This window comes from Microtus oregoni, unplaced genomic scaffold, assembly GCF_018167655.1.
Source record: "Microtus oregoni isolate MIOR12 unplaced genomic scaffold, Mior012 000005F_ref0000423, whole genome shotgun sequence".
NCBI lineage: Eukaryota > Metazoa > Chordata > Mammalia > Rodentia > Cricetidae > Microtus > Microtus oregoni.
The window spans coordinates 40110742-40399099 of NW_024543064.1; the positions used below are offsets into that span (position 1 = coordinate 40110742).

Consider the following 288358-nt stretch of genomic DNA (forward strand, 5'->3'; position numbering starts at 1 on the left):
AAACACTCCAGGAGGGAGCACGCCTGTCTACAGGTGGAAGCTAAGAAAGGAAGTTGGGTGTCATCCTCTGCCCCACACATCAATCCCTTCGTGATCCGTGTCCTTTGAGTCTGCTAATGATACCATCTGAATATAGCCTGTCCTTCCTCTTCCATTTCCTTTTCTCTGCAACATGGTTCAGGGACTAATGCTTTCCAATTCCTGCCTCTTCTCTCCACCCCTTAGGGCAGTGGCCTGAGTAACCTTTTTTTTTTTTTTTATTGAGAAAAGAAAAAAAAAACAAATTTCCTCCTCCTCCCAGCCTCCCATTTCCCTCCCCCTCCTCCCACCCTTCTCCCCCTCCCCCCACTCCTCTCCCCCTCCCTCTCTGAGTAACCTTTTGAAATGTCATCGACCTCGTTAAAAGGATTGTCACTGCTTCCCTGTTACCAGCCGTGGGGGCTGCTAACTGGGGTGCTTTATGTTCTTGTCTGAGCCTTAGGAGGGCCCACTCTCCCAGGAGTGGTAGGTTCAAGAGGTGTATATAGCATCTCACCTTCAAATCCCAGTGCAGACTTCATTTCTCATTTTCCTGAGGTCACTGGATTGACAGTTTGGGTCTAGAGTAATTTTCCTTTTCTTTCTTCCTTCTTTTTAAAAATAATTTATTTATTTTTTATGGACATTGGTGTTTTGCCTGCATGTATGTCTGTGTGAGGATGTCAGATTCCCTGGAACAGAAGTTACAGCTGTGAGCTGCCATGTGGATGCTGGGAATTGAACCCCAGGTCCTCTAGAGGAGCAGCCAGTGCTCTTAACCACTGAGCCATCTCTCCAGCCCCTCGTTGTCCTTTTCTTTTCTTCTCATTTTGTTTTTTGTTTGTTTTCTTTGTTTTTGCTTTTGATTTTGATTTTTCAAGACAAAAGCTCACTCTGTAGACCAGGCTGGCCTCAAACTCAGAGATCCCCCTGCCTCTGCCTCCTGAATGCTGGGATTAAAGATATGCATCACCATCACCCAGCGTTGTTCTTTTCCATAGTCATCCCTACCCCAGATCTTAGAAGTATGAGTCAGGTTACAAAGCCAGATTTTTCTCCGTTCCATGAAAACTTGTATACAGTATTTCTCAGCAGCCCAGGGAACAGCCCAGATGTGCCCCTCTGTGCCTCTCCTTCAGACTCACGGTCCTTACACTGCTTATTAGGATGCCTGCCAGTCCTTCCAGTCCAGTCCCCGCACCCTGTTTGACCTCTAGAACCCCAGTTCTACCCATCACACCTCTGGAGTCCTCAGGTGACCTCTTCATCTTTACGAAAAGCGTATCCTCCTCTGGGACATGGCCTCCACGGCAGCCCTCTGCAGAAAGGTAAGTCATCTTCTCCACATCATTAACACCAGGAGGTGGGGCAGCATGGCTCTCCTTTGACCCCCAGCCTTATCATCCTCTATGGTTGGTTCCTCACCACTGACCCCTCATCGCTCCTCGCACGCTGAAGATCTCAGCCTCTGGCATGGTTTGCACTGGCTGTGGCCCCACCATCCTCCTGGCGGCTTCAGTTACTTATGGGGGTGACTTGACCATCCCTCTGCCGCTTCTTCACGCGACTTCACATTGACTCCTACAGTCCCACCTGACCCTCCTAGGCACCTACAACCTCGATAGCCTCAAAACAGAACACCCTAAGCTGAACTTGCTCCCACAAGGCCTAATTTTATTTTCTCGCTATCCATCTTCTCCAGTTTGAAATAACTAGCCATTCTTCACAGGAACAATGATAGAACATGGAAAACAACCCTTTCAAAGTTGTCAAACAATATGAGAGCAGATGGCATTGCTTTCATGTAGCCTCAGGTCTGATTGCTCGCTCCTCTTTCCCCTGAAAGGCCATGAAAATGGAGGAGAAAGAGCACAGGCTTGGACCCACAAAGACTATGGTTTTCTTTATCTTTATTCTACTACTTGCTGGCTGAGTGATCTTGGGTCAATTACCTCATTTTTCTGACACATGCACCCCTTTCTTATCTTTAGGAAAATCAATACCAAAAACTGCCTCAGGATTGTTGTGGCGATTGTACGAGAAAATGATTCCGAACAGCTCTTGACAGAGTGCCAGGCACACAGCAAACACTCAATAAATATGAAATGCTGTGGTTATAACGGCAGAAAAATGCCATTTCTAACCACAACTGCCTTCTTAGAAGCACGAGTCCCAGTGCGTAGAAGATCCTTTTCTTCAATGTCTGTCCTTGACAAATGTAAGTTTAGGAAATTGGGTGACCAAATTGCTGTGTTAAAAAACAAACAGAGCCGGGCAGTGGTGGCACACACCCTTAGTCCCAGCACTCAGGAAGCAGAGGCAGGTGGATCTATGTGAGTTCAAGACCAGCCTGGACTACGAGAGCTAGTTCCAGGACAGGCTACAAAGCTACAAAGATACCCTGTCTCAAAAACAAAACAAACAAACAAAAAAAGGAGAAAACAAAGAGGAGAAAAGAATTTGGAATTCACTCAGCAAAATAAGAGGAAGTGATAGAGGAGGGAGAGGAAAAAGAAAATGAGTAAGGGAGTCATGCATGGCTTGAGGTGGCTCAGTGGGTGACGCGCTTGCCCAGAAGCATGAGGACCAAACTCAGGCAAAGCCAGACACAGTAAGACCAGTCTGTGATCTCTCTGCTTCTACAGTGAAACAGGAGGTGGAGGCAGGAGAACTCCACAGGCATGTACAGCCTCACACAAGAGACCCTGTGTCAAAGCTGGGTGGAAGGAAAGGATTGCCACCTGAAGCTGTCCTCTGACTTCACATGTACCTTAACACACATGTGTACACACACACACACTTTTTAAAGTCAGTAAAAGGTAACACAGATCAGAGACAAAAGAAGCCTGCACATCCCTCCATCCCCACCCCTACCCTTCCACAGCCACCCCCCCCCAGCTCTGTTTGAGGAAGGTCAACAAGTACAGGAGCAGTCCTGAGAGAGATGTCGTTTGTCAAGCAGATGATGGGACACCTCCTGTGACCCTGGAGGCTTTAGGAAAAGACCCAGGGATGCTTTCTGAGAAGGGGCTGTGTGGATGCTTGAGTGTGAAAGTTGAGCCCTAATTGAAAAAAGAGACTGGAGGTAGGGGTAACAATAAAAAGCTCACAGAATTTGCAGAAACCATGTGGGGAGGTTTGAAATTATGAGATTTATAAAATGTGAAAATGAGGTCCAAGCCCATTGCACCTAGCTCTTAAGGGAATGGAAAGATGTTCCTGGCATTTGGTTGTGTCATTTACGTCCCCAATATTCACTGGAGCTTGACCACCACAGAAAGGAACAAACTAAATCAAATTTTAGATTGTCATTATTTCTAGATCCAAATGCCCAAGAAAAAATGGGAAGAAAAACAAAATTCCACCTTTTGCCTTGAATCAAATTGGCTATCAAAGTCCAGTGGTGGTAGAACACGCCTTTAATCCCAGCACTCGGGAGGCAGAGGCAGGCAGATCTCTATGAGTTCGAGGCCAACCTGGTCTACAAGAGCTAGTTCCAGGGCAGACTCCAAAGCTACAGAGAAACCTTGTCTCGAAAAACCAAACAACAACAAAAAAATTGGCTATCAACTATAATCACGGAAATACATTCATTCTCAATATAACCATGCAAAGTACCTACCTGCTCATACTCTCATTTTTAAGGTATACTTGTTATAGTTATACTGGTCTGCCCTGTCACCTGAGTACCCTGTCCCTTTAAGACTCCAATCTCCCCCCCCCAAGGCAAGATGGTCTTGAGGCCCCTTTCCTTGCTTTCTGTCTCTGCCCACTCTTCTTCTGCAGAGGCAGCCTCTGCCGCCCTCCTCCCCTCCTCTTCCCTCTCTCTCTGTTCCTCTATCTCTCTTTTTCTCTCTGTCCCCCTCATACCTCCTAACCCTTATACCCACTTAATAGACTCTCCATTCCCTATCTGTTTGTTCCTGACCTGCCATGCTTTTTTTCTAAACTCAGAGTACAGGTAAACCCACACTACAAATCACTCCCAGGGAGTCAAACCCCTTTTATAGGCAAGAAATAGATTACTTGGTGAATGGAAGAACCAGGTATAGGGTCTTCTAGTCTGTGTCCAGGCTCAGAACATTTTCTGTTAGACTCGTAGCAGTCTTCGGGGGATACCATTAACATTAGGATTTCCACAAACAAAACCGCCTTAGATTTTTTTTCTCATTGCTAGGATGGAGAAATCGGTGCCCTAGGGTGGCAGTGTTTACATGAGACATAAAACTGATGCTTCTCATAAAACGAGAATTGTTCCTCAGAACAGGCGGTAGCGTAAGTAGCTGCCATTTGGAATGAACGGAGAAGTTACTCCAACCATAACAAACAGCTCCCGAATTCAATTGCTTGGAACACTGATCATTTATTATTTATCACAGTTCTGAGGTTGGCTGGATGGCCCCTTTCCTAGTGTCGTATGGGCTCACTTGTAAAATGCATTCAGTCGGAAAGTCTGGCCGAGGATGCTGGCCGAGGATGCTGGCCGAGGATGCTGGCCGAGGATGCTGGCCGAGGACAGGGCACCACAGTTCTCCACGGGGCCTCACACACAGTCGTCTGGACTGACCACATAGTAGCCTTGTGATGGCATTCCAAGAGGGTAAAGGTAGAGGACATATCCTAAAGTCGCAGAGGATGGAGACTTGCTTGAGAGATGGCTCAGCAGTGGAGAACACTGGATGCTCTTCCAGAAGACCCAGATTCAATTCCCAGCAACCACATGACAGCTCACCACTGTCTGCTGTGCCAGTTCTGGGGAGTCTGACACCCTCACACCAATGCACATAAAATTAGATTTCTAAAAATGATTAAAAATAGAATAAAATAAAAATTCAGTCTCCGAAATATCATTTGCAGCTATTAGTTAAGACAAGACAAGCCCAGTCAGATTCAAGAAGAGGGAGAAATAAATTCCACCCGTGATTGGGGTGGAGCCCAAGTCACAGCACATAAGCAGGGGCGTGAACAACTCATGGCCTTCACCACTCAAATCAGAAGAGGAAGCAGATTTAAGTGACCACACAAACGACGGGTATCTCCAACACCACCTCCTGTGTTGTTTTCGCTGTGTGCAGTATCTCCATCTGCAAAATGAATGACCTTGCAGGTCCATTCTCCCCGTTTCCATCTCCTGATGAAGTTGGCATGGTTACAATGTGCACCGAGAGCTGTGCCCCATCACCAGAACATGGCACTGCCAACAGGGATCAAATGTGAGATAAACACAGAAAACATTTGCCATGTAGATACTCGAGTGACCAGAACCCAGCAAACACCCCCTGCTCCTCCCTCTCGCTTGCCGGCTCTGCTAACCCTGCACCTGGGCCAGTCTATTGTACTTATCCGGAATTCTTCATGCTGTCCCTTCCTTTCGATTCTGTGGTTAAAGCTTCCTTACTGTCCTCCTCTTGCTAGAGCCTTCAGTATTGCCTATACCACACCCCACAGGGCCCCAGAGGCCTCTTCTTACGTCCATCTTAGTAACTCCACTGCTATCCTCCAAATCCCATCTCTTTAACATGAACACGTGGCTCTTCCACCCTTTGCCTTCTTACCTAGCCACATACCCCTCATGTGTATCCACATTAAACTATTGGGTGTGCTCTGATTATGACCTGCTCTGTAACATCTCCATGAGTCTACATAAGTTTTTTTTTCCCTCTCTTGGATATCATTCACTTGATACAAGTATCTCCTGAGCCCCTTGATATAGTTTTAATCCGAGCTATTTCTCATGGATTGATACAGTAAAGGTTTGGTTCCTACAGTGGTGCTATTGGAGACAGTGAAAGGGTCTTAGCTGGGGTCTCTATTACTGTAACAAACACCATGACCAAAGCAACTTGGGGAGGAAAGGGTTCATTTCGCTTAGACTTCTACATCACAGTCCATCACCAAAGGAAGTCTGAGCAGAAGCCACGAAGGAATGCTGTTACTTGTACAACCAGGATCATCTGCTTAGAGGGGTGGCACCACCTACAGTGGGCTGGGCCCTCCCATGTCAATCATTAATCAAGACAATGCCTGACAGACTTGCCTGTGGGCCAGTCTTATGGCGGCATTTTTTCAGTTGTGAGTCCCTCTTCCCAAATTACTCTAGCTTGTGTCAAGTTGATGTTAAACAAACTAACTTAGGAAGACCAGCCTAGTGGGAAGTCTTAAGATCACTGGGACACCTTCCAATGGGGAGAAAGGGACTCTCAGCCTTTCTTTCCTCTTTAGGGATCTGGCCATGAGCTAAGCAATTTCATTCTATACTACATACTCTGACCACAGGACCAAATCTGTCATGGTTTTTTTTTTTTGTTTTGTTTTTGTTTTTTCAAAACAGGGTTTCTCTGTAGCTTTGGAGCCTGTCCTGGAACTAGCTCTTGTAGGACCAGGCTGGCCTCGAACTCCCAGAGATCCGCCTGCCTCTGCCTCCCGAGTGCTGGGATTAAAGGCGTGTGCCACCACCTCCCGGCATCTGTCATGGTTTTGACTTCCAAAATAAACCTTTTAGCATTGTAAATTGATATATTTTACAAACATTTGATCTAGAAGTGGAAAGTTCACTAGTACACACTCAGTATGTGTGGAGGTGAATAACACATGGATCCTGACCCAAAGGACTTCAGTGTCTGATGCAGCAGGATAATAGGAGCAAGATACACTCTCCTTCAGTCCACAAAAGCTGAGGCCACAACCACTGTCCCTCACAGCACCTCCTGGATCGTCCTTAGAAGAGCGGAGGGATCATCTGCTGAATAAATACGCTCATAAATACTTGCAAGGAGTTTCACACCTGGCATCTCTGACTTCCACGGTTAGCCTATGAAGAGGGGAACAGACCACAGCATCTTAGATGGGCAGTAACTGGTTCGTGGTCTCTTAGGAAGACCTAGCCACCGTGAGTGGCACCGTTGCCCAGGGATGGAATGTGAGCGGCTGTTCTCAGCTCCTGCTGCTTTGACCTCCCCTCCATACTCAACTGTGAGGCCGAGATTGGCCGTATGTCCCTTAGGTTGCCTTTGGTCACGGTAATTTGTCACAGAACCAGGAGAAGAAACTAAAGGCATGCTGGGCAAACAGCTGTTTTCGCCTAGTAGGGTAGGTCAGCAGTGAGGATCCTGAGATCTTAGGCCTGGCCTGTGCTTGATTCTGGGATGTAGACTTGACATTTAAGGAGCAGTCGGCATTAAGTGCTCAGAAAAGCAGCCCAGATAGATGGACCAGTATGCACAAAGCCCCGTGAGGTAGTAAATGGTCTTGAGGGAACCCCAGAGAGCCTTGAACTTGGAAGCACAAGAGGTGGTGAGTGAATCAGGAGAGGTCAGCCAGGCCCTGAGATCAGCACCAAGGCTGATGTACTTGATGACTAGGAAAGTACAGAGCTCTTGTAGGGTTTTATCAGAGGGAGGGTTTGTTTAACATTCATTTTTTGAAAGATCTTAGCCTATATAATAGAGAATGGATTAGATGTTCTAAGATATTTGGGGTAAGGAAAACAGAATAAACGCTGGCAGAGTCGTTTTTCTCAAAGATAAGGCCTGAGCTCGGAGACACTATGTGATGTAAGGACAAGATTTGGTGACTGTTTGATGTAGATGGGAGAAAGGAATTTAAGACAACCTGTAGGAAAGGAAGAAAAGTCCCAGGGACATAGATCCATATCTATCGCCATGCACAAAACTCAAGTCGAAATGGATTAAAGACCTCAATATCAGTCCGAACACACTGAACCTGATAGAAGAGAAAGTGGGAAGTACTCTACAACACATGGGCACAGGAGACCACTTCCTACGTATAACCCCAGCAGCACAGACATTAAGGGCCTCATTGAATAAATGGGACCTCCTGAAACTGAGAAGCTTCTGTAAAGCAAAGGACACTGTCACTAAGACAGAAAGGTAACCCACTGACTGGGAGAAGATCTTCACCAACCCCGCAATTGACAAATGTCTGATCTCCAAAATATATAAAGAACTCAAGAAACTAGACCGTAAAAATCTAATCAACCCAATTATAAAATGGGGCACTGAGCTGAACAGAGAATTCTCAACAGAAGAAGTTCAAATGGCCAAAAGACACTTAAGGTCATGCTCAACTTCCTTAGCGATCAGGGAAATGCAAATCAAGACAACTTTAAGATACCATCTTACACCTGTCAGAATGGCTAAAGTCAAAAACACCAAGGATAACCTTTGCTGGAGAGATTGTGGAGAAAGGGGTACCCTCATCCATTGCTGGTGGGAATGCAAACTTGTGCAACCACTTTGGAAAGCAGTGTGGCGGTTTCTCAGGAAATTCGGGATCAACCTACCCCTGGACCCAGCAATACCACTCTTGGGAATATACCCAAGAGAGGCCTTATCATACAACAAAAGTATATGCTCTACTATGTTCATAGCAGCATTGTTTGTAATGGCCAGAACCTGGAAACAACCTAGATGCCCTTCAATGGAAGAATGGATGAAGAAAGTATGGAATGTATACATATTAAAGTACTACTCAGCAGTAAAAAACAAGGACTTCTTGAATTTTTCATGCAAATGGATGGAAATAGAAAACACTATCCTGAGTGAGGTAAGCCAGACCCAAAAAGAGGAACATGGGATGTACTCACTCATATTTGGTTTCTAGCCATAAACAAAGGACATTGAGGCTATAATTAGTGATCCCAGAGAAGCTAAATAAGGAGAACCCGAAGAAAAACATATAGGCATCCTCCTGAATATTAACCTTCATCAGGCGATGAAAGGAGACAGAGACAGAGACCCACTTTGGAGCACCGGACGGAAATCTCAAGGTCCAAATCAGGAGCAGAAGGAGAGAGAGCACGAGCAAGGAACTCAGGACTGCGAGGGGTGCACCCACACACTGAGATAATGGGGATGTTCTATCGGGAACTCACCAAGGCCAGCTGGCCTGGGTCTGAAAAAAACTGGGATAAAACCGGATTCGCTGAATATAGCGGACAATGAGGACTACTGAGAACTCAAGAACAATGGCAGTGGGTTTTTGATCCTACTGCACATACTGGCTTTGTGGGAGCCTAGGCAGTTTGGATGCCCACCTTACTAGACCTGGATGGAGATGGGTGGTCCTTGGACTTCCCACAGGGCAGGGAACCCTGATAGCTCTATGGGCTAACAAGGGAGGGGAACTTGATTGGGGGAGGGGGAGGGAAATGGGAGGTGGTGGCGGGGAAGAGACAGAAATCTTTAATAAATAAATAAATGGAAAAAAAAAACAAAACAAAACAAAAGTCCCAGGGACAGTGGGGTTCTGTAGAAGAGCTCAGGGTCCCAAGGGAAAAGGCGGTAACTGCCCTGTGATGGTTCTTCACAGCTGCATTAATTGATTTTGCTCAGGTCAACTCCACCATCATTTCAGCCCGAATCCACCACTGTCAACTCCCTTGTCTCTGCCTCTCCCACCCTCAGGACCTCCTTCATTGCTGCTACCAAGCAGAGAGAATACAACTTATAATAGAATCTATAACTTATCAAGGAGAGTAGACAGCATTCTGCAATCAAGGTTTTAATTCAGTACTTGCAATTGTATTGAGGAACCAGAGGACACTCAAGTCAGCCTTTCCCGAGCAAACCCACAGTCTCAACAAGCTCCCTTCTGAAGATGTGGGAGCCACCTCGCCTAGGTGGCTGCTTTGCTTTGGGTTAATTGCCATTGTTTAGAAAGTTATCTTTATTAAAATCTTTCTGACATAGCCATGTCAACCCTCTGTTCCTATTTCTTGGCCATTATATCATCCATCCATCCATCCATCCATCCATTCCACTAAGATTTTATTGATCACTTAGTATTTGCCAATCAGTGTTCTAGGCACAAAGCACATAGACATTACCTAGGAGAAGCTAGACTCCTAGGAGTAAAACAAACATAAATAAACACAATGCATAGGGGATTTTCACATAATAAGAAACACATGTGAGGTCTTAGTCACACAAGATGATAGAGGAGAGTTGGGAGGGTAACTCTGTTGGTAGAGTGCTCGCCTAACATGCACGAGGCCCTGAGTTCTGCCCCCAGTACCACATAACCGGGACATGGGAGTGCAAACCTGCCAACCTGCACTACATGAGCCCTGTCTCAGGAAAAAAAAAAAAAGTAAAGGGAAAGAAAGTGATTGGCGAAGGGGCTGTTTCAGAACGATAAGCAGGGAGATCCTCTGTGAGAGAGTGACAGTTGAGACCATACAGGAGAGAAGGGATCAACTCATTTGCAGCATGAGGAAATCAACGTGGAGAGGATAAGCGATTCTTCCAGGGTCACCATGGCTAAATGACTGACACTCAAGGGCCCGTCGCCTGCAGAACATACACAGCAGTGACTCTGGACTACAGTCTGTGCTTGGGGTCCTCCGTGTGTGTGAGCCCACCCTGCAGAGTCCTCTCGGGTCCTCCGTGTGTGTGAGCCCACCCTGCAGAGTCCTCTGGGGTCCTCCGTGTGTGTGAGCCCACCCTGCAGAGTCCTCTGGGGTCCTCCGTGTGTGTGAGCCCACCCTGCAGAGTCCTCTCGGGTCCTCCGTGTCCGTGAGCCCGCCCTACGGAGTCCTCTCTCAATCTCATTGGTCGTCACCAGCCACTCATCCATGGACCCTCTCTGTCAAATGTGGGACTTGATCTAAAATAAATATAATGGATAGAATCAGTTCTAAGACCCCACAGGTCTGGGTTTAAACCTAACATTTGCTAGTTAATGTTATTGCATTTCTCACTGCAACGTGAGGCTCTGAATAGTCTATGGGCTCCTTAAGGGAATTAAGTTCAAAGGTATTACACAAGGAAGTGGTACATAAAGAGACATTCAGTGACACCAACTACTTAGAGAGATCTCACCTTTAATCCTAGCACCCTGGAAGGCAAAGGGAGAACGAGCTCTATGAGTTGGAGGCCAGGCTGGTCTCTTAAAGAATTTCTGGCCAGCCATGGCTACATAGTGAGACTGTCTCAAAAAAACAAAAAACAAAAAACAAAAAAAAAAACACACAAAAAAACAAAAAAAACCTAAAAAACAATGACAGCTCTTATAGCTAAATACACTGTGTTCTGTTCACCAAAGATTTTTTTCCTCCAGATATATTTCTATGGAATTGAAGAGCAGTTATTAGTGCTCGTCTATATCAAATAAGTCAGAGCGCCTGCTAAGGGTGGCTGATGTGGAGGCACTGTGGCCCTCTGCAAAGGTTTAATCTCACACTCCCTCTTGTGTCCGAAATGGGAACTGCACTGCCTCTGGACTGACCAGTAGCCATGGTGCTGAAATAAACCAGGTTATAGAGGCTAGGAGAAGGAAGTAACATTTGTTTGATAAGCACCTAAGGGGTTATTTCTGTATACCATCTTTTGTCACTAATAAATCATTCAATAGAAGCAAAAACCCAAGATTTAGAGTATTAAATGACTTTTCTAAGTATTCATGGATATTAAGAAGACCTAAACAGAAGGAAAGCTAGGGGGTGGGGGATTGTTCACTGTGCTGTAGGATAAAGGCAAACACTCTTGGTAAGTTTGATCAGGTCCTCTCCCCTCTGGATTTATCACCAACCATCAACTCTCTTGTGCCTTAGTCTCTGCCCACAGGATGGTTTGTCTCCTCAGAAGTTGTGACAGCTCATTGTTTTCACACAAACTTTTTCTCAACCTTAGATGCTATTCTCAGTAGCCCTCATATTTCTAGACAGCCACTTCTGACTTCACCGGCCACGTGGTCCTTCTTACTTGGAGAGAATATCGTCACTCTCGTTTCTGTGCTCTTTTGAACCTTAGACTTCCTGTGTGTTCCTGGAGGCTAAACGGTGACACGTTCAACCCTAAGAAATTATGTTCTCCTAATCTCTCACTAAACAGCAATTGGAATGACAGTGATGGCCGGGCAGTGGTGACACACGCCTTTAATACCAGCACTCGGGAGGCAGAGGCAGGTGGATTTCTGTGAGTCCGAGGCCAACCCGGTCTACAGAGCAAGTTCCAGGACAGGCTCCAAAGCTACACAAAGAAATCCTGTTTCAAAAAAAGCCAAAAAAGAAAAAGAAAAGAGAAAAAGGAATGACAGTGATGATCAAGCAGCTCCCACTCCCATCGAGCTTACGTTCTAGTGAGGCAATCAGATAAATAATCACACTGTGATCTATGGCTCATGGCTGTGAAAGACACTCTGAAGAAGATGCACCGAGAGAACTGGGGAAAGAAGTTCAGTTGGTAGCATGTGTTTGCTCAAAGTTCTGGATCTGAAGCTAGGCCATGGTGGTGCATGTCTTTAATCTCAACTTGGAAGGCAGAGATAGGCAGATCTCTGAGTTCAAGGCCAGTCTGGTCTACATAGTGAGTTCCAGCCAGACCCATTACACAGAGATGCCCTATCTCAGAAAATTTAAAAAAAAAAAAGTTTGAATTTCAGCACCAGATAAACCTGGTATTGTGGTACTTGTCTTTAATATCAGCACTGGGAACTCTTCAGTGAACTCTATATTGATGAAGAAAGAGAATCAAAAGTTCGAGGTCACCTTCAGCTGCGTAGTAAGCTTGAAGTACCACCCTAGACAAAACTCTGCTGGGAGAGAGAGAAAGCAGAGGATACACAAAGAAAGGGCTGTTTTAGTGGTATAGTCATCGAAGATCTCACAGCAGTGCACAGATTACAGGGCTCTGGACTACAGAAAGAAGTCAAGTGTGGCTGTACTCTGTACCAGGGACCGGTTCTGAGGGACTGAAGTGGAATTCGAGATTCAAGAGAAAGGGGAGACTCTGGGAAATACTGCCCAAGAGCTCTTTACCTCTCTCCTCTGAAGCTTTTGTTCTGAGATAATGCAGGCCTTAAAGCAGGGATGGAGAGGAATTAACAGACATACAGTGTCCATCACCACTCCTGCCAGATGTGCTCGCCAGGGGGCTGATTGCACACCACCCTTGAGCACCTGAGTTGCACTGATGGGGTGAAGGGGGGAGTGGACATCTTGCCCCAGCAGACGTTTCCTGTGCAGGCAGAGGAGTTCCTCCCAGGGGAGTAAACAAGGTTTTATGTGAACTTTGTTCACACAGCAGGACAGCCTAGGAAAGATTAGACTATATGCAGGTTTCATGTCTGGACAGCAATATTAGGAGAACAATATACCATGGAACTGAAGAATTGAGGTCAAATTATGCCACCATTTAAACAATACCATTGACTTTGTACGTAATATTAACAATAACGCAGGGAGAAGGTCAATGAAGAGTTCCAAGCCAAAGATAAAAGGGGTGGGGAATTATGTTTTAATGAATGCAAGAATTATTTAGAGAAAGTGGGAGTACTGACAGTTGTGGTTATACAGGTGTGCACATAAGTCCACACTGACAGTTGTGGTTATACAGGTGTGCACATTGGGCCACACTGACAGTTGTGGTTATACAGGTGTGCACATTGGGCCACACTGACAGTTTTGGGGTTATACAGGTGTGCACATTGGTCCACACTGACAGTGTCAGGGGTTATACAGGTGTGCACATTGGTCCACACTGACAGTTGTCAGGGTTATACAGGTGTGCACATTGGGCCACACTGACAGTTGTGGTTATACAGGTGTGCACATTGGTCCACACTGACAGTGTCGGGGTTATACAGGTGTGCACATTGGTCCACACCGAAACATGAACATTTTAACACATATAACTTATATCTTCATATATTTGATTTAAACACAGTGATCTCAATTCTCCAAAGTTAAATCTTTCTGAAAGTCCAGTTTGGCTGATGATTTAAAGTAGGGCCCAGCCATGACAAGTTCAATAGAGTCCTGAGTTTCAGATTAGACCATCCAGGAAGGGTCATCCAAGGGGAAAGTACCTAACATTCCGAAGGAAGCACCTAACGTTCCAACCATTGTAGATAGGATCACTGGTGTCCCTTAGTCCAGCACACACACATTCACTTTCACCAGCACAGTTCTAGACAAGTATCAGCCAATCAAGTGTCCTGAATCTTAGAAATCCCTCACCCCAACTTCTGCTATGATAAAATCCCAACCCCAACTGAGCTTTAGACTCTCTGATCATGCCAAAGCATTGGACACACGGAGAGTCCAAGTTTGAATTTAAATAAAGACTCCTTGCTTTTACATATGGGACTCAGTCTCCTTTTTTGTTTTGGGGGAATGTAAGGGCAAATAATTTTAACCAATTTGCTGTGCACAGACTTTCATTTTCAATTTGGTCCGCGAGAAAGAACTTCCACATGCCATGAGATTAGTTAATAGAGAGAGATTTATTCTACAAGGAAGTTTAATTGAAACAAAGAAATAGAGTGGGAAGCTCCCAAGAGAGGGGACTTCACTAGGCGTTCTTCATACAGCACCGGAATAACATGGGAATACTCATCTCCAGTACAACATCATGGGAACAGACCTTACACATCATTGGAACAATATGGGAATATATGTCACCAGTACAACATCACGGACACAGGCTCACCTTCATCTGATTGCATGTCTACCCCGGTTGAAACAGCAGCAGCTAGAGGCATTCTGAGGCAAGTTTTTAAGCCTCATGAACAAGGGGGGCTCATTGCCCAGTCATTGGCAATCGTCCAAACACCTGGTCCAGTATGCGCGTCCACTCCCAGACGTTGGCCAGATGTCAAGGGTGCGAACCGCATCAACAGGTCTCTATCTTGATTAAAACAAAAAGCACTCCCCGTACTTGATTCTGAGAACTGGCCAGGTTCTCAAAACAGAGAAGAAGGGTCATCTACAGTTCATGCCTTAGACTGTGCAGATCCTTAACACAAGCCTCTCCATGTTAAAATTACCCTCCTCACAGGGACTCCACCATCTGGGCATAGCACTTAACAGTGAGTATTGCATTGGTTGAGGAGGTAGTGTATAAGGCCTTCCAATAAAGTGATCTGAAATATAGTGCTTGATTAAAATATACTTAAGGCACACGATAGACTGCATTAATTGCATCAAGTCACATTGTGTTGATAAAGACTTCCTTACCACCTTCTAAGGAAGTCGTGTAATGCCAGGAAGTACATCACCTCTGCCTGAAGTAGAACTGGTGTGGAAGATTTGATGAGCTAAACTGAAGGCATGAATAGGTGGCCAGAAAACAGGTTTCTGAGTATAAGAATTCAGATGCAGAATGATTTGAGTGACAAGGTGAAACTGGTTGAGGGAATGACTGAGAGACTTTGGCTTCTTCAAGACCGGGTGTCTAAAACCAAACTGTTTCCATGATAAATCCCCTGAAAGTCAAATTAGGCTCCTCAAAGGCAAGGCAAACAGATGAGAAGGACTTTTACAGCACATGAGAACACTGGAGGTTCAGTTAATAAATAATAAGTCTTTGTGGTACACCTGCCAGACATCAAGAAAGGGAGCAACTGTAATCAGCAGGTGACAAATTCTTTTGTAAATTAGATACTTTCTTGTGTGAAATTTTGGATTAAGAATCTGTGGGAGTGAAACCTTTGCTTTACTGGGCCAATCAATGCTGGTTAGCTGGGGCCACCCCTGGGCAGGTGTTTCTGGGTCCTAGAAGAGACTACGTAACAAGGAGGGCCCAGAGGGGGATAGGAAGGCATGGATTCCCTGGGAAGGGAAAATAGAAGAGATCTCCCGGGTACCCTGGGAGCTGGTGGGAATGAGAACATGAGGAGTTGGGCTTTGGGGGATGGATGGAGGAGGAGAGTAATAAAAAAGTTGCCTTGATGTGGGGTGCATTTTGGGATCAAGTAGAAACCTGATGCAAGGGAAACTCCCACAAATCTACAGGGATGACCCCAGCTGAGACTCCTAGTAATAGTGCAGCTAGCCTGAAGTGGCCCTCTCCTGTGATCAGATTGTGACTACCCCATTGTCATCAGAGCCTTCATCCCATGACTGATGGAAGCAGATGCAGAGATCCACAGCCAAGCACTGGGCCACACTCGGGGAATCCTACATCCTATAACCCCGACAACTGTCAGTGTGGCCCAGTATGCACACACCTGTATAGCCACAACTGTCAGTGTGAACCAAAGTGCACATCTGTATAACTACAACTGTCAGTGTGAACCAAAGTGCACATCTGCATAACCACAACTGTCAGTGTGAACCAAAGTGCACATCTGCATAACTACAACTGTCAGTGCGAACCAAAGTGCACATCTGCATAACTACAACTGTCAGTGTGAACCAAAGTGCACACCTGTATAACCACAACTATCAGTGTGAACCAAAGTGCACAACAACTGTATAACTACAACTGTCAGTGTGGACCTATGTGCACACTTCTATAACCACAACTACTGAAGTTCCTAGAAAAAGCCACACCTGTGTTAAAGGCTCTGTGAGGATGACTGATGAGTGTTTCAAGATTGAGAGCTGGGATAATTCAGCCAAATTATCTCCTATCTTTATTCTCTGAATAGCCATTCTTTGCCCATTTTATTGTCTGACCTGAAATCTTGAGGATTATCTTTTGGAATGTATTGTACTAACAGATGACTAGCTTCTGCTGACTCAAAAGCTAAGACTGAGCTCGGCGGTGATGGTACACACCTTTAGTCCCAGCACTTGGCAGAGGCAGGTGGATCTCTATGAGTTCAAGGCCAGTCTGGTCTGCAAAGCAAATTCTAGGACAGCCAAGGCTACAGAGAGAAATACTTCCTTGAAAAAAAAAATACCTAAAAACTTAAAAAGAAAAATAAACTATCAGAGGGGTTGGAGAGATGGCTCAGTGGTTAAAAGCTGCTCTTCCAGAGGTCTTGAGTTCAATTCCCAGCAACCACATGATGGCTCACAACCATCTGTAATGGAGTTTCATGCCCTCTTCTGGTGTGCAGGTGTTCATGCAGATACAGTACTCATATACATAAGATAAATAACTCTAAACAGATAGTATCTGAGACCCACAGCATAGATCTTCCCACTTTGTTGTAATCCACTTGCTTGACGTCCCTATGCAACAGAATTTTATTTGTTTTGAGATAAGGCTTCACATCATCCAAGTCTGGAACTTCTGATGTTCCTTCCTGCTCCATCCAACTCCTAAGTGTTGGGACTGCAGTGTGTCCACCATGCCTGATTTATATGTTACTGGGGAACCCTAGCAAGCAGTCTCCCAACTGAACTGCATCCCCCACCCTCACCAATGCGTTTTGAAAATGCCCTGATTTATGACTTTCTTTTGTTCTATAATTATTAAAAACCTCACAAAACTCCTTCTGTATCAGAACATGCTATTTGGGGCAACTTGAATACATGTTTCCAGGCTGCAGTCATTCATATTTGTCTCAAAGAACAACCACCCCTCACTTCCTTTCAGGCAAGAACTATGGTTTGTTGACACAATCAACATGTCATTTTTACTTATTTATTTTGGTTTTTCTAGACAAGGATTCTCTGTGTAGCTCTGGCTGTTCTGGAACTTGCTCTGTAGGCCAGGCTGGCCTTAAACCCGGAGATCCGCCTGCCTCTGCCTCCCTAGTGCTGGGATTAAAGCTGTGTTCCACCACGCTCAGCTTCACAGCGCCTTTTCTACCAGTACATAGTTCCTGCTCACGACCTTTTCAGTCAAACCCAAAGCCAGGTAACCGCTGATCTGCTTCTCAGTGCAGATAATTCTAAATGTTCTAAAGTTTCACACCAAAGTCTGGCTTGAGTTTGGTCTTCTGACTCTGCATATTTTGAAGAATCATTCATGCTGTTGCAAAAATCAGCAGTTTCTTCTTTTTTGCTGTGTGTATGAATATACCACAATTTCTCCATTTGTTTGTTGATATTTCATTTTAGCTTCTTTGGATCATAAATGTCCTTATTTTACAAGACTATCTATATGCATCTATGTTTCAAATAAACTATATGGCTGAAGAGTTAACATGTCTATGCTCACATAATAACTGTATATTTAGCAGGGGTGTGACTCAGAGTTAGAGTCATGCGCGGCATGTTTGAAGCACATGGTTCAATCTCCAGCATCAGAACCATGAAAACACTGCCGAGATTCATGCTCTGTCTAATAACAGGGTACCCTGTACAGAGTTGCTAACACCCTGGCTGAGAAGCAGAAGTCAGTATCAAATATGAAATATTTAAAGTAGATACAGAGTTAGGCATGGTAGTTCACACCTATAATCTAGCTTGGGAGGCCAAAGCAGGAGGATTGTCTTGAAGGCAGAGCCGGCCTGGGCTACATAGTGAGATTCTTTCACAAAGCAATTAAACCAAAACAAAACAAAAAATTAGGCACAGAACTATTTCCACAGGATAAAGAACAATGCTGCTATCCCATAGAACACATTTCCATCAGAACATCTACCATTTTTTTCAACAACCATGTAACCACAGGTGGAAAGCTATGTCCTCTGAGTTTTTGATGCTTCAGGGCAAATTATGCTAGTCTGTTTAGGCCAGTGGTCTCTCTGCCTTCATTTGGAAGGAAAAGAAAAAGTAGGTACTTTGGGAAAACTCACAACTATCCAAAGACTTCTTTCTTGCTTATGGGGACTCAAACTGATCACCAGATGACCTCATCACTGTTGAGAAACTTGCCAAGACTAAGCAGAAGGGACTGCTGCCGAGCTGGCAGGTGATCTGAAGGCTGTCAGTACGTGGTCCTCTGGCCTGACCGAGAAGCTTGGAGAATGTCTGACAAACCCTATGTGCTGCCCTGCAGCCTCTAGAAGCAAAGAGCTGCAGGTCTGTATCTGTGACCCTCCCTGCAGAGCCCGTTCTGCACAGCTGGTGATGACGTCATACTAAAAGCACGGTTTAACTCAGACAAAAGGTTAACAATTAAAACTCGTTCCTGTTCTGACGATCGACCGTGTGTGGGAGCAGGGCCTGCGTAGGCAGCCTCCCTTTGCTCCCCAGTACTGGTCAGTTTTGAGTTCACTGCGTTTTCAAACAAGCTAACAGTACTAGTGTTGGCTTTTCTGAAGGAAAAAGACTTTGTGAGCTTAAAACCAAGGCTTGGTCATGAGGATGCTCAGTAGTTAGTTCCAACTGCTAGCGCTGCTGCCAGGTTCCACCTTTAGAGAGGACTCTGGGATAACCTAGGATTCCCCTCCAACAGCTTCGGTCTTTGAAGGGGTGGGGAGTTAAGCTTGTCATTTATTTATTTCCTATTTCCATTAACTCATTAACCATTCAGCAGCTGTTGGGGAGGAGGCTACATTCTAATCCCCGGATCATTTAGCAAATGTGTTCCCCACCTGGTGCTCTCCGACTCCCTTTGGAAGGTGCCTTTTCTCTCCACCCTCCTGGAGCCCCAGGCTCTGATAAAGCTGATCTGATAAAGGTGGGCAGAGGCTGTCTCGCCCTTCTCTTTCCTGGGCTGTACCCTACGTGTGTTGGTGACTCCCAAGGACGTGTTTGTACTTGCTGCTTTGGGGTGGGAGGGGATTTCTAACTTCTTTCATCGATAAATGAAGACACATTACACCCTTTGAAATACACCAAATGGATTGTTTGTAGCTTTATTTTATTTATTTTATTCATCTACTTATTGTACACCCCCGCCAAAGCCTCCCCCCACTCCAGCTCCCATCCCCCAACCCCCCTCCAGGAAAGGGCCGGTCTCCCATGAGTATCAATAAAACATGGCATATCAAGTTGCAGTAACACTAAGCACTTCCTTGTGTTTTATGGCTGGGCAAGGGGAGCCAGTATGTGTAGGGTCCCAAGAGCCAGTAAGAGTCAGAGACACACCACCACCACCCACCCCACCCCCCACCCCTTATTTAAAAAAAAAAAAAAGAGTCAGAGACAGCCCGTTTCCGCTGTTAGGAGACCCATGAGAGGAGCTAGCTACACAATTGTAACATATCTGTGTAGTGCCTAGGTCAGTCCAGTGCAGGCTCCCTGGTGTAACTTTGTTTTTTTCTCATTTTTAATTATGTGTAGTGTGGTGTGTGTGTGTGTGTGTGTGTGGTGTGTGTGTGTGTTTGTGTTCATGAGTTCAGATGCCTGCAGGGCAAAGGTCCCCTGGTTATGAGCCCCCTGACTGACTGCTGAAAATTAAACGTGGGTTCTCTGGAAGAGCAGCAAGCACTCTTAGCCACTGGGTTTGTAGCTTTTTCTCTCTCCAGCAGCCATGGTGTTTGTTATATATCAGCACAGATCTGTAACTCGTTAGTATGTGGCATTTGTTCCTAGGACCCCGCTGAAGACCTGGCAGACAGAGGGATGCCGAGAGCTGCTTTCCTAGTGCTTTCTCTTCCAGGAATGCAGGTTATGGAGGTCTAGGCCTGCTCTGTTGAGAGGCTGGGGCTAGGGTCATGAGAGGCCAAAGAACCTCCCACCATGTGGCGCCTGGAGATGGAACTAATGAAACCACCCACCCGCCCACTTTTTTGTAATCCATCTACTACTCACTGATAGGCATGTTGCTTCCACTTTCAGGCTACTGCGATTATCCGCTCGAGGTTCTATTTTTAAATCTTTTTGTTACATTCCCTTAAGTGGAATTGCTGGCTCATGAGGTAATTCCACAATTAAATTTTTGGGGAGATAATTTTTCAGAACATAAAGGTATAGAAATGGACTCACTAAAAACTTTCCGTGCCCATGTATCCCTTGTCCTACTATGGCCCAGATTGAAACCAACTGTTTCAAGTGTAAGACTTTAAGACAATCCTGAAGCCATTTTTGACAATTCTGAATCCTCTCAGCCTCTGTGCCATAGTGCTTCCCCCTCCTCCCCTGGGAACCAAGGACCTAACAGCTACACTTGCACGTACTCAGTTCCTGAACTATTACCCATATATACGTAAACTTTGGTTCGGTCCCCTGGGAAATGGGGTCAAAATGACCTCTTACCTCATCTGATCTGGCAACAGCTCTCCAGTCAATTATTGGTAATAGCCCTTTCAAATAAGCCAATCAGAATAGTCAAAGAACAACCTCCCTTGCTTCTGTGGTCCCTTTAAAAGTAGACTGTGCCAGCTATTCGAGGTCCCTCAGCTTCCCGAATGCTGAGGGACCCTGTCATGACAGAATTAATAAAATCCTCATGCTTTTGCATCGGCTGTGGTGTGTGAGGTGGTCTCTGGGGGCGACTCCTCTTCGGTGTTTGGATGCTAGAGTCCAACACAAGGAGTCACCTAAGGATGGAGAGGTGACATGGTGGGAGACCAGGAGTTTGCGACCAGATCCTGGCAGTTAGAATCTGGTGTTTATATGGTCCGGGACCGGAGGACTAACACTCCATCTTCTGACATTCCCTTTTCTATAAACAAGGCTGCTTGATGGTGTTTATAAAGAGAACGGACAAAAAGAACCTACCTGCTAGGCATGGTAGGGCATACCTTTAATCACAGCACTTGGGAGGCAGAGACGGATGTCTCTGAGTTCTGGGCCAGCCTGGTCCACATGGAAGTTTCAGAGCAGCCAGGTGACACGGAGAAAGGGCTGGAGAAGAGGCTTGGTGGTTGAGAGCACTTGCTTTTCCAGAGGACCAGAGTTCAGTTCCCAGCACCCGTGTCAGGAGGCTCCTGACTGCCTGTAACTCTAGCTCCTGGAGATCTGACGCTCTCCTCTGCCTCCATAAGCACTGCATGTACGAGGCACACATGTGCACAGATGCACACATATACAGGAAAATCAAAAGTATTCTATAGAACAAAGGTTACAATAGCACCTTTCCCAGGGATACCAGGAGCAAGCAGCAAGCAAGCAGGAGATGCCTGGCAGTCCAAAGGCCTTAGCATCTTAAAGGGAGTAACATGGGAAAGGTAGGAAAGGTTTTAGCAGGGGAGTGACACGGACTAGTGCTCTGAAAAGATGAGTCTGGGAAAGGCAAGGAAGATGGACTACATCACAGGCCAAGGAGTCAAGCTACGGGGCTGTCACAATGAAAGACCCGGATAAATCCAGACCCCTCTAGTAGGAAAAATAGAGCCAAAAATCTAGCAGGAAGAGAAAAGCCAAAAATCTAGGTTAGCTGGTTCAGTGACTCTGTTTCAGGAACCAGCTGAAGATAAAGTTAGATTATAATCTTGAGAAACAGGGAGTTACCCCTTTGTGATTATCACTGGTATTTTCGGAATTTTTCAATGATCACTGGTATTTTCAGAATTTTCCAATGACGCACTCCCTACCTCCTTTGGATTACTGGGTTGTGGTTTCTTCCCTTAAATACCCCTTCTCCCAGCTACTCGGGGTCGAACTCTCCACCCCTGCATGGGAAATGAGTTTTGGCCCCAGTGCACTGGTTCCTGTCCTGTCAATAAACCTCATGTGATTGCAGCAAGGACGGTCTCTCATAAGTTCCTGGGGGTTTGTGTTATCCCGAGACTTGAGTGAGAGTCTCCCCGCTCCGGAGGTCTTTCAACAATAAACTCAGGAAAGAAACGGCCTATGATACGCTAATAACGAAAGGCCGCCACAGCATCTTTCTGTTTAAAGTTTTATTAAAGCTTAGTGAAATAATTAATATCTTATCTTTTCTTTTAACCCCAGTACAAAAATACAGTTGATGAATTGACAAAATGGCTCCACTCAGGGCTTGAAGGTTTGGGTTTCTCTAACAGCAACGGGGAAAGCATGCTTCCAGCTGGGGCTGAGTCCCAGCACACGGCTGTTTGTGACACACATTCGTGCGAGCAGGGAGGCCTGCACAGAGAAGGAAGGCCACAGGAATTGAGGAAGAAGCCCAGGATGATCACCAAGAGAAAAGGAGAATGACGTCTTTAAAAACACTATAGAAAAGCTACTTCCCATTTCCGTTCACTTCAGCATGAGCACAGCAGGAGGAAACGGGCGAGGAGGCAAATACTGACGTGGAGCAAATCTCCAAGTGGCTCAAGTTTTGTACCAGACAGTTTTATCCTTTACATTCAAAGGAATGGCTATTTAGGAGAGAGGGAGCAGAAGACATGGCCATGCTGCTGGATGCATGGACCTGCTTCAGCAGCAAGCCTCTTCCACAGTGAGAGCTCCTGCCAGTGTAGGTAGAAGCTCGGTTTCCTGGTGGTTGAACTGTTTTGGGTGATTCCTCAGGATTCCTGCTGCTTTTCTTCCAGAACACTCCTTCATGTCACAGCTCATCTTGAAGGTGTTTCTCTCTGAAGGCATCACCTGTCAGCCTCTCCTGAGCTTCCTTCATGCCCTGAACAACTGGAAGAGAGGTAAGGGACAGGGTGAGTACGGGCCGTCGTTAGTACCTGACATGGCACAACATAGACTTCAAATGTTCTCGGAGAGATATGAGAAGAGCGTAAGACCTGGACTCGAGATCTGCTTCTGGATTTCAGCCCTATCATGTCTTTCTTTTCCCTTCCTGTCTACAAAGTGAGAGAACGCTGACATCTGACTGTTGCGGAAATTAAACAATACAAGTGTTTCATAAACTAGTAAGATCTATAGAAATGCTAGGTGTTACTTTGGTTAGCCTTCTAGCATTCTGTTGACCCCATCGTGACTGCACGTGCTCACGTGACACTCAGGGAAGAGGGAACACCCTCCTGCTGCCCTGCCCCTCTGACGCCTTTGGGGTGATTGCTGCATTCACCTCATTCCCTGGAGAGAAATGAGGCATGAGTAAACACGCACGCATGTGCACACACGAGAGGAAATGATCGTAGGATCTTTACTGAAGGGCTTGTCATTTTTACTATTAACCAGCTATAATGGAAGAAGCCAGGTTTGTAGGGGAAGAAAGGAAAGACAGAGGCGGACAACGCGCCTTGTGCATCTCTGGAATCCCTCCTAAGCGCTCATTTGCACTTCCAGGAGGGCAGTGACGTCAGTGCCCTGGAGTGGCAGCTCTAAAATGGCAAGGGAGGAGCTGGGCTGAGCCAGTCTGTCTTGGGACTCTTGGAAACCCATATGTGCTCATTAAAGTAGCTAATATAGTTAGGTTTTCCCTTTATGTGTTACTTATGCTTTTGGTATAGCCAGGTTTGAATGTTTCCAGTCTCATGCCAACTCAGCTGTGAGGACTCCGGGAAAAGCCTTGTGCTTGCTTACCTTTGGACTGTGTTAGTGTGGAGAAGACAAAAGCAATTGCATAGTCTAAACAGGAGGTGAATCTTGAGAGACACGAGTTTAGGACTCAAAGCCCCACTGCCCTTCTCTGTGTGGAAAGTCTGCATCTAACGCCACTTCCAGGTTCCTGCACTGTTAAGGTGGGTGCATCCTTCTTACCCACAGGACAACGCTCTATCTTTTCCCTTTTCCACTCTAGGAATAAGAGTTCCAAGGACAGATACGATGTGATCAGTGACTTGGTAGTCTAACAATAGGTGATACCATGGCAACTTAGCCAGGGACTACCCTTTAAAGATGGTGGTGGGAGAGGGAACACAGTGACAACACAGGACATCAATTCCAACCCTAGAATGACAGTGCTTCAGAACCAAGAGACCAAAAAGAGAGGCAGAGACGTCAGCCTTCCTTCGCTCTGTGCTAATGCCCTAATGCCATTCCCTCAGCCTGTTATACGCTTTTCCCTTTTTTGCTGACTACAAATCACTCTGCACGCAAGCTACCTGTTTCTAGCAAGTCTTACTCCATTCACGCTCATCTTCACGGTGTGAATAGTCTTTGTGTCTTTCTAGGGACACATTATACATTTTTTATTTTGAGCATGTGTGTAATAGCACTAATATACAACAGCACCTGTGGAAAGGTCAGTGGACAACTAGCAGGAGTCAGTTCTCTCCTTTGAACTTAGGTCGTCCGGTTTGGCAGCAGGTGCCTTTACCCACTGAGCCATCTTGCCAGAGCCAGACAAATTCTTATATTGTCTGTCCATTTTGTTTAATATCTATGAAACTGCTTTGACTTGCTTAGCTAACAGCTTGCATTCCTTATCCTCTGGATTCTTACAAGAACAGTACAGGCATAATGGAAAACCAAAACAAACCAAATCCAGCTCTGACTTATTAACCGAGGCCAGGAGCCAGTAACGACCTCCGTAAGCTTCGGTCCGTCAGCTTTTAGCCAGTCATTAGCTCTCCCATTGCAGTCTAAGCAGCTGGGGAAAGGCTCAGTTTTATCTTTCAGTTGTTTCTGCTATAGAATCTCGCCAAAAGCTAGTCCTGTGAGAGATAGTTAGCCGACAGGCTTACGGAGCTGGACTCCTGTCCCAGACCTTGCCTGGGCTCAACCATTCTGCCTCCCACCCCTCAGAACCGCACCTTGCTCGGCACTGGCGTAGAAATATTTGTAGCTGGGGTTTCCACCCTCATTGATGATCTCAGGACGCACCTTGCCACTGGGATCTGTCGAAGACAAATGGGGAGAGGGTTGCAGTAATTCCAACACCATTTGGTACACTAGGCCCTCAGGAGACAAGACCCAGCTCTGCAGTTCATTATGTCACCACACTCTTTTGGAATTTCATGCTATAATCGTAAAAAAAAAAAAAAAAAATCGATGTGCCTCTTTGAACATAGCTAACCATTTCCATCCTGTACCTTGGCAAATGCTATTCCCTCTCTGGATGTTCTTTTTGCTTGATAAAGACAGAATTATACATTTCTTTTTTTTTCCATTTTTTTCCTTTTTGTTTTTTTTAAAAGAAAGCAAACCATCCTTTTTCATTATACATACCAATCTAAGTCTCCACTCCCTTCCCTCCTCCCATTCCTTTCACTTACCTCCCCACCCCCCAAGAATTATACATTTCTCTATTTATATCATCCATTAAATCTGGCAAAAAAATTTTCAGTATGAAAATATCAATTTTCGGATTTTTTTTGAGATGGGGTTTAATGTATTCTGAGATGGCCTAAAACTTCCTATGGTTTTTTGGTTTGTTTGTTTTTGTTCCTTTGAGACAGGATTTCTCTGTGTGTAACCCTGATTGTCCTGGAACTTAGACCAGGTTGGCCTCAAACTCACAGAGATTTCCCTGCTTCTGTCTCTCAGGGCTAGGACTAAAAGCCCACACCACCACCACCTAGCTAAAATTTCCAGTGGAGGCTGGCCTTGAATTCCTGACCCTCCTGTCTCTGCCTTCCGGAGCTGGGATCACAGTTGTGTGCTACCACTGTAAGAAAGGTAGAAAGACAAAGCCGGGTGTGGTAGTGCACACCTGTCCCAGCACCTGGGAGACAGAAGTAGAATTAGGTGTGGCTGAGTTCCAGACCAGACTGGTCTACAAAGCAAGTTCCAGGACAGTGAAGGCTGTTACACAGAGAAACCCTGTCTTTAAAAAACAAAACAAACAAAAAAGTTGAAAGACACGTGCCTGGTTGTGCTATTCCACTGGTTGCTGCACACAGACCCAGGGGTGGAAACTATCTATCCTAGTAGTGCCTTTGATATGGGGCGATGTCCTAATGACTATGAATGACTTGGTGGAGGTCATACTCTTTATGGCTTCCCTATAAAAGCAGTTATCTAGGGGAAAAGTTTATTCATTCTCATTCATATTCTTCCCACCACCACTACCTCAAGATCTCTCTGTAGCCTAGGCCAGTCTCAAACACATTATCCTCCAAAGTAGAATTACAGGCACGCAGCACCTTGCCCTGCCCCAGGTCCCTTATTCTTGGACAGTCCGGTCTGTCATCAGTGTAATTCCAATGCTTAACATTTCTCTCTACCAACTTCTTATCCTGGGTCACCCAAGAGGTTCGTTTGCCTTACCCAAGAAAAGGATGCGTGGAATATAACCCCCATCAGGGCTGAAATCTTCATCCTTGGGTTCCTCTTCATCCTGTTAAGATTAAATCATCCTTCGATGAGAACATATTCTTCCTCTCTTCAAAGCCTTACAGAGGATTCCAGGCTTGCTCAGGCCAGGAGGCTCTATGTGACCCGCCCATGTCCCCCTTGAACTTCTTCTATTCTTTCTCTTTTTCTTTTTCTTTTTGGTTTTTCAACAGGGTTTCTCTGTATAATAGTCCTGGCTGTCCTGGAACTTGCTTTGTAGACTAGGCTGGCCTCGAACTCACTGAGACCCGCCTGCCTCTGCCTCCCAGGTGCTGAGATTAAAAGTGTGCGCCACCACCAACTGGTTCCCCTAGAACTTCTTAAACTTCACGTTCTACCTTGTTCAGGCATCTTTAACCTCATTAATCTACTTATTACCGTCACTCAACAAACCCGACACACTCATAACTTGGGCTTCTGGACTCGCTCTGCCTGGACACACTTCCCCACCGTCCATCAGGCTCATCCCTTTTCTGCTTCTCAGTTTTAGTCAAATATAATTTTCTTTCCTAGGTGCCTATTTTAAGGCACCTTATCTCTTTTGCCGTTAGCTTTCGGCTATAGCTTTAAACAGCATCTGATGTATTTCACTTTGCTTGCTTTCCCATGCTAGAATGTTACTCCAGTGAGGGAGCTCTGTTTTGTTCACCGTGCACTCCCAATCCGCTATCACTGACTCGCACACAGTACTTCCTGAATGAGTGGATAATGTGGCACCGTGACTGCATTTCCTGAAGCTGGGAATTCACTGGAGACCTCTTGTCCTCTTTGAGTGAAAAAATCCAGTTTACCCCAGAAAGTAAGGAGATAGTGTTCAAGGGAAATAAACAGCAAGGTTCCCATTACAGGGATTAAATAGGGTCATTTATGGGGGCTGGAGAGAGCACTGGCTGCTCTTCCAGAGGACCCAGCACCCACATGGCAGCTCACACCTGTCTGTAACTCCAGTTCCAGGGCCTCTGATACCCTCACATAGACATACATGAGGGAAAAAAACCTCAAAAAACAATGAACACAAAATAAAAATAAATTGTATATTTAAAAAGCATAGCATTTATTTAAACTGCTTTAATTAGCAGTGGGCTATCCACTAACTACATGCTTGATGCTTCAATGTTGCCTCTTTACATGTTCAGAAGATTGCTGGACGTATGTTTAAGCAAACAATCTCTTAAAGAAACTCATGTCTGGAAGCATCATGATAAAGTGCTACATGGTGCCACACTTGAAGAGTATGGCTGGAAAGGAGCACACCTTGCTCACAGTATTTTCTCGTGTATTAGGCTCTTAGGAGTTTGACAAAATCACACACTTGATTTCAGGTCTTTCTATGAGATGGGAATAATACCAATGACCTAAACAATCCCTTCTGGGTTTTTGGGATTTTTTTTTTTTTATGTTGTTGTTTTTGTTTTATTTATTTGTTTTTCAAGACAGGGTTTCTCTGTGTAGTTTTGGAGCCTGTTCTGGAACTAGCTCTCATAGACCAGGTTCACCTCAAACTCACAGAGATCTGCCTGCCTCTGCCTCCCGAATGCTGGGATTAACGGCATGCACCATCACCGCCCGACCTCTAAACAATCCCTTCTAAGCCCAAAACTTGATAGTCTAAGATTCAGGACCACAAGATCTGAATTCTGTATCAGGTACAGAATTCATGAGGAAACAGGAAAGGCTAATTCAGCCAAGCATGCAGTAGGTGCTCAGCTGAGTCACAATTTTCAGAAGTTATAGCCTCTCTATATGACCATCTATAGAAGAGCTATATGAAACTTTAAAATCTATCACAGTCAAACGCTAAGGATGAAAAGACTCCAAATTTTAGGAACTTATTCAACTTCTCCATTCCTGCCTCCTCTCTGAATGCTGGATGGCTTATCTAATACATCTTTCATGTAAGCCTTAGTAGTCAAGAGAAAACAACAGTTCTACCCAGATCACATTATACCTAATCTAAAACAGTACCTTAAGATCACAGGGAACATGGGGAGGGGGAACTCTTGAAGTCTTACCTCCAGATTTACCATAACAAAGTTATGGGACAGTTCTGAAATTTCTGTAGATTCTGCAAATTTGGGTTTTAAAGCTAGGGAGAAAAAAAATGAAAAGATTTCACAATGAGGCCGGGCGGTGGTGGCGCATGCCTTTAATCCCAGCACTTGGGAGGCAGAGGCAGGCGGATCTCTGTGAGTTCGAGACCAGCCTGGTCTACAAGAGCTAGTTCCAGGACAGGCTCCAAAACCACAGAGAAACCCTGTCTTGAAAAACCAAAAAAAAAAAAAAAAAAAAAAAGATTTCACAATGAAGGAGACATTATTATACCCAAACACTAATGAGTATAAACATCACTAATTCCCATTGATAGGTCAGGTATTCACTAACCTAACTCATATAACTAAAACTTTTAAATCTAAAAACCTAGCAATGAGGGCTGGGAGATGGCCTAGTCTGTAAAGCGCTGCATGCAAGCCGGAGGGCCAAAGTTCAATTCCCCGCACTCACGAAAACAGCACGGCACAGTAGCATGAAGTTGCACCGTCCAGGAGGCAGCAATAAGTGGATCTCTGGCACTGGCTGAGCCAGCATCACCTAATCTGGTAGCTCCAGATTCCACTGAGAGACCTCGCCTCAAAAAAACAAAGTTGGGACTAGCAATATGGCCCCGATGTGCAAGCCTGGCAACCTGACTTTGATCCCCAGAATCTATGAAAAGGTAGAAGGAGAAAACCGAACATCGGAGTTGTCTTCTGGCATTCACCCACACATCACGTGAGCACATACACAATAATAAATAAAATGAAATTGTAAACATGAAAACCAGTTGGAAAAAAATTCAAAGCTCATGTCCAGTCTCCACATGCACACAAATGTACATGTCTCAACATGCACAAACACAATTAAAACAAAAAACAATTAAAATTAAAAAACAAATAATATAAACAAAAACCCCAGAATGCACAATAGCTGTAGACCCAGCTACTGGGGAGATGGAGGCAGAAGGGTAACTTGAACTACTTGAGTTTAAGACCAACCTGTGTAACATAGCAAGACCTGTTTCAAAAAAAGATAGAAAGAAAAAGAAAAAGGAAAAAGCCAGGCATAATGGCTTTATTTTCAGAGTTCTGGACTCAGAGATAGGTGGATCTCTCTGAGTTCCAGGCCAGCCACGACCACCCAATGAGATATGTCTCAAACAACACTAATTAGTAATAAAAACAAATTTTAAAAAAAAATGCAATTATAAAACAAGAACTGGGCACCTAGATGCTCACCCTGCTTCTAGCACTTGTACTGTGATGTGACCCCAACTGGGACTCTCATTTATGAGATGAGAACAATGGGGGGTTGGGAGTGGCAGCACAAGTCTTTAATCAAGGACACAACAGAAGGATCTGTCAGGCTGAGGACAGCCTGGTCTACGTAGCAAGTTCTGGCATAGCCAGGGCTATACAGCGAGACCCTGTCTCAGCAAAAAGAAAAAAAATACTTATGAGCTGAAGAGATGTCTCAGTGGGTAAGGATGCCCACTGCACTCCTGATGACCTAAGTCCAATCCCTGTAGCCCACATGGCAGAAGAATGGACTCCCACAGTTGTACTCTGACCGCCACACTGTAAATATGTGTATATATAAATTATATATTATATAAATATATGTATATGTGTGTATGTGTGTGTATGCATGTGCCATATAGCACACATGGAGGTCAGAAGACAACTATGTAGAGTCGGTTCTATCTTTACATGGGTTCCAGGAATCAAACCCATGATGCCAGACTTGTGCAGCAAGTGTCTTTACTTAATAAGCCATCTCATGGCTCCCACAGTTTGCTTTTTAGTTATATTTCAATTTAATTTCTATTGAAAAAGGAACCACAATGTTAGCTGCTGGGGGGAGGGCGTTGACCCTCACACTGAGACCTAGGCTATCCCGGACCTCACTGGAGTTCTCAGGTTCCAGCCTCCCAAGTGCTGGAATAAGGAGGCCAACACCACCTCTAAGTTTTTATTTTGTTGTTGTTGTTGTTATGGGTCTCTTGGGCTGGGAGTGGAGCTCAGTTAGTAAAGTGCTTTTTCAGTATGCACAGTACCCTGACAGAAGATCTAGAGTAGCCTGGGCTACACGAGACCCTGTCTCAAAACAAAGCAAAACAAAACAAAACACCCATACAATAAATACAAATAAAATGCTGGGACAGAGCGATGGTTAGTGGTTAAGAACCCTCACTGCTCTTGCAGAGACCCGAGTTTGATTCCCAGGATCCACAGGGTGGTTCAGTTCCTGGGAATCTACTCTCTTGTGTCCTCTGAAGGCACTAAGCACAAGTGTGATACACGCACATACATGCAGCTAAAATACCCATGCACAAAATAAGATATAAACAATAAAATGGGTACTAAAGAAAACTCAATGAAAATTTTAAAAGCTTAAGAAAAAACAGGGTCTTTCAGTGGAACTCATGCTATCCTTGTATTTCTGATCCTCCTGCGTCAGGTTCCCAAGGTCTAGGATTACAGGCATGCACAGCACTTGGCTTGTACACTCTTCTTATTTATCTTATTTTTGAGACGGGGATTCACTCTGTTGTCCAAGGTGACCTCTAATTTGTGCCAATCTGTTCAGCTTCCTGAGTGCTGGGATTACTGGAAGCTGCCATGCCCAACTGTACTTCTTTCTAAACATGGCAGGAAGAAAGAATACATGCCACAGGCAAGTATCCTCCAGTTCTGATTGCTTCTCTCCTTCCCTAAACCATTTCAGCTTCTGCTTAGATGTACTGCCCGAGACATTAACACAATTAATTCCATATACCACGTAACTGCATCTTACTCTTCCCATCCCGCGTCATATTTCTTTGGTATTGCTCACAGCAATCAGCAGTGCTCTGGCAGCACCAACACTAACATGTTGACATCTCAAGCCTAACGTCAGGGGGGAACAACTGTACTTACCTTTGCAAGCTCCACACCAAGACTTATGTATGATCACCATCAGCGGCAAGCCACTTAAAAACAAAGAAATTATATTCTAGTAGAATCCTTCAAAAGCATGCTAACAAAACCATCAGTTCACTGAGTCAGAGTACTGCACAGAAATGTTTCTATTGTATGGTTTCAACTATAAAATAATCCAACTATTTAATGGATGATATCAGAAAAAAACTACTATAAATTCTGTTTCCATAAATCCTGCATTGGACTTTAAAAGTAGAAACAAAAAAGGTGGAATAGAAGAAAAACATCAGATTATAATATTTTGAATGTTTCTGTATCTCAAAGTCATTATTACATAATAGCTGAAAATGTAAATAAAGACCTTCCATTAATATGCTAAGTATAAAATAAGGATACAAAATTATTGATATGAAAAAAATTATCTATAGGAGCTGGGCAGTGGTGGCGCACGCCTTTAATCCCAGCACTCGGCAGGCAGAGGCAGACGAATTTCTGTGAGTTCAAGTCCAGTCTGGTCTAAAAGAGGTAGTTTCCAGGACAGGCTCCAAAGCTAGAGAAACCCTGTCTCGAAAACAAAACAAATTATCAATAGGGTGAGGGAGATGGTTCAGTGGGTAAAACGCTTCTCTATTACACCTAGAATTCCTGAGACAAGGTGTTCTCAGCTGTCTTTACCTCCCCTATATCCAACACATCCAGTATCACTGACATCAAGCACACAGTATTCACTATGTACCAGTGCTATTGTACATGATTAGTAAGCGTTAGTTTACCATCTACCTCACCTCAGGCGTACTGAGACTCTGAATGGACTGACTTCTGACTTTGGTGTCTGTAAAGGCTTATAAACCACATGAGAAGGACAAGTGTACGTAGATGGCAGGATGTAGGTGACCATAACTATGATGCATTAAACTACACAGCCCCATAAACCCTAGGGGAGAAACTTTAAAAATTACAATTATGAGCCAGGCATCATGACACATGGCTTTAATGCCAGCAGTCTGGAGGCTGATCTCTGAATCTGAACGCTAGTTTGGTCTAAATAATGAGTTGCAGGCCAACTAAGGGTTCATAGTGAGACCTCCACCCCAGTAAATAATTTCCTGGAGTGTGGAACATAATTATATTCAGGCTGACCTTGAACTCAGAGATCTGCCTGCCTCTGAGTGCTGGAATTAAAGGCGTGTGCCACCACCGCCTGGCGTAATAATTATGTTTATTTCAGTGTGTGCGAGCTTTGCACGCTCCAGGGAGGAAGGGAGACCAAGCAAGCAAGGAAGGGAGAGAGCAAGTACACTGGAGATCAGAGGTCCTCTCCTTTCATGGTGTAAGTCCTGGGGATTGAAGTTGGACAGTTTGTTAGGCTTGGATGCATGCCTGGCCATCTCATCGTGATTTTACTTTAGATTTAGGGTCTCTAACTCTGTAACCTGAACTGGCCTAAACTCATGGCAATCCTCCTGCCTCAGTCTCCTGAGTGCTAGGATTATAAGCATACTCCAACACACTTATCTAGGGTGGATACTGTTAATGGTCTCATAGAAATGAAAACATTAATCTGTGATGTAGTTCAATGGCAGAGCACTTGCCCATCTTGTACAAGGTTCTAGGTTCAATCCCCAGCCCCACCCAGAAAGATCAAGACTCCCGATATTAACTGACCACATGAAACTTAAGTTCTGCCATAAGCTAACAAAAAGACTGATTCCCAAACCAGTGTTCTTTTTGGACGTTGCAGTGTCCTTCATTTACAAGAGTCATCTAGACTGAACACGTTTGCTGACCATTTTTCTACAGCTACGTTTCAAATACTAACTTTTCTACAGTCTCCCAAAAGCACCTTCTCCCAGCAGCTAGTTAATCCTCCACAGTCTCTGTGACGGCCACCCTTCATCCAATTAAGCATTCCACACAAAAAATTACTCAAGACCAAAGCCAAGTCTGAAAAATTATACGGATAACGGGAATCCAGTATTTACTGTCTGTTACCAACAAAATTAAGATTAGTGATGCTTGCCTTGAAATATGATGAAGTACAATTGCTATGGAAGGTGCCAAAATATAAAGACCAAGCAATTGAGCCTCTCATATAAAAAACACTATCAGCCAAAGATATGCCACGACTCATGTAAAGTATTAAGTTACAGTGAGAACATTAAATTACATTAAGAGTCCAGCAAACAACTTTGAAAACTTTTATTAGAGGAAATAACTAATGGTTGTCTTATACAAATATCAGTTTCCCCAGAACAAAAAACGTATCTGTGTTCCATGATGCAGAATAGATAGCAAGAAGTACTATACTCAAATATATATATATATTTTTTTTTTGTAGTATGAAAGGGCCTTACAAAACTGTATCGTCTTCTACTCACAGTTGACTTAAAACAATTCTCCTCCATCCAAATGTAATATCCCCAGGCAGAGTCCAAAGAAAAACTGCCCACCTGAGATTTCTGGAGCTACTACTCCTATGCCTTAGCTTATGCTATACACACAGGCGTGACACGACACGCACAGCGGTGGCCAGGAAATTGAATCAGTCAACCTTAGCAATCCTAGTACAGTAGGATCTGTAGACCTTCACACTATTCTTCCCGGACAAAGTACAGTGCAATTTAGACAGGAACCATCGCCGCCTCCCAGTGCCTCTATTGGGGCAAATTTTGGCTCAGATACTTTAGAAACATATTGGACAGCTGAGGTAGGTTCTCGTTGTTGGGATGCATTTTTGTATAGGAAATAAACTGGCGACGGAGACGACTCAGTTCCCCCATGGTCAAGGGCCGGGTAAACAGGAGGTGCTCCGTGGTGCCAGGAAGTGTTAACACGTCTCCGGGTACGGCGCCCTTCTGTGCTTCCATCACGGCACTCAACACCTGGTTCGTGGCCTGATCCAGCTGGTGCAGAAAGTTGCCAGAGGACAGGGGCTGGGACTGAGTAGACTGATGGGGCGGGGGTGCCCGGTTCTCGAACAGTGCAGATCGGATCTCAGCCAGGGGCAATGGCTCTTCAAAGCCCACCACGGTGAACAAAGGTCGATCCCAGCGGTTCCGAGAATCAGGAGCCTCAAAGCGCTGCGCTAAGGACTCCAGAAGTTCGGGAGGAAAGGCACTGGAAGCAGGCTTCACAGATTTCTCGGATTCCGGAGTTACACCCGCTGGAGGACTTGATGGCAGGATTTCCTCCGGCTCCAGTTCCCTGGGGAGGGCCGGCAGGGCCGCCCCATTTTCTAACAGGCTGGCGGGACGCTGTTCCCCCACGGCGCCGGCCACCCGAGGTTTCTCGCCCTCAGCGGCGCGCGGCCTCCAGCTCACACTGACAGCTGCCGGGTCGCGGTTCTGAGCGGCCTCAGCCCCCTGAGGTCTAGGGCTCGGCCAGACCGGGCGTATGCAGTAAACCAGGCAGAGCGGCGTGCGCGCGGCCCGCGAGAGGCAGTACAGCTCGTAGCGGAAGCCCTTGATGTAGTTGAGGGAGTCCAGGATGACAACGTCCTGCCGGCTCAGGCGCCGCTCCACCGCGGCCCGCAGCGCCGCACGCAGCGCCTTCTCACCGGCAGGGTCGCCGTACGCCCTCACCGTCGCGTCCTGATCGCCCAGCACCGAAGCGTCGTCCACCACGTACACCGTTCGGCCCTCGTCGGCCAGCGCCCGGCGTAGCTCTTCCGTCCGCTGGCTCTTGCCGCTAGACGGCAACCCGCAAAACACCACGAGCGGCATCCTCCCTAGGGCCACCCATGTGCGGACGGTCGAGTCAACTTCCGGCGTGAACCGGAAGTGAAACCCGAACGTCCTGTTTTCCGACAAGCGCGCTTGTTTCTATGGAAACGGGAATGCCAAACCAACCAGTTCAAGGACCAAATTTCTCAGAAAGGAGACAGGGAGATTAGATGGCATCAGTTATTTACACCACATGTTATAGGTCTAAGAAAATATGATTGCCCTGGCGCCAAAGATGCCCATTAATTAGGATTTAATGGGCATCCCACAAAATTACTAGCACCACATTTAGCACACAGAGAGCAAATTACAAAGGAAGCGTCTCTAGTCAGGACTTCTCTTACAGCTAGTAGCTCTTAGTAAATGTTTATTCACAACAATTATTTCAATCGTCAACATCTTTCCGTAATATGATATGAACATAAAATTGTTCCCCTAAGGAAATTGAGGGTCTTAACTGGAAGAATTAAGTGCCCACACACAGTAAAAAATGCTACAGGTAGCCATGTTAGTGTGAAGAATAGAAGTGGAAAGATGCCCAGAAAACTCGTTGGAAACTTGTTTGATATTTGAATTTGTCTCTATTTGTTTGGAGAGGGGTGCTGGGCTAGGGCCTCATGCAGGCACCCTAACACTGAGCTATATCCTTGGGTCGGATTATTTTTATTATTTTATTTTTTAATATTTTTTATGGTCTGTTTAACTTTGCTTTATATGCATTGGTGTGAAGGTGTCAGATCCCCTGCAACTGAATCTTCAGACAGTTGTGAGCTGCCTTGTTGGGTGTTGGGAATTGAACCCGGGTCCTGTGGAAGAGCAGTCAGTACTCTTAACTACTGAGCCATCTCTCCAGACCCCTAGGATTATTTATTTAACTTGAAAGACTAATGGGAATTTTCATCTTGGACAGGTTGTCAAGTACAATGCAGATTTCCCAATTAAATCTGAATTTAAGATTTTTTTAAAATCGCATTAAGCTGCATAGACATATTCTATTTTCCTTTGTGTAAACTATAAATTTAGCTGGGCATCTTTTATTTCTATTATTAAATTTGGCAATTCTATTGCAGAAGGTTGAGACCCCAGTGTCAAGAGGCTGTAGGATCTGTTCTGGAACAGCAATTACTAGTTTGGTAGGTGTAGAAGTGTAAGTGTGAGCATGTCTGTGCCGGTATTGTGATATCATGGAGGACACACACTTTGGGGCAGAGTAAGTCTCCAATACACTAGTAGAGAAATGAAAGTCCTGGCTCTGCCATTTAATAGCAGTTTAAATACTGGACAGTAGCTTCACTTTTCTGTATCTAGGTTTCTTTTCTATAAAATGTAACAGTTCTTTCCTAGGTGTACCAATCTCAGAGGCTGTGAAGACTAAATAAACCCATCCATGTAAAACTGACAGTTCCCGGCCTCCGCCTCCTCCCCCAGGCCTTGTGCTCTGGGTTGTTGTACACAGACCTGAAACACAACACCATTTTAGCTTTAGGATAGTAGCCTGTATAACTTAGGGTTGAGAGCTCTGGCTCTGTAGTTAAAGAACCTAAAGAGGTGTTGGATGCTCACCTCTACTTTATACCAACTCGTGACCTTGGACAAATTAACTGTTGAGTGGCTTAATTTCATATTGCTAAAAAAAAAAAAAGGAACATACTTCATGGAAATGCGAAAACTAAATGAGTTGGTTGAGATTATCTAATACCCGGTACACAGTACATGCTGAGCTTTTTTTGAGACAGGGTTTCTCTGTAGCTTTGGAGCCTGTCCTGGAACTAGCTCTGTAGACCAGGCTGGCTTCGAACTCACAGAGATCCACCTACCTCTGCCTCCCGAGTATTATTTAGTTCTTGTGGGGCCTTAACATGGCCCTTCACCTGAAAGCAATGCTAAGCTAATGGCTAGAAAGTTTTGTCACTGTCAATGGCACGACACCACGTTTTATACCTTGCAGCTGCTTCTTTCTTCCCGTCTTCTAACGTCCTCCAGTGAATATGATCTCCAAAGCCTAGAAGGAAAGAGCCTTATAAACATCCAGAGCATAGGCACAGAAGGAAGTGAGGCATGTTTGTAATGGTGCCACAAACAGGAAAAACAAAACAGCTTTTCTCTGCTAAGAGCCTGGTGCTAAACACCTAGCTTACTGTTCTCTGGGTATAAACCATGAATCATCACACTCCCCAAGCCTGTTTTTTCCATGCCTCTCAATGGAGATGACACCATCTCCATTAATTAATGATTGTCATGGAGATTAAACAATGACATGAAATGCTGGGCCAACAATACTGTAAGAATGAATGAGACTGTCCTACAGCACAAACAGAGAGCACATCACTGAAATGACTCTAGGCTTTAGAGTCACAAAGACATAGATCTGGAACTCCACTTCCCATTAAGTGTGTGGGGTTTGAATGAAGCCATCTAAGTGCCAATCTTACCATCTAGAAAGTCAAGACACTAATTTCTACCTCTGAATATTGATATAAGGAACTATAAGTGAGCTCAGGTAGGGACATCAATGGTCATTTCCACAATTCTGCCAGATTTTTTTTTCTTTTTAAAACTATGTTCGTTTATTTATCTGGGCATTCATATATCACAGCCTCTGTGTGGAAATCAGAGGACAACCTTCAAGGGTTGGCCCTTGTTTCTTCTCTCTCTCTCTCTCTCTCTCTCTCTCTCTCTCAGCAGCTTCTGTCTCTCCCTTCTCCCCTTACCCCCTGTTTATCTCTCTCTACTCTTCTCCCCTTCTTCCTTTTCCCCACCATAACCCACTTAAAAAAAATACAACCTTATAAATGTAAAAAAAAAAATTTTTTCTTAAAAAAAGAAAGTAAAAAGAGTTGTCCTTTTTTTTCCACCGTGTGGGTCCCAGGGACTGAGCTCAGCTTGACAAGACTTGTGATAAGCACTTTTAGCCACTGACCCACTTCCCTGGACCCCATGATCTTTCTCAATTACATTAGTGCTTAGTAAGAAAATTTTCAGAGTTAGTGTCCCAAGAATAAAAGAAGCGCTTACAAAGGCTTCAATAAGAAAATAAGACCTGGCTGGGCAGTGGTGGCGCAGACCTTTAATACCAGCCCTCTGGAGGCAGAGCAGGCACATCTGTAAGAGCTGGAGGCCAGCCTGGTCTACAGAGTTCCACAACAGCCAAGGCTACACAGAGAAACCCCATCTTGAAAATCCCAAATAAAACAAAACAAAAAACCTAGCTGGGTGTGATGGTGCACACCCTTAGTCTTAGCACTCAGGGAGAAGAGCAAGCAGTTGGATCTCTGTGAGTTCCAAGGCCAGCTTGGAGTACACAGAATTCCAGGACAGCTGAAGTATACACAAGAGACCTTGTCTTAAAAACAAACAAACAAACAGAAACATCCACTCACTTTTGCAACCTAACTCTACACTTTTCTTTTTTTTTTTTTTTTTTTGGTTTTTCGAGACAGGGTTTCTCTGTGGTTTGGAGCCTGTCCTGGAACTAGCTCTTGTAGACCAGGCTGGTCTCGAACTCACAGAGATCCGCCTGCCTCTGCCTCCCGAGTGCTGGGATTAAAGGCGTGCGCCACCACTACACTTTTCTTAAAACCCAAGACACAGAAGCATTTCTGCCTCTTTACCCAGAACACTGTTCTCTCTCCCCTCCAGGCGTTTTCGTAATTGGTCCACCTTGGCCTTTCTTCCCCATGCTAGCCTCCAGCTCAGCACTGAGGCAGAAAGCCCAGAGAGCATGTCTTCTGATAGGGCCTGCTCTCAAACCACTCCATTCCCCCCAACCACCACATTTTCCAGACATCCGTTACCATTTGTGTCCACATTCCTTACTCCAAGGGGAATTCCCCTCTTGCATCTTTTCCTGTTTCCCTAGCACTTAGCAGTACATATGCAAGTACTCCATAAGAGTTTTTGAAAATCTTATATTCTCTCCAGAAAATGTTAGTGATCATAATGATAGCTATTTATTTAAATTTATTTATTTATTTATTTTTACTCCCCGTCGGGAAAACGAACCCCGGTCTCCCGCGTGACAGGCGGGGATACTCACCACTATACAAACGAGGATTTAAATGTATTTATTTTTTCAAATTTCATGTACCTATTATCCTCTTTTATCCTTTCCCCTCCCACTAATGCCCTTCTTCCTAGTAAGTCCTCCTCCTATTTGTGTACGTGCCCATTTAGTTAGGGTTGCACTCAAGAGCATGGCTGGGAGGTTATTTACTTGAGCAAGGGCATCTTACTAATGGCTACACCACTGAGGAATGACGCCTTCTCCAGCAACCATTAAGTTATATACCCATTGAAGGGCTCTAACAAGCCCATGGTAAACAGCACTCTGACAGGTTTTGTCTTTCACCTTTCTCCTCCTTGCTAAGCCATAGCTTACATTCCTGAAGGTAGTCACCAAGTTCTATTCCCTTATTTGGCCACTTCCTCCTCCTGAGGCTGTCCACCAAGGTCCAGCTATCAAAGTATTTAAGTCCAGCAATCAAAAGTTCCCTTTCGACTCTTTTAGTAAGAAAATTATTAAATTCTTAATTTAAAATCCTAATTAACATGCCCAATTAAAACAAACCAACTCATCCTAACATGGGGTTTCCCCTTTTCCCTTTAGACACTGTCATTGCCTGTGGGCCACATCTGTCTTTTGTACCTCCAGGTCAAACATCAACCCCCTGGCCCCTTTCCTCTTCTCTCTTGTCATCTACCTCCTGTCTCTTACTCCCTGCCTTTTGTTTGGTTTTTTTTTTTGTTTTTCGAGACAGGGTTTCTCTGTGGTTTTGGAGCCTGTCCTGGAACTAGCTCTTGTAGACCAGGCTGGTCTCGAACTCACAGAGATCCGCCTGCCTCTGCCTCCCGAGTGCTGGGATTAAAGGCGTGCACCACCACTGCCCGGCCACTCCCTGCCTTTTGTCCATCTCGCACAAAATAAATCTCCTTTGTGCTGCGAACTCAGTCTTGGTGTGTCCTGTGTCCTGTGGCAACTCCGGTTCTTTCTCCTCACAGGGGAGTGGGGCCTTGTGAGACCCTTCTGCAGACAGCCACAGATGCTGAGTTCAAGGTACAACTGCTATGTCATGTCCAGAAGACAGTATTTCATAGCATCCCCTCCCATCCTCTGGCCTTTACCCTTTTTGCCCTCTCTCCTGTGATGTTCCTTGTGTCTGCTATTATTAACATGTGGACAGCATATTTTACAAGCCAACTCATGTTACCTTGACAATAATTCACTATTTCCCCTCTCTATATTTCCGTTTTCTCAGGATTCAAATCGCTATAATAATTGTCTCTCATAAGCTTATTGCTGAATAGCAAACAAAAACCAGAAAAACGTTAACACAGTCAGCATATGAACATCAGTGTATGGAGTAGCTTTTGCTTTTCTTTACAGCTGAGGCTCGGGGAAGCCAACAAGTTAGCCCAGGTTATCTCACTACTAACCTGGGACTTCACATCCAGCCTCGTGCCTTTTCAGTCACTACCTTCGTATTTCAGAAATTTATTTCCCCCAAATGAATTACAATCTAATTGTTATCTGTGTTCTACCACGGGGAAACAAAAACTTACTAGTGTTAACACACAGGAGCAATATCCGAACTAACCATCATCATTTTCCCATGTTGATGGGCCAAGGGGGAGGGGGAGTGTCACCGGCCTAAGGTCCAAAGTTTGATCCCGATGAGTGAATCACTGAGAGTGAATTTGGGAGGATGCCCTGGGCTGGAAGGTTTATCATCACTACTCACACACCTCAAACCTGGACAATGGGGTTGGCAGCAAGCCTGACTAAAGAGCCTGCAGCGGCACCCACCCACACAACAATGACATCCCAGATAAAACGGACTTTCAGAGTAGACTCACTGCAACACTGGAAATCTCTCCGCAAACACAAAGTGAGCTGGAAGTCAGAAGGACAAGCAGAGGTGAGGTCACCCGCCCCAAAAGCAAACACCTCCTATGACGTGGCAAACTAGAGATGAGCCTGAGACTCACAAAAGAAAACTAGAGGAATTCTAGGTCCAAAATCCAGTTCATCCCCACCTGCCCAGACCCTCAGTAAATATGAAACCTTTCTAGAGGGAAACATTCCCCTAGGAATTAGAGCTCTAAGGTAGTTAATAATGAACAACCATTGTGAGTTTACCACCATAAATCCACAAATTGCTTTAAACACACACACACACACACATATACACATGCACACACATGCGCACAAACAAATCATCAGAAGCAGAGTGAGTTAGACCATGAGGACTTTAGATACTAGCTTATCGACCACAGAATTAAAAACAAAACAGAACAAAAACTACAAATGAAGTGCTTAGAGAAATAACTCATGGAATCACAAAAGAAACTATCAAATCTAAATCAGGAAAAGGCCGGGCGATGGTGGCGCACACCTTTAATCCCAGCACTTGGGAGGCAGAGGCCGGCCTGGTCTACAGAGCTCATTCCAGGGCAGCCTTGAATTGTAATATCAACTGGAGTAAACATGTCAGTGCTAATACAGGAAACGGGAAGGAGAAAGGGCACATATGTAAACTGTAGTTTCTGCTCTATCTTTCCTTTCTCTTCCTTACTGCATGCGAGCAAGTGTGCACGTGGGAGTACCTGCCATTGCACCTGTGTAGAGGTCAGAGAAAAACTTTACGGAGTGAATTCTCTGCTTTCGCTTTTGTGTTGGTTCCAGGAGTCAAACCTAAGTCGAAACACTTGTGCAGCAAGCGCTTCTGTTGAGCCCTCTCTCAGGCCCCTCTTTTGTTTGCTCAGGTTTTAAAAACTTCAATGGCTAGATTAAAAGAGCAACCTTAGAGACAGGCAGGAGGTAACCAGCTCTCCTGAATGCAGCAGAGATGCAAGGAGATGAAAAATGTAAGCGCTTACAATAACAAAACCAATACTGACAATGTGTTGTTAAGCACAGCGGTTTTTAAAATCTGTTTACTGTTTACAGGTATTATTATTTTTTCCTCAAAATAACCTTATGAAGTGCTAACTCTATCCTTTCTTCTTACAGTTAAGGAAACTCAGGTAAAAGAGCCTGCCCAGGGTTACATGCCTGTGAGAGGCAGAGCTAGGCCTGGAATGCAGGTGGCATCCACAGTCAGAGCCATTCACCCCGCTTCCTGCCTCAATGGCAATGGTTAACGGATAAATGAACGAGGGAATGCACCTCGAGAACCCCAGATACAAGAATGAGGGAATGCACCTCGAGAACCCCAGATACAAGAATGAGGGAATGCACCTCGAGAACCCCAGATAAATGAACGAGGGAATGCACCTCGAGAACCCCAGATACAAGAATGAGGGAATGCACCTCGAGAACTCCAGATAAATGAACGAGGGAATGCACCTCGAGAACCCCAGATACAAGAATGAGGGAATGCACCTCGAGAACCCCAGATAAATGAACGAGGGAATGCACCTCGAGAACCCCAGATACAAGAATGAGGGAATGCACCTCGAGAACTCCAGATAAATGAACGAGGGAATGCACCTCGAGAACCCCAGATACAAGAATGAGGGAATGCACCTCGAGAACTCCAGATAAATGAACGAGGGAATGCACCTCGAGAACCCCAGATACAAGAATGAGGGAATGCACCTCGAGAACCCCAGATAAATGAACGAGGGAATGCACCTCGAGAACCCCAGATACAAGAATGAGGGAATGCACCTCGAGAACTCCAGATAAATGAACGAGGGAATGCACCTCGAGAACCCCAGATACAAGAATGAGGGAATGCACCTCGAGAACCCCAGATAAATGAACGAGGGAATGCACCTCGAGAACCCCAGATACAAGAATGAGGGAATGCACCTCGAGAACTCCAGATAAATGAACGAGGGAATGCACCTCGAGAACCCCAGATACAAGAATGAGGGAATGCACCTCGAGAACTCCAGATAAATGAACGAGGGAATGCACCTCGAGAACCCCAGATACAAGAATGAGGGAATGCACCTCGAGAACCCCAGATAAATGAACGAGGGAATGCACCTCGAGAACCCCAGATACAAGAATGAGGGAATGCACCTCGAGAACTCCAGATAAATGAACGAGGGAATGCACCTCGAGAACCCCAGATACAAGAATGAGGGAATGCACCTCGAGAACTCCAGATAAATGAACGAGGGAATGCACCTCGAGAACCCCAGATACAAGAATGAGGGAATGCACCTCGAGAACCCCAGATAAATGAACGAGGGAATGCACCTCGAGAACCCCAGATACAAGAATGAGGGAATGCACCTCGAGAACTCCAGATAAATGAACGAGGGAATGCACCTCGAGAACCCCAGATACAAGAATGAGGGAATGCACCTCGAGAACCCCAGATAAATGAACGAGGGAATGCACCTCGAGAATGCTTCAGCTCTACAACGCCTGCAGGGTTTTGCTTTGCTTTTGTTCTCCCCTTGAAGAAGAACTTATACAGGGACAGTTTTAAGCACCCATACTCCTGGCCACGGCAGCTCGGAACCTCTGAAGGCAGTCCAGTTTCCTAAGGTGTCGCCCGCAAGACAGTTCATGCCAGGTATCTGCAAAGGAAGCTAAAGGCTCCCGTGCCAACAGCTCTTTCCAGAGACGATGCCTAACACAGGCAAAGCCATTTCCAAACCCACTATTGGACACTATGTCCGTGTCCAAGCTTTGTCCTAAAAACCATGTTAAAGACATTAGAAGAACATTAACCCACACTCCAGCTGGTGAAAACTAAATAACGAGAGGTCAAGTGTCAGGGCTGGCAGCCAGGCTGAGACAGGGAACACTGTACCTGAAAGGTAGAGTAACAAACAGCCTGGCCAAGAGAGGTCTGCAGTCAGAAAGCTGAGCTGGAATTGCAGCTCAGAACCTCTATCGTTTGCATAAACGCGAAATATAGCTAACAAAAACATGTCTCCTGACGTGACTGTGGCTGAAAACAGGGCATGGAGTGTTATTGTGCCAACTTTTAAATCCAGAGATTGAAATCATCGATTTCTATTGTGAGCGGGAGAGTGGCTAGTTTCCTCCTCTACACTGGAGGCCACAGTGGTGCAGACATGGGCTCTGGGACTCATCTTCCTGCTGTCCACTTAACTCCCAACACCTCATTTTAGAGTCTTCATCTGTGAAATGGGGATGACAAGAAAAATATCACCCACCTCACAGAGTTACTGTAAGAATGAAAATAGTCGCTGTAGGAAAAAAGGCACAGAGCAGTGCCTGAAGGCAGCAGAGGAGAAGTAAACGCCAGTCATGCTTCTCTTCAAGGGTGAGACATTTGCGATTTCTAGTCTTGAGAGAACAGTGATTTCAGACATTGGGATGTTAGAGCTGTAAGGCCCTCAGGACACATCTCTAGCCCAACCTCCCCCTTAATAAGTAGTCACCAGGGGAAGACCAGAGCTGGCTAAACGACCTGACCAAGATTAAAATCTAGGCCTTAATAATCCCAGTATAGTGCACACTCCACACTGCAGTGTTTGCTCTTCACAGTGAAAACTGTTGGGGGAGGGTAGGAAGGATGGTCACTCCATCTTTCCTCTCTGCAAAGAGCCAAGGCATCTTCTGGAAAGAGCTGGAGCTCCTTAGACATCCCAGAAGAAACAATACTGGTCAGAAATCCTGGGAACTCCGGCCTCAGGGAGCACTTGGGTTTTTTCTGTTTGTTTGTTTTTTGAGGTGGGGTAAGTATGATATAATCTTTTTTTTTAATTAATTTATTTATTTATTACAGATGGTTGTGAGCCACCATGTGGTTGCTGGGAATTGAACAAAAGGACCTTTGGAAGAGCAGGCAGTGCTCTTAACCACTGAGCCATCTCTCCAGCCCCAGTATGATATAATCTTAATCCATAGAATCTATATGTAAGTTATACACAGGACAGTCTGTTTTACAGCAGGATTACCAATATTTGAAACATTTTGACCCAATAGGACTCACTGCGCTGTGTATCACATCCTTGACAGATAGACATCCACACATCACCTTAGAAAAGCTTTTTCTCACCTTCCTAACTCAAGTCAACAGCAGCTCCCTTGCCCTCCTCAGCTTAACTTCTTACTCTACCACAAGTTTATAAGATAAAAGCTGAAATTCTCTCAGTAATCTGTTATGACCTAGCCTATTCTCACCCTCTTTCTGACTGGAATACACACTCAACAAAAGCAAGCGCTTGGTCTATTCTCTTTATTGCCACGTCTCTAGTTCCAAGTCAATGACCAAAATATGATTGGTAATCAAAAATCAATACTAACACAGGTCTACTCAATTTCTACTCAAACTCATTGCCCAGGCAGTGGTAGTACACAACTTTAATTCCAGCACCTGGGAGGCAGAGGCAGGAGGATCTCTAAGTTTGAGAACAGCCTAATCGATAGATCAAGATACAGAACAGCCAGGGCTACACAGAAAGACACTGTCTCGAAAAACCAGACCAACACCAAACCAAACCAACAGAAAGAAACAAAAACAACAGCCTGGCAGTGGTGGCACGTGCCTTTAATCCTAGCAGAGGCAGGTGGATCTCTGTGAGTTCCAGGCCAGACTAGTCTACGAAGCAAGTTCCAGGACAGTCAAGACTATAGAGAGAAACCCTTTCTTGAAAAACCAAACCAACAAACGAATAAACAGGATAGAGAGATGGCCCAATAGTTAAAGTACATGCTAGTCTTCCAGAGGTTCCCAACATCCATGTCAGGCCTGTACTTCCAGCTCCTGGGGAACTGCACTCTCTTCTGGCCTACTTGGACCATACATTTACACACGTGCGCACACACACATATACAGAGACACACGTATACACACACACACACACACACACACACACACAATAAATCTTTTAAAATTAAAAACAGTATGATTGGGCCTGGAGATGGCTCAGAGGATAAGAATAGTTGTGAAGACAAGAGGGCTTGGGTTCAATTTTTAAGTAACCATATAAAAGTCTGGCATGGCAACTCATGCATGTAACTCCAGACATGGGGGATGGGATCCCAGGAACTCACAGGAATGCTAACCTAAATGGTGAGCTCAGGTTCAATGAGACACCCTGTCTCCTAAGTGGAGAACAAGCAGAAGAGGCAAACACTTAGCGTCGTCTTCTGGCCTACTCATGTGTGCCATGCACCAGCACACACGTGGGCAGATACCACACTAAATACACACACATACGTACACACACCCCACCACAGCAGCAGGGGCAGGAGGAACCCATACAGTAAGATCAGAAATAATCAAAGCAGGGTTGGGATCCATTTACATCTCATCCAGTTATCCAATTCAGCTTTCAAAAAAGAACTGACGAGAAGGTATTCAAGTTTAGAAAGATGTAGGTAACAGCATGGAGTAGAGGGTTCACACTTCCTAACTTTCATTCATAAACACTGATGCCTCCATCTAAAAAAGTCCGTTTCCTCCACACACTAGCTGAGCTACACCAGAGACAACTGTCGGTAACCTAGCAGAAGACCTCGCCTTCATTTGGCTCTTTCTTCTGCATCTCCCGGGTAGTCGGGAGCTGGGTCTTGGGGGTGGTGAGATCTTCAAACCCAAGCGGTAATCTCTGATACACACACAAGTCACCAGAGACCCTATTTCTTCAGGCGTAAAGGTGGACAGTTCCAGAAAGTTTCCCCAAGCGCCCAATACTACACGTGTTGGACTCTTAAAACAGCCTAGTCCTAATTTAAGGGCCATATCTCTACAAACCAAGAATTAAGAGCGCCCTTAAGTACAACTTCCCTCTATCCTCTCCCACCAGGTAGGTACTCCCTACCCCAAGAAATCCCCCCGGAGCAGCTGAGGAAGAAGATAAAAAGAAATCTGGTGTGGCCTAAGATTCGGCGAGAGTATTAGGACGAGAAGGGGACCCGAGGTCGGTAAAGATAACGATAGGAACGAGTTCTGACCCTTTCCAAGCCCAGTGCGACCATCTGAAGAAGTGATGAGGAGCAGGAAACTGCAGCACAGCAAACAGGTGGCCTCGAAACGAAACGACATCTCCATGGTGGTAGTTGCACAGGGCCACGGAACTGAAAGAACACAGGATTCCCAGCAGCAGGTCCGGTCCGCTCTCCTATCGCCGCTCAGGCCAACCCCCCGGGTTCCCAGATTTCTTTTTTCTTTTTTTCTTTCTCCCAAACACTGAAGGAAGTGATGTTAGACGGATGTGGGCGGTGCCTCCGGGGTCCGCTTTGAAATGGAGTAGTAAGCTTAAAGGTGCAGATCACGCAGAAAGATGGGGGTAGTACATTTTGAGTTTGCTTTCCCTAAATCCTGGATGTCTAGGTCTAAGGGACACAGCAGCATAAGGTGGGCCGAGTTCGGGAAAACCGTTGTTAATTGCGTCTGACCTCCAGCCTAGCCCTTCCCTCCCAAGGACCACTGCACTAAATATTCGAAAAGCAAATTATTATCTGTGAGATCAGCCTCTCACAACAGAGAAGTCATCCATTGGCTTGGAATTTCCCGTCCCACTGTGCAAATTAAAAAAGACTGGACTACAGTATTTCATTGTTAGATTTCTCCTCGGGATTCCTTAGAAACCCAACCAGTAAGCGCGTTTTGCTATGCACACGTCTGTGTCTTGCAGGCATGCACTTTGGAGAAGCTCTGGACCTTTTCTTCCCCCTCGCATCCGCACGTCTTCACTCAGGCATGAGGCAATCAACTGACGCAAGCTCCAAGAAAACCATGCTTGGAGCCTGTTATTGCACAATTGATGAGGTGATCCTAGGGAACCGGGACATAAGTCACTACAATGACTTAAGTGTAGCGCTTCTTTCCGTTAAATCTGTTGGTTTCTGTCTTGGGTCGAGTATGTCTTTCCGTTCTACAACCTAACAAGTCAACATTTCCCGACTTTCCCTCCTGGTACTAGAAGAGTCCATCAGTGAACAACATCCCAACCAAGTATACACCCAAACTAAACTCCAGGCCGTCCCTCCGTTAGGTCCAAGACAAAAGGTAAGTGCAGTCACAATGGGGCGCAGAGGGGACGGACGGCCACTTCCAGGATGCAGCGCGGCCCCAGCACCCGCCGCTAATCAGAATATTGGGGTGCGCGAGGCAGGCTGGGCTTTGTAGTTGGGAGGCGCGCGGCGGCCAGGCCCTCCCCACCCCCACTCCCGCCACCCGCGGGCGAGGCGGAGCCGTGCGTCACGTGGGCCGCTCCCGCCGCCGCGGTCTTTCTCTGTCTCAGCTAAGGCAGCCATCTTGCTCTTGCCGCGTGCTGGTGTTGGAGGACCCTCCCCGCTGCAGGTGAGACCCCCGGCGGGCCCGCCACCCCACGGCCTCCGGCCGCTGCGCACGGTCTCCCCCCCGCCCTCCCCTTCCGACACCCGCCGTCCGCTCTGGCTGCCACTTCCGCCGTGGCGCGGCGAGTGGGGGCGGAGGCGGCCGGCCCGGCCTGTCGGTTACGGGCGGCGCAGCTGGGGGTCGGCACCTGAGGGAAGGTCCCCAGCACCATCGCCCGCTCTGGAGGGCCCGGGCCCGGGCTCTGGCCTCGCGGGTCCAGTCCCAGGAGGGTCGAGCCCTCCTCCTGCCGTCACTCATTATTCACAACAACGATGTCAGACGCTTTGAGCTTTGTACAGCTTGTCTGTTGTCATCTCATTTGCTCCTTCCAATCTACGGATAGGGAAAGTGAGGTTAGCACCCGGCCCCCAACCTCTCGGGCCCGAACTAGGTTGCAGCGCTCTTCACTTTCTAATGGAAGTGTTTGTTTACAAGTCTACCTTGGTTTTGAGACAGCCCATCCTTATAACCTCATTACGCTGATGATTGATCGCCAGGCACAGTGTTACACAGTTGGTGAATGGCGGTTTCAACTTCCGTTCCCACGTTCTTTCATTATATCATCAGTGGTCCTCTGGAAGAGTGGTAACATTAGTTACCAACTATTAAGTATCTGACGTTAACTTGATAATCTAAGCTTTATCTTTCAATTCAGTAAAGTACGTGGTGGGTTTACTTTTCGTAATGCAGGAGAAACAAATGAGTTCAAAGAAGTTAAATAGCTTGCCGAAGCCCTGAGTGGTAAAACCTTGGGCTTTCTGATGCCACAGCTTTTGCTACTGGTAGAGAACTCTCACATCAAAAGTCCTGGCTCAAAGCACAGATTATTTTTCTTTGTGTAAACATGCATGGGAAAGTACCTGGATGCTTAGAACTTGGGCGTTCAATAAATATTGATTCATCTCATACTCTTTCGGAAGCCCGTGCGAAAAATGTGAAACGAATTCTTGGAGACTCAGCTCAGTGATCATGTGGCCCTGGGAAGTCACTTCTTCCTTTGGGACACAGATGGGAACTTTCCAGGCCTTCATTTTCTGTTAAACTAAAAAGAAGGCTAAGTGTTTTTGTTAATTTATGCCCTGCTGCACTAACAGATCTTTGAGATGACATCACACATTAAGCAAGAATGACAGGTACATTAAAGATATCAAGTAGAGGCTGAACCCGGTGACTGGTGAGGTCTCAGATGAGTCTGAATCTCTTCCTACTTGAGTCCTACACGGCCCAGCAACTGAGAGACAAAAGGCCACATTTCTCCCTCTGCTGTTTTTAAGCTCCCAGGCTCCCTAAGATTTCCCTCTTTTTTCCGACATACTCCTTAGAATAAGATTTCTTGATTCTGTTATCCTGGCCACCTGGAATGGAATCATTCTTTCATCCACAACATAAGAAAAGAATTTTGTCTTTGCTTCTGCTTCAAACAAATCTGGACTCTTTGTCTTGTCTTTCCATCTCTCTTCTTTGGGATTGTTACTCAAAATGCAGAATAGTCCCAAAGGGCTTGTCCTGTGTTTAGTTCTAATGTTTTATCTTGACCTCCTTTCTGCAAGAAATTCCTTAAGTTCTTCGTTATTTCACTATACCTTCATGGCTGTAGTCCTGTGAGGAAAATAAACGTTAGTTCTTTTGTGAATATTTGAATACAAGATTGAAGTTCATATCGGCAAGTTTTAAGTCATGACACACCTAAGACTATTTGGATTCTCCACACAACTCCTCCCATACAAGAGTTGTAGCTGCGGGACCATCGTGATAGAGTGTTGAGCAAATTGAAAAGCCATAGGTTCTAATTTTTATTTGGGAAATGGATTCAGCCTTACAGCAGTGATATGTACAGGTCAGTTCCCTAAGTTCAGTGCCAGTTCAGAATGGTTAGTACTTTACAGGATCTTTGATTCTTTTTTTTTCTTTTTCAAATGTAAAAAAAAAAATGGTATCCTCATCTGAATGATGTAATTACAAGGTTAGAAAATTAGCAAAAAAAAAAAGTTTAGTGATACCCTATTCCCTTATTCCCTCCTTCACATCTCAGTAATGATCTGGAGAGCCACAGAACAAGTCAAACAGGACTGTTGAATTAGAGTATATTTGATTCTAGTGTAAAATGTTTTCTTTAGCAGGAGAGTCACTGACCAGACTAGAATTTATGATTTTATAATATCCTTAGAATTTTCAAAAGTCAAAATTTGCTATAAAAACTTATTTTTTCTCTCCCCACCAACTCAGTATTAATGTAGCCAAGATACATTTCTGTCACATTGTGCAGTGAAACAGTTTACTCTATATGCAATAATATCTTGTTAAGTGTGACAAACTCTATCCCTGCAAGGCCTAGAGTGAACTCGGGGGCTGCTGAATCAGGGAGCGTTTGAAAATCTGGTAGTTTCCCATTATTAACACATCTGACCTTGAATAGAGGACGTGACTTGCTTGTATTTTGACGGCCCATTGTTAATTTCTTCTTTGTCTAGCCTTTTTTCTTTGTGTCATATTATTTATCCTTTATAAGAAATACAGAATGTGATTCCAGAGAAAACAGTCTACTTAAAGGTTTTGCTAATAACATTTGGTAACTGTTCTCTGCTTTGAAAGTCTTTGGAAGAAAAAGCCTGCTGCCTACAGAGATTTCATAATTGGTTAGGTTTTTCTGAATGCCAGAAGACTGAGTCATGTTTTAAGAAAGGATCTTTAAATAGGCAACCTTGAATCCCATTCATTTGCCATTTGTATATTTGACTCCCGTGTGATGTTTTATTTTTTTTTTAAATTGGTATGTGAAGCTAGAACAGGTTGTCACTATTACTAATATAGATAGTATTATAAGACCATGATGTTAATGCATATTACAAGCTCAGTGAAGCAAAAGGTATTGTTTATATAAATAAGTCTTTAACTTTGGTAAAACTAAATTTAACAAATCTATTTTCCCCCCCTAGATTTACCAAGAGCATGAATCAAGAAAAGTTAGCCAAACTTCAAGCTCAGGTCCGGATAGGGGGCAAGGTGAGTGTGGTGTAAGACAAACCGGTAGGAGAACGTATGATTGCGAGGTAGAATTACTACTTTGTATTGGTGGTCGTTGAGTTCAGAATATTGTCAGTGATTAAAATCAGGCCACATTCCTGTTTGATAATAATTTGTCTAGTTCTAAAACATGTGACCACAGGACTTTCTCTCTGGTGGCAGTGAAAATAGACCCCTTTGTTTGAGGCCCCACATTGTAATTTTGGTATGTGTGTGGGATTTGCGCGTGTGCAAGTGCACATGCATGTGGAGGCCCAGGGGTGACGTGGGACGAGGTCGTCCTCATTTGTTCTCCCTCTTACATAGCAAGGCAGAATCTCTTGCCAGCTGCTTGCAAAGGTTCCACTTCCCACATGCAGGGATTATAGGGGCCACCACACCCACCTGGCTTTGTGGGTTCTGGGGATCCAAACTGGTCCTCATGCTTGTGCTTTTCCCATTGAGCCAATCTCCCAGCCCTGAATCCCAGATTTCAACATCTGCTTATGTGACATGAGTAAGTTACCTCGTCTTGGTAAGATTTTCATTGTTTTCATCCGCAAAATAGAAATAATTATCTAAAATGCTTCTAAAAATTAGAACATTGACCAGGCGGTGGTAGTACACACCTTTAATCCGAGGCAGAGGCAGGTGGCTCTCTGAATTTGAGGACAGCCTGGTCTACAGAGTAAGTTCCAGGACAACCAGGGCTACATAGTGAGACCCTGTCTCGAAAAACTTAATAAATAAATAAATAAGTAGAGCATTGTTTATAAACACCTAATGGTATCTGACACAAGGTAAGTGGTAAACAAATGTAAATGGTAGCTATTATGCCTCTTTTGTAGGGAATGATAGATGTTAGGGTTAAAATGTGACTTCCATGTGGTTAAGTGCATAACTGGGAATGTTTAAAGTGAATATACATTTTGTGGATTGCCAGGTTTTCCTTCCAAATGCCTACTTTTTCTTCCATGCCATTGAACATGAACCTAAGTTTACTATTCCACATACTTTAAAGCCTCAGGAGGTTGTAAACCCCAAAACCTTGATTTCCCTTCAGTTGTGGCCTGAAACTCAAGAAGACTACTGTACCCTCATCTTTGCCCAGTACAATGTTTGCAAAAGAGAGAAAGAACAATACTTCATTTGTGGATCACCATGGAGAAAGGGCAGATAGGAGGCTATTAATAGGTGTTACCATGCGTTCCATTGAGCATAACCACAGCTCTTGGGTAGAGGCAGTCGAGGGAAAAAGAAGTGACCAGTACTTTCTTCTGATGGTGATAAAATTAGATGATGTGAAGTCATATTAACACACTGTTAGCTGTAATGCTCACATTGTAACATATGCAAAATTAGAGGTTTGCAACAACTAGATAGGTCTGGAAGGGCCTGATGCCCACCTATCACAATTACTTTTATTATTTAGTGGGTGGTTTATGCATGTGTGTATGCTTACAGACACATGTATTTGTGGGGGCCAGAGGTGAGCATCATGTATCTTCTATGCCTCATTACCCTATTTTTTATAGTTATTTTGTGTGTGGACATACATATGTGCACATGATTACATGCATGACTGCAAACGTGTAACACACACGTAGAGATCTGAGGACAACTTGCAGGAATCAGTTCACTCCTTCTACCATGTGAGTTCTAGGGATTGAACTAAGGTTATTAGGTTTGATCATAAGCACTTTAAGCTACTGAGCCATCTCACCAGCCCCACTGCATTTTTTGAGATGGTTTCTCAGTGAGCCTGAAGCTTCCTGATTCCGCTAGACTGGCTAGCCAGTGAGCCTCCAGAATCTTCTTGTCTCTCCCTTCCAAGGATTGCAGTTGTGACTGCCATCCCCAGTTTTGGTTGTTCATACTCAGTTCCTTATGCTTGACATAAGTGCTTGATCTACTGAGTCATATCCCCAGTCCCATAATTATGTATTTTTAATGTAGTGATTGGTACATGCATTAATTTATCTACTGTTAACTGAATACTTAATTTATACCAGGTATAGCAAATAAACAAGATGTCTTGCTTTTGACATTGACATAGTTCAACATGGAAGAAAGTCATGCTCACAGTTACAATGAAGATTATCAAGTATTGTAATGAAGAACAATGTGTTTTACTTAGGAAAGTCATGCTGGGATTTAAAGGATAAATAAGAATTCATCACTAGACCAGGTGAAAGGGTTAGAGGGGGTAGGCTAAAATGGGGATTGTCATTTGCATATGTGCAAAGGCCCATGGAGTGCTGAGAAAATATGGAGCTTTATAATGGCTGGCTTTAGTTGGGACAGCTAGTTTAGAGTATATAATGGATAGAAAATGGTAGGGATGAGATGAGCAAGTACTTTGGGCTTCATCATACTTTTTATATGCGATTCTAAGGAGCTCAGGATATTATTCATACGCAGTGGACAACTATTGACTATGCAGAGAAAGCCTGTCTTCAAAAAACAACAAAAAAAGGACAAAATGAGAGCTGTTTTAGAAATGGAAGCAGTGTGGAAAATGGGATCAACTGGAGAACAGTCTAGATGCTATTGTACAACATGGGACACAAGTTTAGAGGCTGGACAGGCATGATTTAATGACAGATGGGATGTGGGGAGATGAAGGGCAGAGAGAAGAATTGAAGGTCTTTCCCAGGCTTTGATTTTAGAATTTGAGACTGTGTCTTTTATCAACTATAAAATCTAGGAGATGAAAGAAGATTGTTGGACTGATAAGTGTGTAGACATGTTGATTTTTTTTTTTTTTTTTTTTTTTTTTTTGGTTTTTCGAGACAGGGTTTCTCTGTGGCTTTGGAGCCTGTCCTGGAACTAGCTCTGTAGACCAGGCTGGTCTCGAACTCACAGAGATCCGCCTGCCTCTGCCTCCCGAGTGCTGGGATTAAAGGCGTGCACCACCATCGCCCGGCTGTTGAATTTTTTGAGACAGAGTCTCACTCTGAAGTCTAGGAATTTGGTATGTTGACTAGACTGGCCTCAAACTTTTAAGTAATCCTCTCTGTCTTTTTGCATGCTGGGATTACAGGTGTATGTATACTACTTATGTAGTAGTTTGGTTGAATTACCTGAAGACCTTTCTTTCAACAGAGCAGCTCTGCCTGGTGGCACACTCTGTAATCACAGCACAGGGCAGGCAGAAGCAGGGTTGCCTCGCTGTCTAGCTCAACACTGCTCAAACAAAACTACAGAGCAAGCAGCTAAGCTATTCCTGAGTCAGGAATGCTTCCCAAATAAATGGCCATCTGTGTAAAGTGTTCTGTTAGCAACTGGATGTCATCAGAACCTTTGCAACTTTTTTCTCCCACTGAGATTGCTAAGGCAGGAAACCCTGGCCTTTCTTCTGTAAGGCTGAGTCCCTGGGGGCTACTGCAGGAACTACCAAGAGATTAAAGACCCCATTTGTTTATCACTCTTAGTTCAGAAAGAGCTAGCATCAGAACTTATGCTTTTGGTAGTATTTCAGCTCTGATGTTGGTTACATGTTTATAAATTGACTCAGAAATTTAATACATAATTTAAAATAGTTTTTAATGGAAAATGTATTTTATTCTTTTAAAAATTTTATATGTGTATATGTGTCTCTGTGTCTGTTGATGTCATCAGGAGCCAGAAAAGGGCATTGGATCCCCTGAAGCTGTAGTTCTAGGCACTTGTGAGTTGCCTGACATGGGTGCTAGGATTTGAGCTACCATCCTCTAGAAGAGCAACAAGTGTGCTTACCCATCGAGCCATTTCGCCATCCCTGTATATCTAATTATCAATGAACTTTTCTTGACTTAGTACATAGTATTATTTTTAACTTCAGGCTAAAATCCTAAGACTCATTGTCATGCCCTACATCTAACCCATCAAGGTCACTTTGTCTCTTGTAACAGTCTGACCTGTAACCATTTCTCATCTCTCACCATACTTGTACACCAGCCCCCTCATTGGTCACATAGCCTCCATGTTCAGTTTCTCTATAGCAAACTTAGATGAAAATAAACAGGTCAGATGAGGTCTCTGTTAATAGCTTTCTATTAGGATACAATTAAACACCTGCCCGTGAGATCCTAATCTATGTGATGTGACCCTTGTACGTCTGAATGCTTCACTTACCTCTTCCTTCCTCATTGTTGACTCTGCTCTAGCTGCACTGGCCCCTCTGTCCAGAAGACAAGCTCAGTCTTGTCTCATCCTGTTTGGATTACTCTTCCCTGGTCGGGGGTCTCATTTCTAGTAAAATTATGCTTTGCTCTTTCACCATTCTAGTTTTGTTTTGTGGGTTTTTTTTTTCATACCCTTACCCTGTTTGAAGTGATTTAAGTACTTGATGACACTTCCCTTTTATTGTAATATAAGAACTTAAGTAAAATCTTGGTTTTTTCATTCTTGGATTCTCAGACTCTGGAATACTCACACAGTAGGGATTTAATTCTCAATATATAATAGCTTATAAGATTTTGGATCATCTTTAGACTTTATTGGCAGGGACTGACAGGAATTCTACGAAAGCATACAGTGCTTTAAAGTTGTTATAAAGACCATCGTCTTAAGAGTTATAAGTTGAGTTCTGTTGACAAATATTTTGCCGGGCAGTGGGGGGCACATGCCTTTAACCCCAGCACTCCGGAGGCAGAGGCAGGTGGATCTCTGAGTTCAAGGCCAGCCTGGTCTACAAAGTGAGTTCCAGGAACAGCCAAAGCTACACAGAGAAACCCTGTCTCGAAGAACCAAAAATAAAACCCGAATAATATTTTGAAACATAATGTATTGAAATGATAAAATAAGAATAAAAACTGACTACAGCCGCCCTTCAGGTGTTGGCTGAATATCACAACTCCATGCTCTTGTTAATCACTGGTGCTGGTTAGTTTTTCCAATGTGGATTTTAGATTGTGAACCAGGAGGATGTGATTACTCTTGCCAGTTGCTATGCATATTGACACCTCTGTCTGATTATTTTCCAGGGTACAGCTCGCAGAAAGAAGAAGGTGGTGCATAGGACAGCTACTGCTGATGACAAGAAGCTTCAGAGTTCTCTAAAGAAACTGGCTGTGAACAATATAGCTGGTATTGAAGAGGTATGAACACTTTGGGAGTCCAAATTATAGGGAAATACAATGGCACACACACAGTTCTTTTGACTTTTCCAATTAAAATGCTAGCTTGGAAAAATCTTTACTTCATGCATGTCTTTGAAAGAATGTAGTGAGTGAATTTTCTCTGAGGACAAAATGGTTTTAGTAAGTAGTTAGGGATTTTCTTCAGACTTTCAGACTTAAGGTATTTGCATGTGTGACAATTTTGAAACAATTCTTGAACTTTAATGTAAACTAAGATTTTTCTGTTTTGTTTTATACTTTTTTCTATGGGTCACTCTGTATTCTGGACTGGCCTCTAACTTGTGATCTTGCCTCCTTAGTATTTACTTTTACTCTAAATTCATTTTTCTGTACTCAAAGTCTCTATTGCATTATCCAACAACTTCTAGCTGTAGCTTTATGTGGATTTGATTCCCCCCTTTCTTTCTTATTTTTATTATTTATTTATTTTGGAATATTTGATACAAGGTTTATCAGTGTGGTCCTGGCTGTCCTGGGGCTCACTCACTATGTAGACCAGGCTGGCATTGAACTCAGAGATCTTCCTGCCTCTGCCTCCCAAGTGCTGGGATTAAGGTTGTACACCACTACGCCTGGTTTGCTTTTATTTTTTTAAAGTATTGTCTCATTGGATAGCTGCCTCTACCACCATAGTGCTGTGATTATACTCAGCTGATTGGATTTATTTGCTCTTTCAAAAATGATAACTTTTTTTCAAAAATGATAACTTTTAAAAGTATATTATATTAATTATTTTTTTCATTGCTATGGCAAAATGCTTGACAAAAGCATCTTGAAGGAAGGGTTTATTTTGACTTCTCGTCTGAGAGTATAGTTCATCATGATGGCGAAGGCCTGGGCAGGAACACGAGGAAGCTGGCATCCAGCTGGAAATCAGAAAGAAGTGAATGTTAATGCTTTGGTGTCTCTCTCTCTCTCTCTCTCTCTCTCTTTCTCTCTCATTTTTTGTTTTGTGTTTGTTTTTGTTTTTGTTTTTTTTTTTTGAGACAGGATTTTTCTATGTAATTCCAGCTAGCCTGGAATTTAACTATGTAGACCAGACCCGTTTTGAACTCAAGAGATTTCCCTGCCTCTGCTTCCAGAATGCTAGGATTTAAGATGTGCGCCATCCCACCTGGCTATCACTGAGGTTTTCTTTCTTTCTTTCTTTCTTTTTTTCCCTCTCTTTCTACTTTTTCAAGACAGTTTTTCTGTGTAGCCTTGACTGTCCTGGAACTCACAGAGATCTGCCTGCTTCTGCCTCCGGAGTGCTGGGATTAAAGGTGTGCATCACTGCTTGTACACTGTATTCTTTTTTTTTTTTTTTTTTTTTTTTTTTGGTTTTTCGAGACAGGGTTTCTCTGTGGCTTTGGAACCTGTCCTGGAACTAGCTCTGTAGACCAGGCTGGTCTCGAACTCACAGAGATCCGCCTGCCTCTGCCTCCCGAGTGCTGGGATTAAAGGCGTGCGCCACCACCGCCCGGCTTAAATATTTCTTTATTTATTATGTATACAATACTCTGTTTGTGTGTATGCCTGCAGGCCAGAAGAGGGCAGCAGACCCCATTACAGATGGTTGTGAGCCACCATGTGGTTGCTGGGAATTGAACTCAGGACCTTTGGAAGAGGAGGCAATGCTCTTAACCTCTGAGCCATCTCTCCAGCCCCTGTACACTGTATTCTTAATGGATAATTACTGATAATAGAGTCCTAGAGACAAGGCATGAAGTGACAGAGTGCCCCACCATGCATACACATGCAAATGAGCAAATTAACCTCCTTTAAATCTACTGTCACAATTAGTATTGATAAGATAGAAAATATAAGACATGCATTTTTTTTCTCCTTTCAGCTTGAGGTGACAGAATTCTTACTTAGATAAAAATTAGGCTGTGATTTGCATGTCTAATTTCAATTTTTTTCTGAGCCGTTAAAAGATTTTATATATTATCTTTTAAAATATCTATTTATCATGGTGGGGGCCGGTGTTGTGTGGAGATTAAAGGAAAAATTTTGAAAGTTGGTTATGATCTACTATGTGGGTCCCAGGAGTCTTACTCAGGCCGTTGGGCTTAGCAGCAAGCACCTTTACCTGCTTTGCCATCTCACTGGCCCCAAAGCTTTTATATATTTGCATTGACCTAAAATTTCAGACAGGCCAGGTCTGGTGACACATGCCTTTAATCTCAGCACTGGTGAGTTGGGGAGGGCAGAGACAAGCAGAGTTCAAGACCAGCCTGGTCAGTAGAGCAAGTCGAAGGACAGGACTACACAGAAAAACCCTGTCTGGGGTGGGGAGTGATGGGTTTCAGACTGATAATCTCGATCATGTATATATTAAGAGAACAAAGACACTTAAAACCTAAGTTCCTTCAGACTTCTCTTGGAGGATATAGCTCAGTGTTGAAGTACTTGCCAGCATGCCTGAGTCCCTGGTTTAATACTAACAATACCAAAAATAAATGCATAAGATTCAAAATTTAGGCCCATTTAATCTTTCCATGCTCTCTCTGCAGTGATTCTCAAGTCTCAGGTGTAGGAGTGCATTGTAGATGTAACCATTGGGACTGTGCTATTTTGATTGGTTGTGGTTTTCTGTAATGGCCTTCCTGTGCTGCAAAGAGATGTTTCCATGATGGGAGATGAGGACAAACATGGCAGGAACCTGGAGGCAGGAACTGATGCAGAGGCCATGGAGGGGTGCTGCTTACTGGCTTGCTCCCCTCATGGCTTGCTCGATCTGTTTTCTTATAGAACCCAGGATCACCAGCCCAGGGATGGCACCACCCATAATGGACTGGGCCCTCCACCATTGATCAGTAATTGAGAAAATGCCTTCCAGCTGGATCTCATGGAGGCGTTTACTCAGCTGAGGCTCCTTCTTCTAGCTGTGTCGAGCTGACACAGAACCAGGCAGTGTGCCATGACTTTGTGGAAGCTATCCTCCTCTATCATTTTCTGTCTTGTTCCTTTGAGACAGGACATCTTATTGAACCTGGAGCTAGGCTGGCAGCCCACAGGTTACAGTTACCAGTACAGTCATGCCCAGCTTTTTATATGGTCTTGGGGATTTGAACTCAGGTCTTCATGCTTACAATGGCAAGTGATCTTACTCACCTAATCATCTTTCCAGCTCCTGTGGCCCTTCAAATTACAATTTATTAAAATAAATGTTTCATAGTGAAATAAGGACATAATAATTTGATTTTTGTTTTGAGGTATTGGAAATTCAACCCAGGGCTAGGCAAGCACTCTATTACTCATCCCTAGTTAGTAATTGTTGATCTCTTTAAACTGCTATAAAACTTGTAATGCTGTGCTGAGGTCATGAGTCTGTTGTAACTGAAATTGTCACACTAAAGAGCTTAATGGTAGTCAACACTCCATGCATTTGTACTGTGTACTAACCATTTTCCCAGTGCAGAAAGTGTTATTCATAGCCTCCGTCATTTCTAACTTATAATCTTGTGGGAAACTGTTACACGGCTAGCCATATAAGTATGTATCATTCCCTCTCAGCTTCCTAGCTCCTACTGAGTTAATAGTTACAGATGAAGGCGGTAGTGCTTGCAGCATTCCACCAGCCTGTGGGTCACAGATGACAAGGACTGGAATTCTAGGTTTGAACTAAGAAATGTTAAAAACATGAGTTCATGAGTTCATGAGTTCATACTATGATGAGCTAGCTAGCTTTTGATCTTTTCAGTTGTATTTTCTTATTTTTAACCTTTTCCTCTCCTCTGTGCCTTCCACATACTCCCCACCACCACCTAGAAAGAAAGTAAACCCGTCTTCTGGCCTGGGTTATACAGCACCTACCGCGGATAATTCAGTGTCGGTGACATCATGGATAAAAGAAATTTCCTTAGCGTTTCCAAGGATACTGCCATTTCTTATTCTTTCAGATCTTCATGTAGACGTGATTTCTTCAAAGAAGTCTTTCTGGTAGCAATCAGACTTTTTTTCTGTTTTGTTTTGTTTTTGTTTTTCGAGAGATGGTTTCTCTTTAGCTTTTTGGAGCCTATCCTGCAACTCGCTTTGTAGACCAGGCTGGCCTCAAACTCAGAGATCTGCCGGTCTCTGCCTTCCAAGTGCTGGGATTAGAGGTGTGCACCACCTCCATCCAGCTACAATCAAACATTTATAGAAAGAAAAGTTACATATTCTCTCTCTTTCTGCCTCCCTCTCTTTCCCCCTCCCGCATGAGTGTGTGTGTATATGTGGATATGCATTCATACTGTGGGAGTCAAATTCGGGACTTCATGCATACTTGCTAAGTATTCCATCACTCTTAGCTCTTACATACTTAAACTATGTTGTTAATTCCTTTTGTTGATATTGTCATTCTAGTTCTTTCTTTAAAAAAAAAAATACAAGATCTTGCTATGAAGAATAGGTTGTCCTCAAATTCACAGTCTTCCTCCTTAACTTTCCAAGTGTTGAGCTGAGATTAAAACAACACAACACTGCCAGGCGGTGGTGGCGCACGTCTTTAATCCCAGCACTCGGGAGGCAGAGGCAGGCAGATCTCAGTGAGTTCGAGACCAGCCTGGTCTACAAGAGCTAGTTCCAGGACAGGCTCCAAAACCACAGAGAAACCCTGTCTCGAAAAACCAAAAAAAAAAAAAAACAAAAAAAAAAACAAAACAAACAAGCACAAACAAGCAAACAAAAAACCCCACACACCACCACTCCCACTTTGTCCTAGTTTCTTGAGGAGTCCCAGCCCCAGAACTACACAGAGAATTAGTGCTGCCGCGTGCACACTCTCACCACTTCACCACTTCCTGTCCATTTCCAGCATTGTCTGCTTGTCTTCGCAAACTCTATGTATAAGAAAATATACATGAAATAATTAATTATATAAAGTAGCAATTGTAAAGTTTTCAACAAGATGAAAAAGTTTTACTTTTTTTTCTCTTTCTGAAGTTGATCTTTTCAGTAGCAAGACATTTGCTTACATAACTTTTGCAAATTAAATTAGAAGTATGTAGAATACTATATATACCATGACTTACTCATGTAGTTTTGTATTAAATACAGCTTCTTGTGAGGGGAAGGAAAAAAAGCTCTACAGCATTACATGCATGCATGAAAGCATGTAATAGGCTGGTCGTAGAGACCCTTGCCTTTAATCAGGCATGCACGAGGCAGAGTTAGGTGAGTTTGAGACCAGCCTGGTATACATAGTGAGGTCCAGGCTAGCCAAGGCTACATAGTGACACTCTGACTTTAACAAAACAAATCATATAATGATTTTCAGAAACACTATGACCAGAGAGTCTACCTAGAGTCTGTCTTAGAATAAGAGAAATTCATTAATTACAAGTTTGAGGCCTGCAAGATGGCTGTCCTTTGTCTGTATATATACATTGCATGACTTAAACACATATAAAATGTGTACGAGTTGCTTTGTGAATCCTCCTGACTAAAAAAGCAGGAGAACCGATCATTTGATCCTTTGATTTCATCCTTTGATTATTTCTCACAGCTGTGCCCAGGAGCCTTATGTAACTGCCATTTGCTTAGTAGGGTGGAAGGAAATCGCAACAGAAATGAAATATTCTGGCCTTTATTTTCTAGTATTGCATTCTCTATTTTCTTTTCTTTTTTTTTTTTTTTTTTTTTTTTTGGTTTTTTTGAGACAGGGTTTCTCTGTGGTTTTTGAGCCTGTCCTGGAACTAGCTCTTGTAGACCAGGCTGGTCTTGAACTCACAGAGATCCACCTGCCTCTGCCTCCCAAGTGCTGGGATTAAAGGCGTGCGCCACCACCGCCCGGCCTGCATTCTCTATTTTCTAAGATTAACTTTCCACTCTTCTGGACCTTTCTATTCAAGCAGCTGCTTCCTTTATTCCTCCCTATTTAAAACAATCATGAATAAATTTACCCACGGTCTGAAATAGAACTCCTCTCACTTGTCACCCTCAAGTGTGACAGCATTGTACTGAGGAAACATGTATCAGGATGTACACTATGACTCAGTCTGCAACCTCTGGGAGAGGAGCCCAGACAGAAAAAAAATCCAAAGATATGATCATATATATATTCATTCTCCACATATCTGTAATGTTATTTCTTTTCCATTTGACCTATATTCTGAGGCAAATGTTTGACAAGCTTGCTTAGAATTAGAGTTTTATATAAACAAATGAATGTTTTAAGCATAAGGATGGCACAGTAGGAAGGAAACCAAACAGTAAGTTGAGAAACTCTAGTTCATTTCAAGTACTTAGTTCATACTTAACCAGCTGTCCTGGGAGCCGGGCGGTGGTGGCGTACACCTTTAATCCCAGCACTTGGGAGGCAGAGGCAGGTGGATCTCTGTGAGTTCAAGACCAGCCTGGTCTACAAGAGCTAGTTCCAGGACAGGTTCCATAACCACAGAGAAACCCTGTCTCAAAAAACCAAAAAAAAAAAAAAAAACAACCAGCTGTCCTGGGGTATAGTGTTTAACCAAGAGCACTGTTCTCTGTATTTACTTCTCTAGTATAAAAAATAATACAGATTTTAAATCAGTTATGATTTTAATGTCTATAAGTCCAGAATGTCTCAAATTCCAATGTTACCATTTTTTATGCCCAAAAGTGTTTGTAGAAATCCTTTACTAAGTCATGTGATTTAGTGATTTAGGAAACACAGGTACCATTCTTCCTTTATTCTTGGTAAACTATGGGACTCCAGAGTAGATCCAGAGCAACTCCCTTGATATCCACTGTTACCTCCCAGTTCTCCAAGGCTTTTTTTTTTTTGGTTTTTTTCAAGACAAGGTTTCTTTGTTACTTTGGAGCCTGTCCTGGCCTTGAACTCACAAAGATCTGCCTGCCTCTGCCTCCCAAGGGCTGAGATTAAAGGTGTGTGCCACCACCACAGGGCTGGCTTTTAACTACTTTAACATTTAACTTTTCTACCAAAGCTGCAGTCATCTTCAGAATAAAAAAAAATTATCTTCTAATGTTGCTCTAAATTGAGTTATGATGCCATTTCTCTAAAGCAGCAATATTGAATGCTTATTGCATATGATATACTTAAAAGAACCTAAAATAAACTGGGAGTGGTATAATATACAATTTTAATCTTAACACTTGGGAGGCAGAGGCTGGTAGATTTCTATAAGTTTAAGGCCAACCAGGGCTACAGAGTAAGACAACTGTCTTAAAAACAAGCAAAGCAAAACATAAAAAGATCTCCACAGGCCGGGCGGTGGTGGCATACACCTTTAATCCCAGCACTTGGGAGGCAGAGGCAGGTGGATCTCTGTGAGTTTGAGACCAGCCTGGTCTACAAGAGCTAGTTCCAGGACAGGAACCAAAAGCTACGGAGAAACCCTGTCTCAAAAAACCAAAAAAAAAAAAAAAAAAAAAGGATCTCCTCAGATACAGTCCAGTGCAGTGCCAAAAAAAGGAAGGGCATAAGATTAAAGCCTTTTTTTTTTTTTTTTTTTTTTTTTTTTTTTGAGATAGGGTTTCTGTGTGTAGCCCTGGATGTCCTGGGAACTAGCTCTGTAAACCAGGCTAGCCTTGAACTCACAGAGAGACACTCCCTGCCCCCCCCCTCCCACCTCTGCCTCCAGGGACAAGTGTAGTAGTTCTGTGCCTCTGAAGTAGTTAAGTGTCACTCTCCTGACCTTATATAATAAGTAGTTATCACCAAGGTGACTTTTATAGTGGAATCAATCACACGGTGGAATATTTACACATTTAACTTGTGTAAATGAGATCACACCAAACCAAAAAATTTAGAAAGGAAATACATAAGAGAGAAATAACAATGTAAATAGCAGATCCAATTGGTAAAAGCTAAAGAAATAATGGCAGGATGATGTTAAAGGCCTCCTGGTTATTAACAAAGCATTTCCTGGAGGGTGAGTTACTGGGAGAGCTTTTTTGACAGAAATTAGTGAAGGTGGTGAGAAGGTATATTTAAGAATTAAAGAAAATTGTCAAACCTGTAGGCACAGGTCTGTAGTCCCAGATACTTAAAAGATTGAGGCTGGAGGATCACAGATTCAAGGCCAGCCTGGCAACTCAGTAAGAATCTATCTCAAAGTAAAAAGTAAAGAGGTAGGATGGATTTAGTTTAGCACCTGGAATACCCAGAGTACCCCAGAACAAAGCATGCAAAACAAACTAGCAACACACCTGTAGCCCCAGCTACTGGAGGAAATCACAAGACCCTTGTGTCTGATTTAAAAAATAATAATAATTAGTGGTGGGCAAGATACTCTTCAAAAGCCTGATGACCTGCATAGATCCTCTGACCTCAGCATGTGCACTCCCCAATATGCACATATACAATAATAAAAATATTTTTTAAAAGCCAGGTGGTAGTGGCACATGCCTGAATTCCAGCACTTGGGAGGCAGAGTCAAGCAGCTCTCTTGAGTTACAGGACAGCCAGGGCAACACAGAGAAACCCTGTCTCAAACAAATAAACAAAAAAGTGGTCATGAACTTCTTCCACCTTGAGGCCCGGGTGACTTTCTTAACAATTCTAGTAATCTTGGCTCCATAGCAAGGATCTTTGTATGCCATATTCACTGCTGAGCTAATTACTGCTGTGGGATTGCTACTGTGTAAAGTGCCATAATTGATAAAAATGTTTTTAAGCTATTTTTATTTGAATCTAGCATGTGAAATTCATTGTTTTCTGTGCCCATATAGGTGAACATGATTAAAGATGATGGAACAGTTATTCATTTCAACAACCCCAAAGTCCAAGCTTCCCTCTCCGCTAACACCTTTGCAATTACTGGTCATGCAGAAGCCAAACCAATCACAGAAATGCTTCCTGGAATACTAAGTCAGCTTGGTGCTGACAGCTTAACAAGCCTTAGAAAGTTAGCTGAGCAGTTCCCACGGCAAGGTATGTATTTCAAGTCAGTACTTTCCCTCTTCCCTGCTTTAATTAAGAAACCTAATAATTTTAAAAACATCCCGTCGGAAACTGAGAATGTAGCACAGTTGACAGATTCCTAGCCTATTATGCATTAAGTTTTTGGTTCGATCCCTAGCAGTAAATAAATTGGGTATAATGGCATATGCTTGTAATTCCAGCAGAAGGATCAGAAGTTCAGGGTTATTCTCAGCTGTTTAGGGAAGTTGAGTCCAGCCTTTGCCAGAGACCCTGTCTCAAAATAAATACATAAATAAATATAAAGTGTCTTTCTTAAACGGAAAGAATTTGCCTCAGTACATACTTCTTATAATTTCTATATCACCACTTGTGTGCTTCATAAAACTTATAGTTTGCTTTTTTAACTAATAGTGTGTATTATAGAATATTTAGATACAGTATTGTCAATTGCTACTATGATTACCATTACAAATATGGTAATCATAAATTCTGAATTTTTAAGTTGGTGTTGATTTCATGCATGTCTTGTCTCTCTAACCATCAAAAAGTCTTGTAGTTCAGTGGTCATGTGATCATACTGCATAGCTAGTTACTTAGATCAAATTAGGAAGTCTCGGATATTTTTATATGGAGAATACATTTGTTCAAGCTTCTCAAATTCTTCATTTTGCATGTAACTTTTACCTTTACTGCACAGTGGAATTAATTTAAGAGTTTTTAATGCTACTTAAGCAAAAACACAGAAATGACTTTTAGATTGACTGTACTTAGTAGCCATAGGAGGTTTGGACAGAGAGATGATAAGTATTAAAGGTGTTCTGTGGAGCTCTTTGTTCTCAGTGACTAATATTCATATAAACTTTTTATAGTATTGGATAGTAAAGCACCAAAACCAGAAGACATTGATGAAGAAGATGATGATGTTCCAGGTAAAAGACATTTTGTTAGTGTTAAAATTTGTCTCCAACCAGTAAGACTGTTCTAGTAAAAATGCTTGGTGCCAAGCCTGACAATTTGAATTTCTTCCCTGAGACCCACATTGTGGAAGGAGAGAGCCAACTTGCACAGGTTGTCTCTGACCTTCACACGCACACACACATGCACATAAAACTAAGAAAAAATAATTTATCTCCTTTCACTTATTGCATAGATGACTTTCAGAATTTTTCTGACCGAATTTCATTTGATTTACAATGATATGGATAGTGTTAGGTTTCTAGTTAGATATTAGCTGGCTTGGAAGACACTGGAGATGGAGCCTTCCCTCATAATCATCAGCCTGTAAAACCAAGGAGTGGAACTTCCGGTCAGAAAATGTCCCCTAAGCCCTATCCCTGTTCATGGGAGAGACATGACATCCTAAACTGCCATTATATAATACTATCTAAGCCTGGTTCCAGGAATGCTAACCCTTATAAAAGACTATTGTATTATCTGATAGAGAACCAAAGACACACAATTGCCTTCTATCAGTGTCAAACCAAATAGGGCTGTCACTTACCTGAACAGAACAAAGTTCCTCAAGAAAGGCTGTTGTTGGCCAGTTGGTGGTGGTGCCTGCCTTTAATCCCAGCACTTGTGAGGCAGAGGCATGCAGATCTCTGTGAGTTCAAGACCAGCCTGTTTTACATAGTGAGTTCCAGCCAGAGCTGTTGTACGGAGAAACTCTGTCTTAAAAAACCAAAGGGGGCAGAAAACAGAAGGGGGGAAGGGGGAGGGAGGAGAAGAGAAGAGAGAAGAAAAGAAAAGCTGTTTGTCCTGGAGGTTTCAGAATAATATACAACCTGCCTAAAATGTAGTCTGAGTCAGTGGCCCCTCAAGCATTGTCCACACTTACCACACTAACCCCTTGAGTATGTACTCTACTTTATTATAAATGAATGTACTGGTCTTTTATGCTGTTTCTTTGTGTTTCTAAGTTCTCTAGACAGAGATCACAAAGACCAGGGAGTCCAGACTGAAATCCCAGTGATAGGATATAACAAATAAGAAAGAATCAGAACTTAGAGTCAGAAAATATTCCATAAAGCTCTGTTGCCTGCATGTATTAAGTTGAAATCATTCTTTATTATCAGTATACTTTATTATTGTTGAAATTTTTTTATTGGAGGGCTGGAGAAATGGCTCAGCTAATAAGAGCACTGGCCTCTTCCTGAGGACCTGGGTTCAATTTCCAGCACTCACATGGTGACTCACAGCCATCTGTTACCCCAGTTCTAGGGGATCCAGCACCCCTTTTTGGTCTCCTCAGGTACTGCATGCACATGGTACACAGCCATACATTCAGGCAAAACATCCATAAACATAAAATAATAAAATAATTTTAAAAATTGTTGTCATTAAGCTGACATAAAAATATTTCACCTTAGTATTTTTACATACATTTTTAAAGTCCCATTTCCTTAAGATTACTGTTTATAAAAGTCATTATTACTAAAATGCCATTAGTTCATTTCTGCCTTTTCTGTTTTTTAACTAATTCTAGTTGCAACTATTTTGACTCATTTGCATTTTATTTATTGTTTTCTTTTCTTCTTTTTGTCAGATCTTGTAGAAAATTTTGATGAAGCATCGAAAAATGAAGCTAACTAAAATCCTCTGGGTTTTGGAAGCTGGCATGGACTAGATTTAACAATCAGCTCTGTTGTTCCAAAGTTTTACAGACATGGAGAACATCACCTGTTACTAGTTCAGTAATATAAATATTTTGTATATTAATAATGCTGTTTGATCAGCATTTCTCGGTCATTTGATTTTGCATTTTGCACTTCCCAGGATCTATTCTTTTGGTCAAAATATGAAGTATTGATACAGTTTGAGGGTGGTTTTTGCTTTTGGGGGGGAACTTTTGGGTGTGTATGTATATGTATGTGTGTGGGTATGTGTGTACACGGTGGACAGAAAATTGGATAACAGTTATATCTATCCTCTTCCTTCACCCAATAGAAATAAAACAAATCTTTACATTTGTTACTTTTTTTCCTAATACTGTACAAAATTGATGAAGTGAGTTTCTTTGATTTCAGATCTTAGGAGATTCCTACTGTTGGAAGTTTGGTTTTTAAACTTTTGGTTTTAAAGTTAATTTGCTCAGTTAACTTTAATATTTTTATACACTTCTCTGGATTGAAAAATCTTGAAATATTTTACCACCAGATTGCTGCCAGAATCATAAATCTTCCTGCTGCTCCCCACCCCCTTATTTTAGTCTTTAAATGGTCTTATCTCCTGCTTAGCTTGAGACAAAAGTTCTCCATATAGAGTTGAGAGAGTGCCTAACCCCTCTTTCTGTCCTCACCTCAAGGGACAGCTCCATCTTCAGTGTTTCATTTCCCTTCACATTTATGGTTTGGTAGATCTCAAACTGAAAGAGCTAGCATGTGCTTACTAAATAACTATGCCAGGCGTAGCGTGTTTCCTTGCTGTTGTCAGTAGCAGGTGCATAAGTTTCTCTTTTTCAGCAAGGCTGAAACTGGGACTGTCCTTTGGAATGAAAAGAAGTTAAGCTATAGACCTAGCTCCTAGCATAGATGGGCATTCTCTGAAACGGTACTGGCCACAGGAGAATTTCTTCAGCCACTCTCCTGTTCTTGGCCCTGAACTTACCTCTGGGTAGATCTGATTGATTGTAGCTACTCATAACACCCCCCTGCATGCTGAGAACAATGCTTTGGGGGTAACAGTGGTAAGACACAGTATTTATTTGCTTACCTCCTTTCAGAGGACTTAGAGGTAAGTTACATTCATTCACTCAGGTTTTCCTCTTGCGTCTGATAAAAGCCTGTGTTATGCATATCAGCATTTATTATAGCCAATATTTTAGGATAAGGTTTAAAGAATCTATTATTTCCTGGCCCATCATCAAACTAACTGCCCCTTAACCTTGCAGCATGCCAACTTTTGTTTCAGCTAGATACCTTTCTTTAGTACTTCAGATGCAAGACCAACAGCATACTGAGAGATCTGTAGACATGAAGGCAAAGCTCCTGTGTTCTTTTCACCCAAACATTTTCAATTTATTTTAAAACTTTGTTGATTTTTTTCTGTCATGTTTTATATAATATATGGACTTAACAAAATAAATAACAATAATAAAATAACAGTACAAAAGAGGAGACTACTTCCTCTAGTGCTTCTGTTACTTGTCTTCAGTTCCTTCTTTCCTATTTTTCCTTTACTTTCCATACACAAATGAATTTTCATGTCATTGTTTAAAATAATCTCATCCACTGTTAGGTCAGTGTCTGTACCTACTCTGTAATTACTCCAGAATTTTGTTCCTCTAACTGCCCAAAGGCATACATTGTGGAGCAGAGAGCAGTGAGCACTGTAGTGGGTGAACAGAGAATGTACTGGAAGTGAGGAAATGTGTTTCTGGTCCAGATTCTGACATGTGGCCTTATCCACTCACATCACCAAACTACTCTAAATCTCATCATCAGTCCAGTAAGATATTTCCAAGTGCAGGCTTTTTTTCTGCTCTTGCAGTTCTGTGAATCTCATTTTGGGAATTCTCTAAGAAGGGATTTTGTCATCTGTTAGGGGTATCTTTATTTTCTTGCTGTTTTATGTGTATGGATGTTTGCTTACATGTATGTCTGTGTACCATGCACAATTTTTTGGTGCCTAAAGAGGCCAGAAGAGGATGTCTGATACCCTGGGACTGAAGAAAATGACAGGTTTTAAGATAATCTCACAGATCTCCTATAGAGGACAACTCTAAAAGCCATGGCTTGTTGCTGTATTCAGAACTACAATATGAATTATGCCCAGCTCATAGTACTTTCTAAGCCTCTGTTTCCTCTGTAAAATGAATTTTAAGATGTAAGCAGAGGTCTTGAAATCTGCCTGAGTAAGGCGAATATGCATTTCTTCCAAAGCATGGCAGAAAGTTACTTTCTAGGCTGTTAACTGTCCTCAGCGCCACCCTTATGGGTTGCCTTGACACACAGCTTACCTGGGTTAATAAGCCTTATTAGTCTTTGTTGTGATTAATTCCCCCAGTATTTTATTCAGAAGCCAAGCTACCTAAAGTTCATATCTGAGTGTGTCACACCTCTATATTCACTTCAGCATCCATACTGTTGCTATAGTATAGTATAGACTGTCATCCAGATTATAAACATTGATAGATGTCATTTTGTCTCCAACATCCTGCATAGTGCCCCACATTTACTTGAGAACATGACATTTACTGACTACAAAATTATTCATTCAATTCTCAATTTAGTGGAACAGGCATTGTCTGAGTTTTAAAGAGGAACTAAGAATAGAGGAGTTACCAAAGATCAAACTACTCTGTAGAACTAATGTTCTTATATAGAACTATTAAATTCCATACTCTCCAAAAACCCTTTATTTTGTTGTTTGAAATACTGGAGATTGAACCTAAAGCCTCAGGCATGCTATTCAAGGGCTGTACTGTTCAATTTATCTTTAGCCTAACAATTACGTATTGAAAAGTATGCATATAACCTTTAGTCAGATATCAAATTAGGATTATTTGGTTTTAGCCTGTAGGTCAAATTTAAGGGTTGTTCAGGATTAGTTTTAAAGATTTGTATTTTTTATTTTATGATGTATATGGTTGTTTTACCTGCATGAATACCTGACAGCGCATGTGTGCAGTGCCCACAGAGATCAGAAGAGGGCTTCAGAATCTTGGGCATTGTACCGAGGATGGTTGTGACCTGCTGGGTGGGTGCTAGGAACAGAACCTAAGAACCTAGGTCATCTGCAAGAACATCCACTTTTTGTTTGTTTGTTTTTGTTCTTCGAGACAGGGTTTCTGTGTAGCTCTGGCTATCCTGGACTCACTCTGTAGATCAGGCTGGCCTGAAACTCAGAGATCCACCTGCCTCTGCCTCCTAAATCCTGGGGTTAAAAATGTATACTATCACTGCCCAACTAAGAGCAAGCACTTTTAAATGCCAAACTACCTGATTTTCTTTTGTAAAAACATGCTGAATAGCTGGATCATCCCACAGTTGGCTAAGTGCACCCTACCACAAGCCTAGCTGTCACTGGTGACTGGAGTAGCCTTGAATCCAGGTCTTGATTTTGAGAGCCTTGAGTGGGTATGTAGCAGAGTCAGATAGCCAGGCACCAGGTCCTATCCCCACGGTGTCACAAGTGCTAGAAAATAACCAAGCAAGTCTCACAGAAAAGAATCATCATCCTACCCTTATGTGTTCTAGACAAGATTGGCTGCCAGTATATTAAGAAATCCAGCTCATATCCACAAGACAAGCCTAGATACGGATCCAGGGTATAGGTCAGTGGTAAAGTGTGCACTTAGCACTCATGGATCCAAGTAAGCATGCATACCCATGCGCACATTCTTAGGTAGCTTTGTCAATAGTGTAACTTCACCTCAGCCGTAGACGATCAGATAAGGCCAGAATATCCAATCCATACAATAAGATGGACCAATCCATTTATTTCTAGGGTTTATAGTTTTGTTTAGATTGACTACAATGATGTACCCTTGAACTGAAGCACAAACAGTCTGTGTGGAAGCTGGTAAGAATAAAACATAATAGGCAGCAGGGCAGCGGTGGCGCACGCCTTTAATCCCAGCACTCTGGAAGCAGAGGCAGGCGGATCTCTGTGAGTTCGAGACCAGCCTGGTCTACAAGAGCTAGTTCCAGGACAGGCACCAAAGAGACAGAGAAACCCTGTCTCAAAAAAACCAAAAACAAACAAACAAACAAACCATAAGCAACCCTAGTGAGAGAAGAGCCTCAGACAATCCCTATAGTTTCTGTTCCTGTGATGTCTAGCTGTACTTTGTTTCTGATTCTGAGTTGCTTACTGGCAGAATTTTTGTGTTCTTGAGACACTTCCTTCTGCAACTGTCACTGTCAAAGCTAGCTTGAGAGACTGAGTTCCTAGCAATTAATGAGCCTAGAAGGAGGACATTTGAATACCCTCTACACGACTCTATGGAAGGGCTGGCATGTGCCTTGTAAATCTGAGGCAGGTCAGCCTGGGCTACCAAAAGAAATCCTGGCTGGGAGTGTGTGGTGCAGTCGTAAAGCCACTGGCCTAGCGTGTGTGAGGTCAGCATGAAAAAGCTTCTTTGAAATGTTCAGTCACGAGTGCTTCAAATGAGGATAGAGTTGGAATAGATCAAAGCAGTTTCTGATACAGAGGAAATCACATGTAGTTTTTAGTGTGAGGAAAACCAAATGTGGGGTGCCAGCAGTGGCTCCGTATGCACATCTTAGTTCTACTGCCCCTTCTGTGCCTTCATTGATTTGTTTGCTGAAATAGCATGACACACAGTGGGTACTCAGTAAATACTGGATTTTATTGGTAAAGAATGACCACTATATGTTTTCATCAATAATAGGTAATGGTTTAGTCCAATTTGCAGTATTCACTGGTTCAGACAGATCTCACTAGGTAGTCAAGGCTGGGCTGGAATTTGTGATCATTTTGCCCTAGCCTCAATCTCAAAATTGTGTCATCACACCTGGTTTGCAATATATGCTAGTTAGGAACTTGTTCTTGAGTGTTTTCCCCAAGGCCTGCAAAATGTCAGAGGAAGGAAAAGTAATGGATGAATTAAATACATGCAAATAGAGTAAAATTGAACTCTGGGCTTCTCAGGAATAAGTATTAAGTTTTATTTCTTTGTCTGCAGCTTTCAGCACAGGGACTAGCATATGTTAAGCACCTATCAGGTAAACTTTGAATCAGTTGTAATCAGCCATTTGTAACTATGTATCTAAGCCAGATGGCTAGTGGTTTTACAGTCATTCTCTATTTGAGATGCCTCAGATGTGATAAAAGTCTGCCCAGGCGATGGTGTTAAGTCATACTCAGCCAATGGACCAAGTAATGGTGGTAATCCCTACTCAGCCTTGAATCTTTCTTACTCTGGGTCCCATCCCAGGCTACTAGTCTCTGTATCAACTGACAAAGGGGCCCATAGAAGTATTCCGAACGGAAAACCTGCCATCTCTAAAACCCAGAGGAGCCTAGAAAATGTACTTGCTGGTGTTCATAGGTGGAAATGGCTGTTCTTCACTCTGGAGGGTATGTTCTGAAATGCCCAGATCACTGAACCCCTCAAAGCTGGTGTGTCAGGTCTCTGACTCTTTGTAAACTTCTCTTCCATGCCTTAGTGTGCCCTCCACAGTACTTAACACTTACTGCTTATTAGGTCAATAATCATAATAGCATTGAAACACTAGACTGATGTAATGTTCTGCAAAATGCCAAACTATTTGACCCTTTGCGCTCAAAGTGACAGAAGGCATGTGAACATTAATTTTAGGAGAAGATTATGATTGTATACCGTTACCATCCTACAATAGTCTTTTTCTAGACAGGTGTGGAAAGAGCACATTTGCCGAATCCTTGGCTGGCTTTCAGGTAACAGCTATGCTAAGTTTTTCTACATTGCATGTGGAACAGCAATTATAGTTGTATCCACTACTTACCAAGTTTGGTAACCTGTCATCTGTTATATCCCTCAGTTTCCCAGAATCCAGACTTCTGAAGTAAGTGGGAATATGACAAGTACCATCGTATTCATCCTCAATTCCACTCCTACCCCTATTCCCTACCTTTCTCCCCTTTCCCATCCCTATGGTGGCTTGCAACTCTACATGAAGAGCAGGCAGCCTTGAAGTTGTGAGTCTTCTTCCATCCTGAGGACTGGGGTTACATGCCTGTGCCACCACACCTTGGATCCATTCTTGTGTTCTTAAAATGCTGGAGGAGGCATTAAATTTTGTCACTCCACATGATATGACAGGTTTTGATTTAGTGCGTTGGGTACTGTCAGGACAGTTAGAAGCTTCCACTCCACTTGGCCTCTCTTACAGCATGTCTGAGTTACATCCTCAGTCCGCATTCTGAGTCTTCCTATGGAGTTATGGTAATCTCTGCTTCAATGTGGATTAGGCTTGTCATTTTCTACAGCTTCAAAAAAGCATCCTTTAGTTTTTTGCTTCAACAGCATATGTACTGACATTGGGATGATAATGATGGCCCCAGAGAAAGGATAGCACAGGGTTCATGGAACACTCCATATTTTTTATTTTTTTTCAGAACAATGAAACTTGATTTTTCTTTTTATTTATTCTTCTCTCATACAATGCATCCCAACCATAGCATCCCTTCCCTCCACTCCCCTTGTCTCCCAGAAGAGGGGAGGCCTCCCAGGGACACCAACCAAACATGGCATAACAAGATCCTCTGTAAGAGCGATATATGCTTTAACTGCTGAAACATCTCTCCAGCCCCCTTGGTTCCAGGGATTCAATCTCAAATCCTCATGCTTGCACAGCAATTGCTCTTGACCCACTGAGCCATCTTCTCAGCCCCAAAGACTGTAATTAAACACACAGACAAATATGAGGATTGAGGGAAGAGAACGTAAAAGTGTGTCTTGGTTTGCGTATTTGTTACTGGGATAAAACATGACTAAAGACAACTTAGAGAAGAAAGACTTCACTCATCCTTAGCGTCCATTCCTTCATAAAGGGAGGCAGGAACTGGGGTATGTTTCTTAGTTTGCTCAGCCTGCTTGTAAGACCCAGGACCATCTGCCCAGGCTGGCACTGCCCACAGAGGGCTGGGCCCTCCTACATCAATCACTGACTAGGAAAATGCCCCACACACTTTCTACAGGCCAAGCTAATGGAGATGTTTTCTCCTCTTCCCAGATTACCTCAGTTTGTATCAAGCTGACAAAACAAAAACCTAACCAGCACTGAGCCCTGAGGGAAGTTGAGTGTTTGAGGACGTGAAGAAACAGGGATTGTCATGGCATAATGAGACCGATCAGAGAAATGGAAGCAAATGGGAGCATGCAGTAGGGTAAGGAGAGAAATGTTCCCTGTGTTGCTGCTGCAAGGACAAGGAAAAAGTAAGTCAGTTGGAAGTTGGCTGAGCCCGCTAGAAACACAGCTATTCTTGTGACTATTTTGCTTGTTCTGGTGTTCCCAGTTTCCCACACGTATGACTATGCTTTCCTTGATATAAATTCGTACAGTAACAAGAACCCACACTCACGTTAAGGACTGTGCTGTGCAGTCACTCGCTTCCTACACTTGGTTTCATTTAGTCAGTATGAGGTCAGTATTCGTGGGGAAGGGTCATCTCCTTTACTATTAACACTACTAATGTTCACTGTATTGTGAAGCCATGAACAGGCAAAACTTTACTAAGTGAAGTAGCCAAAGTTCACAGTAAACAGAGAAGGCAGAAAGCAGAAGCCATGCAGAAACAGAGAGAAGGACACTGAAGGAGAAAATTTTGTTGATAGCTGCAGAACCAGGAGAAGTAGACAGTGGTAGTGTCAACTTTGTATCAAGTTTTCACCATGGGGGAAGGATGTCCACTGCTATCCAGTGGTTAGGAAGACAGCTTGTTGGAGCAGAACTCTCCCCAGATGCGAATCTGCCTTTCAGTTCCCTGTCTATAGTCAGGACCTCTGCTAAACAAGCTGAATCAGCATGCACTTAGGAGTCACACCTGAAGGGTACTCAGTACTCCTGCAGAGGGCTGAAGCTCAGTTCCCTGAACCCGCATCAGGTAGCTCACACTTTGCTATAGCTCCAGTTCAGGCACCCTGAGTGCCTTTGGCCTTTCGTGGGCACCTGTGAATGTACATACCCACATACAGACAGATACAGACACAATTCAAAATAATTTTTTTAAATATTTATTTATTCACTTATTATGTATACAATATTCTGTCTGCATGTATGCCTGCAGGCCAGAAGAGGGCACCAGACCTCATTACAGACAGTTGTGAGCCACCATGTGGTTGCCGGGAATTGAACTCAGGACCTTTGGAAGAGCAGGCAATGCTCTTAACCACTGAGCCATCTCTCCAGCCCCCTCAAAATAATTTTTTAAGCAAACAAGGGAAGCTAAAGATAAGTACCTGAGAGGACTTGAGGGTACATGATGAAGCAGAGAAAGAAGCTGGTTGTAATAAAGATGAAATAGAATTCTCAGGCTGGAGAGATGGCTCAGCAGCTATAAGCACTTGCTGCTCTTTCAGAGGACCCAGGTTCAATTCCCAGCACCCACATGACACCTCACAACTCTCTGTAACTCCAGTTCCAGGGGATTCCGCACCTTCATACAGACATATATGGACACAAAAACATGAATGCACATGAAATAAAAAATAAATAATTAAAAAATAGAATTCTCTATGTTCCTAAGAGTCAAGAACCAATAACCTTTTGGTTCCAGAATTGAAGCAAATAGATGTGAATTCTGTGTCCCTCACTGTGGTTGGTTATTTTTTACTCTTGGTTCTTGACTCTTTTGGGGGTCGGCCACCCAGTTCCTAAATAAACTCACATGGAGACTTATTCTTCTTTATGAATGCCAGGCCTTAGCTTGGCTTGTCTCTAGTCAGCGTTTCTTAAATTATCCCATCTATCTTTTGCCTCTGGACTTTAACCTTTCTCTACTTCTGTATATCTCTTCTCTCGCTCTCACTCCGTGGCGTCTGTGTGGCTGGGTGGCTTGCCCCTTGCATCCTCCTCTCCTTGTTCTCTTTTTTTTCCTCTTCCCAGATTTCTCCTATTTATTCTCTCTGTCTTCCAGCCCCGCCTATCCTTTCTCCTCCCTAGCTATTGGCCAGTCAGCTCTTTATTAGAACAATCAGGTGTTTTAGACAGGCAGAGTAACACAGCTTCACAGACTTAAACAAATGCAACATAAAAGGATACAACAACACATCTTTGCATCATTAAACAAATGTTCCACAGCATAAACAAATGTAACACATCTTAAAATAATATTCTACAACACCTCACTGAGTCAAACACCAGCCAGTCCTAGGAGACATACGACACCTAGAAGGAGGTCCAACCTTGTGTCGGCCACTCGCACCCGTTGGGCAGTTCTCAGAGAGGGGGCAGGCAGATGGAATAGGACTGTTGTAATCTTGATGGGTGTATGGATGGCATACCATGGCATCTGTGTAATTTCCAAACTACATTAGTAGGCACTGGAAACCACTGTCTGGAAGTTCCTGATCAGCCAGGCTTGGCTGTGGCATTCCTTCTTCTCACGGCTCTGTTATTTATAACTTAAGTGAATGTCCTAACACTCACACAGCCTAAACTAAAACCACAGATAGCCCTCTTCCTCCCTCCCTCCCTCCCCCTCTCCCTCTCATCTCTTTATTTTGTAGCCCTGTCTGTCCTAGAACTCACTATGTAGATCAGGCTGACCTCCCACTCACTGACATCAGTCTGCCTCTGCCTCCAGAATACTAGGCATGCATCACCATGCTCAGCTTGACCCTTCTTGAAAAACGGGGGTTGGTATTTTCACTCCGTAGTTTTGTAAACTGAGTCTCTGAGGGGTGAATTAACCTGCCAAAAACCACATCATGTGGTAGCTAGGACTTGAACCCTTTCCTAGAGCCATTTTCCTTTCTACTTTTCCTTAGATATAATCCTGAAATAAGTCTTTTAAAACATCTTGTTGCCAAGTGAAGGTGAAATAAAAATACACACAAACAAAATTTGATGAGTGAGACATGGTGGGGAATCCCTGGCTTGTTAGTCACGGGTGTGTGTATACAGCACCTTTCCCTACATTTTTACCAGCTGTATGCAAGCAAAGCTATCTCTCTGAGTTAGTCAGATTTTTGTTGTTATGGCAAAATACCTGACAAAACCAGGAAGATGTTTGGGCTCAAGGCTATGTAGGCATCAGTCCATCATGGTGGGGAAAGGATGGTGAACTAAGCAGCTCAACTCTCCGTGGCCAGGAAGCAGCCACAGGGGGAGGGAGAGGAAGGGGTCCTGCACTACTGGGCTTTCTCCTTTTTCCTTTACCCCCTCTGGACCTGAACTTATATTTGGATGGCACCGTTCACATTTAAGACAAATCTCACCCCCTTGGTTAATCCCCTCAGAAACACCTTCACAGACACCCAGCAGTGTGCTTTATCAATCCTCCTCGGTGCTTTTCAACCAGATCAAGTTGACAAGACTAATCATTATGGACAAGGGAGATGACTCAGCAGATAAAGGAGTTGGCCACCAAACCTGGTGACCTGAGTGTGACTCCTGGGATTGTATGGTGGAAGTAGAGAATAGAGAATAATTCCCACAAGTTGTTCTTTGACCTCCACATCCATAAACACAAGAAATAACATAAATGTAGTTAAAAAAAAAGATTATCCCAACTCCTATGCTAGCCTATTTATTATCTATTAGAACCTGACCTCAATATATTTTTGTTTAATGACTTCCTTATTAATAATACTTCAAGTTTCGTTATTATGTAATGACACCAGCATGGCATCTAATCCCATTGGTTGTCTAATCCCAGCTGAGTCTCATCAATGACCAAGCCCTCCAAAGTACCTTGTCTCTAGCTGCCTAATACGTCCATAATCTCTATTTCTTCTGTCCGGCGTGCTCTTTTCCTTGTCTGATTTTCCAAGGACTATTCAGGACTCAGCTCAAACTTCAGCATTCTTTTTGTTTTTCTTGTTTACTTTTTGTTTGTTTGTTTTTTGAGACAGAGTCTCATCATATAACTTTGGTTAACCTATAACTGGCTATGTAGATTAAGCATTCTGGAACTCACAGAGACCCACCTGCCTCTGCCTCCCAAGTGCCAGGATTAAAGGCATACATCACCATGCCCAGTTTCATTTCTTTAAAATTTATTTTAACTTTATTTTATGAGCAATTGTGTAAGGGTGTCAGATCCTCTGGAATGGGAATTACTAACAGTTGTGAGCTACCATGTGGGTATTAGGAACTGAAGCCAGTGCTCATAACTGCTGAGCCATCTCTCCAGTCCCAGCTGCATTCTTTTAAAAATTATTATTTTGTTTTTTTAGACAAGGTTTCTCTGTATATCCCTGGCCATCCTGAACTAGCTCTGTAGGCCAGGCTGGCCGTGAACTTGGAGATTTGCCTGACTCCTGAGTGCTGGAATTAAAGGTGAGTGTTACCTCCACCTAGCTTAAAATCAATTAATTAATTAATTAATTAATTAATGTAATTTCTCCACCCACTTCTATTTTATAAATATATTTTTAAAATTTATGTGTGTTTAAGTGCATGCACACATATATATGGTGCCCACAGAGGTCAGAAGTGGGTATCAGATCCCCTGAAGTAAGTTAATATGGTTATAAGTTGCCCATTGTGGGTGCTGGGAACCAAACTCAGGTCTTCTGGAAGAGCAGCAAGTATGGAGCCATCTCTCCTTTTAAATTTTTTATTTTATGGGCTGGAGAGATGCCTCAGGGGTTAAGAGTACAGTCTGTTCTTCAAGAGGTCCTGAGTTCAATTCCCAGCACCCACATGGTGCCTCATAGCCATCTGTTTTTGATATTTGGTGCCCCCTTCTGGCCTGTAGGCATACATGCAGACAGAACACTGTAAATGTAATAAATAAATCTTTAAAAAAATCTTTGGACTCTCTGAACATGGCGAACAATGAGGGCTGATGAGAAGCCAAGGACAATGGCACGGGGTTTTGATCCTACGCAATGTGCTGGCTTTGTGGGAGCCTAGCCAGTTTGGATGTTCACCTTCCTAGAAATGGACGGAGGGGGGAGGACCTAGGACTTACCACAGGTCAGGGAACCCTGACTGCTCTTTGGACTGGAGAGGGAGGGGGAGAGGAGTGGGAGGAGGGGGAGAAGGATGGGAGGAGGGGGAGAAGGGTGGGAGGAGGGGGAGGGAAATGGGAGGCTGGGAGGAGGTGGAAACTTGTTTTTTTTTTCTTCCTTTTCTCAATAATAAAAAAATGAAAAAAATCTTTATTTTAAGATTTGCTTTATTTTTGTGTATGTAGTGTATCTGTGTATAAGTATGTACATATGCATTTAGGTGACCATAAAAACCAAGAGGGTGTAGATCTCCTGGAACTGGAATTATAGGTGGTTATAGGCACCTGACATGGGTACTCAGACAAGTTTGGGTCCTCTGCAAGAACTAAGCCATCTCTCTTGCTCTTCCTTTGTATCCTTAAAACACATTGTCCATAAGTCTATTTGAGTGAATAACTTCCATGTGCTTATTTTCACACACACACACACACACACACACACACACACACACACACTCATGAATGCCCATCCTACATTTTAAGGGAAGTGGTATTAGCCTCTCTGTATAAAGAGCACTAATAACCCAAAGACAGCCCTATAGATAGACTAGCATACCTAGTCACAAGGGCAGTTAGTCAGTGGACCTACCTTTCAAGGTCATATCTATATAAATCCAAAGTCATTGTAAATTTTTGGAAATGTGTACCCATAAATATTAAAATTTTTACTAGGCAGCGGTGGTACACCCTTTAATTCTAACATTTGGGAGGTCACAGCAGAGGTAGATGGATCTCTGAGTTTGAGACCAGCCAGTTCTAAGACAATTACAGAGAAAAACCCTGTCTCAAACAAACAAACAAACAAAACCAATTGTACATGGGAATTGTTGTGTAAGGATATTTTCACACACATACATTTTATACACTGAGCCTATCACTTCTGTACTCTGCCTTCCCTTTCTTAGCCCATAATTGTTTTTAATGTCTCTCCTCAGAGGCAGAAACCACTACTTGTGTTTTCTGTTTATAAGGACCTATTTGACCCTAGTGAGTAGTAGCCACTCCATATGTTTCTCTGCTGAAAGAAACTGCCGGTGTACACAATGTGGATCCTATTTCCATGTTTCCATTCGAGTATTTTCCACCAGCAATGTCCCACTTTCTGTTTACATGCTCCATCCTCCAGAATCCCTCCTCTGTGGAGCCTCCCTTGCAGCCCACACAGATCTCTTTCTTCTTTGTCTGAATAACCCCATGCATTCTAGCCATGGACGACATTCCTCACTATGGCAAGCTTGTATTGCTTTACTCATGACTAACCTCTCAGGACCAGGGCAGATCTTCTGCTGGAGAAGCGCCACAGCATGTCACAGGCCTGAGCACAGGGCTTGGGGATTCACTAACAGTGGAAGGTTCCATTTGCTTCTACGTGTTTCTGAATGTGTCAGTTCAACTCCTACTTTCTGGGTCAGAATCTTTCCTCACTGAACAGAAAGGGTTTGTTTTTGTTTTTTTGTTTCTGTTTTTGATTTGTAATAAGGACACACAACAAATCCACTACTAGCTCAGGATAGACTGAAAACTAAGAAGAAAACTAACTACGAGAGTCCACCATCATTATTACAAGTTCTATTTTAAAAAACAACAACAAAACACATTATTCTATTAGTACAAGAAAGAGGAAGAGAGAGAGATGGGCAGACAGACAGACAGACAGACAGAGAGCACATGTGTGGAGGAAGAGGACAGCTTGGGGGAGTTGGTTTTCTCCTTCTACCGTGCTGGTCCTAGGGACTAAACTCTTGTAATCAGGCCTGGTGGCTGCCTGTAGAGATGCCTAGCCAACCCATCATTCTAAATTCTTGTTCATCTGGAACTCTAGATTACTCTACTGGAATGCAACACCAAATTCTAATGTTGAATTCCCACATTTACTCTGATAAGTCCTAATTCTATTAGCTATGGTCCATGCTTGGCTACAATTCTATGCAATTTATTCAGTTTGATTATAGATGTCACACCAGGGAACACAGTCATTTACAATTAAAGTCCAGATTCTATTCCAGAAGTCTGATATTGTCCCACTGAACAGATTCCACTATTTTGAAATATCAATTAAAATACTTTGTATGTGCTTTGTCAGCATGGGTGCATGCGCACCACGTTTGCTTGGTGCAGTCCCCATGCTTGTGGGTGGAGGAGGTCTAAGAGAGCCGCAAGTGTCCATAACCGCGGCGTCACTCTCCAGGGTCCTAGCCACGGGCTCCACTACTAAAGCCCAAGATTCTGCCTTGGGAATGATAACTTCTAGTTTGGCAAATCCAGAATCATTTTTTAAGCCCTTAAATCACACTGATTTGTGAACTGGAGAGCGGAGCATGTGTCACGGCACTCATGGTAAAGAACAAGCAGAGGGGAGGCGGCTCCCCCTTCCACCCTGCGGGACCCAGGGATAAAACTCAGGTCACCGTGCCTGGCAGTGCGGGCTTTCTTCACCTGTCTCCAACCCAGATTCTATAACCTAAACTTTGGATTTCAACTTTCTAATAACTTTAGGTTCTGTTTTCAAGGCTTGCAGTCCTAACATTAGCGTTCTCGGTGCTGTTTGTGGACTCACACATCCATGCTATGTTTGTAGCCCCACGCTGTACTCACTGAAGCCGAGAGCCTATTGTTGGAGTTACATTCTACTACTGCATTCTCATATTTCATTACTGAAATTCCAATTTTAAATAGTGAGGCTTGAGGATGTCAATAATTCCAGATTCAACAGTTAAAACCTTACACTTCCTAGAATGCCATTATTAAAACTCAAGGCTCTACTCTCAAAAACTAAAATTCTGCTATAGGAACTTAGGCTTTACTCTAGAAAACATTCATTCCATGACTGAACGAGCTCTGAAGTTTCAGAGTTGAGACTGAGCATAGTCATAACTTCTTGGGATTGTAATTATAGATTAAATTGAGCTCTTCTAATTTCACAAATGAATAATTTTCAGGGTTCCAGTTCCTATTATGTGATTTTCTCATTCTTTTATGGATCAAATTACATCATCAAAACCCAAAGATGCTGCTACTGAGTTATCCTTTGTTTTTATGGTAATTGCATGTTTTACTTGATCAGTCCAGTATTTGCTAATGGAATCCAAGAGTTAAGAAGCACTCACCACGGTGGTTAAAAGCCTGTGCTATGGAACCAGACTGCTTATAGTTGGGTCCCATTCCTGTGCTGCTCACATGTGTGACCTTTGAGAAGTCTCCTCGTCTGTAAAATAGGGCCGACAGTGGAATTTACCTGCGGTAGTCATAATAACAGTGCAAGGGAAGCACTTCAAGTGATGTCTGGCACACAGAAAGCAAATGTCAGGTGTGGACATAATTACTATACTTTAACGCCCACCACCCAGTCCTGCAGCCTGAAACTGCAAGGGCTCCTTTTTATTTTTTGAGACAATGTTGCCCAGGCTGGCCTTGAACCTATGATTGTTCTGAGTACCTCAGATTACAGATCTGTGCCATTAGGCCTGACTAGCATCATTACATTTTTGTTTTGTTTTGTTTTGTTTAGCGGGTTTCTCTGTGCAGCCCCGGCTGTCATAGAACTCACTCTGTAGACCAGGCTGGCCTGTAACTGAAGAGATCCACTTGCTTCTGCCTCCCTGGTGCTGGGATTAAAGGCACGAGCCACCACCACCCAAGCTTGTCTTGAATTATCTATGTAGCCAAAGCTAGGCTTGAACTTGGATCCTCCAACCTCAGCCCCCCGAGTGAAGGGATTACAGGTGTGCATCACCATTATCTGGTCTGCATTATTGCTTCTGGGTGTGGCAAAGTTTAATATTAGTCTAATCATGTATTAATATGCATAGCTGACTATTGTGTCTCAAGAATCCACTATGACAACTCAAGTGTCCTTTCTGGAACTCAAAGCTGTGTTCTCTGAATCCCGTAGTCGGTACTTGTATCTCAGGTTAAGCATTTAAACTGTAATGTGTTTTTAGAACTGAGGTTCATCTCAAAAGGCAGGATTCTAGTAAGAACATTCTAAGTCTAGTCTTATAACTCCAAATTCTACTCCAGGTTCTTCTGTGACACTGAAAGTCTCCTGTCAGATTCCCAGGTTTTGCTCTCATAACCTGAAATTCTATTGAGATGAGAAGTCCTGGTTCCAAACTTGGAGCCTAAGATTCTGTTATGGAACTCTAAAGTCTCCCATTGGCCTCAGCTTTAACTTGCTGAGTTAGTTTCCTCCCATTAGCGTTCAGCTGCTGTCTGAATCCACAGTTCTAATGTTAGGAGGATAGCGCTATTCTTTGTATTCAAACCCTATGGTCAGTTCTACAACCAGAACCAGAAACTTTACTTCAGACATGCCAATAATGGCAAACCAGGATTCTATATTTGGAACACTCCATTCTAATCTGAGCTACAGATCCTCTGCTGTTGAGACAGGATCTGACTGTGTTTCCCAGGCTGGTCTTGAATTTCCCACACTCACGTGATCATCTTGCCTCAGCCTCTCAACTGCTGGGGTTATAGGTTTGTGCCACCAAACCTGGCATCAAAGTCTGAGACTCATCTCTATCTCTATTTTGAGACAGAGTCTTTCTACATAGCCCTGGCTGTCCTAGAACTCACTATGTAATCTAGGCTGGCCTTGAACTCACAGAGTTCTGCCTGCCCCCGTGAAATTAAAGGTGTGCACCTCCAGAAAGCTGGTTCTAAAGTCTGAGATTCTAATACTGAACTTCAGTTACCAAATTTGGAATTGTAGATATTATTATTTCACTCCTTTTTTGGATTCTTATACAGATGTAACTCTCAATTTTTTTTTATCTCCTAGCTACTGGCTAGGAGTTTCTTGAGGCTATCCCAAGCATAATGTTTTATATGCTCTCATAAACTGTACGCTCAAATTCCTGGAATAACCAATCTCCACAGAGCCCCTTGGCAATGGCTGAAGTCAAAGGGAAGCAGATTTTTCTAAGGAACTTCCTACAGTTCTTCTATCCTTTCTTCACTGATATCTTTGTGGATCTTCTCTCTGTGCCCATTAAGCCTATAAGGTCAAGTGGCTTCAAGAATAGACACTCATATTAAAGGTAGCGCACACCTTTAATCCCAGCACTCGGGAGGCAGAGGCAGGTGGATCTCTGGGAGTTCGAGGTCAGCCTGGTCTACAGAATGAGTTTCAGGATAGTCAGGGCTGTTACACAAAGAGACCCTGTCTCAAAAAAAGCAACAACAACAACAAAAGAATATACACTTGGGGTGGGGTGGTGCTGTAGCTCTGTTGTTTGAGTGCTTTTCGTATGACTGGAGCCCCGAGTTCCATCCCTAGCACCATGAAGAATTGTGTGTAGTGGCACATACCTGTCTGTAATCCCAGCACTGGAGAACTGGAGGAGGAGGATCAGGAGTTCAAGATCATCATTGGCTACACAGGGGTACGTGAGACCCTGTCTGAAAACACCAAGAATAAACAAGAATATATCACCGGGCATGGTAGTGCACACCTTTGGTCCTAACACTCAGGAGGCAGAGGCAGGTAGATCTCTGTGACTCTGAGGCCAGCCTGGTCTACATAGCAAGTTCCAGGCCAGTCAGGGCTGCACAGTAAGACCTTTTCTCAAATATTTGAGGCTTGTTATGACAGTCCACATTTGTAACCCCAGCAACAAAAAAGCAAGAGGAATGAGGATTGCAAGTTATAAGCAAACCTGGGCTAAGTGCTAAACCACTGTCCCAAAAACCCACACTTCCAAAATAACACATTTGGAACTTTTTACACTGAGGTATTTCATATATCTCTTCTGAAATATTTAAGTTTAGAAGGCTTTAAAGAATTGAAGTTCTGGGGCTGGAGAGATGGCTCAGTGATTAAGAGCACTGACTGCTCTTCCAGAGGACCCGGGTTCAATTCCCAGCACCCACATGACAGTTTACAACTGTCTGTAACTCTGGCTCCTTCATACCAGTACATATAAAGTAAAGTTAAATCAATTATTTAAAAAAAATGAGCTGGGCGGTGGTGGTGCACGCCTTTAATCCCAGTACTCGGGAGGCAGAGGCAGGCGGATCTCTGTGAGTTCGAGCCCAGTCTGGTCTACAAGAGCTAGTTCCAGGACACGCTCCAAAGCTACAGAGAAAACCTGTGTTGAAAAAAACAAAACCAACCAACCAAACAAAAATGAATTGAAGTACCTAATGCTATAGCTTACACATTTGCAAAGGATGAACTAATTTAAAAGAAAATTCAAGGCCTTTCTGTTGGTCAACTCACCTCACCTGTTCTGAAAAGATTTTGGAGTTTGAAAAAGTCTCCTATTATAATGCCAGGCGGTGGTGGCACACGCCTTGAATTCCAGCATTTGGGAGGCAGTAGCAGGTGGATCTCTGTGAGTTTGAGGCCAGCCTGGTCTACAGAGTGAGGTCCAAGACAGAGAAACCCTGTCTTGAAAAACAAACAACAAAAAGAAAGAAAGAAAGAGAGAGAGAGAGAGAGAGAGAGAGAGAGGAATGAATAAATAAATAAATAAATAAGTCTCCTCTTTCCCTTTATTTGTAAAGTGTGGATAAGAATGCTTGTGGATAATACAGGGGCGGCTGTGGGCATGACCGCTGCGCCACCTATTGGACAGGACTTGAATTACACTGCTATTTGTGTTCTGGTTTCTCTTGGGACAATAGAGGAGTCTGCTGATTGATTTCATGGAAATTATTTAGGAGAAGAGAGTTTGAACATTATCTAGTAAGCATTAACTCATTAACTAAGTGGAGAGGAGCAGGGGGACAAGAGAAGTCTTCACACCCGCCCTTGACAGGGTGAGGGTCATGCGGTGTGTTATGGAACCTCACTGGGCAGATCCTGAGGAAGGAAGATAGATACATTTAAGGGGGAAAAAGAACGCTTGAGACAGAAAATAACAATGTGCTCAAAAGCACAGCCAAAGTGCCTTTGAGATCAGTAAGCTGCTGTGTAATCAGATCTTTGCATCCAAGGAAGAGGAGGTGATGATAGTGATTAATAGCCAATTTTTACAGAGCTTCAGTGTATGCAAAATCCGTTTAAACATCTGACCTATGGGGAGTTTGACAGCACAATGCTAACACCGAGGGCTGAGCTAAATCCTGCTCTAAATCTGTTGTATTTGATAACTGTTGCATTCGACAGCTATTTAACTTCTCTCTTTTAATCTTTTTTTTAAATATTTATTTATTATGTATACAATATTCTGTCTGTGTGTATGCCTGCAGGCCAGAAGAGGGCACCAGACCCCATTACTGATGGGTGTGAGCCACCATGTGGTTGCTGGGAATTGAACTCAGGACCTTTGGAAGAGCAGGCAATGCTCTTAACCGCTGAGCCATCTCTCCAGCCCTTTTTTTTTTTAACCTTAAAACAAAGCCTATTTGGGGCTGGAGAGATAGCTCAGCAGTTAAGAGCACTGACTTCTCTTTCAGAAGACCTGGGTTCAATATCCAGCACCCACATGGCAGTTCATAACTAACTGTCTGTAACTCCAGTTCTAGGAGATCGAACACACTCACACAGGCATACATGCAGGCAAAAGACCAGTGCACATAAAATAAAAATAAATACATTTAAAAAAATAAAGTAAAACCTATTTCACAGGGCTCTTGTCAGAATTAAATGTCCGTCAAGTGTCAAGTTCTTACATACTAACCAGCAGTTAATAACGGCAGTCACCAGTAGCTATCATAAGCTATTATGTTATTTATGATGTAGAAATACTAGTGTCACAGAGGAAGAAATCAGGTGAGCAGCTGAAGTAGGACACTATATTTTTAAAAGCTGCATGAAAGACTTCAGATTGCAAAAGTAGGCTGGGCACTAAGAGTTAAGAACCCTCAATTACAGCCTTATATTTGGGTTTCATACACTGCAGGTTTTGGGAAGCTACTGAAGATCCTTCAGCTGGACAGACTTTAGAATCAGAGTTCTACTTCTGAGAGAATTTAGAACCTGCTCAGTGAATTCACACAGCTCACAATCAGTGAGTATAATTATAAGGATGATATAGATGTGTTGAACACTTACCTATGAAGTGTTGTGGAATAGTAAACTATATAAAGATGTGTTACATTTATGTTGCAGAATATTACTTTAACTATGTTAAGCTGTGCTGCATTTGTTTAACTATGTAAAGATCTGTTACATTTGTTTCCCCTTACCTGCCTAAGGCACTCGATTGGTCTAATAAAGAGCTGAATGGCAAACAAAGAAAGAAAGAAAAGAAAAAGAAAAACTCTCCTCTTTCCCTTATTTGTAAAGTGTGGATAAGAATGCTTGTGGATTATAGATGGGCGGCTGTGGGCACGACTGCTGTACCACCTTTTGGACATGCTAGGCAACAGAGGAATAGGAGGGGCTGGTGGGCAATGAGGATTAGTAGGAAGAATGAGAGAAAAAGAGCAGGAAAAGCCAGGGGACAGTCAGCAAGGCAACTGCCAGCCAAACGGACATGAAGAAAGCAGGAAAGGACATATATAATGAAAGAAAGGTAAAAAGCACCAAGGCAAAAATGTAGATGACTAGAAATAGGTTAAAGATAAGTTATAAGAGCTAGCAGAACAAGCCTAAACTAAGGCCCAGCATTCATAACTAATAAGTCTTCCTGTCATAATTTGGGGGCTGGCAGTCCAAGAAAGCCTGCTACACTGAAGCATGTGGAAAGATTTTTACATTCCATATTGGTTTTGAGAAAAACTGTGGGGCTGGTGAGATTGTTCAGTGGGTAAAACTGCTTGTTGCCCAAGTCTCATGATCTGAGTTCAATGCCAGAGCCCATGATGGATGGACAGAACTGAATCCTGAAGTGGTACCCTGACCTCTACACAAGCTTTGTGGCACACATACATCACACACAATACATCACACACGCACACACACAACTGTTGGACAAATCTCATCATTTAAAAGATTTGTAACAAGATGGCCCTTAATATTTTATTTCTAACGTTTTAAGTAGAAAGGTTTACAAACTTTTATTCCACAAGTACTTTTCGAGCATCACATCCAATTTTCAGTGTTCGGGGTGTTCCTCGGGATCTGAGTGTGCGGGGACACAAAGCTAGTGAAGTGATGGGCTGAGTGCTTGCTCCTTCATCAACACCTCCCTTCCTCCCCATGGGTGGAAAAGATATTTTAGGACAGGAAGGTGCCTCTCTAAAATTATACTCAGACAGTGGCCTGTGAAGAGCGAGGGCGGGCTCTGGGGCTCTTCCCCTGAATACAAGGAAGGAAGTGATTCTGAGTCCTGGGCACCTCTGGTCATCAGCTGAGACTCTGAGGAGGGGGCTGACATTGGGGTGGGCAGGAAGAACTCCGCAGTTACCACATGCCACCTGATGAACTCTATCTCACCAGGCAGCCAAGAGTTCTGGTGAATCCACTCCGTGCCAGGGACCTGGAATTGTGCAACTAATAGTTCTGATTCCACACAATCATACATAGTAAGCCCTTCAGAAGTTACGCCACTCTCCGTATCCAACAGATAAAGAAACAGGCCTATGGCAGAGCAAAGATTTGTTTTGGGGGTCATATAGCAGCAAATGGCAATATTCGGGGCCCATGCCTTACTTGAATTTGACTCTTTATAATCCATGCCACGGTAAAGAAAAATCTTTTCCCAAAGTATAGAGAGCACAGAGCAGAGAAGGTCACAGAGGTCTAGGAATAGGCGTTTCAAATCCTGGGGACAGCTCTAGCCAGCTTCTTAGATGTAGGCTGGCTACCTTAGGGGACTTATACCTTCTTTATGTAAATGACACAGACCTTGTGTTTCTGCAAGAGACCACCCAGGAGCAGAAATGAGATCTGCTGTTTCCTCACCCAGTTTGTTGGATACAGAAAAAGGACTTTTGGGTCCATCAGACGACACAGCTATGGGAACCAATGGCTGGGCGTTTAAAGACCTGGTGTAGCCCCCATTCTGTCTCTGTCATGTATGTGTCTCTGGCAGCCCCCAGACGCTTTGGAATTTAGATTTTTGTTTCCTTATCTGTGACATGAGACATTTGTGTCCAGTTATCTGGATTTCTGAGTTAGAATCCAGAACTGGTAACTTGATGGTGTGCTAGGTCAAGTACAGTTTTCTACCAGACTCATCTCTAAGCACAGATGTTCCCTATCTAGACTGACTCTGTCATCTGGGGCAGACAGGATTTCATATGGAGTTTTCCATGTACATCACCATGATACCTACTCCAGGTTTTGAATGAGTCTTTCTACCCAAAAGATCACTATTATTTGAAGGAGGAGAAAATATAAAATATGGTCATTAAGTCTCTCAGTTTCAGCTTCCTCATCTAAAAAGTTTGGAAAATAACTACATTTCTTGGTTGTGAGTTTAAATAAGAAACTTTATAATACCCAGGATAATATCTGGTATATATTTCAATTTACCACTTTTCACTGACATTTCTTTGGGCCTAGTCTAGGTTTCCATCTCACCTGGGCTTCTGAAAAGAAAAAAAGAAAAAAAAAACTCTTGTTCCCATGTCTCCAATCTTGCCTCTGCAATTTAATTCCTCTCAATAGCCAGAGTGATATTTTGTATATAAATTAGTTCATAAGTCTTCCTTGGTTGAAAGCTCTTCACGATTTCTCACTGAGAGAAAAGCTCAAATCCCTCCCGATGGGCACAGATCTTTCCGGCCTGACCCCTACCTGCCTCTCTATGGCTTTATTGCTTGCCATTTTATCTGCTCAAGCACACACTGTTCTCTGCCTCATTATGACTTGGATTCTGGTCTCAACTTACATATCACTTCCTCAAAAAGGCTTCCCTGGACTCTCCTGAGTAATTTTCTCTCAAAGGTCTCCCTGTCCTCATTATTGCCTCTTCTAATATTCCAGGATTTACACAATTTACGCTTAATCATTTATATGCACTACTACTACCACCCCCACACAAATATAAGCACTTTTAAGCACAGCGATCAAATCTATTTTATGTCCCTCTTACTCTGTACCCAGTACAATCTGAAGGTGTGGTTCTCAGGGAATAGTTATTAACAGCTGAGCAGTGGACACTCAGTTTGCTTTCTTTTCTTTCTCAGAAATATTGTTTCATGTGTCCGGGGCTGTTCACTTACTTCAGAGCTATGGGTGTGACACTGGGAATTGAGATCCGGGCTTAAACCCAGGATCTTGAACAGGTCTGCTGTGTGATGCAGGACAACTTCCTCAGGTTTTTTTGAACTTTGGTTTCTTATTCATTTAATGTGGAGTTTTAACATCTACTTCAAAAACACGATATGAAGGTACAATGAAAGTGAATGGGAAGCACTTTTATCACAAATAACTATAATAATTCCCAGTACTTCTAGTTCTAGGGTATAATACTTCTTTTTCACAGAAGACAACAAACTTTTGGGTTAGCATACCTGGATTCCATCCCTAAAATATGTTCCATATCTCTGAACCTCATTTTCCTTATCAATAAATAGATTTACTATTTCCTTCCTACTCACCACACAAGGCCATTAGGGGGCTTACACAGCTTGCACGGACAAGGCCCTGTAAGCTGGAAAGGGCTTCATGTAAAAGTAAAGGCCTATTTTTATGAATCCCTGGCTCACCTCCCGAGGAGACTCTGGGTAAATAAGATAAGGTTGGAGTAATGTTCCCAGTGACTAGAGCCAAGGAGAGTGCTTTGGCCTGGAAGCCAAGTTCAGACCTGGCTCCCATGGGGCCAAGTCTCTGTTTAATTCCCAGTTAAAGACTACACCTCAGGGAGTTGAGTAAAAGAGAGGGGAGAAAAGTCCCCAAACAAGACATGGCTTATTTGCCTGCTCTACTGTCTGCCCATATAGAGGACTTGGCAGGTCTTTGTCTAGGCCTAATCCTCTCGGCTCTTCCTCCCAGGCCAAGTATACAGACTTACTAGAAGTCCTGAGAGAAGGACATTTTATCATCTGAACTGGTAACAACTAGCTTTACACCTCTTCACTGCCTGTCCTTATTCCGGAATGGCATGGAAAACATTTTCCTGGATATCCAGGGAGGCAGTGTTAAAGTGCACAGGAACAGCACATGATCTGATATGGCCATCCATTCATTTGCTTGTGACTGGGACAAGTTCTAAGCATCAAGCTGAGACTATGTAAGATGATAAGAGATGTTAGATACTAGGATCTTTGGTACCATTTCCAGCTAGTGGTATGCTGCTGGTAAATGTTTAACTACCAGCTCTCCTAGTATAGTTTTGACGAGAATGTTGGTCAATACTTTAGTATAAGGAACATAAAAATGAAATAACAAAGGCGTCTATTGAAATCTTGATTGGCCTATGAATGGCGCAAATGGTTTGTTGAAAATGATTGTTTTCAAATACTGTAAAACTATTTACTCGATTGTGTGTGTGTATCGTGCATGTGTGTGTGTGCACACGTGTGTACACATGTGCATGTGTATGATGTATGTGCCGAGCATGGGTGCAAGTCTACCAAGGTTTGGGAATGTGGAGGCAGATGAGAACAATGTAGGAGTCAGTCCTTGCCTTGCACCTTGGCTCCAGACAGGTCTCTCTTGCTGTGCACTGCTGTGGAAGGGCTAGCTGGCTCCCAGCTTCTGGTGGTTCTGTCTCTGTATCTCATCCTCCTGAAAGCCAGCACTGGAATCACAGATGGTTGAGTTTACATGGGATGCAGGGCATCAGGCTTGTGACAAGTGCTTTTCCCACTAAACCTTCCTTTTGTATGTGATTTTCATAATATAACAGTAGTAGACATAAAATAATTAACATTTACTCTATCATTTAATCTTAAGTCTAGATTAGATGATGAATAAAATAGTCCTGATATGAGTCTCTGGGTTCAATCCCTGCCCTTAGGGGAAAAAGACAAAAAAAATTGTAAACTTTGGAGTTGCTAGTGACAGAAATCAGGAGCAACGACGGTTAAGGTTAAAGGGATGGAAAAGGCAAGAGAATATAATTAGTCTTCACTGAAGGCCTCTGTGTGCCTCAAACTTCTAGATAATCTTTACATCTTGAACCATACTAATGAGAAAAAAAAAATTGAACTCAGAATAAGTAACTCCCTTCCTTCAAGCAGCCTTTCACTGCTATCTGAATTCAAATCTGTTCACTCTAAAGTGCTGGACTACGCTGCACACTGTACCACCCACAACGCTGTGCTGCTATCTCTTTACGTGTGTGTGGTGTAGAATAGGCTGGTGGGTTAAGGGAGTCCTGATGGAACTGGATATGCAGACGTAAAGCTCAGAGACCCAATAACAACCTCTTCCACTGACCAAGCTTTCTTTACATCATTAGAACGTCTATTTCCAGTCTCTATCCCCAAGATCTTTCCACTGTATCACACATGCCATACTGCTTCATACACAAGACACATCATAAACACCCCAGTATCAGGTGCATCTCAGTGCTTTCACGCTGGAACCAGAGGACGGCAGTGTTGAGTCACAACAGGCACAATGCTAATAATAGGAATTATGCCTGTGGAAATATTCTCATGTTATTAGTTGCTCTCTTCAGACATGGAAGAGAGTACGTTACTCACACTGTAAGTGGTCCCCATGGGCTGCCCATCCCTAGTGGTTGGTCCACATTCCCACTCTGAGTGTGGAAGGAGGTGTGGCAGTGCTGAGCATCACAGAGATTTGTCGTCAGACAGACTTGGGTTGGAATCTCAGCTCTGGGTTTCCAGTCATCTTGGACACACAGTGTCACCTCTGAGAATTTGTTTCTTAATTTGTGGGTATGTTGAAACAGCACACTTCATCATCCTTCTCTCCAAGCCTGCTCCTCCTCCTTTGTTCTGTGTCTCAAACTCACCAAGTTTCCCAAGCTAGAAACTCAAGTGTAAACCTTGACTTCTCTTCTTCACTCAATTCCCTTTTTCCCCACATGCCAACCTAACCATGAGTTCGATGGTGCTTCCTCTTGAAACTTCTATTCTGTTCTGGCTCTGCTCTAATTTGCCTGGATTATTGTTGGCATTTGTTTTAAAGTAAGAAAAACTTTATACAAGATAGTTGGATTCTTACTTTTGCTTCTGGACTTAGAAACTGATTCTTTGACACGCTTTTTTTGTTTGTTTTGTTTTTCAAAATAGGGTTTCTCTGTGGAGCCCTGGATCTCCTGGAACTTGCTTTGTAGACAAGGCTGGCTTCAAATTCAGAGATCTGCCAGCCTCTACTGGAATTAAAAGAGAAGCTGCCACCACCACCCAGCCATTGACATGTTTAATCCCCAGAAACTAGGTAAAGAACCAGATGCAGTGGAACACATCTGTAATTAAGCATTCCTACAGAGGATAAGAGGTGGAAACAGAATTGCCCAGAAGCTTCCAGGAAAGCATGCATGGAGTATATGGTGCAGCAGGAGAAACAACAACAAAAAAGACCCTGACTCAACACGGTCCAAGGTGAGAACCAACTCTTGAAAATCGTCCTCTAACCTCTACACACCATGGCACACATGTACAATAACACACCCAACCCAAGAAGTTAATTAATTAGAATGATGTCCAGGTCAAAGTGAGGTGTGAGTTTATTTTCTAGTCTTGCTCATTGAAAGACCCTACAAGCAATGGCATCATAGAGGCAGTGAGGAATGATACTTAGCACTTCGATCTGTTGTTTAGCCAGGCTGACCTTAAAGTTACTACCTTCATACCTCAGACCCACAAGAACTTGTAGTTGTGTGCCACCATGTCTAGCCCCAGCATTTCTTTTTTAAAAAGCATTCTCCACTAAATGGAACTAGAGTTTTTAGGAAAACCAAATTATTCCCACGCAAGGGCTAGCAGAGTACAAAGTGAGCCTGATACGCAGTGACGGAAAGCCAGGGAAGGAAGTCTAACACACATGAAGAAACGCTGAAGGAACAACAAAGCCAGTCAGGCTGGAAAGGGCTGTAGTATCAACGTGGATAATGGTAGTAATGACTGCAGGCATAAGATACCATGCACAGTGAAAAACAGAAGTCAAAGGGGACAAAGTTGATAAAGCAACAAATAAAAGATAACAAAGAGGCTTTCCTATATTGCAGGAAGAAAAATTTATAAGGAATAATGATGGAATTAGTCAATTATTTGGTGATCTCTATAGTAATACCTGTTTCAAATAAGCATCATCAATTAATGTTAAAATTTGTGGGTATTCTCAAATGATCTTCCCAAAAGACATGCGCTAAGCACAGTGCTAAAATAGTCACTTTACCAATAGTCCCAGCTACTGGTGGGGAGAGGAGCAGAGGGTTACTTGAGTCCATGAGTTTAAGACAGTCCTAAGCTCATGCATAAACCTCCATCTCAAAAACAAAAACCAAAGGAAAAAAGACACAAGATGGAAAGCTATTTTTATGTAGAGAAATCCGGTAGATGCCACTTTGAACAAGTGAACTAAGTTGCTGTTGCCATGGGATACAAAGCCATCACACACCTGAGTGAGTCACTGAGACAGTATACTAGCTCTGCAGTATTCCTGCAGATATGCATAACCTTGAATTTAGTTATGAAGAAACATCAAAACTCAAGTTAAAACAAAAGCTTACAAAATAAACACATTTTTCAAAACTGTCAAGTCACAAAAGACAAGACTAAGAAACTGTTACAGTTTAAAGAAAAAAAGAAACTTTAAAACTATTTTAAAGATTCATTTTTATTAAAATATTTAAAATATTTCTATTTCTCTCTGTTGTGTGCATGCGTGTGTATGTGTATGCCTTATGTATACAAGGTACTGAGGAGGTCAGAAGAGGGTGTTGGGTCCCTGAGAGTTAAGAGTTATAGGTGGTTTTGAGCCTCCTGATGTTAGTTGCTGGGAATAGACTTTGGTTCTTCTGGAAGAACAGCAAACATGAAGCCACTGAGTCATCGTCCAGGCTCCCAACAACTACTTATAATGTGTGATCCCATATTGTAGTCTAGACCAGAATAAAAGAAGTTCACTTTCCTTCTTCTTTTTTTTGGGGGGGTATGCGAAGGGAATAAGGTCTCACGACATAGCCCTAGCTGGCCCGTAACTCACTATGTAGACTAGCTGGCCTAGCCTCAAACTCATATAGATCTACCTGCCTCTGCCTCCCAAGAGCTGGGATTAAAGGCATGAATCACCATACCCAACAATTATTTTCTTTTTCTATGAAGGATATTAGTAGACACGACAAAATATGAATAAATTCAAAGATTAGATCATAATACTATACTAATGTAATGTTTCTAATCTTTGCAATTATACTATATCTGTACTGTTGTGAGGAAATATACTAAAATATTTAAGAACAAAGGATTAGAAAATAATTATTTGCTAGGCAGTGATGTATGACTTTAATCCCAGCACTCGGGAGGCAGAGGCAGGTGGATCTCAGCGAGTTTGAGGCCAACCTGGTCTACAAAGCCGGGGCTGTTACACAGACAAACCCCTGTCTTGGAAAACTAATAATAATAACAACAAGTGATCTGGGGTGCCCAGCCTCAACTGATATATCTATGACATAACTCCTGTACCTAAGACTCAGGGAACATCACAGAAGAAAGGAACAGAGGCAGAGGACCAGAGAAGTTGCTGTGAGATTGTTTCCTAGAAATGATAGGGAAGCTTCGCCTCAACAATATGGTTGCCTAAACAAGACCCACAGAAACACACTAATAAACATGCTAACGTCGAAAGGGGAAATCTACCAGGGCCCCATCCACATACAAAGAACAACAGGCAACTAAGGGATGCTAAGAGTGGGAGAAACAATCTTCCCCAGGGATGGGTCTCTTAACTGGTTATTCAGACCCAAGTGGCCAGTCCTAACATCATATACACATAAGTAACACTAACGGACTGAGCAGTTTATTCCTACATATGTTTATGTATATGTAACAATAACAACTAAAGAAAAAGAGGTCATGATTTGAGGGGAGGGGTTTGTAGACAGGGTTTCTCTGTGTAGCTCTGACTGTCCTGGTACTCTGTAGACCAGGCTGGACTCAAACTCACAGACATCTACCTGCCTTTGCCTCTAGAGTGCTGGGATTAGAGGTGTGTACCACCACTGCCTGGCATAATTATAATTTAAAAAATTAAAAGCAATATATATCATATATACATCTACATATGTATCTTATATATAATAGATGTACATATTGTATGTATATATACACATCTATCTCTTATTGAGATAGAAAAAAGAGAAAATAAGAGTATGCTAAAGCAAATGTGGATACGGGTGACACATACATGAGATTTGGGGGTAATATTTTTTTTTTGCAATCATTTAAATCTGAAATTATTCCAAATTATAAAGTAAGAAATTCCCACAAGCATATAACATTTTAATTATTCCCTTCTAAATATATGTACATTGGTACTGTTGAGATGGCTCAGTAGTTAAGAGTTTGTACTGATCTTGCAGAGGACGTGATTTGGTTCTCAGCACAAATGGCATTGGCTCACAACCACTTCCCCAACAGATCTGAAACCTCTGACCTAGGAGGGCACCTGCAATCCCGTGTATAGACTGGCATACAGGCACACACATTGACACACTTATTAGAAATAATGAAATCAGTCTTCAACTGCACTTGATTTATGCAAATATGAAAAACAATTGGGACGGGTGGTGGTGGCGCACGCCTTTAATCCCAGCATTTGGGAGACAGAGGCAGGTGAATCTCCGTGAGTTCGAGGCCAGCCTGGTCTACAAGAGCTAGATCCAGAACAGGCACCAAAAACTACAGAGAAACCCTGTCTTGAAAATCAAAAAAAAAAAAAAGAAAAACAACTGGAACCATACAACATTCCTTTTTACTTTATACTTTTATTACGTTGGTACTGAATCATGAGCAGTTTTCAATATCATCTAAAACAATTTGAAGATAATTACTGGAGGCTGGAGAGATGCTCACTGCTCTTGCAGAGGACCAGGGTTCAGTTCCCAGCACCTACCTGAGGTTCTTAACAGCCATCTGTAAATCCAGGTACAGGTGATTTGATGCTCTCTGGCCTTCCTGGAAACCTGTATGCATATGGTGCACATAAACCCACACAGGCACACACATATGTATTAAAAAAAAGATTAATGGCTAGGAGATGGTGGCGCACGCCTTTAATCCCAGAACTCAGAAGGCAGAGACAGGCAGATCTCTGTGAGTTTGAAGCCAGCCTGGTCTACAGAGTGAGTTCCTGGACAGACTCCAAAGCTACTGAGAAACTTGAAAACAAAAACCAAACAAACAAAAAGATTAATGGATACACAATATTTTTGTGGAGATAATATAATTTACTTAATTCATTTTAAGTTATCCTCATATTTTTGTGCCAACATTTTATATCTCTCACATATAAATAATATTTTTATATTATTTTATTATATAATAAAACATACCTGATATATGTATATATATATCTTTATCTATACATATGGTTGCTTCTTTGGGGCTGGAGAGATGGCTCAGTGGTTAAGAGCACTGTCTGCTCTTCCAGAGATCCTGAGTTCAATTCCCAGCAACCACATGGTGGCTCCAAACCATCTATAAAGAGATCTGGCGCCCTCCTCTGGCGTGTGGAGGCAGAAAGTTGTATACATAATAAATAAATCTTCAAAAAAAAAAAGTGAATGATTGCACTTGTGTGGAGGTTAGACCCTGTGCAAGTCAAGCAATAACTTGGAGGTCTCAGTTCTGCTCTTCTACCATGTGGGTCCCAGATCATCAGGCTTGCAGGTGAGCACATTTACCCACTGAGCCATCTTGGAGGCTGCTTTGTTCTTTTTTTTTTTTTTCCCCGAGACAGGGTTTCTCTGTGGCTTGGAGCCTGTCCTGGAACTAGCTCTGTAGACCAGGCTGGTCTCGAACTCACAGAGATCTGCCTGCCACCACCGCCCGGCCCTTTTTTTTTTTTTTTGCTTTGTTCTTTTTAAAGTGACTATCAATACAAGGTCAAAACATATTTACTTGTATGTCTCTCTTATAAGATTGTGAGTGAGCCTGTGGGACAAGTGCTGTGTTTTAATCCTCTCTATATCCCTAAAATTGGTCTCAGCATGGGTATTGTTAGGCTGAACTAGTTAGCCTACATCATATCTGCTCAGTGACTTTTTAAGCCTTGCCTTCAATTTTCAGGAGCTAAAATAAGAATTCCCTTTGAGATGTGTAGCCCAGAACGGAACCTAGCCTACTGCCGACAGCTGTGATCGCTCACATCCTTCTTCCCTCATCAAATGCTGCCCAGAATCACACCTGAAATCCCAGTGTCTTGTAGAACTCACAAGCCCCAGAGCAAGCCAGAAGTCTGTTAAGCATCCTAAACTGAAAAAGGAACCTGGGGGCATCTGGGAGCTTGCTATGCCATCTTAGTGGCTTAGCTGTAGGTTGAGAAAGTACAGGGCTAAAACAAACACAGATGGGGTTTTATGTTTCACTTTCAACAAAATTTATATACTATATACGCTTGTACACAAATAAAAAATATTTATTATTCTTCCTTCCCTTCCCTCTTCCCTTCAGAAAACCTCTAATTTCTTCACCAAATATTCTAGACCAAAGGGGCAGCACTGAGTTGGAGGGGAGGAGAGTAATAAAAACAAAACAAGACAAAAACAAAAAAAAACCAAGAAGCAAAATTTGTTTGGCTTTGTGTCCAGTAGTGATAACAATTAAATATGATCCCCAGAATTTGGACTAGGCACCTGATGGATGATGACGTCACTGGTATCTCTGCTCTCCTGCTTGAAAAGTTTGAGATGGGACTATTGTGTATTGCCTATGTTGGGCTCCAAACTCCTGAACAATAGTGATCCTTTTGCTTAGCCTTTGAAATAAACAGATATATTGGTGGATACAAGCATGCCTGGCTTCACCTTAAGCTTAAAGAGCAAAGGAAATTCTAACAGGGATGAACCTAAACTCCCTGGAAAACATTCTTAGCACACTGGCTTTCTAAAGGAAGCTGATAGTATGAAGACAAAAGTGGGGAATTCTACCAGAAAAGGAATTATGATATATTTTAAAGTGATGGCAGAGTGGTGGAAATCAATACAAAATTGGGAGTGGGATAACCAAAACAATTTGGAAGGAGGAAGGAAGCGGGTCAGAGACAGGCCAGGAGCAGAAGAGAATCAAATGAGTAAGAAGATGGGAATATAGCCATGGGACGGAATGGTAGCAGACAACAGGATTTTTTTTTTTTTATTTGCTGATTGATTGACTGTGTGGGTACATGCAGGCCTCCTGTGGTAGCCGGTTCTCTTCTTCTACCATATGGGGTCCAGAGATGGAGCTCAGATCACCAGCTTGGCCCTTTACCCGCTGGGCCATCTGGCCAGCATATGACAAAAAGATTTCAATCAAACTCCTATCAAGCAGCCTCCATCAGCAACAGAGTTTGAAAAGGAGGGAAGAAGGTGTGAGGCAAGAAGAAACTGGTCCTGGGAACAAATGAATCATCCTCACGTAGTAGCTCCACCCTAGATGCCATGATTATTCATAAACACATGCAGGCTTTTCTGCAGTGTTAGTGAGCTAGGCTTGGAAAGGGCCGGGCGAATGCCAGGTTGGCAAACTGATCTGAATTAAAGGGCCCAATTCCAGATAGCAAATTTTATCAATAGTAACTTACTTGAAGCATGTTTTCTTAATATTTCACAAAGGACTGTTATCAGATGGGAGACTGGAGGAATCACAGTCTACTTCCAGCGTTTCCTTTGGTTGGATATACTTCACAAGGAAAATGGTGGTACCAAGGCACTAGACTCATGGAGATGTGAGGATGAATCAGAGTTTCCTCTGAGCCCTTTTCTGTCGTTACAAAATGGGGATAGTGGTTTTTTTTCTCTGTGGTGTGACTCAGAATGTGGCAAAGGAAGACTTGGGGCTGTGCAGGAACAGCTTTCATTGATGAGAGGAGAACTGCTAGGTTATATTTCTGGGGTGGCTGCTCAGTTATTACTTGAACAGTTCCTGAAGTCCTCGTGTAATTTTCTCACGATCCGTTACTATTACGCTATAATCTAAGGTAAGGGAAGATTGTTTATAATATTTTCATGCAGAAAATGCAGTGATTCTATTTTGATGCCTGCTATGCAGTAGACTGTCAAAGGATCCAGTGTATTAGGCTCTCTTCTTCGGTGGAAGATTATATAAATGCATTAGTGAGATTTAGGAACATTTCACTCAGACCAGGACACACACACACACACACACGGTAGGGGGAGTGAGGTGGGACAAACAAAAACAAATGGGTACAAATCAAGATGAAGAATGATGTTGTATTAGGTCGTTCTGGAGTCAACACAAATTGGAGCCGTAGGCCAGTCCTTTCATCGCTAACCTTCACAAGCAGCGAGGCGGGCAGGAGAAAACAGAGGTTCGAAATATTACGTAACTTGCCAGGGTCGTAAAACCATTCAGGATGTAACTGGAACCAATGGTATCAGGATCTGCCTGGCATCAAAGTCCTTGCTCATTCTAGCACAGCACCCAGAAGAAACAAACAAGCAAACAAAAACACTGTATTTGGGAATCTGGGGGACCAAAGGGATTTAGAAAATTTTCTCTTTTCCTATTTCCCTTCTGACAGTCTTTTGTGTTTGGTTGTGACGTTAGCTGTAGAGGCTGGGCAAGATCAAACAGGAGGCATTTGTAAACAAAATTATTGCACAGTCCTCAATACCCCCACAATTTCCCTCTTCCAGAGTCTGACCTAGGATTTGGTAAGGGTGGGTGGTGCAGAAGGCTGGAGAAGAGGTGGTGGCCGGGTTAGGTTAGTGAAGGGATGATTCTTTTCTTACCTTTAAGTTGTTTATCAGTTTCAGAACAACCCGTTGCTTATTCTCTTCTTTTGGTCAGCGTTTTATTTTTTTCCCCCTATTTTGGGGGGAAGGTTAAGGGTTAAGGGGTCCTGTAGCAAATTTCTGTAATGAATCTGCACAGTAGCTCCAAAAAAGTTAAGGTTAAAGATTATTCCTTTATCTGTTTTGGGAAGGGATCGTGCATGTGCTTTGAAAAAGATAAAAGGAAGATTTGTTCTGGGTCACTCTCCTTTCGTACCGACGCACGGAGGGGATTAGAAGGGACCCCCTGTTTCCATGAAAAATGAGCCGAGATTCCCTCACATTCCCGCTCGCGGGAGCGGGTTCGAGTGACAAGAGCATTCACGTACCTTCCGGAGGAAAGAAAGGTGCTGGGGTCTGACGGGGGTGGGGCGGGGGCAGCCGACAGCTTCCGGCTCCCGGGAAAGCCGCGTCAGGGGCGGGCCGCGGGCCGCGGGCGGCGCAGGGCGCACAGGGCCCCGCCACCCCTAGGCCGCGCTGCCTCCTCGCCTTCCCTGCCGCTCGTGCTCGGCGCGGCCGCCGCAGTCCCGGCGCCGTTGCGGGACGTGGGGTCCAGGGGGCGCTGTGGCCCAGTGGCGCGGGCGGCTGGAGCGGCCACCGCGGCGCCCGAGGCTTCGCCGAGCCCGTCCGCCCGCAGCGCCTCGGTCGTCCCGCCGTAGCCTGCGCCCCCAGACGCGCTCCACCGCGCTCCCCCGGACCCGCGTGGCTGAGGCGGCCCCGGAGCCGATGCGGCTGGAGGGACGCCGGGCCTCAGCCTCCGCCGCAGCGACCGCAGCCTCCTCAGGAGTGCGAGGTTTCGCGGCGGAGCCCTGCTGAGGAGGAGGCTTGCGGCGGAGGGACGACCCCCGGGCCATGGAGAGGCGGTGAGTGTGGCGCGCCGCGGTGCGGGGCTCGCCGGCTCGCGCCGCTCAGGGGCCCTGCCGCCAGCTATCGGGCCGGGCGGACGGAGCGTCCTGGCACTGCGGCCGCCGCGGGCACCCCGCGGCTCTGGGGCCTCGGCCCTTTTTCTGTGGGTCCCCCGGGAGGCTGGAGGTGCGCGGTGGGCGAGTAGGCCCCGCGATGCCGAGAAGCCCTTGCCCGGGCCTGGGTTCCGGCGTGGCCGGGTACGTGAAGACCGGGCTGGCGGCCGCACCGGTGCCCTTCGCGTTTGTCCCGGGCGGGGCCGAGCGTGCCTTCCTTCCCAGGGCCCTGCGTACACGTCCCGGAGGGAAGCAGAGGACGCTTGTTTGCAAACAGCTTTGCTTCTCTGTGCCCAGGACTGAGTCCTGCGGAGCCACCCCCTGGGTGGGGAGTGGGGAGTATTGAGGTACAGAGAGTGCGGGTCCCCGAAGCCCCTGGTACTCCAGGACTAGCATTCACGCCTCTCCTGCTAGAGACACAGCCTTTTGCGTCTTATTTGAGGTGAAATTTCATCACCTGCCGCAGGCTCATCCTTTCCGTCTTATGTTACATCTCGTCTCTGAGCGAGGTCTGCCTTGGAGAAAGCCCCATCCCATCTTTGCCATGCTAAGTTTCCTAGCTGAGCTCCTACAGTTTAAAAAAAAAATCTTTTCTGAATACGTCTTTTCCACCTTCAAAGAGACAGGAAATGTTTTAATGCTTCAGTCCTTGTTACAAAAATGTTCCACCCAAATAAGGAACGGATGGCTAGAGAATTTCAAGTCGAGCTAATTATCCTAATAACAAGGGCCTGACAGAAATGGGATAGAGGCTCAATTGTTAAAGGAAAACGATTTGTTTTGTTCCGGTAATATTGTAAAAAAAAAAAAATGATACCACAAGTCAGTATTGGGTGCTTCTTGTTTATGATAAATGTGATTACAGGTTATTCTTCATTTCCTATTATATAGGACTTATGTGTACATCTAGAACTTTGATTCATGAAAATATGTATATACAGTAAAAATTTTGCACACACGGAGAGGTACCGTATCGGCTTTCAGTACGTATTTAATAACCAGAGAGAGAGAGAGAGAGAGATCACTGATAATGTCATAGTACATTTTGATGGTCATTCAACGTTTAAAGTGAGATTCTAGTGATGGTGACTTGTAAAATTATTATTTTTATCAGTAGTAGTAGTAGGGTTAAATTAAAATGCTGACTGGTTCTATTTACAGCCAGGCATTTGTTTAAAATTTATAAAATATGTTGCTCCCTACCTGAGAGAAAGCCATCAGTTAGTGTGTAGTTACTTTCCAGACTCCTCCTGTCTTAACCTGCCTGTCCAGCACAGGAACCTCCAGAGATCTAAGGAGGTTCAGTGTGGTGAAGAATTTTGAGGATCCAGCGTGTTAGGTGTTTTACCCGTGCTTTGGTCAGCTCTTGTGTAAGCATTTGTAACTGGAAAAAGTTGCCTTGACTAGGTATTTTGGTGAATTTAGGTTTTAAAAGTCTGATCTTTCCAGAGCGTGTCTCTAAAGACCAGTATTAGAATCAGTTGGGAGTGTGTTGATTAAAAATATGGTTTTTGGTCCCCTACCTCCGAACTGTGGTGACAACAGTAACCCAAAGACCGTGATGTTCATCACCCGTCCTGATTCTTAGCACTACTACATTTGAACATCTCGTAAACGTTAAACGAGACTGCTTAGGTGAACAAACGTATCGGCTCTCTAGCAAAACTGTCTTAAGTGGCTTTTCCTAGCTACAAATAATGGTTTTATAATGCAGATAGAAAAACTGTGTTTTGAGGGACAGCTGTTTCAGTCGACGAGCATTGAGAGCCTGCTATGGTCTTGTTAAGGAAGGCTATCTAGGCATTCATCTTGGCAATTAATAAACTTTAATATTGTCTGTAAAATGTGGTTGGTATTATACTTAATTTGGAAGGCTTTAGGAGACAGCCACCGAAGAAAGTATTATAATGTATAAAATTTTTAACAGTTTTAGCTATTAGTACAGGTTCTGTTTTAGTGCTCTGGGAAATACAAAAATGACCAAGGCTTCTGCTAGCAATTGGCTAATTGTGGAAGCAGGACAGGTTTAATGAACTGTTACAAGACTGGGTCAGAAAGGTGTTGTAATTGAGTAAAATGAGCTAGATCTCTGCTAGGTTTCTGTGTCTCATCCAGTATCTGGCCCTTCAGGAGCATTGGTAAGGGATGGGAGGTCACTCAGTGGAAGAGGACTTGCTTAGAATGTACGAGCCCCTCGGTTTAATTCCCAGAATTGGGGGAAAAAAATCACATGCAGTATTCCTTTCTTTTCCAATTCCTGATTCAGTGTTTTCCTTAAAGAAATAATGGCATATGTTGCCTGGAAAGTACTAGTTTTATATTAACTCCTTCGTGATGAAAGAACAAATGAATGGGTTGGGATGGTCCCATTTCCTCTGTTGCTAAGCTACCATTTTTATTCCATGCGCTAAAGTTTGTTTGGCTCCTCTTATGTACTGGCCACAGACTGGCTGGTTGCAAGGTACAATGTTTGATTAAAAGAATTTCCTAGATTTTAATTCAGTTTTTTTTTTTTGTTTCAAGGAGGTGGTACATACGTGTTTTATGGTTTTTAATTGCATTGCGTGCTGTGGTGCAGAGATGGAGTCAGATATGAACAGGAATCCTTTCTGCATCTCTTAGAGCAATGTGACACTTATGTTCTGAGCTCCTTACAGTCTCTTGGAGTAATGGTACCCCTCCCAGGGAAGTAGAACGTTTCTATGAGATGAAGTGATCGTAGACACTGCAGAGACATGTTCATTTCTATTCTTCCTTTTGGGGAAAAATAAAAATAAAAACCAGATCTTGTATATCCTGTGTGGCTTAAAACTTGGTAGCTTGATTTATTTATTTGAAACTAGTTCTGCTTTGGGATTTTTTTTTTTAAATTTGATGGAAAAAATTTAATACTACCAAGTGCACACATTTTCCACCTCATCTTTTGTTTAATAAACTAATATTCTGATTGCCTAAGATATACTTGTTTGTTGATTCACTTTAAGTTTTACATTACTCTGTGTGTTTGGCCTGCGGTGTGTTAATTACTATATAGAGTGTCATTCTTTTTTTTTCTTTTTTTCTTTTTTTTCTTCTTTTAGTGTTTTGAGACAGGGTTTCTTTGTGTAGCCCTGGCATTTCTGGAGCTAACTCTGTAGACCAGGATGGCATCAAACTCACAGATCCACCTGCCTCTGCTGGGATTAAAGGTGTGTGCCACCACTGGCTGGCTGTAGAGTGTCATTCTTAGTATGTAGTGATAATAGGAAAATACTTAGTTACAGATACTGAGCAGAAATAGTTCATGGGTTTTGTTTAGTTTAAGAACTGAGGAATATTATTCAGAACATAGACTTTCCCTTATAATCTGTAGTGATGAGAATCAGAGTTCTTATAATTTATCATGTGTAATATTCCAGTCTTGTAACCTGTTACAACCTTGAACAGTCTGTTTACACTTTTTAAGTCTTAATTTATTCTTCTATAAAACAAAGCTAATATTACCCACTTTGTAGGATTATTACAAGGATTAAGTGATATATAAATCAGATATATAGTTCTGTTCCATGGAAAATAAGCATTACTCTAGAAATGGAAAATATATTTGAGTTTTGAAAAAGTTTAAAAGATCATTAATTATTTATATGGTTTTCTGCTAAGAAATAAAGCTAGCATGATCGATTGTAAAGCACTGCCAATTAAGGATGAGACAAGTTTGCCTGTTAGTATTTTGATTATATAGCTAATAGAGTGTCTATATTTTATTATAAATTTATTTAATGAAATAATTTAAAAATGCTTTTTATTTATTTTTATTGAGCTCTACATTTTTCTTTGCTCCCTTCTCTGCCTCTTCCCTCCTCTTCAACCCTTCCCCAAGGTCCCCATGCTCCCAATTTACTCAGGAGATCTTGTCTTTTTATACTTTCCATATAGATTAGATCTATGCAAGTCTCTCTTAGTGTCTGCATCGTTGTATAAGTTCTCTGGGATTGTGATTTGTGTGCTAGTTTTTTTTTTTTGCCTTATGTTTTAAAACCACTTATAAGTGAGTACATGTGATAATTGTCTTTCTGTGTCTAGGTTACCTCATTCAAAATGATGTTTTCTAGCTCCATCCATTTTCCTGCAAGATTCAAGATGTCGTTTTTTTCTGCTGTATAGTACTCCATTGTGTAAATGTACCACATTTTCCTTATCCATTCTTGGATTGAGGGGCATTTAGGTTGTTTCCTTCTGGCTATGACAAACAAAGCTGCTATGAACATAGTTGAACACATGTCCTTGTGGCATGATTGAGTATCCTTTGGATATATACCCAAAAGTGGTATTACTGGGTCTTGAGGAAGGTTGTTTCCTAATTTTCTGAGGAAACGCCACACTGATATCCAAAGGGGTTTTACTAGCTTGCATTCCCACCAGCAATGCAGCAGTGTTCCTTTTACCCCACATCCTCTCCAGCATAAGTTGTCACCGCTGTTTTTGATCTTGACCATTCTTACAGGTGTAAGATGGAATCTCAGAGTTGTTTTGATTTGCAGTTCTCTGACTAAGGATGTTGAGCATTTCCTTAAGTGTCTTCAGCCAGAAAATGCTATTTATAAAACAGTTTCTATTTTATAAATTAGATAGTACTTTAAAATTTTTTCCTTTTGAAACAGGGTGTGATTTAGTCCAGGCTAGCCTAGAACTTGCAACTGTAACAGGCAATGATTTTGAACTTCCGATCTTCTCATCTCTATTTCCCAAGTGATTGGATTATAGCCATGAACCACTATGCTTGGCTTAAATTATTTTAAATAGTCCAATTTACAGAAATGAACTATTATAAAATTTGAATAGTATGTGTATGTTTGTATTTATACCTTTTCAAAACTTTTGGGAAAATAAGATAAAGGTAAAATCTCTAAGGGTATTCATTAAAGTCAAGAAACAGTTTTTCGAGTTTCTGTTACACAAGGGGAAAGGAATTTCATGCCTTTGACAGGACTCTAGAAGCCATGAAGATCTACAGCACTAGCTGTAGAGATGTTAGAGGGGAAGATGAGAGCACATACATTCGGCCACATTTAGAATACTAAGGAAGGGTCTTTTTCATGGTCTATGTCTTGAGATACAATTCACATACACATAGTTTAACCATCTAAAGCATACAATTTAATGGCTTTATTTATTTATTTATTTTACGGAGTTGTGTAAATGTTACTACTCTCTTTTTGGAACATTTTCATTGCTTCAAACTGGTATCCGTTAGCAATCACCCCAATATCTTCCTAATCTCCCAGACCTGGGCAGACACTAGTGGGTTTCTCTTCTAAAGAATTCCTAGCGGTTCTGAACACTTACTATAATAGAGTCATATAATGGGATTGGTTTATTTCTATTAGTATAATTGCATTTTCAGGGCTCAATAATAATGAATCTGTAGCTTATTTCTTGCTATTACTCATATACCACATTTCATTAATTCATTCATCAGTTTGGGTGTGCTTTTATTTTTTTGGCTGTCATGAATAATGTTAGTCAAGTTTTATGCATATTGTTATGTACATGTATATTTTCATTGCCTTTGGGATATACATAGGAATAGAATTGCTGAGTCAGGTAGTAACTGTTTAACCTTTTGAGGAATAGCCTGGTTGTCTGACTAAGTGACTGTAATATTTTATGTTCTCACTAGCAGGTACGTGAGGGTTCTAATTTTTTCACATCCTCACCAACTCTTGTTATCTGCCTTTTGATATGACCACCTGAGTAAGTGTAAGGTGGAGATTAATAACTTGTTTACAGTCATTAGGTAAATTGTTGAAGCTATACTTGGTGACAAATTGCCAGAGTTTTTGATGATAAGAAATGTTTTTGGCTTAAGGATAAAACTATGTACTGCTAGTTAACTTATTAAGTGGAACTGGTTAGCCATGTTGGGGGTGGTGATGGGAATGAAATAGGGATACCGGATTTTTACAAATCATTATTATTATTACTGTTATTTTGGCTCATGCTGACCTGGATCTCACTATGTAGCTCAGGCTCGCCTCAGATCTCAGGGATTCACTTGCATCAGCCTCCAAAGTACTTGAATTATAGGCAAGCACTACCAGGCCTTCTTTAAAGAACATTTATTAACAAAAGGCAATTGTAAGCCCCAGGTTTTATTTTCCTTTAACTCTCCTAAAACATTTCTAAAAATTTAGAGTCCAGCATTTCTTTTTTTTTTGATATATTTATTTATTATATATATAGAGTTCTACCTGCATGTACACTTGCAGGAAAGAAGAGGAAATCAGATCTCATTAAAGATGGTTGTAAACCACCATGTGGTTGCTGGGAATTGAACTCAGAACCTCTGGAAGATCAGCCAGTGCTCTTTAACTCCTGAGTTATCTCTCCAGCCTGTAAATTAGCGTCTCTAAGCACCAAAGTCTGACAGATTTTTAATGACCATCATTACCTATCTATGATGTATACTTTTAGATAAATATAGATTGATTGCTGGAGATGGTGGTGGACACCTGTAATCCTAGCATTTTAGAGAACGAGGCAGGAAAATTGTGGATTGAAGGCCAGTCTTGGATATGTAGTAAGACACTTTCTCAAACAAAACAGAGCAAAATCATTAGTCATTGTTCTTAGTCTTATGTTTAGAAAATTACTCTATATTCTAACTTGTGTTCAAGGTATTGAATTTTTTTCTGTGGTATTTTGTGAGACATAGTTCAAATTAACAATGATGATTTGGCTAATATTTTAAAGTTTTGGTTTGTTGTTGTTGTTTTCAAGCAAGTTAGGGGAAATACTGCAGGTGACCATTGTTGTAGTGCAAAGGACAACTTTGGAATCTTTATGATGCATTAGACGTACTATTTTCCCATTTTAAGATTACTTTTAGAGAGTTTACTGAGATGACATAAGCCTGTAGTCCCAGGCTGATGCAGGATAATCGTGTATTTGATGACATCCTGGTCTTCATCTTGAGACCCTATTTCAAGACGCTCTGGGCTGGAGAGGTAGCTCAGCAGTGCAACACTTTCCTGATCCTTTAATCTGAACTGCATGAAAGACTAGTACTGCTCCTTGGTTGCTTTGAATGCCACGGTTTCCATATGAAGTTATAAAAAGCAGCAGTTCTAGAGCCTTTTTGTGGGACTCATGAAAAGCCTTAAAAAAAAAGTTTGTTGTGGGGGGCAGAGTTTTACACTGTAGTGCAGTATGGCCTTGAATTCCTGGTCCTCCTTCAGCCTCCAGAGTGCTAGGATTACAGGTGTGAGCCAACATGCCAGGCATAGACTTGTTGTTTTTTTTTTTAATGTGTAATATGTTCTGGTTCTTATCTAACTCCTCATAGTTAAAGTGGTATTTTCTCTGCCAGAATTTGTTTTATTAAAATAAGGAATAAAATTGTGTGATTTTATTACTTTTATTATATTATTTTGTTTTTATTATATATTTTGTCATAGCATTTTTTATTATTCATAGCATCACATTCTGTGCTGGAATTTATAAAACCTTAACAGTTTCTTTTTTACATTTATTTATTTGTGTGCAAGTACATGTTGGTAAATGTGTACCATGGTGCATGTTTGAAGGTCAGAGGACAACTTTGTGTGTGTGTGTGTGTGTGTGTATTTTGTATGTATTTTGGAAATTTCAGATCTCTTGTACTGTGTTTTGAATAGATAGATGTCTTACTTGTCGTTGTTAGGAAAGTATAGTAACTGATTTAGGCCTCAGTTCTCTGTTCTAAAAATCAGTTTTAGACTCAATAGCAAGGCCTTTTTCCACATGTAATACTATTTGGTATTTCAAAAAGTGAACTGATTGAAAAGCTAGATGGCATTAGATGACTTAACTCAAGGCTGTGGAGAGGAACTGGCACAGGTAAAGAATTGGGAGTGGTAGGCAGCTGGTGGAGACCAAGAAATATGCAAAAAACCAAACAGAGCAATTGTATTTTATATTATATTTTATTTTTACAAGTTTTTCTTGTAATTGAAAGACAGTGTGTTTCTGAATAAAAACCTTGAAACTGAACATTCATTTCTGCCTTTGCTTATGACAGTGTGCATATGTTTAAGACAAATGTGTCTAGAGTTGTATTGTATGAAAATAGGTCATTCAGTAGCGTGCTTGAAATAACCTGTTTCATATTGCTTATAATGTGAGAATTTAGTAATTGAAATGTGTCCCTATTGTTACAGATCTGCGAAGTTTGTTTATAAAGGAAAGGAGGGCGTTTACTACATTCTAAAAGGATGGAATACATTTTTATAACAAGATTTATATAGCCTTCCCACTCTTAAGGCATTAGACTAATATTGATAGAGATAGACAGGTGATGTTTGGCTAACCATTTCCTTGTTAGCTTATTTTAGGTGCCTTGGTTAATTGAATATTGACTTTGAAAGAAATTATCCGAGGCCAGGATTGCTCAGGTGTATTCCCTGGGAACAAGGAAATGTTCTCTAATCACATAAGTTTGGATTTTGAGCATGCTGTATTGATTACATTAGTATTTCAAAGACTGAGGAGTGGAAATGAACTAACTGAAATTTCTTCAGCTACATATTACCAAGCTTGTTTGGCTGTGGAACCAGCCAGGCTGTTCCTCAAAAGGTTAACAGAGTTACTAATTGACCCAGCAATTCTATTCCTAAATATGTATCCCTAAGGAAATGAAAGTATATGTGCACATAACAATCTGTACACAAACATTCGTAACATTATTTATAATGGCCCCAAATTGAGAGGTGTTAATATACCTTTCACCGATCTAGGTCAGCTTTGATCTGTATTTATAATGCCTCATTCATGAATATTTAAACTCTCAGTTGATAAGTTCTCATTACTTCTGTAAGGAATCCATTTTGTTGCTTACTGCTCATTATTAGAACGTTTTCTTTTATATTTTGCAGAACATCTGCTTTTCTCTAGTGTGCATCCTTTTGCTTTTTGAAACTACGCAGAACAAACTATTATTTTTTTAACCTCCAGCGATGTCAAAATAATATCTTGTCTCCTAGAGTAGTAATTCCAAACACAGACTCTGGAATCAGACCCAGTTCTATTATTTTTATGGTATGTTGTTGGGCAAGTTAAGAAGTTTTCTGTGCCAGTGCTTTCCTACCTATAAAATAGAACGAGCAGTAATACTTGAGAGAGTTGTGAGATGATCACCCAATGCAATAGATGTCTTCCTTAAAAAGCAGGCACTGAAATGGATAGTGGCATAAAAAAGAAATTAGGGAGAGGAGGTTAGAGAAGGATGTGATAGGAAAGGGAAGGACCTGCCTGCTATGCAGATCTGAAAACCCTAGCCAACCTGATAGGGAACTCTAGAGCACAAATTGCTGGCTGGAGTACCACACCGGGCAGAAGTGGACAGACTCTATTACTCCTATCATGTGTAGGCATTGTTGAAGAATTGCCCTTGACAAGTACAGCCTCAGGAAGTTGAGGTTCAAACATGTTGGAGTTAGAGGCTGTTAGCTACTATCCTCCTTGCCCCTGAGTGGCAGTTCTGTCTTTGAAAGAAGATCTGAGTGAATGCCACTGTCTGCCTCTTGTGCTAAACTGATTGGTGTATTTACACACTTTCCAAGAGCAGCAATCCTGGGATCCATGGACTGTCTTCCTAGTGGGAAAGGTAGAAGGAAGTTGTTGAGGTAGGTTTCAGCCCCCCCTGCTGTAACTGATCTCAGGCTACAATTTTCCTTGTCTGCCTCCTCTGCTATTCGGTCTAAATAAAGTCTTTGCTCTCAGCTGTCATTTCTCCTAGTCTTGACTGCTTATTAGTATTATGGCCCACATTTTCCTGAGAGGTCTGAGAGCCATACCTTCTCAGGCAGGAGTTACTGTATTTGTGAATTCATAGTTAGGCAGAAGAATATAAGTTATCACCCTACTGAATGTCTAAGTTCCACAACTACCTCTCCTTGTTTCTGTTATTAACTGTAGCTATGCTTGCTCCTCTTCTGCCTCCTGGATATAGGGAATCCCAGCTGTAAGTTGTAGTTCATTGCAGTCTTCCATGTGTCTCTTAGCTTTCTATTGCTGTGACTAAACACTGAGCAAAACTATTGGGGAGGAAGGGGGTTATTTGGCTTACAGTTTATAGTTCATCAATGAGGGCAGATAAGGCAGGAACTGAAACAGGGACCATGGAGGAATAGTGCTTACTAGCTTGCTCCTCCTGTCTTGCTCAGTTTGGTTTCTTACACACCCAGCACTACCTGACCTGAGATGACACCACCCTCAGTAGACTGGACCCTTCCACATTCATCATCAATCAAGAAAATACTTCACAGGCTTGCTACAGGCCAGATGGGGCATGTTTTAAACTGAGGTTCCTTTTTCTTAGATGACTGTGCTTGTGTCAAGTTGACTAAAAACCAACCAGCATGGTCCACGGCAAGGAAGAATGCCACTTGTGGCAGGAGCTCTCTGATTCTGTCGAGCCCAGCATTGCATGGATGAAAAGCACAAAGTTCTTCAGTGGGTCACTGGAAATTATGATGGGGGGGGGCATTTCTTCTTCCATCTCTTTCTAAGACCACATGATTCTGCTAATGGAATATCCTACAGGTGGAAATACAGCTCTGAATTAGTTTTTATGCTGCATACTAGAGCAGCAGTTTTCAACCTGTGGGTTGTGACCCCTATGAGTGTGGACGGCCCTTTCACAGGGCTTGCATATCAGACTTTTACATTATAATTCATGACAGTGAAATTGCAGTTAGGAAGTAACAACGAAATAGTGTCGTGGTTGGGAGTCACAAGGACATGAGGAACTGTATTAAAGGGTCACATCTTGAGGAAGCTTGAGAACCACTGTACTGGAGGATCTTATATGTTCTTACCTCTCTGAGTTGGCATATGAGGATCGTATATGTTTTTACCTCTCTGAGTTGGCATATCAGCTGTGCCTTCAGTAGGACATCAGACACTCTGGTAATTTGGGAATCTCTGTTTCTTGGGTTATGTTTTGTTTCTTTGTGTATTTTGTTTTGTTTTGAGACAGGGTCTCACTGTGCAGCCCTGGCTAGCCTAGCACTCTCCCTGTAGATCAAACTGGCCTTGAATCTGTGATCTCATGTGATCTGTCCGCTTCTGCCTCTGCCTCCCAAGTTGAGTTTCTGCTCCCCAATTCCTTATAATGTGAATTAAATTTCAACACATGGAGCCTTGGGGAGCAAACTCAGACCATTTCCAAACCAGAGACGGTACTGCGAGCCCTGTGCAGTGGTGCTAGTCTAGGCTCTTACTGGCTGGAAAGACAAACCAGACCTGTAATAATTGCCTATTCCTGTGAGACTCAGTCACTGGTTCATGGTTAGTTTTTTTGTCATCGCAACACAGGCTAGAGTCATCTAGGAAGAGGGGACCTCAATTAAGAAAATTCATCTCTCAGATTGGCCTGTAGGCATATCTGATGTCATTTTATTGATTAATGATTGATGTGAACGGGCCTGGCCCACCTTTGGTGGTATTGGTACCTGCCCAGGTGGTCTTTGGTTGTATAAGAAAGCAGGCTGATAAAGCCATGGGGAGCAAGCCAGAAAGCAGCACTCCTCCATGGCCTCTGCTTCAGTTCCTGCCCCGACTTCCCTTCGTGGTGGAACTGTGAGCTATAAGGTAAAATAAACTCTTCTCCAAGTCTTTATTGCAGCAATAGAAACCTAGTCTGGCTCTTCTGAGAGTGGAAGGATGCAGAATAGTCAACTTGCCACCTAATCACTCATTGATGGCCTGCGGTTTAGTGCTATATTGGGATCTTGGCAATGTTTAGAATTAGGTGTGGTAAATGAGACTGTGTTTTCTTTCCTTTCCCATCTCTATTTTTGCCAGAGTGACCTATTCATTCATGTCCTCATCATGCCAGTTCTGAGGTGGCACATGTCACTTGAGTCATTTTGTACATCTGGTGGTTCAGTGACTCTTCTGCAGAAATTAGATACTTTCTGAAGAGCCTGACACAGGAAACAGATTTTCATGCTTTGTGCTCAATTCCATGTGGTCAGTCAATTTTTGTTGTTGTTGTTTTGTTTTTCAAGACAGAGTTTCTCTGTAGCTTTGGAACCTCTCCTGAAACTAGCTCTTGTAGACCAGGCTGGCCTCTAACTCACAGAGATCCTCCTGCCTCTGCCTCCTGAAGGCTGGGATTAAAGGTGTGTGCCACCACCGCCTGGCTGCTCCTTTTTCTTAGAGTGTTTCTCTGGACCAACTGATTAGTCTACTCGCCATTGTCTATGAATGTGTGTGTTCTCATCCCACTTTTCTTTCTACAAAACTTTATAACCATACACATCATTTAAAGCTCTTTTAGGGAATTAGGGAGGTTTTCATTTCCAGTGTCAAGGTCGCCCTTAAGTTTGACTAAAATGAATCCACTGTTTGTTCTCAGCATGTGTTCACATACTGAGCTTAAGTGTTTTTTCTTTTCCTTATGTTGTTTCTGTGGGATCACTAAACAGCTCTAGATATGAGCTGAGGGAGTGATCGGATAATGGTGGTGTCTGTCAGGGAAGTCCTGGCTGCCTGCTTATGTAGTTTGCGTCCTTTGGTTCTGTTTTATTTTGGTCTTTGGTATACTGTTTCCATCTTAGAGTGGGTTGCTGCTGAGCTCAAATGCATCCGAGGGTCTTAATAAACTTAACTTATTATGTAAAGTTCTGAACACAAGGCGCCCAGTGACCAAGCACTGTGGCTCTTACCAGGACACCAGATGCTGTTGTTCTAATAGCATGGCTTTCCTATAGAACAATAGGAAAATTATTATGAAGTAGCAACGAAAATAACTTTAGGGTTGGGGAGATTACCATAATATGAGGAACTGTATTAAAGAGTCACAGTTTTAGGAAGGTTGAGAACCACTGGCTTAGGGACTGCTTGCAGTAAAGCCTGGAATTCTGCAGAGTTGTTTTCCACTCAAAGTTGGTAACCTGTCTTGTCACCACATAGGGCACAGCATGTTGCCTTTAGAATCTGAAGTCACTGTAGGGATACAAGCAGTAGCAGTTCTATTTGGAGGGGGTGCATTGGGTTGAGCCTGACAGTTACACTGAGATTACAGAACCCATGTGTCTGTGAACTTTACATGCGTAGATTCAACTGACTATCCATTGAAAATATTCTAAAAAATGTGTCTGCACTGAGCATGTGTAGACCCCCTTCCCTTGTCATTATTCCCTAAGTGACATAGTATTATAGCTGTTTACCTATCATTTATATAACTAGGTATTATGAGTAATCTAGAGGTGACTTAACATAGCAAGATATATGTAGATTATGTACAAATACTATACCATTTTATAGAAGAAATTTGAGTATCAAGAACTGGGCTCCATGAATTTTGTTGTCCCAAAGAGATAGTGTACTAGAGCCATTCCTCATCAATAGGAAGAGACAAATGCTTTATCCTGTTCTTTGGAATGTATTTATCTTTCAGGTCATTCAGAATGTTGGAAACTGGCATGCCATTGATGTTATAGACTAATGTGGTGTTCCGAGTCTGTATTTCTTCAGATAGTAGGGGTATATATGAATCAGTGGGTCTGGATCTGACAACTGGCTTAGGTCCAGGAATTGGCTAGAGGCTACTGGATTTTTATTGGGGCAATCACCCTCAGCACTTTTGAGTGTGTATATTTAGCAGCACTGTGACTGACTTGTCTACTTTTCTCCTAATGATACTCTCTCCCATTAACTATCTGCATAGGTCCCTGAGGATTTAGCGTATTAGTTTTTACCTACCTGTCAGTCATTATGATAGATTCACATCTAGTGTTGCCACCTGGTTGCTATTGCTTCAATGTCTTCATTCCTTTTCCTATCAATGAGCCAAACCCTTTAGAAAACGACCACCTACTTTCTTATCTTAGTGATGCTATTGTCTCTCTGACTTTGTTCTCGATGGCCTTGGTGAATAGTCTGACCTTCCATAATCTATCTGTTCTACTAACTCTTTCCTTACCCTATCCTACATTCTGCCATGTCAATTCAGGCATTTCACTTTTTTAGGCTTCTAAGAGCCATCCTAGCCATAAGACCATCACTTAGGTCTGTGTCAGAATTAACTCCTGAATTTTGAGACAGTGTCTCCTTTGTACTCCACTCCTCTCCCCCATAAACGTTACCTCAGGCTTGTGTTTCTGCTTTGATTAATGGTATTAAAAATACAGCCCTGTGGATGTCCTACATCCTGCTGGGTTTGCTAGCTAGTCCTTATAGTTCTTTTGGAATATGTAGTTTCTTTTCTTCTTTTTTTAGGCTCAGTGTGTCCTTCTCAGGGGTGGCATTAACTACACTCATGACAGCCAGAAGTGGAAGTGAGAGCAGATTGGGGTGGGGGAGAACCTGTTATCTTGGAGGAGAGGGCTGTTGTGAGAATGCTTTCTCCAGGGGTAGAAACAGCTGACGTAAGCAAAATGGCTGCTTCCTTATAAAGTCCCAGTGACAAACCAAAGTCTTACTTGCTAAACCAATGAGTTTTGGGGCTTACTTACAGAGTGTGGGATGAGGGGTTACTCAGAGTAGCGTGGGTGACACGGGTGGCCTGAGGCTACCTGAAAGTCTCACCCAAGCATGAATGCTAACTTCCTCATTGCTGCATAGAGCTCTCCTTTCATACTCTCCATGCTCTAGTCCCTCCTGAGACCATGGGGCAGCACACACCTACGTTAGACTCCTTCTGTCTGGACTATCAACTGCCAGAATGCCCAGGCTGGAGAGTCTCTTGCATGTAATTACAGCTGCCCTGATGAAGATGATGGCTGTTATGTTAGGAGGATAGCAACAAGGACAAAGGCCTCTGAAATGTAGTCCTACACTATGGGGAGCACTAACTCATTCTTGTAGATTGGAGGGTTCAAAGAAGAATGACTGGATGGTTAGTGGTAGTGCACGCCTTTAATCCCAACACAAGCAGAAGCAGACAGATCTCAGAGTTCGAGGCCAGCCAGAACAGAGTTCTAGACAGAGTGAGTTCTAGAACAGCCAGGGCCGCACAGAGAAACCCTGTCTTGAAAAGCAAAAAAAAAAAAAAAAAAAAGAAAGAAAAAGGCCGGGCGGTGTTGGTGCATGCTTTTAATCCCAGCACTCGGGAGGCAGAGGCAGGCGGATCTCTGTGAGTTCGAGGCCAGCCTGGTCTACAAGAGCTAGTTCCAGGACAGGCTCCAAAGCTTCAGAGAAACCCTGTCTCGAAAAACTAAAAAAAAAAAAAAAAAAAAAAAAAAAAAAAAAGTGACTGTCCTTGAGGTCCACTGTCTTAGGTGACCTATCCCATCTTTCAGGCTTCTGGTTTCCTAAATTAAGATCCTGTACCTACGCACAACATATTCGCCCATGGTGACCATTTAGCTACCTTTCAAACACTGGTCTTATCTGTCCTGGGCTTACTCTGTGTTTACTGCTTTCCCACTCTAGCGATAAGGATCTTGGTGTGACACCTAACAGTCCTTAGTTTTCAGTCTTTTGTTAGTGGCCCTCTTTGGGGACTCAGTGAAATAAAATAGCTAAGCTCACTTCATTGTTCTTGTAACTCACACTTTTCAGTCTTTAGAGCAACCAGAGGATTTCGTTCTGGGAACCTTCTCTAGAGTCAGATCTTGTGAAAGTGTTATTGCTTGGACCACCAGCTTGTGCCAAGGACTGTCCATGCATGTCTCATATCCCACCTGGCGTGAGGTTCTCATTACCAGCAGGATGATAAGTGGTTTGGTTTCCAAGCCTTCTTTTTCCTCTTGTTTTGTAGTCATTGTCTGCTATGTGTCAGTCCCATTCTTTTAGGAAGTGGCTGCTGAGACAGAATTAGGACTATGAGAGGTTGATGCAGGGGGCAGCTCCTGAGAAAAGGATGGGAGAGGAGGTAGAATTGTCAGGGAGAGCTCAGAAGTGCCATGTAGATCTGACGGAGTTTCCCATTGACCAAGTAAAACAGTGGGATCAAAGCCTGTCTTTAGAGGAGTTTTGTGTTTAAGAGGTGGCCAATTCTTGGTGCCCATACTGTTGATCAGTCATTGGCTGGAGTTGCTCTGTGCAAGCATGACCTCAGCTTGAAAGCAGGGACTCCTGAGGGAATGCAGCTGGGGGCGTGTGACTGAACTCCTAGTACTTATTGGCAGGTTCTTTCATATGTGAGTACTAAGCAACTGTTAGGTGCTAACGTTATAATGATTGCCTGATTATATTTTCCTGAGTTGCTTTTGTGTTTAATAACTAAAACTCCTTTAGTTACTCTCATTTTGTCATTATTTTCTCTTGAGTATGCTATCTATGTGTGACATGAATTTTCTACTTGGAAGTGAAAACAGACATTTCAAATGTGGTCTGGCACATAGTAAAGTGCTTAATGAGTGTTGATTGAAACGAACAATTCCATCGATCAGCAACACACATACATACTTTTTTCTTCCTTTTAGTGCTTAAGATTGAACGTAGGGTCTTTCACATGCTAGGCAAGCACTTTACTACTGATCTTTACTCTTCTTAAACCTTTTATTCTGAGATTGATTTCACTAACTTCCTGGGGCTGACCTTGAACTCATCCTGGATAGATAGGCCTTAGCTTCTGATCCTTTCATTTTGGCCTTCTAAATAGCTGGGAATACAACTAGTAGGCTCTACTGTTCCACAAAGACAATAAAGGACATTTATCCGAGAGTTAAAATTTAATAAAGTTAATTGTATTGCTTCATCAATCGAGGGAAATGGGCCCCCCCTCCTTCTCAGTCCTTAACCCAGCACAGTGAAAAGACAGAGAAGGGTATGACTTCTAGAATGCTTTGGGATTGCCTGCTTGGTTAGTACTAATGTATAAGCAGTTGTACCCACTCTTGCTTTTACACTTTTTGTGCCCTAAGGTGGATGCACTAAGACATTTTGTTATTAGTGTTCTTATTCAACTTAATGTTAGCAAAAGTCGTTTTCCTCAGGAGTCTTTGGGCTGTATGTTAGGAACCAGTGATGTAATCTAAGCCAAAAATCATATCATAAAATCAAAGTTGAAGGGCTCACACAGCCTAATTAACAAAATACTACAAAATTATTTTAATCTAGAAAGTGTGCTTCTATCATAAATTCAGTAGGAACAGAGACTAGTGGAGACGAAGCAAGAGCTCAGACTTCCAGGCAGCACAGGTGCTATGTTAGTTACTCTTCTGTTGTGATTGAATACTGCAACTAAGGCGGTTTACAGCAGAAAGGCTTCTATTCGCCACACGATTCTAGGAAGATAAGAATATGTCATGGTGGGCTTAGTGGTTAAGAGAACCTGCTGCTCTTGCAGAGGATCAGGGTTCAATTCTCATCACCCACACAATGGTTTACAACCATCCATAACTCCAGTTCCAGGGGCTCTGATGCCCTCCTCTGATACCAGGCACACATGTGGTACATACCCATATGTGGAGTCAAAACACACATGTCTAAAATAAAATAAAAAGTAAATTATATATATAAAAGAATCTGTCTTGGTGGGGAAGTGTGGGCATAAATCAGGTGAGTGACCTGAAGTGGATGTGGAGAGCTTACATCTTCAACTGAAGTGCAAGCAGAGGCAATGAACTGGGAGTGGAATTAGGCCCTACGCTCTCAAAGCCTGTTGTAATAAGAGCAGCGGGCTGCTTCCCCGGCACCCGACTGCCCACATGGCTAGCTCTAGCTTATACCCCGAAATAATTACATGGAAACTGTATTCTTTTAAACACCGCTTGGCCCATTATATCTAGCCTTTTCTTGGCTAACTCTCGCACCTGGACTAGCCCATTTCTAATAATCTATGTAGCCCAAGAGCTGGCTTACCAGGAATGATCTTAACCTGCGTCTTCCTGGAGTGGGAGAATCATGGCGACTCCTTGACTCAGCTTCTTTCTCCCAGCATTCTGTTCTGTTTACTCCGCCTACCTATGATTTAACCTATGAGGGCCAGCCAAGCAGTTTCTTTATTGCTTAACCAATGAAATCAACTGATTGATATATGACACTCCCACATCAAAAGCCCACCCTGACATGCTTTCTCTAGAAAAGTCACACTTCTTAAGCCTCCCCAAACAGCACCACAAGTTGTTCAAATCCCCAAGACATTTCTCATTCAAATCACTACAGGTACTAAAATAATTTAACAAGGAAAGAATAGTACTGGGACTACTGAATATTCACATCAAGTTGTACCTCACACCTGATATAAAAATGAATTCAAAATTGATTATATATCTAAATGTAAGAGCTAAAACTCTTTTAAGAAACACAACACAAATCTTTATGACCTTGGATTAAACAATGATTTCCTAAAAATGATGTCAGCCACAAAGGACCCGAAAGCTGTTGTGACAGTGTGTTTCCTAGAAATGACAGGTGAGCTTCATGCATGACACCTCAACAATACAGCTGCCTAGATAAAACCCAGAAGCACAACACCAACAGACGTGATAACATGAAAGGGGAAATCTCATGTGGCTCTACCCATAAAAAAAGAACTACAGGCAACTAAAGAAAGCTGAGAGCAGAAGAAAATAATTTCCCCCCGGGGTGAGCCCTTTAATTTGTTTATCCAGTAACAAGTGGCCAGCCTTGAAATTATATACATACAAGTAACACTACAGACTGAGCAGACTGTACTTACGTATTTAGGGATGGGCGTATGTGGGTGGGTGTGTAGCAATAACAAAGAAACAAAGGCCATAATTTTGAGAAGGAGCAGGGTAGGGTACAGGAGAGGTTGGAGAGAGAGAGGCTGAGGGAGAAAAGGGAAGAGAAAAACTACATAATTATATTTTAATTTAAAAGAAAAAAATAATGTTGCAGAATATTCCTTTACACTGCGTGAAATTACGTCACTGTGATTCGCTTCATAAATAGCTGAATGGCCAGTAGCTAGGCAGAAAGAAGTTAGTGGGACTTTGGGGAGAAAGGTCTACGGGAAGAAAGGCAGGTAAGTCATCAGCCAGATGCAGAGGAAGCAGGATGGGCAGACCACAGTAAAGGTAACTGAGCCACATAAAAGAACATAGATTTGAAGTAGGCTGCTCCAATACCCCTATCCCATTCATCTGACCCTGCAACCTTCAAGTCCCACTCTGCCCCCAAACCTCCTATCCACACTGCAACCTCAGTGGATCTCTGAAACACAGTCTCAGTTACACAGAGAGGACCAAGAGAGCAAAGCAAGAGAGCAGGCGAGGAGAGCAGGTCAAGAGAGACCTTAGTGGCTCCCTGAGACAAAGACAGTGACAGGACAGAGTAGACCTAGAACAGTTCCCAAAGACACAGACAGCCACTGCAGGGATTGGACCAAGATGCAAAGACACACTGCCGGCACCAAGTGAAGAAAGAGATAGGTAGATGCCAATGCAATTCATCTAACAACCTAAAAAGCAACACGGTAACACACAGCAGGAAGAAACCAGTGATCACACAACAGGAACACTTGATCATCCTAACCCAGAAGAAGCAGAAGAAAATGTTTTAAACATAACTTTATGAGGATGATGGAGACCTTTAAAGATGAAATGAAAAATTCCCTTAAAGAGATGGAGGAAAAGACAAACAAAAAATTGGAAGAAATCAATAAATCTCTCAAAGAACCACCCCCCTCAAAAAAAAACCAAGGGGAAAAAAACAATCAAATAGGTGAAGCAAACAGTGTGGGAATTCTAGATATGGAAAATCTGGGTAAAAGAACAGGAACTACAGAGGCAAGTGTAGTGTCTGCACTACCAACGGTACGCGAGTTGGCAACTAGGCTGGAGACTTAAAAATATATGCACACGGGGACATGGGTCATCCTTGATACAAGAATGCCAACTCTACTGTGCTCAAGGGAAGCTTATATAGGGATCCTTAACTGATAGCCACACCCCAGGGATCTTTCAGCTGCAGGCCTCACCAGAACCCAATCTCCTGCCATCAGGGTCTCCTGCTAAGAGCAGCTGCAGGCACAGGTAAACAAGTTGTTTAGCTCAGTTCACTACAGCAGGCAAAGGGTCTGAAGCAGGCAAAGAAGGGGGCCAGGGGTCCGCAGTAGGCAAGCATAACCAAAAGAATAAAAGAGATAGAAGAGAGAATCTCAGAAGTTGAACATACTATAGAGGAAATAGATACACTGGTCAAAGAAAACATTAACTCCAATAAATTCTAAACACAAAACTTCCAGGAAATCTGAGACACCATGAAAAGACCAAACCTAAGAATAATAGGAATAGAAGAACTCCAGCTCAAAGACACAAAAATTATATTCAACAAAATCACAGAAGAAAAATTTTCCAACCTAAAGAAGGATATCCCTATGAAGGTACAAGAAGCTTACAGAACACCAAATAGACTGGACCAAAAATAAAAATGTCCCCTCACTATATAATAATCAAAACGCAAAACATACAGAATAAAGAAAGAATATTATAAGAGCTGCAAAGGAAAAAGGTCAAGTAGCATATAAAGGCAGACATATCAGAATTACACCCCAATTCTCAATGGAAACCATGAAAGCCAGAAGGTCTTGGACAAATGTGCTGCAGACACTACGAGACCACAGATGCAAGCCTGTTGTTCAAAAATTTTCGCCTCTTCTCTGAAATAGCCTTTCCACATCAATTGAGGCCCGTGAAGCCAATCATATGGTGTGGCTTTAATGCCAGAAACCCATGTCTTTACCATCTCTCTAACAAATGCAGGATGCAAGCCATAAGTTCCTACTGCCTGCTTAATTTCTTTTAGATCATTCATTCTTATAGGTATCCATCTACCTTCTTTTGATTCTTTGGGCCTTTTTTTTTAAAAAAAAAAAAGATTTATTTATTTATTATGTATATAGTATTCTGCCTACATATATGCTATAGGCCAATAGAGGGCACCAGATCTCATTACAGATGGTTGTGAACCATCATGTGGTTGCTGGGAATTGAACTCAGGACCTCTGGAAGAGCAGTCAGTGCTCTTAACCTCTGAGTCACCTCTCCAGCCCCTCTTTGGGGCCTTTAGAACTTGATGCTTTGTCAGAGATTACAGGGTAGGAAGCTAAAACCCTGGGTAAGTCATCTCTGACAGTTACTGGTGATGTTGAATCCTGTCCTTGTGCCTTCTTTCCCTGCTCATCAGCTCCAATATTTCCTCATTTGTTTCAAATCTTTTTACTACTGTCTTTTGTAAAGCCTGACTCTCCTGGCCTGTGTATATTTCTAGAGATTTCATTGAGGCACCTAGCCTCTGGTCCTCATTCTGTACATGTGATTCCAAGGTCTGAAGTTTTTCCTTTAAAGATAACATCTCATCCTTGAACATTATTTGGATAGCGTGCCGATTGCCTTCCTGGAGAGGTCCTCTATCTGCTAACCTATCATAATTTTTTAACAAGAGAAATGATGGCTCATCCACAGAGGTGACAACCAATCAGATGGTAAAGAAACCTCATAAGGGTTAGGACAGGGTTCTGCTCTTGTCTTTGCAGGAAAATACTGATCTTCAGAAAGTCAAGAGACCCTGGACATCTAGATGCCTAAAGAGGAAAAAGATAATTATCCAGATAGAATCACCAAGCAAAGAGAACTATCACTTATGAGGACAAATCATCTGAGGATGAGAACCTCTGAATAATGGCTAAAGTAATAGTCATGACTAACTTAAAAGTCAAAGCTGGCTTTGGAGTTGGACAATGACTCTGTCCTTCTCTAAATCCAAGGATGTTGTTAAGATAAAAATTCAGAATTTCTGTCTCATGTCAGGAGTCATGATATGGGACAGAAAGATAAAAGAATTTAGAAAAAATTCAAATAGTTTAGGATTCTATTAACGTGAGACACAATTGCTTCTGGTTTCACTGATCTATTCCCGAAAAGAATGTTGAGCATCGAAGACACTCCACTTGGAGCTTGTTTTCTTCTTGGCAAAACTGGCCTTTGGGCAAGGAACTGCCCATGCATCGACTACTCACAAAATGCATGATGTCCAGACAGGACAAGCAGGATACAAGAAAAAAGACTGTCAAATCTTGCCAAGACAGGGTAAGACAGTTTTGAAAAATTTCCTGTCTCTGAAAATGATTTGTCAGTTGCTGTAGGCCTTAGCCAAAGTCGGTTGCTCCAACATTGCAAATGAGACTCTGGGTGATTGCCCAGGTAGCCAGTTGTCTCTGTCATTTGTTGCACATTTTGGAAGTTGCTTGATTGCACTTCCTGCTTACTCAAATAATATTTCCCTGGCAAAATTGGGAGCATGGGGGTGGGAGGAGAGTGGAGGGTGGAAAGGGTCATCCTTGTGGATTCCTGGAAATTTCTCTAGTGCCAGGTTTCTTGCTGGCTCCATAATGATTCCCTCAATCAAAATATCTCTTTCTTTGCTCTCATCTCTGTCCTTCCTCCATCTTGACTATCCTGTTCCCTCAAGTTCTCTTCTCTTCCCCCCCCCCTTCCCTTGCTTGTTCTTGTTTTACTAGCAAGTCCATTCTTTCACTGGCACTAGAGTCTATTTCTTTGGGATTCTGGTATGTCCTGGAGACCAGATGAGAAATCCACTCTCATGGACTGAACAACTACTAGATTCTTGGACCTTCCATTCATAGGAGGTCATTGTTGGATTAGCTGAACCACAGCCTGTAGATCACTCTAATAAATCTCCTTTATACACACACACACAAATATATATGTGTATGTATGTGTGTGTATATATACATATGTATGCTCTGTTAGTCAAGAGTACCTTGACTAATACAGAACCTAAACTCAATATCTGAAGTGGGTTCACAGGAAATAAAAAGAATGAAAATATATATATATATATATATATATATTTCATATAAAGAACTTATATTTAAACAGACATTTCTCCAGAGAAGAAAAGCAAATAACCAATAAACACATGTAAAGATATTCAGTCATTAGTCATCAGGGAACAGAAAACTCAAAGCCATAAGCTATTTCTTCACAAGCACTAAAAAGCTGGAATCAAAAGTGCCAGTGAGGATGTGAAAAAACTGGAATCCTCCTGCACTGTTGATACACACTTTCATTGAGGTATGAAAAGTGGTGCAAGTGTTTGTAAGACAGTCTGATCCTTCAAAGGGGAGCACAGAACCAGAAGTGCAGCACTTGTGCATGACATGCACGAGGCCCTGGGTATAACCCCCTAGCAGAACAAACAACAACAGAACAAGACAAATATACAGTTACCACATGACCAAATAATTCTACTACTCAGAAAATATCCAAGATTAATTCCACATAGAAACACATACTTAAAAACTGGGCTTGGTGATGGTATTGCCTGTAATCCTAGCACTTGAGAGGTCAAGGAGGGAGGATCAGAGGTTCAAGGTAATCTTCCACTACATAGCAAGTTTCAGGTCAGTGGGTTACTTAAGACCCTGTCTTAAAAAAAAAAAAAAAGCTTACAGAAGTATTATTTATATGACTCAAAATGAAAGAACCCCAAGGCCTGTTAACTGATTAAACAACAAATAAAATATAGTATAACTGCATATAATTTGCTGATTGAAAATGAAATAGTGATATGCATTACAATATGAATGAATCTTGAAACAGCATGCTAGGTACTGAGAGATAGCTCAGTGGTTAAGAGTGCATATTGTTCTTTCAGAGCACCCAATTTCCATCTCCAGAACCTACGGGACAGAGCACAACCACCTGCTAACTCTAGCTCTCACAAGCCCAAAACCTTCTGGCCTCTTCAGGTACTTCAATGTCCTTTGCAGGAACTGCATAATGTGTACATATCCATACATAGACACACATAATTAAAAAGAAAATAAATCAGAAAGAGAGGGAGAATGAGAACAGAATGCTAAGTTAGGTGTCTTGGTGTGGTGGTATGTAGCACGAATTATAAAACCCAAAGACAGATATTGGGGTTCAAGCTAAAGATCAGAAAAGCAAAGCAGCCAAACCACTATAGAGTTCTTACCTCTACCAAGGCTCAGACAAATGAAGGGCAATCCTGTCCTCAATATGACTGCCGGCTGCAATGTTCTCCACCAAACCTTAGACTGCAATGTTCTTGTCTCTTCCTTCCTTACATACCTCTCTCTACCCAGCCATATCTCTCCTGTCCCCACCTCCCTAGTGCTGGGATTAAATGCCTGTGACTCCCGAATGCTGGGAACTTTTGTGTGAGTTCTATTTCTCTTTTTAGACAGAGTCAATCTCAGGTAGCCCAGGGTGGCCTTGAGTTCTGGGATTAAAGGTGTGTGTCCTCTAGTGGCTTAGCTCTGCACTCTTATCTTCAGGCAAGTTTTATTTATTAAAACATAAATAAAATATCACTATAGTAGTACATGCCTAGAAATCCCATCATAACATAGCAGGAAGATCCTGATTTCAAAGCCATCCTGGAATATACAACAACACTCTGTCTAAAAGTAAGAAGAAGAAAAAATAAAGGAAAGAGAATTGGGAAAGGAAGGGATGGGAAAGGAATTAGAAAAAAATGCAAGAAGCCAGATGCTGGATCCATTTACATGAAACACACGAGAGACAATTACACAGAGGAAGTGCAGTATAGTTAGAAACTGAAAAGTGGTGATGAGAAAGGACTAATGACTTGCCCATGAGTACAAGGTTTCTTTATGGGATGAAGTTGTTCTGATGTAATGATCACAGTGTAGTGGTGATAATCGCACAGTTCTGTACATACAATAAAAACTGCTGAGCTGTACGCCTTTAAAGAGGCAAATTTTATGGTATGTACATATCTCAAGAAAGTTGATGTAGAAACTAGAACTAAAACTATAAATAACTATAATTTCAATCTGCTTGACAGTAATGTGCTTACTCTGCTATATCCATCAGCCTACTATATAAGCCATTTCAACTAATCTTCAATTATAGGATGAGAAAAGTAGCAGAGTCCTCTCACAACCAATTAATTCATTTTTAAAAAGATTGTGTGTTTTACCCGAATGTATTTATGTACACCACATGTATGCCTTGTGCCCAGGGAGGTCAGAGAGAACATAGGGTCCCCCGAAACAGATTTACAGAGTTACAGATGATTTGCGAGCTCTCATATGGGTGCTGGGGATGGAAGCCAGGTCCTCTGCAAGAACAAGTACTCTTAACTACTGAGCCATCTATCCAGGCCCCAAATAAGTCTATTTTAAGAGCTACAAAATATGATGTTAAGTAAAGTATATATATATTTAAAATATTTATAAAATGCCAGATTAACTGATGAACTAAACTCCTAAAGATTTATTTTTACGTGTGTGCATGTGTGTGAACATGTGAGTACAGGTGCCATCAGAAGGCAGAGTAGTCAGGTCCCTGTGGAGCTGCAGTTACAGGTAGTTGTGAACTACCTGACATGAGAGCTGGGAACCAAATTTGGGTTCTCTGCAGAACAAGTTCTTTACCAGGGAGTCATTTCTCCAGCTCCTAAATTTTATTTTTAATGAAGGACTAATGGTATTTAACACAGTTCTATATTAAAACTTCCAACTCAATAAATAGTATTGTGTTTGGCAACATATTTTGTTTGGTTGACTCATTAATCAAGCATGAATACAAGATCTAAGCAACAGAATTTTAGACATTCCTTATCATTTAACAGACTCACACTTTCATTTTTAATTTCATCAAAATAACTATACTAAGTACCTATTACTATATCAGTACAAGAATTTATGATTGAATCTAGCGTGGTGATGGATGCTTTAATTCCAGTGCTTGGGAGGCAGAGGCAGGCAGGAGTAGTAAGCAAGTGAGCAGCATTCTTCCTCCTTTGGCTTCAGTTCCTGCCCTGCCTCCCTGCATGATGACTGGTATGGAAGAGTGAAATGGGCCCTTTCCTCCCCAGACTGCTCTTGGTCATGGTGTTCATCACAGGGACATAATTCCTTACTTACACAGAAAGTGCTGTGATGGCCATGGGTAGTGCTGTGACAGACCCAACCATGTTGTTTGGAGGAAGACTGGAAGGCATTTGGAATTTCAGACTAGAAAAGCCTTCGACTATGCAGAGCTCAGCGGGCTATTCTGTAGGAGCTTGAAAGGTAAAAATGCTGAGTAGTACAAACAACAGAAACAAGACTTGTAAGGATTGAGAACAGTGGATCTTAATCTGTGAGTCATGACCCCTTTGAGGTCACACATCAGATGTACTGCATACATTACAATTCATAACAATAGCAAAACTACAGTTATAAAGTAGTAATGGAATACTTTTATAGCTGGGGTAATCATAGCATGAGAAACTATATTAGAAGGTCAAAGCATTAGGAAGGTTGAGAACCACTGTTTGATAGGGTAGTACAGACTAATGAACCCTTTTCCCCCTAAACGGCTTTTGGTCATGATGTTTCATCGTAACACTATAAACCCAGCTAAGACAGGAGTTGAACTCAGGTCCTCAGAGTTATATTTGCTGAGCCATCTCCCCCAGCCTCTATTTAGCCTTTCAAAGGTCAGAGTCAGGTTTTGTGGTGCAAACCTGTAATTCCAGGCCTAGGGGGAAAGGCGGAAGGACTGCTGCTAATTAAAGCCATCCTGGTCTACATATTCAGTCAGCTAGGGCTTACACAGTGAGCTCTTGTCTCAAGGAAGCATACAGCAGCTGGGTGGTGGTGGCCCACACCTTTAATCAGGCAGATCTCTGAGTTTGATGCCAGATGGAGTTCAGGGCCATGGTGAGAAACTCTGTAGTGAAAAAAAAACAACTACAACAAGGGAGAAGAAAGAAAGGGAGGGAGGGAGGGATTTATAGCATAATATCATGGCGTCTTCTTTTTAGTCCACTCCTAACTTTTCAAAGATCATTTTATAAAGATAAAAGATGTAATGAGCTCTTATTAAAAACACTGACTGAAATAAATAGTAATAAAAGAATGGAAAGCACCTAACCATGCAACAAGTGATATTCACAATTTTCAAAAACTCAAAAATATTTTCTGACCAATTGTCAGACTCAAATACCACTCGTAATTGGTGAGGAAAGCATTGGTTTGTATGAACTTTCTTAAAAACTATACAGACCAGTAAGGCAGTGGTGGCGCAGGCCTTTAATCCCAGCACTCAGGAGGCAGAGGCAGGTGGATTTCTGTGAGTTTGAGGCCAGCCTGGTCTACAGAGCAAGTTCCAGGACAGGCTCCAAAGCTACAGAGAAACCCTGTCTCGGGGCAGAGGGAGGAACTATCCATGCCTAAAATCCTAATACTAAACAAGAGGATTACCTCACATTTGAGGATAGCCTACAGTGTGAGACTATCTCTCTTATTCTTAAAAAATAACCCCAATCTTATTAAAAAATATCCCTGGGGCGGGCTGGCGGAGCCCGCCATGAGAAAAAGCGGCGCGGGAGGGTCTGCCCTGCGCTGGCGGTGGCGGTGGCGGCAGTAACAGACATATAAACACAGGAAATAGCCATATAAGAATTTATTAACAAGGAGAGAAAGAAAGAAAGGGAAAGAGAGAGAGACAGAGAGAGAGAGAGAAGGAGAGAGAGAGAGAAGGAGAGAGAGAGAGAGGAGAAAGAGAAGAAGGGAGAGAGGCAGAGCCCCGTGTGTACATGGGGGAGAACACAGGGAGAGAGAGAGCAATGGGGGGCGAGGTCAGAGGTTAAAAGGAGTGGGCGTGGCCAGGGCAGGGACCGAAAGAATAACAATCTCAACATCAAAGCAAAAAAAAGAAGAAAAAAAAAAGGATCCATTGCAGTTGTTTTGGAGACTAAGGGCAAGCAATTCAGATGCATGTCAGTATGTTGCTTCAAATGGAGGAGAGGAAAGAAATGCTTATACACCGAAAATCAAATAAAGCTCATTAAGTAAGACATCAGTGAAATTCATCAAGAGGAACATTACACCTTCCCCTAGACAGTACTAAGGTTATGCACAAACAGAAAGAAAACCTCACGTAGTTTATCGATTCAACCAACCATGTGTCTACCCAGACATTTGTTTAATTATCCTCTTTTATGCATCATCAAATGCTTTTTTATTTCCTATCATTATTTTGGTTTTTTCAAAGTTCAACCAAATATGCCAGGGTTTGGGGGCTGGAGAGATGGCTCAGGGTTAGAGCACTGGTTGCTCTTCCAGAGGAACTGAACCCCATTTCAATTCCTAGCACCGACATGACAGCTCAACACCTTCTCTGTTCTCTGGGCACCAGGCCTGTATGTGGCACACAGACATACATGCAGACAAAGCACCTAGCACATAAAAAAATTTAAAAGAAAGGATATACCACGCTTTGGAGAAGTAGCCACGATCCTGTCAGATTTTCTAGATATTCTTGTCATCATGAGGTGAATTATCCTTTAGTTGATACTGTCTTTCAACCATATTTTATATAATGGTGATGCATGTTTGTAGAATAGTTTATAAAGTATTTCTACATTGTCATCTAATTTCCTAATCCTCATTGCAGTGTTATGACCCAGGTCAGTTGGATATAATTGATATTGTCATCATTTAAAGAAAAAGAAAACAGATTTTTTTAAAATTTGCAATCAAATAGCTGATAGCTGCAAGCTCAGGTCAGCTGGCCCCAGGGGTCCTGTATTTTTTCCATTTCTCCACATTGTCTCATTGTTTCACATGAAGCTACAAGCCTTGACCACTAAGAACAATACCCTGGAAAGTAGCCAGTCTAATAGCACTTAGCCGAGCAGCATTTTAAAAGAGAAACAAAAGGTGGGGGGACCCAAAAGCTGTGTCTAGTGTACTGAAGTGAACTCATCCTTAAATAATGTAATGAGGAGAAACACCCTGGAGAGAGACCAGAGAATAAAACATAAGTAGATTTAATGGACACAGCCTCAGAAGTACCCAGATGGGGTAAGAGCCCTGTAGTTGTTAAAGGCAGGTTTTATTTGTTTGTTTGGTTTGGGTTTTGCCTTTTTTTCTCTTCTTGTTTTTAGAACAAAGACTTGAAAGGAACATGAATTTATGTTTAATGAGACCTAAACACCACCAGACTCTACAGAGCTTCCTTGAGCTGCAAATCAGAATGCAACCTTTTTATGAGGAAGGGGTTGCATGTTTTACATTGGTTCCTTTAGCTGCTTTCATGCATATTCAGAGATGGTAATTGAGTCAGTAAAAACGTTGGAGAGCTTCCTCTGTATAATAGCGCTGTGGGGCACTGCAGAAGTAATGTCAAGGTGTGGGTGACACTGCCATTCTTACAAGGAGTCTGTAGCCTGGCAGGGAGATTTCTGTGTTTCTTCTAACATAACATATCATGAATGGCTGTTGGATTTTGACAAAAGATTTTCCTGCATCCAATGTGAGTTTTCTTCTTTAGCATGCTGGTGTGATGTATTACATAGATCAGTTTTTAAATTCACTGAATCAGGTTTACATAATAAGTGATAAATTTCTCTTGGTTGTTGTGTATAATTATTATATTAGATTTGTTTTGCTAATATTTTTGTCTAGTTTCTTTCCATTTGTGTTGATGAGAGACACTGAAATAGTTTTCTTGTCTTCTAATGTCTTTGGTTTTGGGGTTAGGGTGATATTAGTTGACCTCATAGAATGAATTAGAAAAAACTCATTTTTTTTAAAAAAAAATTATCTTTTTATTTTTTTAAACTTTATTTTACGTTCCAACCACAGTCGCCTCCATCTCCATCCCCCACATCTCTCTCTCAACTCACCTCCCATCCATCCACTCCTCCCAACTGGTAAGAGCTCCTATGGGAAGTCAAGAAAGTCTGGCACATTAAGTTGGGGCAGGACCAAGCCCCTCCCCCCCTGCATTAAGGCTGAGCATGGCATCCCACTGTAGGAAAAGGACTCCAACAAGCTAGCTCATGAACCAGGGATGGATCCTGGTCCTACTGCCAGGGGTCCCTCAGACATATGGAGAGCCTAGTTCAGTCCATGGAGGCTCCACAGCTGTCAGTCTAGAGTTCATGAGTTTCCCTGAGCTTGGTTCAGCTGTCTCTGTAGATTTCTCCATCATGATATTGGCCTCCCTTGCTTTATATTCCTTTTTGCTATCTTCGATTGGATTCCTGGAGTTCGGCCTGTTGCTTGGTTGTGTATCTCTGTATCTGGTTCCATCAGTTACTGGATGAAGGCTCTATGATGGTAGTTGGGGTATTCACCAATATGATTATAGGGCAAGGCTAGTTCAGGCATTTCCACTGTTGATAGGAGTTCTAGCTGGGGTCATTCTTATGGATTTTTGGGAATTTCCCTAGCACCAGGTTTTTTTCTAACCCCATGGTGGCTCTTTCTATCAAGATCTCTCTTTCATTGCTCTCTGACTCGGTCCCTCTCCCCTGTCAACCATCCCATTCCCTTATGTTCTCATCTCCTATCCTCTTCCTTTTTCCGCCACTCCCTCGCCCCTAGTTTACCCAGGAGATTTCATCTAGTTCCCCTTCCCTGGGTGATCCATGTGTCCCTCTTAGGGTTTTCCTTGTTACCCAGTGTCTCTGGAGCTGTGGATTGTAGTCTGGTTGTCCTTTGCTTTACATCTGATATCCACTTATGAGTGAGTACATATCAGGTTTGTCTTTGTGAGTCTGGGTTACCTCACTCAGGATGGTTTTTTCTAGTTCTATCCATTTGCCTGCAAATTTCATGATCTCTTGTTTCTTACAGTTGAGTAGTACTCCATTGTGTACCACATTTTCCTTATCCATTCTTCAGTTGAGAGGCATTTAGGTTGTTTCCAGGTTCTGGCTATTACAAATAATGCTGCTATGAACATAGTTGAGCAAGTGTTCTTGTGGTATAATTGAGTATCCTTTGGGTATATGCCCAGGAGTGGTATCACTGGGTCTTGAGTTAGATTAATTCCCAATTTTCTGAGAAATCGCCATACTGATTTCCAAGCGGCTGTACAAGTTTGCACTCCCACCAGCCATGGAGGAATGTTTTCCTGACTCCAACATAAGCTGTCCTCAGTATTTTTGACCTTAGCCATTTGACAGGTATAAGATGGTATCTCAGAGTCCATCTTTTTTGCATTTCCTTGATGATTAAGGATGTTGAACAATTCCTTAAATGTCTTTTGGCCATTTGAGATTCTTCTATTTAGAATTCTCTGTTTAGCTCTATATCCCATTTTAAAAATTGGATTGTTTTGTATTTTGATGTTAGTTTCTTGAGTTCTTTATATATTTTGGAGATCAGCCCTCTGTCAGACGTGTTGGTGAAGAGCTTTTCCCATTCTGTAGATTGGTTTGTCTTATTTATCGTGTCCTTTGACTTATGGAGGCTTTTCAGTTTCAGGAAGTCCCATTTATTGATTGTTGCTCTCAGTGTCTGTGTCTGTGTACTGGTGTTATATTTATGAAGTGGTCTCCTGTGTTAAAGTGATGGGGCCAAGCAACTATGGGCTGAAATATCTCAATAAATCTTTCTTCTTTATAAATTGATTATATTCAGATACTTTGCTATAGTAGCAGAATATTAACTAACTTGTGACCCTTTTCATTTATGTTATCAAGTTTGTGAACATAGGGGTTGTCAATAGTATTAATTTTTGTGAGTTTTTTTTGTTTTTTATTTAAATAACATTTTTCAGTAGTATTCCTTTTTATGTTTTTAATTTCTAGAGGATCTGTAGTGGTATCCCTTCTTTCATTTCTGGTATTAGAAATTTATATCTTCTCTTACTTCTTAATTAGCCTGGCTGGAGACCTTTTTATTTTTTTATTTTGGTTTTTTGAGACAGGGTTTCTTTGTAGCCCTGGCTGTCCTGGTACTCTGTACACCAGGCTGGCCTTGAACTCACAGAGATCCTCTGAAAGTGTATGCCACCCTTGCCTGTCCTGGAGACCCTTTAAAAATGTAATTGTGTTTTGTATACAAGTGTGTGTGTGTGTGTGTGTGTGTGTGTGTGTGTGTGTGTATACTACGGCACACATCTCAAACTTACTATGCACTTCAGAAGTCAGCGGACAGCTGTCAGGATTCAGTTGTCTCACAATCCAGGGGGTTGAATTCTGGTTGTCAGATCTATGTGCAAGTGTCTCTACCCACTGAGTCATCTCTGACCAAATTGCTGACTTTTGATTGGTGCATTTATACAACCAGATTTGATTATTAATGTTATTTCTATCACTTACAATGAATAAACATGTTGAGAGAGTACAGATTTCTCTGTTGGTTAGATCTTACAATCAGCACTCTAAATATTCTATCCCTCTTTCTCATTTGTATGATTTTTTCAGGAGAAGTTGGATATAATACTTACTTTGCTTTTCTGTAAGATGTTTCCTCCCCTTGTCTGTGGCTTCTTTTTGCATTTTTTTCTTTTTTTTTTAACTTTATTCATTACTCTTTGTATGCGTGCATGCAGTGTATGTGAGTCCAGGGCACGCACACATGATGCACATGTGGAGGACTGGACAATTCTCAGAAGTTGGTTTTCTGCTTCACTTATGGGCTCCAAGGATTAAACTCAGTTCTCCTACCTGGAGCCATCTCACCCTCTCTTTGCTTTGTTTATTTTCAGACAGAATATCTTGTAGCCCAGACTGATCTCAAACTGACTATGTTCTTCAGATTGGTCTTGAACTCCAGATCCTTACACCTCTGCCTCTCAGCAATACCATGCCTGGCTTGCATTTTTTTCTTAATCTTTGAATTTCTGTAGTTTGAATATGACATGTATATACACACACACTGCTGCTGCTATTGCTCCTCTTTTATGTGGCTCAGTGTTCTCTGAATGTCCTGGACTTGTGGACTTAATATTTGATATTAATTAGACGAAATTCTGTCATTTTAAAGCAAATCTTTTTCCTTTTAAGTAATTCCTTCTTGTGTTTTAATTTTTTTTTTTTCCAAGACAGGGTTTCTCTGTGGTTTTGGAGCCTGTCCTGGAACTAGCTCTTGTAGACCTAATTTTTTTCCCTCAGGTTTCTGCTAAGAAATTCTCATGTTTAGAAGAGTCTTTGCTCAGCCACGTCTTCTCTTAATAAGTCTATCAGAGACAGATTTTATTTCTGATACAGTATTTGTGATTTCTAGCATTTCTTTTGTTTTTAATCTTATTTTACTTTTTACATTTTTCGTGTAGTCTATTTTGATCACGTCTTTTCCCTTTACCAGCTCCTCCTTGATTCCCCCACCTCCCAATTTCATGTTCTGTCTTTCTCTTAAACAAACAAACAAAAAACCAAAACAACCCCCCCCAACACACACAAAAAATCACATGGAGTCTACTTTGTACACTCCTGAGCATGAGTCCTGCCCTAGAGTGTGGTTGGTATACCCAGTGTCACTTCATTGAAGAACACCGATTTTCACTCTTTCAGCAGGTATCAACTGCAAGTAGCTTTCTGGTTAGGAGTGGTACCCACTTCCTCTACCCATGCTGGGATTCTGTCTGGGTTGAACCTGTGCAGGTCTTATACATGCTCTGTCTCTGTGAGTTCCTGTGTAGCAGCCCTGTGTGTCTGGAGAACACTGTTGCCCTGGAGTCACCACCTCTGGCTCACATTCGTTCCCACGGCCTCTTCCGTGTAGATCCCTGAGCCTTGGGGCAGGGATGATACAGGTGTCCCTTTCCGGGCTCTCTCTGCATATTGTCCAGTTGTGAGTCTCTGTGTTAATCACCATCTACTGCAACAGGCTTCTCTGAGGAGGGTTTGGTGATACACTAATACGGGTCTCCACTGAGTGTGGCCTTTTGGGTCTTTCTTCAGTTTTAGGGGTTCTTTTTGGGCTGTGTGTGTATGCACACATGTGGGTATTCACAAGTATGTATGCATATGGAAGCTTAGAAGTCAACCTTGAGTGTCATTCCTCGGGTGCCAGCTACCTTGTTTGTTTGTTTATTTTGAGACAGCGTCTCACTCTGTAGCTCTGGCTGTCCCGAAACCCATTATGTAGACACTTAACTTGAACTTACAGAGATTCACCTGCCTCTGCCTCTTGAGTGCTGTGATTAAAGATGTACAGCACAGGGGGCTGGAGAGATGGCTCAGTGGTTAAGAGCATTGCCTGCTCTTCCAAAGGTCCTGAGTTCAATTCCCAGCAACCACATGGTTATCTGTAATGAGGTCTGGTGCCCTCTTCTGGCCTGCAGGCATACACACAGATAGAATACTGTATACATAATAAATAAATAAATATTTAAAAAAAAAGATGTACAGCACAACCCCAGTTTGGTTTTTGTTTGTTTTGTTTTAAGATTTATTTATATATTATATGTATATGGATGCTTTGTCTGAGTGTACTGCACACCAGTAAAAGGGCGTTGGATTCCGTAATAGACAGTTGTGAGCTGTCGTGTAAGTTCTGGAATTTAATTCAATACCTCAGGAAAGGCAGCCAGTGTCCTTCACTGCTGAGCCATCTCTCTAGCCCCACCTTATTTTTTGAGGTAGTGTGCCTCACTGGCCTGTAATTCACCAAGTAGGCTAGACTGACTCGCTGGCAAGCTTTATCTGCCTGTTTCTGCCTCCAGCACTGGAGTTACAAGTGTGTGTCACCACACCTGGCTTCTTTACGTGTCTTCTGGGAATTGAACTCAAGTCCTCATACTTGTATGGCAAGCACTTTACTGACTGAGACATCTTTTTAATTATTCTATTAAAATATATTTTGTTAACACTTTTTGGGATTTAAGGTAACCCACTGGAACTAATGGAAAAGGGGGGCATGGAATTTCTACAAGGATGCTGCTGTCTTGAAGATTTGGAGGTGCCAATTCTAGCTGTATCTTCCAGGTTAGGGTAGAGAGTCAGTGGAGAATCTTTATAATTAATTCATGTTAGATCAGGAGCTCACACATTGCCAATAGGTTAGATGGATGGACTTTACTTGATCATGGTGTTTATCTTAGAATAAAAATGTATAGACTGGAGTAGTTGTCTAGCATGTGCAAGACTCTGTGTTTAATCTCCTGGGTGGGTCAGTGGAGGGTGGGGAGAATATGTTTATGGGGCAGAGACAGGCAATTATGAAAGGATGCTATGTAAAAATTCAAGGTGTGGAATTGAGCTAGTGAGCTGATAATTATTGTTCAGTCATGAACAATTAATCTATGTATGACTTTGCGCTAGGATTCTCTAGAGAAACAGAGTCAGTAAAGAGAATAAGTCTATCAGCAGATTGTAGACGTGGAGCTTCATAATTTGTGAGCCAAGGGCTTACTAAAATCTCATGATGTTAGTGTGTATATATTGTGTGAAGGGCAAGATGGTTTATTGAGCTCAATGGAAGTGCTAATTTTTTTTAAAGCATTCTCACAGACAGATCAAAAAACAATCTTTAATCAGATGCCTCAGCATCCATTGGTTCAGGCAAATTTCCATGTAAAATTAACCACCCCCAGGATGTTATATGTATCAGTGGTTTCTGACTCTGTGTTATACATATGCTAATTTATTTAAATGGTATAGGGTTGTTTTACTATAGACATGAGAATTAAACATGCTTTTTCTTGTAATACTGTTCTCAAATCAGTGGCTGAACTAGGGATTTTATTGTCTGTATGTATTTGATACACCTGTTATAAACCACATTTTCCAATATTTGTTAGACTCTTCTGTCTTTGCTCAGTATGTGCTAGTTGAAGGCAACCACCTTGTTCTCCATGGCTCTTGACTGTGAATCTGATGGTTGTGAGTGCTGCCAGATTGATAACTTGGAAATTGAAGCCCTGTGAGACTCTGGGCAGCAACAATGTCAGCTTTCCAGATCCTAGTCCCTTCACGTATTCTAACCTTGATCTATAGGAATAAATCTCTTCTCAGAGATTATCTCATTTTCCCCTGGTACTGTGATTAAAACTGGTGATATCCAAAAAGGTGTCTTTTAGGACTAAATTTAGCCTTTTCAGAAAAATTGAACAATAAGGTTACCTTTTTGTTTTTTCTGTTTTGTTGGTCTGGCTTGAATTTAAGACTAAGAATTCTGATTGGTTATTAATTGTATAAATGGCCAATCCACTGGTTGGTTTAATGGTCCAAAATCACACTGTCTTTCTGTCCTACATAGTTCATATAAATTACCAGCAGAGCCATCTTCTTCAGGTCCTTTTTGCTAAATAACAATTTACTAAATAATAGCTCGCATCTATTGAGCATCTTGTATAAAGTCTCTGTGAGGCACTTTCATGTAAAGTTCCTTTCACCAGGTAAAACTCTTCATTGTTAAGAATACACCACAGGGCTGGAGAGGTGGTTCAGTGGTTAAGAGCATTGCCTGCTCTTCCAAAGGTCCTGAGTTCAATTCCCAGCAACCACATGGTGGCTCACAACCATCTGTAATGAGGTCTGGTGCCCTCTCCTGGCCTGCAGGGATACACACAGACAGAACATTGTATACATAATAAATAAATAAATATTTAAAAAAAAAAAGCCGGGCGATGGTGGCGCACGCCTTTAATCCCAGCACTCGGGAGGCAGAGGCAGGCGGATCTCTGTGAGTTCGAGACCAGCCTGGTCTACAGAACGAGTTCCAGGACAGGCTCCAAAGCCACAGAGAAACCCTGTCTCAAAAAAAAAAAAAAAAAAGAATACACCACAGACAGGTTTCCATACATAGTGTATAAGCTGTTTCACCTTTGAGGGCTTGGCCTTGAAAGTTACATGGTTCCCCTACATTAAGGTCTGTCAGTTAAGGTCATCACAAAGGCTTGTCCAGGTGTGGAGGAAGGAGACAGACTACAGCTATCTTGGAAGACAGCCACAGTCACATTAAGAAATCACATGGGCTGGTGTTTGGTGCACACACCTGTAATCTGAGTGCTTGAGAGACAAGCTTCATGGCCAGTGGTGGGCTGCTTAACAAGTTCTAGGCCGCCTTAGACAATATAGCAGCACTGTTTGAAAACGTACTCACATGGCCGGGGGTGGGTGTTCTTGAAGATAGCCAAACCCTTGACCAGAGAGCTTCATTCTGTCTTCTCTTTGGTGCCTAGAAATGGAGTTTTTAGACTTTTTCTTTCTAAGTACATAATTTTCATATTAGATAATGTGACATCTATAATGTCAGGAAATTTCTTCTGACACCTCACTTTATATTTAAATATGGTGTTTGCTAAATGATCTCTAAAAATCTTACCTGTTCTGAAAATACCATGATTATACTTTCTTAGTTTGTTTTTATTTCTTCCAGCTGTCAGTCTTGAACAAGATGAAATTAGGCCCCTAAAAAGCTCACAGGTCTGGAGAGAGAGTTGAGCAGTTAAGAGTGCTTGCTGCCTTTCCCAGAGGACCCAAGTTCAACCTCCGGAAATGAAACTCCAGCACCAGGGAATCTGCCTTCTTCTGGCCTTGGTGGTGCTAGCTCTCTATATGCGTACATGCATGCATACATACCTAAAGTAGAATAAATCTTTAAGAAAATTTAAAATTAACATCCCTAAGAAGTTATAGAGGCATGTAAGTTGGACTACTCTAACTCCATGGGTATTGTTATATTCTTTAAGAGAAAGGAAGTCACATTTGAGGAAGTTTTTCTTTAACATACTATAACAGTGAAGTTTAATTTATTGTACTAATGGATGCACTGTTTTTAGGCAGAAGGGACATCTGGGGTATGGAGACACTTCATCTGGAGGGAAAGCAGTTGTTTGGCAATAAAAACTTCAGTGGAAAACTTCTTTTTTAAAATTTAGTTTTATTTTATGTTCATTGGTCTTTGTGCTTGCATGTATGTCTGTGTGAGGGTGCCAGATCCTCTGGAACTGGAGTTATAGACAGGTGTGAGTTGCCATGTGAATGCTGGGAATTGAACCCCGGAGCAGCCAGTGCTCTTAACTGCTGAGCTTTCTCTTCCTGCGGGTTCTGAGTTCATCTTCTAGCACTCACATGGTGGCTCACAACCTTCTGTTATGGGACCTGGTGCTTTCTGCAGCAGGAAACCTTTAAATCAGTTTAATAATTCTCTGTGCAGTCAAGCTGGTGGTGTACACCTTTAATCCTAGCACTCTGGAGAAAGAGGCAGGTGGATCTCCGAGTTCAAGGTCAGTTCAAGGTCTGAATTTCAGACTGACCAGAGCTAAGTAGTGAGACCTGTTAGAGGGAGGCCACTTGTTCATCCCGGCTGCCCGGCTAGCTTAGCCCCGAAATAACCACACAGAAACTGTATTAATTAAATCACTGCTTGGTCCATTAGCTCTAGTTTCTTATTGGCTAACTCTTATATTAATTTAACCCATTTCTATTAATCTATGTATTACCATGTGGCAGTGGCTTATTGGGTAAAATTCCCAGCATCTGTCTCTGGCAGATCCATGGCAGCTCTCTGACTCTGCTTTCTTCCTCCTAGAATTCACTTCTGTCTTCTCTGCCTACCTAAGTTCTTCCCTATCAGGCCAAAGCAGTTTCTTTATTCATTAACCAATACAAACAACACACAGAGGGGCTCCCACATCAGAGACCTTGTCTTGGAAAAAAAAATTCTGCGTGTACACAGTAAGGAAAAATCATATTTGAGGACATTCTTGTGAGGTAGCAGTTTTCTTAACTTTGGAGTTCTGAAGGGCTTGTTGTTGAATAAAGTATCTTTATGACTCCACCATTAAAGTCATTGGAAAGGAGCTGCCTGCTGTTGTTTTGTTATGTGTAATCTCCCAAAATGAGTATACAAAGAAGTTCTTTACTCTTCTCTGACACTTAAATTTTTGACTTCTTCAATAAAATATTTGTTCGGTTGCCTTCCATGCTAAGCAGGTCTTTGAATCTGAAGATGTAATTTTAATTTGTTGTTGAAACCTGCTACTTTTATTTGTCTGGCTATAGTAGATTTATATAATGAAAATTAGAGCTTATTGCTTTAGCAAGTGTAATAAGCACTCTGGTTTTTTGTAGGATCAAAGAGGACATTCTGGTTCAGAAGACTGGCTAGTGGCACAGCAGGCATCATGAGCAAGCACAGAGAAGGCTGCTCTTTATCATGTTCATAAGGAGAAAGGTATGGAAACCATTGTCGTATCTCTCTATGATACTAAACTAGAGAAGGACTACATCTGTGACTGCAAGGTTGATGGACACATGCTGAGTGCTTCATTACTGATGTCTCATATTCAATCAACAGTACAGCTTTTCAAACGATTTTACTTTAATTCAGAGTAAGACATTCATTAGTTTGAGACAATCTGTGTAGCCCGTGCTAGTCTGGAATTCGCTATGTAATTCAAGCTCGTGTTCAAACTTGTGAGCCTCCTACTTCTTTTTCCTTAGCACTGGAATTAGAGGCTTCATCCAGAAGAAGGTGTTGTATTCCCTGGAGCAGGCAATCGGGAGCCACCTGACATATGTGCTAGGAACCGGGAGTCCTCTATAAAGGCAGTATGCACTCTTAGCTGCTGAACCATCTCTCTAGCTCTGGGTTTTGGTTTTTTTTTTTTTTTTTTTGGAGGGGGCGGTGGTTAATAACTATAAAGTATGTTAGAACACTAATTTCTCTACTAGTGCTGGCTCCTTCCTTTTAGAAACAACTTCCTGTTAAACTGATCATAGAAAGCTAGTTTTAGCATAAAAAAGAACATGGATTGAACAATGGCATTAGGAAAGAATAGTGGCATATCTGTCTCTGTTTCTTAGTCATTATGCAAGAGCAAAATTCAATTAGAAAATTTTGGGGGTACAGAATCAAAAATATAGATATAATTGCAGCATTTGATTTTATATTTGTAGATTAGTTGTGAGAGCAGTAATTTCAAGTAGACAGAAAAGTATTATAATCTTATAGAGTCTTTGAGTTTTCCTAACTGGAAGTTGTAGATTTTTTTTTCTGCCCCCAAATTACTTAAAATTATTTAAGATCTATAGAATGGCAGGAGGTCATGGTAGTGAGGCTGGTTTCAGAAATGGATCATGCCCTTCACCAGTAGAATGCTGTATTTTTTGAGTTCTCTGTTTTTTTTTTTCCACATGAATTGTGAGGAAAGTCATGGATGTTAAATATGAAATTGAGCTCTTTCTTTTCAGTTGAGGATGGCGCAGAGGCACTTGGTAATAATTTTTCTTGACCAGAATGTCTGCATCCGAAGTTGGCAAGCTATTTCTTGTCCTTCTGCACTTCATGTGGCAAGATCCTATCCTTCAGGTACCGCCTCTGTAGGAAGTTTCTACCATTGTAGCAAAGGGTGTCCCAGTCCACCAGACTCCATTCCTGCTTCTCTGAAGGAGCTGCAGCTGAAGTATGAGTGCCCCCGCCCCCAATCCTTCCTGCAGCTCAGTGTGGCTGTGACTCAGCTCACAGAAGGAATGCAAGCAGAGATAATGTGTGCTGCTCCAGGTCTCAGCCTAGATATGCTGTCCCCAGGTCAGTGCTTGTCGTGGTATAAACCTCCAAGAAGACGTCCTTCTTGAGCTGTTTATTTGTCCAAGCTCTGTTAACAAGTTGTTTAGCTCGCCTGACTCCACCCCCTACCCCCCACCCCAGTTTTCTAAGACAGGTTTCTCTGTGTAATAGCCTTGGGGATATATTTGGAATGTTCTTAGTAATAATATAGTCTACCCTGATAATGCACCCTCGCCTTACACTAACTCAGATCCATCTCTTCTTTGGCTTCATATAAGCACCTGGTGCATATATCAATTAGTACCAGTCACAGTATTTTATGCTTCAAGTTAGCCATTTATCTCCCCTGTGAGACCTTGGGCTGCTTTAGGTTAGTATTTAGCTCACTAGGTTATTTGTTACTATAGTTTAGTGACTAGGACAATAGTTGGTGCCTAGTACATACCCAGTAATATTTGATGTCTAAATTTACACATGTTCACTGTGGCACAAAAAGTGCCAAGGAAGGAGACATAAAAGCAGCAGTCAGATTGGTGCTATAAGTGGGACTGCAATGCTGATATTCTGCAGGATTTCTAAAGACTCTGGTTAGTAAAGACTCTAGAGGTAAAAAGACAAAATCCTCATATAGAAAAATCCAAAGAATTATATTTCTCTATGAAATATATATAGAAACTATATTATGTTAGTATATTTCACAGAGAAATATACATATATGAATTTAGTGTGTTACTATTTTGTGTAAAATGAGCATTTTATCAGAAAGCAAGTAAAGAATCTTGTCATAAATTCTAACTTATGCAATAAGAGACCACTAATTGCCAAGTCTTCAGGGAACCGCAGCTGTTTCTTTCAAAATGAAACCAGGGTCTCAAGGTTTGAAAACCTAAAACATTTCCTAGAGACAGCAAGGATAAGGCACCATAAAGAAGGTAGGGGATAAAAGGTTTGTAAATATACTAACAAACTTACATTTATTGTATATCTACTGTGTATTAGGCAGAATAGTTAAGCCCTAATTATTAATCCTAACATCAAAACCTTATTTAGCCAATAGTAAACAACTCTTCACAAATGATACATCACCAGGTGTTACCTCTTTAGTGTGCTGGGGCAATGGCTCTGTGGGTGAAGTGCTTGCTATGCAAAAACCAGGATCATTTCAAATACCCAGAACCCACATAAGGCCAGGTGTGGTAGTAAACAATATGATCCCAGTTCTACTGTTAGTGGGAAGCCAGAGACAAGAAAATCCCTAGAAGCTCCCGGGTCAACCAGCTTTGTGTGCACAGAAGAAAAGCAGCAGGTACTCTGCCTCAAGCAAGGTGGGAGTCAAAGACCAGCATCCAAGGTTGTCCTCTGACCTCCATATGTGTGCCATGCCATTTGCACATCTGCACTCACACACAGACACACGTACATGTGCACACACAGACCGCCACACATGGACACACAAAGATGGAAAAGTGATTGAGGAAAATACCCTGTGTCAAGTGGTGTATACCACTTGCACCTGCCACATGAACATGCACATTCACATGAACCTGTACACACACGGACGGACACACACATGGACACATACCAAGAGATAAGTTAATTTAAAGGCATAATCAAGGGTGTTCTTCCCTTGGAACATCTCCTTGTCTTAAGAGCTTTCTCCCACTTTTCATTAGTAAATCTAAATTTGATCTCCTCAAAAAAGGGATAATCAGTAAGCCTGGTATGGCTCATAACGTAATCCCAGCTCCTAAGAGTCTGGGTCAACCTGGGCTCCAATGTAGGTTTTGACTCTATAAAATCTTAAATAGCAATAAAGGAATAACAAGTAGCATTTTTTTAACTCTGACTATGGTGTTACTTGGCATTCTGTTAAGTCATTGAAATCGTGTGTGTGTGTGTGTGTGTGTGTGTACATACACTTTTAGGTCAAATAACAGTAAGGGAAGTTTTAAAATTATATTTAAAAATGAGAGATTTAAAAAGATTCATCAGTCATCATTAAAATGAAAACAAATATCCCTTACCTACACTTGAACTTTCTCTGAATTTTTCTGTTTCACAAAAGCCATAAACTCCCTTCTGTAGTGGAAATGTAGCTTTATCCTAATCAAAAGGACCCTTCCCAGCACCTGGACTTTTTCTTTTGAAGTATAAGCTATGAGATAAATCTACCTTCTATGTTTATAATAATTCTGCATTTGTCCCTTAGTATCTATGAAGGAGTGGCCCCAGGACCATTGCAGATTCCAGAATCTATGGAGTATTTATATGTAACTTGCTCAGCCTATCCTGTATACTGTAAATCATTGCTGCCTTACTGAGATAAAGTGCAACAGAAATTGCTGTTAAACTGTTTTACTTAGAGAAAAATGACTAGAACAGTGTTTGTGTATGTTCAGTACATGTGCAGTTTTTTCTGATTATTTCTTGTCCATCACTGGTTAATCTATAGACATAGAACTTACAGATATAGTGGCTGACTGCATTTTGATAACTGTTAGCTCATAGGTGTCTAGACTTGAAGATCTTAGGTTGTTTATTGTTGTCCAAATGGATTCGTTGGTGATTTCATCCTTGTATACCTAGGATCTATAAATTATATTTTAATAATTCAAAGTATAACTCAATTTTCTTTTCCTCTTTAGGTCTAGACAAGTCTCTTCAGCAGCGTCTCCTCACTGATGGAGAATTACTTTCAAGCCGAAGCTTACAACCTGGACAAGGTATTGGATGAATTTGAACAAAATGAAGGTGAGAATTTACATCGGTAAATCTATTTGAATTTATGATATAGAGAATGTGAGAATAAGAGTATGCAGTTCTTAAAACAAATCGGGGTTGGAAAAAGGACTCAGCAGTTAAGAGCACTGGCTGCTCTTGCAGAGGACGCGGGTTAAATTCCCAGCACCCATGTTGTGGCTCACAACTGTCTGTAAGTCCCAGGGGATCTGATGCCCTCCTCTGACCTCCACAGGGACTAGGCACACAAGTGGTACACAGAGCTATATGTAGGCAAAACACCCATACACATAAAATAGAATGAAATAAATCTTAAAAAATAATTTACACAAGTCTTATGATATAATGACAATAATACATAGTATATTTTAGAGAGGAAATTAACATTTCTTACCATTATATGCCAGATACTTACATATTTTAAACTTAATGTTTAAGATAGTTCCATGAAGGTATTTTCTCATTTCCTGTTAATTTTATTTCCTTATTTAAAGAGAAAATGTGTAGTAAATGGCCAACTCTGTAATCTTAGCATTTGGGAACCAGAGGTAGATGGATCATCACAAATTTAATATTAGCCTGATTCATAAAGTGAGGTATATAAACCAAATGTTTTTATTCTTTATTTATTACTTTTGTGTATTTACTACCACTTGACACTGTAGGCCTTGCACTTGACACAAAGTAGGCCTTGCACTGATGGAATGAAATGGTTCTGCCTTCAGAAATGATTCAGTAGGTGAAAGAGAAGGTAAATAAGCTATTGCATTGCAGTAAAGACTTTAATATGGTCTATGGTGCAAGGTGTTACAATTATAGCTGAATAATTTCAACACCATGGTTATCATTTACTGAAGACAGAAAGAAGAAAAGGCACTAAGTGCATTCATTTTTATTTCTTTAACCCATTTAGAGATACAAAAATAGCACTAGAATCTGAGAGAATAACTGTCATAGTTTGGTTTGTTACAAAGGAAACAAATGTTAGATGAAATTATGTTTTTGATATAATAATTAAATACCATTTTTCCAAATCTCCTTATAAATATAAATTTAATTAGTAACATTATTACTAGCAGAATTTCACATGTTGTAGCAAACTTTTAAAAACCTCATGAGAAAATGTAGATATATACAAATTATACTGGGCATGGTGGCGCATGCCTTTAATGCCAGCACTTGGGAGGCAGAGGCAGATGAATCTTTGTGAGTTTGAGGCCAGCCTGATCTATATAAAGAGTTCCAGGACTGTGTCTCAAAACGACAATTAAAGAGACTAGTCTAATAAACGTAAGTGCATCATAACCCATGGACAGCAGTGATTAGTACCCTGCCATTTTTGTGTAGTTTATACTTTTTTCTGTATCTCTGTTTCATTTTTTAATGTTCTTGAAGGTTTTTTGGTGTGCGAGTGTGTGTGTGTGTGTGTGTGTGTGTGTGTGAGAGAGAGAGACAGAGACAGAGACAGAGACAGACAGACAGACAGACAGAGAGAGAGAACCCTTATACACATAGATGTTCTTGTCTGTGCGGATGCTTGTGGAGGCCAGGAGTCAACATTATATCACTTCCTTGGTGATTTCTAACCTTATTTTTTAAAACAGATATCTCACTATTCCCAGAGTTCTTTCCAGCTAGATTGACTTCTCAGCAACCCTTTGGGATCTGCCGTCTCTACTCCCCATTGTAGGTTACAGCTGGACAGCACCGTGCCCCAGCTTATATCTGTAGTCTTTTATTTGACTTCTGGGAATCTAAACTGGGGTCTTAATGCTTGCACAGCTACCCTTTTACCCACTGAGCTATCTCCCCAGACTTCTTTTTTTAAAATAGGGTTTTCTGTATTGCCCAGGTTAGCCTCAAACTCTGGATAGAGCAAAAGATGACCTTGCACTTGTTATCCTCCAGCTTCCTGCTTCTACCTTCACCTCCCTAGGTCTGTAGGTATTCGCTGACACAGTTTAGAAGGCTTAGAAGGCTGGATGTGGACTGAGGCTTAGTAAGCATGTTAGGCACTCATATCCCTGCTAAATCTCTAGACCCATTTAAAAAAAATTTTAAAACTTTATAATTACTAAAATGCCTAAATTTTAATTACATAGGGCTACTGGGTTTTGTTTGTTTTTCTTGTATTTTGAGACAGGGTCTTACTCTGTTTCTCACTTAGTTTGAACTTACTGACTCGGTTATTCTCTCACCTCAGGCTCCCAAGTAGGTAGGACTACAAGGTTGACTGCACAGTTTAGCAAATGGGAATATCCGTGTAACCCACACCCAGTCATGCTGTAGACTAGAAGAGAGCTTTAGACTCCACAGAAACATTTTCACTCAGTTACCGGTCTTCACTACTGTTCCATTATCTGTGCCTTGTCTTGTACATAGATAGTACAGAGGTGCTTCCCCACTCCTGGGTCTGCCGATCAGTTTAATTGCATTATTGTTTATCAATCTAATAACAAAATTAAATGTCGTAAGCCACATGTTGGGGTGACATTTGTCATGGTCCAGTCATAATGAGTTAATATGTTTTAGGATAGGGACATGTGGATTAGAAATTTTAAGAAGAATAGAAAGTGATACAAAAGAAATGCAGAGACATAGGATAGTACAGGGAGAGCAATTCAGTGAATACTGAATCCTGAGTCTGCCCACGTTTTTCTTACGTTTATAAACCCAGTACAAAAGGGGGCCGGGGGAGAAGGCAAAGGACTGCTTTAACATGACACAAAGGACAATCAGAACAATTACTTGCTTCAATGCTTGAGACATCAAGCCATTAATTCCCGAGCAAAGCATTTTGATGTTTTGGGCAGGATATGCAACAAATACACCCTAGACCAAGTATCCTGTAGGCAGCCACTCCCTATGTCAAACTTCCTATTTAAAAATGAAGGAACGGGAATAGGCTTGAATTCTCTGACCTTTGGTCAGGATGGAGCAGATCATCCCTGTGGGTCATCTTTATGGCAAAACACCAAGTAAGCACACCCTAGGTCAATTTTTTTGTCTGTAGCCACATCTGTTGTTAACAGCTTTGAAAGAGTAAAAGTAAGATCAACCTCTCTGACCTTTAGTTAAGGTGGAACAGGTTAGCATCTGCGTGCCTCCACAAGTAAATTGACCTAAAATTCTTTTGTTGTTTGAAATGTTACCACTTGTTGACAGACAATTATAGGGAATTGTCTTAAGTGTGTTTTAGGTCTAGCTAAAGATTATATTCTGTCATATTCTGAGAACATTTTGTCTTCAAAGTATAGTTAGAAATGTTGATTAGATAGCCTTAAGTAGCTTTTTATTGTTACCAGCAAACTTACTGTAATTACTTTTTATATTTTTTCAGATGAAACAATTTCTCCTACTTTATTGGATGCAAAGTGGAATAAGATTCTAGATCCCTCTTCTTGCCCACTGTCTTTTAACCCTGCATTGACCAGTGTGAACGAACCTGTAGTTTCTAATGAGGCAGGACCACAGCTGAAAGTCTTCTCTCTGGCTGGCTCAGCTCTCCTTACGAGGGAGGAAGAAGATCCCTGTGCTAACGAACAGGACTGTAGTCTGAATCCAGAGATTGACACAATGTGGATTGATGAAAATGCTGTGACAGAAGACCCACTGAGTAAGAGAAACTGTGATCGCGATGACCAGTTTAGCACTGTGGAAGTGGGAGAGGAGAACTGTGGAAGCCTCACTTGTCTGCCAGACGAAAAGAATGTTCTTGTTGTAGCTGTCATGCATAACTGTGATAAAAGGACATTGCAGAGTGATCTGCAGGGTTGTAACAATTATAGTAGTCAACCCCTTATGGATTCTTTTAGCTGTTCACTGGATAATGAAAATAGACAAACTGAACAATTTAGTTTTAGTATGAATGGGTCCACTGAAAAAGGTATAAACTCAGAGAAACAAACGGATGCTCTGAATAAACCAAACCCAGAGGGGGATTCTGTTAATCATCTCTGTGCTGCTTCATCCAACGGTGCAGCCAGTATCTCTTCACCTTCACAATCAAAGGCCGATGAGCATGTAGGCGGAGACCCTTCCAAACGTGCAGTTACAAGCTTAGGAATTAATTCATCCCAGGGAGTGGATGGAGGGTCTGCCATTAAAAAACAAGAGACTTATATGCCAGAAGAAGACCTCGCTGGCAAAAACAGCCCTTCTAGGACAGAGCTACGGAGCCCAAACTCCTTTTCCCACGAAAGCGAGGAGCTCATGACAACATACGAGGCAGCAGAGGAGAGGACAGTTGGAATCTCCCTCCCCTCTGGTTTATCTTTGTGTCTCAAGCCAGAGGCCTCTGCAGTGTCTGGAAGGGACAGTTGTGAACAGTCTTCAGATTGCCTTGTGTCCGGTGAAGCTAGAGCTGATGAAGATGAACGTATTAAGCATGAAAAAAAAATTGGCACTACAGAACTTTTTAATGTGACAGAACATTTCTCTGATTCTCAGATGACTAATTGGAAATTAACAAAGTTAAATGAGAAGAATGACAGTCAAGTAAATGAAGAAAATCAAATGGTTTCACAAATAAGCCAGTCTGAGGACAGTAATAGTGGAGGAGAGTGTATTGGGATGGCAGATTCAGATCTAGATTTCAAAGGAACATGCGTGAATGAACGTGAAGGACATGATTTCTCCACTGTTAATGATGCACCAGCAGCAAATTCTCTACCCAATGGTTGTGATTCCTATGGAATGCAGAGCCCAGTTGTTTCTTTTGTTCCAAAGACTTTACCCTCCAAAGAAGATTCAGTAACAGAAGAAAAAGAAATAGAGGAGAGCAAGTCAGAATGCTACTCAAATATTTATGAACAGAGAGGAAATGAGAATGCAGAAGGGAGTGGACTGCTTCTAAATAGCACTGGAAACATAATGAAGAAAAATTATTTACATAATTTCTGTAGTCAAATACCATCAGTACTCGGGCAGACTTCCCCTAAGATAGGAAACCTGCAGTCTGTTAGTGTTCCTTTTGGTGGTGCAAGACCCAAGCAACCTTCTAATCTTAAACTTCAGATTCCAAAGCCATTATCAGACCACTTACAAAATGACCTTCCTGCAAATAATGGAAATAATAGTAAAAATAAAAATGATATTCTTGGAAAAGCAAAACTTGGGGAAAATTCAGCAGTCAATGCATGCGGTGCATCTTTGGGAAGCATCTCTGTGACTGATACAAATGGGGAACATTTAGAAAATTATGAGGCTGAGATCTCCAGTAGACCATGCCTTGCATTAGCTCCAGATAGTCCAGATAATGACCTCAGAGCTGGTCAACTGGGAATTTCTGCAAGAAAGCCATTCACCACCCTGGGTGAGGTGGCACCAGTATGGGTACCAGATTCCCAGGCTCCAAACTGCATGAAATGTGAAGCTCGGTTTACATTCACCAAAAGGAGGCATCATTGCAGAGCCTGTGGGAAGGTAAGCTGCATGTATTATCCCAGGAGCTTGGCATGTTGTATAATGCAGAATCAGAAATTAAAGCAGGATTAAGTAAATTTAATTCTAGTTGAGATGACAATATAAATTGTAGCACGAATAATAAAAACCTAGTAACAGATACTAGGGTTCAGCCTGAAGATCAGAAAAGCAAAGCAGCCAACCACTGGCTCTTACATCTACCTCAGACTGAAAATGGGCGATCCTGCCTCCTAATGTATCCTAAGATTGAGACTGAGCCTGAGAGCTGTCTCCTCCCATCTTATATTCCTCTCTAGTGCTGTGATGAATGGCATGCACCACCACTGCCCGGCTTCTATGGCTAACTAGTGTGGTTTCTGGGATTAAAGGTGTGTGCCACCCCTGCCTGGCCTCTATGGCTGACTAGTGTGGCTGCTTTGCACCGACCTTCAGGCAAGCTTTATTAAAACACAAATAATAAATAGCGTTTGAAAGCTCATTTCTGGTGAGTTTCTATATGAAACATAAGCTCGCCAGTCATTTCTGGGTTTGTGGTTTGTTTTTTTTTTTTGGACTGTTGCCAGATTGTTTGCTGTCTCAGTTTTCTGAGAAGAAAAGTGAATTGTGGATTAAGGAAGTGGTTTGTTTTTGTGGTTTCTATATTGATGGATACTTGGTTAAGAGGGTGGTTTGAAATAAGGAAGTTATAAGGAAGTTCTTCTTTCAGCTTAGGACATGTTTGTGATTAACTTTTTTATTTTTTTGTTGTTGTTTTGTTTTTATATTCTTGCTATTTTATTTTATTTTTTTGAAAAAGAGTGTGGGGGTGTAGCCCTGCCTAATCTGGAATTTCCTTTCTAGAGACCAAGCTAGCCTCAAACTTGCATCAGTTCTCCTGCTTCTGCTTTCTGAGTGCAGGGGTTATAGACATTGCAATCACTGTGGTCAGTGGTTGTCTTTATACTTTTTATACTTAAAATTTTAATTTACATTGAGAATCAATACTATACTCTTTTTTTACTTTAGTTTTGTTTTTTGTGTCTTGATTTTTTTTTTTTTAAGACAGGGTTTCTCTGTGTAACATTCCTGACTATTCTGGATCTTGTTTTATAGATCAGACTGGCCTCTAACTCACAGAGATCCACATTCCCCTGTCTCCTGAATGATTAAAGTCATGCGCTAGCACTGTCCGGCAGACATGGTTATTTTTAATGAATGTATTGCTTTCATATATGTGCACCTTGTTGTGTCTGATGCCCACAAAAGTCAAAAAAGGCATTAGATTCCCTGGAAATGGAGTTGTGGATGGTTGTAAGCCACTATGGGGGTGCTGGGAATTGAACCCATGTCCTCTGCAGGAGTGATTGCTCTTAACTGCTGAGCCATTTTCAAGCCTGATCTTATGCTTGTAGAGTTTTTTTTATTGTACCAAATGTTCTGCAGGTTTATATAAATACCTACACATATTTTCTTTCATATGACTTTAATGTAAATATTTGAAGACTATATATAACCTTATTTTTTTCAAGGATGGATATATTTCTTAGCTATTTCCAAATTCTGTTAATAACACAATTTGGGTTTTTTATGTATTTATTTTTATTTCTGTGTCTTCATGTTTGTATACCATGTGTGTGCTGCTGCATATGGCCCGTGGAGGCTAGAAGAGGATATTGGATTCCTTGGAACTAGAGTTACAAGTGTTTGTAAGCTGCCTGCTGTGGGTGCTGGGAGCTGAACTTGGGTCCTCTGGAAGAGCAGCCAACACTCTTAACTAGTATTCCCCTGGCAAAACCATTCTACTCAAGCTAGGAATAGGAGCAGGTTTAACTAACAAATAGAATATAAAATATTTAATCACTAAACACATTATTTTCTTTAAACTTTAAGAGAACAAAAGCTCAGCCTCAACTTTAACTTCTCTATGCTCCCATCACTGCTTTAATTACCTTCTAGTAATCCTTCCTTGAAGTAATAATAAGGGCGGCAGAGGGGCTGCGTCCCCAACACCCCAACCGCCTGCCCGGCTAGCTTATGCCCCGAAATAATTACACGGACACTGTATTCTTTTAAACACTGCTTGGCCCATTCTCTTCTAGGCTAATTCTCACATATTAATTTAGCCCATTTCTAATCATCTATGTATGGCACCCCAAGGTGCGCTTACCAGGAAGATTCTAGCCTATGTCCATCCTGGGTCGGAGCTTCATCCCGGGAGCGGGGCATGGCGTCTCTCTCAGGCGTCTGCTCCTGAGAGGAGAGCTTTCGAGTCTCTGAGCTCACTTCACTTCCTCCCAGCATCCTGTTCTGTTTACTCCTCCCACCTATCCTCTAACCAATAAAATGGACCAGGGCAGTGCCTTTATTAGCCAATGACCTTCCTCCATCACTTCCTTTTGTGTCCATTCACCTGTACATGGGGGGTATGTGTATATGTGTGTAGGGAGGCAAGGGCTGATGTCTCCACCCAATAAAATAAGAGAAAGTAAATGTGCAAATGAAAAAGGGAAGGGAACAAGGGTTTGTGATAGATGCAGTTAGCTGAGGTCACTCTGTGGGAAGAATAGCCACAGAATGGTTTGAGTGTATTTTCTGGAAGTCAGCTAACAGAAATGCTATTTTTCAAGGTATCAGTTAAGAGTGCTACATTTTAGGTTTTACTTTGCAATAAGTTTCCATTTCTGATTAATTTGTCATACTAGCTTCTTCACCAGCGTTCATTTAAGGCATTCATAATCCCATCACTTATTAAAAAATAGCTTGGTGACACATATAATATCAAAGTGGCATATTGAAACATGATCTGGATTAATTTTAATATGATTCTAAATGGGTTTCCTTCTCAGACATTTGAATTTATAGATATTGAAAGATTGAGCATTTGTAAATATAGTTATAAACTGTCATATCTTCTGCATATTATAAAATGGAAAACAGCCAGTTTTTTATTTTATGCACTTATTGTTCCTAAGCTTTGTTTATGAATTCATACAAAATACTTTACATCAATCTGAGGGTTTTTTGTTTGTTTTGGTTTTTCAAGTCAGGGTTTCTCTGTGTAACAACCTCTGCCTCCTGAGTGCTGGGATTAAAGGCGTGCACCAGCACCGCCCGGCCATTAATGTCTTTTAACCTTCCTTCCTCCTTTTATCCTGTTAAATCTTAAAGTTAGGCAATTTGTAAATCTCTTTGCTGCTAACAACTGCAAGTAATTGATCACGTAAATTATTCATCATCGCCAAAATATTTTTATCTATCTAATTTCTGTTATTGTTTTGAGAGAGAATCTCAGTATGTAGCCCTGACTGTTCTGGAACTCACTGCCTCTGCTTCCCAAGTACTGGGATTAAAGATGTATATCACTACCACCTTGCCTGCCACAAGCTTTTTCACGGTTGCCATGGCATCATCAGAGGCAGAGAGACTGATTATATATATTTAATTTGAATTAATATTTTATATTAAAGTATATTGAAGAGCAGGTGAGATACCTCACTGTGTAGGAGCGCTTGCCCTGCAAACTTAGTAACCCAATTTCAGTCTCTAGAATCCATGATGAAGAGAAAACAGGCCCCAAAAGTCGTCCTCTGCCTCCACGTGCATGCCTACATTCACATATATACAGTGTACACAGACAATAATAATACATTTAAACTCTAAACTATAGTAAAGAACAAAATGTTTACATGGTTTTGTGAAAATTTTTACTGAGTATTTTGTAAAAAAGTGTTTCAAAGATGTTAAATATTTGTCTCTAGATGTAGCTCATTTGGTGGTGTCTGCTATCATGTAGAGCCCTGCCTTTGATGTCTAGCACTGCATAAACAAGGCAAGGTGCTGTGCCCCTGTAATCTCATCACTAAGAGAAGTGAAAGCAGAGAGGCAGGAAAATTAGAAGTTCAAGATCATCTTTTTCTATATCATGAATTGTGGACCATCCTGAGTTATACAAGACCATTCTCAAAGCAAAATAATAATAGTCATCATCATCACAAATACTTGTCTAAATTAAAAATTGAAAATAAACTGTTTGGGGATAAAATGAAGAACATTTGTATATGTACATTGTATGTGTGTATACATATCAGGGAGTCAGGCATGTGCATATGGAGGGCAGAGGTCCACATTGAGTGTCCTTTCAGTTGCTTCCCACATTATTTTACATTATTTTTTGAGACACTCTCTCTCACTAACCCCAGAGATTACCAGTTTGGTAAGACTAGCTAGCCAGAAGCCCCAGGAATCCTCCTAGCACTGGGATTACAGGTGTGTCTCACCATGCCTGCTCACCTTCCCCTCCCTTTTGAATACAAAATCTAACTAGGTTGCCACAGCTGGCCTTGTATAGACCAGGCTGGCCTTGAACTTAGCGATGATGTGCCTGCCTCAGCCTCCTGAGAACTGGGACTACTTACTAATGCATATTTTTTCTCTTAATGTGGGTACTGAGGATCTGAATCAGATTCCCGTGGTTATGTTGAAAGCATTTACTTTGCTATCTCCTGAGCCCATCTGATCTGTGTGTGTGTGTGAGTGTTGTGTGTATGTTCATGTGTGTGTGTGTGTCTGTGTTTTGTGTATGTTCATGTATGTGTGTGTGTGTGCAGTCACACATGTATATGTGTGCATGTTCATATGGAGACAAGAGGTCCATGTCAAGTGTCTTCCTCATTCACTTGTCCACCTTAGCTTTTGAGATAAGGTATCTGAACCTAAAGCTCATCAATTTAGTTCAACTGCCAGGGCACCAGCCCGTCTCTGCTTCCCCAGTACTGGGAGTACAAAGTATACTACCGTATCTGGTCTTTTATGTGGGTACTGGGGCTTGGAACTCAGGTCCTCATATTTGTGTGGCATGCATTTTATACACACACACACACACACACACACACACGATGTTTTAAAAAAAGGGAAAACAAGAGGAGCGTGGTGGTGCACACCTGTAATCCCAGTGCTTGGGAGGCAGAGGCAGGAGGATCTGTGAGCTTGAGGCCAGCCTGGTCTACAGAGTGAGTTCCAGAACAACCAGGGCTACAAAGAGAAACCATCTGGGAAAAAAGTAAATAAAATAAACAAAGATAAGTATATCTTGCCTACCTCTACATATCCCCAGGCCATCTCAATAGACACGACCACTTTAAAAACATTAATAGATTTATTTTCAGAACAGAAAATTGAGCACAGGCTACATTTCACAAATATTTCCTCTCCATGGTTTAACACATTATTAACAACTTTCACTAATAGAGTACATTTCAATATTGAGACATTATATTTTGCTGAAATTTTATGAAAGAAATATGTGGGACTACAGTTTACATTACTATTTACTTTGTAGCAGGCTTTAATAAATGTGCATTATGTATTCATCCTATCACGGTATCCTCTAGCACAGCTATGTTCTGAAAATACTCTGTACCCCACATGTTTATTCATCTGCCTGAGCTCCTTGTTCCCACCACTGGTCTTATTATTGCTTTATAAGTTTACTTTTTGCAGAATATCTTGTCATTGAAATTGCACAGTATGCTGTAATTCAAACTTGCTTCTTTCATTCAGAAACATGCATTAGCAGACTGGGTATAGTTCAGTAATATAGCTTTTGCCTCACTCCTGCAAGACCCTAGTTCAAATGCATCCAGGCTTTCTCATGTCTTTTCATGTCTTAATAACAAATTTCTTTTTTTATTGCTGAATAAGATTCTGTTGTATGAGTATACTGGAATTTGCCTATTAAAGTTATCAGTTACTGAACAACTTAGTTGCCCCATTTTGGGAGCAGTTATGTTTGGTTTTTGTTGTTACTGTTTTCTTTGTTGCTGATTTGGTTTTCGCTATCGTGGGGATGAATCGGGACTTTCTGGCAATCCTGTGTCACTGTGCTGTAGAACTAGCCTTCTGCCACCATCACAGGGTAGAACACTGCAGCTGCCCGTGATGCTATCTTGAAAATTGTGGGTGAGCTTGAGCAGATGGTTTCTGAGGATGTTTCATTGAACCACCGCGTGCCTGCCCGCATCATTGGTGCCCCAGGCAAAGCCATCCGGAAAATCATGGGTGAGCTTAAGGTAGACATTCGCTCCCACAGAGTGGAGCTCCAGACCCCAATTGCGTCACTGTGACAGGACTCTCGGAGAATGTGGAGGAAGCTATCGACCACATCCTCGGCCTAGAGGAGGAATATCTGGCTGATGTGGTGGACAGTGAGGCGCTGCAGGTTTACCTGAAGCCCCCAGCACATGAAGAGTCCAAGGCACCATCCAAAGACTTTGTGGTGCAAGATGCTCCCTGGACCTCCAACAGCAATGAGAAGGCTCTTAATATGAGCAGCTCTGAAGAATTTCCCAGTTTGGGAACTCAGGTGGCTCCCAAGACCCTCCCTTGGAGCCCTGATTTATAATGATGAAAAGATAACTTTCCAGCCTGCTGCCCAAACCCAACCACATGATGGTTCGTCTCAATCTGACTCAGCAGCTGGACCCCTGTAAATTGTTGTTGCTCTTCCTCCTCCCCAAGATCTCGCAGCAAAGCCTTGTGGCCTGGCCTTGTGTGGCTGCTTCTCCAGGCCTGGTCAGCACCCAGAAGACTCAGGGTCTGCTCCTGATGCTGTGCTCTGGGACAGGCATGCCACTGTGTGAAACACTAAGCAAGGTAATCGAGCATTTCGTGATCACAGATTCCAGCTTTCTGGTCCACCCATCATGTAGTCAGCACTCTGACCTTTACACCAGAGCTCCATAGTGGCTAGGCGCTGACTTCTTGTGTCATGACCTCAGGAAATAAACTTCCTTGACTTTACAAAAGCCAAAAAAAAAAAAAAAAAAAAACAAAATTAGCCTTCTGCAACTATAAATTAAACTCAGGTCCTCTGAACAGAGGGCCAGTGCTCTTACCATCTCTCCAGCACTTAGAATACATTCTTAAATGAATGTGGCTATGTTCTACATCATTTTAATTCACATGAATGTGGTTATGTTCTACGTGATTTTAATTTATATTTTTCACTTTTATGAGCAGTTTATTACTTGCTATCTATTTTATACTGTGGAGACATGTTAAAAAAACAAATTTGAGCCATTTCAAATACGCAAAAAGGATTGGAAAGCAACAGTGACAACATGCAACATCAACAACACATTTTGCCCAAGAGTTGTTAATGTCTAGTGCAGTGGTGGTTCAAGACATTTTGTAAAATGAGAGCCTTGAAGATAAGAAATTTAGTGTCTGTCCATCAGACCATTTGAGAGCAATATTTGAGCTGATTATCTCAGAACTGCACAGGAAGTTGCCAAAGAACTAAATGTGGTCATTGGACCACTCAACTGGTTTGGTATTTTAAGCAAATTGGAAAAGTTGGAAGAGCTTGATAAGTAGGTGCCTCATGAACTGACCAAAATTTAAAAAACAAAACAAAAAATGGCTTTGAGCTGTCATCTGTGCAACAGGGAACAAATTTTTTGATCAAATTGCAAGATGTAACAAAAAGTGGGTTGCCTCCCTGCAAAACCATTACATTCCAGAACTGTGCCAGGCAAATCAGTGCAATGCACTGGGAATTACGTTGTCTGCTGCTGTTCTTCTCCATGACAAAACTCAACCCCATGGCACACAATCAACCTCTCAAAGGTTTTATATTTGGGCTGCGACTTTCTTCCTTCTCTACCACATCCACTGGATAACTCGCCAGCGATCTTCAAGCATCTCACAGCCTTTTGCAGAGAGAACACTTGCACAAACAGCAGGACGCAGAGTATACTTTCTGGGAAGAGCTTGTAGAATCGAAAGAATGAATTTTTACATTAATAAACTTATTTTTTGTAAAAATATGTTGTTTTTAATAGTTCCTATTAGTTAATAAAGATGTATTAGAACTTAGTTATGATTTAAAATTTACAATCCAAAACCACAACTCTTTGTTCCAACCTAAACACTTGGATATTTCTTTATCTGCTGTCTTTCTGATTGTGATTTTCCTTATGAATTTACTTCTTTATTTTTGTCCTATGAGTCTTGTCCAACCTCTTTGAAGGTACAGATCTTTTCTGCTTTGGTTACTGCTGCATTCTCTCAGTCCTAGCAAGTAAGAGATGCTTCGTTGATAATCGTTGAACTAAAAAGTAAATAGTTTCTTATTGCAGCAGTACCTTTTTTACATAACACCTTCAGTCTTTAGATAATGGTATCAAATTTAGATGTAATAAATGCTAGAACTTGGGGGATAGTTTTCTTTTTTTGTTGCTGTTCAATTTTTTTGAGATGGGGTCTTGATGTATATCCCTGGCTGGCCTAGAACTCACTGTGTGGACCATATTGGCCTCACATTTATGGTTAATTCTCCTGCCACTGCCTCCCTGGAATTAGAAGCATGTGTGGCCACATCTGCACTTTTTGTTTGTTTGAAACAGGGTCGTGTGCACCCAGGCCTCAATCTTGTTATGTATAGTACAGAGAATGACCTGGGACTTCTGATCTCCTTACCTTTACCTCCTAAATGATAGGATGACAAATGTGTACATCTGCCAGGTTGTGGTGGTGTATGCCTTTAATCCCAGCACTTGGGAGGCAGAGGCAGGTGGATCTCTGTGAGTTCTAGGCCAGCCTGGTCTACAAAGTGAGTTCCAGGACAGCCAAAGCTACACAGAGAAACTCTGTCTTGAAAAACCATTTAAAAAAAATTATACCTGGCTCTTTGATTGCTTGAGATAGGACCTCATATAGTCCTGACTGACCTCAAACTAGCTGTGTGATTGAAGATAGCCCTGGACTTTCGTCTCTATTTCTGGCATTCTGAATTATAATGCCTGAATTATAGGCCTGTACTGCCATGCCCCATTTATGTGGTGCTGAGACTAGGCAAGTACTCTACCAACTGAGTTACATCCCCAGTCCAAGGAATGCTTAAATTAGTTATAGTGGCCTGGAGAGATGGCTTAGCAGTTAAGAGCACTGACTGTTTTTCCAGAGGTTCTGAGTTCGATTCCCAACAACCACATGGTGGCTCACAACCATCTGTAATGAGATCTGGTGCCCTTTTCTGGCCTGCAGGGATACATGCAAGTAGGCAGAACACTATATACATAATGAGTAAATAAAATTAAAAAAAATTAGTTGTATTTTTTCTTGGATTTCTTATTTAAGAACAGATTGAAACAATGACAGGTTTCTTAGTTTTTGTCTTCGTTGCTGTTCTATTGCTGTGAGGATACACTACAACCAAGACAACTCTTATAAAAACGAAAGTTTTTAATTGGGGCTTTGCTTACAGTTTCAGAGGGACCATTATTATCATGCTGGGAAGCAACTAGGCATGGCGCTGTGGCAGTAGCTGAGAGCTTTACATTCTGATCCAGTGACATATCTCCAACAAGGACATGCCTCTTAATCCTCAGCAGTTCATCAGCTGGAGTCTGAGCATGCAAATATCAGCACCTATGGGAGCCGTGCTCATTCAAACCTTCACAGTTTCTTACTTATGTGCTGACAGGAATCAACAGAAATGAGAGCAATAACTGCCTTCTTTAAATAGGACATTGCAACCAGTTTAGTTTCCTTTCTACTCCATCTTGTCTATAATTGTTACGATTTGAACCATCTGGCATGGTCAGATAGAACCAACAGTTCGATTCATGAGAAGCTGGGGGAATGCTTCCCATTCACACTCTCTGAAAGACTATGTTGGTTAAAAGCAGCCCTGACCCATGACAGAACAATAAATCACACAGCCTTGTCTTTGTGTTTTATTGTATTGAACTTTGATATTTATTCTGGGTTTGACTTACATTCCCAGTACCCACAACTTCATAGTGCTCAACAAACTGTTACTTAGTGAATACACAAGTCATAGATGGCTGATTTATTGTGTGGATTACTCTTCAGTCTCTGCACTAAGTATTGAGTTTATACTGATAATAACTGTTATCCCTAATGCCATATGTTTGTAAATATTATGCCATTCACCAAAGCCAAGCATGTATAAGTTGTGGTAAGGGCTACGAAGGAAATAAACAAGAAAGTTAATGTAAAAAGTGTTTGTGTAGGGCATTCTGGAAAGGCCTGTGAGAAGTGACATTTGATGTTCCAGAGAAAATAGCTTGACTGAAGACCCTGACTCAGGATAGCACCGTTCAAGAAAGGAATCCAGTATGGTAAAGTACAATGAGCAGGAAAAGAATTCGCAAAGAAGTTGTAAGGAAATCAGAGAAAAGGTCAGGCAGTGCTTCTCAGGTCATGTTAAGGATTATGTCTAACCCTAGAATAATAATCTATTGTGTAAATGCACATTTTCTTCTTTCATCTGTTGATGGACATCTAAGCTGCTTCCAATTTCTGGCTATTAGGAACGGAGCAGCAATGAACATGGATGAGCAAATATCTCTGCAGTAGGATATAGAGTCCTTTGGGTATATGCCCAATAGTGGCATAACTGGATTTTGAAGTATATTTATTCCCATGTACCCAAGGAGCCACACTGATTTTCATTGTGGATATGCCATGATTTTCAAAAAAAAAAAAAAATTGTAAATATACTTCAAAAAAGAAAAGTAAAAAATACCTGGTTTTAAATTTTATTTTAGGAGTAACTCCCTATTTTATTTATTTATTTATTCACTTATTTATTTGGTTTTTCAAGACAGGGTTTCTCTGTGTAGTCCTAGCTGGCCTAGGACTCATTCTAGACCAGGATGACCTTGAACCCACAGAGATCCACCTGCCTCTGCTTCAGGAGTGCTGGGATTAAAAGCGTGGGCCACCACTGCCTGGCTGTGATTTCTTATTTTAAATGCATGTTGATTTTTTTGTTAAGTTACAGCCATTATCTTATGTTTGAGAATTTGGGCAGTGAATACAGAATAACCTTCATAAGATCTTTGGCAGAACATTAAGATAGATAATGTTTTGGTTTATACCTTCAGTGATCAATTTTCTTAAGACTTGCTTTTGTCCTTGAATGTTAAAACAGGGTCACTGGCTTTTCCTTAAAAAAAAAAACAACAAAGTATAGTACTTATATTACAAGTTGATTGAAGCATGATACTAAAGATCAAAAGAGGTCAATGTCTTTTTATTTGTTGTGTGTGCATACGATGTGTGCACAGGTGTCAGGTCTTATATAGAGATTAGAGGATAACTTTGTCCTCTAACTTACGGATTCTGAGGTTAAACTCAGGTCACTAGACATGTCTAGCAAGCACCATTATTCTCTAAGGCATTTCACCAGCCCTGTGGGATCAGTATTTTAAATATTAGAGACACTAGTTGGCAATATAGGTTAGCTGGCCAGCCCTATGGGATCAGTATTTTAAACATTAGAGACACTAGTTGGCAGTATAAGTTAGCTATCCAGCCCCGTGGGATCAGTATTTTTAATATTAGACACTAGTTGGCAGTATAGGTTAGCTATCCAGCCCCGTGGGATCAGTATTTTAAATATTAGAAACACTAGTTGGCAAAATAGGTTAGCTGGCCAGCCCCGTGGGATCAGTATTTTAAACATTAGAGACACTAGTTGGCAGTATAGGTTAGCTGGCCAGCCCCGTGGGATCAGTATTTTAAACATTAGAGACACTAGTTGGCAGTATAGGTTAGCTATCCAGCCCCGTGGGATCAGTATTTTAAATATTAGAGATATACTAGTTGGCAGTATAGGTTAGCTGGCCAGCGTTGAACTTTATTTAGAATTAATGTAATCTAGTTTAGAATGACCTTATGGTTACTTATCTACTTCTTTATTTTAGCCAAGGCACTCTGTTCATCTATAAATGGAGGGGATAGTACTTAACTTGCACATTTACAAGTAGCTAAAATTTATTGAGCCCCTTGATGGCTCACTACTGTCCGTTAACTCCAGTTCCAAGGAATCCAGTGCCCTCTTCTGGCCTGCATGGGTACCTGCATATATGCGGTAAATACACATCACATAATCTCTCTTTTGGTTGACTCCACTCAGTTCCTACATCTTTGCTCACCAACATTTGGAATTTAGATATCCTAGGTTTACCATTGCAATGTAGACTTCAATTTCTTAGCTTCATACACAGCTCACTCAAGAGCTCCATGCAGAGAACCTGACCATTCTATTCCTGATTGACTTTTTTTTTTTTGCCTCCTTAGCACAACCCTGTAACTTTAACAAATCATTCTGATGATATTAAATTCTGCTGTGCACTTGAGACAAGCCTGGCTCTTGTTTACCGCAGACACGGCGGCCTCTGTGCTTTTATAGCTGAATCCAGGAAAACACTTCCTGCCTCTGTTCTCCAGCAGCACATCCTGGAAGCCCCATGTTTCCAAACATTTTTCCTTTCAAATTAATAGTTTTCAAATGAGCTTTCAGTTTTATGCCCTGGAGCTTTCTTGAGTGTAGTCACCTCCTCTGGCAGCCACCCCCAAGCCCCCGTGGGGAATCTGAGACTTCTCTTCAGTTGTGCAGCCTCCAGCCGCACCGCCTGCCGCTCTGCCCTTCCCACACCCTTCCCTCGCCAAGACGCAGTTTTTCATAGTTTCTCCTCCATTCTCTGTACTCCCACTTTATTTTAATTTAATTTTTATTTTTTCGAGACAGGGTCTCTCTGTGTAGTTCTGGCTTATCTGGAACTCACTCTGTAGACCAAGCTGGCCTCAAACTCAGAGATCCGCCTGTCTCCGCCTCCCAAGTGCTGGTATTAAAGGTGTGTGCCGCCATCACCTGGCTTTACTCTCTCACTTTAAATCGGTCTGAATTAAACAGTGAGTTGAAACTGAAGCATTGTTTTACAATATTTTGTAACTTACTATCCCAAATATCAGTTCGTTTGTAGTTCAGCGTTTCCAGATCTTGCAGACATGGGCAGAATGTCCCCAGATACTTTGTCAGAATGAAGCGTGAATGGCTTTTACTCCAATTCCTCATAGAGTTCTTCCTTCTGAAACATTGCGGTCGCAACTTTCACTGTCTGCATTTTAATTTTTAAAAATGTTTTATTGGTGAGTATGTATGTACATATGCATGTATGTAAATGTGTGTGTTCAGGTGCACTCTTCTCTGTGCACATGTGGAGGCCAGAGGCTGATGTTAGGAGTCTTCCGCCGTTGCTTTCTGTTTACTTGTTTGTTTAGTGTATTCGTGTGTTATGTGTACTTGTGCATCTTTCATATCCACTGGTGTGGCTGTGTGTGTGCAGGAGCCCATGTGTGCACCTGGTTTTGTAGGCTTGAGGTAGATACCCAGCGTCTTTCTCAGTCACTCCACCTTTTATATTTTAAAACAAATATTGTTGGAGGGGCATGCCGTCCATCCATGGTGCACACGTGGAGATCAGAGAATGGCTTACAGAGTCTGTGCCTTCCACTCACCATGTGGGCTCTGGGGATTCACATGCAGGTTGCCAGGGTTGGTAGCAAGTGCCTCTGCCCACTGAGCCATCTCCTCTAACTCTCTACATTGTATATTAAGGGAATGTCTCAAGTCTAGATCTTGCCATTTTGGCTAGGCTTGCTTGTCAGGTTACTCAAGAAAGAAATCCTGGGCAGTGGTGGCACATGCCTTTAATACCTGCACTCAGAAGGTAGAGGTGGGTGGATCACTTGAGTTCGAGGACAGCCAGTAGTGTGAGACTCCTGGGGAAATTCTTGCTTGGGGGGGCTTTTTTTTTTTTCAGTAGTGAAATGCAGGACAGACAGAGGTGTCACCTTAGAAGAGTTTGCTCTTGGCAGATGGTTACAGGAGGAAGGGTTTGGCTCTGGTTCAGGGAATACAGTCTGTCAATGGCAGGGAAGGCATAGTGGTAGAAGTGACTCACAGCTGTAACAACGGGAACAGCAGGCTGCTTACATTGAGTGACAGCAAGAACTCAGAGAACTAGGACCAAAGCTGAAACTAGGCTTTAAGCACACATGGCTTGGCTCTCCTCCTGTTACACATAAAAGTGCTATGCTCGTCACTATCACCAATTGGGAACCAAGTATTTAAATTAGCAGATACTAGAGGCACATGTATTTAATTCATATTTATCATTTAATGCATTTAATTCATATTTAAGCCATGGTGGTTTTATTTGGAGGGGGTTGCACAATGTCAATCTCAACCTCGTAAGAGTCTAAGACAAGGGCTGGAGAGATGGCTCAGAGGTTTAGAGCGCTGGTTGTTCTTCCAGAGGTCCTGAGTTCAATTCCCAGAAACCACATGGTGGCTCACAACCATCTATAACGAGATCTACTGCCCTCTTCTGGCATGTGTGTACATAATAAATTTAAAAAGAAAAAAGAGTTTAAGACAAAGAGTCTTGATCTTCCCTCACCAAGGTTGTTATCACTCTACTGAGGGATCATGACCTAAGCACCTCCAAAGGTTCTATATCGTAACACCATCACTTGGGGTGTTAGGATCTTAACATGTTTTTGAAGAGACACTATCTTTAAGACCATAATACCTGTCTGCTACTTAACTGTTATCTGTAAATGATTGTCCTTCATAGACATTTTTAGGTGAAGTGAGCCAAACAACATATGTAAAGTGCTGAGTATTCTTACAGTTTACTGTGAACTTGAATATGTTATCCAACTGTCTGTGATGCTTAATTTGATTGTAAACATGCTTTGATTCAAACCTTGCCTAGGTAATAAGGAAAGAACACTCTAGGTATAAATTTGAGGACATTTCTACAGAGGATTAACTAAATCGAGGCCACCCTCCAAGTGTGGGTGGCATTGTTTCATGGGTAGGAGGCTGATTTTGGAGGGGATAAGGAGAAAGCCAGCAACTCAGGTATTCTCCTTCTCTAGGTCCTGGCCACCATGATACAGACAAATGCCCTCCAGTTTCATCGTTCCAAACCTCTGAAACTGAACCAAAATAATCTTCCTTCCCTTAAGTTATTTTTCCCAATTATTTTGTCTCAGTGGTGAAAATTTAGCAAACACACCGCTAAACCCAGTTTCTTAGCTGGCTGTGATGGATCATATCTATAGTCCCAGCAGTTGGAATGCTGAGGCAGGAGGATTGCTATGACTTCTAGGCCAGTGTTGGCTACAGAGTGTAACTCTCCAAACAACAAAATTAGAGACAAAACCCAAGTTTCTTCCTGGGTGAGGTACACTACACCTTCTTTTCTATGAATATCTCAGTGGATTTGAAAATGCAACATGGTGGTGCATACTTTTAATCCCAGCACTGGGAGACAGAGGCAGACAGATCTCCCTGAGTTTGAGGCCAGCCTGGTCTATAGAGTGAGTTCCAAGACAGCCAGGACTACACAGAGAAACCCTCTGAAAGAAAGGAAGGAAGGAAGGAAGGAAGGAAGGAAGGAAGAAAGAAAGAAAGAAACTAAGAAACTAAGAAAGAAACAAACTTTGGAAACTAAATTGGTAATTGTAATAGCTAGATTTGTCAGTTTTACCTAGTAGGAAGAAAGCTGTTACAGCTAATGTTAAATTTGGTCTGACCTTTCTTCTCTTGGTTCAACTTTAGAGGCATAAGATAGTTCCAGGCCGTGAAAACTAGGGTAGAGTTTATTTTATTGGGAACAGCTTTCTTCCTCTGCAAAGCTATGTGGTAAGTGACTAACGAATCCTCAAGAAAATAAATCCTAACAGGAACCTGAGGAGATTTTTCATGGTGTGGAAAAGGGAGGAAGGAAGGTTCCAGCTAAGCTCAGAAGGTGAGAATGAGGTTGGCTGGATTTGCTGTCTGCCTTGGTTTGATATAGCTGCAGCTGTGCTGGTTTTTATTATTCAGTTGTATGCTTTAATTCTTGTCCTTCATAGCAAGCTGATGTGCGTATTAGGTAATAGAAAATGGAACTTAAAACCCAAAACTTGACTGGGTGGTGGTGGCACACACCTTTAAACTCAGCATTTGGGAGGCAGAAGCAGGTAGATCTCTTGTGAGTTCAATGCCAGTCTGGTCTACAGAGTGAGTTCCAGAGCAGCCAGGGCTGTTACACAGGAAAACCCATCTTGAAAAACCAAAAACCAAAACAAAATCAAACAATAACAACAGCAAAAAAACAACCACCCCCCCAAAACCAGAACCTGTTGCAAGGAGGGCCTGCTTGTTCATCCTGGCTGCTCAGATAACTTAGCCCCGAAATAACCACACAGAAATTGTATTAATTGAATCACTGCTTGGCCCATTAGCTCTAACTTCTTATTGGCAAACTCTTACAACTTGGTTTAACCCATTTCTATTAATCTGTGTATCACCACATTGCAGTGGCTTACCAGGTAAAATTCCTAGTGTCTGTCTCCAGCAGCTCCATGGCTTCTCTCTGATTCTGCTTTCTTCCTCCCAGCATTCAGTTTTGTCTTCACTGCCTGTCAAAGCTCTGACCTATCAACAGGCCCAAAGCAGTTTCTTTATTAACCAATGAAAGCAACACAAAGACAGAAGGACCTCCTACACCAAGAACCTGCCATCTTTGGTCATTTCCTTCTCCTATATAACTCCTTCCCAAACAGAAATAGGTGCAAGAATCTCTTAAATACTGCTGTTATGAGAAAATTGCCTAAGGGTAACTAAAGTCTTGTTTTATTTTTCCTTGATACGTATTTCCCGTGTAACCATGGCCAATATTTTTATTTTCATCAAGTTTTATTGACTTGTTTTTGATACACTTGTAAATATCACTCTTGATTTTGAATTCCAGCTTTCTGAACTTCTGTTTTGATTCTGTTATATGATAGATAACGTGGTTCACTCTTGATCAGTATTGGTCAGTGTTAGTTCACTTCTTTTATACTGTGATCCTGGCAAGTTCAGTATATTCTTTTTCTTCCCAGGTTTTCTGTGCCTCCTGCTGTAGCCTGAAATGCAAACTGCTATACATGGACCGAAAGGAAGCTAGAGTGTGTGTAATCTGTCATTCAGTGCTGATGAATGGTAAGTGTTGAAACAGATCGATGCAGTCACTGGGGGAGAAAGAGAGAATTCCTGTGAAGTCTCTCCGCCCCCCCCCCCATTCCTGTACTGTCTGTTTGCCTTCTCAAGTTTAGAACTGCAACTGAAATCCTAAGCTTAATCTCCATGTTTTAAAAGTGCATTAGCATTGCAGATTCCCATGTCAAATTACCGAGTGATGGCTAAAGCTAGATAAGTTCTGTGGTAAGAATGAAGCATTTGAGAAAATGGTGTTGTGCATCTCTGTGTGTCCCTGTCCTGTAAGGAGGGGTGGGTTGGTGAAGGCAGAGATATCGAGCACTTAAAAGAAATCTCACACTGGCTCAGAACTGAGAGATAGACAGTTATAAAATTGGGGGAAAAGTTAAAAATCAGGATTCTTTGCTTGAACGGTGGATGGAGATGAGATCCAAACAATCCGAACAAGCAAAATGGGAACCAGGGGGAGGAGAGAAGGAGATGCGCTTCGACATCTGGGTAAATAGTCTGTGAGACCACGCCCCAGTAGGCGGGTAAGCCTTCCTGCAGCAGGTTGGGATGCCTTTGACCACAAAGCTGTAAGATATTAAATTTGAGACAAGTTCTCCTTCCCAGAACTTTTTATTTTGTTAGAAATAAATATTTTAGCATCGAATAGAAATGTGGTATTAAGTAGAAATATTAGTAGTTCGCATCAAGCGGAGATTTGTACTTCTTTTGCCAGTGGCTTCTACAAAACAGTTTTTACATGGGGAAAAAAATACAGCCAAGGGAAGGAAGATAAAACTTAATCAGTGTTCATCTTATATGGGACTAGAAATAAATCCATGGACATTTTAGTTACAGGAAAACAAACAAACAAACAAAAATGCTAAAATCCTTGAATAGTCTCGTGAAAAAATGCAGTGAAGTTTACCAGGTGATAGTATTTCTCTTTGAACAGTTGCCAGAACAATTCCACATAGACACAGTGTGGAAACAGGACACCGATGTTGCCTGTGTCCCAGTAGTGGCGTCCTGGAGACTGGATTTTATCTGCTCTCAGATCCTCCTGCTCTGTCTGTCTGCATTGCTCATAGTGATGTTTTCCTGTTGCTGGCGTATTAACCTATTGCATGTCAGTTAATCTGATCTGTTCTAATATCCTATGATCTACCCAATTTCCTCCCATTTCTGAATTCTTAGAATTTTGATGAAACATGAATCATTCTTTCAACTCTTAAGGATCACTGTTTGGATGGCGGTTATTTCATTGAGTTACTCAATTTTTATTCTACTGCTTTTATTTTTGACCACATATCCACAGACAAGAATATACAGCTTACTAGCAATACTTAATACCTCTTTTATTTGATGAGGTCTTCCAACTTGATAGCAATTTTTTTTTAACTTGGCATAGCTAAAGATGAAGGAAATGGCAGGGGATTCGTATGGAATCACTCACTTTTTATTAAACCAAGGAGGCCCTTAACAGGGGATCCTAAGGTAATTCCTTCTGATTTTGCCGGTGTCTTTCCTCTTGCATGGCTTAGCCTGGTCTCTTTCTGAGTATTTAAGTTGATGCTTTTCAATGTTCCCTCTTTTCCCTTTCTCCTGTTCTCTTCCTCTCCTCTTCCTGCCAGTGCTTTCAAATGAGCGCAGCTGTTATTACTAGCCTACAGGAAATAAGTATTCAACATAGATAGGCAGAGTCTTTTGGATCATTCTTTGATGTTGGATGAGATGCTTTGTTTTTGTTTTAAAGGTGCTTTAATTAAAATTAGTTAGTTTCTATTCCTGGGCATATATTACCTGTGCCTCAAAAATAAAGTTTTGATGTCTTTAGTTTCTGTAGCTCCATCCATCCTAGTCACTTTTAGAGAAAATGTTAATATGTCAGTGTTTAGTTAATGAGATTACAGGGAACGTAGACTCTTAATGTATTTGTGATCTTACTGGTTGATCACACTTACATGACATTGGCACATTTTCATGTTCAAGTAAGTCCTGTGCTTTTGAGACTCACCAAGGATATGCAGTGGTTCACTGCTGGAAATTTTTATACAAGTGATGACTGTATTAGAGCATAAATCACAAAAATACTGAGATGTATACTCTTAAGCTTTAGTCTCAAAAATAAGACTAAAACAGTCACATACAATAGAATTATATTTTTTGGTCCCTGCATTAAATCAGAAAATGCCTAAAGGCTATCTCAGTTGCAAATCTTTGAAGTCTGATGCTATATTCCTCTTTCTTAAGAAATACATGGTCTCCTTTAAAAAACAAACAAACAAACAAACCTATAGGCATAGTCCTTAACTAACAGTCTGTACCGACAGTCCTGGAGTTACTATTTTTAAATATTGAATCATTTTATTTTAATCCAGTCAAATAAATTGCTTAGCTAAGTGGTTTCTCCTATTGAATAAAACCATCTGTCTCCAGAATACCTTCACTAACTGGAAGAGAGACGTACTGGGAATGTTAATTATTATCCAATATTGTCAAGGTCTTGATGTCCATATTTTGCAATCCATTCACATTGATTGTGTCTGTATTTGCTTTAGCTCAAGCCTGGGAGAACATGATGAGTGCCTCAAGCCAGAGCCCTAACCCTAACAATCCTGCTGAGTACTGTTCTACTATCCCTCCCTTGCAGCAAGCTCAGGCCTCAGGAGCCCTGAGCTCTCCACCTCCCACTGTGATGGTACCTGTGGGAGTTTTAAAGCACCCTGGAACAGAAGGTAGGGGATCATGTGCTCTTCTCTCCTTTCCTTCACCAAGCTCCTCTGAAAGGTGCTGATGTGCTGATTTATAGCACCACTCTTAAAAACTCTGCAGCTAAGTCTCTTTGGGTGGTTACTAAAGTAGAAGACTGAGATGAGAAGTATGTCCAGATTATATGTGGGCCAGGAAACCAAACTGTATTGCCTGCTCTTCTGGAGGACCTCTGAAGCATACCCATTTCCCTCCACCTTGAGAATGACCTAGCTAACTACATAGACCTGAGAAGAGTTGTAGACTTTGACAGCATCCTGGAAAGTCTTAGATTCAGGCTCCTTAAATGTTCATGGTAGGAGTTTGCCAAGTGGTGAAAATGAGCCTTCTTCCTGCTGACCAAGCCATTCTGGTATTGTTTTCAGGAGTAAGCATTGCTGTATTCTCTTTTTGTAACTAATTTGTCCATTATAAAATATGAAAATATCTCAGTTGTAGACTTTTAAATCCAGGGCTTTAATTCTGATTATATCATATGATAGCTTATAGTCTCAACTTTTTGGGGTCGTTACTTCTTTATGATTATGATAGTATCAGATGAAAGGCACACTATAAATTTAGAAGAATATGAATAATAAACATAGCAATTACATATTTCTTTAAAATGACCTTGTCTATATATCTTCATTAGTTTTATGTCTGCGCTCATAGTGTGTTGCTTTTCCCTTGTTAAGGCGCTCCTTTTGAAGGTCAGATCTCTATTGAGATTGCCGCTCTTGCTGCTTCTCCTCTTTCAGATCATCCCTGAGTAGATACTCCTTGTATTTTTGTGAGTTCGGGCTTCCTTAGAATCCTTATTCTCTTTGCTTCATTTGTCATTTTGTTGTTCTTCCCTAGTCTCTTTGTTTTAACCGTTCACATTGATTTCCGAAACTGGATTTAAGGACATTGTTTCATCAAGTGCGATTTTCCAGCTTCCCCTGTCCTTTCACTAAAGTACAAACCAGCACCAGATCATCTTTTTCCTCTTCAGTTACATTGAGCCAAAGATCTGGTCAGTTTGCGCCTCAGATGTCTGTGCCAACTCTTTCTTTACTAGCCAGTGTTTCCTCAGTGTTCTTCAGAGCATCTTTGCCCTCTGGAAGGACCATATCCTTTTGCAAGTATTTAATTTCCGTGGATCTCATATTTTTAGGAGGTGGGACTTATTTTGACTTTTTTTTCCTGCTATAAATCTGTTTCCTGGGCATTTAAAACTTTCCATGGTTTCTGTGAGCGTGATGAACAGACTGTGTAACATAATCATAGAAGTGTCTAAGAATTACTATATTTTTAAAGCAAAGCATTTTAAACTTTTTCAGTAGAAGAAAGAATATTTAAAAAGGAATTTTTGTTAATTATAACTGTTGCCATTCAGCCAGAGTTCTCCTGTATGTAATGGTAAGATGATAATAAGTAGGGACCTCCTTGAACCTCTGGAGTTGGTGACCTCTTCTTTGCCATTAGAAACACTATCAATGTCACATTGATGCCTGTTTTATTTTCCTGGCCCCTCAAGTGCCGCAGCCCCGAGAGCAGAGGAGAGTTTGGTTTGCTGATGGGATCTTGCCCAATGGAGAAGTTGCTGATGCAGCCAAATTAACAATGAATGGGACTTCCTCTGCAGGAACTCTGGCTGTGTCACATGACCCGGTCAAGCCTGTAACCACCAGTCCTCTGCCAGCAGAGGTAAGAAAACAGGAGGACAACTAAAAGTGACTACTGCTTTGCTCAGCATGGTACTGTCTGTCTGCTGTCTTTTGTTAACTTGAGTGATTTCTTTGTGAAACCCAGTGTACTTTGGCTATAGTTTAATAAGGGCAAGTGCTCATTTGTGTCTGTGTGTAACTAAAAGAAACATGGCAGCATTAGCTGCTTGCTCTATATTTGAAAGATTTTTTTTTTTTTTTTTTTTTTTGGTTTTTCCAGACAGGGTTTCCCTGTGTGACAGTCCTAGCTGTCCAGGAACTAGCTCTTGTAGACCAGGCTGGCCTCGAACTCACAGAGATTCACCTGCCTCTGCCTCCCGAGTGCTGGGATTAGAGACGTGCGCCACCACGGCCCGGCGGAAAGATTTTTTTTCAAGGGAAAGATTCTCAGGTGTGCTCAGGCTACTGCTAAAGGGAGAGGCCTAACTTAGAAGGATCAAGATCCCTAGATGAATTAGCTCTCAAATCATGTTCCTGGGTTCTGTGTAGCCGCTCAAGAATATTGTGGAGGAAAGAACGAGCAGTGTGAGCATAGCTGGAGAACTACCCCGTTTGTCAAGAATAGAGCAGTGTGAGCATAGCTGGAGAACTACCCCGTTTGTCTTCGAGCATCTCTGATTGTCTAACCTGTTGTTTCCATTTAAAATTTCTAAAAAAGTGTCACCAAAGTTTAAATAAATTAATAAACCGTTTGCCTTCTCGATGGAAGGACCATACAGTTTACCTTAAGGTACTAGCTATTGCTGTGTCTTCACTTTCATATCTGTAGAACTCAGTTACAGTTTTGGAACTAATAGGATTTTTTCCCCTTAAGACATAATATTAAGAAACATAGAAATACCAGCTCCTTTTTATTTATTTATTTGTTGTTGTTGAGGTGAATAAGATTGGAGCTAGTGCCTTGTCTACCATTGAACTATATATCCACTCCTTCTGAAATGCTTATTCTGAGTGGAGCTCACTAAGTTGCTCAGGCTAAATTTGATTTAACTCTTGGCCCAGGTAGGCCTTGAACTTTCCATATTCCTGCCTCAGCTTCTTGAATATTTGGGATTACATTCCTATGCCACCAGCCCTGGCTTTTTCATATTTAATTAGAGGATAAGAGTTTGGATACATTTTTTATGGAAACTTTTAGAGTGGTTTTTATTCATAGCAAATTGAAAAGAATACTAAGCTGGACATAGTAATAATGGCTTTAATTCTAGCAGTTGAGTGTCAAAGTTCGAGATGAGCTCAGTCTACATAGTGAGTTCCAGGACAGCCAGAGCTACGTAGTAAGACTATGTTTCAAAACAAACAAATAAAAACAAAAACAAAAAAAGAAGATACAGATATTTCTCACATTCTCCCAAGTCCTCATATGTCATCCATCCATCATTATCAGTGTCTCTCCAGAATCAAAAGTTGATACACTTGGTGAGCCTGTATCATGATCACCCAGAGACCACAGTTAACATTAGGGTTGGATAAAGCTTGAACTTACAAAGTTCCCAGAAAATTGTTACTGCTTTATATTTACATTCAAAAATATTTGTCCAGATATGTATCTTCATATTGTCTGCAGACTTTGTTATGAGTATAGTTGGATTTTATTAAGATTGACTGCACTGGGTCTAGGACTGTAGCACAGTTGATAAAATTCTTGCCTCTAAAGCATAAAGCCCAGGGTTCAGTTCCCACCACCATATAAACTGAACATTGTATTGAATATCTGTGTTCCCAGCACTTGGGTTGAAGTGGTAGGAGGATCAAGAGTTAAAGCCATCCTTAGCTATAAGATGAGTTTGAGGACAGCCTGTGCCAGAAGTCCTGTCCCAGAAGTCCAAGAGGCAGCCGGGTATGGTGGTACACCCCTTAAATCCAAGTACTTGGGAGGCAGGGGCAGGTAGACCTTTATGAGTTCCAGGACATCCAGGGCTATATAGTGAGATCTTGTCTCAAAAAAAGAGTAAATTTCAATTTTTTATTTAAATTCTTACTTAAATTTTAATTACACATTACTAAAGTTTTGCATGCACTAATGTTCACATTGATGGTTGCTTCTCCTAGGCTGATATTTCTCTATTCTCTGGGAGCATAACTCAGGTTGGAAGTCCTGTTGGAAGTGCAATGAACCTTATTCCTGAAGATGGCCTTCCTCCCATCCTCATCTCCACTGGTGTGAAAGGAGGTATGTGGACTTCCGTGCTTAAGCAGAATTCTATACGCCACATGTCACTTCTGTTTAAGGGAAGGATGGTGGAGTGACAGTCATTCTAACCAGTACGGCAGCCTCGATGCCGTGAGAACAGTGGCTGCTGAGACTGCTCTAGTGTAGCTCTTCATATGTGTTTGCTGTAATGTCATTGTCCGTCGAGTTCATCATACATACTCTCAAGAGTTGCTTGTGGTCCTAGAGTACCGCCTGTTACACTCAGGATGTTAATTTAGCTTTGAAGTGTGATGACAACCTGCAGGAAGACACGTGGGGAGGGCTTAAGTAGCAGTTTTGCTGTTAAAAGTATTATTTTAGCTGGGTGTGGTAGCACAAGCTTATAATATGTTTTAATTAAATAAATATACAGAAGTATTTTTCTTTCTTAGTAGAAGATGGCATAACCAACTGAAGTTAACATATAAAAGTCAGTATCTGACTTACCTTTTTAATAAATAAACTACTATAATTTCTTACTAAACTAAAATTTATTAAAATAACCCAAATTTGTGCTTAACACAGCAACCTTCTTCTTTTTTTTTTTTTTTTTTTTTTTTTCTTCCGTAGCTTTTGGATCCTGTCCTGGAACTAGCTCTTGTAGACCAGGCTGGCTTCGAACTCACAGAGATCCACCTGCCTCTGCCTCCCGAGTGCTGGGATTAAAGGCGTGTGCCACCAGCGCCCGGCCACAGCAACCTTCTTTTTATTCATTCATTCATTCATTCATTCATTTATTTATACAATATTCTGTCTGTGTGTATGTCTGCAGGCCAGAAGAGGGCACCAGACCCCATTACAAAGATGGTTGTGAGCAACCGTGTGGTTGCTGGGAATTGAACTCAGGACCTTTGGAAGAGCAGGCAGTGCTCTTAACCTCTGAGCCGTCTCTCCAGCCCCCCACAGCAACCTTCTTAACAAAAATATGTTGTAGGGATCTTGGTAAAGGAGCGGAGGTGACACAACCAAGAATGCTGAGCTGAGGGGCGTGTGCTACCTCCCATCAGCACCAGCCAGCCCCTCCCAGCTGCGGGAATACTAATAATAGTTCCATTGATCTTTTCTTTGATTCCTGCAACCTCATATTCTCTATCTTTATCCTTTTTGTTTGTTCATTTGTTTTGTTTTTTGAGACAGGGTTTCTCTGTGTTGCCCTCGCAGCCCTGAACTAGTTCTGTAGACCAGACTGGCCTCGAACTCACAGAGATCCACCTGCCTCTACCTGTCAAGTGCTGGAAATAAAAGCATGCACCACCACCACCCGGTGTGTCATTTATCTTTTGTATTATTGCCTGCATGCATATATGTGTACCACGTGCAGTCCCGGTGCCCTCAGAAGCCAAAAGAGAGTCTCCTGGAAGTGGAGTTACAGACAGTTGTGGTCTGCCGTGTGGATGCTGAAAACTGAACCCAGGTCTTCTGTAGGAGTAGCAAGTGCACTTGAACTCTGAGCCATCTCTCTGGCCTAAATTATTATCATAGCATACACAAATCCTTATAACCATCTTTCAGCTCCTCTTGTAACTTCACTTCTAACACCTTACATGTTATTTACAGATTTATTATTTTTTTTCTAGAGAGGGTGTCTCTGTGTAACAGCACTAGCTGTCCTGGAACTAGCCCTTGTAGACCAGCCTCACAGAAATCTGCCTAACTCTGCCTCCTAAGTGCTGGGATTAAAGGTGTGCGCCACCACCATTCGGTTTACAGGTTATTTCTATTCTTTTTCCCTTCGTTATAGAGTAATGGGAAAGAATGAACTTTATAGTAGGCAAAGCACTCATTCCCTCTGAACTATTTTTAAATAAATTCTTATCTATTTTTTGTTTGTTTTGTTTATTTATCTATTTACTTATTTATTTTGGATTTTCAAGAAAGAGTTTCTCTGGAGTTTTTGGTGCCTATCCTGGAACTAGCTCTTGTAGACCAGGCTGGCCTCGAATTCACGGAGATCCGCCTGCCTCTGCCTCCCAAGTGCTGGGATTAAAGGGGTACGCCACCACTGCCCAGCTTGTTTATTTTTTGGGACAGTGTTTCTCTGTATCCTTGCCTGTCCTGGAACTCACACAATAGACCAGGCTGGCCTCCAAGCCACAGATCTGCTTGCCTCTGCCTTGCCTCCCAAATACTGAGATTAAAGGTATGTGCCGCCACCACCAGGCTGCTCTGGTCTATTTTTTAAAAGTGAAGTAAATACGCCTATTTAAGAGTGATTGTGGTCATTAAATCAGATTACATACCTTTTTGTTTATAGCAAGAACGGTTCTGACAGCAGTCAAATTGACAAGTAATTAGTACTTTGTCTTTTCTCTGCTTGAAAGAATTTGTGTCCTCAGACAAGACTGTCTCAGTCTTATCCTAGGTTACCTACAAAGTAACACTTGGCTTTTTTCTCTATTCTGCTATTCTTCTAGACAGTTCTCTATAAACACTTTCTCCTTTACTGGCGATAAGCTAAGTCTGCTCAGCATTCTTTGGTTGTGTCATGAACCTTTGCTTTTTTACCAGGACTCCTTAGAACATGTTTTTTGTTAAGAAGGTTGCTCTGTAAGTGAAAATTTGGGTCATTTTATTTTACTTGTTTATTTTGAGACAGATCCTTGAATTCAAAAAGATCCACATGTCTCTTCTTCCTGGTCTACTGGGATTAAAGATGTGTGCCACGTGTTGTAGTGTGGCGATCTGCTCTCAGTGTGCTAGGCAGTTTGGATGCTCACCTTACTAGACCTGGATGGAGGTGGGTGGTCCTTGGACTTCCCACAGGGCAGGGAACCCTGATTGCTCTTCGGGCTGATGAGGGAGGGGGACTTGATCAGGAGAGAGGGAGGGAAATGGGAGGCGGTGGCAGGGAGGAGGCAGAAATCTTTAATAAATAAATTAATTAATTAAAAAAAAGATGTGTGCCACCACACCTGGCTGAGTTATTTTTATAAGTCTTAGTTTAATAAAGATTGTAATAATTTATTATTAAAGAAATTGTATTGCTGGACTCTTGTTTCGACACTACAATCTCTTCACTAGAATTATGCAAGGTTTTTTATTTTAGTGAGATAACATTAAAAACTTTTAAAACACTATTTTTCAAATATATATTTTCATTGATAGGAAGTTAAGTATTTTCTATTATATCTAAAAAAAACACCCAGTTTTTTTTGGTCAGTGAAAAATGATGTTCCCTTTTGATCATGGCTCATCCCTTGGTGATGCACTTTACAAGAACAGCACTGAAAATCCAATTTAACCCTTTCCTTTATCTTTAAGTTAGATTCTTGGTGACTTTTGCTCATACTTTAGACTTTGTACTGAGATGAACACCATTAAGAATGAAGTGATCTCGTGGTACAGGCTGTGCTTGCAGGGTTAGAGGAGCAGCGTTCTGTGTCAAGTACTGATTGTGCTCCAGTCTGATGTGTGGCTTAGTAAGGATTTTAGTGCCATATGTAGTGAGTGCTCATATATTTAGAGGAATTATTTCAAGAACCCAGTTCTAGCCGGGCGGTGGTGGCGCACGCCTTTAATCCCAGCATTTGGGAGGCAGAGGCAGGCGGATCTCTGAGTTCGAGACCAGCCTGGTCTACAAGAGCTAGTTCCAGGACAGGCTCCAAAACCACAGAGAAATCCCGTCTCGGAAAACAAAAACAAAAAAAAAAAAAAAAAAACCAGTTCTATTTTTTGGTGCATTAAAAAAAAGTCTAATGCTTTGTAAGGGTAAAAAACATAGAACAGTATGATAGTATAGAGTAAAATAGCCAGGCTCCCTCTGTACCAATTCCTTGGCACCCTTCCCATAGGAGCTCCCAGTTTATAATCACCTTTTAATGTATGTGGGATTATTTTATTGATTAATTTATTTTCAGTATTTATTTTAAATATGTATTTATTTATTATGTGTACAATATTCTGTCTGTGTGTATGCCTGCAGGCCAGAAGAGGGCGCCAGACCCCATCACAGATGGTTGTGAGCCACCATGTGGTTGCCGGGACTCGAACTCGGGACCTCGGGAAGAGCAGGCGATGCTCCTAACCGCTGAGCCATCTCGCCAGCCCTGTGGGATTATTTTAAATGTTGATCTTAAAATATTTGTTCTATGAAATGTTTGTTATAATAGTTGGACGTTTTTGTTAGATGAAGAGGTGCAGCAGACTTGAAACAGACCATTTTAGGGGGGACGTTTATGCGTAGGACAGCCACATTTCATTCCAGCCAGAGTCAAAGGGAGCACTAAACATGGCAGTGAGGCAGTGGGTACCAGCCATGCCTGTGTGGTCTCTTTCCTGTAACTGTCAGCCCATTCTCCACTAGATTTCCTTCTCAGTTTGTCCCTGTAACCAATCTGCTACAATGTTTTCTCCCTTACAGACTATGCCGTGGAAGAGAAACCATCGCAGATTTCAGTCATGCAGCAGCTAGAGGATGGTGGCCCAGACCCACTTGTCTTTGTTTTAAATGCAAATTTATTGTCGATGGTTAAAATTGTAAATTGTAAGTTAGAATTTTTTAACTAAAAATAATTTCAACATATTTGTTTTAAGTTGACCATAGAAACTAGAAATACCTTTGTATTGCTTCCTTAGACATTCTCCATTGATGAAATGGGGAGGTTTCTGACTTAGCTGATAGTAATGCCTTTTTGTTTGGCCCATTGTTAATGTCATCCACTTTTTCTTCCAGAATCACATTTAAGTATAATGTTGCTTGAAATTTCAGTTTACCATACCTACTTTATAAATTATAATTAGAGATTAGCTAACCTTGCCGCCTGGGGGCAGAAGCCACCCTACACTTTTCCCTAGTGTAGTATCCTGCCCACAGAAGGTACCCATTAAATGATTATGGGATGGACAGACAGACAGACAGACACAGAGAGACAGACCGGCAGAAACAGATTGACAGAGGCAGGCAGGCAGACAGACAGAGAAATTAGCTAGCCTGGAATTCCTGAAACACCTTAAAATGGTGGATTAATTGGAGGGCTGGGGAGATGCCTTGGTTGATAAAATGTTTGCTGTGAGAGCATGAGGATCTCAGTTTGATTCCAGCACCCATACTAGAAAGGGAAGAGGAGGAGGAGTCAGGTGCAGCAGTGTGTCCGTAATCCCGGATCTCTGGGGCTTTCTGACCATGCAGTCCAGCTGAACCGGCAAGCTTTATGTTCACTGACAGAACCTGCCTCAGAAAATAAGGCGGAAAACATTGGAAGACACCCAGCGTCTCTCTGGGGCTCATGAACATGTGAACACACACATGAATAGGACTGAGTACTTCCTAAGTAGGCACACAAAGTAGTGATTTTCATAGAAAAAGAAAGGGACCTTTCATTAGTTTTGATGCACATAGTGGTATTAACATTACTTTATTTGAATTCATTTGGAAATAATGTGTCAAGGATGGGATGATGTGTTTTGCTGCATATGGCTTGTGGGGTTTTTTGGACCCTTTCTAACCTAAAGTGAAGAAGTAGAAGTAAGTAGTCTAGACAAGTCATACTTTGTATAGTGTAAAACCAGGTGAAGTCCTCTTCTCATTATCTAATATTTTCTCTCAGAAGTGATTATAATTAAACTAGCTAGTACATAAAAAATGTATTTTCTTTTGTCCACAGCCTGAAGTCAAAGCTAAAATACTAGATTTTATTCTTTTTGCTCCTAGTCTCATATAAATAATGAAAAGTGATTTTGTGTATGGGCATGGTGTGCATGTAGAGGACAGACCATGCATGTAGAGGACAGACCATGCATGTAGAGGACAGACCATGCATGTAGAGGACAGACCATGCATGTAGAGGACAGACCATGCATGTACCTGTGGATTTCCGTGGATTGCTGTCCATCTTCTTTTTTGAGACAAGGTCCCTCACTAAACCTGCAGTTCACTAATCGGCTACACCGGCTCCCCGATGAGCCTCTGGGATCTTTCTGTACTGAGACTGCAGGCAAGTGCTCTCCTGGGCGGCTGTTTGTGTGAGGGCTGGGGTCTGAACTCAGCCCTCACACTTTGTGCAGCAAGCCCTTCACTCACTGAGCCTTCTCCCTGGTCCCCTGGAAAAATGAATTGTTTTGTTTTGTTTTATTTTTTGAGACAGGGTTTTTATGTGTAGCTTTGGTACCTGTCCTGAAACTCACTCTGTAAACCAGGTTGATCTCAAGCTCACAGAGATCCGCCTGCCTCTGTCTCCCTAGTGCTGGGATTAAGGGCATGCACCACCACAACCCAGCTGAAAAATGATTTTTTAAAAATAGTGATATGGAAGGCTTTACCTTTGTTGTCTATTTAAGTCTTAAATATATTTTCCTTGTCTGTCATTTCTTTTAACTTCCAATTTTCTAAGTGTTGAGAAAAAAATAAACAAGGCATTGACTTGTTTTATTTTTTACAATGATCCTTTGGTTCATGCGGTGACCATTTAAAGTTGAATTGTATGGGCTTACGTGATCTTTTGTTTTTTTGTTGTATTATAACAAATTTCTGAACATCCTTTTAAGATCAGTGATTGAGAAGAGTGTGTATATCTTTATTCCACCTATAGATGTGAACAGGAAGTGCTGGTGTTTCACAACCAAAGGAATGCATGCTGTGGGTCAATCTGAGATAGTAATTTTGCTGCAGTGTCTACCAGATGAAAAGTGTTTGCCAAAGGACATCTTTAATCACTTTGTACAACTTTATCGGGATGCACTGGCAGGTAGGGATGCTATAGAACTTTGCACTATTAGTAGATTATAAAAATTTTTGGATTCAGATATAAAATAATTGTATTAGGTTTGGAAACCTGGCATTGAACTTTGGTATTTTCTAACAGTGCTAGGAATGAATACAGGTTCTTAGGTGCTAAGCAAACACTCTACCACTGAACTACATCCCTAGCTCTCGGACTTTGACATTAGTGGCAAGGTAGAACTTGTCATACTTTGAGAAAATTATGTATTTTTTTTACTGATTCTCTTTTATTTTACAAAGATGGATTTAAAATTATAAGAGAATCTGTTGATATTGGGTTAAGAACGTTGTTGTGATACTATGGGTTATAACATTGGTATCTAGTAGAAGAAAGCATAATAATAGCTCAATCATTATAACCTTTAGTTATCAGTATTTATGCAGTCATAGTATAAGCACTTGAATATTCATATTTTTAAAATCATTAGCTTATATGGTTTCAAAATAAGTTGTATTACTAACTGCAATGTCTAAGTGAAGGTACACTTGTAAAAACTGGACAAGGGTTGAGTGGTAGTGATGATCGCCTTTAATCCCAGCACTCAGCAAGCAGAGACAGGTGGATCTCTGTGAGTTTGAGGCCAGCCTGGTCTACAGAGAAAATTCCAGGACAGGTTCCAAAACTACAGAGAAACTCTGTCTTAAAAAACCAAAATAAAAATAAAAAACTGGACAATGCTAAGGATGTTAACTTAAAGAAATACTAAAGTTGAGAGAGAAATAATTATACTTGACCCAGCCTTGTGATTATGCCTGTAATTTCAGTACCTGGGAGGCTGATGCAGGAGGATCATGATTTCAAGGCCAACTTGGGCTATATAGTGGGGGCCTACCTCAAAACAAAATGAAACAAAAAATACATTTAAACTTATGATTTAACAGTACAGATTCACCTGATTTAACAGAAAAGATACGATGTGGTTTAAATGAACTGATTTTTACTTATAAGAACAAAGTCAGGCCGGGCGGTGGTGGCGCACGCCTTTAATCCCAGCACTTGGGAGGCAGAGTCAGGCGGATCTCTGTGAGTTCGAGAGCAGCCTGGTCTACAAGAGCTAGTTCCAGGACAGGCTCCAAAACCACAGAGAAACCCTGTCTCGAAAAACCAAAAAAAAAAAAAAAAAAAAAAAAAAGAACAAAGTCAGTAAATAATATCCATGGTTGATAGAGAATACTGTAAATGTACAGACTAAAACAAATAGCAAGGGTTTTGTTGTTGTTGTTGTTCTGAAACAAGGTCTTATTGTGTAGCTGTGCTGACCTGGGTCTTACTATGTATACCATGTAGCCTTGAACTCACAGAGATCTTCAGCCTCTGCCTTCTGAGTACTGGGATGAGATTTTTTTTAAGGATTTATTTTTATTTTAATTCTGTGTATGTATGTGTGCCTGTGAACATGAGAGCAGGCGCCTGTGGAGGCCAGATGAAGGCATCGGATCCCCTGGAGCTGGAATTACAGGTGGTTGTGAGCTACCTAGCATGGGTGCTGGGAACCAAACTAGGGTCCTCTGGAAGAACAGCATGCGTGCTTTATCACTGAGCCATCTCTCTAGCCCTAAAGTAAGTTCTTTTTTTTCCCCTAAAGAGAATTCTTATATTTTGGTTGTGAGCCTCTCCTTTAATAGCTAAGCCGTCTCTCCAGTCCTTAAGAAGGATCCTTAAGGCAAATGTGGTTGCACACTTGAGGATGGTGAGTTCCAGACTAGTATACACAGTGAGACTCCCATCTCTGGTAGATTCTGCGCTGAGGAACAGGTGTTGGAGAGGGGGTGCGAGTGGTTAATATAAAACTATTTTCATGTATTATCTAATAGTATTTCATAAAGATAGGAAACCATGAATTAATTAGTCAGGCTTTCTTTTTTAAATTTGTTGTGTGTGAAGCCAGGCGGTGGTGGCGCACGCCTTTAATCCCAGCACTCAGGAGGCAGAGGCAGGTGGATCTCTGTGAGTTCGAGGCCAGCCTGGTCTACAAGAGCTAGTTCCAGGACAGACTCCAAAGCTACAGAGAAACCCTGTCTCGAAAAACTAAAAAAAAAAAAAAAAGTTTGTTGTGTGTGCATGTGCCACAGCACACTTATGAAGAAGGTCAAAGGACTACTTTGTGACATTGATTCTCTCCTTTCACTTTTATGTGTGCGTTCTGGGACCAAACTCAGGACATCCATCACACTAAAGCAAGCACTTTACCCACTGGCCTGTCCATGGCCACACAGTCTCTTAACTTTGCAATCCCTCTGTGAGGTTTTGAGCAAAGATGTTATCTAATATAAAATATGCTTTAGTATGTGAAATATTTTTGAAGCATTGCAAAAATTAGAAAAATTAGAACTGATAGAAATATCTAGGTACAGGTGGAGAGGTTAACTGTTAACTTTTATTATGTGTATGCTTCTTTTTGAGAACTTCTAGTAATAGCCAAAATTTATATAATAGGGGCTAGAATGATGGATCAGTGATTAAGGGTGCTTTTTGCTTTTGTAGAGGACCCAGGTTCAGTTCCTAGCACCTATATAGTGCCTCACAGTCATGCTAACTCCAGTTTTCGGGGATCTGATACCCTCTTCTGTGGGTTCCTGTGCACATATGGCACATGTGAAGTGTTTATCTATTCTTTATTAATAAAAACTCAGGAGTCAGATATGGGGTAAGAACCCGAATAATCAGAGACATGGTAAAGAACCAACCAGTAACAGTTCCCCTCGCCCCTGCTTGTTCTCCCTCCAACAAGGCTGAAACTCTCCCCAATCCCTGCCCTACTATTTCTTGTGTGTCTCTATCTGTCTCTGGTCCTCCAAAGCCTCAGTGGCTAATTTTGGTCACCTAGTAGCTATCTCCGCCTTCTGAATCAAAGCAAACTTTATTGGCAGTCTCAGGAGCATCAGAGTGAAATCACATGTAGCATACACTAAGGCATATACATAAATAAATATTTAGATGTCTTGGATGTAGTAGCTTACATATTTAAAACCGGCACTTAGGTGGCACACACCTGTAACCATCACACTTGGGAGGCAGAGGCAGGCAGATCTCTTCTGAGTTTAAGGCCAGCCTGGTCTACAGAGCATGTTTCAGGACAGCCAGGAAGAGACCCTGTCTTGACAAACAACAACAAAAACAATCTGTGAGTTTTATTGTATATGAATTGTGCTTCAAAATGATTTTAACAGACTATTGTAGAAAGTCAGTAATCAATTAAGAAATTGCATGGCAGCAGGGCTGTGGTGGTGCTCACCTTTAATCCCAGCACTCAAGAGGCAGAGACAGTTGGAGCTCCGTGAATTCGAGGCCAGCCTGACCTAAAAAGTGAGTTCCAGGACAAGCTCCAAAGCTATAGAGAAACCCTGTCTTCAAAAAAAAAAAAAAAGAAAAGAAAGAAAGAAATTGCAGGCTTAACCTTAGTAATGACAGAGAAAAAGCGGTGAAAGAAAGTGGTGTCTCAGTTAATTAGGGTTCAGTAACTGAGTGTGAGATGTGTTGTAGAGGAACAGGAGAGGGTTCGCTTCAGATCTCTGGCTTGGTACCAAGTGAATTGGTCTTAAGTATTCAGATGTCCAATAGAAAACTTGACAGAAGAGCAAGATGAGTAATTGTTCAGTCTGCTGAATTAGAACTAATGACTAATAAATTTTGAACTACTCAGATGGAATATGTAAATACTAGGTGAATATGTGATGTGACTCTTCAGAGAGAAATCTAGTTTAAATTTAGGAGACATAGCTTTCACATATAGTCAAAATTAGAATTTTAAATAGGATAGGCCAGTGTGAAGTGACTAAGATGTGTTTTGTATTAATGGTTTTGCATTATAAAATTTTATTTTGTCTATTTTAACTTAAATAGCTAATATTAATAGAGCGTGGTAACAGTAGTTCAGTACATGTATGCAATATGTAATATGTAATGATCAAATCAAGGCAGCAGTCACTTCCATCTCCTCAAATATCACTCATTCCTTTGTTGGGAGCCTTTGTAGTAAATACACTGTAGATTCTTAGTTCTCTCCTGTGCTGCAGAAACACAGACCACTCCCTCTGCTCTGGTGTCCCTACTACCTCCTTTCTCCTGTCTCTCCTTGCTGCCCTGTGCGGTCTCTCCTGAGCACCCTCCCTCTCCAGTCTCCTTATTTCATGCTCACAGGAAGCCCTAATAAAAATTAGGAAACAAATTATCTTTTAACAAATGTCACTCACTTAAAAAATAACCTTCTCAGGCTAGAGATAGCTCCGTCGATTAAGTGATTTCTATGCAAGTCTGAAGACCTGAGATTAACCTCCAACACCCATGTAAAAGCCAGGTGGTGCAGCATGTACTCGTAATCTCAGCACTAGGGAGGTGGAGACGGGTGGATTTCTTGGGGATTACTGGCCAGCCTCCTTAAACCCATTAGAAAGCCCTAGATCCATTAAAAGAGCTAGTCTCAAAAATACAAGGTGGATTGCTTCTGAGGAATGACCTATGACCTCCACACAAATGTGCACACATGGGAAAATACAAACATAGACAAAATGAAACTTTTGTAAATATGGGCCTTTCCCAGGGAAAGATTGGGAATTAATATTTGGTTGTGTGTAGCTCAGTTGTGGGTAATAATAATAACTTAAACTATGATTGATTTCTTATCATAGAAGCTAATTAACAAATTTTTTGTTTCAGGGAATGTTGTGGGCAACTTGGGACATTCTTTCTTCAGTCAGAGTTTCCTGGGCAGTAAAGAACACGGTGGATTCTTATATGTGTCATCTACCTACCAATCACTGCAAGACCTAGTGCTTCCAACCCCGCCTTACCTGTTTGGGATTCTCATCCAGAAATGGGAAACCCCTTGGGCCAAAGTGTTTCCCATCCGGCTAATGTTAAGACTTGGAGCTGAATATCGACGTAAGTTCAAATGTCTTCTTCTAAGCCACACTACCAAGACATGTGGTGAGATAAAGCTTGAAATATTTTGATCCCTCTCTGGTGATACAATTCAGTAAAAATAAGCTTTTGAAAATAGATATGCTAAATATGACCAATTATTTGGCTATAATGGAAAGAACTGAAAATATCAAATGAGGAAGTTGATGGTATTTTTTTCTTTGTAACTATTCTTTTATGGTTCACTGATAAAAACATCATCTTTAAAACAATTAATTTGAACAAGTATCTTTATTTTTATAGTATATCTATAAGCATATTTGTTATTACTTTGTTAGAAATATTTATAAAAATTCATTTTACTTGACTCTGATAGTTGAAACTAGTAATATGGTGAAGACTCTCACTTGATCAGCTGACTGACAGGTCTTCTTTGCCCATGGTTGTAGCAGTACAACTGTGTGTATGTGTAAGACATGAAAGACTAGATACAAGCTTTACTTTAAATTTTATATCTTCACCTACTTAAAAGTGCCCTGGTCTAGGAATCAGAGCCCTTGAATAAGGTTCTCAACCCCACCATCTACTAATTCTATAATTTAGGAAAGTAACTCAAATTTTATGATTGCTAGCTTCTCACTCAAATCGTCTTTTTGTTTTACAAACTGGTGATCTTAATGCTTGCCTCATGTTCTACTATATCATTTAAGGAATAAAATAAAGTAATAAATAATCAAGAAAATACCACTACACATATGTTCACAGTCCTGTGTTGTCATTTCAGACAGGAAACCTTGGTTAAGGAGCCCTCTAGGAGTGTCCCCTGGTGTTTAGCCTTCCTGAGGAGGGTCTCAGTTAGGAGGTATAGAAGAGTGAGCTCATAGACTTCTTAAGCACAGAGGTTTGGGGAAACACTTGTTTTTCTGGATCACACCAATCCAGTTGCTCCACAGGACCTGCTGGGTCACTTTAGAAACTGCCCTGAAAGACTTCTGCTCATCAGAAGACTAAGACTGGCTCAGAAGTTGTCTGCACCATACTAAATTCTTTTGAGCCCAACAATTGAAATTTCATAATGATCCATTTTAATTATATTTAAATTAATTTAACAATGATGTCTCTTTTCCTAGAAATTTAAGCTGCCAAATTTATTCTGCAAATTTCTCATTTCTGTAGTTTATCCCTGTCCACTGTTCAGTGTCAGATTTCGGAAACCATTGTTCGGAGAGACTGGGCATACCATCATGAATCTTCTAGCAGTAAGTTGAGAATTTTCCTTTTATATTTCTTGTGCTTGTACTGAAGGGAAAGATTTCTTTATTTTTTTGACAGCTGTGCCCTTGATGCTTTAGGCAAGTGAAGCTCTATGCTGGAGGAGAAGCGAATATAATATGCTTTTGAAAACAGTCGAGCTCTTGGGTGAAACAGTACAGGATTCCAGTCCTGATTATATACTCTCTAGGTAGTGACCATTTCCGGGTTCTGGTAAAAACTAGAACATTGTATAAATAAAGACCTAGCATTTTGTCTTGTTTTCATTGTAAAAATGACATCTGCCATCTCTGTATGGTTCACTGTTAGTCAGATTGGTCCTGATGCTCAGATACATGCCAGTAAGTCTTCTTCTGCTCAAGGATCTGTGTATGGACTAGGGTTTACATTTTAGTTTTTCCTGGCTGTTGACCTCTCTCATGTCTCTTCTATATGTGTGCAACTGATTATTTTGAACAAAATGTTGGTCGATTGAAGTTTCTGCTACATATTTAACAGACTAAGATAAATCTTGGTTATTTAGAGTGTTTATAAAGTTTCCTATTTCACCTCCCAGAACTCTTTGTTAAAATCTAACTAGTCTGCGTAAGTAGTTCCCCCAACAAGCTGGCAACCTGAGGCTAACATAGCTATTGGCCCTCCCTTTGTGTGTGTGTGTGTGTGTGTGTGTGATTGTGAAAATTCACATCACAGTATGCCACGGTTGTCTGTCTTTGCCTTGCACTTCTTGATATTCCCTGTTGCCTACAGACTAGCTGACCCTTGAGTTTCCAGGGTTCCTCTTGCCTTTGCCTCCTGTCTCCAAGTACCGGTATTGGGATTATAAATACTTGTGCTGTGAGTCCAGCTTTTACATGGGTTCTTGAAATTCATACTCAGGTCTTCATGCTTTCAGAAGCAGTTTTACCCACTGAGCCATGTGCCCAGCCCCATTGTCCCTTTTAATTAGCCACTAAGATACTGCTCTCCCCACCCCCATACTGCACTGAACATAGGGCTAGGCAAACTCTCTACCGCTGATTTACATCTACAACCCAACTCATTATTTTTATTTTGAGACAGAGTCTCATTTAATTGTTCATTCTGGCTTCAAACTTGTGAACCTCTGGCCTTACCCTTCAGAGTAGCTGAGGTTACCCCCCCCCCCGTGTGTGTGTGTGTGTGTGTGTAGGTGTAGTGTAGAGAGGCCAGAGGACAACCTTGAGTGTCATTCCTCAGGAACACCATCTGCCTCATTTTCAGACACTATCCTAGTCCGTTAATTAGGCGAGGCTGTCTGGCATGTGAGGCCCAGGCATCCTCATTGTCCCATCTCCCTAATACTGGGATTACAAGCAGGCTCCCTCACACCTGACTTTTTAAGTGGGTTCTGGGACCTGAACTCAGGTCTTCATACTTGGATAAGCACTTTACCTGCTGAGCCACTCTCTAGCCCTCTGGTTGCTGCTGTTTGACAGTGTCCAGAACAGTAAACATACTGTTTTCCATAGAGCCCCTTCCCTGCTTGAATAACCTAACAGGTATTTGGGACAGAGCTGGCAAGGCAGTCACCACCTCAGCTTGACTGTTCGTACTTGAAGTTCAGCTGTTCCCATGAAGTTACTTCTGAGTGTGTCAGATGTCTTTGGTCTGATTTTACAGCACTGAAGTGATTATTGTTGTAAATGATTTACTCGGCTTTTAATGGTCTTTCCTTGTTTTGTTGATTTGTTTGAGAATCCCTGTTTTGTACAGCCCAGCCTACCCTTGACTCTATACCCTCCTGCCTCGTGCCTCCAAGTGCTGGATGGCATGTACAAACATGACCGACACTTAATTTCTTTTTAGATTTACTTTATTTTTAATCTTGTGTATGTGTGAGTGTGGGTGTCTGAGGTGTCGGATCTCCTGTAGCCAGAGTTTGAGACAATTATGAGCCCCCAGACATGGGTGCTGGGAATTGAGCTTGGGTCCTCTGGAAGAGTAATACGCACTCCTAACCGCTGAGCCCTCCAGCCCCTTGATTGTTCTTTAGGGAGTGGATTCTTTTCTAAGGGAGTAAGATATTTTTACAGTATAGGAGGAAAGTGACGGCAGGGTTAGTTAGTCACATGGCTGTGCAGGAAGTCACAGCAAGGGAACAGCTGGTCACATGACAGGTGCAGTCAGGAAGCAGACCAAGGCCAGTGCTGGTGCTCAGCTTGCTTTCTCTTTGTGAAGGAGTCCAAGACCCCAACTACTGAATGATGCCACCTACAGGTGGGTTTTCCCACCCCAGTTAACCCACTCTGGTAATCCACACGGGCACACCCAGCGGCTAACCTAATCTAATAACCCCTTACAGATGTGCCCGCCAGTTTGTCTCCTAGGTGATTCTAGATCCTGTCAGGTTGACAGTATTAACCCTCACACTCCTTTTTTTTTTTTATTTTTTTTTTTATCCAGCTACATTTTTAAAACACGTGAAAGCCAGGTTTTGTGACTTAGGCCTGTGGTCCTTTCCAGTTACAAGGCAAAGCAGAAGGATCATCACACGCTTCAACTGGCCACTGTGATTTCAGTGTGTGGGTTTTCCCATCAGTAGTCTTGTGCTCTATTGCAAGGAACACAGTAGAAGTACTTAGGAAGGGGGAGGGAGCAGGAGGAGGAGAGGGAGTGGGAACTGGGATTGGTATGTAAAGTGAGAAAAGATTGTTTTTTTTGTTAAAAAAAAACTAAATAATTTTAAAAATGCAAAAAAAAAAAAAACAAAGAGAGAGAAATAGTCTTTTCTGCTGGGTGATGGCAGTGCATGCCTTTAATCCCAGCATTTGGGAGGCAGAAGCAGGTGGATCTCTGTGAGTTTAAGGCCAGCCTGGTCTATAAGAGCTAGTTCCAGGACAGGACCCTGTCTCAAAAAAAAAAAAATCAACAACAAACAAAAAATAAAGAAACACCTTTTCTTCCCATCCTGGTTTTCAACTTCTTAGGCCTAACAGTAAAACTCAGAGTCAGATTGACTTCTTTTGACTTCTTTGTAGAACTTCTTTGTTCCATACCCAATCAAGTGACAGGCATTGTCTGTTTTTCTTTTAATCTGACAGGTTTTCACTATTTTTTGGGCTATTAACACTTTCCATAATCCCTGTCTGTTCCCTACATTATTCTTATCAACTCCTCTCACATACACTGTTGTTGTTGTTGTTTTGTTTTCGAGACAGGGTTCCATTGGGTAGCCCTGGCTGTCCTGGAACTCGCTCTGTAGACCAGGATGGCCTCATACTCACAGGTACCTGCCTGCCTCTAATCCTAGTGCTGAGATTAAGGTGTGCACCACCACTGCCCAGCTTACTTACACTTTCTCGTCACTTAGTTTTCATAAAGAAGTAAGATCTGTTAAAACAGGCCAGAAACCTCCTCAGAATCAAAGTCTTTGTGGTATCAAGTGTGGTGACTCAAATTTATAATCTCAGCCCTGAAAAGGCTGAGGCCAAAGAGTTTTGAAATCAAGGGTAGCCTGTCCTGCATAGTAAGTTCTAACTCAGCTTGGGCCATGCAACAAAACCCTGTCTAAAAAAAGAATGAGAGAAATAAAAAGAAGAAAAAAACATCAGACCCTCTACTGGTGACCTATAAGAACCTATGGCATCCTGCTATATACACTGTCACCCTAGACTTGACTCTGCTTATTTTGCTTCAGGCATACTGGATAGTGTGCATGCTCCTTCAGATTCTCACTGAGAACTGAAATGTTTAGAAATACAAGAACAAAACGAGTTTGAGTCTGACCTTCCTGCAAATTAGTGGCAATAAAGCAGAGTGGTCATTTATTTAGTGTTACATGGGAGGAGTGTAGGAAGCCATCAGCTTCACTGCCTGTGGCTTATTGTACTGAGAGACAGGCTACAGTCAGTCAGGGCTTCCATTGCACATCCTCTCAGTGTTTAATAAGCAAGGTCATTCAATATTGGTATTATTTCCATTTTGTGCTACTTTTATTACTATAAATGAATTTCTACCATTTTTATCATGCTTTAATTCTACTTTAATCTGCTTTGCCAGGACTTCCGAAACTACCAGTATACTTTGCCAGTAGTTCAAGGTTTGGTGGTTGATATGGAAGTTCGGAAAACAAGCATCAAAATCCCCAGCAACAGATACAATGAGGTAAGACATTACCACAAGGGAAATTTTTTTTATAATTGAAAATGCAAATAAAAGTAAGAAGTGCATGATTGCATGTGAATTTTATCTTCAATTGATAGTAAGCTCAGTTTATATTAGTACTTGTCTTGTTCATTTATGTAAAATTTTCTTATACAAAAATAGAGTGATAAATTCTGGACTTCTAAAGTGATTGTGTCATTTTATTTTTCAATATTGTGATAGATTTACATTTTTATTAAAAAGTATAAAGTTAGCTATACCATATCAATGAAATTTGTGGTGGTATTGTTTCCTTTTTCTCTCATACAGCAGATGCTTTGCTGTTCTTGTTTTTTTTAACTGAAAATAAATTTCGTTTTTATACATTGTTTTTATTATGGTTTCCCCTCCCCCAGCTTCTTCCAGATCCTCCCTGACTCCCCACCCACTCAAATCCACACTTTTTCTCTCATTAGAATGCAAACAGGAATCTAAAAAAGATAATAATAAAGTATAAATAAAATATCATAAAATAAAATAAAAACAAACTGGAATAGGATAAGTAACAAACTACCAGGAAAAAAAGCACAAGAAACACAGATGCAGAATCAAACATACATATTCACACAGAGAGATCCCAGAAAAACACAAAACTGGAAATCATGAGATATATATATGCAAAAGACCCAAAAGAAAAAAAGAATAAAAATAATGCCAAATAAAGCATTATGAAACAAGGAATGTCCTAAAATGCCATTGAGTTTGTTTTTTGCTGGCTGTCTGCTGCTGATCATGGAGGTCTGTCCTTAAGCCTGGTTTATTTTCCCAGTGAGACTCCACTGGAAAAAAGCAGTTCCTTTACTAGCAGTAGCTTCTGGACTAAGGACGGTGTGTCCACCTCCCCTCTCAGGGCTAGGACCTATACATGCTGCCACAGCCTCTGGGTTCTTATGTATCCATCCTGCTGTCACATTTCCCTGGTGTTCTCCATCCCCACTATGTAGTCGGAGGCCGCTTGTTCATTTCCCGGCTGCCCAGACCCAAAATAAACACATAGAAACTGTATTAATTGCAGTACTATTTAGCCAATAGCTTAAGCGTATTTCTAGCTAGCTCTTATGTTTTAATTAACCCATTTCTATTAAGCTGTGTATCATCACATGGTTGTGGCCTACCGGTAAGGTTCCGTCCAGCGTCTCTCTCCTGCAGCAGCTATGAGGCATCTCTCAGACTCCACCTACTCTCTCTGTCTCTAACTTCTTTCTCCCAGCATTCAGTTTAGTTTCCCTGCCTAGCTCTGTTCTGCTCTGCTGCAGGTCCATGCAGCTTCTTTATTCATTAGTCAGTAAAGGCAGCACATACACAGAAGGCTCCCACACCACCACTGGCTCCTAAAACAGTTTCATTTTCTCTCCCATAGGGTTCCCTGAGCTTTGAGGGGAGGGATTTGATGGCAATATACCATTTAGGACTGAGTGTTCTAGGTTCTCTCTCTCTGCACTTTGTTTCATTGTGGGTCTCTGTTTTTGTTCCCATCTACTGCAGAAGGAAGCTTCTCTGATGATGGCTGGGCAGTGCAGTGATCTATGAGTATTGCAAACATCATTAGGAGTCATTTTATTGCTAAACTCTTTTAGCAGAACAGTAGTGCTTGGATTTCCCCTAAGTCCCTGGCCTATCTAACCTCAGGTTCTTGACTCTCTGAACAGTGTTGAGTATGGTTTCCATCTCATGGAGTGAGCCTTAAATCCAATTAGATAACTTCCATAAACATTGTGACAATTTTGCACCAGTATATCTTTCAGGCAAGTCACTGTTATGCCCAGATGGCGGGGACCCCCAAAAGACCACCATGGAGACCAAATCCTGTATGTGAAAGCAAAGAGCCTTTATTCAAGTCCGAAATTGGACTCTCCATGTGTCCAACACATCGGTACGATAAGAGAGCCTCGAGCTCAGTTGGGGTGGGGATTTTATTATAGCAGAAGTTGGAGTGAGGGATTTCTAAGGTTCAGGACCCCTGATTGGATGACATTTGTCTAAGAGTGTCTTGGTGAAAGGGGATGGGTGTGTGCTGGACTAAGGGGACATCAGTTGATTCTGTCTACAATGGTTGGAACGTTAGGACTTTCTTTCCCCTTGTATGGTCTGTTCCTGGGTGGTGCTTGGGTGGTCTCAGCTTATGGTCTTTCCTGGAACCGGGTATTGCCTTAAGGTAATCTGAAACTCAGGCCTCTATTGAGCTTGTCACAACTGAGTCCTACAGTCACCGTTGTAGATCACAGGGTTTATAGCTAGGTTGATGTTTACCTTTCTCCTTTGGTATCAGCAGAGTCCCTTCTTATCTTAGTACCATGAACACTAGTCTTTAGGGGTGAAAGCACTAGGAGGCACCAGCTCAACTTCTCCATGTTCATCAAGTTGTTTAGGCATTGTCTTCAGTAGTATGGTTTTACCATCAGTTTGTAGTGAGCAACCAAAAGCCTTGGCAATAGCATGAATTGTTTGGGAGTGTCTCTGGGTCCCCTTTGGCCATCAACTTGATTATCTGTAAACCATTCCTGGAACTGGAGGTTTCATTTGGTAATGAGAGATGTCTAGTTAGGCATATACTGCCAAGCCCACCTTTTTTATTGGGTGTTAGGAAATCCAGATTTAGGTCCCCATGCTCTCACATCAAGCCGATTCTTTCTCACTGAGCCATCTCTCTTGCCCTGTACATAGCCTTTCTTATCCATCACCTGTATGTCCTTGATCTGCTTTTGCTTCAAGCTTTTCATAAACTACTTCCTATTGACATACACTGACCTTACTCTTCACTTGCCTAACCCTACTTACTTTTCAAGTGTCAGTTTAAGGATAGGTTGTTTTCTCTAATTGATTCTAATTCCTATGGAGGGGGGTCGTGTCCCTGCAAACACTGCAGCCAGCAGAGAAATGATCCACAAGAGTCATGAAGGAAATGCAGGTCAGCACAATTTAGTGGTACTGGTTCAAATCTCTAGAGTCTGACCCTGAGCAGTTTATTGTAAGCATATTTGTCTTAAGATTTATTTATTATGTATACAATGTTCTTCCTGCATGTATGCTTGCAGGCCAGAAGAGGGCACCAGATCTCATTACAGATAGTTGTGAGCCACCACGTGGTTGCTGGGAATTGAACTCAGGACTTCTAAAAGATCAGCCAGTGCTCTTAATCCCTGAGCCATTTCTGTAGGAAGAGAGCCCGCTTGTTCGTCTCGGCTGCCCAGAACCAAAATAATCACACAGAAATTGTATTAATTAAAACACTGCTTGGCCCGTTAATCTCTAGCTTCTTATTGGCTAACTCTTACATTAATTTAACCTTAATACTGGACCTCTACCTTCCAGGACTGTGAGTTAGTCCAATTCTGTGGTGACAGACAGTGGAACATTAAGGGAAGCTCGTAATTACCCTCACTTACTGTCTGTTTTCCAGGCCATAAGACACATAGGCAGAACCTAAGCATTTCCCCACTCTTATTATTATTATTTCCCCAAGTTGAGGAGATAGAGTCGAGAATCCAGGAAGACCATGACTGCTAGAATTTTCAGGCAAGGTTACCAGAAATGAAAGAGCCCAGGAGATCTTCAAGGAGTTTGTGTTGAATGTGTGTTCATGAAGAAAACACTGGAAAGGAACAGGCAGAGCAATTTTCATGGGTCCAGGAATACTTTTCTTACCAACCGTGTTACATATACAATAATGTTGCTAAGCCATCTGAACAAGATAAAGAGAATGTCAAAAGATAAAAGAATGTCAGCCCATAGTTCTTGTAAGCCTTGACTGTAGTTGGATGTGCTCATGAGATAGTAACTTCTCCAGTGGACTAGATCAGCAATAGAGAGGAGCTCCATCTTGTTACTCCCTATGTTTCAAGTGGCTGTAGCCAGAGACTGTATTAAAAGAACATTATTATTAAAGACTGAGAGCAATAGCAAGGAAAAGCCACAAGTCAGAGAGCCTGGGCTCAACCTCCCCTGGTCCCAAGGTGGAGACTGCTGCAGGAGGCAGTTATGGAGACCAGAGGCCAGCACACTCAAAGGTTAAGGGGCTTGGCTCAGCAATGAAATGAAAGGTACCATGGGTTGTGGCCACGTATGTGGTGCCTACTAGCTAGGTTCTTTGCCTGAAGATAACTGCAGAGTCTGCTAATGCCAAGCTTTAGGTCAATTAACCTTTCTGCCAAGAGGCTCACTGCCACGGGGAGAATTTTGAAGGCAGTGGATATTTGACATTTATATCTGCATCACCACCAACAGGGTGTTTAACTCAAGCACATTTTCAAGTCTAGAGATTGATCTGCCTGTATAGATTTCAGTGCTGTGTTTACTGTTTCTGCCGCCAATGCACTCATGAGACATCCTCTGGCTAAAGCATTAGCTACTACATGCTGTACAAACGGGACTCCTGGAGCATGGTACAACCTGCCTACCTCATAGACTGCAAAGCTGGGTGTGACCAGCAGGGGCTTCTAGTACACATAGAAAGGAAGCTGCTGAAGTAAAGACGGCTCTGTCTAATATCTGACCCTTGACCTGTTCAGGTTTAGCACCAGTGCAATTGGGGTGGAAGACGACCAAACTAAGATTTAAAAAAACAAACAAACAAACTAAAGACAAAGAAGATCTGTTCAATGAAATTAGAGCAAAAAAATTCCTGGATCTAGGGAAAGAAATGGATATCCAAACACAAGAAGCACTGAGAACCCCAAACAAACATAACCAAAGAATTTCTCCCTAACACAGTCAAGATGTCAAAACAAAGAAACAATAGTAAAAACTGCAAGAGAAAAATGTCGGGCACAATGACAGACACATCAGAATAACATCAGACCTCTGACAGAAACCCTAAAAGCCAGAAAAAAATAGAATAATATATTCTGTCTTTGAAAGGATATAATTACATACCAAGATTGCTGCATTCAACAGACCTATGTGGGGAGGTTGTTTTGTTTGTTTTGTTGAATACAGATATAAATAACCCAGGCTGGCCTCAAACTTACACAGCAACCCTGTATTAGCCTCATGAGTACAGGATTGCAGGTATGAATCACTTGACCAGTGTAACTGAAAGTTTCCTGCCTACCAGTTCCCGAATAACCACTCTGGGGCTTAATATTGATTGTAATTGTTTGACTGGTGGCTCGGGCTTCTTACTGGATAGCTTTTACATATAAATTAACCCATTTCTAATAATCTGTATATGACTATATTTCCCATGGCTTATAGGTCATGCTCTGGCATCTTACTCCTCCAGTAGCTGCTGGCGTCTCCCTCGACTCTGCCTTCTTTCTCCCTCTATTTAGTTTGGCTTTCCCACCTAGCTACAGCAGCTTATTTATAAACCATATTCACAGTGTACAGAAGGGCATCCCACATCAGACCAGGTCAAAGTCATCTTTTAAAATCTACAGGAAAGACATTTCAAGACAAGCACAAACAGAAACAGTTCATGGCCACCACTTCAGCCCTGAAAAGAATAATCATGGTAGTTAGCTCTTCTCATCACTATGACCAACACTGACAGAAAAAGCTTAAGGAAGGGAAGTTTTGTTTTGGATCACAGATTCAGAGAATTCAGTTTATGATAGCAAGACGACTGAAGTGACGTGGCCCATGGAGATGGGATCCAGTGCAGCAGCTCTAAAGGAGCCTGTTCACATCTTTGGAGACAGGAAGCAGAGAGAGTGGCCCTGGGTTTGTCTATCACTGTAGTGTGTGGTGATACATGCCTATAATCCCAGCCTTTAGGAGGGGTGGTCAGAAGGGTCAGAAGTTCAAGACAAGCCAGGTGATAGTGGTACATGCCTTTAATCCCAGCACTTGAGAGACAGAGGCAGACGGATCTCTGTGAGTTTGAGACCAGCCTAGGCTACACAGAGAAATCCTGTCTTAAAAATCAAAACAGGGGTTTACTACATACTCAGCTGCCATCATTGCCTTAAGCAAATATACACAGAGACTGCTGAGACAAAATAGAGACTAAAAATAGATCCTCACATATAGTCAGCTGATATTCTATAAAGGTGCAAGACAGTTTGTTAGGATAGAATAATCTTTGGAACAAAACCGGTAATTTTATAGTTGTGCATTCAATTTTTAAAAAACTGGCTACAACCTTTTACTTCAGTACAGTGTACAAAAATGAACTTAAAATGGTCCATACACTTTAAAAGTTAAATTAAAAATCTTTGTAAGGAGTATTCAAGAATAGGAGACTGACGGGCTGGTTGTGGTGGCTCATGACTGTAATCCAGCATGTGGGAGTCTGAGGCAGGAGGACTTTGAGGTCACTCTGAGCTACATATAAAGGTTCAGGCCAACCTGAGCTAAAGAATGAGACCCTACCCCACCCCTTGCCCATCAATACCTGAAGCTGGTGGGAGAGCTGGCTCTGACCCCCACCAGCTTCAATACCTGGGAGAACAGGCCCTGCACCTCTCCAGGGCAGCACAATGGAGCCAACCCTGTTAGCACAGGTGTGGGTGAACCAGGCCTGAGTAGTGAGAAAGGGAGAGCTGTCCCCATACTCATCTGTCATGTGGTGGCAGGAGCAGAGGAAAGATGTCCTCCTCTCCCCCCACCCTGCCCTTCAACATCTGATAGAGGTGGGGTCATAAGAGGAGGAGAGCTGTCCCTGCCCTTCAACAGCTGCAGCACACTCCGGAGAGAAGCCCCTGTACCTCACCTGGGCGACACAATAGAGCTAGTCCTGATGGTGTAAGGGTGGAAAAACCAACCCTGAGGACATAAAAGCAGAACTGGCCTTATCCTTCGCCCATTGCTACCAGAGTGAGTTAGCTGGAGAGCTCACCCTGGTGGTGAGGACAGGGGAGAACTGTCAGATGTACCAACCCTACCGCTGCTCAGGTCCAGACCCAGGATCATCCACCCCCTCTATGAGCTGCTGGAGCAGATCTCAAGGGATCTGACACGCAGACCAAAAGCTGCAGGATCTCCAAGACACAGAACAACAACAGGATATCCGGGAGGAGTCCTAGTGAGGGCCCAGCATCTACAGTGTAGTGGAAACGTGAACCAAACCAACTACTCTGCAATGAACACTTGCAAGTAACAGTATATGGACAAAGGGGTTTAATGCGCGACTCACTGTGTCACACTGCAGCTTCCATGAGGAGATTTTTAATTTTGCCCCTCCCCCTTTTTTCTCTTATTTTGTCTTATTTGCGGGGCAAAACAGGGGCAGAGTTGGATGTGAAGGTGCAGGGAAATGAAAGGGACTGAGATACATGATGTAAAAGACATATAGAATCAATAAAAAGTATCGAAAACCTTCAAGGGCCTGCCTTGAAGACTTTCACTCAGGGTTCAAAAAGAGAAGCCACAATAAGCACAGAACTGAAGTCTGATGGGTGTAGGAACAGTCTTCTCTCACATGTTCTTCCTATTCATGTGCTCTTTATTTTCTTATATTTATTGAGCTCTACATTTTTCTCTGCTCCCCTCCCTGCCTCCCCGCTACCCCCTTCAACCCCATTTTACTTAGGAGATCTTGTCTTTTTCTACTTTCTACTTCTTAACATAGATTATATCTATGTTAAGTCTCTCTTAGTGTCCATATTGTTGTCTAAGTTCCATATTGTCTTAGTGTCCATATTGTTGTCTAAGTTCTCTGGGATTGTGGTTTGTAGGCTGGCTTTCTTTGCTTTATGTTTAAAAATCACCTGAGAGTGAATGCATGTGATAATTATCTTTCTATGTCTGGGTTACCTCACTCAAAATAATGTTTTCTAGCTCCATCCATTTTCCTGCAAAATTAAAGCTGTCGGGGTTTTTTTTGTTGTTGTTGTATGGTACTCCATTGTGTAAATGAACCACATTTTCCTTATCCATTCTTCGGTCGAGGGGCATTTAGGTTGTTTCCAGGTTCTGGCTATGACAAACAATGCTGCTATGAACATAGTTGAGCACATGTCCTTGTGGCATGATTGAACATCCTTTGGGTTTATACCCACAAGTGCTATTGCTGGGTCTTGAGGAATGTTGTTTGCTAATTTCTGAGATATCGCCACACTGACATCCAAAGGGATTGTACCAGTTTGTACTCCCACCAGCAATGCAGAAGTGTTCCCTTTTCCCCACAACCTCTCCAGCATAAGTTGTTATCAGTGTTTTTGATCTTGGCCATTCTTACAAGTGTAAGATGGAATCTCAGGGTTGTTTTGATTTGCATTTCTCAGTTGACTAAGGATCTTGAACATTTCCTTAATTGTCTTTCAGCCATTTTAGATTCCTCCATTGAGAGTTCTCTGTGTAGGTCTGTACTCCATTTTCTTTTCTTTTCTTTTCTTTTTTTTTTTTTTTTTTGCATTATGTGATCTTTTGGTATCCAATTTCTTGAGTTCTTTGTATATTTTGGAGATCAGACCTCTGTCTGATGTGGGGTTAGTCAAGATCTTTTCCCATTCTGTAGGCTGTAGTTTTGTCTTGTTGACTGTGTCGTTTGCTTTACAGAAGCTTTTCAGTTTCAGGAGGTCCCATTTATTAATTGTTTCTCTCAGTGTCTGTGCTGCTGGGGTTCTATTTAGGAAGTGGTTCCCTGTGCCAATGTGTTCAATTGTACTTCCCACTTTCTCTTCTATAAGGTTCATTGTGGCTGACTTTATGTTGAAGTCTTTGATCCATTTGGACTTGAGTTTTGTGCATGGTGATAGATATGGGTCTATTTTCATTCTTCTACATGTTGATATCCAGTTATGCCAGCACCACTTGTTAAATATGCTTTTGATATTTTTTGCTTCTTTGACAGTGCTCTTTATTTTTTCTCTGCCATTATAAATTCTCAAGCTCATATATATATATATATATACATATATATGTATGTATATACATATATGCATACACACACATATTCATTTTCTTGGGGACACAGGCATTCTTTGAAGATACCTAGGGAAACTTATCAGCTACTTTGTAGCTAACCACAGCTGCAGCTGTGGGAGGCGCTGGCCTTCTCATAGTGGCATTTCATTTGTATTTTAGTAGATAAAGCTTGCCTGGTGATCAGAAAAGTAAAACAGCCAAACTGGCCAGCCATACAGATCACGCAGCAATGACACACACCTTTAATCCCAGTAGCCACACTAACTTGCCATAGAAACCAGGCGTTGCAAGCCCTTAATCCCAGAACCAGAACAGATTATAAAACACAAATTTCTTTCTACTGAGTGGGTCTTCAGTCCAATTAGGCATCTATTGGCTGCCCTCAGGGTATGAGTACCACCACTGCATCTTTCAGAATGCCTTGCAATATATTCTAGTCATTTTTATGGTTAGTAGATGTTATATGATGGTTTGATTAGTATGTGTGTTCTTATATGTATGTAGTTGTAAGTAAACATAAAATAATAGGATAATTGATTGCTTTCCTCCATTGGCATAATTCTTTCAGATACTTTGAGAACTAGTCTTTAGTAAGGAATCTTCCAGCTCAGTTCCTCCAAGACCTCTGTCTGAAGTGTGTGGTGACCTCAGCAGTAAGGTCTTAGCTTTGATTTCTAGTCTGCAGCCGAGGGCCATGACAATAGTTTGTATTGTTTGGGGTCTCTTGGTCTCTCCTGGCCAAGAATGGGGTTCCTCATTCTTGGCATTGAGATTTTTGTTAGACCATGACTTTTGAGGGAGCACTGTCACCCCAAGTGATATAACTTCGATTAGTGTGTGTGTGTGTTCTTATATATATGTAGTTGTAAGTAAAGATAAAATAATAGGATTCCCTTTGACTTTCTCAAACATCCTCAGAATTATTTATCCTGCCTGCCTCCATTTTCCTCTGTTCCCTTCCTCCCCTCTCTCTGGGCAAATCCCCTCACAGTCCTGTTTTTCCCTTTATAAAGCCTGTAGAGCTCCTCCTGCTCCATGGCCTATTTTTACTATCCTGGTGTCTTAGTCACTTTCTGTTGCTGTGATAAAACTCCATGACCCAGGCAACTGTAGAAGGAAGGCTTGTTCTGAGCTTATATCTAGGATAAGAGTCCCACCACCATTATGGCAGTTGGCATGAACAAAGCTGAGAGTTTACACCTCAGATAGCAATCAGGGAACAGAGCAAACAGAATGACAAAGCCTGTCTCCCTGCCTAGGGACACACCTCTTCCATCAGGGCCACACCTCCTAATCCTACCCACACAGTGTCATAAACTGGAGACCAAATATTCAAATGTCCAAGAATATGGGGACATCTCATTTAAAACCCTGCCCCTGGTATCTGATATTCCAGGTTATGTGCTTAACATCTAAAGGTCTGGAGCTAAGCTCAACAAGTAAGAGAGAACATGTGGTGTTTATCTTTCTAGGTCTGGTTACCTCACTCAGTGTAATATTTTATGTTTTTATTTACCTGCGAATTTCATTTTCCTTTCCCATGAATAGTATTCTCTTGTGCGTGGTGTGTACCACATTTGCATCATCCATTCATCACTTGAGGAACATTGAGATTGTTTCTATTTCGTAGCTGCTGTGAACAGAGTGGCAGTAAGCATGGCTGAGCCAACACCATATGGAATAAGAAATCTTTGGGCTTCTGCTGAAGACTATGCTAGGTGGCTTATATAGATACCTTTTTTTAAAATCTCATTTTACAGAGGAGGAAATGGGGCATAGAGGTCAGCAAAGCCTAGATTCAAATATAGTAAGTCTGACTTAATCCTTCTTCGTTAATCATTATTCAAGGCTGAATGAGGATGACGGCACATATAAATAAATACAAAGAGGAAGTGTGTGCTGTGTCATTTCAAAGGAGGGGATGATCATGTTGGTATCTAATTGGGAGTCAAAGACTTTTTGCAAGAATTGAAATGTTGGGCTGGAGAGATGGCTCAATGGTTAAGAGCACTGACTGCTCTTCCAGAGGACTCAGGTTCAATTCCCAGCACCCACAACTGTCTGAAGATCCAGTTGCAGGGGATCTGACACCTTCACACCAATGCTCATGAAATAAAGTTAAGTAAACCTAAAAAACATTTAAAAAAAAAAGAATTGAAATGTTTACTAAGCTATGATTTGGGGTCCGATTTTCAAGGTGCTTCATTTTGGCAGAATAAGAGAAGCAAAATAATAGCATCTGTAAAGAATTAAATGTGAAATTATAGTGTATCAGGTAGTCGTGAGGCTGCCCCTGCTTGTCTAACCTTACTACCAGTTGTAAGTGAGCAAATGCTCAGTGGTAGCTTGAAGTCTCAGGAAACTGGCCCACTTTGAGATATATGATCTATGAGGAAGGTATGCATAAGAAGCCATGGAGGCTGGGAAATGGCTCATTGTGTAAGATCATGTACTGCACACGAATGGAGATCTGAGTTCAAATCCCCAAAGCCCATGTAAAAAGACAGGTGTGGTCATACACCCGCAACACCAGTATCTCCATCATGAAGGACAAAGGCTCCATTAGGTTGTATTGAGGGATCTTCCTTGAATGGGTTTTTTAAGACCCATCTAGCCAATGAAAGAGATCATGTTAGCTCCTTATACATTAAAAAACAGCAACAACAAAAGCTTGTAAATCTTAAAAATATAAAAGCTGGATAAATACAAGAATATTGATGAAGATGAACTTCTTGGCATTTGCCAGTGTTCTAGATGAGCAGTACTACCAGCTGGACCCCAATAGAAAGACCAGACCAGGCAGCAGCCACCAACTCATTTTACCATGAGAATCTCCTTATGTTCTTGGACAAGGAGATCTTTGAACAGAAATACTTTGGAGGAACTTGTGCCCTTCACCAAGAACACAAAGGGGAGAATTTTTAGCCTCAAAGAAAAGGCTATATAGAAATGCATGAAAAAGAAGAAGTGGTTCACCTGGTGGTGGTGGCACAAGCCTTTAATCCCGTCACTTGGGAGACAGAGGCAGGTGGATCTCTGCGTTCAAGGCCAGCCTGGCATTCAAGGCCAGCCTGGTCTACAGAGAGTTCCAGGATACCCAGAGCTAAACAGAGAAACTCTGTCTCAAAAACAGGGGTGGGGGGAGAAGAAAAGGCGATTCTGGGTCCAAAATCTAGAAAAAAAATTGACCATCACCTCTGACACTGAACTCTGAAATCCTGCAACTGCCCTTGGAGTATAGAATTTGCTCAAGGATCAGCGATTGATGAGTAAACAGCCAAGAGCAAAGATGGCAGAAGGCCTGTGCAGAATGTGGTCAAAGGTGAAAATGCGAAGCCGGTGTTTGAGGAAACTTCTTGTCCCCCGTAGATGTGGAAGAGGAGTCTACAAGAAATGAAAGCCAGTGGCTCTGGTCTGTAAGACATCAACCTCGACATCCAGAACATTCCAACTAGGACCCCGAAGACATTTACAAAGGCTCTGGCCTGACTTTTCCTGTAGCGATGATTTTGCAGTCATTGCTTTTCAGATATGCTGAAAGTAAACAAGACGATGAAAAGCCTAAACATAGAATCAAATTTTATAACCAGAACTGGAATCCTGGTCTTAGAAGCCCTGAAAGATCTTGATGGAGACTAGGAATGACAATCTAGCTGGGTAGTGGTGGCATACACCATTAATCCTAGCACTCAGGAGACAGAATCAGGAGGATCTCTGAGTTCAAAGCCAGCCTGGTCTACAGAGTAAGCTCTAGGACAGCCAGATTTCTCTCAGAGAAATCTCACCTCTAAAAATAAAACAAAACACACACATACACACAAGACTGGCAATCAAAGGGAGTAGTTGAGAATGACTACTCATTGATAGATTGTCAGATGCTAGAGATGAGAACTTGAAGATCCTGGAATTTGGGTACCAGTTTATCAAGCAAAGTATATATAAACAAGAGTAGGAGCTACCACTACAAAGAATGATGATCCAGTTTATAAGGGGAGGGTTGAAGGAGACTTAAGGCAAAGTTTACTAGACAGGTATGGTCTCACCGTGCAGCCATTAAAAAATAAAAAGGCCTAAGCTCTTTTCCCCTTCTCCATAGATGGATCGATTCTCTCTCTCTCTCTCTCTCTCTCTCTCTCTCTCTCTCTTTCTCTCTCTCTGTGTGTGTGTGTGTGTGTGTGTGTTGTTAGAGAATATACTAATATGTACACAAGTATGTAGGAGTGTGCTCACAGTTAGAGAGCAGAGGTCAACATGAGATGTCTTCCTTTGCCACTCTCCATCTTGTGTTTTGAGGCAGGGAATCAACAAACCTGGAGCTCACTGTTTTGGCTACGCTAGCTGATCAGGAAACCCCTAAGATTCACCAGTTTACACCTCCCCAGTGCTAGGGTTGCAGGGAAGTGCCACCATGCCCAGCCTTTCCATGGGTTCTGGGGATCTAAACTCAGATCCTCATATAACACAACAAGAAACTCTTTGGACCATTTTATCCAAGATTATTAATTTCTGTTAACCATGTAGCTAATAATTTATCTGGTTTTCCCTCTATTTACCTATCTGAGATTTTTTTTTAAGATTTATTTATTTATTATGTATACAATATTCTCAGTACTCTGCCTGCAGGCCAGAAGAGGGTGCCAGATCTCATTACAGATGGTTGTGAGCCACCATGTGAACTCAGGACCTTTGGAAGAGCAGGCAGTGCTCTTAACCACTGAGCCATCTCTCCAGCCCCCCCACCCCCATCTGAGATTTTTAAATATATGCACCTGCTTAGTTACCAGTGAACACTTCTGGGATTTTGTATAAGTAAGATGATGCAGATCTGAGTGACAACACTGAAAATGATTTTGACTGTGTTGATTTAAATGAGAATGGTCTCCATAGGCCCATGTATTTGAATTCATGGTTCCCAGTTACAGGAACTGTATGGAAAGGATTAGGAGGTGTGCCCTTGTTGCAAGAGGTGTGTCCTTGTTGGAAGAGATGTCACTGGGAATGGGTTTGAGGTTTTAAAAACCCATGCCAGGCCCAGTGTCTGCCTGTCTATCTCTGTCTCTCTCTCTGTCTCTCTCTCTGCCTGTAACTTGTGTAATACATGTGAGCTCTCGGCTGCTACTCCAGCACACCTGTCTGCCATGCCCTCTGCCATGATGATAATTGACTAACCCTCCGAAATGGTATGGTAAGCAAGTCCCCAATTAAATGCTTTCTCCCATAAGTTACCTTGGTCATGGTGTTTCTTCACAGCAATATAACAGTAACTAAGACACTGACCAATTTCATACTGCCTTGTCTCCCTTTCCTATATGAACTATTTTTAACCATGAAAAGAATTTAGTGCATGTCTTTGTGATTATCACAGAGACCACTCTTTGCATGCAGTGCTTTGCGTTAGGTGTTCTGCTTACCACAGACGTTCGTATTGTCACCCTTTCACTGGGTAAGAAAATGTGGTCAGTGTAGCACAAATTCTCTATTATTCCCAGAGAAATCACTAAATGGGCTGGGGCTTGGGGAGTAGTCCTAAGTCCAGGACTTGGACAGGACTCCCAGCTCTTGGGAAAGTGAGGAACAAGGATCATGATGAGTTCAGTGTCAACCTGAACTCCACAGTGAGTCCTTATCTCAAAAAAAAGGGGAAAGAAAAAATGTGTGTGAGGGAGTGGTAGTCTTTGCATGGAAAAAGCATATGTGAGTACAGTTAGGAAGGGAAGCAAGACAGAAAAGTTAGTTTGGGGCTAGCACTTGCAATCGTATGATTCTGAGTGGAAGGCAAGATAAAGTATGACGTCAGAATTGGGTTTGAAATATTATATGGAACTAATCAAATTGATTAAGGTTATGTGAAATCACATGTCTAGAAAAAATATAATTGGGAGATTACTATGGAAAAGTACATTCATTATTATGAAGAGATAGAAAATAAATAGAATTCGAATTGATAGAGTGTAGAAATATCACAACTGAGACAGTCATGTTTTACAGGTGGTGAGCATAGTGCATTTCATGGTAAAAATCTGGGAAAATCTCCTTTTGCAAATGAACATAATTTTAAAGGGAAATCAAATATGCTAATTCAGCTCTAAAGGAATTGAAGTTTACCATGTTGGAATTGAAGCTAGCACCAGATAAATCAAGAAAATGATTTCCTTCAGTGCCAGGTATTTTATTCAGAATGTTTGAATTGGACATGTTTCTTGTCTGCTTAGTGTAGACACAATTAGAAACTACTTTAGCCTGATGGTTTGGGGGAAACGATGGATGTGACATTCTTTAAATTGCGATGTGCAACCATCTCCCTTTCACGTGATTCTCATGTAAATTGCAGATGACAGATTAGTCCTTTAGGCTAAGCGTGAGCCTACTGATTCAGATTGTTGGCATTTAAAAAGTAGAACCTCTGGACCAGCAAAGGCCTTTGCTGCCAAGACTGAGCTAGCAACTGCATTTAAAGTTGTCCTCTAACCACACACACACACACACACACACACACACACACACACTAAATAAATGTAATTAAAATTTTTTTAAAAAAATAATTGGGGGGGGCTGGAGAGATGGCTCAGAGGTTAAGAGCATTGCCTGCTCTTCCAAAGGTCCTGAGTTCAATTCCCAGCAACCACATGGTGGCTCACAACCATCTGTAATGAGGTCTAGTGCCCTCTTCTGGCCTGCAGGCATACATGTAGACAGAATATTATATACATAATAAATAAATAAATATTAAAAAAATAATAATTGGGGCGAACCGGGCAGTAATGGCGCACGCCTTTAATCCCAGCACTCGGGAGGCAGAGGCAGAAGGATCTCTGTGAGTTTGAGGCCAGCCTGGTCTACAAGAGCTAATTCCAGGACAGGCACCAAAGCTCCAGAGAAACCCTGTCTCGAAAAACCAAAAATAAATAATAATAGTAATAATAATAATTAGAGGCTAGAGAGATGGCTCATGCTGCATCCTTGCACAGCCCCAGGGATGGACCTGCCTGGGGTGGCAAGGGAATGAAAAAAAGACAGACACCCCCCAAAACATCTGACATCAGGCCGTCAGGGCTCTTGGATGAGAAACTTCAGCACCCTGGAAGCCTAGACTTTTTATTGTATACAGTTAAACGGGGAGGTGGAGTTATTGCATACAGATAAACAAAGATGCAGGGTTTATGGTATTGCGCTGGATCAAGTTTAGCTAATCTCAGTAGGAACAGTCTTGTGGACATTTTCTGCACATACTATTAGCGTCCACACTTGGGCCAGGATAGTTTGCCATTTCCCTGAGCCTAGCCTGGGGAAGACTTTACCTTTTTTTTTTTTTTTTTTTTTTTTTTGGTTTTTCGAGACAGGGTTTCTCTGTGGTTTTGGAGCCTGTCCTGGAACTAGCTCTTGTAGACCAGGCTGGCCTCGAACTCACAGAGATCCGCCTGCCTCTGCCTCCCGAGTGCTGGGATTAAAGGTGTGCGCCACCACCGCCTGGCAGACTTTACCATTTTTCCATTAGCCTGAGGCTTTGGAATCCTTGATAATGGCTCTGCCTGTCTGAAAAGCATGCATTCACTCAGGACATTCCATATTCAGGGCTTCTTCCACTCCCCACAGACTTAGCAGTTAAGAACACTTGCTGCTTTTGTAGAGGACCTGGGTTTGGTTTCCAGCACCTACATGGTGGTGCATAACCATCTGTAATTCAAGTTCAGATGATCTGATGCCCTCTTCTGACCTTTTTATACACCAGGCATGCAGAAGGTGCTCATACATATGTGTAGACAATATGATTACACACATTAAATGAATAAATACTAAAAAAAATAAGTCTTTGAAAGGGATGGAGAGATGGCTTAGCAGTTAACAACACTTGCTGCTTTTGCAGAGGCCCTGAGTTCAGTTCACAGTTTAAATTGGCACCATCCTTTCACATGAACACACACACATGGCAGACACGCACACCTACACAGAGTTTAAAATGTTAAATTAAAAAATCCAGTTAACCTTTGAGGGCTTCCTAAAATGTTTGCCTAGCATGTGAGAAAGTCCACGTTCAGCAGCACGTACAGCAGGCATGGTGGCATACCTCTGTAGTCCCCATGCTCAGTTGGTGGAACCTGGAAGATTAGAAGTTGGATATCAACTGACTGCGTACCAGTTTTGAGATCAGCAAATACCCGCTTTTCAAAAGTTACAAGTGAAGCTGTAGGGTAGTGATGACTTAAAGTTGTATCAATCCCTACAATAAGCTTAATTGGGGATGTAAGATGTATACTGTGGGAACCATAAACGGTTGTAGAAACTGAAGACTCATATGTGGCATGAACTTTGTGTGCCTGGATCCAGACTCTTAATACCGACGAAGTCACCACCACTCAGTGTTCTCTACAGATTCCATAGAAACCTCCGTTTTCACGGCCTTTGAGAAATGAAAAAGCCAATACTAGATATTCAGGGAAAGCTAATGGGTCTTATGTAGCAATTCAGAAATGGTTTGAGAAAAGGAGAATAAAGTTAGAATAAAGCTTTAAGACTTCTTGGGCTGGGCGGTGGTGGCGCACGCCTTTAATCCCAGCACTCGGGAGGCAGAGGCAGGCGGATCTCTGTGAGTTCGAGGCCAGCCTGGTCTACAAGAGCTAGTTCCAGGACAGGAACCAAAAAAGCTACGGAGAAACCCTGTCTCAAAAAAATAAATAAATAAATAAATAAAATACTTTTAAGCCGGGCAGTGGTGGCGTACGCCTTTAATCTCAGCACTCAGGAGGCAGAGGCAGGCGGATCTCTGTGAGTTCGAGACCAGCCTGGTCTACAGAGCTAGTTCCAGGGTAGGCTCCAAAGCCACAGAGAAACCCTGTCTCGAAAAAGCAAAAAAAAAAAAAAAAAAAAAAAAGAGACTTCTTAAAAGGCTATGGTTATAATGCTGTGCTGCCATAGAATAGAGTTTAGGATTGAGAGACAAATTCTTACATTTTTGACTGATTGGTTTAAATGGGTGTTGTGGACACTAAATGGCAAGAGAAGAATTTCAACAAATGGCACTAGAAGAGCTGAATTTCCACACATAAAAGAATAAGATTGTAGCCAGGCCATGGTGGCGCACGCCTTTAATGTCTGCACTTGGGAGGCAAAGGCAGGCAGTTTGAGGGTAGCCTGGTCTACAGAGTAAGTTCCAGGACTGTCAGGGCTGTTACATAGAGAAACCCTGTCTCGAAAAACCAAAGAAAGGAAGGAAGGAAGGAAGAAAAGAAGGGAAAAAAATGTAATTGTATCCCAGCCTTTCTCAAAATATGTAAAAACCAACTCAAAATGGATCAGCAAGCATTGGTTTGAAGCTACTTTCCATGTTATAGATAATAGTTACTATATAAGCCTCATTTCACCTTAAGAAGCTAAGGGCATAATGAAAATGTGTTTCTAATTCCTCCACTTGTTGGATTGTTGATGAAACCTGAGAGCTTTGAACACCCCAAGAATAAATGGTCTTTTGGCTTTGCAAAATGGTCGCAGCATCTTTGTAAGCAGCAGGAGTTCAGCTCCAGCGGGGTGCAGGTCCCAAAGAGGAGGTGTGGAGTCAGCAAGGGAAGGAGACTGACGGGATCTGAGGGAGAGTCAGTGTGGTTGACCATGTGTTGAATGCACCTTATATACTCTGCAATTGCCTTATAGTTTAACTGCAAGCAGTGTTGAAAGCAGGCTTAATGATCCTGGGGTGAAAGCGGCCCTCAGCTTTGTTACAGCACAGCATTTTTCTTGAAGCAAAACCCAGCAAGTTTAGCAAGAGTGTAAATGCCTATTGGGCTCTAAGGTTCAGTAACCCCACCAGGTAAACCTCTACACTCGTGCATGGTCGCAGCCTTTGTGGTCAGGAGGTGTCAATGTGAGTCCTGAGAAGCAAACCCCTAAGAGCAGTTTTCATTCTTCAGGGGCCATGGAGTAGTGGTTGCCGTGTGTAGCACAACCACCATTGAACTGTTTCCTAATCGCATTCCTATGTGCCTTAGTTTTATAATATGGACTTGTTCTCCATAATACGCTCTCCAAAGGGAAGATGCTCACACCTTACTCCTTTCATTATACTGTACCATTCTGATTTCTTCTGGGTATGCTCCTGTATACAACAGAGGGGGATCAAGGCAGTCTAACTTCTTAAAGAATCTGCTACCTAGGGGGTGGACCGGATCTCGCCATTCATCCAGTAAGCCACTAATCCTTTTCTATTCTTATTAACTGAACTCTTGCCCTAGATGTCCTCAGGCTCTGGCCCCATTATTTCTCTCAATTGTGTGTTTTTCCTGCCTGGTACCGGGGATGCCCAGTTAGTAAATCTTTAATTTCTCCATTCTTGGTGTAATGAGAAGGGGGCACAGTGGGGAGTCCTGTGTGGGGAGTAGGCAGAGTTATTATGCAATATAGTTCCATAGTGGAAGGGATCCTTTCCAAAGAATTACATTGTTTAAAGAGACTGCTATTGTATACATTTTCATCCTTCACAAATGTCCACATAAAATACCCAAAGGAAGAGGGATAAAGAAACCCCACAGCACACTTGAGAATCATTCAGAACAAAGGTAAAAAGATGGTGAAGGGTTGTGATTCATAATGTTGGATGCTGGAACTTTGTCAAGCAGCAATGGTGGGTGTGCAGTCCACACCAGTAAGCCCTTACGTTTCCTTCGTTCTCTTTTGTCTGTTGTGTGACCCACGGACTCATTCACTTACACATCTCGCATATTTTAACCTCTCTGCTGACAGGACAGAAAGAATGTGGGAATGGAAGAAGCCCCTCTGAGATTTAGTCACCCAAGCCCAGTGACTGGGAGAGAAGGAACTTCAGTACAACTAATAAAGCCAATGTGTGTGTTACTAAGGATGTTTAAAACACGGGAATTTTGCTTACGTGGAGCCAAAACAAGAAAACCATAAGGTTACCCACTGTAATCCCAGCACCAAGGGATAGAGATAAGAGGGCTAGAAGAGCAAAACTGTTCTACACTGCATGGTTATGTAGCGAGCTGGAAGCCAGCCTGAACTACATGAGACTATATCTCATAACCCCTGCTCCTATCAAAAATAAAAGGAAGAAAGCAGGCATATAACAACAACAAAAGATAAACAATATAATTATAAAACTAGCAAAGGATTTTTTTTTTAGATTTATTTATTTATTAAGCATACAATGCTGGCAAGGAAGGCACCAGGTCTCATTACAGATGGTTGTGAGCCACCATGTGGTTGCTGGGAATTGAACTCGGGACCTCCGGAAGAGCAGCCAGTGCTCTTACCCTCTGAGCCATCTCTCCAGCCCCCTAGCAAAGGATTTTGCCTTGGTCACTGTTCTGTTGCTGTGAGGAGACACCATGACCAAGGCAACTCTTTTTTTTTTTTTTTTTTTTGGTTTTTCGAGACAGGGTTTCTCTGTGGTTTTGGAGCCTGTCCTGGAACTAGCTCTTGTAGACCAGGCTGGTCTCGAACTCACAGAGATCCGCCTGCCTCTGCCTCCTGAGTGCTGGGATTAAAGGCGTGCACCACCACCACCCAGCCCCTCTAGGCAACTCTTATAAAAGAAAGCATTTAATTGTTGGCTTGCTTAGAGTTTCCGAGGTTTGGTTCATTATCAATCTTGGTGAAGAGTTTGATGGCATGCAGGCAGACACTGGAACATACTTCCTCCAAAAAAGCCACACCTTCTAAAACTCCTAATCCTTTCCAATAGTTCTGCTCCCTGGTGACAAAGCATTTAAGTATATGAGCCTATAGGGACCATTCTTATTCAAACACCACAGACTGTATAAGTAATTGATGTGGGATTCCTCTCTGTATGCTGTGAATGTTTTGCAACCATTGGTTAATAAAAGAATCTGCTTCAGCCTATAGAAGGGCAGAATATAGTCAGGCTGGAAGAGATATAGCAAGAGAGGTGGCAGAATCAGGGAGAAGCCATGTAGCTGTCAAAGGAGAAAGATGCCCGCTGAAGCCCATGCCTGCCAGAGCTTACTGGAATCTTGCCAGTGGGCCACATCCTCATGGTGATACACAGATTAATAGAGATGGGTTAATTTAAAATATAAGAGCTAGCTAGAAATATGCATGAGCTAATAGGCCAAGCAGTGTCTTAATTAATACAGTTTCTGTGTAATTGTTTCTGGTCTGGGCAGCCAGGAAATGAACAAACAGTCTCTGCCTACAGGTACTATCTAATGATAGGGAAGGAAAAAACACATACATACACACAGACACATACACAGATGTATACTCACATTCACACATGTACACAGAAGTAGAATAGTTCATCCACCATGAAAAAATTTGGCAGATGTAGGAGAACACGAATAAATTAATCCCACACTAATTCAGAATTAAGTATAATAAGGGGTTCTTTATTTAAGGGGGACTCACAGATCATAGTCTTCTGCACAGATGGGAAATAGGAACCGAATTCAGCATCCAGGCGAGAGAGGAGAGAGAGAATGTGGGCACATGAGCGCACAACTTTTTGGTACCCTAGGCCAAGCTCAACCTGATCCAGTCTCTCAAAGGCCATTGGCTGAAGGAGGTTCCCCATCACCTCCCCCTTTTGTCTAAATAAGAGAGTTCCAAACCTGATATAAAACTATATAGAATAAGAACAGATATCAAGTATAAAAAATTAGAATTACAACCAGCATAAACAATATTAAGTAAGAAACATATGCTAAATGTTTCAATAATTATTCTATCCTACTTCTTGTATTAGAAATGGCTTGGCTAAGTTGAAAGAGGAAGGTAACCCTGTTGAAAACCTGAGAAGGGACATAATATTACTTGAGTAGGCAGGAAGTGCAATCAAGCAGCTTCCAAAATGTGCGTAGATGACAGAGACAACTGGTTACCTGGGCAGTCCCCCAAAGTCTCATTTGCAATGTTAGAGCAATTAACTTTGGCTAAGGCCTAGAGTAACTGACGGACCATTTTCAGAGGCAGAAAAATTTTCAAAACCATCTTATCCTGTCTTGGCAAGGTTTGACAGTTTTTTTATTCCTTGTGTCCTGCTGGTCCAGTCCAGACGCCGTGCATTTTGTCAGTGGTAGAGGCACGGGCGGTTCTTTGCCCAAAGGCCATTTTGCCAAGAAGAAAACAAGCTCCAGTAGAGTGTGTTTCTAAAACATTAAACAGAATTACCATATAACTTTGAGTTCTACTCCCAAATAGATATTCCCCCTCCCCACCCCCAGATTTTTTTAAACAAAGGGCTAGGAGGTGAAGCTCAGTGGTAGAGACTTGTGTGGCATGCCTCTGCCTCCCAAGTGCTGGGGTTTAAGGGTGAACGCCACACTGCCATGCTGGCCAGGCATTTTTTAGAGTTGGACTCTCAGAGTGTGTCCTCAGAATGCAGGGAGGAGCAGAAACTACTTTTTTTTTTTTTTTTTTTAGATTTATTTATTTATTTATTATATATACAACATTCTGCCTCCATGTATGCCCACATGCCAGAGGAGGGTGCCAGATCTCAGTATAGATGGTTGTGAGCCACCATATGGTTGCTGGGAATTGAACTCAGGACCTCTGGAAGAGCATCCAGTGCTCTTAACCGCTGAGCCATCTCTCCAGCCCCCCGGAGCAGAAACTACTATATCTAACTGAACTAGTTTGCGTTAATTGAATTCAGTGCAACTAGGAAAAGACCAAAAAGTTGGGCATGGTGGAGCACACCTTTAATCCCAGCAGTCTGGAGGCAAAGGATTCTGTGAGTTCAAGGTCAGCCTAGTTTATATAGGAGTTCAGGCCTCCTACATAGTGTGACCCTGTCTCAAAGAACAACAAAAAAAGGGAAAGACAAAGCTCTGAGTACAAAATGTTTGCAGGGTGTATAGCCGAGTCACACAGGAACTTCGACTTTTTGTCTTTGAGAAGGTGGTGTCCTACCATGTTAGGAAGAAAAACTGCTCATTCTTACAGGATAAGGTTAACCCTGTTCTTTGATTATAGATGATGAAAGCCATAAACAAGTCGAATGAGCATGTCCTGGCAGGAGGGGCCTGCTTCAATGAAAAGGCAGATTCTCATCTCGTGTGTGTACAGAATGACGATGGAAACTATCAGACCCAGGCCATCAGTATTCACAATCAGCCCCGGAAAGGTAAGCAGCTGCACTACTGGAGGAGGTTTGCTTTCATTTATTTATTTTTATTCTATTTATACAGGTATGTATGTTTTTCCTACATGTATGTCTGCACATCACATGTATGTCTGGTTCTAGCAAAGTCCAGAAAACCGCATTGGCTCTCCTGGGCCTAGAATTACAGTCAGTAGCAAGCCACCATGTGGATCCTTTGGAAGAGCAGCTAATGCTCTTAACCATTGAGTAATGTCTCCCACCCCTATTTTAATTTAATTTAATTAAAATATTTAACTTACTATTGTTTAAGATGGGGTCTTACCATGTATTCCTAGCTGGCCTGGAAATCATCTTGTGGACCAGGCTGGCCTTGAACTCAGAAATCCTCCTGTCTCTGCCTCCTGAGTGCGGAATTGAAGTCTCTGGCCACCACATCCGGCACAGTGAAATTTTTTTTTTTTTTTTTACAATGTGTAAAAGATATGATTTAGTCTTAAGGAAAAGTACCTTGTTGCAACAAATTAGGTATTTGTTGTGTACTCTGAAGAATAAGTAAAAAAAGAGAAAATGATTGTGAGGACACATGCTACAGCAATTATTAATGACATCAAAGAATTTATGTGGAACTAAAAATATTTCCTTATATTTCTGTACCAGTATTCTTTTTCATAGAACTGCCCATTGCCATAGTAAAGCACATGATGTACATATATGGTGATAATGACTTTATCTGTGAAGGATCAGAAAGAACATCTTTCAGACTCTTTGAGCCATAGCTCTGTTATAATCACTTGCCATTGACCTGGAAACTGAAAAAGACTCAATGTTTTAAGAAATAAATATAGTTTGCTTCTAAGTTAGTTATTATAAATTGTGATGGCTGGTCTATAAATTATCAGATTATTCCTAAATTAGATAAAAATAAAATATTCTGGGAGATTACATTGTTTATTATAATAGAAATACAAGCATTTAAAAATATCTGTAGATTAGCTTTTAACATTATGTCATAACTCAATGACCTATTTTTCTTTTTTTATTTATTTATTTTTTTTTATTTTTTAAATTTATTTATTTATTAAGGATTTCTGCCTCGTCCCCACAACCGCTTCCCATTTCCCTCCCCCTCCCCCGATCAAGTCCCCCTCCCTCATCTGCTCGAAGAGCAATCAGGGTTCCCTGACCTGTGGGAAGCCCAATGAAAATTTTTTTATAGTGGAAGGTTGTTCTGTTGAATGATTGGATATCTCAGGCTCCTGCCACTTACTTTCCAGTAGATACGTGACCATACCATAATCTTTTCAAGTATATTTTCAGGATTGCTTTCCCTACTCGAGTAATAGGAATTATTTTAAAAGAACTATCTTTGGCTGGAGAGATGGCTCAGCAGTTAAGAACCCATACAGCTCTTTTCCTTCCCTTTCCCTTTTTCTCTCTCCTCCTTCTCTTCCTCCCTCCCTCCCTTCCTTCATCCCTCCCTTCCTACCCCACCCCCTCTTTCTGTTTTTTGAGATGGGTTTCTCTGTGTAGCTCTGACTGTTCTGGAACTCACTCTGTAGACCAGACTGGCCTCAGGCTCAGAAATCTGCCTGCTCCTGCATTCTGGGATTAAAGGTGTGCACCACCTATGCCTGGCTCCCTAGAGCTTCTTCATAATACCTTAGTAGTTCCCTTTACTCAGACAGGGCAAGTTTGAGCCACCCGTAACTCCAGCTCCACCAGAATCCAGTGTCTCTAGCTTATATATGTACCTGCATGCTCTCAAGTACACACACATACACAGAGAGAATTTAAATAATAAAGTAAATTTTTTTTTTTCGAGACAGGGTTTCTCTGTGGCTTTGGAGCCTGTCCTGGAACTCGCTCTGTAGACCAGGCTGGTCTCGAACTCACAGAGATTCGCCTGCCTCTGCCTCCCGAGTGCTGGGATTAAAGGCGTGCGCCACCATCACCCGGCTAAAGTAAATATTTTTTAAAAGAACTATTTTAAGATATTGAGAGGCCAACGTTGGTATCTGAAGGTGAGACTAGGCTGTGTACTGAGAGTATGCCAGTAGTATTTGCAGCTCAGGGAAGACCTTCGGTGTAGTGCAGCCTGGGATATGGTCTCACCACTTGCAAAGGAAGACTGCTTATAGGTGGGTCTTAAAGATGCCCAAGTGGTTCTAGAATACGTTCAAATTCAAGAACCCTTGTTCAGGTGACAGTGCCCAAAGTGTTCCTCAGGTTCTGTGGCTTGAAATGTCCACATAGTCAGGCATGGTGCTGTCTCAAAAAACACAAAACAAAAATAAGTAATTAAATAAAACATTCACTCAAGTATTAAATCTGGGAAAGTTGTATTAATAAATTCCAGCCACCCAACAGGGTACCTTCCGGCTTTGACAGTGGATGGAGAGAAGGGTGATGTGTAGCTCTTCCCAGATCCATTCTACCACAAACCTTATTTCCCTCCGGGTCCTCCTGAAACTGTTCCTTTTGTCTGTTTGGTGAAGCATTCCCTAGTCTGCAATAGTCCTGGTCATTGTCTTCAATTTATATATAATTAAAGTCAATTGGTTAATGGGAGCAGAAAAATATTTAGTATGTGTGTTTTCAAATACAAAATCCAAAATAGGGTTGGAGATTCGACTCAGTGGTTAAGAGCACTGACTGCTCTTCTAGAGGTCCTGAGTTCAATTCGCAGCAACCACGTGGTGGCTCACAACCATCTGTAATGAGATCTGGTGCCCCCTTCTGGCCTGCAGGCATGTATGGAGGCAGAATGTAGTATACATAATAAATAAATATTTTTAAAAAATCCAAAATTAAGCAGGGTGGTAAATCCACAGTGTTCCCTATTAGTCAGTTATATCTAATTAGTTAGATATGTCTAGAATACTGAAAAATGTTCTGGTTATCGTTGATGAAAGATTTTGATAAAAGTCGGTGACATCTAGAAGATAATTTGAGACCTCTGAGAAGTCAGGACATAGGTGAAAGGAAGACTATTTCAATAAAATATACATGCTTATCCTGGAAACATACTTTAGAAGAAGAGTAAAAATTAGCTTTTTTTAAATATGAAAATAAAGGTTCAGTTTATTCTCTAATAGCTACCAAACTGGAACCATTAAGTTAAAAGGTAGCTAGGGAAACTTGATGGTAAAGTGGTTATCTAACACACATGGGTCCTTGGAAGCCATGATGATGGGGGTGGTGATGACGACGTGCAGAGCCAGCTCCAGTGGGCAGGTGTTACAGGGAGCCGTATTTGGCTCAATTTGAGTCATGCTCTGTAATTCTGAGAGTTGTTCAGAGATAGGATGCTTGCCTTGTGTCTCCTTGTGTCTGACAAGGGCTGGATTGCTGCCTGTTAGATGTATTATAAAAACAATCAGTAAGAAATTGGATTAGTCCAGTCCAGTTTTAGATGTAGGAAAATAGCTGGGTGGTGGTGGCAAATGACTTTAATCCCAGCATTCTGGAGGCAGACAGGTGGATCTTCAAGTTCAAAGCCAACCTGGTCTACATTGTGAGTTCCAGGACAGCCTGGTCTACATAGTGAGTTCCAGGACAGGTAGGGACAACACAGAGAAACCCTATCACAAACAAAAGTGTAGGAAAATCAGAGCAACTGATATAAGTTGTAAGTGCATATCCTTTCCTTTCTGGAGAGATGGTGGTAGTGTAGTGTGATATGCATGTGTGCGTGCGTGTGTGCATGAGTGTGTGCATAGGTGTGTGCATGTGGATGTCTCACGTGCATGTAGATGTATATGCACTTACTTGGCACTTCTCTATGTGGGAATCAGAAGTCAGCTTCAGGTATCTTCTTTAATTACTTGCTCACTGTTTTGTTTTATTGTTGTGTTGTTTCTCTAACATTTATTTATTGTGTTTGTGTTTAGGTCAGACAACAATTTGAGAAAATAGGTTTTCTCCTTCTGACACATGGGTCCCAGGGATAGAAATCAAGTCACCCGATTGGTGGCAAGGGTTTTACTTACTGAGTCATCTAGCCAGCCCCTGTCCCAACCCCTGACTTGTTTTGAAAGAGGATCTCTCACTGAACCTGGAGTTCACTGGCTTGGATGGCTGGCCAGTGAGCTCCTGGGAGCTGCTTGTCACCACCTGCTATCTGGAATTACAGATGGACACTGTTATACCTCAAATTTTAATGGGTGCTGAAGAGCCAAACTCTGGTTGCCATGGTTATATAGCAGGTAGTGTACCAACTGAGATATCTCCCAACCCTAAATATTCATTCTAAATAGACTTTTAAAAATAACTCTAGGGCTGGAGAGATGGCTCAGTGGTTAAGAGCATTGCCTGCTCTTCCAAAGGTCCTGAGTTCAATTCCCAGCAACCACATGGTGGCTCACAACCATCTGTAATGAGGTCTAGTGCCCTCTTCTGGCCTGCAGGCATACATGTAGACAGAATATTGTATACATAATAAATAAATAATTAAAAAAAATAACTCTACTTTGGGGCTGGAGAGATGGCTCAGTGGTTAAGAGCACTGCCTGTTCTTCCAAAGGTCCTGAGCTCAATTCCCAGCAACCACATGGTGGCTCACAACCATCTGTAATGAGGTCTGGTGCCCTCTTTTGGCCTGCAGGCATACACACAGACAGAATATGGTATACATGATAAATAAATAAATAAATAAATAAATATTTTAAAAAATAACTACTTGGGAGGGGTACACACCTTTAATCCCAGCACTTGGGAGACAGAGGATGTAGTTCCTTGTGAGTTCAAGGCTAGCCTGGTCTACATAGTGAGACCCTGTCTCCAAAAAGCAAATAAAAACATCAGACCAGCCAGGTGGTTTGATTCTTGTTTGAGGAAGAGTACAGCAGAATGCAGGGTTGATTGTATCTTAAATTCTCTTACAAGCATATGGTAAACATTTGAACTAACTGGTTAGTGCACGTGGTGGTGTTTTGTTTTCTGTGTGCTGTTATCTGGAATTCCCCTCATTATTGTTCCCAATGCTCATCTCAGTGATCTGTCTTCACTAATCTATTTCTGTGTCTGTTATAGTGACTGGTGCCAGTTTCTTTGTGTTCAGTGGCGCTCTGAAGTCCTCTTCAGGATACCTTGCCAAGTCCAGTATTGTGGAAGGTAAAGGATGATTGTTTATTCCCTGTGCCTCAGTTCTTTCCTGATTGTACAGCTGAAAAGTAAGCTCTAAACCTGCTGCACAGACCAGATGTACAGGGAAACGGAGGCAGGCATGCACGCTCATCCTAGATGAAACAGTAGAGGGGGGGCTTGACACTGAGCTGTAGATGTCTGTCTTAGGGTTTTCTAGCTGTGAAGAAACACCATGACCACAGCAACGCTTATGAAGGAAACTTTTAATTGGCTAGTTCAGAGGTGGGAAGCATGGTGGCGTGCAGGCAGACATGGTGCTGGAGAGGTAGCTGAGAGTTCTACATCTGGATCTGCAGGCACCAGGAAGAGACAGTGAGCTACTAGACCTTGTTTAACTTCGAACACCTCAAAGTCCACCCCCCAGTGACACACTTCCTCCAACACGACTATACCTGTGAATCTGTGGGGACCATTTTCATTCATACCACAATCTGTAACCTGTAGTTGTTGTTTTTTGACTACCAGCTAGCTACTCAGGAGGCTAAGGCAGGAAGTAACTGGAACTGACTAAAACTCAGGAATTCCAGACCAGTCTAACTAATATTACAAAAGCCTGGCATGCAGTTGCCTAGTTCTCCAAAGATGGGGATAAGTACAGGTACCACAGACACTGGTGAAATGTCAGAGATGGCCATTCATTTTGATATAGGGTGCCTAAGGGGTTGTAATATAGGGACAGATACCATATTGGAGATCTACAAGAGTATAGGTGATGTCCCTCCCTCCTCCCCATAGAAATACTGCCACTGTCGTTGACGTGCAGAGTGAGGTGTGCTGTGATTAGCCATGGCTCACCCTGATAGAGGCTGATTAACACCTTCGGAAGGCAGGCCAGCCTGCTGTTTATTTTCTTTTTGTCGTTGTTCCCTACTGTATTTTGGTCTAGTTATTCTTTTCTTTTCTTTTTTTTTTTTTTTTTTTTTGGTTTTTTTCAAGACAGGGTTTCTCTGTGGTTTTGGAGCCTGTCCTGGAACTAGCTCTTGTAGTCCAGGCTGGTCTCGAACTCACAGAGATCCGCCTGCCTCTGCCTCCCGAGTGCTGTGATTACAGGCGTGCGCCACCACCGCCCGGCTGGTCTAGTTATTCTTGTTGCATTACAAATCTCTCCAGCTTTGATGGTGTGAAGCAGTTTCTACCGTGCTTGCCAGCTGCTCCAGCTGAAGCACTGTGATAGGGTAGTTCAGAGAGGGAGAGTTCCGCTCTGCTCCAGGACATTTGGTGGTCTCAGCTGGGATGACTTAAAGGCATAGAGTTATTTTCTAGCAATCAAACAGAATTCCCTGAAGATTTTTTTCACATATCTGTCTAGATCCTGGGTTGATTTGGAGACCAGTAGTGTTCACCAGAGGGTTCTAAACACAAGTGTCCCAGCAACAAAGTAGAGACTGTATTGCCTTTTGTGCCCCAGCGGGAGGCTCTTCTAGTGTACCTTCCCAGCGCTGTAGTGCTGGTGGGGCAAAGAGAAGACTCCAATTCCTGGTGAAGTAGTAACAGGAAGTTTTGTGTCTTTATATTATAATTGAATGTATGTGGCCATGAGCTGGGATTTGTTTACACCTAAGAGTGCAGTTGAATTATATTGCTATAGTTTTGTGTTTGGTTTGGTTTGATTTTCTGAGACAAGGTCTCACTATGTAGCTTTGGCTAGCCTGGAACTTGCTATGATTACATCATAGACTTGAACTCAGAAAAATCCAATTACTGGCAAAATCCTGTTCTAAATAACAGTTCTAAACAGATCAAAACCAGTTCAACAGTGATTGTTAAAAATGCTGCAAGATCCCCTGTGGCAGTAGGCAGGCAGGCCCACAGAGCAGCCAGTACCAGGCAGAGATGGCTGCCATCCTGAGCAACTCGGAGAGGGTCCCGGGCGGGCTGGTGCATGGTGGGCAGGCTGGTCCCCCGGGAGTGTGAGCAGGCGGCGGGTAGAAGGCACATAGACATACACATTGTACAGAATAGAATTGGATATTTATTACTTAGGAGAGATGAAGAAAGAGAAGAGGAGAGAGACAGAGAATGGGAACGGGAGAGAAGGAACTCACGTGTGCCAAGAGGGGACAGTGAGAGTCAAGATGACGAGATGGGGGCAGGGGTCGCCAGGAGTGGGCTTGTTTCTTAAAGAGACGAAAACCATAACAGTGATGTTGCTGTTGAGTTACATTTTAATAATATAGTAAGTGCAAAATAGATTCTTACTGGATTGTATGTTACAGTAAAAATAAATTTTTACTACTTTAAATGTAGTAAACATTCCTGCTCTAAGAAACTATAAATCTTGAGAAAAATAAGTTTACAGCACATTTTAAAAATTTTTACTTAGCTGCTGGGCAGTGGAAGCCCATGCCTTTAATCCCAGCACTTAGGAGGCAGAGGCAGGCAGATCTCTGTGAGTTCGAGGCCAGCCTGGTCTACAAAGTGAGTTCCAGGACAGCCAGGGCTTTTACTAAAGAAATCCTGTCTTGAAAAAGAAACAACAATAACAACGAAAAAAGTACTTAGTCAATGACTGTAACATAACAAGGGAAAAACTAAACAACTAAACGAGAAGAAAGGACAGGGTCCTGGCGCCTCCAGGTGGCCTTGAATCCATTGTGTAGCTACGGATGACCTGGACCTATGGTTTCCCTTCCTCTGCCTTCCCGAATGTAGGAGTGCAAGTACTTACACCACCATCCCTGGTACAGGAATTTCTTGGGATCAAATCCAAGGCATCATGCACACTGGGAAAGCAGTCTATGAGACAAGCTGTCCAGTCAAACTGTTCCTTTCAAGCAGCCTGGGTAAGACACAGCTTTGCTTGCTGTGAGGCATTGTAGGGCTCCAGCTCAGGGGAAGTCTTTTAGTAGTTATTATTTGTGGGTGCTGGAAATTGAACCTGGGTCCTCTGAAAGAGCAGTAAGTGTGCTTAACCACTGTGCCATTTCCCGGTACTGTTATTATTATTATTATTATTTTCGAGACAGGGTTTCTCTGTGGTTTTGGAGCCTGTCCTAGAACTAGCTCTTGTAGACCAGGCTGGTCTCGAACTCACAGAGATCCGCCTGCCTCTGCCTCCCGAGTTCTGGGATTAAAGGCGTGCGCCATCACCCGGCCTGTTATTATCTTTGAGATGAGGTCATACTATGTAGTTCAGGCAGGCCTGGAACTTGCCAAGTAGCACAGTTAGAATTAACTTGTGTCCCTTAGTCGTTAGCCTCCCGATTGCTGGGATCACAGGAATGAGCTACCATGCTAAGCTGGTTCACTTTCACAGAAAAACATTCCTGGGCCTGTGAGTTGGCTCAGTGAATAAAGGCACATGTCACCAAGCCCGATGACCTGGGTTCCATCCCTGGGATCTGCATGGTGGAAGGAAAGAGAACTGATCCTGCAAGTTATCCTCTGACTTCATGTACACTGTCATTAACACACACCCTCAAATAAATATAATTAATAATACTCTTTTTTTTAAAGTATTTTTAAAATATAATGGTTAATTCCATACAGTGTATCCTGAACATATCCATTCCAACTCCCCAGAATTCTCCCCCAACTTCAGTGTTTTGAGACAGGGTCTTATGTAGCTTAGGCTGGCCTTTGTTGGAGCCACAGTAGGTAAAAGTATATATTATCAAGTCTAATAACATGAGTGGATCCCTAGAACCCGTGTGATGAAAGGAGAAAACTGACCCCTGAAAGGTGTTCTCTGACTCCCCCCACAGAAAACAGATAAGTAATTTTTAGAAGAATTATGTTAATGAAGTTATTTTATGATTAAAATTAAATATATAGTATATCTAATATAGTATAATTAAATATATTAAAGAAATTATTTTATGACAAGATTATGTGTATATGGCAACAAATCAGAAAAATGTTCAACATGTGACGTTTTACTCTCAAAATTATATTTTTTGACTCAGATAGGTCAAAATAGAAAACTCAGATAGTGTGAAAAATAGCTAACCATCTGTTGGTCATGTATCCCATCTAAAACTCATTTTTAGTCTAAACCTACTACTGTAATTCTGTATGCAGTAATCATAGTTCCATTGCTATGAAGAGACACCATATCTAAGGCAATTCTTATGAAAGAAAGCATTTAATTAGGGGAGGCTTGCTTACGGTTTCCGAGGTTGGGTCCATTATCATGGTATGGAGCATGGTGGCATGCAGGTAGGCACTGGGGCAATAGCTGAGAGCTACCTGTCTCAGGCAGACAGACAGACACTGGGCCTGGCTTGGGCTTTTGAAACCTCAAAGTCCTCTCTTGGTGACACACTTCCTCCAAGGACATGCCTCCTAATCCTAGACAGTTCGTCATTGGAGGATTGAGCATACAAATACATGAGGAAATGGGGCCATTTTTTAAATTTTTTTTTTCCTTTTTGTTTCATTGTGTTTTGTTTTGATACAGGGATTCTTTGTATAACCTTGGCTGTCCTAGAACTCAACATGAAGATCAGGCTGTCCTCAAACTCAGAGCTCTGCCTGCCTCTGCCTCTCAAGTGCTGGGATTAAAGGCAGATGGGGCTATTTATATTCAAATAGTAGTTTTTATTTTTGTTTTTTGTTGTTTTGTTTTGAGACAGGGTCTCATTATGTAACCCTGGCTATCCTGGAACTCTCTATGTATGTAGACCAGGCAAGCTTCAAACTAGATCCTTCTGTCTCTGCTGCCCAAGTACTGATATTAAAGGTCTGTACCACCACACCTAGTCAAACTTTGTTTTGTTTTATTGTTGTTGCTGTTTAGTAATTTTTAAAACAAATACTTACAGGGAGCCTATTCATATACTAGGCAGTCATGGTAGAAGTTAAGAGAGATAGAGAAGGCCACACACTGTAAGAGGGCAAAGGGGAATCAAGTGCTCTGTGAGCCTGAAGAGCAGCAAGTTTCCCTCGGAGCCTTCTCAGAAGAAACACTACACGGGGTCTACAAGGAATGTGCCCTGTTAAAGACAAGGATGTCTCCATATTGGCTCTCACAGCTTTTTTAATAAGGGTTTTAGCTCAGAAAGAAAACGTCTTTGTGTCTGTTGGCTTTGTAAAGCTTCTGTTTAGTATCAGAGGATCTGCCAGACACTAGGCTCTGTGTCTCAGCCACCCCCCTCCCTGGCTCTGCACTGTGTCCATCTGTCCATCTTCATGCTGACTTTTTTAGATGGCGTTATGGTCCAGATCACTGCTGAGAACATGGATTCCTTGAGGCAGGCGCTTCGGGAGATGAAGGACTTCACCATCACCTGTGGGAAGGCGGATGCAGAGGAGCCCCAGGAGCAGATCCATATCCAGTGGGTGGATGACGACAAGAAGGTTAACAAAGGGTGAGTGGGCCTCAGAGCAGTCAGGGCAGCTCAGGCTTCGCCTGCTGTGCACACTGCGTTTCAGACCCACTAGAAGCCTGTCTCAAAAAAGGAATGTGTAATTAGCATTTTAAAGTCTAGTTTCCTGAGTTCTCTATATATTTTGGAGATCAGACCTTTGTCTGTTGCGGGGTTGGTGAAGATCTTCTCCCAGTCAGTAGGTTGCCTTTTTGTCTTAGTGACAGTGTCCTTTGCTTTACAGAAGCTTCTCAGTTTTAGTAGGTCCCATTTATTCAATGTTGCCCTTAATGTCTGTGCTGCTGGGGTTACACATAGGAAGCGATCTCCTGTGCCCATCTGTTGTAGGGTACTTCCCACTTTCTCTTCTATCAGGTTCAATGTGTTCTGACTGATATTGAGGTCTTTAATCCATTTGGACTTGAGTTTTGTGCATGGTGATAGATATGGGTCTATTTTCATTCTTCTACAGGTTGACATCCAGTTATGCCAGCACCATTTGTTGAAGATGCTTTCTTTCTTCCATTGTATACTTTTAGCTCCTTTATCAAAAATGAGGTGTTCATAGGTTTGTGTGTTAAAATTCGGGTCTTCTATACGATTCCATTGGTCGACTTCTCTGTTTTTATGCCAGTACCACACTGTTTTCATCACTGTAGCTCTGTAATAGAGTTTGAAGTCAGGGATGGTAATGCAGAATTCTTCATTTCTGTTTATAGCTTGATTTCTTTTTTAAAAAAAAATGTTTTTTTAAACATTTTTTTTAAAATTTAATTGTCTGTGTATATGCCTGTGTATATAACTGTGGGTGCCCTTGGACACAGAGGCCTCAAATTCCCCTTGATCTGGAATTACAGGTGACTGGGAGCCATCTATCCTACCTAGTGGGAGCCAAACCTGGTTCCTCGGCAAGCAGTGTGTGCTCTTATCCACTGGGCAACCTCTCCAGCCCCTTCCTTGATCTCTGAAGGATTCACTGTCTGTATTGAGGGAGAAATAAGGCAGTGAAGCAAACACAGGTCTCCTAAAGTTGCACGCCTTTGGGGTATGAAGCATCTGCACTGTTAACTACCATTGATAGGACAGGTGTCCTCATTTGAATAAGCAGGTACCTAAAGGCTGATGACTCGTCAGCACCATAAAGCTAAGACATGGCAAGACTGATTTAAAACAGTCCTCCTGGGCTTCAAAGCCAAACTCTTCCCTGACTAATGGCAACTCTATATTAATGCTGCACACTAAAACCTTGGATTCTTGGATTCATTTTTGACACTTCTCTTTCTGCTCTACCCCATGATTATCCCAACAGTAAATCTGGTTTGCCGTGTTTCAGAATGTATCCATCACAGTGGCTCTTACCACGTCCATTGCCACCATCCTAGTATAGGAAGCAGCTTCCCCAGTTTAAACCCCTCAGTCTGCACAGCTGCAGAAGCCTGCATGTCTCTCATTGAAGTCCTTCTCTCTGATCTGTCTCTAGTCTCTAACACAGCTGCCAGGGGCATGTCACTCTTCTGTCAGACCACCCATGGCTTCTAGTGTCTTTCAAGATGGAATTTAACACCACTTGTCACGTCTTTTTTTTTTTTTTTTTTTTTTTTTTTGGTTTTTCGAGACAGGGTTTCTCTGTAAATTTGGAGCCTGTCCTGGAACTAGCTCTTGTAGACCAGGCTGGCCTCCAACTCCCAGAGATCCGCCTGCCTCTGCCTCCCGAGTGCTGGGATTAAAGGCGTGCGCCACCACCGCCCGGCTCACTTGTTACCTCTTAAGGGCCTACATTTCTTGCTGTTTTGAGCCAGGGCTGAACTCTATAGCCCAAGCTGGCCTGGAATTCTCTATGTCTCGAGGCAATCTTCCTTCCTTGGCCTCTCCTCCTCCCTTGAGCACAGCTGTGCCTCCTCCCCAGACCTCTGCGTGTGGTGCTCTCAGCCTGCCCTCTTCCTCACGATGCCCTGCGAGCATCCCCACTGTCTCAGAACGTCCTCTCCAGCCACTGTCTGTATTCCAGCCCTGCTGTGCAGTTCTCTCTTCATATACAGCAAAGCTTGCAGTATTTACCATTCTCCAACTTAGATTTCTCTTTATACATTGATATATTTGGGGGAAGAGAGGGCCTTGCCCTGGCACACATGTAGTTGATTCTTTCCTTCACCTTTATGTAGGTTCTGGGGATTAAACTCTAGGTGGCCAGACCTGCACACAAGTGCCTTTCCCTGCTGAGCCATCTTGCTGATTTAGCTTTTGATGTCTAGAGAACTAAGAACAGAGCCAGGCATGATGGAGCACACCTTTAATCCCAGCCCTCAGATTTTAGAGTAAATGTGTATCTCCATATATTTAATTTACTTGCTATATTCTGAGGAAGAAATAACTGTCCAAGGAAATGTGTGTTTCAGAGCCTGAGCCTGAGGATCCGTGATGGTAGCCATGCTCTGACTCTTTCCACAGCACTGGGGCTGTTGTTTGTCTATGTGTTATTAGTGGGGAGAGAACTCAGGTCTTCTGCCCTGTGAGCAATCTCTCTTACCACTGAGCCAAATCCCCAGCTTTAAATAGTTTTTCGTTTCTTTTTTTTTTTTTTTTTTTGAGACAGAGTTTCTCTGTAACTTTGGGGCCTGGGGCCTGTCCTGGAACTCGCTCTGTAGATCAGGCTGGTCTCCACTCAGAGATCCGCCTGTCTCTACCTCCCGAGTGCTGGGATTAAAGGTGAGGTGTGTGTCTGTCATTTAAATAGTTCATGACAGACGTCATTAAACTCTCCAAGTTCCAAGCAGGGGTTGGTAAGTGAAGTACAGCACCCAGGGATGACAGGTTCTCCTCCCCTGCAGCACTGCCTTCCGAAGGCAGCTGAGCAGTGTTGTTAGAGCGAGGGTGGAGTGGGGACCCAGGCTGGGTGAGTGGCCATGCAGTTATTAAAGAGATGTGGGAAAGAGCAGTGTGAGCAAACAGCCTGCTTCTGTTATGGTCAGCTTTGAAAAATGGCTCCCTGCAAGTGTCTGCCTCCGGCATGTGTGCTTGAGTAGGTCCAGTGCGTAAGCCTTCTTCACATGCGCACTCCGCGTCTTGTCATGGCGCGCTGCAGATGTCTTCAGCACGACATACTTGGGATTTGGTAGTGAAATGTGATGTCCTATCTCCTTCCCCTTCCTCTGTCACAGTGCCGTGAGTCCTATAGACGGGAAGTCCATGGAATCCATAACCAATGTGAAGATATTCCATGGGTCTGAGTATAAAGCCAATGGAAAAGTCATCAGATGGACAGAGGTAAGAAATAAACCTTGGAGCACTTGCCTTACTTTCAACACAGCCTTGTGCTAAGCCCAAAGCCCCACTCTGGGCTGATTTGGAAGGAAAAGGTGAGCCAGTGAGATGGGTCAGTGAGTAAAGGCTTTGGCCACCAAGCCTGAAGATCTGGATTCCGTCCTCGGGGCCTATGCAGTGGAATGAAAGAGCCAGCTCCCACAAACGACCCCTGACCTCCTCACACTCTGCATGGCACCTGTGTGACAGATACACATTTTTTAAAAAGTAAACATTTTTAAAGAAAAAAGAAGTGTCCCTGAGCAAAGCTTTTCATTTATCTACTAGATTTAGTCCCCTCTGGTCTGTCTTAGCTCACTGGGAAAGAAAGTCCAAAGTGCAGCCTGCAGCGCTCTGATGAACTCACTTCCAGGTGTGTTTGCTTTGGAAGACAAGAAGGCTGTCTCTGAGTGGGCACACCTTCTGTGTTGTGTTCCTCAGAACGTTGAGTATGCCATGCTGCATCCAAAGACCATTGAAAACATGGTCTTCAAAGGACAGACAGTTCACAGTAAGATTTGCCAGAATTACAAAGCAAACAAGTAATGGTAAGTTTCTGGTACAAAGCCAGATCTAGCCAGCTCTTAATCGGCCATCCAGATGTGCTCACACACCTGCAATCCCAGTCCTTGGGAGGCTGAGGCAGGGAGATCACAAACTTGAGGCCAGCCTGGGCTACCACCATCCTGCATCAGTTAATTTCTTTAAAGCCCTACCAAACACAGCCCTACCCACAAGGCTTGGGGAAAACCTCAGGAGTCAGTGACTGGCACGCCTGTTGCAGGGTAGTGTCCTCTGTGTGGGACAGGAAAGCGCTACAGTATGCTCGCCTATGACAGCCTCAGTTGACATGACGAACTGGACTGGGGAATTTCACAAGTCTCCACTCTAGATGCAGGGCTATAGGCAATTAATGGCTGCCGGGTGAGAAAGAATCAGTCTTCTCTAGGACGAGCCCCGTTACAAGTGATCCATTCTCAAGTGGTCAGCCCTAAACACAAGCACATATGAGCAAGTCGAAATGGTCTCAGCAGGGCGTGTGGGGGGTGGTCTTGAAGGTTGAGCCTCATACGTGCTAAGCACATGTTCTGCCACTGAGCTGCGTGCCCAGCCCCCTTGTGTATAGCATAGCCCCTTTGTGACCAGCATATAGGAGTTGTATATGACAATATGGAAGCATTGTATATTTTTCTTTATTTGTCTTTTAAATTTTGTCTTTATGTTGTTTATCCTTTATGTCATCCAGAGAAGTCAGGCAGTTGCCATATGTATGCACAGAGACAAAGTAGGCATTATGGGATCTTTGGAAAGCCGGCCTAGTGGTGCACGATGTAATCCCAGTACTCGGGAGACAGGAACACGATTGCTGCCAGTCGAAGGCCAGCCTGACCCTACACAGAGTGTTCCAGGTCATCCAGAGCTCCGTGCACAGGGAGGGAGGGAAGGAGGAGGAAAGCAGGGCCTTTGAGAAGCAGGACTCAGTCTGTGAGCTGGTGAGGTGGCTCAGTGGTTAGAAGCCCTTGCCATAGAGCCTGGCAATCTTGAGTTTGATTTCCAGAATACATGAGAAGATGGATGGAGAGAAGTGGCTCCACAGGCACACCATGTCACATGTGTACCTGTACATATATGTGCAACCTCAGCTGTCACCATCAAGAACATCATCTCTCTCCTTTGAAATAGTCTTTTTTTGTTTTTGTTTTGTTTTTCAAGACAGGGTTTCTCTGTGTAGCTTTGGAGTCTGTCCTGGAACTCGCTCTGTAGAACAGCCTAGCCTGAACTCACAGAGATCCACCTGCCTCTGCCTCCCGAGGACTGGGATTAAAGGTGTGCGCCACCACCGCCCAACTGAAACAGTCTTTCATTGGCCTAGAGGTCACCAATTAGGCTAGACAGTGAGCCCCAAGGATCCTGTCTCTACCTCCCTAGTACTGGGATTGCAAGAGCACAATGCTACACCCAAGGTTTCTAGTTTTATGTGAGTTCTGTGGAATCAAACTTCATCCTTCATCATATGAGGCAAGAACTTCATCAACAGAGCTCTCTCCCAAACCCAGAAATTTAAGTTCCTTAAAGGCTGGCCTGGCAATACAGCCCTGTGGTCACAGTGACTTGGAGAACTAAGGTGGGAGGCATGCTACAATCAACAAGAAATTAGCCTGGCCAATGAGAAGGAAGTTCTTTAGAATTCTTTTGAGTAAAGGGCTTGCTCCTGACCTTTCTTCTGTGTGACTAGGTCTTGGGTCTCAAGTTTCATCTTTTCTGTGCCTTGGCCTGTCTACAGCAAAGTGTAAGGCTTGTGTGAAAACAGGGACAAGCTCTGGCCTCCAGAAGACTTGGATCCTGGCCTCTGTTATCATCGTTGTCTTTGGGGTGGGGGAGCAGGGAGTGATACAGGGTCTCTACATAGCTCTGACTATCCTGGAACTCACTATGTAGGTCAAACTGGCCTTGAACTCAGAGAGATCCACTCGCTTCTGCCCCATAAAGCATGTGCCACCATGCCCAGCTTGTCTTTTTTTTTTTTCTTTTGACATCGAGTCTTAACTATGTAGTTCTGGCCATCCTAGAACTCATGGAGATCTATCTGAGGCCTCTCCAGGACTCGGATTAAAGGCATGTGCCACTACACCCAGCCCCTGGCCTCTGCCTTTACCCACTTGGAATAATCTGTGGAGAGCTAGATCCCCAGTATACAATGACTGTTATTTTAGACTCTCATATTACTCCCTATGAAAAGTGTCCCCATGTTAAATTGCCTTTCAGAAGTACACAGTCCATCTGCACATGATGGTACGTGGTGGGAAAATCAGGAGCTTGGGGTTAGCCTTGACTACACGATAAACTAGGGGCCAGCCTGGATTACATGAAGCCCTGTCTCAAAAAAAAAAAAAATGTACAGTACCAAATGTGAGCCTTTTTGTTTCTAAGTAGAAAGTGCTATTAGACCATGGTCTGTGTTTGCAGAGAACAGAGCTACTGCCAGTGTGGGTGCAGAGACTGGCAAGCAGGGATTGTCTTGGGTGCTGCACTTTTCTAAAGATTTTATTGTGCCTGTGTATGCATGATGTAAGGCACACCTGCCACAGCACACATGAAGGAGTAGGTTCTTTCCAGGGGTAAACTCGGGCTTGTGCAGCCTGTGCCTTTCCTGGCCAAGCCATCTCTCCAGTGCTCTTCCCATCAGGTCACCTTGTACATCTTAGAGAACTGGGTGCCCAAGTACAGTGGCTAATCTGCTTGTTCCACATCCTGGACACAAGGTGAAAGCCTCTTTTGTTTGGGGATAGGTGTTTTTCCTAGAAAATGATGACCAGCATAACTGCCTGAGCGACCCTGCGGATCACAGCAGACTGACCGAGCATGTTGCCAAGGCATTCTGCCTCGCCCTCTGCCCCCACCTGAAGCTTCTAAAGGAGGATGGAATGACAAAACTGGGACTTCGCGTGACCCTTGATTCAGATCAGGTAAGAAACATCTTGGGCAGCGTTTGGAGCTGGCCTTGAGTTGTTTTGTTCTTGTTTCTTTTTCTCTGAGAGTTTTCCTGAGTTACCCGAGAGGATAAATGACCTCACATCCCACCACGCACAGATATGCTCTCTGGTCAGAACCATTTGCAAGGTGGATCCTAAGGACTGTAGGGTATGGAAGGAAGGGCCAGGATCTGCCACCTGTGATAAGCTTGTGTCACCCTGTGAAACCCCCATGCCCACCCATGAATACTGCTCTGCAGCCCGAGGGGCAGGTTCTAGGTGTCCCTCATTGTGTCTTCTTAGTCAGCGGGACCGAGCTGTTCCTTGGCATCTGCAGTTGCCACTGCTTAGTAAAATTTGTCTTGCTGCCAATATTTTCATTTAGTTGGTTAGGTTTGCACTGTTTCCTCAACAATTTTCTCGTCATTGGGACTTAGTTTTTTGCTTGTTTTTGATTGTTTACTTTTTCTTGTTTTTTTGTTTGTTTGTTTATTTTTTGAGACAGGGTCTCACTAGTTGCCCTGGTTGGCCTTGAACTCAGAGGTTTAGATTCATCTGCCTATCTGCCTCCTGAGTGTTGAGACTAAATGTGTGTGCCCCCATGCCTGGCTTGATGTTTGTATGTGCTCTGTGTATTAACAATCCAGTCCTCACCTCCCAACCCGCTCCTTGTCCTAGTATCTCTCTGTTGTGGCCGAGCTCTTCACAGCAGGTTCCATTGGGCCTGCATTGGGTGCCTAAAATTTGCCGGCTACCATTTCCACCCTCAGTCCTTAGTGTTTAGTTATTAGAAATGAGTGGAGTGGGGGCTGGAGAAATGTGGTTCAGTTCCCAGCACCCACATCGTGCTTTATAGCCATCCTTAACTCCAGTTCTAGGGGGTCTGACTTGACTTCTTCTGACCTCCTTGGGCACCAGGCACACACGTTGCACATCCATACATGCAGACAAAACCGTTACGTACATTTAAAAATAAAAGAAGTTTATTTTTAAAGAAGAAATGAGTGTGGGCTCAGATTGATATTCCCAAAACAGTTTCTATCCTGGGTGCTTACATGGGGAAAACCTGGCTTTTTGGCGCAGAATTTAATCAAATAGATTATCAGGGCAGGGTGAAAAGTTGTGTCTGGCTTTATTTCCTCACTAGTCATCGTCAGCCAGTGTTTATTTTCACTCAAGGTCTTGTCCTGTGCTGAAAAAAGGCCTATCTGGGGCTGGGGATGTAGCTCAGATGCCTGCCTAGCATGCACAGAACCCTGGGATTGATCTTCAGCACCATGCAAGCCGAGCATAGTGACGTACACTTGTATCTTAGCCTCTCAGAGGTGGAGACTGGAGAATCAAAAACTTAAGATCATCTTTGGCTGCATAGCAAGTTTGAGACCAGTCTGATCATGTAAGACCCTATCTCAAAACAACAAATAAAACCAAACAAGCCAACAATAACAAAAATCAGGCTCAGTGGGTGAAGGCACCCAACTGCCAGGCTTGACAGCCCAAGTTCTATTCCTGTAACCCACGTACTCAGAGGAAGGAGAGGCTGTCCTTTGATTTCCTCATGCATATCATGGCACACACCCATACACATAAAATTAAATGCAATTTAGAAAAACATTTATCCATGTAATACTAGTGAAGTGTCTATCATGTTCCCGTCTCACATGTATTGATAACCTATCTGGACAGAGAGGCTCCCTCATGTGGAACATCGGACAGCAAATCTTTTTCTGCTGAGTTTGACTCTCTTGAGGGAAAGGGCCCTTTATCTTTGAATTTCTGTTTTCAGTTGCTCAAAAAATGGTGTGTTGGTGACTGCATGGACTGAAGAAAAATGCGATGTTGTATTCCTCACTTTAGTTTTTACAACCAGAGGCTAAACTGATTCATCCTTTCTATTCCCGGAAAGGGACATTAGCGGATTCAGGAACAAAGTCAAGGTCTCACGAGAGTAGGTGCCAGAGTGGTAACCCACAGTTAACAGAGGAAGAATGTGTATGCACTGTCATGTGTCTAGCTCCATGGGAAAGGACTTGGCTCAGCCCTCTGGAGAGATCTTCCCTGTCCCGTAACCTGTCGTCCCTTCTCTCCTGGTAGGTTGGCTATCAAGCAGGGAGCAATGGCCAGCCCCTTCCCTCGCAGTACATGAACGACCTGGACAGCGCCTTGGTGCCTGTCATCCATGGAGGAGCCTGCCAGCTCAGCGAGGGCCCTGTCGTCATGGAGCTCATCTTTTACATTCTGGAAAACATCGCATAGAGGACGACTCCGTTTTCTCTGCTCAGACCTGTTGCAGCAGCAGTCATATCTAAATCATTTGCACTTTAAAACTGGAAGATTAAGCTTTTTGTTAGCACTATTGGTAGGGCGGGTACGGGGTGGGAGTAGGGTTTAGGGGGAAGGGTGGGGAGGGTGGTTGGGGGACAGATGTTCCATGATTTTAAGTCTTCTATGCATTCTCCAAGAAGACCCGGGCAGCTTCTTACTGCACAACAGTTACGCTATCTTTGCAGCTAACCCCCTTCTGTTCCTGTCTAGACAAGAAGTCTGCTCCTCTCTTATGGTCACGTGCTCAGAAATGCTCATATGGGTACAACCATCTCCGAGATCAGGGTGGGGGGCAGAAAGGAAATAAACAATGAAGCGTCAATTTTGCACTTCCTGTATAGAACTGGCATAAAAGAATGTTACACTGCTACACTTACCGTCCTGGCTACACCCCAGCTGCTTACAAGAACGTTTAGATTTTTTGTTCCGGCTACTGACTGAATCAAACCAAAGGGGTTTCTTGTCTGCTGGCCATGGAATGGTAACTCAGTATAAGCCAGGCAGTTTGGATAGCAGAGTCGAGTGCGGAGTCACTCACGGTCTGCCTAAGTGAATGGCAGGTAGTAAAACGAGCCTTTTGTGAGAGCCGGTAAGGAACACCCAAGGCATTTTCATTTACTGTACACTAGAGATATTTTTAAAGAGCATTTTACTAAGAAACTGCTTAAACTTCCAGGAAAGTTGTAAATATAAAAAGAAAAAACCTGTGTCCTCTCTTATACAGCCTTACGTACTCATGCCCACACCGACGCTTGCCCCACTCGACTTGTTGGGGTCTCGTCTTTCTCCCTCCTCTGTAATATTGAAGTGCGTACGACAGAGTCCCTTCCCCTCTACAGTAAATGTTATTCCTTGCCCCGATAGGATGTTAGTCGATGTCACTGTGACTGGCTTTAACTTCACTCCTGCCCAGCACTGTCCTGGGAACCTTTCCTCAATGGTGTGCTTTCCAGCTGGGGTCAGACACTGCACATAGCTCTTAGACTGGATTTGGTTTTTTGTGGCATGCATATTTTTTGAGTATAGGCCCTCACATCCTGAATTTTTGTTTTATTTTAGAAAACATGTCATTTGAGTTTGTTGTCTTGACAATGGTACTCATTTTATTGCATTCTCAGCCTGATCACTTGATGTCCCTCTGCCTCTCAGAGATGGTGGCAGATTTCATCATCACCGTGCACCATGTCTAGTTTCCCTACTATGTATTTCCCTCTTAATGACAGATTTATGTAGAGGCGCTTTTCACACTGTGCAAATGTCTGCTCCTCAGATTGTCCCTTAGACTTATTTGCACCACGGATGCTTCTTGCCTGCACTGATCTTTTACTCTGACAGCTGCAAGATGGCTTTCTAATTCCAGCATGCCCTTTCTTTGCCAGCTGGACTTAAAAACTATAAACAAACCAGCCCTCCCTTCCTCCCTGTTATTCTTTTAGTTTTCATGTTGGTCTTGTGGAGTTCTACTTTCTTAGTTTGGTACTCAGGTGAGCTCATCTTTGGCTAAGTTGAGCACCTTCAAGCTGGCTCCTGCATCCTTTCATGACATATTTATTTTTACTCCTTCCTGTGTAGCCTAACAAGATGCTCCAGACTAATCTTGCACTTACCTGCCAGGTTTGGAATCGCTTTATCTCTGAGTAGCCCTTTTAATTGGAATAGTACAGGAAACCAAGGTCTGGTTCTGATTTTATCTTTGTTAAATTTATTTTGGTCACAGGCAAATGTTTGAAATACACTGCTCTAGGGCAACTAACGCTCGTGTCATGGCATCTTCCCAAGCCCAGGCCACCCCGGATCTCCTTCCTCTACAGCCCTCTGCGACAGTGGAAGGCTGCTCTCCATCCCTCTCCTGAGCTGGTAGACCTGCTTGGGGAAGTAGCTGTTTTCTAAAGGCCCTAAGGCCTGGCCTGGCCTATGTGTCTGACTGTGACTGTCTCTCTGCTGGGTGAAGATTGCACTCCACACCCATTTCTCCCAAGGTTTTGCTGATGGAAGCTACAGAACTGGGAACATGACCTTTCTCTTAGATGTAGGTACAAAGCCTTAGAAGTGTCCTTTGGCCCTGACCAGCACTGATTTCATGTAAGAAAAGAGCCCTTGAACCGGCCCTGAACCTGTAACAGGAAGTCCCTAACAGGCGTATTTGGTGTTAATATACCTCAAAAGATGGGAGCTTCTACAGCACTGCCCCATCCTCCTGCTCAGCTAACTGCACCCTGCTGTTGGACATGGATCTCCTAGAACATGCAAGCGTTTTTTGTTTGGTTTTTTCAAGACAGGGTTTCTCTGTGTAACTGCCCTGGCAATTCTGGAACTCACTCTGTAGACCAGACTGGCCTCAAAATCAGAGATCCTCCTGCCTCTGCCTCCCGAGTGCTGGGATTAAAGGCCTGCGCCACCATGCCCAGCTCATATACAAGGTTTTTAACCCCTCCCCCACAAAGGACAGATTCTGGAGCCATAAAAACAGGTCCATTCTTAACTCATAAAATATTGTGTGTAGGAAAATCATCTTAGAAAATCGGGCTTATGCCATCAAGGATGCTCAGTCTTTTCTCCTTTTTAACTTTGGTTTTATATGATGTGTACTGTAATTTATATTATAAAGTGCTGAAGCAGCACATTCCTCATCAGGCAGGGTTTTCTAGATTTAACCTGAAAGATAAATGCAGAGCTTCTACACAAAGAGCAGAATTGTATCCTGATAATTTATTGTTCTTAAAAATTGTATGCTTACCAAGTGTGTTTGTAAGCATATATTGCATAATGTATTTCCTGGATTTTAGAGATGGCTCTCTTGTAGCCCAGGCTGGCCTCAAACAGTCTAGTCAAAGATGACATTCAATTCCTGATGCTTCTGCCTCCTCCTCCCAAGTGCTGGGATTATAGGAATACACCATTATACTTGGTACTCTCTATTTCCCAAGCCCTCCTGCTCTCAAGGTCCCAAGGTCAACGGTCCCATCTCCTGTCTTCTCCATCTACACTGGGTCCTGCTGGTGGCCCAAATTCCAGTTAGACTTCTCTTTGGTCATCTGAAATACAATTATGCACTTAATGTATTTCTAACAGTAGCTTCTATTTTACTGATACTAAAATTAAATAATGGTAATGGGATTTTTAAGTCGCATACATAGGACTGCATGAATAGAGCCGGACGCTGAGCCCATCTTGGAGGCCAGTCATCTAAGGCACATTTCATCCTCAAGACATTAGGAACAAGAGCAGGTACATGCTTCCTGGGACTACCAGCCCCAGCCCTGTGGTTTGATTCAAACTCAAAACAGCTGACCTCACTTAGTGTCAAGGTCTTTTAAGGAAAGCCACACATATTGGGGGGGGGGGACCCATAAGTATGAAGAGGGCAACCATATACGTTTTAGACTGGTGCTACATAAAGGAAAAAAAAAATCGTACAATCCTTGCCTTTCATGAGCAAAACTTCCTGACTCTAAAATTCCGTATTTTATTCAGTTCAGGAATTCAAAAGACATTCAGTGCAATATTTAGAAATGATTTTGGTGTGGCTGGTTCTCAGTTATATCCATGAATGTTTGGTTACTGTGGCTGACTAAATCTTACATAAATGAGGCTTTATGCAGGCCCCTCCCCCTACCCATGCATTCCTTGGCTACAACAAAGGCCTTTTAAGTTTCCAAGTCCAGTGGGTGGCTTTGTCAGGCCTCCCTCAGCCTTGAGGTGGTTTTTCAATGAGCAGAGCGATATAGTGGACTGAAAGTGAACAAGCTGTAAGGGCAATCCCTGAAGTCTCAGAACACAACACTCCCAGTAGAGGGAAGAAATGTGAAATGCCTAGGGCAGATAGGGATCGTGGAGAATAACCCCAGGGGCTCTTCATTTTAGCAAGCATTGAGTTGAGTCAGACGCAGGCTGAAAGGAAAGTGCGGTGGGACAAACTCTTCAGACCACCCCCCCTGCTCTGGGTTCCTTCATGAAGGCAGAGACCCTTTCATTCCAATTCACCGCTGGACACATGTGACTATAATTGTTAAATCTCTTACGTATGCAAGATTGGGAGCTCACATCTGCTAGGTAGGATTTGCCAGAGAGCTCTGGGAGAAGTCACTTGTCAGCAGTTTCTGCCCTGTTATCCACTAACAATTTTGATATGCTCTTCAGGGGCTGGGAAGCATGGTCCAGCCCTGTTATCTCCAACAGACACACAAAAGCTCACCCCTGGGCTGTGCTTATGCAATACTGTAGTGACCAGCAGCTGAATGTACTTGCTACTTCCTTCTCGTAGAGCCTTCACAAATTATCCTGAGGAAGCTGGGCATGGTAGCACATGCCTGTAATCCCAGCACTAGGCAAGCTGAGGCAGGAGTTCAAGACCAGCCTGGACTATAGCGTGAAACCCTGCCTCATTCAACCAAAGTAATAAATAAATAAATATGGAGGAACACTTGTTGAGGTTAATGCTTTAAACCAGGGGAAAGAGTTGGGGTGCTGACTTCTGAGAAATCTGGAATAATGTATTTAAATATTAACTCCGTTGCAACTACCTGACCCTTCATTTCATCTGTTCACCATGAAAGCTATAGAACTTGGACAAACAGGGATTAGCCAAGAGATCAGCTCAAGGACAGGCCTTCTCAAAAGAGGAATACACAGGTACAGCAGAACTGCTTTGGCTTTTAAAGTGACAGGGAACAGGGCATTTGAAGACTTTGATAGTAAATTAATACTGTTTAGAATATAAAGTCCTTACAGTGAATTAGACATAGTTTTAAAATAAAAACGGCCACATAAAACTAATTTTTTTTCTTTTCTTCCCAGTTAACATCTTAGGTACATGGACCAAAGCGAAGAAAGCCTTCCCCTTCCCACCAATAGTACCAAAGTAACTTTCCTGTTCCCCAGTCCCCTAGGGAGCAGAAAGGCTAGTGCAGCAGGTGTTAGGGTCAAAGGCACAGGCTGAGGGGGAAACAGCTGCAGTCCCGGAATCCTGCCCCTCCCCTAAGCAGGGAAGGTTCCGATCACCCTCACGTTCTCCATCCCTTACAGTCACATCTTTGAAAGGCACATCCAGAAAAACGGTGCAACTGGGGCTGGGTTAAATGTACATCATCGCTATGCAGAGGTTAAGGGGCAGTAGGACTCTGGCACAGAGCAATGGGGGTATCCTTGTCTTCACCCACATTCTGGTGGCGGGAGGCTGTACAGATGCTCCACGGAGGCCCAGGAGAGGTGGCGCGAGGACAGCCTGGGCCACGGTTAGTTTGGCGGTCTTTGGTGCTTGTGTAGCAGCAGCTCTCACTACAGAGGCTCTTGCAGCCGGCAGAGCTGGGTCAGTGAGCTGGTACCAGTGCTGACTACCTCACAAGGCAAAAGCACAAAGAAAACATCCGAGCTTTAAAAGGTTTCTGAAGAACATTAACATGAGATCTCTTTCTGCCCTGAGTCTTCAAAAATAACCCACAAGCACTTCCCAACAGTTTTAGTCTCCTTGAAAGACTAAATGCTTCCTCCCCAGAAATGACTGAAAAAGTTTTAGTAGCGAGAAAACTCCGGTGGATCAGAGAGCTACTCACCTTACAGGCCCCTAGGCTCCAGGACCAACCAGTTCTCGGTGACCACCTGCACATCCTGGCCACTCAAAGGCTCCCGCAGCCTCACCTTAACCTCCAGCTTACCCCCAGTGGGCTTTCTTCCGTCCAGAACCTGTGACAGGCACAGAAATAGACTGATTGAGGGGACAGCCTGAGGCAGGTAGCAGTTGCATCAGGACAACCCTGCCTTCCTTTCACCTGCAATATGGGAAGTGGTGGACTGCTAACTCTCAGGATATCTTAGAAATCAGTAACCTAGAAATCTAGATACGTATCAGTGCTCTAACTGGAGAAACCTGTAGCTCTATTCTGTTTTTCCTCTTGATCTTCATAACTCCTAGAATTAGCACTGGCTTCCACACCCTCGTGCATGGCCCACAGAAGTGGATGGTTGGGTAGCAGTCACAGATACAACTCAGGCTATGCCCTCCTCTAAGGCAAATAAATAGTTGAATACAAAGTACAGCAACAAGCTTGAGAAATTCGACCACCCTTAGAGCAATTCAGACTAGGCCTCACTTTAGGAGAACTCCAGGTGGGGAGAGGCAAGCTCTAGCCTCTAAATGCCTCCGTAAGGGTCTGTCTGGACCTGGATCTGCAAGGACGTAGAAATCTCTTCTCCACTGGCTTGTTCCCCATTTGTCAAAGGCAGGTTCTGAAAGCTCCTCAGCTGTACAACCCTATAAGGTCATGGAAGCTCACAAGCTACCTGCACAGTTTTCAATCACCATTTGCATATTATCTAGAAATACTCTTCCCACTTCCTGTTTGGAGTTTGTTCTCGGCCTCCTGCTACTTGCCCAGTGCCCCAAGCACAACACAGCCCTGTACCATGCTGAGCAATGGTTGGAATACTCAAGGGTCTTCTCTCAGCTGTCACTCCTAGGAGCTTAAGTAGTCCTGGACTATGGAAAGAATATGGCTACTTCCATCTGGCTGCCTTTGAAAGTTACTCAGACTTTCTTTACATCTTCCATGACAAGGGGATACAACCCATTCCGAAGCACACTAGATACAATTTTAAAATGTGCATAGAACACTCAATAGAGTTCCTTCTGGGCCCTACCTCCATGATCTCTCTGATCTCACACTCATTCTCCAGCCTTTCCAATTTCAGGTGTGCTGTGCCAACCAGCTTGTCACTTCTAAAAAAGGATCTGGGAAGGCAAGAAGCAACAGAGGATTAGCCTGGGCAGAGTGGGCAGGAATGGGAACTGGCTGCATTCAATGCAAGCAAGCAGTGGTGTAGGGAGCAGCAGGAACAGGCCTGCCATTCCTCCCCTCCCACCTTCCTTGTGGGATTGATAGCTCTTACCCTTTGTGGAAGATCTCAAATTTGATTCCTTTGCTCTGGATCACTCTCTTAAAGCTCCGGTGATTTCGATTGATGTTTAGTTTAAAAACTTGCTCAAATTCTGCAAGGAGAGGGTTGAAATTCTTGGGGAAGTAGGAAAAGAAGCCCAGGGCAGGTATATTCTCTGGAGTTCACTGCCTGCAATTCAGGGTGAACTGAGAGAGCCACCAGAGAGAGGCAGAACATGTAAGGTTTTGGCCTTGTAAACACTTTTGGTACCCAGAGACACAAATTATATATTGGAAAAGCACTTGGAATCTGGAGTGAGAATTCCTAGATTCAAGTACCATCACCCCCCCCCTGCTCACTGTGTAGCCCTGGCTGGCCTAGAACTCACTCTATTGACCACACTGGCCTAGAACTCACTCTATTGACCACACTGGCCTAGAACTCACTCTATTGACCACACTGGCCTAGAACTCACTCTATTGATCACACTGGCCTAGAACTCACTCTATTGACCACACTGGCATCTAGAACTCACTCTATTGACCACACTGGCATCTAGAACTCACTCTATTGACCACACTGGCATCTAGAACTCACTCTATTGACCACACTGGCATCTAGAACTCACTCTATTGACCACACTGGCATCTAGAACTCACTCTATTGACCACACTGGCATCTAGAACTCACTCTATTGACCACACTGGCATCTAGAACTCACTCTATTGACCACACTGGCATCTAGAACTCACTCTATTGACCACACTGGCATTAATCTTGCTGGAGTTCTGCCTCTGCTTCCCAAGTGCTGGGATTACAGATGTGATCCACACACCCAGTCTTCAACTTCCTTGCTGTGAGTCCCCAGACAAATCCTTTTACTCAACTAGCCACAAGCCCCAGTTTTTGTATTGCTTTTTCTTATATTTTCATTAATTTTTTTTCAGATGTGGTGGTGCACACCTTTAATCCCAGCACTCAGGAAGCAGATGTAGGTGGACCTTTCTGAGTTCCAGGTCAGGCAGAGCTATAAGCTATACACTGAGATACTGTCTCAAAAAAATTTTAAAAGACCTTTATTAGTTTTCATAGTATGTGTGCTGGAGACCAAGACTGCCAGAGGCATCATATCCCTCTGGAGCTAGGTACAGGCGTTTGTGTAACCCCTGATCTAGGTGCTGGGAACCAGAAGCAGAGCCTCCACTAGATATATACATATATTATATACATATATATATAATATATATTAGTTTTATGTGCATTGGTGATTTGACTACACATCTGTGTGAGAGTGTGACGGTGCTGGGTTCCCTGCAATTGGAGTTACAGACAGTTTTGAGCTGCCCTGTGGGTGCTGGGAATTGAACCGTAGTTCTCAACCAGTGCTCTTAACTGCTGAGTCATCTCTCCAGCTCTAGGCTTCAGTTTTCACAACTATATAAAGGAACTATTCATAATAGCTGCTTTTATTTTTGAGTTGGGTGGGCCAAGTAAGACAGTAGCTATTACAACACTGGAAACTGCTATCCAGATAGGAAGTACACGCAGAAATGGGTCTTATATGTCACTCACCTGGAGAGTTTGTGTTCTTGACCACGGCTGTTTTGCTTTTTTGAGCCTGGTCCTACAGCAGCGAGATGAGAGAAGTTAAGATACCTCAAAAAAGCAGGTGTGCAGCTACAGTACTTTGGCTGTGTCAGTGGTAAGGAAAGCAACCCCTGCAGATGGACCAGAAAGTCTTCAACCCATCCCCATGGCCATGCCTCTAAAAGATGGAGAGGAACTAAATAGTACTGGGGTTCAGAGGGTCCCTAACCCTATCAGAACCTCACCGAGTTAGGGTAATGAAACTCAAAGCGTACAAACGCATCCAAGTCATCGGGAGTCACTCCTATAAAGAAAAATGGAGTCAGGTTGGAAAGCATGGTCAGAGCCTGGTGCCCAGGCAGCAGGTAGGATATGTGAACAACATCCTTCTGTAAGATGACCCTTGGTTACCTGGTGGGGCTGGGAGGTTCATTCCCCGGATGATGATCAGATGCATTTCTGTGCTGTTAAGTTCTGAGAAGATCCTACAGACCAGAATGAAGAAAGTGCAGAGTAAAAGACAGTAGCAGGACAAGGGCCGCAATGGTGCAGAGTGGAGTGGTGATGGCACAGCAGCTCTGAGCTCCCCTCTGAGGGCAGCACATCCACCTCCCCCCCTCTAGCATCCATGGTACTGGGAAGTCTCACTACGGCTCTGCTCCAAACCTTTCGCCCTATCCCTGCACAGAGCCAGTTTCCCTTAGGCTTTGGCACCTCACAGTCTGGAATGTCTTCAATTCAAAGTGATGGCTGGGAGGGTCAAGGCCCTGGGCCTGGGCTAGCTGCAGGATCTCAAGCTGTTTCTTTCGGTCCTGAGCAAGCTTCTCAAACCTGCCAGGGACAGGTAACCAAGTCAGCAAGGTAGGATTTGTTATCTGGTCCCTAACCCAACAAGCCCAGCACAGCCCTGGCACTTACCGGGTAGTCTCAGCCACATTGCCCTGGTGCATGAACTGCTTGGAGAACAGCAGGCACTTCTAGAAACAGGAGCCCAGAGTGACTCCATAGCCAGAGCAGGGCTTGCCAAGGCTAGCATTCAAGGCCTAACCTCTCAAAGCTCCTAACAATCGTCTTTAGCATGACCTTTCCTATAAAACATATTCCTGGGGCACTCTTCCTAAGGCCTAACACACTTTCCTGCTTACATGTTTGTCAGTTTGAGACAGGGTCTTGGATACAGAGCCCCTGCTAGAACTCATAGCTGTTCTCCTGCCTCAAACCCTCACAAGTGCTGGTCCTGCAGGTATGTGTCACCTCCATGCTGGTCCCATCTACACCCTGGTGCTTCCTCTCAGAAGACCATATCCCAAAAATTCATTTGACAAACTCCTTCCTTCAAAAGTTAATCCATGTGGGTGTAGTGACAGTGTATAGTTCCAGCATTTAGGAAGCAGAGGCAGAAGGACTTAGAGGTTGAAGTCAGCCTGGGGTCCATGAGGAGTTTCTAGGACATCATGGCATATAGCAAGATCCTACCTCAAAGATCAACACCATCAAAAAATAAATTTAAGCATATACTTTAGAACTCTGTCTTCTCAGAAAAGGCAGCACTTCAGGTCAGCTCTCTCACAAACCCATTCCCCTTCACTCTGTTTGAATTTCATAACTACATGAAGAGAGGGGCTGGGGAGATAGATGGCTCACTGGTTAAGAGCACTGGCTACTCTTGCAGGGGACCTGCACCTGGTTCCCAGCACCTCAACACTGGCTCACAAGCACCTGTAACTCCATTTTCAAGGAATCCAATATCTTCGGACTTCCATGGACCCAAGGTACATGTGATATACATACACATGTGTAGGCAAAGCATACATGTTAAAAAAAAAAACTAAAATTAAAAAGGGTATCTTCATTTTGCAATTGTCCAGGGTCATACCTTAGGCCAGTGAGAAGAGTTAAACTGAACCCATGCTAGGACACAGACAAGCAGAGACAGGGGCTACTGACCTCATGCTGCTCCAGAAGTATTTTCTGTAGCTGGAAATACACCTCCTCAGCCTTCTGGGAGAGTCGCAGATCTTCATGGTGAATGAGGATGAAGTCACCCTCTTCATCCGTCAAGGGTGAAGGCATCTGCCAGATCATAAGGCCCCCAGGCCCAAGAATCAGATTACACCTCTCCTGCCATGTCACCTCTGGCCCCAGGTAACCTATACTCCTTTTCCCTTCTGTCTCAGGGATAAAAGCAAAGGCTCTTTCCCTGATGTCACCATTTTACACAAGTCCTACCTCCACGTAGAAGTCACCCCTTCACGCCAATCAACCAGCTCCCACCTCTGCCTGAGGCAGACTCCTGGTTCAGTAGGTGGGACTCACCTTGGACAGGTCGATGGGTTGACCTGCTCGGGCTTGGGCGATCTGGACCTCCAGATTTTTAGCTACTCGTAGATGGGATTTGGCCTGCTCTAGATCTTGTCTGCGCTTTGCCTGCAGGGCTGCTCGCTGGTATTGCAGTTTCCGAGCCTCCAGCAGTGCCAGCTGCTCCCGAGCTAAGGAATAGGGCCACTGGTTAGGCCATGTTTCTCTCACTGGACCATCACTCCTCTTCCTGTCTGTCCCTAACTCACCAGATGGACTCAGTGATTCCTTAGAACTTGAGGCCTTGGGCTCAGTCACAGGATGAGATGAAGGGGCCAGAGGATGTGCTGGCTTCTTGGCCACTGGAGCCTGTGCTGGGGTATCACTCTGCAGGTAGCAACCAGTTAAGACGTTATCAAATAGTTAACATTCCCCACCCTGGCCTAGACATGGCTACCTCGCCATGTTGCACCTCAGTTTAGAGGCTTTGCCTCCAGAGTCATAAAATTCAAAGACAGAACCTCAAAAGCTTTCTAGCCTAACTCCCCAACAGCAAGAATCACAGTCATAAAGAGAGACTTGGGTTTAGGGTCAGAAATACCCAGGTGTGAATTCAAGTTCTGCCTAGGGGAAAGCTTTTCTCTAGACTAGAGGAAAAGGTCTCTATTTTATAAGGTTAATATACTACAGCAGCATCTGGGTTTATTCCGTATCTGCTGGACCCCTGACTAAACCCTGAAGTCCTGGGCCCATAGCCAAACCTCCTCATCTTCATCTGCCAGGACTATATCTTGTGAGGCCAGTTTTTGGGCATACGCCAAAGTTGCTGTCATTGAATCCTCCTCGGCACCTTTACTGGGCTCCAGGCCAGGGATGGGAGGAAATCCTGAGAAGACAGAATGGAGAGGGAGCAGGGCAGCAGCAAGCAGTAAGGAGACATGAGGCAGCTGTGGGTCTTGCCTGGCTCTGGGATGGGTAACTCACACAAGGTAAAGGCACACGAATAAGAAATCTCTTTCTCCCTCCCTTCTTGCTGAGAAATCACCTAAGTTCCATAGGCCAAACCACACTCACCTGGAGGAACAGGTAACTCAGCAAAGTCAACTTTCTGCCCTGCTTGATGAGCTCGAACAGCATCCTGATATTGCTACATGGGAAGGAAGGGAATTTCAGCAGCCTGCAGGCACCATGCCCTCATTGCAGAGGCAGAGAGAAGACAGGGAAAGGCTGCAGTCCTAGAAGAAAAGGGGTCCCGAGGCAGCAAGAGCTCTATAAACAGACAAGGACTCAGAGAAGAGCAGGGCTTGTAGGGAAAGTGCACAGGCAGGACAGAGCCAGGACAGGCCAAAGGATAGGGGCTGCACAGCCACGGGCTCACCTTGGCAATGCGATCATGCATCCTGGCCTTGCGCTCATTCCCACTGGCCCGGGCCTGGATGCCTGCCTCACGGTACCTGTTCAGCCTTTGCTGTAAAGCATCCAGCACTGTTTTTGGCTCTCCAGGGGCCACTATAACGGGGGTAAAAAGAGACTATCAGCTCATCCTGCCTCTTCCCAGGCCCCCACTCCATTGCCCCACTGTGAAGTCCTACCTGGGGCTGGGAGGTCAGAGGCCATCACTTTCTGTACTTGCTCCACTGCTGGGGACATGACTCGGGCTGCTGTAGGGGCCTCAGAAGCCTGTGGGAGGGCCTTCAGATCTGGGGACCCAGAGTAGCAGGGTAGGCAGAGTGTCCGGCCAACCCCACACCTCACAGTCCTCCCTAATCCAGCCTAGGCAGATAGCCCCATTATCTGACTGACCATCAGGTGCTGGGGGCATGTCACTCAGATCCACAGGCTGCCCTTTCTCCAGGGCCTCCAGGACAATACCAAATCTCTGCAGAAGAAGAGCAATTACAGGCATAAGCCAGGGCACTCTCCCCCAGGTGCTGTCTGGTTCCTCTCAGCCTCTGCATCCCCATCAACGGTATGAAGGCAGGACGTCGTACCTTCCCAATCCTCATGAGCTCCCGGGCACGATCTAGATCTCCAGCCCGTTTGGCATTGAGAGCAGCTACTTTGTACTCTCTCTGTCGGGCTAACAACAGGGCCTGTGGGGCTGGGTCTGCAACAGGCAGAGGAGCAATGGTAGAGCTGCCTGGGAGGCTGGGCTCAGGTTGGAAAAGGTGCTCTACATAAAACAAAAGAACCCCAGAGAACTTGGCTAGAGGGTCAAAAGAGGAAGTTCCAGAATCAACCCCACCCCAAGTCTTGCTGGTCTAGGAATTCTTGGAGCGACAGGGAGGCAGGTGGGGTAGGCAGGCTATGGGAACCAGAACAGGATATCTTCAGATACCTGGTTCCTTGGCACACGGAGCTGGGGAGTCTGCCTCAGGGCTCCTGTTGGCTATTTCCTGGTGGGGTGGGGGCCTTTTACCCAAGGCCACTGGAGGTGGAATCTCATCCTCACTGATCTTCCCGCCTTTCCTCACAGTGGCAAGCTGGGACTCCAAAGTCTGAGGGAAAGAATTATACAAGTAGCCCAAGTGGCTACCTGGGGCTTACTGGAGGACAAGCCAGTGACCCAGCATGTTGAGCACACCTGTGAATGGCCCTTCCTTTACTGTCACCTCACCCACGGCCTGACTCACCTTCAGGCCCCGATCACAGCGCCGGACTTTGGCAGCTTCACCGGCCTCCTTGGCACTGGCTGCGGCCTCCCGGTAGTTATGGATCCGTTCCTCCAGCAAAGCCTGCAGCCCCCGAGGCCCTCCAGCCTGTAGATACTTCAGCTCAGGGCTGGGCCACTCCATAGCCAGCTAGGCCCTTGCCATTCTCTCCCTGTGAGGAAGCTACCCCAGAAGACGGATCTCTGGGACTCCGGGAGAAAGAGGTGCCTAAACCCCCAGAGTATGAAACAAAGTCCACAAGAGAAGCCAGACATTATATCAGGGAAACAGAGGCTCCCCTCACCAGTAGAGGCCAAGAAATGATTTCCAGAAGTGGCTGGAACAGAAAGGCCTTTGGAGCCTGCCAGTTATGGCAGTTCCTCATGCCGGCTTTCTGTGTGAGGAGCTGGTAGAGTTACTGGGCAGCTCTGCTGTGTAAGCCATGCTACATGCATACTGTCCATGGACACACAGGGGCCAAGACACATGCGGGCCCTTCTGTAAAACCTACCTGAGGCACTGCAGGTAAAGCCTGTTGGAAGGCTGTCTGCACTGCAGGTTGCTCAGTGTTGTCCTGTGCCCTCTCCTCAGACAAGTCTGGGCTTGTTGCCTCACTGCCATCTAGCAGCCCAGTTTCTTCATCCACACCCAGGACTTCCTGCAGCTCTCTCTGGGGAAACACAGTCCAAGAACTTGGGTGTCTCATGGTCACACTCATGTCTGGAAGAAAGTTAAAGGACCTGCTTCCCCAGCAGTATCTGTCAGTGAAATCCTGAGCTCAGTCCTCTTTACCAACAGCTCTCTAATCAAGGAAGACTGTGATAAAAACAGAGAATTCCAAACTGCAGCACTCAGACCAGAAGTCAAAGGAGACAAATCTCTTACTGTATAGCCACGAGGCCAGGCCTGGGAAGGGAAGGGCGCTCACTCAGTCTAACAAAGAGGAACAAACCCCAGCCCCTCAATAGCTCTCTCCTCTACCACACCAGAGCTTGATCCTTGGATACCAGCCTGGCAAACACACCAGCAGGTCTGCATCCTCCTCCAGCCCTTCCTCTTCCTCTCCCTCCTCCTCCTCCACATCTCGCATACAGTCTGTTGCCAACTTCTCAATGTGGGCCATGGGTAGGGGGGCTGAGGAAAGAGAGTGACTCAGGTAAGGTGCTGGACATTGACCAAGGATCTTTAGTTCACTGGACTGGTAGCCACCCCAGGCAGAAATCCCCCATCCCTTCTACAGTGAAGTCCCCCTCAGAAAGGGCCTCTTCTTTCATGACTCTTGCTCTGCATGCCTTCCTGGGATCCCACCAAGTAACACGCTGCTCCTTTCCCTGCATGTCTGCTTGCAGGTCAATGTACCTGTTCTACACTGCCCCGCCATGTCTTGCACATTTGTAAATGGTTTTAAATCCACTCAAGTTACTACTTACAGTTCTATAAGATGGGCAACATTATCCTCATTTTCTTGTTCCTTCCCTTTTGTTTGTTTTTTGAGATAGGGTTTCTCTGTGTAGCCTGTCCTGGAACTCTGTAGACCAGCCTGGCCTCGAACTCACAGATTCCCCTGCCTCTGCCTCCCAAGTGCTAGGATTAAAGGAGTGTGCCACCACCACCTGGCCAACATTATCCTCATTTTCTATACTGAATAAATTAGGATGCACCAACATCCATTTCCTCAAATTCACAATCTTAGTAAGTGGCAATATTCAAACCCAGGCTTGTCTTAAAAAAAGCAGGGTTAGGATACTGAGCCCTTCCCAGTCATGCCCTGACTTTAGCTCAAAGGCATACAGGCTGCCTCCTAGGGTTCCTGCTAAGAGGAATATTCAGACCCCTTATTCTGATATCTAAAGGAGATTTCACTTACTCACTGACATCATTTCTGTCAGTTTACTATGTACACCATCTCTGTGCTAATGGCCCCTACTGTATACACAGTCCTTCCTATGTAGGACTAATACTAGTCACCTGAGTTAGGCTGAGAATCAGATTTGTCCGAAGAGGGGAAGAAGCTCCAAATACAGGTACATAACTGACCTCTCTGTGGCTGGACTACAGGAAGGATATAATTATCAAAAGAACTAGGGGAGTTGGCTGTCTGACTCCTTCAGACTATGAGCAAAGGACCCTCTCTCTTCCCCATGGGCCTGCACCGGCCCAGGGGCAAAAACTCACCATGCCCCTTGGGTGCGGGCTTCCTGCTTGTGCTCCCTGTCGCCCCAGTGAGAGCCAACAGCTCAGCCTCCAGGTCTCCGTCATCTTCAGTCTCATCCACCCCCAGGAGCATGTCTTCAGTGTTGAACTCCACGAAAAGCCCCAGCTAAGAACACAGAGAGAATTTTTTTAAAAAATATTTACTTATTTATTATGTATACAATATTCTGTCTGTGTGTACGCCTTCAGGCCAGAAGAGGGCACCAGACCCCATTACAGATGGTTGTGAGCCACCATGTGGTTGCTGGGAATTGAACTCAGGACCTTTGGAAGAACAGGCACTGCTCTTAACCACTGAGCCATCTCTCCAGCCCGAGATTTTTTTTTTTTAAAGAGTTTATTTATTTTGTGTTTTCAAGACGGGGCCTCTCTGTATAGCCCTGGCTGTGCTGGAACTCACTTTGTAGACCAAGCTGGCCTCAAACCCAGAGATCTGCCTGCCTCTGCCTCCCAAGTGCTGGGATTAAAGGCATACATTCCCTGGCATAGAGATTTTATAGTTTTATTTGTAAGAATGTTTTGCCTGCATGTATGGATGTACCATGTGTCTGGTGCCAGTGTAAGTCAGAAGCCAGATTCCCTGAAATTAAGTTATAGATTGTTTTTTTTTTTTTAAAGATTTATTTATTTATTAGGTATACAGGCCAGAAGAGGGCACCAGATCTCATTACAGGTGGTTGTGAGCCACCATGTGGTTGCTGGGAATTGAACTCAGGACCTTTGGAAGAGCAGGCAGTGCTCTTAACCACTGAGCCATCTCTCCAGGCCCCAGTTATAGATTGTTTTAAGCTACCCCGAGGGAGCTGGAAACCATACCCAAGTGCTCTTAGTAAAAAAGCCATGTTTCCAGCCTCAGAGAAAGGTTTTCAAAACACTCGGGAGGCAGAGGCAGGCGGATCTCTGTGAGTTCGAGACCAGCCTGGTCTACAAGAGCTAGTTACAGGACAGGATCCAAAACCAGAGAATCCCTGTCTCGAAAAACAAAAAACAAAACAAAACAAACAAACAAACAAACAAAAAATCATTATTGGTTCAGTACTAGAGTGCTTCTTCCTCTTCAAGACTCGTATTCAGTCTCTGGTACCGCACTGGTGACTCGCAGTTGCCGGCAACAACGTACATGTGGCACACATTCAAACATACATACACACATGTGGCACACATTCACACATACATACACACATGTGGCACACATTCACACTTACATACACACATGTGGCACACATTCACACTTACATACACACATGTGGCACACATTCACACATACATACACTGAGGTAATTTTTAAATCACACAATGAACCAGAACATGAGGGGTTAAGACAGGAAAACCATCCCAAGTCCAGGACCAATCTAGTCTACATAGTGAGTTCCAGGCTAGAACCCAAGAACATCCACAAAACAAACAGCAAGAAAGACTCACACAGCCGGTTGTGGTGGCGCACGCACATCCACAAAATAAACAAACAGCAAGAAAGACTCACACAGCCGGTTGTGGTGGCACACGCCGGTAGGATTTGCTGAAAGAGGCAGAAGGATCACGAGTTCGAGGCCAGCCTTTAAAAAAGAAAAAGAAAAAAAAAAGAAGAAGACTCACATAATGGGGTCAGGTTATGGTGGCACATGCATGCAATTCCAGCACCTGGGAGGTGCAGGCAAGATGATCAGGGGTTCAAGGATAACCTGGGCTATACTGAGATCTTAAAAAAAAAAAAAATCACAGCCGGGCAGTGGTGGTGCACGACTTTAATCCCAGCACTGGGGAGGCAGAGGCTGGTGGATCTCTTTGAGTTCAAGGCCAACCTGGTCTACAAGAGCTAGTTCAGGACAGGCTCCAAAGCTACAGAGAAACCCTGTCTCAGAAAAGAAAAAATCACCTAACAAAATTATGTGTAGTGGGCTCATGCTTCTGATTCCAACACCGGAGGAGGTGAGGCAGGAAGACTACGAGTTCAAAACCTGCCTGAAGTACATGGTAAGCTCAAAGTCAGCCTAGGCAACTTGAGAGAGAACTTGTGTCAAAAGAAAAATAGGGCTGAGATTACAGTTCAGTACAAGGGCACTTGCCTAGGATTCTCAAGGCCGAGTTCCATCCCCACTCACTCTGGGACCCAATGTGAAGATAGGTAAACAGGTTGAAACATGGAGAATTTTTTTAAAGAAACCAGTAAGACAACAGTGCCCTGTTCTAGTTAACAGTAACAGCTGGTGGCCACAACACAGTGTCACTCATGACTTATATTAGTTCTTCTCACCATCCTGAGATCCTACCACAAACACCCTTCATCTTTTTTGGGAAGAGGGGGTAACTTGAGACAAGCTTTCATTGTATAACCTAGAACTCACACTCTTCCTGGGGGACTGTACACGTGTACCACATTTATTTAACTGTGTAAACACATAGCATGAAATCTGCCACCTTACCTATTGTCAAGCGTGAAGTTAAATGCTAATATACATTCCCATTGTTATGCAACCATCACACTATCCATTCACAGGATGCACGTGCCTATTAAACACTGACCCATCTCCCGCTCTCCACCTTGATATTCCAGGCGACACAGGGACTAGTTTACCCCAGTGGTCAGTGATAGCTGAAACTTTCTGGATATTTATGCACTTTACCCCAACCCACCTCTTACCTGATTTTTTATCTGTCTGTTCTAATTTATTAAGTCTTTTTATATGTATGATGGTTTTCGCCCACATGTATGGATGTGTAGTATGGGTGCAGTGCCCATGGAGACCAAAAGAGGGTGTTACATCCCCTAGAACGGGAATTACACGTGGTTGTAAGCCATCCATTTGGTGCAGGGAACTCCATCCCCCTCTTCTGCAAAAACAGCAAGTGCGCTTAACCACTCAGCCACGTCTCCAGCTGACAACTATAATGATGTTTGCCTCCAGGCTGACCTGAAACCTGAAGCCCACACTGACCTTGAATTCATGACCTTCCTACCTCTGCCCCCAATGTACCGGGATTTTGAATGTGGACCACCAAGCCTAACCTACCTGCCTCCAGAAGACAATAAAAATAGACGAAGACCCAGAAGAAATAAAGGAAGAACACATAGAAGATATACCTTCTTCAGACCCGCTCACTTGAGTCTGTCCCTGTCGGTGGGCAGCAACTGACTCCCATTGGCTACAGCCCTAAAATCCTGGCATCCTAGAGCTAGCCAGCAAAGTTGTCACCTGTGAACACTTAGGTCTCAGGACAATCAAAGCCTCGGTAGCTCCTTAACTCTCAAGTTATTTATGTGGTATGGCCACAACAGGATGGCCAAGTGGAACCCAAGAAAGGTCAGGCTCTAGTCACTAAACTCTAAGGACTTCACCACTTAGAAGCACTGCCTGTCCTCTGTGGACTAACAGGAACACCACACAGGTGACACAATTCATTACAGGTGACTAGAGAGCCCCACCCCAAGTTAAGAGGCCATGTCCATACCTGCTTAGCAGTTGCAGCACCCTGGCCTCTGGTCTTAGGGCCGTTCCGAGGTCTTGACCCTGGCATCTTGGCAGGCTAGATACCTATTAGGTGCAAAGTTGAAGAGACGACTGGAGTAGATGAGACATGGCCAACAGGGGTACCAGTGATTAAGGAGCAAATTTCTTCAGGTAAAATGCCACTTTGTAACTAAAGAACGGAGGCAAGAGGTGGCAGTGGACGAAAGGCTGGGTACCACTGTCAACAGTGTGTACATGACAGTTGTTGAACTGACTGATGGACATGGGGGACAGATCGATGGAAGCAATGCTAGGCTCAAGTGCTCCGTCGCAGTACATGCCTAATGGGTACCAATCACTAGGCAACCCAGACACAGAGCGCTTTCATAGTCCCAGTTTCCGTGGACACTCTGCGCCTGACTCAGCATCCAGATCCTCTGAAAGATGTCACAAGTGATCAACGGGTACTGTGGCACGACCCGCCAGGACTCATCATGGGTCTTCAAGGAAACAGACCCATGGGCACACGACCATCACAGGGCTACTGCGGGAGCCATGGGTGCCAGAAGGGGCCCTTACCCAAGACATCAAAAAAGGCATCTTAGAAAGGATGATGCCTGTGCTGAGTCATAAAGTTTGGAGGCTGGGGAAGAGCAGAGTTCCAAGCAAATCAAACAGATACCAGTTCTAAGATGAGAAATGACTTGGTCTACACAAGGAAAAGGAAGGCCCAGCATTACTGAAGCATGAACTAAACCAGAAGACTAGAATGGAGACATGACCCAGGGGCGAACAGTAAACACCTTTAAGGCTCTAAAAGTATTCGGGCGTTATCCCGACAGCAGTGGGAAGCATCATGGGCTGCAAAAGGTGCACGGGGAAGTGGGGGATGATACAGGGCGGGAAACTTTGGCCCTGAGCATCAGGCAAGCCTGCGAAGGAGCGTGGGATGGCGTGGGGACTGAGACTCAGACGGGGTCTCGCGTCTGGAGCTGGAGTCGACAGAGCTGCGAGGTTCCCTGGGTGAGAGCGCCCAAGCGCTCGTCACTGCAAGTGTCAGATTTCGACTCCGGTGAAGAGCGAGGGGTCAGCCGGGGCGGGATGTGGGGGGTGAAGCAGCTCGGGAGAATGAGGCTTTGCACTGTCGCTCGGGTGCCGGAGGCTGGTCGGAGCTCAGGAGACGCGCGTCCTCGCCGGGCTCCCCACACTCGCGCGTCCTCCCACTGCCAGGCCCGACCCGGCCCAGGCGGCCTCTATCTCCCCGGCCGCCCCCAGACTCCACACGCCGAGAGATGGGCACGTGGCATACCTCGCGGCGGATCCGAACCAAAACAGGGCCTCCCACAGCCCGGAACCGCCAGGCTTCCCGCGGCCCCCGGGCGGCTGTCGAGACAGCCACAGGAAGCGCCCGCCCAGGAGGCGGCGGCTCGCGCCCGGCACGTGACCCCACAGCAAGCGACCCGCAGTGCGCATGTGCGCGGGAAGCGGGCGGGGAGCGCATCCAGGTGACGCTGAGGGTGGGGCTGGCGCTGCGCAGGCATCGTGGGGCAGGTAACGCGAGACCGGCGGACGGGAGCGCGGGAGGGTTGGCGAGGGCGTGCCCCTTCCGGAGCGTCTGTGCCTGGCGTCCTTGCGCGTTCTCCTCGCTCAGGGAGACTCTTGCCCCCGTGTTGGATTCTAGAAGGCGGCCCGAGGACCTTTTGCACCTAGCCGTCCTAGGCGCTGAAAACCGAGTCTCCAGGAAATGGGGCTCCTTTGCAGTCCGATTAGAGGAGCCAATCAGTCTGTGGACTGAGGCAGGAGGATCGCTGCGAGCTGACAGCCGCCGCTACCTCCTAAGGCGTCGGGTTAGATCGGACTGATGGAACTGACCTGCAGAAGGACTATTCCATCTCTAGAGTTGCTTCACCCCCCCACTCCCCCTACCCCCCCACCCCCACCCCCGTAAAACCCCAAGATCCCCACACCACATGCGCAGTGTCACTTCATGGAGAAACTGCAGGCTTCAGTTCTGATGGAAGGAACAGACCCACGTGTGGTGCACAGTTAATCCTCTTAAAGTTATTTTAACATTTTTATAATAAAAATTTTTAAGATATATACAAAGACATACAACATTGCACATTTACTGCTGGGTGGTGGTGGCGCCCGCCTTTAATGCCAGCAGAGGCAGGGGTATTACTGTGATTTCGAGGCCAACCAGAGTCTACAAAGCGAGTTCCAGGATAGCCAGTTCCAGGATAGCCAGTACTACAGAGAAACTCTGTCCCGAAAAAAATGAAGAAAACAAAAAATCCTTTCAGTTTTGTACACAAACTTTTTTTGTCCCCCCAACCCCACCCGAGACAGGGTTTCTCTAACAGTCCTGGTTGTCCTGGAACTTGCTTTGTAGACCAAGCTTCCAAGACTAGCAGGACACACTCATTCTGAGCACCTCTGTTGCAGTTTCCTCTGAGTTCTACAACCAGAACAGCTTCATGATTGTAGTAATATGAGCTGCGGGGCTGCATCCCCAGCACCCCGGCCGCTTGCTAGCTTATGCCCAAAATAACAACACACAAACTGTATTCATTTAAACACTGCTTGGCCCATTTCTATCTAGCCTCTTCTAGGCTAATTCTCACATATTAATTTAGCCCATTTCTAATCATCTGTGTAGCACTGCTAGGTGCGCTTACCGGGAAGATAGATTCTAGCCTACGGCCACCCTGGGTAGGAGCTTCATCGCATGTGCCTCAGAGAGCAGAGCTATCGCATCTGCCAGGGAGAGGGGAGCATGGCGTCTCTGAGCTCACTTCCTCTTCCTCCCAGCATTCTGTTCTGTTTACTCCTCCCACCTATGTTTTAACCTATCAGGGCTAAGCAGTTTATTTATTGCTTAACCAATGAAATCAACAGATTGATATATGACGATCCCACATCACAAGATGACTGACTGAGCTGACTCAGCCTCACAGAATACTCCAGTCAGGACTTGACCATAATTCTAAATTTTCTTTGAATCCCCATAAGATTATCAGTGCACCCAACAAGCACAAAGTAGCTTAGAAAACTATGCCCATGTTCTCCAAAAATGGATTATGGAAGTTTTGTCTTTGTTTACAGTGTTGGTTACAAGCTGTTATGGATAATGATAAAGAAAAAAGCTAAACAAAGCTTAGATTAGAAATTATAAAAATATTCTGATACGGAGGCTGGACGGGTGGCTCACCAAGGAACAGACTTGGTCCCAGAACCCACAGGGCTACTCACAACCATTTGTAACTAGTTTCAGGGGATCAGACAACCTCTCCTGGCCTCCGAGCAGATTACACACAGATAGTATTACACTTTGATGCAGATAAAACTGCTGTAAAAATCTGAGTGTTTGCCTGCATGAATATATGCACACGCACCATGTGCATGCTTGTCAGGAGCTGTTTCCTCCTAAAATCATCACCCTGGGGAGTCTGCAGAGAACCCCACACCCACAATTGTGTTAAGAATCGTTCTATTGACAGAGCCTACCACACACCCAAATTGGCTGTTAATGGAGAGCTATCTGTTAGTGGAACCTGCCCCATATTCCAAACTATCTAGAGAACTAGGTGTGTCATCTCCTAGTTGTGACTTCCTGGCCTACGTGACCTGACCGAACGTAACCTCCTGGCCTATGTGACCAACGTGAACCACGCGGCAAGAGCCCAGGCCCCTGTGCCCGCCCCCCAACTCCTTACCCGATATAAGCTGTACCCCATCTCTAATAAACGGAGGCTTTGACAAGAACCCCACTGAGCCTCCTTCTTCTCTCTTACCCAATTTATCTTCCAGATAGTGCCTCTCTGTGACCCTGGAATAACTGACTGCAGGGTGGGTTACAACCCCTAGACTAAGTAACCTACCCAAAAGCGGTTTACACATGCTTGGTGTCCTTGGAAGATAAGAGGAAGAATTCAGACACCCTATAACTGGAGTAATAGATGGTTGTGAGCTGTCACTGGGTGCTGGGAACGAAACCCAGATTCTGTACAAAAGTAAGTCCCCTTAATCCCTCAGGCATCTCTCCAGCTCTGTGAATGATACCTTTTAAAACCTTATAACTATTATTTCTAATAGTTCTTAGTTTTTTTTTTCAGGCTGGTCTTGAGTTTAGTGTGTGGCCCAGGCTACCATCAAACCTTGAGTAACCCTCTTGCTCCAGCCTGAGCACCATGCAGGGTACAGGCACCAGGGCTAACGGCATCTGGTTTGCATTCAGCAGTGGGAAATGAACCCAATGCCTCCTGCCTACAAGGAGCCCTGTCACTATGATGAACACAAAACCCTAGCAGTTCTTTGATATAAAAACAATTTTACTTTTTGTCATTCACAATCAAATACATCATGACATACAATGAAGTCTTCCTATCACCCCTGACAAACCGCCAGGAACTTCCCAGAGGCAACCAGTGTAGCCAATTTCATATAAATTCTCCCAGAAGTACTTTACATAGATAAATATACTATATACATGTCTTTATATACATAGTATGTTACCATAAACTTCTCAAACACTCTGGATAAATCAAACTAAATAACATAAAATTCAAATTCTACCACAACCATTTCCATTCTGTTTTTCTTTAATTCCATGTTCTGAAGAAAAATAAATAAGGCTCTTTGGGAAATAGCAGAAGTCCTTGAAGCCCTTCATGCTTCTTTCAGAGCATACAGCACATCGTCTTGGCTCACGTTGAGCCTCACTCGAAGGAGAAGGTCACTCCTGCTGGACTCCACCAGGAGGAGGCGGCAAGACCCCAGACGTGAACACACAGCCATGGTCTCTGACATGGTCGGGTAAGGCAGCCCCTCTATCCTGCACAGAGCCACATGCTGACTGTAGATCTAGACAGCAAGAGTAAAGCCAAGGTCAGGAGGAACAATAATCCTGGGTTTGTATCCAATCATTCATCTTTTCCAAAAACTGGGTGCTTGGGCAGGGTGGGTGATGCTCTCTAATCCCTAGTCCAAGTCCTTGGGCGGCAGAGTTCCAGGACAAGCAAGGCTGTATAAGACCAGTCTCCAAACAATCAATCACTTGGTTTTAAATGGAGACTGTGCTTTTGTTTAGCTGCCCAGACCCAAATAATCACACAAACTATATTAACATTAATTGCAACAATGTTTAGCCAATGGCTTAAGCGTATTCCTAGCTAGCTCTTATATTGTAAATTGACCTATTTCTATAAATCTATGTTATCACCACAAGACTGTGGCTGATACTCCTACTTCAGACTGGTCTCAAACTGAATATGTAGCCAAGGATGAATGAATTGATGAACCTCCTGGCTCTACTTCAAAGTCCTGGGATAACAGGCATACACCACCATGCCTGCCTTAGAACTGTACTGGAGAATGGATCTCCAATTTGTTCATTCAAGGCCACTATCTACTTTGAAGTATATCCTCAGCCCCACATATTCTAAGTGTTAGCTATTGAGGGCTTTCCCTGACATACTCACAGACTCCTTGTCAGCCCTGCTGCTCCTGGATACCTCTGGGCACCAGGTTCTAGACTATTCTGCCAGTCCAACCTGACCCCTTGAGATTGGTTGAGTGGCCACCTCACCCCATCTCCACTGGCTAAGCCCAGCCCCCAGATTTCCTTAATGGCCCTACCAGGAGGCTAGAGAATGGCAAGGCCCTGCCATATGGGGGTGGAAAGAGATTCAGATCACATAACCTCTCCAATCCCAGGCTCCCCTGGAAAGCTCCCCCTCACCAAGAAACCCTATCTACCCTTATGTTCTGCCCAGTTCTCTGTTGCTTCTCATCCCAGCAGAAGCAATCACCCCCTTGGGGCTTCCCATACCAAGGAATCTCTTGTGTGGGTTTGTTATACAGTGTGACTTTGTGGTGTTCCTTGGCACCCAAATGCCAGGATACTTTCCCCATCAGAGCTGTAACCCTTATATTAAGAAGCCTGGACCCATATCTAGAAGGATCAAGAAAACAGCACTCAGCCAATACCTGTTGAAATGTCGCTTCTTCTAGTCCAGATCGACGGAATTCTGCAATAATGGCTCTCAGGAAGCCCTGCTCCAGGAGGGAACAGTTTCTTAAAGGAAACCAAGAGATTTGAATACTAAGAGGCTGCCTGCACCCCTGGCCTCATGGAGGAGAAAAACACACAAGGAAACATTTCCTACTTCTGGAATTATACCTGCACCTCAAATAAATAAATAACCAAAAGAGCCCATCTCCAAATTTCACGAGTGGGTATGCCTCAGTTAGAAACAGTGACTTTCGGCTCATGTAACTTTCCTTCTTTTTGATTTTATAGATAGAATTTCTCTGTGTATCCCTGGCTGTCCTGGAACTCACTATGTAGACCAGGTTGGCCGCAAACTCCAAGAACTGCCTGCTTAGCCTGTGTCAGATTGAAGTCACATGCCACAACTACCCAAACTGTTCATGTAACATTAAAAAAGTTGTGTGTGTGAGTGCGCGTGTGAACTGCAGAGAGCAAAAAAGAGTGTCAGATCTGAGAACTGTAGTCACAGGCAGTTGTGAGCTGCCACGTGGATACTGGGAACTAAATTTGAGTCTTGGGTGCTTTTAACCGCCGACTCGTCTATCTACCAAATGTGCTCCTTTCTTTTTTTGAGACAGAGTCATCGTATAGCTCAGACTGGAACTCACTATGCAACCTGGGCTAGTCTTAAACTTGTTGCAATGTTAATAAGCATTCATCTGTTACCCAAGGATTTTGGTTTTGCCTCCCTGATTGCCCCTATGGACTTTCTCTACCCAAGGTGTAGATTGAGTTCAGTCTAAAACAGAAGCACATTTCCAAAGCCCCAACGCTGCGATCTCTCCTCAGATCCTTCCAGAGGTGCGGGCAGCAAAGCGTCTTACTTGATGGCAGTGATATAGGGTGAGGAGAACATTTCATCTATAGCCTCCATTAAATGGGCCACAGTCACCAGGCCCGGAGAGTCACCAGGCTGACGGGAAAGCTCGCAGATCTCGGTGGCACGCCTGCAGATGTCCAAGCAGCGCCGTGCATCTCCGGAGAGGGCTGCTACCTACAAGAGGAAAACGTTTTCTTTCTTTCTTTCTTTTTTTTTTTTTTTTTTTGATTTTCGAGACAGGGTTTCTCTGTAGCTTTTGGTTCCTGTCCTGGAACTAGCTCTTGTAGTCCAGGCTGGCCTTGAACTCACAGAGATCCGCCTGCCTCTGCCTCCGGGATTAAAGGCATGCGCCGCCACGTTTTATTTCTAATGTCCACTTGCCACCTGATGTGGGAGTGTCATATATCAATCTGTTGATTTCATTGGTTAAGCAATAAAGAAACTGCTAGGCCTATTTGATAGGCCCACCCTTAGGTGGGTGGAGTAAACAGAACAGAAGGCTGGGAGAAAGAAACTGAGTCAGGGAGTCGCCATGATTCTCACACTCCAGACAGACGCAGGTTAAGATCATTCCTGGTAAGCCAGCTGGTGGGCTACAGCAGATTATTAGAAATGGGCTAGTCCAGGTGCGAGAGCTAGCCTAGAAGAGGCTAGATAGAAATGGGCCAAGCAGTGTTTAAAAGAATACAGTTTCTGTGTAATTATTTCGGGTAAAGCTAGCCATGGGGGCGGCCGGGTGCCAGGGACGCAGCCCGCCGTTCCTTATTTCAACAGCCACCTCAACCCAGGTGAATAACCACCGGATATATGGAGATAAAAAGGCAGGCGGTGCTGAGAATGGCCTTGTGCAGAGAACCCAACACCCTCAATTGTGTTAAGAAACCGTTCTATTAACAGAGCCTACCCCACACCCAAATTGGCTGTTAATGGAGAGCTATCTCTTAGCGGAACCTGCCCCACATTCCAAACTATCTAGAGAACTAGGTGTGTCATCTCCTAGTTGTGACTTCCTGGCCTCCGTGACCGTGGACCACGCGGCAAGATTCCATGCCCCCGCCCCCATCCCAAGCCAAACTCCTTACCCGATATAAGCTGTACCCCATCTCTAATAAACGAAGGCTTTGACAAGAACCCCGCTTAGCCTTCTTCTTCTCTCTTAGCCCATTATCTTCCAGATAGTACCTCTCCGTGACCCTGGAATAACTGACTGCAGGGTGGGTTACAACCCCTAGACTAAGTAACCCACCCAAAGGCGGTTTACACCGGGTTCTCATTCTGTGTGCCCCAAGAGCAGCTTATATTAAGGCCAGAAAGAGAACATACTGGGAGGCAAGACCTCCCAGAGCATGTAGTGAATTTAGGAGAACTGACCAATCAATTATCTAAAAGATTAAAATTAAGATGGAGGAGAAAAGGAAGAAATCCAATGTGGGGAAGCCCTTTGCTGAGACAAATGAACCAAGCTCTGCACGATGCCAAGAGCTACGCTGCTGTCGTTCCTTCTCATATCCTGAGAAATGGAGTTTCCAGGCCCGACTCACTCTCTCCCATGCCGGCTCAGAAAAATACCCAAGAGGCAGGCGGATCTCCATGAGTTTGACGCCAGCCTGATCTACACAGTGAGTTCCAGGATAGCCCCCAAAACCACACAGAGAAGCTCGAAAAACCAAAACACCTGCCCCCAAGGGAAAAAAAAAAAAGAATGTTATCTGCTTGTTAAGTTTTGACAGGCTATCCCAGACCTTGCAATCCTCCTGCCTCACCTTCGAAAGTGCTTACAGGGATAAACTGCTATACCTCAGAGCTACTGCAGCCTACAAAGACCTCTTTCCCAGCTCTTATATTCCCCGTATTCGTCAGCAACCTGGAATTCATCTGTCTTGGACCTCACCAAATTATCTCTAAAATGATCCATTCCTCCAAAATTGTGGCACATAAACCAAGAAAACTACTAAGTATATATGTATACTTACATATATACTTAATACACTACACTAAGACATCAAAAGTAGTCATCTTAGCATGGTGCATGCTTTCAATCCTAGCAGGCAGGCAGATCTCTTGAGTTTGAGACCAGCCTAATCTATATAACATACTAAGCCAGCCAGAGTTACAGTGAGACCCTGTCTCAAAAGGCAAACACAGCAGTCATCCCTGTACGGTGGGATTACATGCTATTGTATGTAATGTTCTGAAGAGACCAAAGCCACTCCTAGTTAGACATGAGCAGTGCAGTCCAAACATTTCCTCATTACCTCCTGTCCTATCAACACCCACACCCTGTGAAACAGCGCCCTGGTGACAAACAGTACCAATTGAAGAGCCTGGACTAAGGCAATGAAAGGAAACACCCAAAGCAGCTCCACTGGGAGCCTGGGTCCCTTCTGAGGACTGACTACTGTATACAGCCTTGTCTGTAGAATGACGGTCCCATATAAACAGGTCCAACTCTGACCAGTTGCTAAGCTCTCTTCATTCAGCATACACAGCACGGGGCATAGACAACAGGTGCTCAGAAGGACTTGTGGATGGGCGTGGAGGTGTAGCAAGGATGGTGACTTACCTTTCTGGCTACCAACTGGATGGCATCATCCTCAAAGGCCTTTAAATGCTTGAGTCGGGACACTACAATCTGTTTCAGTTGGCTGTGAGAATAGGGCTGGAAGGACATCCTGGTGAGACCCTGGAGAGCCGAGATGAGAGAGGAACAGGTTTCACCGCGTCCAGGTAGGGACAAAAAACAAAACAAAACAAAACAAAAAAGCCACACTTAGGCCCCCCAGCCTGATTATCAAGTCCAACATAACGACACGTTTCTTTCCATTTTCCCTTTCAGTTCTGCCAGTACTGGCCATGACTGGGGTGTCCTGCGGGACAGCAGATCTCACTCTTTTATCTTAGAACCTTTATTCTCCTAGAGTCATCTGAGGAGAGAGAGGTGCGCTACCGACCCGCATAGCTCCCGCCCTCCTTACCATGTTCTCAAATGGTTTGATGTTGGCGTTTCCTGCCAAACTATAAGGTCCATGAAGGCCAACAAGTCTGCCTAGTTCTCTGCTTCACTGTAAGCACTTAAGAGGTGGCAGGTGATACATGCTTAAATATTTTTAAAACTAATTAAACTTCTAAGACTTTGTGTGATTTAAAATTGCACAGGGACCAGAGTGCCAAGTCATAGGGTATGGTATGTGTAAAAAAGAAAAGGCAATGATTTTTAATTCCAACATAAAAATTACAATTATGGCAGAAATCATAATTGTTGGCCTTCTAAATTTCCATTTTTACACAACGCCCTTGACTTACCAATCTGCTGGATACGCGGTTCATCATGATCCTTTCTGGCAGGTCCATGGTGTTGGCAATGGCCAGGACAACCAGTCGGGCTCCTTTGTGAGTAGGCCAATCAAAGAGATTATACATGACATCTTGTTTCTGAGTCCAAAGAAGGTCGAGCTGCCCAAGGACATATACAGTGTCGGTGAGACTGGTTGGGCACCTAAGTGACAGCTTGCCCACTGAGTTAGCGATGTGCTGCCTATACTATTCCTGCTCCCATGCGCCCACAGGCACCTTACCTCGTCCACAAGCAGCACGGTGGTTTCCTGTGGGGACCCTTGGCTGCAGAATCGCTTCGCCAGCAGCTCTGCCGCATGGTTAGCAGTTGCCTTCTGGCCTGTCAGCTTCTGCATGAGGAAAAGCAGTTGCTGTAGTCTGTAAAAGAAGCTCATCTCCTTACTGTCTCTTACTCTAGTCCCTTCCCCAAGAGGGATATCACCGGTCCCAGGGCAACAGCTAATGAAAGAGTGTTTACACCCTATTCCAGGACATCCTCCACCATTGTGAGCTAGTTTGCTGCACGCCGGCATGTCAACATTTAGCTCCCGTGCCATGGTTTTTTCTTCGTTTTAAGATTTATTTATTGTGTGTAGTGTTCTGCCTGCATGTATGCCTTCAAGGCAGAGAGGGCACCCGATCTCATTACAGATGGTTGTGAGACACTGTAGTTACTGGGAATTGAACTCAGGACCTCTGGAAGAGCAGCTAGAGCTCTTAACCTCTGAGCCATCTCTCCAGGCCTGGCCATGGTTTTGGAGTCTAAAAATTCTGCCTACCTCACTCTTGCCACCTCTGCATAAATATGTAAAATGCAAATCAAATTAAGTAAGCCTTTCCTTTCCCACATGCTTCTAAAGAACTGTTTCCCAAACCCCTCAACAACTTTGCCTACCTGTAAGATCTGCACATAGACTTGGTGGGGTTCTGTCAGCTTCATGCCATTGACCTCAACGTATTCAAAGGGAGGAACATCATTTGTTTGGGCTGCTTGCTGCAGACAGCGCATGACCTCGTGTACAGTGGCCGTCTTCCCTGTCCCAGGAACCCCAGAAATGTACATACACCTACAGCAAGAAAACAATACTCATAGCCTGGGTCTGTGCCGTCCACATCACACTAAGAAAGAGCAAGCAAGCCCCTTGAGATAGGGAAGTAGGAACAGTGAAGACTACCCTAGGAGACTCGTCAGAGTTGGACCTGTTTAGACACTCATTCTACAGTCAAAGCTATATGCATGCAAACTGATTACTCAAAGGTCACCCCTCCTTTTTAAATTGAGACAAAACCCCATGTAGGTCAAGCTTGCCTCAAACTCACTTTGTAGCAAAAGATAAACTTGAACTCCCGATCCTCTCGCCTCTGCCCTGCCACCACCACGTTCAGTTTCTGCAGTTCTGAAAGGCAGGATGCCACTCTTCTAGGCTTAGCAGTGGTTCTGCTTTCCCTGCTGACCCTGTGTGAGCAGCTCTTCCTCAGACTACCTGTCTACCCAGCATTACTCACCCTCCAGTCCCATCAAGAACTTTGCTTTCCACAAAGTTGTAGATGTCTTGGAATTCCTGCTCCCGACAGGGAAGAGAGTCAGGCACAGCAGAAACATGCAGCCTACATGGAAAAGACACTATTATTTCTGTCCAGGAATGAAAGAAGAAAGAAATCCCTTACTTTTCACCTCTCCACAGTGCCTCACCTACCCTCCCTTTTATCCACCAAAACCACGGGGTAGACCAAAACCTATGAGTTTCAAAAACTCTTGCTCTCGTCCTGCAATTTAAGAGAACTCCTACTTTAGGGTCCTGTAACTAAGAGACACCACCCTCAGAAACACCAAGAGGACGGCACAAGCCTGGGAGACATTTCCTCCCATCTGCATCTCCCTGGCCATTAGTTGTTCTGTAAGGACTTGTTTTACTGTCTTCCAACCGTACGCACAGATGACTGCAACACCAGCACAGCCAACTCCACCTCCCCAGCACTCTGATCTATCCAGGTTCTATTACCTCAGCCGGGCTTCTTCCAGCGTGCTAGTTGGCTCCTGGATAGCGAGGTTTCTATGGCGAATCTGAGGAGTGGCGTGGTGAGGTGTTCTACGACTAGGCTGTAGTCAATGAGAGCATAAACTGTAATAAAGCAAAACCACACACCCACACCATCCGGGACACAGAAAATTGATCTGGACCTCCTACATGAAAGAAATAAAAATGATTTATTCCTCATTCCCACCCCTCACATCAAACATTTTGTTTATAGTCCAAACATGATCTTTTTTTCTAATACTTATATGGAATCGGAATTTGAGAACAGTTATTTTGAGAAAGGAATTAAAAAAAAAAAAAGATTATTCAGCCAGGCATGGTGGTGCCTGCCAGTCCCAGGACCTGGGAGGCAGACACAGGCCAAAGCTACACAGTCAGACGCTGTTTCTAAAACAAACAAAACCCCCAGGGCTCCATACATACTACATGGGTACTCTGCACTGAACTACATCTCTGGCCTTTCATTAATTATGTCAAAGCTAGAATATTATTAGGAAACTCAAGTTACTCTGCTCAAGAAGAGGAGGCAGGGGCTGGAGAGATGGCTCAGCAGTTAAGAGTATTGCCTGCTCTTCCAAAGGTCCTGAGTTCAATTCCCAGCAACCACATGGTGGCTCACAACCATCTGTAGTGAGATCTGGTGCCCTCTTCTGGCCCGCAGACATACACACAGACAGAATATTGTATACATAATAAATAAATAAATATTTCTAAAAAATTATTAAAAAAAAAAAGAGGAGGCATAGGTTGTATGTGATTCCTGAGATCTTGTTTATTTGAAAATACGGTCAAGTTTTGACTCAGGAATTCCTCAGCCAATAACCTCGTACTTGGAAACATCAAGAAAACAACAACACCCAAATTTATTCTAAAAACAGGGTCACTACTCCCCCTCACAGGCCCATTCTTCCACGGGGTTTGCTAACAATGGAACTATAGGCAGCCTTAGGAGTGCTGGGAATCAAACTCGGGTCCTCTAGAAGAAGTGCTCTTAGCTGCTGAGCCCTCGCTCCAGCCGCACAGGCTCACTTTTTCGTGATGGTTAATCTACGAATCAGACCTATGCTTTCTCTCACTTCTCTCCACCTTTTCCTTGGCCAAAATGTGCAAACTGACCAACTGGGGAGCAAACAAAGGACCTGCAGGAAGGTAAGCACAAGACTGGCAAACTCATTATGTCCAAGGGACCACACGTTTCTCTTTTTTCTGGTGAGACCCAGCGGATGTGAACAATCTGAACAGCGAGCTTTTTACACCTGTATTTGAGTAATCCAAGTAAATACACCTTTAGTTCAAATGGAATCTACTAGACTCCCTTCCTTAGAGCCTGCTCTTAAGACTTCAGCCTCAGCTCCATCTTGATCTGGAAAAATGGAGAACAGTTTCTAAGCAAGCATTTCCCAACTGTATGCTGAAGAGTTCTACTATGTTTAACACTACTGTTTCTCTAACCCATCTCTCTGCATGAGATGACCCCAACATCGTAATGCTGTTACAGTTGCACAGGAATTTCCTTCCGTTTTCCTGTTGCACATTGATTACCACATATAAGCAGTATCCCTGATCTCTGCTGTATTAGTGCAGCCTGGAATCCAATTCCCCAAGTGCCAAGGGAAATGCAAACACCACGACTCAGCAGTGTTTGTGCTTCCCTTAGGAGGCTGTGCTCTTGGCCTTTTGACTCTGGCCCTTAAAAGGAACTTGAGTGCTGGAGAGAGGGCTCAGAGGTTAAGAGCACTGACTGCTCTTCCAGAGGTCCTGAGTTCAATACCCAGCAACACATCTGTAATGAGATCTGGTGCCCTCTTCTGGCCTGCAGGTGTACATGCAGACAAAAAAACCTACACATAATAAATACATCTTTAAAAAAAAAGGAACTTGAACCCTTGAGCAGTCTGGGCCAGCCTAGGCTTTATAGTAACACACAATCACAAAATAACACAAGGGAAAAAGTCATCTTCAAGTAGATTAATTTTCAATCAAGTTCACGTAAGCCTGTTCATCCAGGGAACGCACTACTTTAACAATCCTAGCCCTATGCTAAGAATCCAGCTGTTACTGTGAGATCTTAGAACTATCATTCTATACCATATAGGAGGGACACGTCACTGGTAAACAGACCCAAAAAGCCTTACTGTTTTCTTTGGTGTCTTGGAGGGGATCTGCAGTGATGGCTTTGAGGCCATTCTCCGGTTCCTGGACTGCCCCTGGGGATTTTGCCTCCGAAGGGAGGGAACAGAGTCCTCCTCCTCCTCCTCCTCCTCCTCACTAGTGCAGTCTGACACCTCTGCTGAGGATATGAAATCTTCCTCTTAGTAGTCACTTTTATCTAGAAGCCTGAGGGGTGGAGACTGATTATTTTTTATTATTTGATGTCTTAACAACTGGATAAAAGTGTGCACGGGAAGCATTACATCTCTTCCAACACCAGGCAATATGGAATTTGTTTCACTTCTTAGATACTTGCTTGAGATATTCTGCCAAAGGCATTACATATCCACTGAATCCTTCAACAACTTTAAGACTTGTGTATCTTCCCTGTTTTGTTCATGAGGGGGTAAGGATTGGAAATGTTCATCTTCTCAAATTTCAGTTTCAGAAGCCCAAATTCAAACTAAGATCTATCAAACAAAGTTAATGCTTTTAGGCATCCCACGCTCCCAGACTTGCAGGAAACAAGAGTGATGGAAGCCAAGGAACCACAAGCCCTGGCCAGCATTTCTTGTCCCTTTCAAACTATGACACTTGTACAAAATGCTAGGTGAAAAAGTATCAATGCACTGACTGGCCACTCACACACAAGGGACATGAAGGGACAGATGCTATCACAGGTAAGAGCAAGGTTCTTCTGCTTGTCAGTGAGCAGTCTTACCAAAGCTGCTTCTTAATCCGACTCAAAGTCACAAGTGAACTCCTTCTATGAACACGATGGGAACTACGGCTGTGAGCTTCTTGTCCTTTTGTCTCCCTGTAAGGTATCACACCTGGATTAGAGGAAAGCGTTAGAGACACCAAGGGTCCACAGTAGGTACCGGAGATAGTCAAGTCTTACTGGCTCCTATTCTTTCTATAGCAACCTTGGAGTTAATCAAACTTGGCTCAAAAGCTCATCAAAGAAAATTCAAGTTTTATTTAACACATCATTTAAATCAGACTTTACTGCTCTGTTATTGTGGATCAAAATGGATAAAAATACTTAGTATTTATTGAGCAACCTATTATGGGCCAGGTGTTGGGAATTTCTATTTAAGAAATATTGAAAATCAAGTTATTTCTAGTCTGTCACTTTTACTGTACACTTCATTAGCTATACAAATGATCAATGACCAAACTAAAGCTTGTTCTACATTTATTGTCTTCTTTTACTACATTTAAGAGTAGATTCTAGCTTCATAAAAATGAAAAACCATCCAATTGGATAAAAATGATCACTACATTGTGGCAAAGAGCCACAGCCAACAAATGAAATCCAGACTGTGAAGCAGTATAGTTTCAGACATAAATATCGATATTCCCAAGTGACATCTGAAGAGAAAAAAAATGTCTTTTTGGAGATAGTGTTACTATGTAGATTAGCCTAGCCTTGAACTCAATACATACCAATCCTGCCTTAGCCTCCAGATTACAGGCATAAAAAAAAAAAAAAGCCAAGGCCAACTTCAAAGAGCATTGCATGATACAGATACCTGGGCCCAAGACGTGGAGCCTAATTTACTAAATCCAGGCTCAGAAATCTCTATTTGAAAAAGATTCTCAGACTCTCGGTCTGGTCAGACAGCCACAGCTCGACAGTTTCCCTCCACGACACCCAATTCTCATCACAGGAAGTATCTCAAGCTGGTCTGTGCGAGGGGGCAATACCCCTGCTTACCTCCTAATGTGCTCTGGTGTCAGAATCACGGTGGGCACCACGGAAGACCTCACCCTGCCCCTGACAGGGAAAAGGGCCCCCTCCACATTAATCTTGGCAGTCACCTCAGCTGGGCCTTGGGCTCTCAGAGTCATGCTCTGTTTGGCACAAATGGAAGGAGCCTGTCCATTTTTTCTTAGAGTTTTCAAAGCTGAGGAGGTCTTGATTTCACCAGGCTGAGACCTTTTAGGTGGTGAGGCTGTCTCAGAGGAGGCTGTTTTTCGTTTAGAATTTTTTTGAGGCTCCAAGGAGTCACACGAGATCTTCTGTGATAACCTCATGTTAGGCTTCCTGGGAAAACCTAAGCCTAAAGAGACAATGTGGGATGTTAGACTTGAACCCCCGATCTCATACTGTAACTGAAGTTACACAGAAGAAGGTACTCATACTTTGAATTAGTCCATATTGTCTTCCTCTAGGCCAGGTGGCCTCTTTTTTCCTAAACTTCATGACTTTCCTATTTAGAAACAGACATGACTTTTGTTTTCCTATTTCAGTCCCGAGGACTGAACCCAGACCCTTGCTAAGCATGTGCTCCACCGCCGAGCTCCATCTGCAGGATTTAGAACCTGAGTTCTCAGTTAGCTTCCCCAAGGCAACACTGCAGGGTAAACACTTCCAGTGCAATGGCATTTGAAGAAATTTATAGTACAATACCGAGTGACACCAGACCCAAATTTTTCCTGTTTTTTTTTCCCCCTAAACCCAGATTATATCTGGCAAGATAGAGGAGAAATCATTACATGTAGATCTGTTCTACTCTTGCCAAGACTATGGGAACCGGGGATCACAGCCCTTCATAGATACAGCTGAACTATTAAAAAGGCAAGGATTATATTAGGTCCTAGCAAGAAACAAAAGGTGAATGAGACTTAACCTTGGTACTTATCCATGGACACGCTGCTCTTCTAACTCAGGAGATAGCAGGCAGGAATGCCTACAGTCTTAAAGCACAGGTGAGACAACTTCAGTCATACTTATGAGAGACAGATACAGACAGGGTTTCAAGAGCCATCTAATGTCTATGTGGCTTTATTCACAATCATGAACAACTAGAAACACCCAGATGTCACCTACTGGGAATTAATAAACTGTAGCTATTGATACAATAGAGCACTGCATATAAAGGATCAAATCACCAATAGGATAATAACAGGAATGACTCCCAAATGAATGAAAGCAAGAAAAGAGAGCCAGACAAAAAGGCCAGACTGTGATTCCAATGATATGATATCCCAGAAAAGCCAACCATAGACAGCAAGGACATCACTGTACAGCAGGCGTTGGGGAAGGAAGAACTGGTGTATCACAAAGGATCACAGCACACTGAAAACTACTTTACAACCATACTTACCATCAAGTTCGAGCAGTTTCTTTGCATTGGGGGACACGGGAGGAGCAGGTGTCTGGCAAGATCTGGAGGTAGAGTGACGTGACTTAGGCTTTTGGCACTCAGGGCTATCCTCTAGCTTCTTCAAAGCTGAAAGTACTTCTGGTGGCAGTGGCTCAAAATTCTTTGTATTCCAGGATAGTTTCACAAACAGTGTCTCCTCACTTTTCTGATCCATAGGGAACACTTCATCTGGGGCTAAAGCCACGACCTAAATTTTGGAAGTGCAATAAACGAGAAACGATGAAGACTATACAGCCAAGAAAAAACACCACGGCTGCAATGAAACTACTTAAGCTCACATCTTTATATGAAACACAATCTTTTATATCTAAAGAGAAAGACATTAACTGAGAAACTGAGCATTTACAAAGTCATGAATAATTTGAGGAGGGAGTCAGTGAAATGGAAATCACCCCCTCTTATTTTGTCTTTTAAACGGCGTCTCTTTGTGTAGTCCCAACTATCCTCCTATATAGATCAGATTGGCCTCAAACTCAGAGCTCCATGGCATCTCCTGTGTGCTGGGATTAAAGATATGTGTCAACACACCCAGCAAATTAATCTTGTCGCCCCCCTCCATCGGCTTTACTTTATTTGCACAGGGTCTCCTGTAACTTCTGATCCTCCTCACTCTACTTCCTAAGTATTGGAAGTACAGAGATGGACCTCCATAGCTGGTTTGTATAGTGCTAGTGATTGAACCCAGAGAATGAATGATCCTCTGCCATGGCTTCTCCACCCCCCTCCCTAAAACTCCCTAAAACTTCTCAACATGTTGAACAGTTAGCGACACAGCTGCAAGATGACCCAAACTGTTTTTCAATGTCTTCTAAGCTCACTTCCAGAGCGCTCAGCATTCCCTAAATGGCCAACCATCACTAGCAGAACTTGGCTTTAGTAAGAGTTCTGCTTATAGTGTGATCTTCCCAGGTACCCCTTCTCTCCTGCCCTTCTGTTCTCGTTATTTCCTGTTGCTACGATAAATCACACCGACCAAAACTAACTCAAGGAGGAAAGGGTTAATTATTCCACTTTACAGCCGACAGCCCTGCTCACCATCCATCACTGAGGGAACTGGAGACAGGAACTGAAGCAGAGGCCATGGAACAACGCTCTTTACTGGCTTGCTGCCCTTGCTTTCTTATGCCACCCAGGAGAGGGCACCATACACTGTGGACTGGGCCCTCCCACATCCATCATTAATAAAATGCCCCCATAGACTTGCCTACAGGCCAGTTTGTCAAAGGTATTTCATAAAGACTCTCATCAAGTTGCAGAAGCTAACGAGCACACCTTCCAAATCCACCTGCTCTGCTGCTTCAGCTTCTACATCCACCTTTCCCACCTTCATTAACAATAACATGAATTACTGTAGCCAGGTGAGACCAGTCTCTCTGGCCAATTGCTAAACCAGTTCCCCAATCACCCAAAGCCAGACTTCACACAGGAGAGTCTAATCCTACTATAAAAGCAGCACTAGAAACAAGAAGCCTGCACACACACACACACACACACACACACACACACACAGTTTTCAAAATGTTGTCTACTTCAACAGCTTAGTTCCTCAAAACAAAAATTCTCTAACACATGAGGTAGCACAAATAATAAAAGCTCAGAGACAAATGTTGGGGTTCAAGCTGAAGATCAGAAGAGCAAAGCAGCCAGCCTCTACTTCAGGCTAAAAATGAGCGATCCTGCCTCCACTAAGCCCAAGACCTGTCTCCTCCCATTTTATACTCCTCTCCAGTGCTGGGATTAAAGATGTGTGCTACCACTGCCTGGCCTGTATGGCTGACTAGTGTAGCAGCTTTGCACTGATCTTCAGGCCAGCTTCATTTATTAAAACACAAATAATATACCACTGTACAAGGTTGCCTTTAGCAATGGGCACTTTTTCAAAGTTATTCAAAGCAAAGTCCACATTTTACAAAACACACCCAACCTAACAATGCTTTGTGCCTGTCATAATCATAGCTATATATGATTTTTCACTAAGACACATTTTCTAACTCCTGCTCTTCTTTCAGGTCATAACTCAAATGTTACTTCCTCTAGAAGGCCGAGAACACACACTCTATGCTCTCAGTATCTGTGGGATAGGGCAAACAGCTAGAAAAGACAAGACAATAATTCAAATTAGAATCAGTAATATTTCTGAGGTCATGCAGCGAGAGCTGTTTAGAACAACACCTACCTGAACAGGGCCGATGATGGTCTCCACATAAACATTGTTATCACAGTCAGAATAGTCATACCAGAATATCTCCTGGGCAGCAGGCTTCCGGCCTAATAAATGCCTTTTAGAGATAGGGATCTCAGAGAATCGGACAAACCACTGCACTCGAGCACATTTCTTGCAAGGAAATTGAAATCCTAGAGGATCAGGTGGGAAGTAGAGATTAAAATAGGAAGGTGAACTAATGAACAATGCACCACTGAATATTGCCTCATGCCAAAGACTACACAATACAAATATAATCCTCCCATAAGTCTACAAGCAGGTACTATACCTATCCCCTTTATAGGCCAAGAAACCAAGTTTCAAGAACCTTATATAATTTGACAATGATCAAAGGATCAATCAGCAGCAAAATGACTCCAAATATGTTCTTTATGGCGCTCCACTTTTTATAAAAATATTTTATTTTTGTTTTTTTTTTAAAGATTTATTTATTTATTATGTATACAACATTCCTTCTATGTATGCTCGCATGCCAGAAGAGGGCACCAGATATCATTACAGATGGTTGTGAGCCACCATGTGGTTGCTGGGAATTGAACTCAGGACCTCTGGAAGAGCAGTCAGTGCTCTTAACCTCTGAGCCATCTCTCCAGCCCCTTTATTTTTGTTTTATGTGTGTTTCGTTTTGCATATATGTCTGCGCTCTACTTGTGTGCAGTATACACGGAGGCCAGGAAGGGGCATTAGCTTCTCTGGACCTGGAGTTAAAGACAGTAGGTCCTATGAACTAGCCTTGGGTCCTCTGAAACAGTGAGTGCTTCTAAGTGCCGAGCCAACTTTCCAGTTCCGGTGTTCTACTCTTTTTCTAAAAAAATATTCATTTATTTATTTATTATGTATACAATATTCTGTCTGTGTCTGCCTGCAGGCCAGAAGAGGGCACCAGATCTCATTTCAGATGGTTGTGAGCCACCATGTGGTTGCTGGGAATTGAACTCAGGACCTTTGGAAGAGCAGGCAATGCTCTTAACCGCTGAGCCATATCTCCAGCCCCGCAGTGTTCTACTCTTAATAGTATTCATCAGTATAAAAAGGAATTTCCAAAGGGAAGAAAAACAAGTTATTATAATCATAGGCACTTAATTTACCAATGGGAAAATTTTACAAATTAATGACTTAAAAGGAATGGTGGTTCATATCTGTAATTCCAGCACTTGGGAGACAAGGACAGGAGCATTCTGAGTTTAAGATCAATAGAGTTCAAGGCCAGTTTGGGGATAGAGATATGTAAAGAAATCGTACTTGTAAACTCTCTTAGTAACTTCCCCGTGTCTGAACTCAGAAAATGTGGACCCAGCTGCTATGGAATATTATTTTAATATGTGTTATTCATTTATGCTGTGGAATATATGTTAAATGATGCAAAGATGTGTTGTGTTCTTTTATGTTGTATTTGTTTAACTCTGTAAAGCTGTGTTTCTCTGCTTGTCTAAAACACCTGATTGGTGTAATAAAGAGCTGAAAGGCCAATAGTTAGGCAGGGGGAGGAGAGGTGAGGCTGACAGATAGGGAGAATAAATAGGAGGAGAAATCTTAGGAGAAGATAGGGAACAAGAAAAGAGAGAGGCTATCAGGGGTCAGCTACCCAGCTACCCAGCAAGCCATGAGTAAGAAGAAAGGTATATAGAATAGAGAAAGGTAAAAGCCCAGAGGCAAAAGGTAGACGGGATAATTTAAGAAAAGCTGGCTACGAGGCTGGAGAGATGGCTCAGCAGATAAGAGCACTGGCACTTCTTCCAGAGGACCTGGGTTCAATTCCCTGCACCCACAAGGCAGCTTAAAATACTCCAATTCTACGGCATCTGATACCTTCACACCAATTCACATAAAATAAAGCTAAATAAATTTAATTAAAAAAAGAAACAGAGAGAGAGAAAGGAAGGAAGAAAAAGAAACAAAAGCTGGCTAGAAAAATGCTAAGGCAGGCATTCATAAAGGAGAGTAATTTCTGTGTGTGTATGCATTTGGGAGCTGGGTGGGGGGCCCCCAAGGAGAAGAGAGCGAAAGAGTAAAAAAATGAATAACACCCTGCAGTGCAAATCACCAGTTTTCCTCCTGTCTTCTTAAACTCCCCACCCCTAATCCTGCACTTGACATTCTCACTCCTAAAAACAATGGAAAGGCTAAATTCTTGAGCTGATTTCATTTCCCCACACCTGTGCTGCTGAGTGTATGTCACAGTCCACGGTGCTCTGTAAGTGCCTGTGAACAGAGAACTCAGCATCCTCCCCTCCTGCATACTCTGCAATCGTGCCCAGTAAGGGAAGGCTTCCATTTCAGGCCCAAACTCACCATCTTCAAATAATTCAGTCAGTTTAGCAATATAGGGCTTTGCATTATAATTTCCTTTAATCAACACGAACTGTTCAACCTTGATGTGAATTTCAGTGGAACAGTCATTATCTTTCACGCATATTTCTCTAGAAAGCAAAAAAGAAACATGATCGTTAAAGTGGGAGTCGATTTTGAGGATTTGGCACAAAAGACAACATTCTTTTAAAGGACATTTCCTGTTCAGGTACCTCTTTTGAGATTTAATTCTTTATTTTATGTGTAGGCATGCTTGCCTGTGCAGTGCTCATGGAGGCCAGAAGAGGGCACTGGACAGTTGTGATCCACACTTTAAGTGAGAAAAATCAAACCTGAATCCTCCATCTGCCCTCTGTAAAGATTAGCCAGTGCCGATAACCATGGAGCAATCTTTTTTTCTTTTCTTTGTTAATATTTTTTTTTCTTCCAAGCTCAAAAACATTCTTAAGGGCTCAGTGGGCAGGGAAAACACCAATGCACATAAAATAAAAATAAAGTTTTAAAAATCCTTCAACTGGAAATTCCTCTAAATGACTTCTCTAAGTTCTCCAATTATCTTACTGGGAAAACAATGTATCCAGTCAAAGTACACAAAATGGGTAATGAATTGTTTTAGCATAAATGACTACTTTAGATGCCTTAAATGCCTATATGCTATTGACGAAGAACAATAAAGGTTTCAGGAGGCTGGAATGCTACCCAATAATATCAAAACTGCTAAGGAATGGGGAAAAGGCTCAGTGGATGGAGCACTTGCTGAATGAGCAAGCACAAGGGTTAGAGTTCAGCTTCCCAGCACTCATGTAAAAAGCCAGGTAAGTGTAGAACCACCTGAAGTACAGCACTTGGGAAACAGAACGAGGAATCCGCAGGGCAAGCTCACTAGCTAGATGAGCTGGAATTGGTGAGTTCTGGGTTCGGCAAGAAAAACAAAAGAAACAACAACAACAACAAAAACTGCACCAATAATAAAACTGAGGGCCTCCTAAGATTCTGGGATCTCCATGGATGAGGAGCCAAAGGTGGTTGTCAACACATCAAGGATAAAGCATTTTTTAGATAGAGGGCAGTTGCAGGTACGAACTCACAGCGATTTTGACAGGACGCACAAGACCTTTACAAGCTCCAGCCAGGCATAGAGGAGAGAGAGGTGGGCAACAACAACAAAAACAAAACAAAACAAAAAACCCATCAGTAGCTAGAAAGCGATTGGCATCTGACAGCTGCTGGGAGAGGGAGAGAGTCTGTTTACTTTAATAATAATGTGGTCCCTACAGGGCAGACCAAGACCAGTGGGACATCACAAACTTAATCTTAACTCATTTGGTAAAGGAAAAAGAAAAGAAGAAATCTCAAATTGGGGTAGAAAGGGATGCGATGGGAGTGGCGATGGGAGGAGGGAGGATGATGAATGTTCAAAACACACAGCAGCAAAGAAATTCCCAAAGAATAAAAACACTGCAATAAATAAAGCACAGAGCAACTGAAGAAGCACTCAACATTAATCTCAGACATCCAAAGAGCATACAGGCCTGCCCCGTATATATGCACACGCACACACACACACACACACACACACACACATTAAACATGCACGCAGAAACAAGTTGGGAGGGACATAGTACCAACATCTCTTATCTTTTAAGCTTCAAAGAATCCACTTTAAGTAGAAGACATTATGGTACACCTCAAATTTTACTAACCAGCCACATCAGATATTTTTATAATCACACAAAACTTTTTTTAAAATTCATTTCTATTGTCCCTCAAACCTCAGTCTTTATTGAGTAGAACAGTTTAAATACAAGCTTAACGGTTTAGCCTAAAAAGTGACATTTTGCAGTCCCACCGAAGAGCTTCATCACTTACTTGTAGATTTGATAGTACTGTTTTCGATCCAGCAATGGCCTGCCAACCCATGAGAAAGTTTTCCGGGTCTTCTGCCTTGTGACATAGGATGGCATGGCTCTGATGGGGTGTAAGATATAATCAGTCCCCGCCTCCACTGAGTTCAGTCCTTGTTTCAAAACACCTGCCGCACGCTCACAGTTTAAACTGGGTCTCTTCACACAATCCTGACAATCCTGGAACTCACTGTAGACCAGGTGGTCTCAAACTCATCAGAGATCTGTCTGCTTCTGCCTTTCAAGAGCCGGAACTAAAGGTGTGTGCTGCCATCACCTGGCTGGTAGGTCCGTACTTGTAAGCATTTACAACTTTTCCTAAATATCAGGCCCCAATTTCCCTGGGTGAAATTCATTAAACCATAATAAGCAATATCTACATAAAATATACTAAATTGCCTGTGTTTAATTCCCAACAAGATTGACTTTATCCACAAAAGAAATGTCATTGAGCTAGGACAAGCAAGGCCACAGAGAAACCTTATTTTGAAAAACCAAAAAAAAAAAAAAAAAGGGACTTACTTCAAACACAGCAAAACAGGTGTGAACAAATATCTAAATGAAATGTCTTCAAAATTCAGATGGGGTAAAAAATAAACGCAGTTATCTGCAAGCAATGGTGCAAAGAGTCTTAAGGAACCACTAGAAGTTAGAGGACTAAGTCTTGGGATTCGGGGAGAAAGGGCTTTGCAAGGATTTGAACTGAATAACTCAATATTGAATAATCAAAAGACACTGATAAAATGGACTGGAATGAGGGGTTACCAGGGATAGAGGGATAAATATGCAAAAGCAGCATTTGAGGGAGTGATGATAGATTTTATCAAGTATGTCATTTCACTAACATAAAATAAAAAAATCAGGAGCTAGAGACCTAGCTCAGTTGGTAAAGTACTTGTCATGGAAGTATGAGGACCTAAGTTTATTTCTGAGAATAGTGTTTCTCAGAGTTTTATTAATGAGTATTTTTATGGAGGAGGGTATACTTCTTGTAACTAATTATTACGAGGGGTTACATATTGTGTTGGATTTCAATAGTTTAGGTGGGTGGATGGTTTATGATGGTGATGGGTTAGGATTAAAGAGTGAGGGTGGGGCTGGAGAGATGGCTCAGTGGTTAAGAGCACTGTCTGCTCTTCCAGAGGTCCTGAGTTCAATTCCCAGCAACCACATGGTGGCTCCAAACCATCTGTAATGAGATCTGGCGCCCTCCTCTGGCATGTGGGTATACATGGAGGCAGAAAGTTGTATACATAATAAATAAATAAATCTTTAAAAAAAAAAAGAGTGAGGGTGGTGTTGGGGTAGCTGCCTTGTATAGTTGTTCTGCATGAGTAATAGTGGTTTCTGTTTCTGGCTGAACTTTATTTATGGGTATTTATTATTATTGAGATTACTCAGCGTCATTAAATGCTTAGTAGAATGTGCTGTTGTTAGAGGTAATCGGGTGGAATCGGATCATTAGGAAAATACCTGTCACAACTATGGTGCTTGAGTGGAGGAGTGCGGAGACAGGGTTGGTCCTTCTATGGCTGATGGGAGTCACGGGCGGAGTCTGAATTGTGCTGTTTACCTGTGGCTACGATCAGGACTCCTATTAGTGGCAAAATGTTTGGGTTGTCTATTATGAAGATTTGTTATAGTTCTCAGGAGCGGGAATTTAAACAGAATCAGGCTATTGCTAGGATGAACCACATGTCTCTGACGCGGTTATAAAGAAAGGCTTGTAAGGCTGCTGTGTTTGTGTTGGCTCAACCATACCATCAGCCAATTAGTAAGAAGGATATAATACCTACACCTTCTCAGCCAATGAAAAGTTGGAATTGTCTGAAGTAAGAATAATTATATTAATAAGAAATAGAAGTATTTGATAAATCGATTTAGGGGTGGGTCTGAGTATATATATCATGTGGTGACAAAAAGGGCTACTGGCAGGAAAATAATTGAGAAGTCAATTTTGAAGCTTCGTGATAATTTTATAGTGCCAATAGTAATTTAATATCAGTTGGTGATTAGCAACTCTGCATTGACCTTGTGTGGCCCAGGGTGGCCTTGAACTCAGAGATCCATCTGCCTCTGTCTCCCAAATCTTGGAATCAAAGGTGTGTGACACCACTGCCTGGCCTCTGATGGCTTGCTTTGCCTTCTGATTTTCAGGTAAGCTTTATTTATTTATTTATTTTTTATTTATTTATTTATTTTGGTTTTTCGAGACAGGGTTTCTCTGTGGCTTTGGATAAGCTTTATTTATTAAACCATAAATAAAATATTACAGGTATTTAGGGTAAATAAACCTTGTATATAAGCTGAAAAAGGGACTCTGGCTCTGGATCCCTTCCTGTTGCAAGGAGTCTGTCTTCTCCCTTACATATACTTTGAATAAAAATTAGCTTTGCAAAGACCTCAGGAGGGAGGCAGGGAGAAGAGATATGTTGTAAATTAGGGGCGGCGGGGCTGCCTCCCCGGCACCCCGGCCGCCTGCTCGGCTAGCTTATGCCCCGAAATAATTACACGGACACTGTATTCTTTTTTTTTTAATAGTTTATTTATTTTTTTATTTATTTAACTTTATTATGTTTGTCGGTGTGAAGGTGTCAGATCTCATGGAACTGCATTTTCAGACAGTTGTGAGCTGCCATGTGGGTGCTGGGAATCGAACCCGGGTCCTCTGGAAGAGCAGTCAGTGCTCTTAACTGCTGGGCCATCTCTCCAGCCCCGACACTGTATTCTTTTAAACACTGCTTGGCCCTTTAGCTCTAGCCCTTACTGGCTAATTCTGTTATCCCGATCAACCCATCTCTAATAATCGGTGAGCCCCGGTCTTACCGGGAAAGGTTCAGCATGTCTAACCTGGCGGCTTGCTTCATGGCGTGTGTCTGCCCGGGAGCGGGGCATGGCGTCTCAGGCGTCTGCTCCCGAGAAGAGAGATGTGGAGTCTGACCTCACTTCCTCTTCCTCCCAGCGTTCTGTTCTGTTTACTCCTCCCACCTATCCTCTAACCAATAAAATGGGCCAAGGCAGTTCCTTTATTAGCCAATGACCTTCCTCCATCAGAGATAGCTGAGTGATGGCCTTGAACTTCAGCATTTGGGAGGGGGAGACAAAAGGATTTTTGCTGAGTTCCAGTACAGCCTGGTCTACACAACACATTCCAGGTTATCCAGGGTACACAGACCAAGACCCTGACTCAGAAACAAAATTATAAAACAGGCAGAAATTATTGTGTAATGATTATGTGGAGTATAATTCACAACATATTACCATGAAAGACCCCTGTGCTGGGCAGCCTTTCAGTCTGGGGAGACCCTCCCAAGGAACAGCGAGACCACTCCTCGGATGCAAACAGCAAGAGGCTTTATTCAGATACACAGGAACCTGGGGCGTACAAGTCTCTCGAAGGACTGGTGCGCCCTTAGCCTGGAGAAGTAGGCTTTTATAGGTCTGGGGAGCAGAAAGCGTGGCTACAGAAGCGAGATGCATAGTTACAAGGGTCTGATTGGACAATCTAAATGAGGCCAGGTTCAACCTGAGGACGGTTTCGGGTTTTTCCAAGTAATCAGATAAAACCAGCTGACTGGGCTCTATCTGGGGTACAAACCGCCTCTTTCTTGCTTAGTTCCTCATAACAGGGGCCAGGTGGCCAACCACAGACATCCTGTTCCCTGTCTGGCCCTCCACCCTTGCCCTAGAGACTGAACTTCCTTGTCCTAGTTTTGCCCTAGTTTAACTTTATAAAGTTTCTTTTTTTTAAAAATATTTTTTATTATTATGTATACAATATTCTGTCTGTGTTTATGACTGCAGACCAGAAGAGGGCACCAGACCTCATTACAGATGGTTGTGAGCCACCATGTGGTTGCTGGGAATTGAACTCAGGATCTTTGGAAGAGCAAGCAATGCTCTTAACCTCTGAGCCATCTCTCCAGCCCTAACTTTATAAAGTTTAAGCCTTGCAAAATGGCGTTACTGCTGCTTAGCTCTTATCCATAACGGCCGGGGTCTTTCATTCCCCCCTTTTTCTATAACATGAATAAAACCTTTTATTCAATCTGCGGTGGTTTCAGTAATCTCTGGATCCAACTGCCTAAGTTGATGGTACTGCTGTGTCAGCACTAAGTCCTGGATGACAGACAACCTGTCTTTCATGAACTGCACCAGCCGGTTGAGGATGCATGGCCCAAAAAGCAAAATCAATAGTATTATGATTAGGGGTCCCATGATGGTGGATACCAGAGTAGTGAACCATGGGGATCTGTTGAACCATCCTTCAAACCAGCCCTGTTCGGATTCAAAGAGCTGCTGTCTCTGTTTAAGTCTTTCTCTTAGCCTTGCCATGTTGTCCCTCACCAATCCAGTGTGGTCTGCATAAAAACAACATTCCTCTTTTAAAGCTGCACATAACTCCCCCTCTTGTAGAAATAATATGTCTAATCCCCGTCTATTTTGCAGGACCACCTCAGACAGCGAAGTTAAGGACTTTTCTAATGCACTGACGGATTCCTCCAAGGCTTTTATGTCAGTGTGCATGGCCGCCTGTAGCTGCTTAAACTGCTGGGTGGCTGCAAGGGCCGTTGCGCCGGTTCCCACCCCTGCCGTGATGCCTCCAACAGTCAATCCCCCAAGTAGGAGGGCTAGGGTAAGAGACACTGGTTCTCTCCTGAATCTAGGTCTTCCTTCAAATTGGGTGTAAACATATTCAGGCTCGTGATATGTTACTTTTGGCCACAGCTCAATCAACACGCAATAATCCGAAGACATGTTTAGGATAAGGGAAGACACACAAGGGGTTAGGCCCGTGCTACAGGCCCAATAAGTGCCACTGGGGGGTATTAGGTAATAAGTGCCCTGAGGCAGGGTCTGTGTGGTGTGGCAGAGAAGTGAATGTGAGGGCGGGACTTTTCCTATGCAAAGGCCTTTCCCTGACACCTCCGATAGCGTCAGCTTGTGTTGGGGTGTATCGGAGCATTGGGCTGGTGGGGAGGTCTGATTGGTATAACTCCCCATAAGTGCCACCCCTTCATAGTATGGGGGTCTAGACAGCAAGCAGAGCCAGCATTCCTGGGTTCTATTAGGATTAGTCACATTTAGGGCTAGGTATGCCCCTTGTATCAGATCAAGCAACCTGTCCCCCGTTCCAGGTGTTTGGGTTGGGTGTGTAGGCATCGTAGGTGCCTGGGCTAAAGTTGGGATTGTCGCATTTGAGCTTTCTGCTGACATTGCCGGAGCTGCCGGGGCTGTTGGAGCCACCGGAAGCGTTGGGGGCCTCTGATCCCCTATGACTGGGTTAGGCCCCACCGCCTTGCTGGCGGTTTCTACCTTGAGTTTTATAGTGAAGACAATTCCCTTGTTCCCCCCTCTTAGGTACCATCTTAGGCCCCATTTGTAACCAGCCTGCCACCCATCAGCTCGTTTTCCCAGTTCAGTAAATGATATATTAAGGGGTAAGCATGTAGCATTGTTGCACTTGAAATTGCCCCATCCGGTCTTGGAATCCTCTTCACATTCTGCCTTATAATTATTTGGCCACCAGCCGGGTGGGGGCTTACTCCATCCTCGCTGGACAGTAATCTTATCCCAGCTAGAGGAGGGTTTCCAGTAAGCGTCTCCCGTGGTTTCACATCCCCAAGCTTTGCAGAATAGGCTCTCATATCCCCCACATTTGTAGGCCAGGCTGGAAGACCTCCCATCCCTGGGGCAAACATAGAAGTCCGCCCCGGCCAGAATACATCTCCTCCTGGGAGAAGAGCAACCTTCTACGCCTTCCCCCCCTGAGGTGGGTTCCATGGTTCTGGTTAACTGGTTTGGAAGCTTGTCTGCAACATCCCAAGTATCCGACCCGGCAGCCAATTGGCAAAAATCAGGCATGAGGGTTGGCCACCAAGTATTGAGGGCGTGGTTGGCCTTGGTTTCCCATGCTATTTCCCCCGTGGGGGTCAGAACCTGCCAGGTCAGGGTGTGTACCTGGTGCGGGTTGACGGATGACCCCCCTTGCGTCCCCAGGATAGCTATTAGGAAGAAGAGCGAACAAGTCTTATCTTTAGAGGGTTTTGGGAGCGTTGGGCCCTCCATGGCGGCTCGGTTGCACCTTCGTCGGCGCGACTGGCTGCTTTGACGTGTGAGGCGAGATGCCGTCAACCTTTAATGCTGTCGGGGTGGTCAGCAGCACGGTGTAGGGTCCTTTCCAGCGGGGTTCCAAATTCTTAGTCTGGTGTCTGCGGACCCACACTGTATCACCAATCTGGTAACTATGAGGCACCACTGGTCTGTCCAATTGCTCCCGGTAAGCCGCGGGAAGGGGCTTCCAGACCTCTCGCTGCACGATCTGGAGTGCCTGCAAATGAGCTTCCAGAGAGGGACTGTTAGCAAAGTCTGAAATGTTAGAATCAAAGAAGTTGACGAGGGGCGGGGGCGCCCCATACAGTATCTCAAAAGGGGTAAGTCCATGGGGTCCTGGAGTATTCCTGGCCCTATAAAGAGCCAAAGGCAGTAGGAGTACCCAGTCCCTAGAGCCAGTTGCAAGCGTTAATTTGGTTAAGGTCTCCTTTAATGTCCTGTTCATTCTCTCTACCTGACCTGAGCTTTGGGGTCTGTACGCGCAATGTAATTTCCAATTAATCCCCAATAACTTGGCCACCAACTGACTTACCTGGGAGACGAAAGCGGGCCTGTTGTCCGAGCCTAGGGCGTGCGGCATACCATATCTAGGAAAGATTTCCTCCAGTAGCTTCTTAGTCACAATCTTTGCCGTTTCATGTTTAGTTGGGAAGGCTTCCACCCATCCCGAAAAAGTGTCCACAAATACCAATAAATACCGGTATCCGTACATCCCTGGCTTTATCTCCGTAAAATCAATTTCCCAATGCACCCCTGGCCGATGCCCTCGGACCCGTATCCCCAGTCCTATCTTGGTTTTGCCTGCATTTACTTGCGCGCAGGCTTTGCATTTGTCCATGACTTCCTGGAGAATGCTGTCCCGCCCCAGCAGATAGCGAAAACCTTCCTCTCGGTCTAATAAGGTTTTCATTTTTCGGGGGCTGAGGTGGGTCAGTTTATGCAGGTAGTCAAGCATGTCATAAGTGTATGACATCGGCGCCACGGTTTTTCCCTTCCAGATCCAATTGCCAGTTGCCTGATCTTGTTCTGCCCCCATGTCTGCCAAGAGTTCTAAATCCTTTTTGCTATATTGGAAGGGGTCCTTTTTATTTTGGTTTATTGGCAGTATGGTTAGGAGTTTGTAGGGCCGCTTGTTTGGCGGCTTCATCCGCTAGCCGATTTCCCCGAGCTTCCGGACTATCCCCTTTCTGGTGCCCTGGGCAATGCATAATGCTCAGTCTTTTTGGCAGGAACAGGGCTTTCAGCAGAGACAAGATTTCGGCCTTATTTTTGATTTCCTTTCCCTCTGAGGTTAGCAGCCCTCTCCTCCGGTATATTTCCCCATGGACATGAGCGGTGGCGAAAGCATATCGGCTATCAGTATAAACATTGAGCTTCTTACCTTCTGCCATACTCAGGGCTTGAGTCAAGGCGGTAAGTTCCGCCCGCTGGGCCGAGGTCCCCGCTGGTAAAGGCTGAGCCAAGATTACCTCCGACTCGGTGGTAACTGCAGCGCCTGCTTTCCGCTCACCTTCCCTTAGGAAGCTGCTGCCGTCTGTGTACCAGGTGACGTCCGCGTCCCGGAGGGGTTGATCCGTCAGGTCCGATCGGGTCCCGTGCATTTCCGCAAGGATCTCGAGGCAATCATGGTCGTCCGCCTCCCCCTTCTCTGGGAGTGGCAGCAGGGTCGCAGGGTTGAGTGCCACCGTCGGCCCAAAATGGATTCGGTCCAAGTCCAGTAACAGGGCCTGGTAATGGGTCATGCGGGCATTGGAGAGCCAGCGGTCTGGGGGCTGTTTGATCAGGGCCTCAATGGCATGCGGGGCCAGAATGGTCAATGGTTGGCCCATGGTCAATTTTCCAGCGTCCTTGGCGAGGACCGCTATTGCAGCTATCATTCTGAGGCATGGGGGCCATCCTGCAGCTACTGGGTCCAATTTCTTGGACAGGTAGGTAATTGGTCGTCGCCATGGTCCCAGCCTCTGTGTTAAGACCCCTTTTGCGTAACCCTGTTTCTCATCGACAAACAGGTCAAAGGGCTTGGTCAGATCAGGAAGTCCTAAGCCTGGGGCCGTGAGCAGGGCTGCTTTGATTCTTTTAAAGGCTTTTTCCTGGTCCGGTCCCCATGTATATAGTATCCCTTGTTTAGTCGGAGGAAATAAGGGGGCTGCCATTTCCGCGAACCCTGGGATCCAGAGACGGCAGAACCCTGCTGTCCCTAGGAACTCCCTCAGCTGACGGGGGGTTCGGGGTGTTGGGATCTGCATGACTGTTTTCTTTCTAGCCTTTGTTAGCCATCTCTGTCCTTCTTTAATCTGATACCCCAGATAGGTAACTTGTTGTTGACATATTTGGGCCTTTTTAGCGGAGGCCCGATAGCCCAAATCTCCTATGGCTTGTAACAATGCCTTTGTCCCCCTTCTACAGTCCTGCTCCGAGGTGGCGGCTAACAGGAGATCATCAACATATTGTAGCAGTATCAAGTCAGGGTACCTTACCCTCAAGTCGGCGAGGTCCCGATGCAGGGCCTCGTCAAATAATGTGGGGCTGTTCTTGAAGCCCTGAGGCAACCTGGTCCATGTTAATTGTCCTGAGATTCCCATCTCGGGGTCTCTCCATTCAAAGGCAAATAGAGGTTGGCTTTTGTGGTGCAGTCTTAGACAAAAGAAGGCATCTTTTAGGTCCAAAACAGTATACCATGTATGCAAGGGCGACAGTCCGCTTAACAGATTGTAGGGGTTGGGGACCGTTGGGTGTATATCTTCCACCCGCTTGTTGACTTCCCTCAGGTCTTGTACAGGCCTATAATCTCCGGTCCCTGGTTTCTTCACAGGTAACAAGGGGGTGTTCCAGGGGGATCGGCAGGGAATTAGTATTCCTTGGTCAAGGAGCCTTTTGATGTGGGGTCTTATCCCTGCCTTTGCCTCATGGGACATGGGATATTGTTTAATCGAGATAGGAGTGGCGGTTGTTTTGAGACTCACTATCAACGGAGGCTGTTGCCTAGCCATCCCCATTCCCCCCGTCTCTGCCCACGCCTGGGGAAAGTGGTTCAGCCAATAGGCCTCAGTTGGGGCCCCAGTGACATTGTCGTCCTCATGCAGTTTATATTCATCCTCCAGACTGAGAGTTAGTACATGCAAAGGCTGCCCTTGAGGACCCATTACCTGGGCACCTGTTTCCTTGGAGAAAATTTGAGCTCTTAATTTTGTGAGTAAGTCTCTTCCTAGGAGGGGGTATGGGCAATCGGGCACATGGAGGAAAGAGTGCGTCACCTTACCGGTTGCCAGGTTAACATTACGATCCATAGTCCATCGGTATCGTTTTCCACTAGTGGCCCCCTGGACCCAAGCTGACTTGTCACTCAGGGGTCCGGGGTTTCTAGTCAACACCGAGTGCTGGGCTCCTGTATCGACTAGGAAGGTGACTGGTTGCCCCCCAATATCTAAAGTTATCCTGGGCTCGGGGGGGGGGGCTCCTGGCCCTGACCCCCTAATCATCCAGGGCGAGGAGGGAAGTTTGAGGGGGGTCTCGGCTTTCTTGATCCTTTGGGCTTCTTTGGGCAATCTCTAGCCCAATGTCCTCTTTCTTTGCAATAGGCACATTGGTCTTTGTCCAGAGGTGGGCCCCTTCTGTTTCCCCCCTGTCTATCCTGTCTCTGTCCTGAAACTACGGTGGCCAAGAGTTTACTCATTTCTTTGTGTCTTTTGCGGTCCCTTTCCTTTTCTCGTTCTTCAGCTTCCTTTCTAAGTCGTTTCTCTCGTTCCTCTGCCTCCTTTCTAAGGCAGTCCTCTCTTTCTTCCTGGGTCTCTCTCTTATTGAAAATTTTCTCTGCTTCTTTTACCAGATCCCTGAGTGAGCTCTCTCTGAGGTCCTCCAAGCGCTCCAGCTTGCGTCTAATGTCTGGAGCAGACTGCCAAATGAATGACATGGAGACATTGGTCTCCTGCCCAGGGTCCTCAGGGTCATATGGGGTATATATGCGATAAGCTTCCTTTAGACGTTCGAGGAAGGCAGAGGGTGTTTCCTCTGGTCCCTGTCTGACTTGTTTTACCTGAGCCAAATTGGTCGGGCGCCGTGCAGCCCGATGGAGACCCGCTACGAGCAACTGGCAATAGAGAACTAGGTGGTTCCTACCTTCGACCGTGGTGAAATCCCAGTTAGGGCGTTCCAAGGGAAAAGCTGCGTTTATCTCGTTGGGTAGCTGGGTGGAGCGACTATCGGGTCCCCGAACCTCCTTCCGTGCCTCCAAAAGGACCCGTTGTCGCTCTTCTGAAGTCAACAGGGTCTGTAAAAGCTGCTGACAATCATCCTGAAAGACCCCAGTGGTGGGCAGTCTTTCAGGCTGAGGAGACCCTCCCAAGGAACAGCGAGTCACTCTTCGGATGCAAATAGCAAGAGGCTTTATTCAGTACACAGGCACCTGGGGCGACTTAGTCTCTCGGAAGACAAGCGCGCCTGCAGACTGGGGGAAGGTCTTTTTATAGGAAAGAGGGCAGCAGAAGCAGATTACAGAAGCAAATGCATCGTTAGTGGTCAGTTGGAATGGGGCAAGGGGCACAGGTGGTTTTTCCTCTCCCAGCACAGATGTATGGGAACAGATATCCTGTTAATTGATGTCCTGTCCTAATCTATGGATATAAAGATCCTGTTTTGCAGCCAGGGACCCTGACCTTACTCTGCACTTACAGTCGTTCGTCAAAAGCTTTGTGAAATGACGTTACAGCAGATAAGCTGGGATCTTTCATAGGGGGAGTTGTCTCTTCTGTGAATTACTGATATTCTAAGTTGGGCACATGTGCTGACTATAGGCATCCCGTTTCCCTAAGCAAACGGGATGTTCTCATTAGAGCAGGCCAGCTGCGGGTTCCTTATCGCTTGGGGCCAGATGGCTGACCGGCTGACCGCAGATATCTTGCCTGGCTTCTCCGCCCTTGTTTTCAAGTCGAACTTCCCTGCTCTAATTACTTGCGTTGCTCCAAAGTTTAAGCCTTGCAAAATGGCGTTACTGCTGCTTAGTGAGTGGGGGTCTTTCATTCCCCCCTTTTTCTATATCCTGAATAAAACC

General features: G+C 43.0%; 9 protein-coding genes across 15 annotated transcripts in view; 2 read left to right on the top strand and 7 right to left on the bottom strand.

Annotated features, from left to right (window-relative positions):
* Positions 1-22378: 22378 nt before the first annotated feature.
* Txndc12 (thioredoxin domain containing 12) lies at positions 22379-47491 on the bottom strand. The gene is made up of 7 exons (XM_041651568.1): positions 47212-47491; positions 37263-37323; positions 31597-31649; positions 28657-28730; positions 26579-26648; positions 25123-25206; positions 22379-23098 (listed from the first exon to the last, which is right to left on the bottom strand). Exons 1-7 carry the CDS (start codon positions 47306-47308, stop codon positions 23019-23021), a joined length of 519 nt encoding a protein of 172 aa, XP_041507502.1. The 5' UTR covers positions 47309-47491; the 3' UTR covers positions 22379-23018.
* On the bottom strand, positions 33775-35592 carry Kti12 (KTI12 chromatin associated homolog). The gene has a single exon (XM_041651567.1). It carries the CDS (start codon positions 35319-35321, stop codon positions 34254-34256), a length of 1068 nt encoding a protein of 355 aa, XP_041507501.1. The 5' UTR covers positions 35322-35592; the 3' UTR covers positions 33775-34253.
* Positions 47492-48019: 528 nt separating the features above from the next.
* Btf3l4 (basic transcription factor 3 like 4) lies at positions 48020-68526 on the top strand. Of its 2 annotated transcripts, none has more exons than XM_041651570.1 (6): positions 48020-48268; positions 51535-51601; positions 56569-56682; positions 65365-65566; positions 66427-66486; positions 68103-68526. In XM_041651570.1, the coding sequence occupies exons 2-6, from the start codon at positions 51548-51550 to the stop codon at positions 68147-68149; spliced, it is 477 nt and encodes a 158-aa protein (XP_041507504.1). In that variant the 5' UTR covers positions 48020-48268; positions 51535-51547; the 3' UTR covers positions 68150-68526. The 2 variants fall into 2 exon arrangements, with proteins under 2 accessions (XP_041507504.1, XP_041507503.1); XM_041651569.1 differs by lacking the exon at positions 48020-48268 and adding an exon at positions 48439-48562.
* A 32850-nt stretch (positions 68527-101376) lies between these two features.
* Positions 101377-117508, bottom strand: LOC121447871 (translation initiation factor IF-2-like). Its single transcript, XM_041651144.1, has 4 exons — positions 117450-117508; positions 102267-103217; positions 101896-101971; positions 101377-101572 (listed from the first exon to the last, which is right to left on the bottom strand). Exons 1-2 carry the CDS (start codon positions 117506-117508, stop codon positions 102350-102352), a joined length of 927 nt encoding a protein of 308 aa, XP_041507078.1. The 3' UTR covers positions 101377-101572; positions 101896-101971; positions 102267-102349.
* On the top strand, positions 102780-234163 carry Zfyve9 (zinc finger FYVE-type containing 9). Of its 3 annotated transcripts, XM_041651789.1 has the most exons (20): positions 102780-102800; positions 141600-141702; positions 142722-142839; positions 145683-145788; positions 149117-151200; positions 167935-168034; positions 170581-170757; positions 172290-172459; positions 174532-174652; positions 179034-179156; positions 181201-181356; positions 186049-186273; positions 187429-187511; positions 191545-191649; positions 214441-214591; positions 219602-219682; positions 224862-225024; positions 228180-228285; positions 231612-231788; positions 233889-234163. In XM_041651789.1, the coding sequence occupies exons 4-20, from the start codon at positions 145719-145721 to the stop codon at positions 234048-234050; spliced, it is 4254 nt and encodes a 1417-aa protein (XP_041507723.1). In that variant the 5' UTR covers positions 102780-102800; positions 141600-141702; positions 142722-142839; positions 145683-145718; the 3' UTR covers positions 234051-234163. The 3 variants fall into 3 exon arrangements, with proteins under 3 accessions (XP_041507723.1, XP_041507722.1, XP_041507724.1); XM_041651788.1 differs by lacking the exons at positions 102780-102800; positions 142722-142839; XM_041651790.1 differs by lacking the exons at positions 102780-102800; positions 142722-142839; positions 170581-170757.
* Positions 234164-238892: 4729 nt separating this feature from the next.
* Positions 238893-254630, bottom strand: Cc2d1b (coiled-coil and C2 domain containing 1B). Of its 4 annotated transcripts, none has more exons than XM_041651793.1 (25): positions 254501-254630; positions 253193-253275; positions 249704-249848; positions 248553-248662; positions 248040-248198; positions 247511-247636; positions 247216-247375; positions 246869-246984; positions 246681-246756; positions 246470-246577; positions 246256-246386; positions 245952-246024; positions 245639-245763; positions 245147-245264; positions 244896-245068; positions 244527-244652; positions 243498-243556; positions 243294-243410; positions 242991-243064; positions 242825-242883; positions 242565-242616; positions 241005-241104; positions 240756-240846; positions 239672-239801; positions 238893-239452 (listed from the first exon to the last, which is right to left on the bottom strand). In XM_041651793.1, the coding sequence occupies exons 2-24, from the start codon at positions 253256-253258 to the stop codon at positions 239673-239675; spliced, it is 2493 nt and encodes an 830-aa protein (XP_041507727.1). In that variant the 5' UTR covers positions 253259-253275; positions 254501-254630; the 3' UTR covers positions 238893-239452; position 239672. The 4 variants fall into 4 exon arrangements, with proteins under 4 accessions (XP_041507727.1, XP_041507725.1, XP_041507726.1 ...); XM_041651791.1 differs by having other exon boundaries at positions 246869-247050; XM_041651792.1 differs by having other exon boundaries at positions 238893-239456; positions 246869-247050.
* Positions 254631-257561: 2931 nt separating this feature from the next.
* LOC121448365 (origin recognition complex subunit 1-like) lies at positions 257562-277257 on the bottom strand. Its single transcript, XM_041652330.1, is given in 16 exon segments — positions 257562-258054; positions 259180-259267; positions 260068-260237; positions 262627-262746; positions 263367-263516; positions 263639-263746; positions 264292-264463; positions 264903-265004; positions 265400-265497; positions 267571-267772; positions 268308-268403; positions 269307-269652; positions 270700-270946; positions 272936-273114; positions 275276-275403; positions 277163-277257. Coding segments are annotated over 16 exon segments (2496 nt in total). The 3' UTR covers positions 257562-257859.
* A 6096-nt stretch (positions 277258-283353) lies between these two features.
* Positions 283354-288358, bottom strand: part of LOC121447872 — a 6820-nt gene continuing 1815 nt past the window's right edge. The window contains 5 exon segments of the mRNA XM_041651145.1: positions 283354-283553; positions 283844-283921; positions 283924-284431; positions 284433-286811; positions 286814-287602. Coding sequence (XP_041507079.1) covers positions 283354-283553; positions 283844-283921; positions 283924-284431; positions 284433-286811; positions 286814-287602 — 3954 coding nt within the window.
* The window catches only part of LOC121448051, a 7205-nt gene continuing 7060 nt past the window's right edge, over positions 288214-288358 (bottom strand). Inside the window, 1 exon segment of the mRNA XM_041651660.1 lies at positions 288214-288358. This exon segment is cut by the window's right edge and continues 2164 nt beyond it. The gene's annotated coding sequence lies outside the window, so the exon portion shown is untranslated.

Bases quoted from the DNA above. Each gene is read 5' to 3' on its own strand.
- LOC121447871 (XM_041651144.1), bottom strand. From the start codon at position 117,508: ATGGAGAGTATGAAAGGAGAGCTCTATGCAGCAATGAGGAAGTTAGCA. The intron at 103,218-117,449 runs GTGAGACTTTCA...CTCCCCACCCAG, and splicing joins AAGTTAGCATTCATGCTTGG to GGGGTGGCTCCGCAGGACTC.
- Btf3l4 (XM_041651570.1), top strand. From the start codon at position 51,548: ATGAATCAAGAAAAGTTAGCCAAACTTCAAGCTCAGGTCCGGATAGGG. The intron at 51,602-56,568 runs GTGAGTGTGGTG...ATTATTTTCCAG, and splicing joins AGGTCCGGATAGGGGGCAAG to GGTACAGCTCGCAGAAAGAA. The intron at 66,487-68,102 runs GTAAAAGACATT...TCTTTTTGTCAG, and splicing joins AGAAGATGATGATGTTCCAG to ATCTTGTAGAAAATTTTGAT.
- Zfyve9 (XM_041651789.1), top strand. From the start codon at position 145,719: ATGGAGAATTACTTTCAAGCCGAAGCTTACAACCTGGACAAGGTATTG. The intron at 151,201-167,934 runs GTAAGCTGCATG...TTTTCTTCCCAG, and splicing joins ATTGCAGAGCCTGTGGGAAG to GTTTTCTGTGCCTCCTGCTG. The intron at 168,035-170,580 runs GTAAGTGTTGAA...TATTTGCTTTAG, and splicing joins TCATTCAGTGCTGATGAATG to CTCAAGCCTGGGAGAACATG.
- Txndc12 (XM_041651568.1), bottom strand. From the start codon at position 47,308: ATGGAGATGTCGTTTCGTTTCGAGGCCACCTGTTTGCTGTGCTGCAGT. The intron at 28,731-31,596 runs GTAAGTACAGTT...TTTTCTCCCTAG, and splicing joins TTGGTGTGGAGCTTGCAAAG to CTTTAAAACCCAAATTTGCA. The intron at 23,099-25,122 runs GTGCGGTTCTGA...CCTCTCTTCCAG, and splicing joins CTACGCCAGTGCCGAGCAAG to TTGTTCAGGGCATGAAGGAA.
- Kti12 (XM_041651567.1), bottom strand. From the start codon at position 35,321: ATGCCGCTCGTGGTGTTTTGCGGGTTGCCGTCTAGCGGCAAGAGCCAG.
- Cc2d1b (XM_041651791.1), bottom strand. From the start codon at position 253,258: ATGCCAGGGTCAAGACCTCGGAACGGCCCTAAGACCAGAGGCCAGGGT. The intron at 243,557-244,526 runs GTCAGTAGCCCC...TCCTGTTTCTAG, and splicing joins TACTTCTGGAGCAGCATGAG to AAGTGCCTGCTGTTCTCCAA. The intron at 241,105-242,564 runs GTGAGTGACATA...CTCTCCTTGCAG, and splicing joins CAAGAACACAAACTCTCCAG to AATTTGAGCAAGTTTTTAAA.